General features: G+C 40.8%; 6 protein-coding genes and 3 pseudogenes across 14 annotated transcripts; all 9 read left to right on the plus strand.

The window, feature by feature from the left end:
• The first annotated feature begins 22832 nt into the window (after positions 1 to 22832).
• On the plus strand, positions 22833 to 36124 carry LOC122681807 (prostaglandin F synthase 1-like). Its single transcript, XM_043884263.1, has 10 exons — positions 22833 to 23029; positions 23994 to 24127; positions 26322 to 26489; positions 26794 to 26910; positions 28708 to 28785; positions 29199 to 29321; positions 30168 to 30277; positions 31293 to 31458; positions 33769 to 33851; positions 35913 to 36124. The coding sequence occupies exons 2-10, from the start codon at positions 24044 to 24046 to the stop codon at positions 35953 to 35955; spliced, it is 972 nt and encodes a 323-aa protein (XP_043740198.1). The 5' UTR covers positions 22833 to 23029; positions 23994 to 24043; the 3' UTR covers positions 35956 to 36124.
• A 16171-nt stretch (positions 36125 to 52295) lies between these two features.
• On the plus strand, positions 52296 to 65348 carry LOC122681816 (annotated as a pseudogene).
• Positions 52376 to 87766, plus strand: LOC122681809 (prostaglandin F synthase 1-like). Of its 3 annotated transcripts, none has more exons than XM_043884268.1 (10): positions 52376 to 52433; positions 75196 to 75326; positions 78259 to 78426; positions 78716 to 78832; positions 80086 to 80163; positions 80573 to 80695; positions 81486 to 81595; positions 82463 to 82628; positions 84899 to 84981; positions 87445 to 87766. In XM_043884268.1, exons 2-10 carry the CDS (start codon positions 75243 to 75245, stop codon positions 87485 to 87487), a joined length of 972 nt encoding a protein of 323 aa, XP_043740203.1. In that variant the 5' UTR covers positions 52376 to 52433; positions 75196 to 75242; the 3' UTR covers positions 87488 to 87766. The 3 variants fall into 3 exon arrangements, with proteins under 3 accessions (XP_043740203.1, XP_043740202.1, XP_043740201.1); XM_043884267.1 differs by lacking the exon at positions 52376 to 52433 and adding an exon at positions 72950 to 73098; XM_043884266.1 differs by lacking the exon at positions 52376 to 52433 and adding an exon at positions 74028 to 74236.
• Positions 87767 to 98422: 10656 nt separating this feature from the next.
• Positions 98423 to 152337, plus strand: LOC122681814 (prostaglandin F synthase 1-like). 5 transcript variants are annotated; one of them, XM_043884279.1, is made up of 9 exons: positions 98423 to 98580; positions 99829 to 99996; positions 100284 to 100400; positions 101706 to 101783; positions 102206 to 102328; positions 103182 to 103291; positions 104265 to 104430; positions 107808 to 107890; positions 151669 to 152285. In XM_043884279.1, the coding sequence occupies exons 1-9, from the start codon at positions 98500 to 98502 to the stop codon at positions 151709 to 151711; spliced, it is 969 nt and encodes a 322-aa protein (XP_043740214.1). In that variant the 5' UTR covers positions 98423 to 98499; the 3' UTR covers positions 151712 to 152285. The 5 variants fall into 5 exon arrangements, with proteins under 5 accessions (XP_043740214.1, XP_043740213.1, XP_043740212.1 ...); XM_043884278.1 differs by lacking the exon at positions 151669 to 152285 and adding an exon at positions 109964 to 110157; XM_043884277.1 differs by lacking the exons at positions 98423 to 98580; positions 99829 to 99996; positions 100284 to 100400; ... (3 more) ...; positions 104265 to 104430; positions 107808 to 107890 and adding exons at positions 139894 to 140022; positions 142267 to 142434; positions 142708 to 142824; ... (3 more) ...; positions 147959 to 148124; positions 151121 to 151203 and having other exon boundaries at positions 151669 to 152337.
• LOC122681810 (dihydrodiol dehydrogenase 3-like) lies at positions 116950 to 132804 on the plus strand. 3 transcript variants are annotated; one of them, XM_043884270.1, is made up of 10 exons: positions 116975 to 117196; positions 118597 to 118694; positions 120619 to 120786; positions 121065 to 121181; positions 122411 to 122488; positions 122900 to 123022; positions 124862 to 124971; positions 125833 to 125998; positions 130337 to 130419; positions 132493 to 132804. In XM_043884270.1, the coding sequence occupies exons 2-10, from the start codon at positions 118611 to 118613 to the stop codon at positions 132533 to 132535; spliced, it is 972 nt and encodes a 323-aa protein (XP_043740205.1). In that variant the 5' UTR covers positions 116975 to 117196; positions 118597 to 118610; the 3' UTR covers positions 132536 to 132804. The 3 variants fall into 3 exon arrangements, 2 of the variants coding, with proteins under 2 accessions (XP_043740205.1, XP_043740204.1); XM_043884269.1 differs by having other exon boundaries at positions 116982 to 117196; positions 118567 to 118694; XR_006337114.1 differs by lacking the exon at positions 125833 to 125998 and having other exon boundaries at positions 116950 to 117196; positions 118567 to 118694.
• Positions 152338 to 156434: 4097 nt separating the features above from the next.
• LOC122681080 (dihydrodiol dehydrogenase 3-like) lies at positions 156435 to 188268 on the plus strand. Its single transcript, XM_043882802.1, has 7 exons — positions 156435 to 156527; positions 181062 to 181148; positions 184159 to 184326; positions 184614 to 184730; positions 185976 to 186053; positions 186473 to 186571; positions 188064 to 188268. The coding sequence occupies exons 1-7, from the start codon at positions 156435 to 156437 to the stop codon at positions 188178 to 188180; spliced, it is 759 nt and encodes a 252-aa protein (XP_043738737.1). The 3' UTR covers positions 188181 to 188268.
• On the plus strand, positions 181329 to 213200 carry LOC122681815 (annotated as a pseudogene).
• A 17927-nt stretch (positions 213201 to 231127) lies between these two features.
• LOC122681811 (prostaglandin F synthase 1-like) lies at positions 231128 to 242349 on the plus strand. Its single transcript, XM_043884271.1, has 9 exons — positions 231128 to 231272; positions 232943 to 233110; positions 233225 to 233341; positions 234601 to 234678; positions 235088 to 235210; positions 236016 to 236125; positions 236998 to 237163; positions 240004 to 240086; positions 242156 to 242349. The coding sequence occupies exons 1-9, from the start codon at positions 231189 to 231191 to the stop codon at positions 242196 to 242198; spliced, it is 972 nt and encodes a 323-aa protein (XP_043740206.1). The 5' UTR covers positions 231128 to 231188; the 3' UTR covers positions 242199 to 242349.
• Positions 242350 to 253759: 11410 nt separating this feature from the next.
• Positions 253760 to 271108, plus strand: LOC122681819 (annotated as a pseudogene).
• The last annotated feature ends 8976 nt before the right edge of the window (positions 271109 to 280084 follow it).

A 280084-nucleotide genomic window follows, 5' to 3' on the forward strand; every position in this document is an offset into this window, starting at 1 on the left:
GTCAAGAATACTGGAGTGGGTCACCATTTCCTTCTCCAGATATATATATATATATATATATATATATATATATATATATATCTCACATCTTCTTCATCCACTCTGCTGGTGGACTTGGAGATTGACCCCAGAAGCAAGAAACAGCCTCAATCCAAGGTTGGATGTCCTATTGGGGTAATTTCCTGCCACTGATCACTGGTGCCCGTACGTACACAAGGGCACGGCCCCTGCCAAAATTCAACAACTTGCCAAGAGCATCCCCAGCCTGGTGGAGCCTCAGCTGCCCCTGCTTGCAGGCGAGCTTCTCCCTCGGCCCAGTCTCACCATCCTTATCTTCTCATGGGTGTGTCTCCAAGGGTATTTGCCCAAACCTTCTGCATGCAGCTCTCTGTCTCAGGGTCTGCCTGGGGACCCTAACTTCAGACACACCTAGGAAACACAACCTGCATCATCAACCTGGGTACCAGCACTCTTCTTGGGGTTAGTTGCTCCCACATCTCTGCTTCCTTCATGTGGTGTCTGACTAAGAGCGCTCATGCAGTGCTCATGGAATGAATGATTGAAAACAAAGCATGGTGGATGGAGATGTTTGGAATTATGTTCAGGCACATGAAAAAAGAAACAAGAAAAATGGATTAAAAAGTCCCTTTAAAGGCAATTCCTGAGAAAGCATGGCAAAGGACTCTGGGGGAGGGAGTGTGTCAAGAGGGTACAACTTTTACTATATTGCCTGTTGGGCATGGTTGTTATCTTTTCAGCAAAATGACTTCAGATTTGGCAGGTGGGCAGTGGGGACCCAGTGCTGTGGGTCTGTGATCTGAAGTGGGCGGACACTCCCAGCTCCTTGCTGACTCTCCCTGGGACCCACAGCTGGGTCAGGGCTGTTCTTGACTGAGTTGTGTCTTCATGCCATCCCCCGCACCCCCCTCAGCCCTGTGCTCTGCTGACACTGGCCTTGAGCTTCTGGTTCAGGTCTGATCACTCCCCGGCATCCCTCCCACCAGACGGGTCTGCTGGCTGTGGGACATCATCCAGGGACTTTGCACTCAACTTTTTTCCTCTTGAGAAATCTATATGCAGGTCAGGAAGCAACAGTTAGAACTGGACATGGAACAACAGACTGGTTCCAAACAGGAAAAGGAGTACATCAAGGCTGTATATTGTCACCCTACTTATTTAAGTTATATGCAGAGTACATCATGAAATACACTGGGCTGGATGAAGCACAAGCTGGAATCAAGAAGGCTGAGAGAAATATCAATATCCTCAGATACACAGATGATACCACCCTTATGGCGGAAAGTGAAGAAGAACTAAAGAGCTTCTTGATGAAAGTGAAAGAGGAGAGTGAAAAATTTGTCTTAAAACTCAACATTCAGAAAACTAAGATCATGGCATCTGGTCCCATCACTTCATGGCAAATAGATGGGGAAGCAGTGGAAACAGTGGCTGACTTTATTTTTTTGGGCTCCAAAATCACTGCAGATGGTGACTGCAACCATGAAATTAAAAGATGCTTACTCCTTGGAAGAAAGCACTCCTTGGAGAATGCTTACTCCTTGGACCAACCTAGATAGCATATTAAAAAGCAGAGACATTACTTTGCCAGCAAAGGTCTGTCTTATCAAGACTATGGTTTTTCCAGTAGTCATGTATGGATGTGAGAGTTGGACTATAAAGAAGGCTGAGCACTGAAGAATTGATGTTTTTGAACTGTGATGTTGGAGAAGACTCTTGAGAGTCCCTTGGACTGCAAGGAGATCCAACCAGTTCATCCTAAAGGAGATCAGTCCTGAGTGTTCATTGGAAGGATTGATGCTGAAGCTGAAACTCCAGTACTTTGGCCACCTGATGCGAAGAACTGACTCGTTTGAAAAGACCCTAATGCTGGGAAAGATTGAAAGCAGGAGGAGAAGGGGATGACAAGGATTAGATGGATGGATGGCATCACTGACTCAATGGAGATGAGTTTGAGTAAACTCCAGCAGTTGGTGATGGACAGGGAGGCCTGGCATGGTGCAGTCCATGGGGTTGCGAAGAGTCAGAAATGATTGAGCAACTGAACTGAACTGAACTTTCTTCTCTCAACCTTGAGGCCATTTTCAGGGGCTGCTTGAAGAACCCAGTTTGCGGTGAACTCATGACATCTCCAAGGGCAGGAACCTGGCCTAGAAGGAAAGAGTGATCATTCCTAGGATTTTGCAACTTCTGTTGACCTTCTCCATGGTCACAAGGCATTCCACATTTTGCTAGACTTTTTGTTCCTTCCCTCACATGGGCTCATTTCTGGTACAATTGTTGTCCAGTGCTTGGATTGGAATGTCCCAGGGAGACAATAAGTAATAAATTAACATTTTCTGAGTGCTCTTGATGTGATAAGCTAAGGTTTAGGTTATATACATCCCAACACTTCTAGGATGTGCTGCCCATGGAGGGTACCTAATTTGTCCCGTTTACTGCAGGTGGAGAAAAATTTCAGGAGGTTGCTGAGGTGACTGTGAGTCAGGGCTGGGTGTTGAGCCCCACAGTCAGGCTCCACAGTCCACTTTCTGGGAGACCCTTGATGGTGCCATCATTCTGGGTGTGCCAGGTCACTTTAGCTTTGTCCAACTCTGTGGGGCCCCACAGACTGTAGACCACCGGGCTCCTCTGTCAATGGGATTCTCCAGGTGAGAATACTGGAGTGGGTTGCCATGCCCTCCTGCAGGAGATCTTCCTGACCTAGGGATCAAACCAGCATCTCCTGTGTCTCCTGCATTGGCAGGCGGGTTCTTTACCACTAGCCTGTCCTTCTGGATAGTGTAATATTTTTCAAAGCACACCAGGTCACCTGGGTTATAATCTCAGTTCTGCTCTGGACTTTCTGGGTGAGCTCCAGAGAATCAACCAGATCCCCTGGGCCTTAGTGAAACAAGGGAGCTTGTCTTAAAGATTCCCACTGGCTGGAGGATTCTAAAATCCCCCTTCTTCCCTCCACTGGTTCATTTGTCCTCTCCCATCCCATCTTCTCATTCTTGACATAGAAAAGTGAAAACAAAAGTGTTAGTTGCTCAGTCGTGTCCAGCTCTTTGAGACCCCATAGACTGTAGCCTGCCAGACTCTTCTGTCCATGGAATTCCCTAGGCAAGAATACTAGAGTGGGTAACCATTCCCTTCTCCAGGGAATCTTCCTGACCCAGGGATTGAACCCTGGTCTCCTGCATTGCAGGCAGATTTACAGTCTGAGACACTTGGAAAGCCCATAGAACACTGGTGGTATTTGGGGAGAAAGGATAGTTTCCTGGTGCAAAGAAAACTTCAATGCCTACTTCCTTTCAGGGATGAGGTGATCAGCTGGTTTGCCACTGGTGCCAACTCTTAAAATATGCTTATTACTGGTATGAGCACCTTGATCAGCAAAGAAACCCTGTGGATCTGGCAAGCATAAGAAGGCAGGTTGGTGTTATTCTCTCATGAGCTGTGGGAACTTGATACCATTTAACGGCCTCTCTAAGATCAAGACAGTTAATTGCCGCTGTTTTAATTTCTTCCTGGTGTTGGGGAATATTAACTGATTAGCATTTGCTGCTCTAAGCCTTTGTACCGCACTTAGAATTTCCTTTAAGGGGCAATCAAACAAAGATCTCCACGTGCTGGCCATGGAATGCGGTTTAGCCACCAGCTTGGCCAGTGATGATGGCAGTGTGGCATCCTTCTCAGGGGCCTGTGGCCTAGCTTTGGCCGGAGACCTTGTTTTCCCTCAAGAGGTACATATCTTACAGGTTACATACCAAGGTGGTATGCACGAGTTTTTCCCACAGGTGTGGGGTTATACAACTCTTAATAGAGAAACTGTTATTTAAGAGCAGGTATGCTTACAGCAAGCAAGAGAGTTTCTCATTTTCTCATTTCTCTTTTTGGCAAAAGTGCTAGAAAATATTCACTATTGGGACTACTTTGGTAGTCCAGTGGTTAAGACTTTGCACTCCCACTGCAGGGAGTTCAATCCCTGGTTGGGGAACTAAGATCCTGCGTGTTGAGTGTTGTGGCCAGAAACAACAACAGGAAATATCCAGTATCCAATATCTCTACTCCCTTTCCATCTTCTTTTAAATCCACACCCATGGAGCTTTCTCCTCCTTGACCCCATGAAATCCTTCTTCTTAAGGACACCAGCGACCTCCATGCTGTCAGATCATGCGGTCCATTCTCTCTCCTGTTTGGCCTGACCTGTCAGCAACTTTGACCTTCTGGGGGCCTGGAGGGATTCCCCACACACAGGGGGTGTGCACTGAGCCCGGAGGGATCACCACCTTGGCAGCAAGAGGAATCAGCCTGCTGTTTGTGGAGAGACGTCGCTGCACCCTGAAGACGGCTTGCTGTGAACACAGCTTGCTGTGAACACAGCCAGAGAAAGCCTTGGGGAAGTGCAATGAGACCACCAGTACATCTGGTGAGAGTGTGCAGGACATCTTGGCCAGGGCCGACTGCCTCTCCCAGTAGTGTTTTCCAAAGTCGAGCCTTTTCCAGTTCTCGAGTCCAAGTCTCCAGCCTGGCCCTAACCACTGATCTCTGGCAAGTATATCAACATTAATACACACCTCAGGATATATGGCAAGTTGAGTGAGGCCCATGGGCCCTCATCATGTGCGTACTAAGTTGCTCAGTCATGTCTGACTCTTCCCGACCCCATGGACTGTAGCCCACAAAGCTCTTCTGTCCATGGGATTCTCCAGGCAAGAATACTGGAGTGGGTAGCCATGCCCTCCTCCAGGGGATCTTTCCAACCCAGGGATTGAACACTTGCATCTCCTGCATGGGGAGGTGGATTCTTTACCACTGTGGCATCTGGGAAGTCCCCTTATTTTGGTAATGTTTTTAAATCCAGAAAATAAAGTAAACATACACAGGATTGCAGAAGACAAACACTATTGAAACTCAGTTCTATTGGTTTCTTGTTGCTGCTGTAACCAATGAACATGAACTCGACAGCTTAGAACAACATAGATTCATCTTATCGTTGGGGAGGACAGACACCCAGAACGGGTCAGCAGGGCTGCAATTTTTCTGGAATTTCTAGGGGAGAATGTTCCCTAGATGTTTCTAGTTGTTGGAAGTCGCCTGCCCTCCGGGGCTCCTGGCTCCTTCCTGTCTTGAAAGCCGGCAGTTCCCCTGCTTCCGTCTTTGCTTCTGTTGTCACATGGGCCCTCTGGCTCTGCCTTCTGCCATCCTCTGATGAGGAGGCTCATGATTATATGGGGATTACCTGAATAATCCAGGACAATCTTCCCATTGCAAGATCCTTAGCTTACACCTCCAAAGTCTTTTGTTAAAAATTTTATTTTATTTATTTATTTGACTGCACCAGGCCTTAGTTGTGGCCTGCAGGATCTAGTTCTCTGATCAGGGATTGAGCCCAGATCACTTGCATTGGGAGCATGGAGTCTTAACCACTGGACCACCAGGGAATCCCACCCCCATCTTTTAAAAAAATTATTAAAAAATTATTTAACTGTGGGCCATATTTAAAGTCTTTAGTGAATTTGTTCCAAAATTGCTTCTGTTTTACGTTTTGGTTTTTTGGCCCTGAGGCATGTGGGATCTTAGCTCCCTGACCAGGGATCAAACCTGCACCCCCTACATTGAAAGGTAAAGTCTTTACCACTGGACCCCCCAGGGAAGTCCCTTCCAAGTCTTTTTATTTTTATTTTTTTTAACTATATAAGGAAACATCTTGTAGGTTTCTGGGATGAGGAAGTGGACATTTTGGAGAGGCCATTTTCTTATTGCAGGTGGATTCTTTACCAACTGAGCTATCACGGAAGACCTGTGTCTCCTTAGTAGTTAACAAAGCATCTTTATTATCTCATAATCCACAGGCATCTTTGTTGTTGTTTAGTCACTAAGACATGGCTGACTCTTTGCAACCCCATGGAGTGTAGTCCATCAGGCTCCTCTGTCCAAGGGATTCTCCAGGCAAGAGTAGTGGAGTGGGTTGCAATTTCTTTCTCCAGGGAGAAGGAATTTCCAATCCAGGGATTGAATCTGCGTCTCCTGCATTGGCAGGCAGGTTCTTTACCGACTGAGCCACCCTGAGATTTGTCATCATATTCTCTGTTCTCAATGACAAATTTCTGGGGGGCAGAGGAGAATACTGTGCTTGATGGTTTGTGGAATTTCCCAAAGCCTAATGGGGAGCTGGGCAGTCTGAGTGGATCACTGTTACCTGGCCCGCCCTGCCCGGCTGTTATCTGACCAGGCAGCAAAGATGGGAGATAGACACCCTCAAGTCCCATCACCTCCGCCAGCCTTGCCTGTGGGACCCACGAGGAAACCCAGGTCTTGTCAGTTTCCTTGTCTGTGGAATAAGCTGGTTGACAGGAGTTTGAAAGTGTCTCTAGGTTTTCCTCAAACTCTTGTCTGCTATTTATAGTCCCAATCCTGGGCTCATGCAATATCTTAGCCACACACCAGGGGGAAGCATTGGCTAAAGTGTTGAGAAGTTCACGTCGGCTAGACTCTAGCTTGCAAGTTTATTTTGGTTTGTTTGAGCAAATATTGGTGATGAGGATGGCAGCAGAGTGAAGGCTCTTTATCTCTTTAGGGCATGAGAGTTGCTTAATGTCATAGTTTGTTTGGACTGGAGGCTCCCTTAGCCTTCCCAGAGGGGCACACGATTTGGAGGGCCGGTGTTGGGGGGAGGCGTCCACCAACTTTTTAACCCTAGAAGGGATGATGCAGAACTTTTCTTTGCAAAGTGGGTCAGGATCACTTTCCTTGTGTCTGAACTCCTTCCGCCTGAAATATGCTGTTCTGATCTTGTCTCAAGTGGGGATGAGTAACAGGAGACTGTATAAGAAAACCTCCAACATTTAAAGTGATTTGTTGTCAATGTGTCATCTTTGTTTATTACAGGATGAGCATCTTCAATTTACTCAAACTCTTCTTTCCTCCCAGGATGTTCTGAGTTCTGCCTGTGGCTATGGAGTGAGAGTTTGCAAATAGGGATTCTGACCATGAATCTAAGGTAGAGCACGATAGATGAGGGTCTCATTAAGGGATACTTAGAATCATTCACATCCACTGGAAGAGCTCAAAGGCTTGGAAATATCTGTTGTCTTCACTTGTGGAGCATGAAGGGCGTGCTCATCCTACAGGCTCTGGGGGGGGGGGGGGGGAGAATCCCTCCTGCCTCTTGCAGCTTCTGCTGGTTCCAGGGGTTCTTGGGCCTGGACCCCTGGTCCCCAGCGACTGCCTCTTGCAGCTGCATCACTCAGGTCTCTGCCCCCATCTTCTTGCAGCCTCCTCTTCTCTCTATGTCTTCTTTTCTGTCTCTTATAAGGACACCTAGGGCTTCCCTTGTTGCTCAGATGGTAAGGAATTTGCCTGCAACACAGGAGACCTGGGTTCAATCCTTGGGTTGGGAAGAGCCCCTGGAGAAGGAAATGGCTACCCACTCCAGTATTCTTGCCTGGGAAATCCATGGACAGGGAAGCCTGGTGGGCTACAGTCCATGGGGTAGCAAAAACGTTGGACAGGACTGAGGGATTAACACACATCCTTAGATTTGTGGATCACCTGGATAATGAAGGATAATCTCATTCCAAGATCCTTAACTTAATTACACCTGCAGAGACCTTTCCCTGAAATATGTCATTTATAGGGTGGGTGTATCTTTGGGGGCCACCCATTCAATCCACTCTAAGACCTCTTCACTTTTCAGCATGGAGCTCTGTGTTATGTCCTCTCTGGAGACTTTTTTTTCCCCCGTGTTTTTTTTTTTTTTTTTTTAAATTTCATCCTGTGGACCATTTTTTAAACTCTTCATTGAATTTGTTACAGTATTGTTTCTACTTTTTATGTTTTGGGTTTTTGGCTGCAAGGCATGTGGGATCTTAGCCCTCCCACCAGGGATCAAACCCACATCCCCTGTACTGGAAGGTGAAGTCTTAGTCTTCACCTTCTTCACAGACCCCATGGACTGTAGCTCACCAGGCTTCCCTGTCCATGGATTTCCCAGGCAAGAACATGGCAAGTGGGTTGCCATTTCCTTCTCTAGGGGATCTTCCTGACCCAGGACACCAGGGAAGTCCTCTCTGAAGAATTCATATGCATTTTTATGTATGAAGACAGATTTACAGTAATGACTGATGATATTAAGTAGCTCCAGGATGCATGCCCTGCTAAGCTGAATGTTGCAGAGGTTAGTGATGCTCCACATCGTGACCTTCATTCCTCAAATCTAAAATGTAAATGGTTGTATGATGCACTAAGACGTTCTACCTAAGAAAGAAAAAACTGTTCATTAGACAATGGCATACTATCAATTTTAAGATGCACTTTGGTTTCATTTTATGTGAAGGAATGTGCAACTAATGAAATACAGGATAGCTTAGAAAAAGTCAATGTGAATCATGAAAGTATTAAACTTTTAGTATAAAGAATTTCTAAAGTGACAGAGGTTGTTTTGCCAGAAGAAGAGACTCTTCAGAGTAGGTATATTCAATATTGGGCTTCCTAAATAGCACTAGTGGTAAAGAACCCACTTGCCAAAGCAGGAGATGCAAGAGATGAGCATTGTTGGGTCCCTGGATTGGGAAGATCCCCTGGAGGGAAGGCATAGCAACTCACTCCAGTATTCTTGCCTGGAGAATCCCATGGACAGAGGAGCCTGGTGGGCTACAGTCCATGGGGTTGCAAAGAGTTGGACATCACTGGCTAAGCACAGCACACAGCACAGGGGCTTCAAGGTCCAGCAACAATTATTCCTTTTTTTTTTTGCAAAGAAGGTTTTGTAATTTTAGATCCAGGGCAAGATTCGAGGATATAGTCCTACAAATTGCAAAACTCTTAGGCTTGTTTAAGTGACCCTAAAAAAAAATTATAAACAGTGTTTTGGACATAGGAGAGACTCAGTAAGTATTTGCCTAACTGAATTCCAGTTTTGACATCTTCTGCAGCCCCGTCTGTGCTAATCCCAAGGTTCAGTGCTAAAAGAGCTTTTGCGTTTCCTCAGGAGCAAGCTTTAACTACCTAGTGACGCATTCAGTTCACATTCTTACATAATCCAGTGTTCTGTTCCATTTGCATGTAGTACAATAAGAAGACCAACAGGTAATGTTTACATAAAACATTAGTTGCTTAAAGAGGCTCCTATAAAGACACGCCCTGCAGAGGTTTCTCCATACCAGTCCTCACTGAAGCATTCATGGTTACCAAGCGTGATAATCCAAAAGTGTTTCTGTACCATTAGCTCTCTAATCTCCCTCTTTTAAAAATACTGCTGACTCACAGTGAACAAAGCTCTTGGACAGCACAATAGGACTGTTGAGGGTACCACCTTGGACCCCAGAACCACTGGGCAGTTGAGGAACCCCACCGTCCTATTGAGAGCCAGAGTCCATGGACAGTTTTGATTAGAATCTGGCATTACTTTCTGAGAAAACAGAAGAGTGAAACTTGGATCTGCTTGCACTTATTAGCGTCTTGAGATTTCTGCCTCCTTACTATCAAAAATAGCACCCCACCCTCTTTCAAAAATACTGCTGACTCACAGTGAACAAAGACTTTTAGAGCAGGATAGAGGGATGGAAGCACAGCCCTGGGATGGCTGCACAGACTCTGAGCCAACAGGCTCCCTCTTTTGGTACCACTGGATGGAAAGGAGCTCTCAAAATGAAGGCTACTACTTTAAAAATTATTCTATTTCTTGCTTCTCTCTTCCACTGTTTTCATGACCAGTGTGCGTTTTCCTAGGAGGCAGGGGTGCGGCCACTGACCAAGGGTTTCTTGGTGCACTTAGGTTTTTAAGATTTATCATAAGGTGTGTCTGCACTTGGTATGGAAGCCAGATGAGATAAAGGCAATTAACAAATTGCAGTCCTAGGAGTAGCAAATATTACCCCAAAAATGGCAGGAAGGAGGGGTGCACTGCCTGTAAATAATGTATTTAGATAATTGAGGGTCATAAAGCATAGATCTTTCATCTTCTTTCCCTCACCCAGCTGCCCACAGAGGCAGAGACCTATGGCCATAGTTAGGGCTGGTTAGGGAGAGCAGATTGGAAATTGTGTGTACGCCTGTGTGTGTGTGTGTGTGAGTTAAGAGTTGTGTTCAGCAGAATTTTTCCTTGTGCAAATATATTTCTGTGTATAAACATTGTTTTTTTTACTTTAAATAAATGTAAGGCCTCTGAGAGCCTACAGTTGGAAGTGTGTGGTGGTCCCCTATAGGAATGTTCAGTCAGCGTCCACCTTGTTGTCCTGAGGGCTGAGCTTGCTGTCCCACTGATGCCAATGGTGAGGCCTCCAGCAGGAAACCACCCAGTTCCTGTGCTCAGGGGCCATTGGTCTACCTGGCTCAAACGCTTGCACTGAACTGAAACTTTTCACCATAACAAGCACCAGGTTATAAGAGACTCTGAGAAACACTCAGAGAAAAGAAGAAACAGATTTTGTGGTAAAATAAAGCTTTGGTTCACTCAAGTAAAGGCTGGTTCTTTCAACCTTGTCACTACCCAGCCCCTTCCTTGATTTTCACAAGGCCGTCCACCCACCTAGAATTCCTCGTGTTGTGGGGGAAAACCTGCTCTGCCTCTTTTCCAGGTTCTGATTCATGAGTGAGCCCTACTCCCCTGTCCCCTTACTTATGCGTCTCCCCCGAGGCTGTTCCCCAGGCTGGCCTCTGGTGTGGAGGTTTCTCTCCTGGGGTTGGCACGCAAGTCTGTAGAGGTGACTCTGTACCGTTCAATCCTGCACTGGGGGTTCCTGCCAATGGAGAGGACAAGCTTGTGCTCCCAGTTTCTTCTTCCTGTAGGTTTTTCCTTCCAACGTCCCTGAGTGGCAAGACAGTGGAGGCTACAGAGTTGCCCTCCCACAGCACTTCAAAATCTCGGTCCTGGATGGCGGGGGTGGGGGGAGGCTAAGGAGGGAGGGGATATATGTATACACATTCCAATTCATGGTATAGCAGAAATCAACACAACGTTGTAAAGCAATTATTCTCCAATTAAAACAAACAAGGGCATCCCCATTGTTTGGCACCAATGGATGATATCACTGACTCAATGGACATGAATTTGAGGAAACTCCAGGAGATAGTGAAGGACAGGGAAGCCTGGTGTGCTGCCATCCATGAGGTCGCAAAGAGTTGGACACAACTTAGTGACTGAACAAAAACAAAAAATCAAACAAAATCTTTGTCCTTTTTTCTGGGAAGATGGTTGTCAAGTGCCAGGGCAAGATCTGAGAATATAGCCCTGCAAAAGCAAATTGCAAAACTCTCAGGCTTGTTCTTGCATGCACAACCTGGGGAAAAAAAATCGCAAGGGTGTTTGCTGTTAAAACAGATTCATTGTTTACCTACCTGAATTCTAGTGAGGACACTTAAGCCACAGAAATGTTGCTAATCCCAACATTTGGCAAAGGTGACTTGAATATTATGAATGCATTTCCCCAGGAGCAAGTTTCAACACATTCTAGTTCTCCTACTCTGGTCACTGTCTTCAGTTCAGTTCAGCTGCTCAGTTGTGTCCGTCTCTTTGTGACCCCACGGACTGCCTCATGCCAGGCCTCCCTGTCCATCACCAACTCCTGGAGCTTGCTCAAACTCAGGTCCATCGAGTTGGTGATGCCATCCAACCACCTCATTCTCTGTCATCCCCTGTTCCTCTTGCCTTTAATCTTTCCCAGCATCAGGATCTTTTCCAATGAGTCAGTTCTTCACATCAGATGGCCAAAGTGTTGGTCACTGTCAAGTTCACATAGCCCTGTGTCCTGGCTTTACTGAATGGAGCACAGAGGAGGGCTATATTTCATCAATACCAAATTCTGGGCCCTGAACCAGGACCAGCTCAGTCGATCGATGTTACTCTGCTGGCCCTCTTTTTATTGGTTAGTCAAGATAAAGTTTTTTTGGTTTTGCAAATTTTTCTTAAAGGACTGGGAACCTTATCTTTGAAATGTAAACATCAGAGAAAAGAGGTTCCTATTTCTCTGGGTACCTTGATCCAAACAATAATTGCCTGTTGCCACAGAGGCTTCATTTTCCCTTGGGATAAAGGCAATTAACGAGCATAGATGACTGCCCCAGTGACCAGGTCAGTTTAGGATTAAACTATGAAATAAGGCATCTCAAATGTTGCATTATCTCATCTGAGGACAAAGTTATCATGTATTTTGAGACCATATCTGCTGAATATATAAAATATATATCAGAATATTTCTGAATATATATCTGAATATATAAAGGGACGAGATTCCATCCTGTCTTTATAATCTCATTAGCAAATTATTTCAGTGGTCACTGCAGCTTGGTTTAATGCATACTCAATAACAAAACCGTTTCTTTTCTACATGTGTGGAGAGGAATTTCCTGGGTTAGTCTGAGATTTTCTTTATAACTTTCCCTCAAACATGACTGTGGAAAAGTTTGACTATCAGCGTTCCATGAGAGGTAAGAGAAGATTGCCATTGGATGTCACTATGGGCTCAGAATTTCCATCTTCAGTGAAATAATAAAGGAGACAGAACCATCTCTCCTTCCTGAGTCCTCCCCAGGGTGGGCGCTGTCCAGTTATGCCAGCTGACATGGGTGTGGGGACTCTTCTCTCCTTTCCATGTTCATCTCACTTAGGGAGCAATGCCAGCCTTGGATCCCAGAAGCACTGGGCAGTTGAAGAACCCCACCTTCCTATCGAGGGGCAATGTTCATGGACATTTTCAGTTAGTACCTGGCATTGCATTCTGAGAAAACAGAAGAGTGAAACTTGGACTTGCCTGTGTTTTTTTAGTACCTTGAAATTTCTGCCTCTTTGCTGTCAAAAATATCACCCCACCCTCTTTCAAAAATATTGCTGACTCACAGTGAACAAAGATTTTTCGAGCACAGTAGAAGTGATGGAAGCACAGCCCTGGGGTTTCTGCACAGGCTCCAAGCCAACAGGTTCTCTTTTGGTCCCACTGGATGGAAAGAAGCTCACAAAATGAGGGCTATTACTTTAAAAATCATTCTGTTTCTTGGATCTCTTGTGCAGTGTTTTCACAACCAGTGTCCAGCTTCCCTGAAGGCAGTGGTGGGGCCACTGACCAAGGGTCTCTCTTTAAAGTTTATCATAAAGTGTGTCTGCATTTGACATGAAAACCAGATGAAATAAAGGCAGTTAACAAATTGCAGTCCTTGAAGTAGCACATATTACCCTGAAAATGACATGAAGGAGGGATGCACTGCCTGTATATATGTATTTAGATAATTGAGGGTCAGAAAGTGTAGATCCTTCATCTTCTCTCCCTCCCCCAGCTGCACACAGAGGCAAAGACCTATGGCCATAGTAAGGGCTGGTTAGGGAGAACAGATTGGAAATTGTGTGTCCGTGTGTATGTGTGAGAGAGAATGAGTTAAGAGCTGTCCTTGTGCAAATATATTTCTCTGTACAAGCATTGCTTTTTTTTTTTTTTTTTAATATGTGTAATACTTCTGAGACCCTGCAGTTGGAAATGTGTGATGGTCCCCTAAAAGGACATTCAGTCAGGGTCCACCTTGTCCTCCTGAGGGCTGGGTTCACTGTCCCACAGATGTCATCATTGAGACCTCCTGCAGGATAACGATGGGTTGCTGTGCTCAGGGGCCATCGGTCCACCTAGCTGAAACTCCTGCACTGAACTGAGACTTTCTACCTTGAAGAGTGAAAGTGTTAGTCACTCATTCATGTCTCTTTGCAACCCCATAGACTGTAACCTGCCAGGCTCTCCTGTCCATGGGATTCTCCAGGCAAGAATGCTGGAGTGGGTAGCCATTCCCTTCTCCATGGGATCTTCCCAAACCAGGGATCAAACCTGCATCTCCTGTATTGGCAGGTGGGTTCTTTACCATCTGAGCCACCAGGGAAGCCCCTTTCTACCATAACAAGCACCAGAATATGAGAGTCTTTGAGAAACACTCAGAGTGAAGATGAGATAAAGAAAGCTTTCCTTTAAAGAAAGTTTTATTTGTGGTAAAATAAAACTTTTGTTCATTCAAGTAGAGTTTGATTCTTTCAAACTTGTCACCACCCAGCGCCTTCCCATGACTTCCACAAGGCCGTCCACCCAACTGGAATTCCTTGTGTTGCTGAGGAAAACCAGCTCTGCATCTTTTGCAGGTTCTTCAACTTCGCCACTTATTTTATTGAAGCTTGCAAACTGGAAGGACACTAGAGTTTACTGTTGAGGTGGAGGACACAGTCTTGTAAAGCCTGATAATGGCAATCATATTCCTTTTCCTTATAACATTCTATTGGTTAGAAGCAAGTCATAAGTACTACCCATCCTCAAGGAGAGGGTATTTCACAAAGTCATGACTACCAGTCAATGAAATTGGGTATCATAGGGGGTGTCTCTCTGTGTGCCCAGCACCCCTCTTGTGGACCAGGAGTTGCTTGAGAGCATCCATCTCAGTGGTGGCCTTTGAGAAACCTTAGAGGAGAGACATGTCTGAAGAAAAGATACATTTCTTCTCAACTACAAAGGGAAGCTGGCTGCTGAAAACTATTAGCCATAAGGTATGATAGTAATCTCCATACGTATTTCAGGATACTGTTTAAATGCAAGTTTTGTGAGACCTTTTAAAAGAGGCAGGGAGCATGAGAGCCTGGTGTGACTTTACCAGGGAAGAGGCTGATTTGTTCTCTTTTACTGACAATGTCCCTTAGCTAGTGAATCAGGAAGGCAGGAAGAAACTGTACCTCTGCTTTCAACAAAGCATTCAGGTCAAAATTCAGATAAACTTTGCAAGGGGTCTTCAACAAATGTAATCTACTCAAGGCTATCAACATCGATGGAGAGAATTTTCTCATGACCTGACACAGAACTTACTCCTAATTTTTAACAGTGGAAATGTAAAGGGCATACTTATCAAATTTAGAGCTGATAGAGGGATGGAATAAATACCAACTATATGGGATAACCGAATCAAGGCAGAATTCTGACCTTAACCACCCAAGGGGGATGGGTGGATAATAATAAGATAAATGCAGTGTTATGTTCTGTGGTTTGCTCTAAGATGTCAAACTGTACAAATACTGGGTGGGGAAGCATGACATGATTGTAACATGAAGCAACAGTCCTTAGAGTTTTTATCTAGCACAAGCTCCTTATAAGTGTAATTTCACTAACGGGAACTTTTGACCTGCATTAATAGGGGCTATAATAATGTGAGGGCACACAAGAGAAAGTGATTAACCTCACCTGGCAAGGTCATAGGCTTTGTGAAGAATATGGGCTGGAGCTCATGCTTTGAGGATAAGTATTCACAGTGCTGATGGAAACAAGGTGGGAACAGAGCAGGTTCTTCTAGGAGGAGGTGATGGCTGTGACAGAGGCATCTCAGAGATTAATGGAAAGACTTTTCTGGGGAAGGGTGAACACAATTAGAAGGGGAAGGGTGTTGGGGTGGGAGAAGCAGGGGCTGTGACTGATCAGGGAGAGCTCTTTCCTGAGGTCAGCAGAGCATTGGAGGGGCCTGACAGGGAGGTCGCTCTCCCCACCAGCTTGCTTAAGTTCAAGGCTGTGCCAAATTCTAGAGGGACGTGTGGAAGGAAAAACCTGTGTAAAGTTTGGTCAAGTGCAGGTAGACTGTCCAGATGGTCCAACTATCTCTTTATCTGGAAAAAGAGGATCTTTCTGTCTAAAGCAATTCCCTTAGAAACGTTTGGGATTGATTCATGGCAAGCCTTTCTTTGCTTATGTGGACAGAGAAGGAGAAAGTGTGGGAAGGAGAGGTGAGAACTCAGCAGAGGGTCCCAGGCTGGTTCAGCTGAAAGCTGAGGACAGACACAGCTTCCCTGTCCCCTCTTCTTGTCCCCATCCAGTTGGAAAGTCCTCCAGTCCCCAGGGAGAGGCTGGCTCCTTGGGGGAGAGGTTAATATGATTCTTCCTTCCTTCCAGGTGTTTGACTTTAAACTGCCTGCAGAAAACATGTTCAGAGAAAAGGGAACAAGAATTAGTAATAAAATGATTTAGTTTGCAATCTAAATGCAAACTAAATCTTCATTTTAGTAATGCAGATTACTGAATAACCAGTGTTTTACTAAACTATAAATTAAGAAAATAATAATCCCATTTATGTTGTATGATAATTCAAGTGGATGTGGTATCTCTTCAATAGATTAAAAGGTCCTTACTGGAGACACCCTGTATTTTAGGGGTGCTGAATATTTTTTTTTTGAATGAATGCATGAAAAAGAGCAGCAAATTCCGTAACTGTGATCCTTCTCATCATCTAGGGTCAAAACTTCTACTTGGGGCTGAAACGAACTCCACAGTTAGCCCTAGGACTTGTGCCTTTTTATAAATTGTAACCTGAGTCAAACTACCTGTCACTGTGGAGTGAATATTACACAGAATGTTGGGACTGGGCATGCAGTGCTGTGTGCACATGCAGCAGACACCCACATGTGTGCTTGGTGGGGGAGATGGCAGGACATGGTTGTAAATTTAGAGTTTTTAGTCTGTCCATACTGCATTCAGATAAAGCTTCTCTTTGACAACATGACAGAGTTAATAAATGAATCCACTTCTTTCTCTTCCAGTGGCGTCGGTCACCCTGAGTATCCATTCTCTGAGAAATATTGACTCTCAGCTCTCACTGTGGTTCTTCAAAAATTTCTGGCTTCTAGGGCTGTGAAGAGGGTTTTTGTACATAGAGGAGGTGCTTAAATGAAGTGTCTGAACTTTTGGAAGCTTGCCTTTCCTATTTTTTTTACAAAAAATTTTATGAAATAAAAGACTTCAAAGATTCATGTCAATGTATGAAAAAAACCACTACAATATTGTAAAGTAATTCGCCTCCAACTAACAAAAATAAATGAAAAAAAAAGAGAAAAAAAAAAGACTTCAAAGTAAGGATACTCATTTTTTCTGATGATTAAAATAATACATTGTTAGTATATAGGAATGCAAGGGATTTCTGTGTGTTAATTTTATATCATGCAACTTTACTATATTCATTGATTAGCTCTAGTAATTTTCTGGTAGAGTCTTTAGGGTTTTCTATGTAGAGGATCATGTCATCTGCAAACAGTGAGAGTGATCATGTCATCTGCAAACAGTGAGAGTTTCACTTCTTCTTTTCCTATCTGGATTCCTATATACTAACAATGAAAAAACAGAAAGAGAAATTAAGGAAACAATACCATTCACCATTGCAACAAAAAGAATAAAATACTTAGGAGTATATCTACCTAAAGAAACAAAAGACCTATACATAGAAAACTATAAAACACTGATGAAAGAAATCAAAGAGGACACAAACAGATGGAGAAACATACCGTGTTCATGGATTGGAAGAATCAATATTGTCAAAATGGCTATTCTACCCAAAGCAATCTATAGATTCAATGCAATCCCTATCAAGCTACCAATGGTATTTTTCACAGAACTAGACCAAAGAATTTCACAATTTGTATGGAAATACAAAAAACCTCGAATAGCCAAAGTAATCTTGAGAAAGAAGAATGGAACTGGAGGAATCAATCTGCCTGACTTCAGACTCTACTACAAAGCCACAGTCATCAAGACAGTATGGTACTGGCACAAAGACAGAAATATAGATCAATGGAACAGAATAGAAAGCCCAGAGATAAATCCACGAACCTATGGACACCTTATCTTTGACAAAGGAGGCAAGGATATACAATGGAAAAAAGACAACCTCTTTAACAAGTGGTGCTGGGAAAACTGGTCAACCACTTGTAAAAGAATGAAACTAGAACACTTTCTAACACCATACACAAAAATAAACTCAAAATGGATTAAAGATCTAAATGTAAGACCAGAAACTATAAAACTCCTAGAGGAGAACATAGGCAAAACACTCTCCGACATAAACCACAGCAAGATCCTCTATGACCCACCTCCCAGAATACTGGAAATAAAAGCAAAACTAAACAAATGGGACCTAATGAAACTTAAAAGCTTTTGCACAACAAAGGAAACTATAAGGAAGGTGAAAAGACAGCCGTCAGATTGGGAGAAAATAATAGCAAATGAAGAAACAGACAAAGGATTAATCTCAAAAATATACAAGCAACTCCTGCAGCTCAATTCCAGAAAAATAAATGACCCAATCAAAAAATGGGCCAAAGAACTAAACAGACATTTCTCAAAGAAGACATACAGATGGCTAACAAACACATGAAAAGATGCTCAACATCACTCATTATCAGAGAAATGCAAATCAAAACCACAATGAGGTACCATTACACACCAGTCAGGATGGCTGCTATCCAAAAGTCTACAAGCAATAAATGCTGGAGAGGGTGTGGAGAAAAGGGAACCCTCTTACACTGTTGGTGGGAATGCAAACTAGTACAGCCGCTATGGAGAACAGTGTGGAGATTTCTTAAAAAACTGGAAGTAGAACTGCCATATGACCCAGGAATCCCACTTCTGGGCATACACACTGAGGAAACCAGATCTGAAAGAGACACGTGCACCCCAATGTTCATCGCAGCACTGTTTATAATAGCCAGGACATGGAAGCAACCTAGATGCCCATCAGCAGATGAATGGATAAGGAAGCTGTGGTACATATACACCATGGAATATTACTCAGCCGTTAAAAAGAATTCATTTGAATCAGTCCTAATGAGATGGATGAAACTGGAGCCCATTATACAGAGTGAAGCAAGCCAGAAAGATAAAGAACATTACAGCATACTAACACATATATATGGAATTTAGAAAGATGGTAACGATAACCCTATATGCAAAACAGAAAAAGAGACACACAGAAATACAGAACAGACTTTTGAACTCTGTGGGAGAAGGTGAGGGTGGGATGTTTCAAAAGAACAGCATGTATACTATCTATGGTGAAACAGATCACCAGCCCAGGTGGGATGTATGAGACAAGTGCTCGGGCCTGGTGCACTGGGAAGACCCAGAGGAATCGGGTGGAGAGGGAGGTGGGAGGGGGGATCAGGATGGGGAATACGTGTAAATCTATGGCTGATTCATATCAATGTATGACAAAATCCACTGAAATGTTGTGAAGTAATTAGCCTCCAACTAATAAAAAAAAAAAAAAAAAAGAAGTTTTAAGTCATGGCATGTTCAGACTTGCTTGTACCCTGTAGGGTTTTAAGAAAAATGAAATAAAATGGCCTAACATAACATAAAATACCAAAAAACCAACCAAACAAACAAACAAAAAATACAGGTAAAGTACAGAAAATTTGGAAAGTAGAAGGGAAAGGATAGAAAATAAAGATAAGCTGTGATAAATCCATTTACTAATACTTAACTTTAGTGCAAACTATGGGAGATGGTGAAGGACAGGGAAGCCTGGCATGCTGCAGTCCATGGGGTTGCAAAGAGTCACAGGACTGAGTGGCTGAACAACAACAAAACTCTGGTGCAGTGTCCTTATGCTTTTCTTAGGCGAATGTGTATGTGTGTGTGTTTGTTTACAAATAGAGATAATCTTCAATCCACAGGTTGTTTACATATTCTTAACATAAGTATCTTGATAAGCTAAAAATAGGATTTAAAAATGCAGTGTTATATTTTGCTTCCTGTAAAGCAGCACATCTTACTCATTTATGTAATTTCTTATTTGTCTACCATATTCAGCATTTTGATGAGTCCTTATGTATTTTGCTGTTCAGTCATCAAAACTTGATTGAACATTCTTTAGTAAGACATTGTTTTATCAGTAAATATCAATAAGTAAAATAAAGAATGTCTTGAATCATTAGTCTAGTGGAGAAGGAAACTGTGAATGACATCAGGAGAATTTAGCTGTTAGAAATGGGTAAGGGCCTGTTGAGATAATTGTGCACAATCTCTCCTGTTTCTGTACATTTGTTAGGCAGAGCCATCAGTTACTCTTCATCCCACACTTTTCATTTGTACAAGAAACAGCCTTAAAGCACAGAGACAGTGGCTCCCTTCATTGCTCTGGAACAGAAAACGCTAAGTCCAGGAAGAAAGAGTATTCACGTAACACTGAAGTGACAGCAAGTCGGCTGATGAGGATGGACTTTAGTGAGGTGGGAGACAGGAGTTGAAGATAAGGCCAGAGAACCAGTGGGGCTAGGGAGTCTGTGTCGTGTAGGCTTTTCAAAGGGCTTTACTGTGAGAGAAATGGAGAACGATATTTTGGGTTTTGAGCATAGTAGTTACATGAGCTGACTGACATGTTTTTTAAAGAATCACTCTGGTTGTTGAGAAGCAAAAGAGGAAAAAGAGCCCTCTTTTAGGACTCTATAGGAATCTAGGTGAGAGATGACATTGGCTTGGACCACAGAAGGAGCAGTAAATGTGGTCAGAGGTATTAGAATAGGGATATATTTTAAGGGCAGCATTAACTAGACTGTCTGGCATGTTAGACATACAGTGAGAGGTAAAGGGGAATCAAAGCTGACTCCAGGTGTTTGTAGTTAAGGAACAGGAAAAGGAGATGCCATTTTCTCAGATGGAGACAATGTGGGAAGCACACTTTTGTGGGAAGATTAGGAGTTCAATTATAGACATGTATCTTTGAGATGCCTTTAGGTACCCAAGTGAAGATGCATGCATACAGTTGGACATAGAAGTCTATTAGAGGAAAAGTTTAGACAATGTTTATATTTGTGACTTATCAAATTTAGTTGCCACCTAATGTCATGAAAGTAGACAATCAGAGATATTATATTAAACAGTGAGTGGTGTAGACAGAGAAGTCAAGCTTCATGAAGACCCAGCATTAAGAAGGCATTTTTTTTTTTTCTAAAGTGGAGGAATCAGCAAATGAGGCAGAGAAGAAGAGGTGAACGAGGTAGGAGGGGTTGTTCTTTGAAGGCACGTGAAGTAGATGCTTGAAGGAAAAAAGAGTTCAATGCTTCCAAGGGGACAAGTAAAAGAAGACTGAAACTGACCACTGGATTGGGCAGTTAACCTTGGCAAGGTCAAGTGCAGCTTTGATAGAGTGGTGAAGGCAAACCCTGAGTAGAGTGGTTTCAAGAAATGGTGCCAAGTTTTCAAAGACTTTTCTGTAATGAGGACCAAGGAATTTGGCAGTCGCTGAAGATGAAAATGGAATCAAGAGACGAGGTTTCCTGTTGGGAGAGTTGACCACCTGCCTCTGAGATCAGAGGAACAGTCCCCAGAGAGAGGAAAACCTATGATGAAGCAGATGGAGGTGGGATGACTTGAACCACATCTGTATTAGTTACTGTTGCTGCTCCAACAAATGGCTGAAACCTTTGTGACTTGAAACACCACCAATGTGTTAGTTTACATTTATGGAGGTCAGAAATTCAAAAGCTGGTTCAATGGGCTAAAATCAAAGTGCCAGCAGGCCTGTATTCTTTTCTGGAGGTTTCAGGGGAAAATCCATTTTGTTGCCTCTTCCAGCTCCTAGAGAACACTTCATTTTCCATCTTGGAGACTCTCCTGCCATCTCAGAGATAGCGCATAGATAATCTTTGATTATCTTATCTAATCCTATCTTCCACCTCCTCTTCAACTACAACCCTCCCAGGTCCCATGTATAAGGACTTTGTGATTATACTAGCATGATCCAGGTACTCCAGGAACATCTGCCATCTCATGATTTTAATCACGTTTGTTAAGTAGTTCCCTGACCAGGTTCAAAACCACTCCCCATGCAGTGGAAGCACAGAGTCCTCACGGACCACCAGGGAAGTTCCAGGTTCAGAAAGCTTTTAGCCATAATTTCACCACATCCATTTCTGTCCCTTTTCCTCTCTCTCTCCTCCTGAAACCCCTATCATGTGACTGTTACTGTGTTCTATTTGTTAGTTAGGGAAGCATTCTTCTTACTGTTCTGAATTTTGGTAAATGATTATTTTGGTAAATTACTAATCTCTGTATCATTAGCAGATTTTTTCATGCGTTTTTCTTATTGTTTCACTTGAAACAAATTCCTCTGTCTTCTCATTTTGCTTAATTTCCTCTGTTTCCATGAGATTAGTTGAAAAAGTTTCCTGTTCTAGTCTTGTAGGGGTGTCCTTGTGCAGATGTGTCTCTATGCAGTCTGTGTGCCCACAGGCTTTGGGGCAGAGCTGCAGCTGAGCTGGTCAGAGGCTACCCCTTCCCAGGGCCTGCTGGCAACTTTTAAGTTGGTAGGAGGGGAAAGTGGAGGCTAGGGCCAGAGCCCAGTGTGAGCACAGGTTTCTCTAGTGCTCTGTGGCTGTCCCCACCCTACTGGGCTGGGCGGGTCCCAAGGTGCTGGAACAGAAGCCCTGATGGTTGGCCTTAACTAGGTTCCACCCCTTGTAAGTGTGCACTCCCCTCCTCCCCCACTCCCAGCACTGGCTCCTTTGCCCCAGAGGGTGGCAGAGCTGGAGGAAGGCGTGCTGGAGCAGCCCTTGGTGCGGGTGGCTGCACATGTGGTGAAACCTCAGCACACCATCAGAGGCCCCAGACCCTGCTCCTCGGGCCCTTCTGTGATGGCCGCCCTGCCCCATCCAGATGTGTTCGTGTTCCTGTATGAGTGTTCCTTTGTGTATGTGTTCCTGTGTGTGTCTCTCTCTGTGTGTGTGTGTTCCTGTATGTGTGTGTGTGTGTGTATGTGTTCGTAGTTGGATACTTGAAACAATGGGCAAATACTCACTCTCGGTAGATTTGATTCCTTGTCCTGATTGGCTTTCACTAGTTTGCTTGGCATGCTCTCAGTCCTTGTATCAGCCCAACAGGAAAGTTTAGGGCAATTCAGTTCATTTCTGAGTCAGCATCTGGGTGGCTTTTTGAATCCGGTGTACTTATGACTGTTTTTGAGTGCCTTACTATCTCCCCAAATCCACACCCCAGTTCTACTTAGGATTTTATTAATACACGATATAGTCTATGTCTCCACCCTTATTCCTTTGTCGCCGGCCCCGTATATAGCACCCTGGCAGCTGTAATACCCATCCCAGCTGCTCTTCTGTTTAAGCTCGGTAAAACAGACACCAGTCTCCAGGCACCCCCGAAGTAGGTTGCTGATAAGGTTTTCCGTGATTACTCTGGTTTGAGGGAGGCAACTGGGAGCTGATCAAGACTGCACTGCCCCAGGCAGGAGGAGAGTACGTGTGAGTAAATACATGGTGAAATTTCCTACCATTCTAGTCTGGATTTTTCCTAGTTGTGTGTTCACTTTGTTGCTGTATATCTGTGACTGTTTCCCAGAACTCCTATGAGGTTTTTCAGCTGCCTTCTCTTCCTTTTCTTGCCTTCCCAAGGGAGAAATCAGTCCTCCTAACTCACCATTTTGCTGGTATCACTGTACATGTTAAATTTTATTTGTCTTCACAATGTCCCCAAGTATCAGTGCATCACAGTTTCCTTTTCTGTCCCAAATTTGTCAATTTTTTATAGGTTTTCCTCTTATGAATAATGTTGTAAAAGATAGTATATTATGTAAAATATGTATCAGTTACATTATGAGAGTACTCTAGAAGTTATATACCTAGGTACAAGGTATAAACACTCAAGAGTCTGTTTGTACACTGCACATGGTATCCTAAAGCTGTTAATAATTAACCTCCAATAAGTATTTTGCCAAAATGTCTGGTTTCCATATTCTGTTCAGGATTTCACCACTGTCAGATCTATAAAGCAAATAATTTTGCTCGAGGGAAATGTAAAAAGGCAAATTTAGTTTCATTTGAAGTTTTGATTCTTTATTAAGAGGTAACATTTAAAAAATGCATATTAAACACTTTTAGTTTGTGTGATTTGTGTATGTGTGTATGTTTGTTCTGAAAGATAGTTGTTTCAATTGATGTTTGATTGAGATTGGGCTTCATAATAGAAAAATGAACAACAATTGCTGTGTGGAAGTTTGGCATATGGTCAATAATTGTTCAGCCAGTCTCATCATTACATGATACTTAAGGTTATACGGATTAAAAAAGGAAACAGGTTGCTTAACTCACTTCAATCCTCTTCTTACTCCATGTGTACGGGTTTAATCCTACTCCTTCTATAATATATGTGCTATCATTGGACGGTGCAGCTGGTGTGTTACCTTTCTGTTATTTATAACTTGTGAAGGTTGAAGAGAAAAATCAAATCACTCTGCTTAGTCAGAGGAGCAACAGACAATGGATCTCAAAAGCCAGAAGGTGAAGCTTAATGATGGCTACTTCATTCCTGTCCTGGGATTTGGAACCTATGCACCTGAGGAGGTAAGAGTAGTGGTTTGGGGTTGAGATATAAACAGTAGTGGATGTAACATGAAAGGAAGGGGACTTGGGTTGTCAAGCATTGAGTTCCTGGGTGATTCTGGGAGGGTCACGTGGTTTCACTAACCAGGCTAGAACCATGCCCTGTGAAAGGGAAGAGAGCATCCAGTCTCCACGCTGCATCAGGGTCTGAGGCTGTGCTTATCTGCAGATTACTCTGGGTTCCCCTCCAGTTTCCATCTCTTCCCCAGCTCGGTAGAAGAGGCGAGACTTGGGTGTCGAGAACACTGACTGTAAGCTGCTTTGCTCTGAGGGGGATTGCAATGGTCGGGTTTCTCTGTGTATTTTGTTAGTTCCAGACCTCCTTCCATCTTCCAAAAAGACATGACCCAGAGAAATGTTTGAGGTAAAAGGTCCTGAAGATGAAATGGCTGAAAACTAATGGGAGAGAATTGCTTTTGTACTGTGGGGTGTCTGCTTGGTCCCAGACCAGACACACTCCAGCTGTATTTTACCCTGTACCTCTGTTTCTGTTGACTACTTCTTCTAATGGGAATTCTAGTGTCATTTGAGGGGATAAGCTACAGTCTTACAGGCCAGGCTTTGTAATGTTTTCTTGGGTTTTGCAGTGTCTTTTTATTAAAGTATAGTTTTCAGTGCTTGGACATGAGGGGCTAGTGGACAAGTGTCTAGACTGGAAGCCAGAAAGTTTGCTGTCCATCTGGTCTTTAGAGTATGTAGCTGTGACAAGGGTCTGACTGGTCCTTAAACTATGTGTCTCACTTCTTCATCTATAAAACAGAAGGAAATATTCAGAGACTCTTTCAAGACAGAAGACAGGGCTTGTTTCCTTGTAGTGCAAAGTGGGATGAGAGGAGGGAAGGGACCAGGCTATACTGAAGCTCACTGGTTCATTCCTTGGTACAGTCCCAAATACCTGAGTATTTAAGAAAAACCAGGACTAGACCCAACAGAGGGAAGTTAGACCAATCATCTAGTTCCTTGAAACAGGGAAGATTCTGAATCACATAAAAAGAAATGGAGTATTATGCAGCATTAAAAACAAAGTTAATCCTGCCATTTGCAACCACACAGATCAACCTGGAGAACATTAAGTTAAATGAGAGAAGCCAGAAATAGAAAGACAAAACTTCATGATCTCTATATGGGTGAAATCTAAAAAAGTGGAACTCACAGAAGAAGAGAGTAGAGGAATGGTGACCAGAAGTTGAGGACAAGGCTGGGAAAAAGGGAAAGATGTTGGTCAAAGGGACAGACCTTCAGTTTGAGATGAATAAGTCTTGACCCCTGATGTTCAGCACGGTGACTCCAGTTAATAATAATGGATTCTATCTTGAGATTTGCTAAGAGAGCAGATCTTCAGTGTTCTCACAAACACCCTCAAAAGTTAGCTATGTGAGGTGATGGATCTCCTGGTAGCTTGATTGTGATCATCAATAACAGTGAGTGATTATAAGCAGTACTTACACTGCTTTAGCACTAGTGCCACTTGGTGCTGGTTGTAAAGAACCCACCTGCCAATGCAGGAGACATGAAAGGTTAAGGATTTGATCCCTGGGTTGGGATGATCCCCTGGAGGAGAGCATAGCCATCCACTTCAGGATTTTTGCATGGAGAATCCCTTGAACAGAGGAGCCTGGTGGGCTACGGTTGCCATAGGGTGGCAAAGAGTTGGACATGACTGAAGCAACTAAGCACACTTGCACTTATATGAAAATATCACTTTGTATACCTTGAATAGATACATTTTTTTGGTGTATTCTGTGTGGCTTCAGTGGTAGCCAGAAGTCATAGAAGCTTCCAGCTTGTTTCTTGATGCTTTTACCATACATCTTATACCTTTGTCAATTTTGCCTCAAACATCTCACAGTGTAAATCCTATCCATGACTACAACTTTATGTTTAGTCCATTGGGTTCTAACAGCAAATCACTGAACCTGGAGGTGGCCTTCGGGTCCTCTGATACCTGTGATCAACCACTAATCGCCTGGGGTTGATGAGTTCCTGGGTGTTTATTTAATTACTGACCAGGAACGTTCAGCAAACTGTTATGGGTTCATCACCACGCATACAGAACTACCCAAAGAAAAGTTGAATCTGGGGAAGATTAAAGCTTGTGCTTTAGCAATCTTTTAACCACGTGAATATGTAAGTACTACCTTTGTTGCTCATGTAGGTTCCTAAGAGTGAAGCTCTGGAGGCAACCAAATTTGCTATAGAGATTGGGTTCCACCATATTGACTCTGCTCATCTGTACCAAAATGAAGAGCAGGTTGGCCAAGCCATTCGAAGCAAGATTGCAGATGGCACTGTGAAGAGAGAAGACATTTTCTATACTTCAAAGGTGCTGTGTGTGTGTTGTGCGTGTGCACATGTGGGCAACAGATTGTGCCCAGGTCACTATTATATAATAGGATTATTGTTTGGTGAAGAGTTGTTTGGTGACCCATGTTTATTCTTACATTCCTAAAGTATTGGAATTCCCTGGTGTTCCAATGGTTAAGACACAGTGCTTTATTGCCATGAGCCCAGGTTCAATCCTTGGTCAGTGAAGTAATATCCCAAAAGCCATGTGGTAAGCCCCCCTCCCCCCCAAAAAAATTTCCTGAAGTATTATTAACACAGCTTCCATTCTTTAATCTCTACAGCTTTGGTGCACTTTCCTTCAACCAGATTTGGTCCGACCAGCCTTGGAAAAGTCACTGAAAGATCTTCAACTGGATTATGTTGATCTCTATATCATTCATTTCCCAGTGGCCATGAAGGTTGGAAATTTGTATGATCGCTTCTATTTTACTTCTTTTTTTAGAATGTGTATCAACTTGCATGGATGGTTGAATTAAGATCTATCTTAGTAGGTTGTAGGGAGGGTCTCACTAGAGTAAAATCCCCCTAATAATCATTCAGGATCATCTTTTTACTGAATTTCTTTGAATCCCTTACACACCTCCCAGAGAAAGGAGTTAAAGAATCTCTCAGTGTCTGCCTTAAAAACTTGAGGAAATAGAAACAGGTGAGTTCTGCACACAGTCCTGAATATGACTCCTGAATCTCCAGGGATTTCATGAAACAAGAGTTTGGTGCAGCCATGATGAGCAATGACATAATCTTACATTGAATGTGATGAGTTCTTCTCCTCTTTCACCCTTTTGAGTTTAGCAGATTTGGTGGTGCTCCATCTGGATGGGTCTAAAACTAGCAGACATCATAGGGACTTGGGAAACCTTGCCTACACTGTTGCTTGTCTTCATGATGAAGTTTGTAGACTGCACTTAGACTTTAAGAACTGTATTATTATGTAGACAGGAATTTCCTGGCAGTCCAATAGTTACGACTCCACGCTTTCACTGCTGAGGCAAGTTGAGTTGAGGGAAGGAGTACAATCCATGTTTGGGGAACTAAGATCCCACAAGCCTGAGACAAAAAAAAAAAAAAAAAAAGAAACAACCCACAATGAAACTACAACAACAAAAAACTGTGTTATCTAGAACTCTTGATTTTAAGTTACAGAAATCTACTCAAGCCATCTTATGCAAAATAGCTTAGATGACTATGTAGATGGGAAGTCCAAATCATGGATAGATTTAAGGATTTGCTGTACTCTTCAGAAATGTCTATTTTTCCTATCTCTTATCATGGCATTGGAGGCTTCTCATGTGGCTCATCAGTAAAGAATCTGCCTGCAATGCAGAAGCTGCAGGAGATGTGGGTTCAATCTCTGGGTTGGGAAGATCCCCTGGAGGAGAGAATGGCAACCCACTCTAGTATTCTTGCCTGGAGAATCCCATGGACAGAGGAGCTTGGTGGGCTACAGTCCATGGGGACACAAAGAGTCAGAAACAACTGAATCAACTTAGCACACAGACACATCATGGCATTGGTCATGATTTGCTTTATTTTTACTGAACATTGGTGACATTTTTGATTGGTGGCAAATATGGTCTTGGGGCAGCTCAAGCCTCATGGTCATGAATGTTTGAGAGCACGTCTGGATCTTCCATATTCCATATCAACCTAAAGAGAACCTTGCTGGTTCACATGCCTGCTCTAGGGCTTTTGATGATCAGATGGAAAAGGAAGTTTGATTATCTAGTCATATCAAGATTGAAATTTTTATTCTGGAAATTATGTCATGTAACTTACTGCCTTTTCCAGCTCAAGAGAAGCATTTCAAAAGAGACAAGTATAAGGAACACACAAACTCCACAAAAGTCATGGGAATCCCCTTTTAGGACCTAGAAACACTACCTACCACTGAAGCCACACAGAATACACCAAAAAAAAAACAAAAAAAAAAACAAAACCACATATCTATTACAACATATATATATATATATATATATATATATATATATATATATATAAAGTATAAGAGATTAGAATAAGCCTCCCTCCTAAAGACATTGCTTACAACTCCATATATGCAAATCACTTTGCAAATACTAGTATCCAGAATATAATAATACCTACTTCATGAAGGTTTACTACCTGGTGCCAAGCAGCCAGGCTAAATGTAGAGATATTACTTTGTGACATCTCTAAAATGACTACTTCTATTCCAGACAGGGGAGGAATTGCTTCCAAAAGATGAAAATGGAAAAATAATATTAGACTCAGTGGATCTCTGTCGCACGTGGGAGGTGAGTCTGGGGAGGAGAAAATCAGGGGAGGAGCCAGGAGAGGGGGAACCTCCTTCATTTCTTCCATCTGTGAGAATAGGCTGTGGACCATCAGAATCAGCAGTTCATGAATCTAAGGGTTGTGGTGCTGGGGTTTTGGGGAGGAAACCATTGCTGGAATGCTCACAGAGAGGAACAAAGGAGGAGAATATGGGACAGTGAAGACAGGCATCTCTTTCCTTCCATATGATATGTCTTCTCAGGGATTTTTCTAAGGAGGAAATGGTAATTGTTTTTGTGTCACAACTTCTTTTTTCCTCTTGATAATCAATGCTAATTCTTGACGGGTGACCCTGTTGACAGATAATTTTTCAGCATTTATTTTTGCTCTGTTGCCCATTCTAAATGACTGCTCACCACCCCTTCCTCCCCAGGCCCTGGAGAAGTGTAAGGATGCAGGGCTGACCAAGTCCATTGGGGTGTCCAACTTCAACCACAAGCAGCTGGAAAAGATCCTGAACAAGCCGGGGCTCAAGTACAAGCCCGTCTGCAACCAGGTGAGCAGCTCCGGTCCTCTCTTTCCTGCTCTTCAGAACCTCTTTCTTGCACTGGAGCCTGATGTCTGTCTGCCCTTCCCTCCTGTTCTTCCTGGTCATCATTCTTTGTGGACAGAATATTCTAGAGAGTAGAGCCTCTGTATTTATGGAACATTGTGAATAGAACCCACAGTGGTATCTCTGTTTGATAAAGTCTGGGTGGAAAAGCTGGGGAGGGGGTCCTGCTAAATTTTGGTGGAGACTGAGGAAAGGTAAAGGAGGTGAAGACGGTTTGGACTAGTCACCCAAAACTTAGAGGAAGGTGGTGTTTACCTGAGTCTAAAGGGTGTCCAGAAATGGATGTTAAAATTGCCTGGGAGGGAATTGTGGACAAGAAGGAGGACCATGAAAACATGGCATGGGGTGTAAAGAAAGATAAATCAGGTAATATTGGTTTAAAATTTGCGTGGGGTTTGGATGGCTGAATCCTTAGTTTCAATGTTTCACCTTTTCTGGGTCTTCAGTACCGAAAATGTGCTGAAAACTATGAAAGTCATCCAGTTGAAAGGCTGAAGTTAACGGCTCATGGTGATACTAACAGTCAATAAAATATTTACTCAGAAACATTTACTCATATGTAGAGCTCACCTTGTGATTACTCAAGCTTGGAATGGTTCTCTCATCCATGTCTATCATAAAACTAACTTTTAAGCACACTTTTCTCTATTTTTATCTTGATGTCGATATTTCAAGTTTACATTGAAGTTATAGTTTTTCCTTTAGCATTTTTAAAACTTTTAAATTTTCTGTTGTATTAATATTACTTTTCCATATAATCTGACACTCTTCTCTCTTGGCATTCTACAGGTGGAATGTCACCCTTATCTCAACCAGAGTAAACTGCTGAATTTCTGCAAGTCACACGATATTGTTCTTGTTGCCTATAGTGCTCTGGGATCCCAAAGAGTAAAAGGATGGTAATGAACCCTAAGAAAGACAACACGGTGTTTACCTAAAATTCAGTTTTTGATGAAATGGTTTAAATCATACAGTACTCAGTGGTCAGGAGATAACTCTCATAAGCAGGGGGAAAAAAGGGGAAGGGTGGACTGATTTTTTCTCTTTTATCTTCTCATCACCCAGACAGTTTCTCTACACTGTATCAGCTTGTGTGAAAAAGTTGTTGCTTGTCGTGTCTGACTCTTTGCAACCTCATAGTCTGTAGCCCACCAAACTCCTCTGTCCTGGGATTTTCCAGGCAAGAATAATGAAGTGGGTAGCCATTCCCTTCCCCAGGGGATCTTTCTGACTCAGAGATCCAACCCAGGTCTCCTGCTTGTAGATTCATCAATTACATTAAAATCTGTATATAATCTCCCAGTTGAGACCAGAAACCCAAGCTTATGTCATGATTTTGCTTATTAACTGATGAACACATTTCTAAAAATAGAGGATCCAAACTTCACTTACCTTATGTCTAAAATTGGGACAATAATATGTAACTCCTAGGTCTGTCATGCTAGAAAAAATTTCAATTTGAACCAGTTATGTAAACATCTGTAGGAGAATAATGATGAAATAAATGACTGTCATTCTGGGACTACTCAGGTTTTATCAAAGCCTAGAAAAGTAACATTAGAATTTTTTCTTGTATTTTTCTTCTCTTTCTCTACTCATGGTCTTGATTATCAAAGAAAAATAATCACTGAGAAGTAAAGGAAAAATTCCACGAGTTTGGCAGGCGTGATTTCAACTCAATCATGAATCTGAATTACATGCAGAACTTTGTGAACACAGAATGGGAAGTGACCCAGTTGAGATTCTGATTCAGTTTGTCTTCAACTAAGTCATGGAATTTGTATTTCTAACAAGATCCCGGGTGATACTGATGATGCTGGTCCCTGGAGTGGACCTACTTGGTCTGTTTGAGAAACCTCCTTCGAAATTGAGAATTTAGTCTTAGCTCCTTGGCATTTCTGAATTTCCTTCCAGGATGAACCAGAACCACCCCGTTCTCTTGGAGGACCCAGTTCTTTGTGCCATTGCCAAAAAGAACAAGCAGACCCCAGCTCTGGTTGCCCTTCGCTACCAGATACAACGTGGGATTGTGGTTCTGATCAAGAGTTTCAACAAGAAGCGGATCAAAGAGAACACACAGGTGATGACGAGTGGGGCTGTGGGCAGAGGGCTCCTAAGGAATATCCTTCACGAGGGTCATTCTTTGTCTGTCTCTCAAGACTTTCCTTGAGTCAAGACAAGTCACCTGTTCCTCCCTGTGCATGAACGCCTTGTGTGTATTCCTGCTAGTTTTCTCCTCCTGATGTGGCAACAGGAAATGTGGCATGGCTGGAGAGGGTTAACATTGGACAGATGTGTGTGCTCAGTTGTTCAGTCTTGTCTGACTCTTTGTGACTGCATGGACTGTAGCCTGCCAGGCTAGTCTGTCCATGGGGATTCTTTAGGCAAGAATACTGGAGTGGGTTGCCATGCCCTCCTCCAGGGGATCTTCCCAACCCAGGAATCGAACTGGAATCTCCTGCATTGCAGGCCAATTCTTCACCATCTGAGCCAAGTTTAGACAGATGACAGAGATTTATTTCCAGTGTTACTTCTGCAATTTATTCTGTCACCTTGTGCAAATGACATCTTATTTCCTTTGTTCTCAATTGATGAAATTGTGAAATTTTTAGGCTGTTTGGACTGCTCCAACAAAATACCACAGATTGAGTGGCTGAGAAAAAAATTGAAATTTCTTTCTCACATTTGTGAAGCTGGAGTCTTGAGGTCAGGGGGCTTGTGTGGTTGGGTGAGGGCCCTCCTTCAGGTCACAAGCTTCTCCTTGTACCTTACCATGGTGGAGGGGCGAACAGAGTATTTCCCTGAATACTAACAAGGTTTCATCTTCATACATTTAATTTCCATGAGTTTCTGCCTTTGAGAAGCTCCTCTTCAAGACTTTATCCACTTTAGCTTGGTTGTTTCTATTTTGACTTCTGTGTGGGAGACCAATATTGTCCTCTTAGTGTAGCTGCACAGAACACCCTCCCCAATTTCAGGATTTAATGTAGAGATCAGTTATGCTTCTCTTGATTCTGTGGTTTAACAATCAGCCCACACTCAACTAAGCTGTTGTCCTCTTGGCTGGGCTCTCTCATGCATTTGCAGTTCAGTGCAGAGCAGCTCAGCAGTTCCGCTTTAGCAGTTGGATGTGGCTCTTGTTAGAGGAGCCTGCATGCTTCTCTGCGTAGTTTTTCATATACGTTTGGCTAGACTGTGGTAAACTGACTTGGTCTTTATCTCAGCACAGTGCTGTGATCCAAAGTCAGTGATTAGGGAAAAAATCCTCTTCCTGTCTGGGCTCAGATCTGGCTCAGCACTTCTGGGAAATATCACTGTTCAGTGCCACAGGTTATAGGTCAGGCCAAGTCAAGGGGAATGGAAATTGTCCCCTGATCAATTGTTTCTGTGTTTCCATTTAAATTTGGTTCTGTAATCTAGCTGGAACTGGTTATCTAAGATAATATGAAAATAGATACATACATCTTTAGGTATATTTAAATTTAAACCTAAACCTCCATATTTCCTCACAGATTTTCATTGTCAACTCTGTCATATATCAAGTCTCCAGAAGTACATTTCTGGTGTCTCTCTTCTATTTAACTATTCTGTTTTCTGCAACATGTTATTAAAGTGGAAAATAAGTATGCTTTTCAGAATGATAATTTTTTATTTTTTAAGAATGTCCTGACTGCTTTTGTTTAGCTCTCTTTTATTGAAAATTTAGTATCACTTTACCAACTTCTGGGGAAGAATACATGCTCAAGTCTTTGGATCATGTTGCATTGAAGCACTAGATCATTTGGAGAAAATGAATTTCTTTACAGAATTGAGCTTTCCATTTCATGAATATGATATTAATTTTTAATTATCTAGGTGTTCTTTAATGTTAAACATTTTTCATAACTTTCTCCACAAATGCATTTACATAAAGTTTTTGTTAGATTCAGTCATAGATAATGAATAGTTTGATATCAGAGTCTTGAATAGGCTTTCACAGGGAGCCTCCTTCCCACAATGCTTCAGCTGAATGTTATCACCCTTAGAGCATGTTGGGGAGAGTTAATCAGTTTAATGTTAGCTCAGGTTGAGGTATTGAGTCATGAGTGTCCACAGGCAATGTGTTTGGAAAAAGAAGATTTTAGTTTGTTTTCTGTCACAAGTGATTCACTAAGAAAGATAAGGGACTGATGCACTGTAATGTTTGTGAGGTGGACAGAGAAGGAGAAGGTGTGTAAAGGAGAGGTGAGAACTCAGCAGAAGGTCCCAGGTTGTTCTCCTGGAAGCTGAGGACAGACATGGCTTCCCTGTTCCCTCCTCATGTCTTTATCCAGCTGGAAAGTCCTCCAGTCCCCAGGCGGGAGGCTGTCTCCTTGGGGGAGAGGTTAATGTGACTGTTCCTTCCTTCCAGGTGTTTGACTTTGAACTGAGTCCAGAAGACATGAAAGCAATTGATGGCATCAACAGAAATATAAGATATAATGAGATACTATTGTAAGTGATTTGCAGATATTTCACACATACACTGTTTTCTGTAGCAGGCAGGTCAGCAGGAGGAAAAGCTTTTCAAAAGCTTAATTCTGGGAAGAGAGTCCTGATTTTCAGTGTAGTAGTAAACCAGGGGCTTCCTACAGACCTCAGACCAGAGGTTTCCTCCAGAGCTCCATCTCTGACCATCAGAAATGTGACTTGAACCCAGGACAGCCCATCAGTAGAACCCCCAGATTAGACATCATGGTGATTTCACTACACTGTGTCCCTAATCACTATCCCTAGTGTACCTCCTCTCAGGGCAGAGGGTCCCAGGAAACACAAAGTGCATAGTGCCTGCAGCCCACTATTCTTTCAGGGACCTGTGAACATGTTTCATCTTTAATTCTTTTTGTATCAAGGGAAAATGATTATATTAATAATTGCTGTATAATAATGAATCCATCATGCATTACATTCATGTTTTTTTGTTGTTCAGTTTTAAAGTCCTGTTTGACTCTTTTTCAACCCCATGGGCTGTAGCCTACCAGGCTCTTCTGTCCATGGGATTTCCCAGGCATTTCCCTGTCCAAGGGATCTTCCCAACCCAGGGGTTGGACCCATGTCTCCTGCCTGGGCAGTGGGATCCTTTACCACTGAACAACCTGGGAAGCCTGCGTTGATGTTTGCCCATGTACAGTTGTGAAATGTCATGTTAATGTTTTTCTGGAAGGGATCCAGGCAGGCCAATGTGCATCAGTGCTCCAAAGTCACAGGGGGCCTACTTCCACCCCGTCCCCTAAGAGTCTGATGGGTTTTCTCCCTAATGAGCATTTCTTCTCCAAGACATTGTCCATTTATTTCAAATTGATCTCTTCATTGGCCTTTTTCCCTATTCCAACTCCCATTTCCTCATCCTTATAATTTCACAAAACTGAATTACAAGTAGGTCATTAACTGACCCTCCAGTGAATGACTTCTGTGTCCTTAGCAGGACATGCCCAGGTAAGATCGGTAGGGTGTTTGATTTTTTGAGTCAACACTTACCCCACTGTAGCTTCTATCCATCAGGGGTACATCCCTTTGGAAGCCCCTATCACCTGGACTTTGACTTAGTCACTAACACCCAACTCCAGCTGCCTAACTCCTGAAGAAGGCGATCAGGATCGAACAGACAGAATAGAAATTTGAAAGGGAGTTTTGAGAAATGAGAATACAAATTATTGGGAAAATGAAGATTTAATTTCAGTGAAAGATCTCAAAACTGCCCCTGTTGTTACAAAGCTATATCATGATTCTAAGAAAGGATATGATACATGGAACAAACATGGAAAGCTCCTCTTCTCTACTCAAAGGCTTTTAAGTTCTCAAAGGCTTTTTAATTCTATGTTTTCCATCATTAGGCTGTGAGTGCCTATCTTTGTGGGCTCAACTGAATAGCACAGCTCCTGGAACATGGAATTGCTAAAAATGCACTTTATAATGAATTGAATTTAAAAGGACACATTAGAATGAAAAGCACAAACATGGAAAAAAGGAAAAGAGCAGTAATACTAACTGCTGAATAACCAGTGTTTTAATATATTATAAAGTAAGAAAATAATGATCTCACTTTGTGTTGTGCGATTATTGAGGTGTATGTGGTATCTCTTCAACAGATGAAAAATTCCTTAATGGGGACACCCTGTATTTTTGGGGGTTCTCAGTATCTGCTTATCCATGAATGTGTGAAAAAGAGCAGCTAATTTGTTCACTGTGACTCTTCTCATCATCTAGGGACAGAAGTTCCACCTGTGTCTGAAATGATCCCCACAGTTAGTCCTACATCTTGTGCTCTCCTATAAATTGTAACCTGAGTCAAACTACCTGTCATTGTGGAGTGAATATTACATATGAATGTTGGGACTGGACGTGCAGGTGCTGTGTGCACATGGAGCAGGCATCTGCGTTTGTGTTTGTTGGGGGAGAAGGAGGGACCTGCTTGTAGATTTAGAGTTTTATCCCATTCTGACCACATTCACAGAATAATGTTCTCTATGATAACATGACTGATTTAATAAGTGAATCCTTCTCCTTCTCTTTCAGTGGTGTTGGTCACCCTGATTATCCATTCTCTGAAGAATATTGACTCTCAGCTCTCACCGTGATTCTTTGAGAATGTCTTGCTTCTAGGGTAGTGAAGAAGATTTTTGTTGTTGGCGGAGGTACTTAAATGAAGTGTCTGAAATTTTGAACGCTTGCTTTTCCTTTTAAAACATTTAACACTTTATGAAACAATAAAGACTTCAAAGTAAGAATACTTCTTTCTGATAATTAAGGTAATACATACAAATTACAGGAAATTAGGAAATAGAAGGCAAAGGATCAAAAATAAAAATAAGCTGTGATTAGCCATTTTAATAATACTTTGGTGCATATTCCTATACAAATGTGAGGTTTTATTTACAAAGAGAAAGAATCTTCAATCTACAGGTTGTATACTTATTTTTTAACTTAGTATAATTATTTTGGTAAGTTAAAAATATGACTTACAAATCCAGCATTATATTTTGCTTACTGTAAGGCAGCAAATCTTATTAATTTAATTTCTTAATTGTCTGCCTAGAAATTGTTTTATCAGTAGATATTAATTAAAATGAGAAATTATTGAGTTGATAGTCTAGTGGAGGCTGAGACTGTGAACGAGTCAGGAATATTTAGCCGTTAGAAAAGGGTAAGTGCCTGTAAGAGATATTTCTACACAACCTCTCTCATTTCTGTACATCTGTTAGGCAGAGGAGCCAGCTATACTTCATCCCACACAACTTCTCATTTGTACAAGAAAGAGCCTTGAAACATACAGATAGTGCTCCCTGCGTTTCTCTGGAACAGAAAATGCTAGTCAAGGAAGTATGAGTATTCATGTAACATTTAAGGGCCAGCAAGTCAGCTGATGTGGGTGGAGTTTAGTGAGTTGGGGAGAGAGGAGCTGAAGAGAAGGCCAGAGAGCCGGTGGGGGGGGGGGGGGGTCTGTGTCATGTAGATTTTTGAAAGGACTTTACTCTGAGAGAAATGGAGAATTACATTTTGGGTTTTGAGCATAGTAGTTACATGAGGTGATGTTTTTTTAAAAAGTCACTCTGTAGAGGAACAAGATGGCACATGAGTAGGTGCATGTGGAGTACATCTCTCTCCTCAGATACATCAGGAATACACCTTCAGAAACAGAAGTGCATACAGAACACCATCTGAGAGTGGACAGGAGGACCTGACCAGCGGAAAAGAATATATGGAACCACACAAAACTCCATAGAACAAAGGAATGAGGGGGAACAACTGGAGTGTTAGTAGGACTGGACCTGCCCTCAGCGCATGGGGGAAGTGAAACAGGGGTTCAATCCCCACAGCGGGGCAATTGTCTGAGTCAGAAGAGAAACATTTAAGAATGAATGTGAAACAGTTGATCTGTGGTAGCCTGAATAGAATGAGAATCAGACAGTTCTTGCTGCAGCCATACATATCCTGGACAGGGATGCAAGTCCCCTAGAAGGTGCAGTGGCTGGGAGCTGGAGCTTAGGGATTGTGGAGCAATCCCAGGCAAGGGCTGCTGTGGAGAGACGGATGAGGGGATGTGAGGGAGGAGACTGTGGTGGGAAATGCCTGTGGAGGAAAGCCAGGCAGACATGGAAGCAAGGTGATACTGCTGATTCATGCATAGGGGATGGAGCCATCACCATAGCCTCTCTCTCCCCACACACCAGCATGGACAGCTGAACAATAGAGAGGATGACCCATTAAGCACCTGAGGCAGGGAACTACAGAGGAGGACCCCACCCAGAGTGCTCCTTTAAGTGCCTGATTTGCCGATCTACAGACTAGGTCCCCAGCCCGGGGCAGGAAGGCGGGGGCACTGGGAGAGGGGCCTCCTATGTGCCTGATGCATGGAACAACAGAGAAGGACCCCAGGCAAGGGAGCCCTCTAAGTGCCTGAACGGGCTGAGCTATGGACAAAGACTAGCTGAAGAGGCCTTCTGATCGTCAGGTACCAGAGGCTCAAAAAAAGACTCTGATAGGGCCAATACTCCAGTGGCTCAGGCAGTCCGTATCCCTGCACACTTGGCACCACCATGGTCCCCACAACCCAAGCAGCTCTGCCACCTTCATGCTCACCCCTCACTGGGGCAGAGCTGTCACAGGCTAAAAAAGTCTTGTGTCTATGCACACGGGGTTCCTTTGGTCATGCCCAACTCTCTGTGACCCTGTGGACTGTGGCTTGCCAGGCTTTTCTATCAGGTGGCTCTCCAGGCAAGAATACTGGAGTGTATTGGACAATACTGGTTGCCATACTCTTCTAGAACACTATATTTCCTGCTGCCCTAGCCGCTAACTCTCCTGAGTACCTGGTGCTGCCAGAACCCCTGTGACCCAAGCAGCTACACCACCTCCACACCTGGCCCTCGCTGGGACAAACCCAAGTCCTCCAGGGCACTCTCAGGAGCAAATCCCAGTGGATGACCCACATGCGGAGGTGAAAATAAAGCCACAATGGAAACCCAGGGGCAGTGTGGCTAAGGAAAAGACCCTAAACCTTCTCACCAGCTATATAAGCTGCAGATTAAGTCCACACAATAAACTACGCAGACTCTGTGTCTATGGAATGTATAAAAGGACACTGAGAGCGCCCACAAAAGAAAACACACTAGCTCTGATAGCTGTGGACATTGGAGGCAAGAACACACAGGAGTAGGACCAATTAGAATCTGAACTGCCCCCACAGCGGGTCCAGAGACCAGCACAGTGTTGGGGGGCATCCTAGGGAGGTGAGGTGGACTGTGACTCGAAGTAAAGGAAAGGATCCTGATAGCAGTGACTCAAGAAAAACATTTATTATTCTTATGTTTTGACTTGTTTTGTGGTTTCTTTTGGATCTTTTCCCCCCCTCCCCCCATCCCCGTTGTAGTTGTTAATTTTATTGGTACTATGAAATTTAATTAAGCTTTTGAGGTTTTTTTTTTTTTTTCCAGTCACACTTTTTGCTGTTCTTATAAACCTCTGCCTCTATGTTGGGCTTTTGCCGTTCTGTTGAGTTTTCCTTTTTTTGTTTTTTCTTTTCTCTTCCTTTTTTGTTTTTTCTTTTTCTCTTTTTAATTTTTTAAAACCTTCCTTTGTTTGCTTTTCCTACTGTTCTTTTCCCCTTGCAGTTAACCTTTAATGTATAGAAATCTTCTTTATCTATATCTATTTAACTTTGCATATCTATTCTTTCTTTCTTTCCTTTCCTCTCAACATATTTGTTAGTTTTGTTTTCATTGCTTTATTCCCCACTTGGCACCTTGCTTTAGTTTTGTTTTCCAGTTTGTGCTTTAGTTAGTTTTGTTTTTAATTGGTAGATATAATTTTTGGTTTCCTTTGTTCTCTGGGTCAATTGATCATACTTTATTTTTGTTGGACTCTCTTGATTTTGCTTATGGATGTATATGTATATGTGTATAGTCCATCATTCAAATTATTATTTACCTGATTTTGTAACTTTCATTTGTCTGGGGTTCATCTTTGGTTTCTCATTTTTAGGTATGTGCTTTAATCTCATTTACTGCCATAGCAAACCACTTGTGGAATCTTTGTTCCTGACCAGAGATCAAACCCTGAGCTTCTGGCATGGGAGTACTGACTCCAAGACCCTAGACTACCAGAGAACTAACCCTAGGGAGTATCAAATAGTGAGAACTCCCACAAAGGAAACCACTTGAATACAAGACCTGGCATCACCCAACCACCAGGAGCACTCTGCAGGACACCTCATCCAAACAACAAACAAAACAAAAATACAAACCTAATCATCAGCAGACAGGATTACCTCCTCACTCAGCCTTGCCCATCAGTAGAAAAACAATCAAACAACAAAAAAACAGCATAGATCTCACCCTATATGAAGCTTACACAAACCACTGCACCAACCTTGGGGGGCGGGGCAGAAACCAAAAGGAAGAAAGAATTCAACCTTGAAGCCTGGGAAAAGGAAACCTCAAGCACAATAATTAAAAAAAAAAAAAAAAAAAAAAAAAAAAAAAAGAATGAAAAGGCAGAGAAACCCTGCACAAATGAAGGAACAAACTTTCACAGAAGTCCAAATAAATGAAGAGGAAATAGGCAAACTACCTGATAAGGAATTCAGAATAATGACAGTAAAAATGATCAAAAACCTTGAAAACAGAATGGAGAAAATGCCTGAATCAATTAATAAAGACCTAGAAGAATTAAAGAACAAACATAGAGACAAACAACACGATTACTGGAATTAAAAATACTCTAGAAGGAATCAATAGCAGAATGTATGAAGCAGAATGAATCAGTGAGCTGGAAGATAAAATGGTGGAAATAACTCCTGAAGAGCAGAATAAAGTAAAAAGAATGAAAAGAACTGAAAATACTTTCAGAGACCTCTGGGACAATATCAAATGCACCAACATACAAATTATAGGGGCCCAAGAAGAAGAAGAGAGAAAGAAAGGATATGAGAAACTTTTTGAAGAGATTACAGTTGAAAATGTCCCCAGCATGTAAAAGGAAAGAGTCAATCAAGTCCAAGAGGCACAAAGAGTCCCATACACAGGATAAACCCAAGGAGAAACACATCAAGACACATACTAATAAAACTAACAAAGATTAAACACAAAGAAAGAATATTAAAAGCAGCAAGGGAAAAGCAACGAGTAACATACAAGGGAAACCTCATATGTTTAACAGCTGATCTTGTAGCAGAAACTCTGCAAACCAGAAGGGAATGGCAGAATATTTTTAAAGTACTGAAAGGGAAAAATCTACAACCAAGATTACTCTACGTGGCAAGGACCTCATTCAAAATTGATGGAGAAATCAAAAGCTTTTCAGACAAGCAAAAGTTAAGAGAATTCAGTACTACCAAACTAGCTTTATAACAAATGTTAAAGGGACTTAAATAGTCAAGAAACACAAGAGAAGAAAAAGATCTACAAAATCAAACTCTAACAATTAAGAAAATGGCAATAGGAACATATATATCAATAATTACTTTAAATGTAAATGGACTAAATGCTCTACTAAATGACACAGACTGGCTGAAGGGATACAAAAACAAGACCCATATATATATATATATATACTGCATACAAGAAACCCACTTCAGACCTTAAGACACATATATACTGAAAGTGAGAGGATGGCGAAATATATTCCATGCAAATGGAAAGCAAATGAAATCTGGAGTAACAATCCCCACATTAGACAAAACAGACCTTAAAATAAAGAATATTTCAAGAGATAAGGAAGGACACTACATAATGATCAGGGGATCAATCCAAGAGGAAGACATAACGATTGTGAATATCTATGCACCCAACATAGGAGCACCTCAATACCTAAGACAAACAGTAACAGACATAAAAGGAGAAATTGACAGTAACACAACAATAGTAGGAGACTTTAACACCCTACTCACCAATGGACAGATCATCAAAACAGAAAATTAATAAGAGAGCACAAGTCTTAAATGATACATTAGATGAGATGGATCTCATTGATATCTTAAGGATATTCCATACAAATGCAGAAGAATACACCTTCTTCTCAAGTGCCTATGGAACATTTTCAAGAATAGAGCAGGTCTTGTGTCACAAATCAAGGCTTAGTAAATTTAAGAAAATTGATATCATATCAAGCATCTTTTCTGACCTCAACACTGTCAATTACAAGTAAAAAACTGTAAGAAACACAAACACATGGAGATTAAATAATACATTTCTAAATAACCAACAGGTTACTGAATAAATCAAAAGGGAAATCAAAAGATTTCTAGAAACAAATGACAAGGAAAACATGACAACTCAAAATCTATGGGATGCAGTAAAAGCAGTTCTAAGGGAGGAGTTTAGAGCAAATACAATCCTACCTCAAGAAACAAGAAAAACATCGAATAGACAACACAACTTTACACCTATAACAACTGGAAAAAGAAGACCCCCCCCCCCACCACAATTAATAGAAGGAAAGAAGTTATAAAGATCAGAGCAGAAATAAATGAAAAAGAAATAAAAGAATCGATAGTAAAGATTAATAAAACTAAAAGCTGGTTCTTTGAGAAGATAAACAAACCTGACAAACTTTTAGCCAGACTCATCAAGAAAAAAAGAGAGAAGAATCAAGTCAACAAAATTAGAAATGAAAAAGGAAAGGTTACAACTGACAATGCAGAAATATAGAGGATTGTAAGAGACTGTTATGAACAACCATATGGCAATAAAATGGATAACCTGGAAGAAATGGACAGATTCAGAGAAAAGTTCAATCTTCCCAGACTGAACCAGGAAGAAATAGAAATTATGAACAACCCAATTACAAGAACTGAAATCGAAGCTGTGATAAAAAATCTCCAAAATAACAAAAGCCCGGGACTTGATGTCTTCACAGGAGAATTCTATCAAATATTTAGAGAAGAGCTAATGCCTATCCTTCTAAAACTCTTTCAAAAAATTGCAGAGGAAGGAACACTTCCAAACTCATTCTACAAGGCCACCATCACCCTTATCCCAAAACCAGACAAAGACAGCACACAAAAAGAAAACTACAGGCCAGTATCACTGCTGATCATAGATGCAAAAATCCTCAACTAAATTTTAGCAAACAGATTCAACAACAAATTAAAAAGCTCATACACCATGATCAAGTTGAGTTCATTCCAGGGATGCAAGCATTCTTCAATATATGCAAATCAATCAATGTGATATACCATATTAACAAATTGAAAGATAAAAAGCATATGATCATCTCAGTAGAAGCAGAAAAAGCCTTTGACAAAATTTATGATTGAAACTCTTCACAAAATGGGCGTAGAAGGAACCTATCTCAACATACTAAAGGCTATATACGATAACCCTTCAGCAAACATTATTCTCAATGGTGAAAAACTGAAAGCATTCCCCCTAAGATCAGGAACAAGACAAGGGTGTCCACTTTCACCACTATTATTCAACATAGTTTTGGAAGTCCTAGCTACAGCAATCAGAGAAGAAAAAGAAATAAAAGGAATCCAGATCAGAAAAGAAGAAATAAAGCTCTCATTGTTTGCTGATGACATGATACTGTACATAGAAAATCCTAAAGATACTATCAGAAAATTACTAGAGCTAATCAGTGAAGTCAGCAAAATCAACACAGAAATCACTTGCATTTCTATATATTAACAATGAAAAATCAGAAGGAGAAATTAAGGAATTAAGGAGTAAATCCAAGTTGTTATTCAACAAAAAGAATAAATTATCTAGGAATAAACTTAGCTGAGGAGACAAAAGAACTGTACACAGAAAATTATAAGACACTGATGAAAGAAATCAAAGATGACATAAACAAATGGAGAGACATTCCATATTCTTGGATGTGAAGAATCAATATTGTGAAAATGACTATACTACTAAATGCAATCTAGAGATTCAATGGAGTCCCTATCAAATTACCAGTGACATTTTCCACAGAACTAGAAGAAAAAATTTCACAATTCGAATGGAAATACAAAAGACCCCCAAATAGCCAAAGCAGTCAGGAGAAAGAAGAATGGAGCTGGAGGAATCAACCTTCCTTACTTCAGGTTATACTACAAAGCTACAGTCATCAAGACAGTATGGTACTGGCACAAAAACAGACATATAGACTAATGGAACAATATAGAAAGCCCAGAAATAAACCCATGCACCTATGGGTACCTTATTTTTGACAAAGGAGGCAAGACTATACAATGGGGCAAAGACAGCCTCCTCAATAAATGGTTCTGGGAAAACTGGACAGGTATATATAAAAGAATGAAATTAGAACACTTCCTAACATGATACACAAAGATAAATTCCAAGTGGATTAAAGACTTAAATGTAAGGCCAGAAAATATAAAACTCTTAGAGGAAAACATAGGCAGAACACGTGATGACGTAAATCAAAGCAAGATCCTCTATGACCCACCTCCTAGAGTAATGGAAATAAAAACAAAAGTAAACAAGTGAGACCTGATTAAACTTAAAAGCTTTTGCACAGCAAAGGAGATTATAAGCAAAGTGAAAAGCCAACCCTCAGAATGGGGGAAAATAATAGCAAATGAAACAACTGACAAAGGATTAATTTCCAAAATATACAAACAGCTCATACAATTCAAAACTAGAAAAACAAACAACCCAATCAAAAAGTGGGAAAAATACCTAAGCAGGCATTTCTCCAAAGAAGACATGGTGGTGGCTAACAAACAGATTAAAAGATGCTCAACAGCACTCATTATTAGAGAAATGCAAATCAAAACTACCATAAGATATCACCTCACACCAGTCAGAATGGCCATTATCAAGAAGTCTACAAACAATAAAGTCTGGAGAGGGTGTGGAGAAAAGGGAATGCTCTTGCACTGTTGGTGGAAATGTAAACTGATACAGCCACTATGGAAGATGGGGTGGAGATTCCTTAAAAAACTAGGAATAAAAGCACCATATGACTAAGCAATCCCACTCCTAGGCATATACCCTGAGGAAACCAAAGTTGAAAAAGATACATGTTTTCCATTGTTCATTGCAGCACCATTTACAATAGCTAGAACATGGAATCAACCTAGATGTCCGTTGATAGATGAATGGGTAAAGAAGTCGTGGTACATATACACAATAGAATATTACTCAGCCATAAAAAGGAATGCATTTGAGTCAGTTCTAAAGGTGGGTGAACCTAGAGCCTATTATACAGAGTGACGTAAGTCTGAAAGAGAAAGATAAACTTTGTATTCTAATGTATATATATGGAATCTAGAAAAATGGTACTGAAGAATTTATTTCCTGGGCAACAATGGAGAAACAGACATAGAGAATAGACTTATGGACATGAGGAGTGGGGAAGAGAGGGTGAGATTTATGGAGAGAGTAACATGGAAACTTACATTACCATATGTAAAATAGATAGACAACAGGATTTTGCTGTATGCCTCAGGAAACCCAAACAGGGTCTCTGTATCAACCTAGAGGGGTGGGATGGGGAGGGAGATGGGAGGGAGGTTCAGAAGGGAGGGGATATATGTATACCCATGGCTGATTCATGTTGAGGTTTGACAAAAAGCAACAAAATTCTGTAAAACAATTATCCTTCAATTAAATAATAAATAAAATAAAGAAATATGAAAGCAAAAAAAAAAAAAAAGTTACTCTGGTTGTTACATTGAGAAGAGAAACAGGGAAAAGAGCCCTCTTTTATGACTCTACAGGAACTTAGATGGGATGTGATGCTGGCTTGGGCCACAGAATGAACAATGAAAGTGGTCAGTGTTGTTAGAATAGGGATATACTTTAAGGGCAGCATCCAGTAGCATTTCTAACATATTGGATGAATGATGAAAGGAAAAGGGGAATCAAAGTTGACTCCTGACATTTGTGATTAAGGGACATTTTCTCAGATGGATACAATGGTGAGAGAGCACATTTTTTGTGGGATGATTATGAGTTCAATTCTAGACACGTATCTTTGAGATGCCTTCAGGTACTGAAGTGAAGACGCACACATACAGTTGGACATAGAATTCTGTTAGAGCAAAGATTTAGACAAAATATTTATATTTGTGGTTTGTCAAATTTACTTGCCACCTAAAGCCATGAAAGTAGACAATCAGAGATATTATATTATACAGTGAGTGATGTAGACAGGGAAGCCAAGCTTCATGAGGACCCAGCATTAAGAAGTTGGGTTTTTACAATGAGGTACCATCTTACACCAGTCAGAATGGCTGCTATCAAAAAGTCTACAAACAATAAATGCTGGAGAGGGTGTGGTGAAAAGGGAACCCTCTTACTGTTGGTGGGAATGCAAACTAGCACAGCCACTATGGAGAACAGTGTGGAAATTCCTTAAAAAACTGGAAATAGAACTGCCATATGACTAAGCAATCTCACTGCTGGGCATACATACCAAGGAAACCAGAATTGAAAGAGACACATGTACCCCAATGTTCATCACAGTACTGTTTACAATAGCTAAACATGGAAGCAACCTAGATGTCCTTTGGCAAATGAATGGATAAGAAAGTAGTGGTACATATACAAATTGGAATATTACTCACTTATTAAAAAGAATGCATTTGAGTCAGTTCTAATGAGGTGGATGAAACTGAAGCCTATTATACAGTGAAGTAAATCAGAAAGAACACCACCAATAAAATATATTAAAGAATATATATGGAATTTAGAAAGATGCTAATGATGACCCTATATGCAAAACAGCAAAAGAGACACAGATGTAAAGAACAGATTTTTGGACTTTGTGGGAGAAGGTGAGGGTGGGAGGATTAGAGAGAATAGCACTGAAACATGTATATTACCATATGTGAAATATATGATGAGTCCAAGCTTGATGAATGATACAGGGCACTCAAAGCTGGTGCATTGGGACAACCCAGAGGGATGGGACGGGGAGGGCGGTGGGAGGGGGTTCAGGACAGGGGAACACATGTATATCCATGGCTGATTCATGTCAATGTATGGCAAAAACATTTACAATATTGTAAAGTAATTAGTTTCCAATTAAAATAAATAATTAAAAAAAGAAGCTGGATATATACTATCTATGGTGAAACAGATCACCAGCCCAGGTGGGATGCATGAGACAAGTGCTCGGGCCTGGTGCACTGGGAAGACCCAGAGGAATCGGGTGGAGAGGGAGGTGGGAGGGGGGATCGGGATGGGGAATACGTGTAAATCTATGGCTGATTCATATCAATGTATGACAAAACCCACTGAAATGTTGTGAAGTAATTAGCCTCCAACTAATATAAAAAAAGAAGCTGGGTATTTTTTTTTTTTTTTAAGTGAAAGAACCATCAAAAGAGGCTGAAAAGCAGAGGCTAGTGAAGTGGGAAGGACTGTTCTTAGAAGGCATGTGAAGTAAATTATTGGAGGAAAGAAGAGTCCAACACTTCCAAAGGGACAAGTAAGAGAAGACTGAAAAATGACAACTGGATTTGGAATTTAACCTTGGCAAGGTCAAGTGCAGCTTTGATAAGGGTGGTAAAGGCAAACCCTGAGTAGAATGGGTTCAAGAAATGACATGAAGAGACCAATGATAGACAGAGTATACACAGTTTTCAAAGACTTTGCTGTATTGAGGACCATGGAATTGAGCAGTTGCTGAAGAAAGTGGAAAAGGCTCCCAGTTGAGGGAGATGACCAACTGTTTCTGAGGTCAGAGGAATGATCTAGCAGAGAGACAAAAACCTATGATGCAGCAGACAGATGTGGGTTGACTTGAACCACGTCTGTATTAGTTACTTTTGCTACTCCAACAAGCGACACAAATTTTGTGGCTTGACACACCAATTTGTTATTTTACATTTGTGGTGGTCAGAAATTCAAAATCAATGGGCTAAAATCAAAGGCCAGCAGGCCTGCATTCTTTTCCAGAAGTTGTAGGGGGCAATCTATTTTATTGCCTTTTCCAGCTCCTAGAGAACAGGTCTTGTGTTGTTGGAAGAGGTTGTTTGCTATGACTCGAGTGTTCTCTTGACAAAACTCTGTTAGCCTTTGCCTTGCATTGTTTGTACTCCAAAGCCAAACTTGCCTGTTACTCCAGGTATCTCTTGACTTCCTACTTTTGGATTTCAGCGCTCTATGATGAAAAGGACATCTTTTTTTGGTTAGTTCTAGAAGGTCTTGTAGGTCTTCACAGAACCTTTCAACTTTAGCTTCTTCAGCATTTGTGGTTGGGGCATAGAATTCGATTACTGTGATGTTGAATGATTTCCCTTGGAAGCGAACCAAGATCAGTCTGTCATTTTTGAGATTGTACCCAAGTACTGCATTTTGGAATCTTTTATTGACTGTGAGGGCTTCTCCTTTTATTCTAAGGGATTCTTGCCCACAATAGTAGATATAGTGGTCATCTGAATTAAATTTGCCCATTTCTGTCCATTTTAGTTCATTGATTCCTAAAATGTCCATGTTTACTCTTGCAATCTCCTGTTTGTCCACATCCAGTTTATCTGGATTAGAGACCTAACTTTCCAGGTTCCTGTGCAATATTATTCTTTGCAGCATCAGACTTTACTTTCACCAACAGATACCTCTACAACTGGGCGTTAATTCTGCTTTAGCGCAGCCTCTTCATTCTTTCTGGTGCTATTTATCCCTCTTCCCTAGTAGCACATTGGGCACCTACTGACCTGGGGAGTTCATCCTTCAGTGTTGTATCTTTTTGGCCTTTTCATTCTGTTCATGCAGTTCTCACAGCAAGAATGCTAAAGTGGTTTTCCATTGCCTTCTCCAGTGAACCACATTTTGCCAGAACTCTCCACCAGGACTCACCCATCTTGGGTGGCCCTGTATGGCATAACTCATAGTTACATGAATTACAGAAGACTGTGATCCCATGTGATCATTTTGGTTAGTTTTCTGTGATTGTGGTTTTCATTCTGAGGGCCATAGAATTGAAATTCTTGCTCCTCTGTCTGCCATGTGATGGATGAAGATAAGAGGTTTTGCAAGTTTCCTGATGGGAGGGACTGACTGTGGGGAAAACTGAGTCTTACTCTGGTAGGCAGGGTCATGCTCAGTAAATCTTTTATCCAATTTTCTGCTGATAGGTGGGTCTGTATTCCTTCCCTGTAGTAGGAAAATCACTAGACCATTCACATATGACCTAAATAAAATCCCTTATGATGATATAATGGAAATGCTTGATAGACTCAAGGGATTAAATTGATAGAGTGCCTGAAACTATGAATCATGTTTGTAACACTGTACAGGAGGTGGTGACCAAACCATATGGCTGTCTGAGGAGACCTTGCAAAAAGCTGAGGAAAGAGGAATTGGGAAAGGCAAATGAGTAAGGGAAAGATATACCTAACTGAGCGCAGAGTTCCAAGGAATAGTGGGGAGAGATAAGAAAGCCTTCTTAAGTGAACAATGCAAAGAAATAGACTAAAACAATAGAATGGGAAAGACTAGATGTCTCTTCAAGAAAATTAGAGATACCAAGGAAACTTTTCATGTAAAGATGAGGACAATAAAGGAAAGAAATGGTAAGGACCTAAAAAAACCAGAGGAGATTAAAAAGAGGTGCAAGAATATACTGAAGAACTGTACAAAAAAGGTCTTAATGACCTGGATAACCACGATGGTGTGGTCACTTACCTCTAGCCAGAATCCTGGAGTGTGAAGTGTAGTCAGCCTAAGGAAGCATTACTATGAACAAAGTTAGTGGACATGATGGAATTCTAGCTGAGCTATTTCAAATCCTAAAGATGATGCTGTTAAAGTGCTGCACTCAGTATGCCAGCAAATTTGGAAAAGAAAGCAGTGGCCACAGGAATGGAAAAAGTCAGTTTTTATTCCAGTCACAAAAAAGGGCATTGCCAAACTGCAATTTGCACTCATTTCACATGCTAGCAAAGTAATGCTCAAAATCTTTTAAGCTAGACTTTAGCAATATGTGAACCAAGAACTTTTACAAGTTGGATTTAGAAAAAGTAGAGGAAGCAATGATCTAATTGCCAATATCTCTTGGATTATAGAAAAAGCAAGGGAATTCCATAAAAACCTCTACTTCGGCTTGCGTGACTACTTGAAAGTCTTTGACTGTGTGGATCACAACAAACTGTGGAAAATTCTTAAAAAGATGGGAAAAACAGAAAACCTTACTTGCCTCCTGAGAAACCTGTATGCAGGTCAAGAATCAACAATTGGAACCAGCCACGGGAAAATGAACTGGTTTAAGATTGGGAAAGGTGTACGTCAAGGCCATATATTGCCACCCTGCATATTTGACTTATATGTGGAGTACATCAAGCTAAGTGCAGGGTTGGATGAATCACAGGCTGGAATCAAGACTGATGGGAGAAATAGCAATAACCTTATTTATGCAGATAACTCTACCTTTTGGGCAGAAAGCGAAGAGGAACTAAAGAGCCTCTTGATGAAGGTGGCAGAGGAGAGTGAAAAACCTGGCTTAAATTTCAGCATTCAAGAAAATAAGATCATTGCAATCAGTCACATCGTGCGTGAGTGCATGCTAAGTCGCATCAGTCATGTCTGACTCTTTGCAACCCTATGGACTGTACCTGGCCAGGCTCCACTGTCCATGGTATTCTCTGAGCAAGAATACTGGAGTGGGTTGCCATGCCCTCCTTCAGGGGTTCTTCCTGACCCAGGTGTAGAACTCATGTCACTTATGTCTCCTACACTGGCAGGTTCTTTACCAGTAGTGCCACCTGGAAGCCTAACCAGTCCCATCATTTTATGGCAAATAGTTGGGGAAAAATGGAAACAGTGACAGACTTTATTTTCTTGGACTCCAAAATTTATTTTCTTGGGCTCCAAAATTGCTGTGAATCATGACTGCAGCCAGGAAATTAAGACACTTGTTCCTTGGGAAAAAACAAGTGACACGCTATGACACACCTAGACAGCATATTAAGCAGAGACATCACTTTGCCCACCAAGTTCCATATAGTCAAAATTATGGTTTTTCCAGTACCATAGTCATGTATAGATAAGAGAGTTGGACCATAAAGAAGATCGAAGAATTGATGCTTTTGAACTGTGGTGTTGGAGAAGATTCAGTCCCTTCAGCAGCAAGGAGAACAAAGCAGTCAATCCTACAGGAAAACAACCTTGAATATTCATTGGTGCTGAAGTTGAAGCTCCAATATTTTTCACCCTAATGCAAAGAGCTGACTCATTGGAAAAGACCTTGATGCAAGAAAGACTGAGGGCAGGAGGAGAAGGGTGCAACAGAGGATGAGCTGTTTTGATGGCATCATCAACTCAATGGAGATGAATTTGAGCAAACCCCAGGAGACAGTGAAGGACAGGGAATCCTTGTGTGTTATAGTCCATGGGGTGCAAAGAGCTGTACTTGAATATGTCACTGTACAACAAGAGAATGCTTCATTTTCTGTCTTGGACACTCTTCTGCCATCTTCAGAGACAGCGCATAGTGTCTTCGAGTCTCTTATCTAATGCTCCTATCTTCCCACCTTCTCTTTGACTACAACCCTCCCAGGTCCCACATATAAGGACTTTGTGAATATACCAGAGTGATCCAGGTAATCCAGGAATATCCCCCATCTCATGATTTTAATCACCTTTGGTAAGTAGTCCCCCAGCCAGGTTCAGAACCTGTGCCCCGTGCAGTGGAAGCACAGAGTCCTCACCACTGGACCACCAGGGAAGTCCCAGGTTAAGAAAATTTTAGCCATATCTTCATCAGATACATTTTCTGCCCTTTTGCCCTCTCTTCTGCTTCTAGAACCCTACACTGTGACTAGAACATTCACAGTGTAGGGTTCCATTCCCTAGTTAAGGTAACATTCTTCTTATGTTTCTAAATTCCAGTAAATTATATTGGTAAACCACCAATGTCTATCTCAGAGCTGATTTTTTTCAGGTGTTTATTCTTATTGTTTCATTTGACATAAATTCCTCTCTCTTCTCATTTTGCTTAACTTCCTCTCTCCCTGTGAAGTGAAAGTCGCTCAGTCATGTCTGACTCTTTGTGACCCCCATGGACTGTATAGTTCATGGAATTCTCCAGGCCAGAATACTGGAGTGGGTAGCTATTCCCTTCTCCAGGGGATCTTCCTAACCCAGAGATCAATCCAGGTCTCCCACATTGCAGGCAGATTCTTTACCAGCTGAGCCACCAAGGAAACATCTCTATGAAATTAGGTGAAAAACTTACCTGTTCCGGTCTTGCAGGGATGTCCATGTGTGGACAGGTCCCTGTGCAGTCTTTGTGCCTGGAGGATCTGGGGCAGAGCTGGAGCTGAGGTTGGCAGGGTCACCCCTTCCTCAGGGCATGCTGACAGCTTGGTGGGAGGGGAAAGAGAGGCTACACCAGAGCCAAGTGTGAGCAGAGGCTTCTGTGCTCACTGGGTGTCCCCACCCTACTGGGCCGTGTGGGTCCCAAGGTGCTGGAGCAAAACTCTGCTGTCTGGGTCCAAACTCATTCCATCCCTTATAAGTGTGCACTGCCCAGTCCAGATGTGTGTGTGTATGTTCCTGTGTGTGCATGTGTATTCCTGTGTGTGTGTTCCTGTGTGTGTTTGTGTTCATCATTGGGTACTTGAAACAGCAGGTAAAAATTCCCTCTTGGTAGGTTTGTATCTTGTCATGACTTTTCTTCATTAGTTTGCTTATCATGCTCCCAGTCCTGGGATAAGCCCAACAGGAAAGCTAAGGGGTCTCAGTCATTTCTGAGTCATCATCGTGCCTGGCCCGAGAATCGCTTTCTGATTCCAGTAAATTTATGACTGTTTTTTGAATGCCCTATGTCCCCCAAAGCCACACCCTAGTTCTATTCAGGGTTTTATTAATACATGGTCTAGTCAAAGTCTCCACCTTTATTCCTTTGTCGTTGAGTCCCTGTATATGTGTGTGTATATATATATTCCTCCTGTAACTGTAATAGCCACTGCAGCTGCTCTTCAGTTTAAGTTTAGAATTAAGTGGAACAGACATCAGTCTCCAGACAGTCCCCAGGTAGGTTCGAACATTGCACATAAGATTTTCTCTTATCATTCTGGTTTGAGGGAAGGCAACTGGAACTGATCAAGACTGCACTGCCCCAGGCAGGAGGAGGGTACAGGTGAGTAATACACGATGAAATTTTCTGTCATTCTGTTCTGGATTTTTCCTAGTTGCCTGTTCACTGTTTCTGCTATAGATCTTTGTTTGACTGTTTTCCAGAGCTCCTAAGAGGTTTTTCAGCTGCCTTCTCTTTCTTTTCTTGTCTTTCCAAGGGAGACTTCCCTCCTCCCATCTCACCATTTTGCTGACATCACTGCACATGTTAAATTTTGTTTGTCTTCACAATATCCCTGTCTCTAAGTGCATCACAATTTCCATTACTCTTTCCAAATGTGTTGTATTTTAATTTGTTTATGGGTTTTTCTTTTATGAATAATGTGGAAGTTAGTAAATTATGTAAAATATATGTCAGTTACATTATGAGAGTACTATTAGAGTTATATAACTAAGCACAATATATGAACACTCAGAGTCTCTGGGCACACTGCACATGATATCCTAAAACTATTAATAATTAACTTCCAATAAACACTTTGCCAAAATGTCTGGTTTACATATCATATTCAGGATTTCATCAGTCAGGTCTGTAAAGCATAATAATTTTGCTGGTGGAAAATGTCAAAAGGTAAATTTATTCTCATTTGAAGTTTTGATTCTTTGTTAAAGGATAACATTTTCAAAAATGCTTATTAAACACTTTCAGATTATGTGATCTGTATATGTGTGTATGTTAGTGCTATAAGACCGTTGTTTCAACTGATGTTTGATTTAGATTGGCTTTGTAATAGAAAAATAAAAAGTATTCCTTTTGTGGAAGTTTCTAGTCTAAAATATGATCTATAATTGTTCAGCACATATCATCATTATATAATAGTGTTTTACTGCTAAAAAGAAAAGCAAACAAGTTAACTGATTTCAATCCTGTTCTTACTCAATGGGAACTGATTTAATCATGCTCCTCCTACAGTATATCTACTAACATTGGATGGTGCAGCTGGGGTGTTACCTTCCTGTTATTCCTAACCTGTGAAGGAAGAGGAAAAATATCAGTCTGCTTACTCCAAGGATAAATAGGCAATGGATTCCAAAAGTCAGAGAGTGAAACTTAATGATGGCCACTTCATTCCTGTCCTGGGATTTGGAACCTATGCACCTCCAGAGGTAACAGTAGTGGTTGTGGGTTGAGATATAAATAGTACTGGATGTAACATGAGTGAAAGGGACTTGGGTTGTCAAGCACTGAGCTCCTGTGTGACTCTGGGAGGATCACATTGTTCCACTAACCAGGCCAGAACCATGCTCTATGAAAGAGGAGAGAGAGTCTTCATTCTGCATCAGGGTATGAAACTGTGCTCACCTGTAGATTACTCTGGGTCTGGGTTCCCCTCCAGTTTCCATCTCTTTCCCACCTTGGCAGAAGAGGTGAGACTCGGCTGTCAAGATCACTGACTGTCAGCTGCTTTTCTTTGTGGGTGACTGCAGTTGCACGGTTTCTCTGTACATTTTATTAGTTCAAGAACGCTTTCCTGCTTCCAATAAGACATGACCCGGAGAAGTATTTGAGGTGGAAGGTCCTGAAGATGAGGTGACTGAAAACTAATGGGAGAGAATTGCTTTTCTACTGTGGGATACCTGCTTGGTGCCAGGCAAGAAACACTCCAGCTGTGTTTTGCCCTGTGCTTCTGTTTCTGCTTGGAAACTTCTTCTGATGGGAACCATAGTATCACTAGAGGGGATAAGATACAATCCTACAGGCCAGGTTTTGTAATGTATCCTGGGGTTTTGTAATGTGTTTTTATTAAAGTATGGTCTGCTGTGCTTGGTCATAAGAGGGGCTAGTGGACAAGTCTCTAGACTGCAAGCCAGAAAGTTTGCTGTCTATCTTGTCTTTAGATGTGACAAGGGACTGGGCTTATACTTTGAGGCTCACTATTCTAATTTATAAAATGGAAAAATTATTAAGAGACACTTTGAAGATAGAAGACAGAACTTGTTTACTTCATAGAGCACACTGGGTTGAAGTGAGGAAAGGGACAGGGCTGTTACTGAAGCTCATGGGCTCATTCCCAGGTACATCCCTGAAAGTGAACTTCACTCAGTCATGTCCGACTCTTTGCGATCCCATGTCCATGGAATTCTCCAGGCCAGAATACTGGAGTGGGTAGCCTTTCCCTTCTCCAGGGGATCTTCCTATTCCAGGGATCGAACCCAGGTTTCCTGCATTGCAGGCGGATTCTGTACCATCTGAACCACAAGGGAAGCCCATCCCTAAATGTCCATGCATTTAAGAAAAACCAGAACTAGACCCAGCAGAAGTCTGTTACACCAATTATCTATCTCCTTGAAATGGGAAAGATTCTGAATCACATAAAAAGAAATGGAATATTATTGAGCATTGAAGACAAAGTTAACCCATTTGCAATCACACAGAAGAACTAGGAGAACATTAAGCTAAGTTAAGTAAGCCAGAAATAGAAAGACAAATATTGCATGATCTCTTTGTAGGTGGAATCTAAAATAGTGGTACTTGTAGAAGAGACAGGAGAGATATGGTGACCAGAAGCTGGTTACAAGACTGGGAAAAATGGAAAATGTTGGTCAAGGGTACAACCTTCTGTTATAAGATGCATAATTTGGAGGCCTGATGTACAGCAAGTTGACTATAGTTAGAAATAATGGGCTATATCTTGAGATTTTGTAGAGACTAGATTTGTATCTTCTTACAAGCACCTCCAAAAGGTAGCTATGTGAGGTGGTGCTTCTGTTAACTAGCTTGCTTGTGGTAATTATTAACAAAGGATACTTATATGAGTAAATACAATCCTGAGAAATGCCAGGCTGGATGAAGCTCAAGCTGGAATCAAGATTGCCGTGAGAAATATCAGTAACCTCAGATATGCCAATGACACCACCATAATGGCAGAAAGTGAAGAGAAATTAAACAGCCTCTTGATGAAGGTGAAAGTGGAGAGTGAAAAACCTGGCTTACAACTCCACATTTGAAAAACTATGATCATGGCATCCTGCCCCATAACTTTATGGCAAATAGATGGGGAAATAATGGAAACAGTGACAGACTCTTATCTTTTTTTGCCTCCAAAATCACTCTGAATGGTGTGTAGCCAGGAAATTAAAAGACACTTGCTCCTTGGAAGAAAAGCTATAACAAACTTGGACAGTGTATTAAAAAGCAGAGACATTACTTTGCCCACAGAGGTATATATTGTCAAAGCTATGGTTTTTCCAGTAGTCATGTTCATGTGTGGATGTACGTGTTGGGCCATAAAGAAGGCTGTGCACCAAAGAACTGATGCATTTGAACAGTGACATTGGAGAAGACTCTTGAGAGTCTCTTGGATAGCCAGTAGATCAAACTAGTCAATCCTAAAGGAAATCAACCCTAAATATTCCTTGGAATGACTGATGCTAAAGCTGAAGCTCCAATACTTTGGCTACTTGATGCTAGTGACAACTCATGGGAAAACACCCTGATTCTGGGAAAGATTTATAGCAGGAGGAGAAGGAGGGGACAGAGGATGAGATGGTTTGATGGTATCATTGGCTCAAAAGACATGAGCTTGAGCAAACTCTGGGAGATGGTGAAGAACAGGGAAACCTGGAGTGCTGCTGTCCATGGGGTTGCAAAGAGTCAGACACCACTGAGCAACTGAATAACAAGAACAACTTATATGAGAACATCACATTGTACACCTTGAAAAGATAGGTTTTTTTTGGGGGGGGGGAGGTGTATTCTGTGTGGCTTCACTGGTAGATAGAAGTCTCAGAAGCTTTCACCTTGGTTCTTGCCAAGCACCTTGTAACTTTGCTCATTTTGCTTCAAACACCTCACATTATAAATCATATTCATGACTACAACATTTTGTTGAGTCCTTTGGGTTCTTTCATCAAATCACTGAGCCTAAAGGTGGTTTTGCTGTCCTCTGATACCAGCAATCAGCCACTGATCACCTGAAGCTGAAGGGTTCCTGGGTAGTGTTCATTTAATTACTTATTAGGAATGTTAAGGGAAACTGTCATGGGTTCATCACTACACATACAGAAGTAACCAAAGACACAGAAAAAGGTTGATTCTTGGGAAGATCAAAGCTTGTGACTAGCAATATCTTATGTAGATATTCAACTTCTACCTTTGTTGCTTTTGTAGGTTGCTAAGAGGGAAGCTCTGGAATTCACCCCATTCGCTATAGAGGTTGGGTTCCGCCATATTGACTGTGCTCATGCCTACCAAAATGAAGAGGAGATTGGCCAGGCCATTCGAAGCAAGATTGCAGATGGCACTGTGAAGAGAGAAGACATATTCTGCACCTCAAAGGTACTGTGTGGGTTGTGTGTGTGCACATGTGCAAGTGATTGTGCCCAGATGACAATTACATAATAGGATCCTTTGGTGAAGAGTTGTTTGAGAACTATGCTTATTGGTAAATTCCTAAAGTATTAGAGCTCCCTGGTGGTTCAGTGTTTAAGACTTGGTGCTTTACTGCCATGAGCCGGGATTCCATCCTTGGTAGAGGAAGTTATATCCCACAAGGCTCAAAAAAAAATAAAATAAATAAAATTGCCTAGTGTATTATTAATGCAACTTTCATTCTTTAACCCCTGCAGCTTTGGTTAACTTCCCTTCGACTAGAGTTGGTCTGACCAGCCTTGGAAAAGTCACTGAAAAATCTTCAACTGGACTATGTAGATCTCTATATTATCCATTTTCCGCTGGCTCTGAAGGTTAGAAATTTGTGTGATCACATCAATGTTACATCTTGTGTTAGAATGTGTATCAACTTGCATGGATAGTTGAATAAAGATTTTTCTTAGTAGGTTGAAAAGATGATTACACTAGAGTAGAATCCCCCAAATAATCCTTTGTGATTTTTTTTACTGAGTTTTTTGAAAGGAGTTAATAATCTGAGGCTCTGCCTGAAAAATTAAAGGAAATAGAAATAAGCCAGTTCTGCACACAGTCCTTGTTATGACTTCTGAGTGTCTGGGGATTTCATGAGCCAAGAGTTTGGTGCATCCATGGTGAGCATGACACTGCCTTACATTGAACATGATGAGTTAATCTTGTTTTTCACTCTTTCAAGTTGAGCAAATTTGATGGTGCTTCCTCTGGGTGGGTCAAATCTCTTAACTGTATAGGAAGTTGGGAGACATTGCCTACACTCTTGCCTGTCTTCATGATGAGTTTTGTAGAATGCACTTAGCCATTAAGAATGGTGGTTTACTTAGAACTATGGATTTCAAGTTACAGAAATAAACTCAAGCCATCTAATGCAAAATAGCTTAGAGGACTATGTAGATTGCAAGTCCCAGACACAGAGAGTTTTGAGGATTTGTAGCAGTGTTCAGAAATGTCTCCTTTTTTCTATCCCTTATCAGGACACTAATCATGATTTACTTTATTTTTTACTGAACATTTTCCATTGGTGGCAAATATGACTTTGGGGCAGTTTGAGGCTCATGGTCATGAATATTTGAGAGCATGTGTGGATCGTCCACATTCCATATCCACCTAAAGATAGCCTTGCAGTTCACATGTCTGCCCTAGGACACCTGATGCTCAGAGGGAAGAGAAAGTCTGATATCTAGCCGTATGAAGACTGCAATTTTTATTCTGGAAATTATGTCATGTAACTTACTGCCATTCCCAGCCCAAAAAGGCATTTCAAAATAGGCAAATACAAGGAGCAGACAAAATTCAGAGAAGTCACTGTGAGCCCCTTTTAGGACCTAGAAAAATTGTATTTATTACAACATATATTGAGTGTAAGAGATTGGAATAAGCCTCCTTCCTAAAGGTATTGCTGACAACTCCATATATGCAAATCACTTTACAAATATTAATATTTAGAAATTTGTAAACCTACCTGATGAAGGTTTAATCCCTGGTGCCAGGCAGCCCTGGTAAATGCAGAGAAATTATTTTGTTACATGTCTAAAATGACTGCTTCTATTCCAGCCAGGGGAGGAATTATACCCAAAAGATGAAAATGGAAAACTGATATTTGACTCATTGGATCTCTGTTGCACATGGGAGGTGAGTCTGGGGAGGAGAGAACCAGGGAAGGAGCCAGGAGAGGGGGAACCTCCTTCATTTCTTCCACCTGTGAGAATGGGCTGTGGACCATCAGACTCAGCAGTTCAAGAATCTAAGGGCAGGGATGCTGGGGTTGTGGGGAGGAAACCATTGCTGAAATGTTCACAGAGAGGAATGGAGGAGGAGAATTTGGTACAGTGTAGACAGGTATCTTTTTCCTTCCATGTGATATATCTTCTGTGGAGTTTTTCTAAGGTGGGGTCAGTAGTTTCTCTTTTTATATCATGACCTTCTTCCCAATTTTTCTTCTTGATAGTCAAGGGTAATTCTTGATAGATGAGTGTGATTACTGATGTTTCTCAGCATTTATTCTTATTCTATTGCCCATTCCAAGTGACTGATCACCACCCCTCCCTCCCAGGCCCTGGAGAAGTGTAAGGACGCAGGGCTGACCAAGTCCATCGGGGTGTCCAACTTCAACCACAAGCAGCTGGAGGAGATCCTGAACAAGCCGGGGCTCAAGTACAAGCCCGTCTGCAACCAGGTGAGCAGATTAGCTCCTCTCCCTCCTGCTCTTCACAACCTCCTTCTTGCACTGGAGCCTGATGTCTGTCTGTCCTCCCCTCAAGTTCATCTGACCTTTGTGGACAGAGGATTCTAGAAAGCAGAGCCTCTGTCTGGACAGTGTGAATAGAATCCATATCAGTATCTCTGTTTACGAAAGTCTGGGTGGAAAAGGTGGGATGCCTTCCTTCTAAACTGTGGTTAGAACCCAGAACTAGAGGAAGGAGGCGTTTCCTTGAGATGAAAGGATGACCAGATGGAGGGCAATGTGCCCTGAAGAGAATTGCACACAAGAAGGAAGACGATGAAAACATGGAATCAGAAGTAAATTAATGAAGAGTCAAAACAGTTGAGATGGATTTTAAGGATTTGTGTGGGGTTCTGGTGTCTGAATTCTTGGTCTTGTTGTCTCAGCATTTATGAATCTTAAACAGGGAGCATAGTTCAGAAAAATTTGTTGCAGGTGATGAAAATCATCCAGGTTAGAGGGTGAAGTTAAAGGCTCAAGGTGATACTAGTAATTTATGAAATATTTACTCAGGAACATCTACTCAAATATATAGCACAGCTTTTGATTACTCAATCTTGGACTGGTTCTCCCATCCATGTCTGTTATAAAATACCTGTATAAATATACTTGTCTCTGTTTTTCTGTTGATGTTGACATTTCCAGTTTTCATTTAATGTTCTAGTCTTTCCTTTAGCCTTTGGAAACTTTTAGTCTTTCTCTGTCATATTAATATTGGCTTTGCATATAATCTGACACTCTTCTCTTTGGGCATTCTACAGGTGGAATGTCACCCTTATCTTAATCAGAGCAAACTGTTGGATTTCTGCAAGTCACATGAAATTGTTCTTGTTGCCTATGCTGCTCTGGGATCCCAATGAGTAAAAGAATGGTATTGAATCCTAATGAAGACAACTGGGAGTTTCCCTGAAATTCAAGTTTTGATGAAATAATTTAAATAACACAGTACTCAGATAACTCTCATAGGCAGAGGGGAGAGAGTGGTGGGATGAAATGAATCCTTCTCTTTTATCTTCCCATCACCCAGGCAGTTTTTCTACATTGTATTATCTTGTAGACTCATCAATGTCTGCATTGAAATCTATATATAATCCCCTAGATGAGACCGGAGACACAAGCTGATGTCATGATTTACTTATTAACTATTAGCTAAGGAACACATTTGTAAAAATAGATGTTGCAAGCCTCCCTTAACTTATATCTAAAAATTGGGATAATATGTAACTGCTCAGTATATCATGATAGAAAAAATTTCAATTTGAAGCATTTCTGTGAACATCCTAGAAAAATAATGATGAAACTACTCAATTTTTATCAATACCTTAAAAAGTGAAATTAAAAAAAAAAAAATTCCCGGGCTTTCCCTACTGTTTCTCTATTCATGCCCTTGATTGCAGAAGAAAAACAACCCCTGAGAATTAAAGAAAATAATTCACAATTTGGCATTCTGGTCTCAACTCAATAATACATCTGAATCACCTGCAGAGCTCTGTAAACACAGAATGGGGAGTGACACAGCTGAGGTTCTGACTCAGTTTGTCTTCAGCTCAGCCATGTAATTTGTATTTCTAATAAGATCCCAAGTGATGCTGATGCTGCCGGTCCCTGGACCACATTTTGGGAAGCACTGGTCTAGAGTGGACCTAATTGGTCTGTTTGAGAAGCCTCCTTAGAAACTGTGTAGTCTAAGCTCCTCAGCATTTCTTAAATCCCTTTCAGGGTGAACCCAAACCACCCTGTTCTCCTGGAGGATCCGGTTCTCTCTGCCATTGCCCAAAAGCACAAGAAAACGGCAGCTCTGGTTGCCCTTCGCTACCAGATACAATGTGGGATTGTGGTTCTGGCCAAGGGTAACAACAAGAAGTGGATCAAAGAGAACACACAGGTGATGAGCAAGGCTGTGGGCAGAGGGTTCCTAAAGAAAATATCTTAGTTGCTCTGTTCTCAATTGATAAAATTGAATCATGTGATTTTTCTTAGACTGTTTGAACTGTTCTAACAAAACACCACAGGTTGAGTGGCTGTGAAAATATTAAATTTATTTCTCACAGTTGTGAAGCTATAGATCTGAGATCAGGGTACCTGTGTGGTTGGGTGAGGGCTCTCCTCCAGGTCACAGGCTTCTCCTTGTATTTTTACGTGTTGGAGGGGAAAAAGAGCACTCCCAAGTCTCTTATGTGAATATGATATTCTTGAAATCTCATTTGTGAGGGCTCTGCCGTCATGACCTAATCCTCCTTCAAAGTCTCCATTTTTAACACCATAACATGTGAATTTGGGGGCACAAAAATTATGGCAGCGATCTTTAACTTCCAAATCATTGTGGTTTTATTTTGTATTTCCCTGAATACTCATAGGTTTTCATCTTCATACATTTAATCTTTTTGAGTTTCTGTCTTTGTGAAGTTCCTCTTCAAGACTTTGTCCACTTTAGCTAGGTTGTTTCTCTTTTGATTTATTTGTAGGAGACCATTATTGTACCCTTAGCTGTACAGGAAACTCTCCCCAGTTTCAGAATTTAATGCGGAGTTCATTTATGTAATTCTGAATCTGTGGTTTGAAAATCAGCCTGCACTCAGCTAAGCTGTTGGCCTCTAGGGCTGGGCTCTTTTTTTTGAGTTCAGTGCTGAGCAGCTTGGCAGTTCTGCTTTAGCAGGTGGATGTGGCTCTTGTCAGAGGAGCCTGCAGACTTCTCTGCATAGTTTTTATTGGCTAGAATAAGACAACTAACCTAGTCTTTTCAGCACAGTGATATGATTCTCAGTCAGTGAGTAGGGAAAAAAATCTCTTCCTTTGGGTTCACAAAGCATCAGACAAACTGAATAACAAAAACAACTGTCCATGTTTTCCACAGATTATCACTGTCAACTCTGTCACATATCAAGTGTCCATAAGTACATTTCTGCCCACTCTTTTCTGTTTAACGATTTCTCTACTGTGTTACTGAAGTAAAAAATAAATTTTGTTTTTTGATATGGTACGTTCTTCTATTTTAAAGATGTCTTGACTGCTTTTGACTAGCTCTTCTCTTATTTAAAATTTAGTATCACTATATCAACTTCCACAACAGAATATGTGTTTAAGTCTTTGGTTCACGTTGCATTGAAACAAGAGATCACTTCAGAGAAAATGAATTTCTTTACAAAATTGAGCTTTCCATTTCATTGTTATGACATGAATTTTTAATAATTTGTTGTTCCTTAATGTTTAAATACTTCTCATAACTTTCTCCAGCATGGTATATACATAAAGTTTCTTTTAGATTCAATCATAGATAATGAGTAGTTTGATATCAGATTCCTGAACAGACTTTCTCAGGGGAGCCTCCTCCCCACATTGCTCGGCCGAATGCTGTCACCCTTAGGGTATGCTGGGGAGAGGCAATCAGTCTAATGTCAACTCAGGTTCAGGTATCAAGGCAGGAGCGTCTAAGAGCAGTGTGTTTGGAAAAAATGATTTTAGATTTCTTGTTTTCTGTCACAAGTGATTCACTTAGAAAGACAAGGGACTGATGCGCTGTAATGTTTGTGAGGTGGACAGAGAAGAAGGTGTGGGAAGGAGAGGTGAAAACGCAGCAGAGGGTCCCAGGCTTGTTCATCTGGAAACTGAAGACAGACATGGCTTCCCTGTCCCCTCTTTCTGTCTCCATCTAGCTGGAAAGTCCTTCAGTCCCCAGGGGGAGGCCGGCTCCTTGGGGTAGAGGTAATGTGATTCTTCTTTCCTTCCAGGTGTTTGACTTTGAACTGACTCCAGAAGACATGAAAGCAATCGATGGCCTCAACAGAAATATAAGATATTATGAATTTCACCAGTAAGTGACTTGCTGATGCTTCCCACAAAAACCGTTTTCTGTAGCAGGCAGGTCAGCAGGAGAGCTTAGCTTTTTAAAAGCTTAATTCTAGGAAAACAGTGCTGATTTCTAGAGTAGGAATAAACCAGGGGCTTCCTGCAGACCTCAGACCAGAGGTTTCCTCCAGGACTCTGTCTCTGACCAAGAGAAATGTGATGGGGCCCAGGCCAGCCCATCAATAAAATCACATGAGTTCACATCTTGGTGAATTCACTACTTTGTGCTCCTAATCCCTGTGCCTGGTGTACCTCCTCTTAAGGCTGAGGGACCCAGGAAACCCAGAGGGTGCAGTCCCTGTAGCCCTGTATTCTTTCAGGGTCCTGTGAACATGTTTAATCTCTATTTCTTTCTACATCCGTTGAAAATTATTATATTAATAATAACTGTATAATAATGAATCCATCATGACTTGCATTCAAGTTTTGTTATTGTTACTTAGTCACTCAGTCATTTCCAACTCTTGGTACCCCATGGACTGTAGCCCACCAGACTCCTCTGTCCCTGGGATTTCCCAGGCAAGAAAACTGAAGTGAGTTGCCATTTCCTTCTTCAGGGGATCTTGCTGGCTCAGGGATCAAACCCATGTCTTCTGCTTTGCAGATGGATCCTTTACCATTGAGCCACCTAGGAAGCCTGCAATCATGTTAACCCCAACACAACTATAAAATGTATTGTAGATGTTATTTATGGAGGAGGGTCCTAGAGAGGCCAACATCCATCAGTGCTACTATGTCACATGGGCCTGCCTCCACCCTGTCCCCTAAGTGTCTGGTGGACATTCTCTGTTATGGGCATTTCTTCACCAAGACACCATCTGCTTCCTACAAATCGATCTCTTCACTGCCCTTTCTTCCCTATTACAACTTCCATGTCTTCATCCTTGTTATCTCACAAAACTGATTTACAAGTAGATCATGAGCTTAACTGACCCTCCAGTGAGTGACTGCTTAGCAGGACACACTCAGGTAAGATTGTCTGGGTCTCTCTGGTTTCTTGAGTCAAGACTCACACCAGTGTTGTATTTGTCCATCAGGGGTCCATCCCCTGGGGAGCCCCTACCCTCTTGACTTTGACTTAGTCACTAACATTGAATTCCAGCTGCCCAATTACTGCAGGAAGATGTCAGTATTGAAGGCAAAGAGGGCTAATCAACCAGGGAGAGGTTGGAAGGGAGTTTAGAGAGAAGGGAATACAAATTATTGGTGAAACAAAGATTTTATTTCCAGTGAAAGATTTCAAAACTCTCCCTATTGTTTTTATAGCTATCATGCTTCTGATAAAAGACATGATAATTGAATAAAAGGTGGATAGATACTTTTCTGTACTCTGTTGTGGGCTCGGGTAATGACCTGAGCCAGGCTTCTGGTACTTGGAATTGCTCAGAATGCACTCTTTAATGAATCAAATTGAAAAAGACATACATTGACATGAATCAGCTGTGGATCCACATGTGTTCCCCGTCCTGATCCCCCCTCCCACCTCCCTTTCCACCTGATCCCTCTGGGTCTTCCCAGTGCACCAGGCCCGAGCACTTGTCTCATGCATCCAACCTGGGCTGATGATCTGTTTCACCCTAGATAATATACATGTTTCAATGCTGTTCTCTCGAAACATCCCACCCTTGCCTTCTCCCACAGAGTCCTGTGTATGACAAAAACCACTACAATATTGTAAAGTAATTAGCCTCCAACTAATAAAAATAAATGGAAAAAAAGAAAAAGACAAATTCTGAAAGAAAAGTAGAAACATAGGAAAAGTGAAAAAAGCAGTAATAGTAATTACTGCATAACCAATGTTTGACTAAATTAAAAAGGTAATAATCCCACTTTGAACTGTATGATTATTCAAGCGCACATGGTAGCTCTCCTTTAGATGACAAAGTCCTTTATGGAGGTGCTCTGTATTTTTGGAGTGCTCAGTATTTGCTTACCCATGGATGTGTGGAAAAGGGCACCTAATTTGTTCACTGTGCACCTTTTCATCAACTAGGGCTCAAAGAAGTTCTGCCTGTGTCTGAAATGACCTCCACAGTTAGCCCTAAGTCTTGTGCTCTCAAATAAATTGTAACCTGGGTCAAACTACCTGTCACTGTGGCGTGAATATTACACATGAGTGTTGGGCCTGGACATGCAGGTGCTGTGTGCACATGGAGCAGGCACCTGCATGTGTGCTTGTCAGGGGAGAACGAGGGACGTGTTTATATATTTAGACAAATATATCCTGACTGCATCTATTGAGTAGCAGTTTTTGACAACATGACAGATTTAATAAGTTAATCCTCCTCCTCTCTTTCAGTGGTGTTGATCATCCCGACTATCCATATTCTGAAGAATATTGACTCTCAGCTCTCACTGTGGTTCTTTGAGAATTACTTGCTTCTAGGACTATGAGGAGGATTTTTGTACTTGGTGGAGGTGCTTAAATGAAGTGTCTGAATGTTTGAAAATTTGCGTTTCCTTTAAAAAAATAAACAGTTTATGAAACAATAAAGACTTCAAAGTAAGAATACTTTTTTGGTGATAGTTAAACAATGCAAATTATAGACAGTTTGGAAAGTTGAAAGGAAATGATAGAGAATAAAGATTAACCCATTTAATAATACTTAAATTTGGTGCCTTTTCCTTATGATTTTCCTGTAGAAATGTGTGTGTGTTTTCATTTACAAAGAGAAAAGATCTTCAATTATAGGTTTTCTACTTATTTTTAACTTAGCATAATTATGTTGGTAAAATAAAAATATGACTTAAAAATCCAGTATTTTATTTTGCTTACTATAAAGCAGTATAACTTATTCTTTTATTTAATTTCTTAATTTTTTGCCCATGCTTAGCATTTTATGAATTTTTATATATTTTTCCATCGATTCATTCATTGTCATTCACTCATTAATTCAGCAAAACTTTATTGAATATTCTTTAGTAACACATGGTATTATCAATAAATATCAATTAAAATGAGAAATTCTTGAGTTGATAGCCTGCTGGAGGCTAAGACTGTGAGTGAAATTAGGAGGACTTAGCTGTTAGAAATGAGTAAGTGCCTATAAGAGATAATTCTGCACAATCTCTCTCATTTCTGTACATCTGTTAGGCAGAGACACTGACTACACTTCATCCCACACAACTTTTCATTTGTATAAGAAACAGCCTTGCAATATAGAGACAGTGGCTCCATTCATTACTCTGGAACAAAAAATACTAAGTTCAAGAAGGACATGTGTTATGTAACATTTAAGGGACAGCAAGTTGGCTGACATTACTTTACCAACAAAGGTCCATCTAGTCAAAGCTATGGTTTTTCTGTTAGTCATATATGGATGTGAGAGTTGGACTATAAAGAAAGCTGAGCACTGAAGAATTGATGCTTTTGAACTGTGGTGTTGGAGAAGACTCTTGAGAGTCCCTTAGACTGCAAGGAAATCCAGTCAGTCAATCCTAAAGGAAATCAGTCCAGAATATTCATTGGAAGGACTGATGCTGAAGCTGAAACTCCAATACTTTGGCCACCTGATGTGAAGAACTGACTCATTTGAAAAGACCCTGATGCTGGGAAAGATTGAAGGTGAGAGGAGAAGGGGATGGCAGAGGATGAGATGGTTGGATGGAATCACCAACTTGATGGATATGAGTTTGAGCAAACTCTGGGAGTTGGTGTTGGACAGGAAAGCCTGGCATGCTGCAGTCCATGGGGTTGCAAAGAGTAGGACACGACTGAGTGACTGAACTGAACTGAAGTTGGCTGATGTGGGTGAAGCTTAGTGAGGTGCAGAGACAGAAGCTGAAGATAAGCCAGAGAGATAGTGGCGCCATGGGATTTGTGTCAAGGGGTTTTGAAAAGACATTACTCTGAGGGAAATGGAGAATGGTATTTTGGGTTCTGAGCAGAGTAGTTACATAAATAGACATGCTTCAAAAAAAAAATTACCCTTGTTGCTATTTTGAGGAGAAAAAGAGAAAAAAGAGCCCTCTTTTAGGACTCTACAACAATCTAGATGAGAGATGATGTTGGCTTGGACCACAGAAGTAACAGTAAGTGTGGTCAAAGAGGGATAAATTTTAAGGGCTGCATCAAGTAGATTGTCTAACATATTGGACGTAAAGTGAAAGGAAAAGAGGAATCAAAGCCGACTCGCAATGCTTGTGCTTAAGTGATAGGAAAAGGAGATGCCATTTTCTCAGATGGAGACAATATGGGGGAGCACATTTTTGTGGGAAGATTCAGTTCAGTTTCAGTTCAGTCGCTCAGTCGAAAGATTAGGAGTTCAATTATAGACATGTATCTTTGAGATGCCTTTAGTTATCCAAGTGAAGATGCATGCATATAGTTGGACATAGAAGTCTATTAGAGAAAGGGTTTAGGTAAAATATTTTTATTTGTGGTTTCTCAAATTTAGCTGCCACTTAAAGCATGAAACTAGAAAATCTGAGGTAATATGGTATACATTGAGTGAGTGAGTGTAGACATCAAGCTTCATGAGAACCCAGCATTGAGAAGTTAGTTTTTTCTTAAAAAAAAAAATGTGGAGGAACCAGCAGAAGAGAAAGAGAAGAAGCTAGTGAGGTAGGAGGGACTGTTCTTAGAAAGCACATGAAGTAAATGATTGGAGGAGAAAAGAATCCAATTCTTGCAAGGGGACAAGTAACAGAAGACTGAACCTGACCATTGGATTGGGCAGTTAACCTTGGCAAGGTCAAGTGCAGCTTTGATAAGAGTGGTAAAGGCAAACCCTGAGTAGAGTGGGTTCAAGAAGTGGTGTTAAGAGATCAGTGAGAAACAGTGTAGACACAGCTTTTCAAAGACTTTGCTGTAATGAGGACAACGGAATTGGGCAGTTGCTGAAGAAGAAAGTGGAATTAAGAGACAAATACACTGTTTGGGTACCCTGCAGAGGACCACCAGCCTCTGAGGTCAGAGGACCAGTCCAGCAGAGAGAGGAAAAACCTATGATGCCACAGACGGAGATGGGCTGATTTGAACCATGTTCGTATTAGGTACTTCTGCTGTTACACCAAATGACCAAACACTTTGCGCCTTGAAACAACACAAATGTATTAGTTTACATATCCCGAGGTCAGGAATTCAAAATCCGGTTCAATGGGCTAATTAAAGTGCCAGCAGGCCTGCATTCTTTTCTGGAGGTTGTAGGGGGAAATCCATTTTGTTGTCTTTTCCAACTCTTAGAGAACAGGTCTTGTGTTGTTGGAAGAGGGTGTTTGCTAAAAGCAGAGCATTCTCTTGGCAAAATTCTGTTAGCTTTTGCCCTGCTTCATTTGTACTCCAAGGCCAAACTTGCCTGTTAGTTCAGGTATCTCTTGACTTTCTACTTTTGTATTTCAGTCCCCTCATGTAAAGGACATCTTTTTTTTGGTGTTAGATTTTGAAGGTCTGTTAAGTCTTCAGAGAACCAGTCAACTTCAGCTTCTCTGGCCTTCGAGCTTGGGACATGGACTTGAAATATGGTGATGTTGAATGGTTTGCCATGGAAGTGAACTGAGATCATTCTGTCATCTTTGAGATTGCACTTAAGTATACTGCATTTCAGACTCTTTTGTTGACTATAAGGGCTACGTCCTTTCTTCTAAGGGATTTTTGCCCACAGTAGGAGATATAATGGCCATCTGAATTAATTTCAGCCATTCCCGTCTATTTTAGTTCACTGATTTCCAAAATATCCATGTTACTCTTGCCATCTCCTGTTTGACCACATCCAATTTACCTGGTTTCAGAGACTTAACATTCCAGGTTCCTATGCAATATTATTCTTTACAGCATCAGATTTTACTTCCACCATTAGACACATCCACAATTGGGTGTTGTTTCTGCTTTGGCTCTGCCTCTTCTTTCCTTTTAGAGCTATTTCTCCACTCTTTTCTAGTAGCACATTGGACACCTACGAATCCGGGGGTCTCATCCTTCAGTATGATATACTTTTGCCTTTTCACACTGTTCATGGGGTTCCCAAGGCAGGAATGTTGAAGTGGCTCACCATTCCGTCTCCATCATTAGATCTCTCCATCATAAGTTGTCCATCTTGGGTGGCCCTGCATGGCATGACTGATAGTTTCATGAGTTACACAAAGTGTGATCCATATGATCATATTGTTTAGTTTTCTGTGATTGCAGTTTTCATTCTGGAGGCCATAGAATTGAAATTCTTGCTTCTTCTTTGTTGCCCTCTGATGGATGAGGATAAGAGGCTTGTGCAAGTTTCCTGATGGGAGGGACTGACTGTGGGGAAAGTATTTCTCTGGTGGGCAGGGCAATGCTCAGTAAACCTTTAATCCAATTTTCTGCTGATGGGTGGTGAAATGAAGCAGAGTCCTTTGTTCCTTGCCCCTGTACCATGTCCTTTCCCTGCTCTTTGTGGAAAACGTCAAAGAATAAGTTTAATCAGAGAATTGAGAAATGTAGACACAAAGGAAAAGGGTCAAAGGAGACTAAATAATAACCATGTGGTCATTAAGCATAATCAAAGACCTTCAGCCCTTTCTCAAGGGCTATAGATAATATTCTGAACCATATCCTGTGAGTTGCCTTATAGATACTACAACACCAGGTGGAGAAGTTAACCACATGATGGCCAGAATATATCCATGACATAAGCTGTCACAATTCTGAGTATTGGCCTCAAGAAATGCAAACAAATGGGTCCTGGAACTGAAGACTAATGTGCATAAAGTAATCAAGATGACACGGGTCAGATCACTGATGACCAATTTGAAGATGACTGTCAGAGCTGACTGTGCTGTTTCTGCATATAGCACCCCTGTCACTTCTGTCTATAAGGGCTCTTGCCCCACTGGTTGAAGTGGAGGGAGGTTGGGCTTTGGATCGATGTGTGTCACCCCAACAGCCCAGTTGCTGGAATCTGAAATCAAACGAACTTTCCTTTCCACCAACCTGGCCTGTTTATTGGCTTTGACATGAAGAGCAGCTGTCTCCACAAACACCCTTTTGGTAAAAGTGGGACTGTGCTCCCTCCAGTAGAAGGGAAAACCACTAGGCCATTATGGTATGACCTAAATGAAATTCCTTATGATTATACAGTGGAAGTGACAAAAAGATTCAAGGGATTAGATATGATAGACAGAGTGCCTGAAGAACTATGGGTGGAGGTTTGTAACATTGTACAGGAGGCGGTGACCAAACCATTACCAAGAAAAGAAATGCAACAAGGCAAAATGGTTGTCTGAGGAGAGCTTACAAATAGCTGAGAAAAGAGGAAATGCAAAAGGCAAAGGAGGAAGGGAAAGATTTACCCATCTGAATGCAGAGTTCCAAGGAATAGCTAGGAGAGATAAGAAAGTCTTAAGTGATCAATGCAAAGAAATAGAGGAAAACAAAATAATGAGAAACACTAGAGATCACTTCAAGAAAATTAGTGATACCAAAGGAACATTTCATGCAGAGATGAGGACAATAAAGGGAAGAAATGGTATGGACCTAAGATAAGCAGAAGAGATTAGGAAAAGGTGGCAAGAATACAAAGAAGAACTATTCCAAAAAAAAAAGCCTTAGTGCCCGGGATAACCATTATGGTGTGATCACTCACATAGAGCCAGACATCATGGAATGCAAAGTCAAATGGGCCTTAGAAAGAATCACTATGAATGAAACTAGTGGAGGTGATGGAATTCCAGCTGATCTATTCTAAATTCTAAAAGATGATGCTGTGAAAGTGCTGCACTCAATAGACCAGCAAATTTGGAAAACTTAGCAGTGGCCATAGGACTGGAAGAGGTGAGTTTTCATTCCAATCCCAAAGAAAGGCAATGTCAAAGAATGTTCAAACTGTTGCACAATTGCACTCATTTCACATAGTAGTAAGGTAATGCTGAAAATCCTTGATGCTAGGCTGCAATGGTATATGAACCAAGAACTTCCAGATGTACTAACTGGATTTAGAAAAGGCAGAGGAACCAGAGATCAAACTGCCAACATCCATTGGATCATAGAAAAAGCAAGAGAATTCCAGAAAAAACATCTACTTATGTTTCATTGGCTACGCTAAAGCCTTTGACTGTGTGGATCACAACAAACTGTGGACAATTTTTAAAGAGATGGAAATACCAGACCAGCTTACCTGTCTCCTGAGAAACCTGTATGCAGGCCAAGAAGCAACAGTTAGAACAGGACATGAAACAATGCACTGGTTCCAAATTGGGAAAGGCATATATCAAAGCTGTATATTTTCACCCTGCTTATTTAATTTATATTTGGAGTACATTATGTGGAATGCCAAGCTGGATGAATCACAAAGTGGGTTGAAGATTGCTTGGAGAAATATCAGTAACCTCAGATACGCAGATGACATCACCTTAATGACAGAAAGTCTTCCCTGGTGGCTCAGACAGTAAAGCGCCTGCCTACAATGTGGGAGACCCAGGTTCAATCCCTGGGTCAGGAAGAGCCTCTGGAGAAGGAAATGGCAACCCATCAGTACTCTTGCTTGTAATATCCCATGGACGGAGAAGCATGGAAGGCTACAGTCTCTGGAGTTGCAAAGAGTCGGACACGATTAAGTAACATCACTTTCTTTCTTTCTTTTAATGGCAGAAAGCAAAGAGGAACTAAAGAGTCTCTTGATGGAGGTGAAAGAGGAGAGACAAATAATGGGCTTAAATCTCAGTATTTGAAAACTTACAATCATGGCATCTGGTTCCATCCCTTCACAGCAAACAGATGGGGGAAAAAATGGAAACAGTGACAGAGTTTATTTTCTTGGCCTCCAAAATCACTGCAGATGGTGACTTAGCCATTGAATTAAGTGCCTGCTTCTTGGAAGAAAAACTATGACAAATCTAGGTAAACTGTTTAAGAGCAGAGCCATCACTTTGCTGACAAAGATCTGTAGAGTCAAAGCTATGGCATTTCCAGTAGTCATGTATGAATGTGAGAGTTGGACTATAAAGCAGGCTGAGCCCTGAAGAAACTTTCAAACTGTGGTGCTGGAGAGGACTCTTGAGAGTCCCTTGGACAACCAGGAGATCAAACCAGTCAATCCTGAAGGAAATCAACCCTGAATATTCATTGGAAGGACTGATGCTGAAGGTGAAACGCCAATATTTTGGCCACCTGATGTGAAAAACCAACTCATTGGCAAAGACCCTGATGCTGGGAAAGATTGAAGGCAAGAGGAGAAGGGGAGAACAGAGGATGAGATGGTTGGATGGCATCACTGACTCAATGGACATGAGTTGAGCAAACTCTGGGAGATAGTGAAGGACAGAGAAACCTGGTGTGCTGCAGTCCATTGGGTGGCAAAGAGTTGGGCTCAACTGAGAAACTGAACAAGAGAACTCTTCCGTCTTCATCTTGTAGACTCTACCGAGATCTTCAGAGACAGACTATAGTATCTTTTTTTTTCCATTTATTTTTATTAGTTGGAGGCTAATTACTTTACAATATTGTATCTTAGAAACTTTTACCTAATGCTTGTATCTTCCCGCCTTCTCTTCGAATACAACCCTCCCAGGTCACACATGTAAGGACTTTGTCATTATACTAGGGTTACCAGGTAAACCAAGAATATCTTGCCTCTCAAGATTTTAATCAGCTTTACAAGATCGTTCCCAACCAGGTTCAGAACCATTACCCCTGCGGTGGAAGCACAGAGTCCTCACCACTGGACCACCAGGAAAGTCCCAGGTTAAAGGAAATTTTTAGCCATTATTTAATCACACCTACATTTTCGGCTCCCTTCTCCATCTCTTCTGCTTCTGGAACCGCTACACTGTGAATGTTAGTATGTTCTATTCCCTAGTTAATGTGGCATTCTTCTTATGAGTTTGTATTCTGGCAAATTATTTTGGTAAATTATTAATCTGTATCTCAATATCTTATCTTTTCAAGTTTTTTTTAGTGTTTCATTTGACACAAATTCCTCTCTCTTCTCATTTTGCTTAGATTCCTCCTTTTCTATTAAGTTAGGTGAAAAAGTTACCTGTCCTGGTTTTGCAGGGCTGTCCTTGTGTGGACCCATCCCTGTGGAGTCTGTGTGCACAAGGCTTTGGGGCAGAGCTGGAGCTGAGCAGGTCAGAGGTCAATCCTTCCCAGGTTGTGTTGGCAACTGTCACCTCGGTGGGAGGGGTAAAGGCAGGCTAGAGCCAGAGCCCAGTATGAGCAAAGGCTTCTGTGCTCAGGGGCTGTCCCCACCCTACTGGGCCAGGCGAGTCCCAAGACTCTGGAGCAGAACTCTGAGGGTTGGGTCCAGACTGGTTCCACTCATTGTAAGTGTGCACCCCTTGTAAGTATGCACCCCCATCCCCTGCACTGCACCTTTGCCCCATAGGGTGGCAGAGCTGGAGGAAGGTGTGCAGGAGTAGCCCCTGGTGCGGGTGGCCATGCATGTGGTGCAGCCCTTTCACACCATCAGAGCCCCAGACCCTGCTTCTTGGGGCCCTCTGTGATGGCCACCCTGCCCCGTCCAGATGCGTGGGTGTTCCTGTGTGTGTGTGTGTTCCTGTATGTGTGTGTGTTCCTGTATGTGTGTCCCTGTGTGTGTGTGTGTGTCCTGTGTGTGTGTGTGTTCCTGCATGTGTGTCCCTGTGTGTGTGTGTGTGTGTCCTGTGTGTGTTCCTGTGTGTGTGTCCCTTTGTGTGTTGTGTTTCTGTATGTGTTCCTGTGTGTGTGTGTTCTTGTGTGTGTGTCCCTTTGTGTGTGTGTTCCTGTGTGTGTGTGTTCCTGGATGTGGGTCCCTTTGTGTGTTGTGTTCCTGTGTGTGTGTTCCTGTATGTGTTCCTGTGTGTGTGTGTGTGTTCCTGTGTGTGTGTGTGTTCCTGTATGTGTGTTATTTTGTGTGTTTGTGTGTGTGTGCATTCAGTTTGGTACTTGAAATAACAGGGCAAATCTCACTCTTGGTAAATTTGTTCCTGGTCATGACTTTCACTACTTAGCTTGTCATGCTTCTAGTCCTGGGATCAGCCCAACAGTAAAGCTACGGGCGGCTCATTTCACTTTTGAGTCAGCATCTTACTTGGCCAAGACTGGCTATCTGATTCAGGTGAATTTATGACTGTTTTTGAATGCACTATGCTCCTCAAAGCCACACCCCCATTCTATTCAGGGCCCTTTTAATATATGGTCTAGTCTATGTCTGTACCCTTATTCTTTGTCCTTGGCTCTCTCTCTCTCTCTCTATATATATATATACACACACACATATATATAGTTCCCCTGCAGCTGCAATAGGCATTCCAGGTGCTCTTCAGTTTAACCTTAGAGTTAAGTGGAACAGACACTAGTTCCCAGACAGTCCTCAGGTAGGTTGAAACACCACTCATAAGGTTTTCTGTTATCATTCTGGATTGAGGGAAGCAACTGGGAGCTCATCAAGACTGGATTGCTCCAGGCAGGAGGAGGGTACAGGTGAGTAATACACGATGAAATTTCCTTCCACTCTGTTCTGGATTTTTCCTAATTGCTTGTTAACTTTGTTGCTGTCAATCTGCGTTTGACTATTTTCCAGAACTCCTATGAAGTTTTTCAGCTAATTTCTCTTTCTTTTCTTGTCTTTCCATGGGAGAGTTCAGTCCTCCCACCTCACCATTTTGCTGACATCACTGTACGTGTTAAATTCTGTCTTCACAATGTTCTCGTGTATCAGTGCATCACAATTTCTGTTACTCTTCCCAAATTAGTTGCATTTTAATTTGTTTATAGGTTTTTCATTTATGAATGATGTGGAGAAGTTAGTAAATTAACTTCAGTGACATTATGAGAGTATCCTAAAAGTTATATAACTAGCTACAAGGAATCAACACTCAAAGTCCCTTTGCACACTATACATCGTATCCTAAGGCTATTAATAATTAACTTCCAATAAGCACTTTGCCAAAATGTCTTGTTTCAGTTTTCTGTTCAGGATTTCACCAGTCAGGTCTGTAAAGCATAATAATTTTGCTGTGGTAAATGTAAAAGTGGAAATGTATTTTCATTTGAAGTTTTGATTCTTTATTAAGGGGTAACATTTTGAAAAATGCTATTAAACACTTTCAGATTGTGTGATTTGTGTATGTGTGTGTGTTTGTACTGTAAGGTAGTTTTTTCAATTGATATTTGATTGAGATTGGGCTTCATAATAGAAAATTAAAAAAGAATGTTGTTGGAAGTTTCTAGTCTAACTAATAGTCAATAATTGCTCACCCAATCTCATCATTATATAATACTAGAGGTTATGCTGATAAAAAGAATCAAACAAGTTAACTGTGTTCAATCATCTCTGACTCCATGGGTACTAATTTAATTATGCTTCTCCTACAATGTCTCTCCCAACACTGGACAGTGCATCTCGGGTGTTATACTCTTGTTATTAATAATATTTGAAGGGAGAAGAAAAAAATCCCAGTTTCCCTACTCAGAGGAGCAACAGACAATGGATCCCAAAGGCCAGAAGGTGAAGCTTAATGATGGCCACTTCATTCCTGTCCTGGGATTTGGAACCTATGCACCTCCAGAGGTAACAGTACTGGTTGTGGGTTGAGATATAAATAGCAGTGGATGTGACATTAGCAGAAGGGACTTGGGTTGTCGTGTGACTCTGGGAGGGTCACGTGGTTCCATCAACCAGGCTAGAACCATTTCCTATGAAAGAGGAGAAAGCATTCAGCCTTCACTCTGCATCATGGTCTGAAGCTGTGCTCACCTGCAGATTACTCTGGGTTTCCTTCCAGTTTCCATCTCTTTCCCAGCTTGGCAGAAGAGGTGAGACTCAGCTGTCAAGAATACTGTCAGCTGCTTTGCTTTGAAGGTGATTGCAATGGTGAGGTTTTTCTGTATATTTAATGAATTCCAGAACTCTTTCCTCCTTCCAAAAAGCCATGACACAGAGAAGTATTTGAGGTGGGAGGTCCTGTAGATGAGGTGAATGAAAAATAATGGGAATGAGTTGCTTTTATACTGTGGAGTGCCTGCTAGATGGCAGGCAAGAAACACTCTAGCTGTGTTTTGCCTTATATTTTTGTTTCTGCTTGGAAATTTATTCTCAGAGAAAATATACTCTCATTTGAAGGCAAAAGTTACTACCTTACTGGCCAGGTTTTGTAATGTTTTCTTGGGCTTCCCTGGGTAGTTCAAATGTTTAAGAATCTGCCTGCAATGCGGGAGATCTGAGTTCTATCCCTGGGTCGGGAAGATCCCCTGGAGAAGGAAATGACAACCCACTCCAGTATTCTTATGGAGAATCCCGTGAGGGGCCTAATGGGCTACAGTCCATGTGGTCACAAAGAGTTGGACATGACTGAATGACTAACACTTTTTTTTTAATCTAAAAAAGTATTATTGTATTATTCATTTATTCTTTTTTTTTCCATTTATTTTTATTAGTTGGAGGCTAATTACTTTACAATATTGTAGTGGTTTTTGTCGTACACTGACAGGAATCAGCCATGGATTTACATGTATTCCCCATCCCAATCCCCCCTCCCACCATCCTCTCTACCCGATTCCTATGGGTCTTCCCAGTGCACCAGGCCCGAGCACTTGTCTCATGCATCCAACCTGGGCTGATGATCTGTTTCACCCTAGATAATATACATGTTTTGATGCTGTTCTCTCGACTAACACTTTAAACTTTGAAATGGGAAAGATTCTGAATCATATAAAGAGAAATGGAATATTATTTAGCATTAAAACGAAGTTAATCCTGTCATTTGCAACTGCACAGATGGATGGTGAGAACTTTAAGGCAAGTAAAACAAGCCAGAAATAGAAAGACAAATACTGCATAATATCCTTGTAGCTAGAATCTAAAAAAATAGAACTCATAGAAGCAGAGAATAGAGGTGTGGTGACCAGAAGCTGATGTCAAGGCTGGGAAAAATGGTAAGTTGTTGGTCAAGGGTACAGACCACCAGTTATAAGATGAATAATCATGGAGACCTGATGTAAAGCACTGTGACTGTAGTTAAAAATAATGGGATATAGCTTTAGTTTTGTAGACTAGATCTTATGTCTTCTTACAAACACCCAAAAAATTTAGGTGTGTGAGGTGATAGAACTGTTACCTAGGTTGATTTTGGTAATCCATTAAGAGTGGATACTTACATTGGTAAGAATAATCATGGGAAATGGCGGACTGGTTGAAGCTCAAACTTGAATCAAGCTCAAGCCGGGAGAAAGATCAATAACCTCAGAATGGAGATGACACCACCCTAATGGCAGAAGGTAAGAGGAACTAGAGAACCTCTTGATGAAGGTGAAAGAGGGAGTGAAAAGCTGACTTAAAATTAAACATTCAAAAAACTAAGATCATATCAACTAGTCCCATCACTTCATGGCAAATAAATGGAGGAGAAATGGAAACAGTGGCAGACTTTATTTTCTTGGACTCCAAATCATTGTGGACAGTGACTGTAGCCAGGAAATTAAAAGGCGATTGCTCCTCAGAAGAAAAGCTATGAGAAACCTAGACATCATCTTAAAAAGCGGAGACACTGGCTTGTGGACAAAGGTCCATATAGTCAAAGCCGTGGTTTTTCCAGTTGTTAAGTATGGATGTGAGAGTTGGACCATAAAAGGATAGGCAGGAAAGAATTGATGCTTTTGAACTATGGTGTTTGAGAAGACTCTTGAGAATGCCTTGGACAGCAAGGAGATCAAACCAGTTAGCCCTAAAGGAAATCAACCCCGAGTACTCCTTGCAAGGACTGATGCTGAAGTTGAAGCTCTAATACTTTGGCCACACAATACAAAGAGCCAAATCGTTGGAAAAGACCCTGTTTTAGGAAAGGACAGAAGACATGAGGAGAAGGAGGCAACAGAGGGTGAGATAGTTGGGTGGCATCATTGATACAACGGACATGAGTTTGAGCAAACTGCAGGAGATAATGAAATATAGGGAAACCTGGAGTGCTGCAGTCCGTGGGGTCAGAAAGGATTGAACAGGACTGAGTGACTGAACAAAAACAGTGACTTATATGAGAACATCTCTTTGTACACCTTGATTGCATACAGTTTTTATGTGGTGTAGTCTTTGTGGCCTCACTGGTAGACAGAGGTCTTAGAAGCAATTATCTAGTTTCCTGATGCTTTTACCGGTCAACTTACACCTTTGTTCAATTATCTGCAAATATCTCACAGTATAAATCCTATCCATGATTGCAATGTTATCCTGAGTCCTTTGGGTTCTACCAGCAAATCAATGAACCTGAAGGAGGTCTTGAGGTCTCTGATGCCCATAATCAACCACGATCACCTCAGGATGAATGGTTCCTGGGTGTCCACTTAATCACTGACCAGGAACATTCAGGGAAATCGTCAAGCATTCATCACCACACACACAGAACTAACCAAAGACACAAAGAAAAGTTGATGTTGGGAAGATGAAAGCTTGTTCCTAGCAATCTCTTAATCATGTGGATATTCAACTTCTACCTTTGTTGCTTATGTAGGTTGCTAAAAGGGATGCTCTGGAATTCACCCCATTTGCTATAGAGGTTGGGTTCCGCCATATTGACTGTGCTCATGCTTACCAAAATGAAGAGCAGATAGGCCAGGCCATTTGGAGCAAGATTGCAGATGGCACTGTGAAGAGAGAAGACATATTCTGCACTTCAAAGGTACTGTGCATGTTGTGTGTGTGCACATGTGTGCAAGTGATTGCACCCAGGTGACAATTATATAATAGGATCCTTTGGTGAAGAGTTGCTTGGTGAACTATGCTTACTGGTAAATACCTAAAGTATTAGAATTCCCTGGTGGTTCGATGCTTAAGACTTGGCACTTTAATGCCGTGTGCCTGGATTTGATCCTTGGTTAGGGAAGTAATATCAGACAAGCCTTGCAGTAAGGCCAAAATAAGTTACCTAAAGTAGTCTTAATACAACTGTTTTTCTTTAACCTCTGCAGCTGTGGTGCACATCCTTTCGACCAGAGTTGGTCCAACCAGCCTTGGAAAAGTCACTGAAAAGTCTTCAACTGGACTATGTCGATCTCTATATTATGCATTATCCACTGGCTCTGAAGGTTAGAAATTTGTGTGATCACATCAGTGTTACATCTTGTGTTAGAATGTGCATCAACTTGCGTGGATGGTTAAATTAAGATTTTCCTAGTTGGTTGAAGGGATGATTACACTAGAGTAGAATCCTCCAAATAATCATTTGTGATCATCTTTTTACTGAGTTTCTTTGAATCCCTTACATGCCTTCCAGAGAAAAGAGTTAATATTCTGAGATTCTCTGCCAGAAAAACTTGAGAAAATAGAAGTAGGTTAGTTCTGCACACAGTCCTTGTTATGACTCCTGAGTGTCTGGGGATTTCATGAACCAAGAGTTTGGTGCATCCGTGGTGAGCATGACACTGCCTTACATTGAACATGATGAGTTTATCTTGTCTTTCACCCTTTCAAGTTGAGCATATTTGGTGGTGCTCCTTCTGGGTGCGTCTAAACCTTGTACCTATACAGGGACTTGGAATAACTTTCCTGCACTCTTCCTAGTCTTCAGATGCGGTTTGTAGACTGCACTTATCCATTAAGAAAGGTTTACTTAGAATACTTGATTTCAAGTCACAGGAATCAGCTCAAACCACCCAATGCAAAATAGCTTAGTGGTCTACATAGATGGCAAGTTCCAGCCACAGACAGAAATGATGGTTGCAGTACTCTACAGATGTGTCTCCTTTTCCTATCCCTTATAAGGGCATTACTCATCGTTTACTTTATTTTTACTGAACATTTTCCATTGGTGGGAAATTTGACCTTGGAGCAGCTCGAGGCTCATGGTCATGAATATATGAGAGCATGTCTGGGTCTTCCGCATTCCATATCAACCTAATGAAAGCCTTGCTGATTCATGTGCCTGTCTTAGGGCACATGATGCTCAGAGGGAAAAGAGAGTCTGATTATCCAGACCAGGTCAAGATAGCAAATTTTATTCTGGAAATAAAGCCATGTAACTTACTGCCACTCCCAGCTCATAGAGGCATTTGGAAACAGGCAAGTACAAGAACAGACAAAATTTACAGAAGTCACAGGAAGTCCCTTTTAGGACCTAGAAAAATTGTGCTTATTACAACATATATTAAATGTAAGATATTAGAATAAGTCTCCCTCCTAAAGACATTGCTTATATACACAAATCACTTTGCAAATATTATCTAGTATCTAGAAAGTTGTAAACCTGCCTCATGCAGTTTTAATCCCTGGTGCCAGGCAGCCTTGCTAACTGTGGAGAAATTATTTTGTGATGTCTCTAAAATGACTGCTTCTATTATAGCCAGGGGAGGAATTATATCCAAAAGATGAAAATGGAAAACTGATAGCTGACTCAGTGGATTTCTGTCGCACATGGGAGGTGAGTATGAGGAGTAGAGAGACCGGGGAGGAGCCAGGAGAGTGGGAACCTCCTTCACTTCTTCCACCTGTGAGAATGGGCTGTGGACCATCAGAGTCAGCAGTTCATGAATCTAAGGGCTGGGATGCTGGGTTTGTGGGGAGGAAACCATTGCTGAAATGTTTACAGAGAGGAATGGAGGAGGAGAATATGGGACAATGCAGACAGTCATCTCTTTCCTTCCATGTGATATGTCTTTTCCAGGGTTCAAGGAGCAAACAGTATTTCTTTTTATATCATGTCTCCTTCCCTTCTTTCCTTCTTGATAATTGGTGCTAATTCTTGATGGATGACGGTGATTACCGATGTTTTTCAGCATTTATTCTTGCTCTATCATTCCATGTAATTTTTCACCACCCCTCCCTCCCAGGCCCTGGAGAAGTGCAAGGACGCAGGGCTGGCCAAATCCATTGGGGTGTCCAACTTCAACCACAAGCAGCTGGAGAAGATCCTGAATAAGCCAGGGCTCAAGTACAAGCCTGTCTGTAACCAGGTGAGCAGCTCAGCTCCTCTCCCTCCTGCTCTCAGAACCTCCTTCTTGCCCTGGAGCCTGCTGTCTGTCTGTCTTCCCCTCCTGTTCATCTGGCCATTGTGGACAGGAGATTCTAAACAGCTGAGTTCCTGTCTGGATGATGTGTATAAAATCCCAAATGGTATCTCTGTATGTCTGGGCGGAAAAGTGCAGAGATCTTCCTGGTAGAACCCAGAAGTAGAGGAAGGAGGTATTTCCCCGAGATGAAAGGATGGCCAGATGACAGGGTGAAAGTGCCCTGGAGTGAACGTTGTACAGGAAGGAAAACCATGAAAATGTGGAATGGGAAATAAATTAATAAAGAGGCAAAGCAGCTGAGATGGGTGTTGAGGGTTTGTGTGGGGTTCTGATAGCTGAATCCTTAATCTTGGTGTTGCAGTGTTTATAAGTCTTTAACAGGGAACACAGTTGAGAAAAATGTGTTGGTATGATGAAAATCATTCAGGTTAGAGAGTGATGTTAAAGGCTCATCGTGATGCTAACACTCTATGAATTTTACTCATGAATATCTACTCAAATGTAGAGCCCATCTTTTGGTTAGTCAATCTCGGACTGGTTCTCCCGTCTATGTCCATCATAAATTAAGTGTATATACAAACTTTTCTCTATTTCTTTGTTGATATTGATGTTTCCAATTTACATTTAATGTTATAGTTTTTCCTTTATCATTTTTTAAACTTTTTCCCTTTCTCTGTCATTTAATATTACATTTCCATAATACGTGACACTCTTTTCTATTGGTTTTCTACAGGTGGAATGTCACCCTTATCTCAATCAGAGGAAACTGTTGGATTTCTGCAAGTCACATGATATTGTTCTTGTTGCCTATAGTGCTCTGGGATCCCAACGAGTAAAAGGATGGTATTGAACTCTAATGAAAGCAACAGGGAGTTTATGTAAAATTCAATTTTTGATGAGATAGTTTAAATCATACAATATTCAGATAGGCAGAGGGGAGAGAGAGTAATGGAATGAATTCTTCTCTTTTATCTTCCCATCACCCAGCCAATTTTTCTAGATTGTATTAGCTTGTCGACTCATGAATAACAAGTATCTGTATTAAAATCTGTATATAAAATCTCCCAGTTGAGACCAGAGACACAAGTTTATGTCATGACCTACTTATTAACTAATGAACACATTCTTAAAAACAGATGTTCCAAGGTTCACTTACCTTATGTCTAAAGTTGAGATAATAGTATTTAACTCCTAGGTTTCTATCATGATTGAAAAAAAGTTCAATTTGAACCATTTTTGTAAGCATCTATAGTAGAATAATGATGAAATAAATGTCTCTTATTTTGAGACCTCTCAATTTTTATCAATACCTTAGAAAAAGTGAAATTTACAAGCAATTTTTGGTCTTTCCTTCTGCTTCTCTATTCACACCCTTGATTATATAAGAAAAACACCCCTGAAAATTAAAGGAAAAAAAACCCATGAGTTTGGCAGTCCTGGTCTCAACTCAATATTGCCTCTGAGTCACCTGCAGAGTTTTACAAACACAGAGTAGGAGGTGACACAGTTGAGGTTCTGATTCAGTTTGTTTTCAGCTCTGCCATGGAATTTGTATTTCTTACAAGATGCCAGCTGATAGTGATGATGCTGGTCAATGAACTATACTTTGAGAAGCCCTGGTCTAGAGTGAACCTCTTGTTCTGTTTGGGAAAATATTCGGAAACTGAGTATTTAGTCTCAGCTCCTCAGCATTTCTGAATTTCCTTCCAGGGTGAACCTGAACCACCCCGTTCTCTTGGAGGACCCGGTTCTCTCTGCCATTGCCCAAAAGCACAAGAAAACCCCAGCTCTGGTTGCCCTTCGCTACCAGATACAACGTGGGGTTGTGGTTCTGGCCAAGGGTAACAACAAGGAGTGGATCAAAGAGAACATGCAGGTGATGACGAGTGGGGCTGTGGGCAGAGGGCTCCTAGGGAATATCCTTCATGAGGGTCATTCTTTGTCCAGCCCTCAGACTATCTTTGGGCCAAAACATGTTACCTGATCTTTCCCTGTGTGTGAATGCCTGGTAGTTTTCTCCTCCTGCTGTGGCAACAGGAGAGGCATTATGACTGGAGAGGGTTATGGTTGGACAGAAAATGGAGATTTTAGCTTGAGCATTACATTTGCAATGTATTCTGTCACTTTGTGCAAATGACATAATATTTTCTTCATTCTTTATGGAATTGCATTTTGTGATTTTTTTAATACTGTTTGAACTGCTCTAATAAAGCACCATAGGTTGAATGGCTGAGAAAAAAATTGGAATTTGTTTCTCACAGTTCTGAAGCTGGAGATCTGAGATCAGAGTGCCTGTGTGGTCAGGTGAGGCTGCTGCTCCAAGTCACAGGTTATTCCTTATATCTTAACATGGTGGAAGGGGGCAAAGACCTCCCCCAATTCTCTTATATGAATATGATGTTGTTTAAATCTCATTCATGAGAGCTCCACCATCATGATGTAATCACCTCTCAAAGGATTCATTTCTAACAGCATCAACATGTGAATATGAGGGCAGAAAAATTATGGCAGTGATCTTTAACTTCCAAACCATTTTGTGTTTTTATTTTGCCTTTCCCTGAATACTAACAAGATTTCATCTTCATACAGTTAATCTTCTTGAGTTTCTGTCTTTGTGAAGTTCCTCTTCAAGACTTTGTCCATTTTTCTAGGTTGTCTATACTTTGTTTTCTATGTAGGAGACCATTATTGTACCTTTAGCTATAACTGTATGGAAACTTCCCAGTTTCAGGATTTAATGCAGAGATGATTTATGCGTCTCTTGATTCTGTGGTTTGACAATCAACCTGCACTCAGCTAAGCTGTCGTCCTCTAGGCTGGGTTCTCCTGTGCTTTTGCAGTTCAATGCCGAGCAGCTGGGCAGTTCTGCTTTAGCAGGTGGACGAGGCTCCTGTCAGAGGAGCCTCCACCCTTTTCTGTATAGTTTTTATGAATATTTGACTAGACTGGGACCACTAACCTGGTTTTCATCTCAGCACAGTGCTATGATCCCAAGCCAGTGATTAGGGAAATAGCCCTCTTCCTGTCTGGGCTCAGATCTGGGTCACCTCTTCTTCTAGGAAATATCATTGTCCAATGCCGGTTACAGGTCAGGCCAAGTAAGGGGAATGGAAATTGTCCCCTGATCAATTGTTTCTGTGTTTCCATTTAAATTTAGTTCTATAATCTAGCTGGAACTGTTTACCTAAGACAATATGAAAATGGATGCACACTTGTTTAAGTATATTTAAATGTAAAGCTAAGGTTTCATATTTCCTCACAGATTTTCATTGTCAACTCAGTCATATATCAAGTGTCCATAAGTACATTTCTGTTGTCTCTTTTCTATTTAACTATTCAGCTTTCTGCACCATGTTATTAAAGTGGAAAAATAAGTCTTGCTTTTCAGAATGGTAATTTTTTATTTTTTAAAGCTGTCTTAGCTGCTTTTGGTTAGCTGTTCTTTTATTTAACATTTAGTATAACTTTACCAACTTCTAGGAAAGCATACATGCTCAAGTCTTTGGTTCATGTTGCATTGAAACATTAGATCACTTTGGAGAAAATGAATTTCTTTATAAAATTGAGCTCTCCATTTCATGATTATCATGTGAATTTTTAATTACTTAGGTGTTCTTTAATGTTAAAACACTTTTCATAATTTTCTCCACTAAGGCATTTGCATAAAGTTTTTGTTAGATTTATTCATAGATAATGAGTAAGTTTGATATCAGATTCCTGAACAGGCTTTCAAGGGGGAACCTCCTCCCTACACTACTTTAGCTGATCACTGTCACCCTTACAGCATGTTGGGAAGAGTTAATCAGTTTAATGTTTGCTCAATTGCAGTTATTGAGTTAGGAGTGTCTGAAGGCCGTGTGATTGGAAAAGAATGATTTTAGTTTGTTTTCTGTCTGAAGTGATTCACTTAGAAAGATAAAGGACTGATGCACTGTAATGTTTGTGAGGTGGACAGAGAAGGAGAAGATGTGGGAAGGAGAGGTGAGAACTCAGCAGAGGTTCCCAGGCTTGTTCCCCTGAAAGCTGAGGACAGATGCGGCTTCCCTGCCCCCTCTTCTTGTCTCCATCCAGCTGGAAAATCCTCCAGTCCCCAGGGGGAGACTGGCTCCTTGAGGGAGAGGTAATGTGATTGTTCCTTCCTTCCAGGTGTTTGACTTTGAACTGACTCCAGAAGACATGAAAGCAATTGACGGCCTCGACAGAAATATAAGATATTGTGATTTTCAACTGTAAGTGACTTGCAGATGTTTCACCCACACACTGTTTTCTGTAGCAGGCGGGTCAGCAGGGGAAATAAGTTTTTCAAAAGCATAATTCTAGAAAGACAGTGCTGATTTCCTGCTTAAGAGTAACTGGGGACTTTCTGCAGACCTCACACCAGAGGTTTTTTCCAGGGTTCCGTCTTTGATCAACAGCAGTGTGATGGACTCAGGACAACTCATCAGTAAAATCCCCAGAGTTGACATCGTGGTGAATTCACTCCTTTGTGCCCCAATTCCCTGTGCCTGGTGCACCTCCTCTCAGTGCTCAGAACCCAGGGAACACAAAGGGCACAGTGCCTGCAGCCAACTATTCTTTCAGCGACCTGTGAACATGGTTAATCTTTATTTCTTTTTGCATCAGGGGAAAATGATTATATTAATAATAACTATGTATTAATGAATCCATCAAGGATTACATTCTTGTTTTCTTCTGTTAGTCGCTTATTCACGCCCAAATCTTGGGACTTTGTGGAATGAACCGCAACAGGCTCCTCAATCCATGGGATCCCCCAGGCAGGAATACTGGAGTGGGTTGCCATTTCCTTCTCCAGGGAACCTTGGGGAACTCCTGCTTGGCAAGTGGATCCTTTACCACTGAGCCACCTGGGAAGCCGGCATTCATGTTAATCCTGTGAACACAATTATAAAATGTATTGTTGACATTTTTATTGAGGAGGGTTTCATGAAGGCCAACGTGCAACAGTGCTGTGAAGTCACATGGGCCTGCTCATAAGTGTCTGGTGGATATTCTCATCAGTGGGCATTTCTTTTCCAAGACACCATCCATTTCTTTCCAATTAATCTCTTCATTGATGTTTTTTCCCTATTACAACTCCCATATCCTCATTCCTGTTATCTCACAAAGCTGAGTTACCAGTAGATCCTGAGCTTAACTGACCCTCCAGTGAGTGACTTCTGGGTCCTTAGCAGGACACACCCAGATAGGATCATCTGGGTCTCTGGTTTCTTGAGTAAAGACTCACTTCACTTTAGCTTTTGTCCATCAGAAGTCCTTGGTGGCTCAGATGGTAAAGAATCCACCTGCAGGGTGGGAGACCTGGGTTCAATTCTTGCGTGGGAAGATCCCCTGGAGGAGGGCATGGCAGCCCACTCCAGCATTCTTGCCTGAAAAATCCCATGGACAAAGGAACCTGGTGGGTTACAGTCCATGGCATCACAAACAGTCAGACGTGACTGAGCAACTAAGCACACTTTAGAAGTCCATCCCCTGGGGAGCCCCCACCTCCTTGACTTTGACTTAGTCACTAACATGATTCCAGTGATTAATTACTGCAGGAGAATATTGGGACTGAAGAGACGGAAGAGAAATTTGGAAGGGAGTTTAGAGAGAATGGAATACAAATTATTGGTTAACAAAGATTATGCTTCAAATGAAAGATCCCAAAACTCTCCCTATTGTTTGTAAAGCTATATCATGATTCTGACAAGTGTGGAAGTCACTCAGTCGTGTCCAACTCTTTGGCACCCCAAGGACTATACAGTCCATGGAATTTTCCAGCCAGAATACTGGAGTGGATAGCCTTTCCCTTCTCTAAGGGATCTTCCCAACCCAAGGACTGATCTAGGTCTCCCACATTGCAGGCAGATTCTTTACCAGCTGAGCCACTATCATGTTCTGATAAAAGCCATCATAATTGAAGAAAAGTGGATAGTTGCATTTCTATACTTAAAGGCTTTTAAGTATAACTGTATATTCTCTTTCATTAGGCTGTGAATGCCTAGACTTACACATCTTTGTGGGCTTGGGTCAACAGCACAGCTCCTGGCACTTGGAATAATTCAGAATTCACTTTTTAATGAATTGAATTGAAAAAGACATTTTCAGAAAGAAAAGTAGAAACATGGAAAACAAGGAAAACAGCAGTAATATTAATTGCTGAATAACTAATGTTTTAACATAGTACAGTATAGATTAAGACAATAACAATCCCACTCTGCTCTATGATTATTCAGGTGCACATGGTATCTCTCCAATAGATAAGAAGTTCCTTAATGGAGACACTCTGTTTTGGGGGTGCTCAATATCAACTTATTAATGGATTTGTGGAAAAGAGGAGCTAATTTGTTCACTGCGACCCTTCTCATCATCTAGGGATGGAAGTTCCACTTGTGTCTGAAATGATCTCCGTAGTTAGACCCAGGTCTTGTGCCTTCTTGGAAATTGTAACCTGAGTCAAACTGCGTATCACTGTGGAGTGAATATTACACGTGAATGTTGGGGCTGGACGTGCAGGTGCAGTGTGCACATGGAGCAGACACCTGCATGTGTGCTTGTCGGGGAGGGTGGGGAGAAGGAGGGAGGTGTTTGTAGATTGAGAGTTTCAGCCCATCCTGACTGCCTCCACAGAGTAATGCTCTCTCTGGCAATATGACAGATTTAATAAATTAATCCTCTTCCTTCTCTTTCAGGGGTGTTGGTCACCCTGAGTTTCCATTTTCTGAAGAATATTGACTCTTAGTCTTCCTTCTGGATCTTCAAGAATTTTTTGCTTCTAGGGGATGTGATTTTTGTACTTGGTGGAGGTGCTTAAATGAAGTGTCCAAATGTTTGAAAGCTTGACTTTCCCTAAAAAAAGAAAAATAGTTTATGAAACAATAAAGACTTCAAAGTAAGAATACTCTTTCTTTCTGATATTTGAAAAAACATGCAAATTGCAGAAAATTTGGAAAACAGAAGGGAAAGGATTGGAAATAAAAATAAGCTATGATTAAACCATTTGCTAATACTTAACTTTGGTGCATTTTCTTTATGAATCCTATGCAAATGTCTATGTGTGTTTATATACAAAGACAAATAATCTTCAATCTGCAGATTGTATGTTTATTTTTTAACAGCATAATTATCTTGATAAGCTAAAAATATGATTTAAAAAAATCCAGTATTATTTTTTTATTGTAAAGCAACACATCTTATTCATTTATTTAATTTCTTAATTGTCTGCCCATGCTTAGCATTTTGATGAGTTCTTATATATTCTCTTAGTATTTCATTAGTTGCCATTCACTCTCATTCAGCAAAGCTTTTTACTGAATGTTCTTTAGTAATACATTGTTTTATCAATAAATGTTAATTAAAATGAGAACTTCTTTTTCTTTTAAAATGAGAAATTCTTGGGCTTATAGTCTAGTGGAGGATGAGACAGTAAATGAAATCAGGAGAATTTAGCTGTTAGAAATGGGTAAGTGCCTGTTGAGAAAATTCAGCACAATCTCTTGCATTTCTGTACATCTGTTAGGCAGAAACACCAACTTCCCTACATCCCACACAACTTTTCAATTGTACAAGAAGCAGCCTTGAAAGAGAGATCATGACTCCCTTCATTTCTCTGGAACACAAAACACTAAATTCAGGAAGGAAGAGTGTTCACGTAACATTTAAGGGCCAGCAAGTCAGCTGATGTGGGTGAAGTTTAGTGAGGAAAGAAGACAGGAGTTAAGACAAGCCAGAGAGCCAGTGGGGCCAGTGGGGCCAGTGGCGCCAGTGGATCTGTGTCATGTAGGCATTTAAAAGGACTTTACCGTGAGAGAAATGGAGAATAAAATTTTGTGTTTTGAGCTGAGCAGTTACACGAACAGACATGAGTTTTAAAAAAATCAACCTGGATGTTATGTTGAGGAAAAAAGAGAAAAAAGAGCCCTCTTTTAGGACTCTATAGGAATTTAGGTGAGAGATGATGTTGGCTTGGACCACAGAAGGAGCAGTAAATATGGTCAGAGTTGTTAGAATAGGGATTTATTTTAAGGGAAGCATGAATTAGACTGTCTAACATGTTGGACATCCAGTTAAAGGAAAAGGGGGATCAAAGTTGACTCCAGATGTTTGTGGCTAAGGGACAGGAAATGGAGATGCCATTTTCTCAGATGGAGACAATGTAGGGGAGCACACTTTTGTGGGAAGATTAGGAGTTCCATTATAGATCTGTATTTTGAGATGCCTTTAGGTACCCAAGTGAAGATGCATGCACACAGTTGGACATAGAATTCTATCAGAGAAAAGATTTAGATAAAATATTTAATTTGTGGTTTGTTAATTTTAGTTGCCTCTTAAAGCCACGAGACAAGACAATCAGAGATATGTTATACAGTGAGTGGTATAGATAGGGAAGTTAAGCTTCATGAGAACCCAGCATTAAGAAGGTGATTAAAAAAAAATGTGGAGGAATCTGCAAAAGAGGCTGAGAAGGACTGGTGAGTGAGGAAGGAGGGGTTGTTCTTAGAAGGCATGTGAAGCAGATGTTTGGAAGATAAAAGAGACCAATGCTAACAAGCGGACAAGTGAGAGAAGACTGAAACTGACCACTGGATTGGGCAGTTAACCTTGGCAAGGTCAAGTGCAGCTTTGATAGAGTGGTGAAGGCAAACCCTGAGTAGGGTGGGTTCAAGAAATGGTGCAAGAGACCAATGAGAAGCAGAGTATACACAGTTTTCAAAGACTTTGCTGTAATGAGAATGATAGAATTGCGCAGTCTCTGAGGAGAGAAGTGGAATCAAGAGACAAGTTTCCCTGATGCAGCAGATGACTGCCTGCCTCTGAGGTTGGAGGAACAGTCCAGCAGAGAGAGGAAAACCTATGATGCAGCAGACGAAGGTGGGGCTGACTTGAACCACCTCTGTGTTGCTGCTACAACAAATGACCAAAACCTTTGTGGATGGAAACAAAAATAATGCATTATTTTATATTTCTGGAGGTCAGAAATTAAAAATCTGGTTCCGTGGGCTAAAGTTGAAGTGTCAGCAGGCATGCTTTCTTTTCTGGAGGTTGTAGGGGAAAATCTGTTCTCTTGCCTTTTCCAACTCCTAAAGACCAGGTCTTGTGTTGTTGGAAGAGGGTATTTGCTAAGACCAGAGCATTCTCTTTGTAACTCTGTTTAGTCTTTGCCCTGCTTCATTTGTACTCCAAGGCCAAACTTGCCTGTTACTTCAGGTATCTCTTGACTTCTTACTTTTGCTTCACAGTCCTCTATGATGAAAAGGACTTTTTTTTTTTTTTTTTTTTTTTTGGTGTTGGATCTAGAAGGTCTTGTAGGTCTACAGAACCATTCAACTTCAGCTTCTTTGGGATTCGAAGTTGGGGCATAGACTTGGATTACTGTGATGCTGAATGGTTTGTTTTGGAAATGAACTGAGATCCTTCTGCTGTTTTTGAGATTGCACTCATGTACTGCATTTCAGACTCTTCTCTTGACAATGAGGGCTACTCCAGTTCTCCTAAGGGATTCTTGCCCACAGTAGTAGATATAATGGTCATCTGAATTAAATTTGCTCATTCCAGCCCATTTTAGTTCACTGATTCCTAAAATGTTGATGTTTACTCTTGCCATCTCCTGTTTGACCATATCCAATTTACCTTGTTTCATGGACCTAACATTCCAGCTTCCTATGCAATATCATTCTTTAAAGCATCAGACTTTACTTTTACCACTAGACATGCCCACAACTGGGTGTTGTTCTGCGTTGGCTCATCCTCTTCTTTCTTTCCACTGGTACATTTCTGTTCTTCCTTAGTAGCATGTTGGGCACCTACTAACCCGGGGTGCTTATCTTTCAGTGTCATATCTTTTTGCCTTTTCATACTGTTAATGGGGTTCTTAAGGCAAGAATGCTAAGTGGTTTGCCATTCCCTTTTCCAGTGAACCACACTTTATTAGAACTCTCTACCAGGACCTGTGTCCATTGTGGGTGGCCCTGGATGGCATGACTTATAGACTGAGCGACTGAACTGAACTGATAGTTACTGGAGTTACACAAGGCTTTGATCCATCTGATTATTTTGGTTAGTTTTCTGTGATTGCAGTTTTCATTCTGGAGGCCATAGTATTGAGATTCTTGCTCCTTCTGTCTTCCCTGTGATGGATGAGGATAAGAGGCTTGTGCAAGCTACCTGATGGGAGGGACTGGCTGTGGGGAAAACTGAGTCTTGCTCTGGTGGGCAGGGCCATGTTCAGTAAATCTTTTATGCAATTTTCTGCTAATGGGTGGGACTGTGGTTCCTCCCTGTACTAGGGAAATCAACTAGGCAATTCAGGTCAGTTCAGTTCAGTCGGTCAGTGGTGTCTGACTCTTTGTGACCCCATGGACTGCAGCATACTAGGCTTTCCTGTCCATCACCAAGTCCTGAAGCTTACTCAAACTCAAGTCCATCGAGTCAGTGATGCTATCCAGCCATCTCATCCTCTGTTGTCCCCTTCTCCTCTCACCTTCAATCTTTCCCAACATCAGGGTTTTTCCCAATGAGTCAGTTCTTCACATTAGGTGGCCAAATTATTGGAGTTTCAGCTTCAGAATCAGTCCTTCCCATGAATATTCAGGACTGATTTCCTTTAGGATGGACTGGTTGGATCTCCTTGCAGTCCAGGTGATTCTCAAGAGTGATCTCCAACACCACAGTTCAAAAGCATCAATTCTTCAGTGTTCAGCTTCCTTTATAGCCCAACTCTCACATCCATACATGACTACTGGAAAAACCAAAGCTTTGACTAGATGGCCTTTTGTTGGCAAAGTAACGTCTCTAATTTTTAATATGCTGTCTAAGTGTGTCATAGCTTTTCTTCCAAGGAGCAAGTGTTTTTTAATTTCATGGCTGCAGTCACAATCTGCAGTGATTTTGGAGCCCCCCAAAATAAAGTGTCTCGCTGTTTCCATTGTTTCTCCATCTATTTGCCCTGAAGTGATGGGAGCAGATGCCATGATCTTAGTTTTCTGAATGTTGAGCTTTAAACCAACTTTTTCACTTTCCTCTTTCACTTTCATCAAGAGGCTCTTTAGTTCTTCTTTGCTTTCTGCCATAATGGTTGTGTCATCTGCATATCTGATGTTATTGATATTTTTCCCAGCAATCTTGATTCCAGCTTGTGCTTCATCCAGCCCAGCATTTCTCATGATGTACTCTGCATATAAGTTAAATAAGCAGGGTGACGATATACAGCCTTGATGTACTCCTTTCCTGATTTGGAAACTTTCTGTTGTTCCATGTCCATTTCTAACTGTAGATTGTTGCCCTGCATATAGATTTCTCAGGAGCTAGGTCAGGTGGTCTGGTATTGCCATCTCTTGAAGAATTTTCGACAGTTTGTTGTGATGGCCATTCAGGTATGACCTAAATCAAATGGCTATACAATGGAAATTTCAAATAGATTCAAGATTAGATCTGATACAGAGTGCCTGAAGAACTGTGGATGGAGGTTCATAACATTGTACAGTAGACAGTGACTGAAACCATCACCAAGAAAAAGAAATGCAAGAAGACAAAATGGTTGTCTGAGAAGGCATTACAAATACCTGAGAAAAAAAGAGGAGTGAAAGGCAAAGGAGAAAGGGAAATATATAGGCAACTGAAGAGGATATATATAGGCAATGTAGAGTTCTGAAGACTAGCAAAGAGAGATAAGAACACCTTCATAAGTGAACAATGCAAAGAGATAGATTGAAACAATAGAATGAGAAAGACTAGAGATCTCTTCAGAAAATTAGAGATTCCAGGGGAAAATGTCATGCAGAGGATGTCATGAGGATAAGAGGCTTGTGCAAGCTACCTGATGGGAGGGACTGGCTGTGGGGAAAACTGAGTCTTGCTCTGGTGGGCAGGGCCATGTTCAGTAAATCTGGCAAAGTAATGGACACAGTAAAGGACAGAAACAGTATGGACCTAAAAGAAGCAAAAGAGATTAAGAACAGATGGCAATACGACCCAGCAATACCACTTCTGGGCATACACACTGAGGAAACCAGATCTGAAAGAGACACGTGCACCCCAATGTTCATCGCAGCACTGTTTATAATAGCCAGGACATGGAAGCAACCTAGATGCCCATCAGCAGACGAATGGATAAGGAAGCTGTGGTACATATACAGCATGGAATATTACTCAGCCATTAAAAAGAATTCATTTGAATCAGTTCTAATGAGATGGATGAAACCGGAGCCCCTTATACAGAGTGAAGTAAGCCAGAAAGATAAAGAACATTACAGCATACTAACACATAGATATGGAATTTAGAAAGATGGTAATGATAACCCTATATGCAAAACAGAAAAAGAGACACAGAAGTACAGAACATACTTTTGAACTCTGTGGGAGAAGGTGAGGGTGGGATGTTTCGAAAGAACAGCATGTACATTATCTATGGTGAAACAGATCACCAGCCCAGGTGGGATGCATGAGACAAGTGCTCGGGCCTGGTGCACTGGGAAGACCCAGAGGAATCGGGTAGAGAGTGAGGTGGGAGGGGGGGATCGGGATGGGGAATACGTGTAACTCTATGGCTGATTCATATCAAAGTATGACAAAACCCACTGAAATGTTGTGAAGTAATTAGCTTCCAACTTAAAAAAAAAAAAAAAAAAAAGAACAGATGGCAAGAATAAACAGAAGAATTAACTACAAATGTCTTAATGATCCAGATAACCACTATGGTGTGGTCACTTACCTCCAGCCAGACATCCTGGAGTGTGAAGTCTAGTGGGCCTTAGGAAGCATTACTGTGAACAAAGGTAGTGGAGACAATGGATTTCAAGCTGAACTATTTTAAATCCTAAAAGATGATGCCATTAAAGTGTTGCACTCAATTTACCAGCAAATTTGGAAAACTGTAGAAAATGTCAGTTTTCATTTCAATCCCAAAGAAGGGCAATTGCAAAGAATGATCAAAATATGGCAAATTGCACCCTTTTCACATGCTAACAAATTAATGATCAAAATCCTTCAAGCTAGACTTCAACAGTATGTGAGCCAAAGACTTCCAAATGTACAAGTTGGATTTACCTTTGGCTGTGTGGGTCACAATAAACTGTGGAAAATTCTTAAAGAGATGGGAATACCAGACTACCTTACTAGCCTCCTGAGAAACCTGTATGCAGGCCAAGAAGCAACAGTTAGAATTAGATATGGAACAATGGGCTGCTTCAAAATTGGGAAAGAAGTATGTCAAGGCTGTTTATTATTGTATCCTGCTTATTTAACTTATATGCAGAGTACATCATGTGAAATGCAAGACTGGATGAATCACAAGTTGGAATAAAGATTTCCAGGAGAAATATCAGTAACCTCAAATATGCAGGTGATACTACCCTTCTGGCAAAGGTGAGGAGGAACCGAAGAGCCTCTTGATGAAAGTGAAGGAGAAGAGTGAAAAAGTTGGCTTAAAACTCAACATTCAAAAACTGAGATTATGGCATCTGGTCCCATAACTTTATGGGAAATAGATAGGGAAAAAATGGAAACAGTGACAGACTTCATATTCTCAGGCTAAAAATCAATGTAGACTGTGACCACAGCCATGAAATTAAAGACACTTGCCCCTTGGAAAAAAAGCTATGAGAAGCCTAGACAGCATATTGAAAAGCAGAGACATCACTTTTCTGACCAAGGTCCATAATGTCAAAGCTGTGGCTTTTCCTGTAGTCACATATGGATGTGAGAGTAGGACCATTAAGAAAGCTGAGCACTGAAGAATTGATGCTTTTGAACTGTGGTGCTGGAGAAGACTCTTGGGAGTCCCTTGGACTGAAAGAAGATCAAACCAGTCAACACTGAAGGAAATCCTAGTTCCAACCCTGATATTTATTGAAAGGACTGATGCTGAACCTGAAGCTCCAATATTTTGGTCACCTGATGCTAACAGCTGACTCATTAGAGAAGACCCTGATTTTGGGCAAGATTGAAGGCAGGAGGAGAAGGGCTGACAGATGAAGAGATGGTTGGAGGACTTCATTGACTCAATGGAAATGAATTTGAGCAAACTCTGGGAAATAGTGAGGACAGAGGGTGTAGTCCATAGGGTGCTATAGTCCATAGGGTGCTGCAGTCCATAGGGTGGCAAAGAGTTGGACACAACTGAGAGACTGAACACCTCATTTTTTGTATTGTAGACTCTTCTGCCCTCTTCAGAGACAGCACATCACATCTTGGAGTCTCTTTTCTAATGCTCCTATCTTTCCACCTTCTCTTTGACTACAGTCCTCCCAGGTCCCAGGACTTTGTGATTACACTAGGGTGACCCAGGTAATCCAGGAACATCCCCTGTCTCATGGTTTAAATAACCTTTGATAAGTAGTTCCCTGACCAGGTTCAGAACCTGTGCCCCCTGCAGTGGAAGCACAGAGTCCTCATCACTGGAACCACCGGGGAAGTCCCAGGTTCAGAAAGATTTTACCCATAATTTCACCACATACATTTTGAACCCCTTTTCCTTTCTCTTCTCCTTCTGGAACCCCTATCATGTGAATGTTTTTATGTTCTATTCCCTAGTTAGAGAAGCATTCTTAATTACTATTCTGAATTCTGGTAAATGAATTATTTTGGTAAATTATTCATTTCTATCTCTTTAGTGGATTTTTTCAGGTGTTTTTCTTATTGTTTCATTTGAGACAAATTCCTCTGTCTTCTCACTTTGCTTTACTTTCTCTGTCTCTATGAAATTAGGTGAAAGAGTTTCCTGATTTGTTCTTACAGCGGTGTCCTTGTGTGGATGCATCTTTGCGCAACCTGTGTGCCCAGATGCTTTGGGGCAGAGCTGGAGCTGAGGTGGGCAGGGTCACCCCTTCCCAGGGCATGCTGGCAACTGTCACCTTGATGGGAGGGGTTGGGGGAGGCAAGAACCAGAGCCCAGTGTGAGCAAAGTCTTCTCCTGTGCTCACTGACTGTCCCAACCCTACTGGGCTAGGTAGGTCCCAACGGGCTGGAGCAGAACCCATGAAGTTTGGCCTCAATTTAGTTCCACCCCTTCTAAGGGTGCACCCCCTCCCCATCCCTGACACTGACACCTTTGCCCCAGAGAGGAGCAGAGCTGGAGGAAGGTATGCTGGAGCAGCCCCTGGCATGGATGCCTGTGCATGTGGTGCAACTCTGGCACACTTGTCAGAGCTCCAGACCCTGCTCCTCTGGCCCCTCTCTGATGGTTGCCCTACCCCATCCATACGTGCATGTGTTCCTGTGTGTGATCCTTTGTGAAGGTGTTAAAGTTGGGTACTTTAAACAACTTGTTTGACAAACAAGGCAAATCCTCTTGGTAGATTTTTTCCTTGTCATGATTTTCCTTCATTGGTTTGCTTGGTATGCTCCTAGTCCTGGTTTTAGCCCAACAGGAAAACTGAGGGGTCTCAGTTCATTTCTGAGTCAGCATCTTGCCTGGCCCATGGGTGGCTTTCTGATTCTGGCGTACTCATGACTGTTTTTGAATGCTCTATGTTACCCCCCCCCCAACCCAAATCTACACCCCAGTTCTACTCAGGGTTTTACCAATACTTGGTCTAGTCTCTGTCTCCTTCCTTATTCCTTTGTCCTTGGCCCCACATATATATGGGCTTCTCCAGTGGCTTAGATGGTAGAGAATCTTCCTATAATGCAGGAAACCTGGGTTCAATCCCTGGGTCAGGAGGATCCCCTGGAGAAGGGACTGGCAACCCACTCCAGTATTCTTGCCTGGAGAATTCCATGGACAGAGGAGCCTGGAGGGCCATGCCCATAGGGTCGCAAAGAGTCAGACATGACTGAGCAACTAACACTCACTCCATATATATATAGTCCCCCTGAATCTGTAATAGCCCCTCTAGCTGCTCTTCAGTTTAAGTTTAGAGTTAAGTGGAACAGACAGTGATCTCCAAACAGCCCCCAAGTAGGTTGGAACATTGCACACAGGTTTTCTGTGATCACTTTTGTTTGAGGGAGGCAACTGGGAGCTGATCAAGACTGCACTGCTCCAAACAGGTGGAGGGTACAGGTGAGTACACAATGAAATTCCCTGTCACACTCTGTTCTGGATTTTTCCTAATTGCCTGTTTACTTTGTTGCTGTAGTTCTTTGTTTGACTGTTTTCCAGAACTCCTATGAGGTTTTTCAGCTGCTTTCTCTCTCCTTTTTCATCTTTCCTTGAGAGAATTTCTTTATGGCAGAAAGTGAAGAGGAACTAAAAAGCCTCTTGATGAAAGTGAAAGAGAAGAGTGAAAAAGTTGGCTTAAAGCTTAACATTCTGAAAACTAAGATCATGGCATCTGGTCCCATCACTTCATGGGAAATAGATGGGGAGACAGTGGAAACAGTGTCAGACTTTTATTTTTTGGGGGCTCCACAATCACTGCAGATGGTGACTGCAGCCATGAAATTAAAAGGTGCTTACTCCTTGGAAGGAAGGTTATGACCAACCTAGATGGCATATTAAAAAGCAGAGACATTACTTTGCCAACAAAGGTCCGTCTGGTCAAGGATATGGTTTTTCCCGTGATCATGTATGGATGTGAGAGTTGGACTATAAAGAAAACTGAGCACCGAAAAACTGATCCTTTTGAACTGTGGTGTTGGAGAAGACTCTTGAGAGTCCCTTGGACTGCAAGGAGATCCAATCAGTTCATCCTGAAGGAGATCAGTCCTGGGTGTACATTGGAAGGACTGATGCTGAAGCTGAAACTCCAATACTTTGGCCACCTCATGCAAAGAGTTGGAAAAGACCCTGATGCTGGGAGGGATTGGGGGCAGAAGGAGAAGGGGACGACAGAGGATGAGATGGCTGGATGGCATCACCGACTCGATGGGCATGAGTTTGAGTAAACTCCGGGAGTTTGTGATGGACAGGGAGGCCTGATGTGCTGTGATTCTTGGGGTCGCAAAGAGTCGGACACTACTGAGTGATTGAACTGAACTGAGCTCACCATTTTGCTGGCATCAAGTACATATTAAACTTTTAACTTCACAATATAACCATGTAACATTGCATGATAATTTCCCTTAATCTTCCTGAATTTGTTATAATTTAAGTTTATAGGTTATTCTTTTATGAGTAATGCTGAATAAGACAGTAAGTAAATATGTAAAATATGTATCAGTTACGTTATGAGAGTATTCTAATAGTTATATAACTACGGACAAGGTACAAGCACTCAAAGTCTGTTTGCAGATTGCGTATGGTGTCCTAAAGCTATTAATAGTTAACTTCCAATAAGGACTTTGCTAAATGTCTGGTTTTGGTATCCTGTTCAGGATTTCACCACTGTAAGATCTGTAAAGCAAAATAATTTTGCTGGTGGGAAATGTAGAAAAGGAAATTTATGTTCTTTTGAAGTTTTAATTCTTCATTAAGGGAAAATATTTTGAAAACTCCTTATTAAACACTTTTGTATGTGAGTGTGTTTGTACTGTAAGGTAGTTGTTTCAATTGATGTTTGACTGAGATTGGCTTCATAATAGAAAAATAAAAAAGATTACTGTGTAGAGTTTCTTGTGCAACTAATGGTTAAAAATTGTTCAGCACATCTCGTCACTATTTGATACTTAAGGTTACATTGATTAAAAAAATCAAACAAGTTAACTGATTTCAATTCTCTTCTTACTCTATGGGCACTGGTTTAGTCATGCTCCTCCTACAACATGTCAGCTAACATTGGATCTTGCAGCTGGGTGTTACCTTCCTGTTATTTATAACTGTGAGTGAAGAAGAAAAAAATCAGTCTGCTTACTCAGAGGAGAAACAGGCAATGGATTCCAAAAGGCAAGTGAAGCTTAATGATGGCCACTTCATTCCTGTCCTGGGATTTGGAACCTATGCACCTCCAGAGGTAAGAGTAGTGGTTTAGGGTTGAGATATAAAAATAGCGGATATAACATGAGTGAAAGGGATGTGGGGTCTCAAGTTTTGAGTCCCCATGTGACACTAGGAGGGTCATTTGGTTCATTAACCAGGCTAGAACCATGGCCTATGACAGAGGAGAGAAAGAGAAGTTAAATATTACATTTTTTTCCTTTAGGAAATATCATTTGGGGCAATCATCAACCCTATTTTTTTGTCCTTATTCCTATGGAAACTGTATATGTTTTTCTCTTGGATGCTCTTTATGACTTTTTAAAATATGTAGAAGTAATTTGGAAGTAAGTTTCTCAAATAAAGCAATAATTTCTAAAAAAAAATGGAACATTTATTCAGCATTATGAACAAAATAATCCTGCCATTTGTAACCACACAGATGAACTGGGAGAACATTAAGCTAAGCGAAATTAGCCAGAAATAGAAAAACAAATACTACATGATATCTTTATAGGTGGATTCTCTAAAAGTGAACTTGTAGAAGCAGAGAATAGAGAAATGGTGACCAGAAGCTGGGTCAAGCCTGGGAAAAATGGAAAGATGTTGGTCAATGGTATAGACCTTCAGTTGTAGGATGAATAAGCCTGAACAACTGATGTAGAGCACAGTGACTATAGTTAAAGATAATGTGCTATAACATGAGATTTTGTTAGATAAGGTTTTAAGTCTTCTTACAAACAACCTTAATAGTTAGCTATGGGAGGTGATGGATCTGTTACCTAGCTTGATTGTGGTGATTATTAACTATGGACTCTTATGTGAGAACATCACTTTGTACACCTTGAATGGATACAGTTTTATTTGGTGTATTCTGTGTAGTTTCACTGGTAGACAGAGGTCTCAAATGCTTTCACTTGGTTTCTTGTTGCTTTTACCAGGCACCTTATATCTTTGTATGTAAGTATACATCTCACAGTATAAATGCTACCCATGACTACAACTTAAGCTGAGTCTTTTGGCTTCTAACAGCAAATCACCGAACCTGGAGGTGTTCTTGGGTCTTCTGAGGCCAGCAATCAACCACTGGTTGCCTGGGGTTGAAGGGTTCCTGGGTGTCCATGGAATAACTCACCAGGAATGTTCAGGGAAACTATCATGGGTTCATCGCCACACATATAGAACTAACCAAAGGCACAAAAAAAAGTTGACCCTTGGGAAGATCAAAGCTTGTACCTTAACAATCTCTTAATCATGTGGATATTCAACATTTCTGTTTATGTAGACTGCTAAGAGTGAAGCTCAGGAAGTCACCCAATTCGCTATAGAGGTCGGGTTCCGCCATATTGACTGTGCTCATGTGTACCAAAATGAAGAGCAAGTTGGCCAGGCCATTCGAAGCAAGATTGCAGATGGCACTGTGAAGAGAGAAGACATATTCTACACTTCAAAGGTGCTATGAATGTTATGTGTGAACATGTATGCAAGTGATTGTGCCAAGGTGACAATTATATAATAGGATCATTTGTTTGGTGATCTATGCTTATTGGTAAACTCCTAAAGTATTAGAATTCCATGGTGGTTCAGTGGTTAAGACTTGGTGCTTTAATGCCATGAGCCCAGATTTGATCCTTGGTCAGGGAAGTAATATCCCACAAGCCTCACAGTAAGGCAAAAAAAAAAAAAAAAAAAATTCCCTGAAGTATTATTGATAAAACTTCCTTTCTTTAATCTCTAAAGCTTTGGTTAACTTCCCTTCGACAAGAGTTGGTCCGATCAGCCTTGGAAAAATCACTGAAAAATCTTCAACTGGACTATGTTGATCTCTATATTATTCATTTTCCACTGGCTGTGAAGGTTGGAAATATGTGTGATCACATCAATTTTATTTCTTGTGTTAGAATGTGCATCAGCTTGCATGGATGGTTGAATTAAGATTTGTCTTAGTAGGTTGAAGGGACGATTACACTAGAGTAGAATCTCCCAAACAATAATTTGTGATCATCTTTTTACTGAGGTTCTTTGACTCCCTTACATGACTCCCTTACATGCCTCTCAGAGAAAAGATTTAATAATCTGAGAGTCTCTGCCAGAAAAATGTGAGGAAGTAGAAGCAGGCCAGTTCTGCACACAGTCCTGAATATGATTCCTGGGTCTCTGGGGATTTCATGAACCAAGAGTTTTGTGCAGCCGTGGTGAGCATGACACTGCCTTATATTGAACATGATGAGTTTCTCTTGTCTTTCACCCTTTCAAGTTGAGCATGTTTGGTTGTGCTCCCTCTGGGTGCATCTAAATTTTGTTCCTTTGTAAGGGCTTGGGAGAGATTGCATCCTCTCTTGCCTGACTGCATGATGAGGTTTGTAGACTGCACTTAGCTGTTAAGAATGGTTTACTGAGAACTCTTGATTTCAAGTTACAAAAAGCAGCTCCAACCATCTGATGCACAATAGCTTAGTGGACTATGCAGATGACAAGTCATAGCCACAGACAGCTTGGGGATTCTCAGTACTCTTCAGAAATATCTCCTAATTTCTACTGATTTCTATTCCTTATCAGGATGTTGCTCATGGTTTGCTTATTTTTTACTGAAAATTTTCCACTGGTGGCAAATATGACCTTGGGGCAGCTCAAGGTTCATGGCCATGACCATTTGAGGCCCTTGATCTTCCACAATGGTCTCAATGATCTTTGAGACCTTGATCTTCCACAATCTGTACCAACTAGAGGAGAGTGTTGCTGGTTCATGTGCTTGCCCTAGGGCATCTGATGCTCAGAGGTAAAAGGAAATCTGATTATCTAGCCCAGGTCAAGTTTGAAATTTTTATTCTGGAAATAAAGCCATGTAACTTACTGCCATTCTCAGATCAGAGATATTTCAAAAGAGGGAAGTACAGACAAAATTAACAGAAGTCACTTGAAGTCCTTTTTAGGACCTAGAAAAATTGTACTTATTACAACACGTATTGAGTGTAAAAAAGTAGAATAAGCCTCCCTCCTAAAGACCTTGCTTACGTCTCCATATGCAATCACTTTGCAAATATTAGTATCTAGAAAGTTGTAAACCTACCTCATGTAGGTTTAATCCCAGGTGCCTGGAAGCCTTGCTAAATGTGGAGAAATTATTTTGTGACATGTTTAAAATGACTGCTTCTATTCTAGCCAGGGGAGGAATTATTTCCAAAAGATGAAAATGGAAAACTGATAGCTGACTCAGTGGATCTCTGTCACACATGGGAGGTGAGTTCCAAGAGTAGAGAATTAAAGGAGGAGACAGGAGAGTGGAAACCTCCATCAATTCTTCTGCCTGTGAGAATGGGCTGTGGGCCATCAGACTCAGCAGTTCATGACCTCTAAGGGATATGATGCTGGGGTTGTGGGGAGGAAACCATTGCTGAAATGTTCACAGAGAGGAACAGAGGAGGAGAATCTGGGACAGTGAGACAGATATTTATTTCCTTCTATGTGATATGTGTTCTCCAGGGTTTTCCAAGGAGGAGATGGCAATTCTTCTTTTTGTGTCATGCCATTCTTCCCCTCTTTCCTTCTTGATAATCAATGCTAATTCTTGCTGCATGACACTTTTTACAGATTTTTTTTTCAGCTTTTATTCTTGTTCTATTGCCCATTCCGAGTGACTGCTCACCACCCTTCCCTCCCAGGCCCTTGAGAAGTGTAAGGACGCAGGGCTGACCAAATCCATCGGGGTGTCCAACTTCAACCACAAGCAGCTGGAGAAGATTCTGAACAAGCCAGGGCTCAAGTACAAGCCAGTCTGCAACCAGGTGAGCAGCTTAGCTCCTCTCCCTCCTGCTCTTCACAACCTCCTTCTGCCCTGGAGCCTGATGTCTGTCTGTCCTCTTCTCCTGTTCATCCGACCTTTGTGGGTCAAAGGATTCTAGAGAGCGGAGCCTCTGTCTGGACTTTGTGAATGAAATCCATAACGATATCTCTGATAAAGCCTGGGTGGATAGGTGTGGAGGTCTTCCTGGTAAATTGTGGGTAGAATCCAGAACTAGAGGAAGGAGGCATTTCCCTGAGATGGAAGGATGACCAGATGGAGGGTGAAAGTGACTTGGAGCGAACTGCAAGCAGGAAGGAAGACAATGAAAACCTGGAATGGATTCATGTTGAGGTTTGACAGAAACCAGCAAAATTCTGTAAAGTAATCATCCTCCAGTAAAAAATCAATTAATTAAAAAAAGAAACTGGAATGGGAAGTAATAAAGAGACAAATCAGCTGAGATGGATGTTAAGCATTCGTGTGGGGTTCTGTTGGCTGAATCCAAAATCTTGGTGTCTCAGCATTTATGAATCTCAACTGGGAGCAAAGAACAGAAAAATGTGCTGGAGATGATGGAAATCATCCAGGTTAGAGGGGTAATTTAAAGGCTCATGGTGATGCTAACATTACATGAAATATTTACTCAGAAACATTTACTCAAATGTAGAGCCCACCTTTTGATTATTCAGTCTTAAACTGGTTTCCCCATACATGTCTATCATAAAATTAACTGTATAAACACACTTTTCTCTATTTCTCTCTTGGTGTTGATATTTGCAGCTTACATCTTTTCCTGTCACATTAATAATACCTTTCCATATAATCTGACACTCTTCTCTGTTGACATTCTTCAGGTGGAATGTCACCCTTATCTCAACCAGAGGAAACTGTTGGATTTCTGCAAGTCACATGATATTGTTCTTGTTGCCTATGCTGCTCTGGGATCCCAACGACTAAAAGAATGGTATTGAACCCTAATGTAGAGAACGAGGAATTTATTTAAAATTCAATTTTTTTATTTTTTTTTTTTTTATTTTTTTTAATTTTTTTATTAGTTGGAGGCTAATTACTTCACAATAAAATAGTTTAAATCATATATTACTCAGATAACTCATAGGCACAGAGGATAAGCAGGGAGGGATGGAATGAATCCTTCTCTGTTATCTTCCCATCACCCAGCCAATTTTTCTACATTGTATTAGATTGTTGACCCATCAATAACAAATGTCTGCCTTAAAATCTATATATAATCCCCCAGTTGAGACCAGAGACACAAGTTTATATCATGAGTTACTTATTTATTAAACAATGAACATGTTTCTAAAAATACATGTCTAAGCCTCACATATCTTTTATTTAAAATTGGGATAATAATATGTAACTTCCAGGTCTATCATGGTAACAAATTTCACTATGAATCATTTTTGTAAACATCTATAGAAAATTGAGTAATATAAAAAATGATGAAATGAATAGTTCTATATTTTGGACTATTCAACTTGTATCAATACCTGTGAAAAGTGACAATTAAAAAAAAATTTCCCAGTCTTTTCCCATCACTATTTCTTTTTGTGCCATTGTACAAACTTTAGAGCTATGAATGGAGAAAAACAACAAATGAGAATTAAAAAAGGAAAAAAAAAAAATCCAGGAGTTTGGCAGTTCTGGTCTCACTCAAACATGCATCCAAATGACTGTGAGAACTTTGTAAAATAGATTGGGAGGTGCCACAGTTGAGTTTCTGATTCAGTGTGTCTGCATTTAAGCTGGGAATTTGTATTTCTAACAAGATTCCCAGTAATGCTGATGCTCTTAGTACATGGGCCACACTTTGAGAAGCACTGGTATAGATTGGACATACTTGGTCTGTTTGGTAAAACTACTCACAAACTGAGTACTTAGTCTCAGCTCCTCAGCATTTCTGAATTTCCTTCCAGGGTGAACCTGGACCTGCCCGTTCTCTTGGAGGACCCAGTTCTTTGTGCCATTGCCAATAAGCACAAGCAGACCCCAGCTCTGGTTGCCCTTCGTTACCAGATACAACGTGGGGTTGTGGTTCTGGCCAAGAGTTACAACAAGAAACGGATCAAAGAGAACATACAGGTAATGAGGGGGCTGTGGGCAGAGGGCTCCTAAGGAATATCCTTCATGAGAATCATTCTTTGTCTGTCTCTCAAGACTTTCCTTGCGTCAAGACAAGTTACCAGTTCTTCTCTGTGCATGAATGTGTTTTGTGTGTTCCTGGTGATTTTCTCCTCCTGATGTGGCAACAGGAGAGGCGGCATGGCTGGAGAGGGTTCAGGTTGGACAGAAAATAGATATTTTAGTTTCAGAGTTATGTCAGCCATTTATTCTGTCATCTCGTGCAAATGACATCTTATTTTCTTTGTTCTCAGTTGATGAAATTGCATTATGTGATTTTTTTTAGACCATTTGAACTGCTCTAACAAAATATCACAGATTGAGTGCCTGAGAAAAATTGAAATTTATTTCTCACAGTTTTGAAGCTGGAGATCTGAGTCAGGGTTCCTGTGTGGTCAGTTGAGGGCCCTCGTCTAGGTCACAGGCTTCTCTTTGCATCTTAATGTCATGGAGGGGGCAACATAGCTCTCCCAAGTCTCTTATATGAATATGCTATTTTAAAATCTCATTCGTGAGAGCTCCACTATCATGACCTATCAAAGGCTCCATTTCTAACACCATCAACATGTAAAGTTCAGTTCAGTTCAGTTCATTTCAGTCGCTTAGTTATGTTTAACTCTTTGTGACCCCATGAACCACAGCACGCCATGCCTCCCTGTCCATCACCAACTCCCAGAGTTTACCCAAACTCATGTCCATTGAGTCGGTGATGCCATCCAACCACCTCATCCTCTGTTGTCCCCTTCTCCTCCTGCCCTCAATCTTTCCCAGCATCAGGGTCTTTTCAAATGAGTCAGCTCTTCGCTGACTTTGGGTGGCCAAAGTATTGGAGTTTCAGCTTCAACATCAGTCCTTCCAATGAACACCCAGAACTGATCTCCTTTAGGATGGACTGGTTTTATCTCCTTGCAGTCCAAGGGACTCTCAAGAGTCTTCTCCAACACCACAGTTCAAAAGGATCAATTCTTTGGCACTCAGCTTTCTTTATAGTCTAACTCTCACATCCATACATGACTACTGAAAAAACCATAGCCTTGACTATACAGACTTCTGTTGACAAAGTAATGTCTCTGCTTTTTAATATGCTGTCTAGGTTGGTCACAACTCCTTCCAAGGAGTAAGCATCTTTTAATTTCATGGCTGCAGTCACCATCTGCAGTGATTTTGGAGCCCCCAAAATAAAGTCAGCCACTGTTTCCACTGTTTCCCCATCTATTTGCCATGAAGTGATGGGACCAGATGCCACGATCTTAGCTTTCTGAATGTTGAGTTTTAAGTCAACTGTTTCACTCTCCTCTTTCACCAAGAGGCTCATTAGTTCTTTTTCACTTTCTGCCACAAGAGTGATGTCATCTGCATATCTGAGGTTATTGAAATTTCTCCCGGCAATCTTGATTACAGCTTGTGCTTCTTCCAGCCCAGCATTTCTCATGATGTACTCTGCATGTAAGTTAAATAGCAGGGTGACAATATACAGCCTTGATGTACTCCTTTTCCTATTTGGAAGTTTGGGGGCACAAATACTATGGCAGCAATCTTTAACCCCCAAGCCATCATGGTTTTATTTTGTGTTTCCCTGAATATTATAGGGTTTCATCTATATACATTTAACCTTCTTGAGTTTCTCTTTGTGAAGCTCCTTTTCAAGACTTTGTATACTTTAGCTAGGTTGTTTCTCTTTTGATTTATTTGTGGGAGACCATTATTGTACCCTTAGTCACAGCTATACAAGAAACTCTCCCCACTTTCAGGATTTAATGCAGAGATCATTTCTGTGTCTCTTGATTCTGTGTTTTGACAATCAGCCTGAACTCAGCTCAGCTGCTGTCCTCTAAGCTGGTTTCGCTCATGCATTTGCAGCTCTGTGCAGAGCAGCTCAGCAGCTCTGCTTTAGCAGGTGGATATGACTCTTGTCAGAGGAACCTGCAAGCTTCTTCATGTAGTTTTACATATATATTTGGATAGACTGTGGTCAACTAACCTGGTTATCACCTCAGCACAGTACTATGATCCATAGTCAGTGAATGGAAAAAATAATACTCTTCATTTCTAGACTCAGAACTGACTCATCAATTCTGGCAACATTCACTGTCCAATGTTAAAGATCCATCTAAGTCAAGGTCAAGTGTATGGTCCCCGAAAAACTTGTTTCTGTGTTTCCATTCAAATTTGGCCTTGCAATACACCTAGAATTGGTTTTCCAATATAATATGAAAATGGTTACATATATATTTATTTACTAAGTGGAAATCTAAGACAGCAAGGATACCAAATCAATCTATCCTAAAGGAAATCAACCTTGAATATTCATTGGAAGGACTGATGTTGAAGCCGAAGCTCTAATACTTTGGCCACCTGATGTGAAGGGCTGACTCATTAGAAAAGACCCTGATGCTGAAAAAGACTGAGGGCAGGAGGAGAAGGGGACGACAGAGGATGAGATGGTTGGATGGCATCACTGACTCGACATGGATTTGGGTGGACTCCGGGAGTTGGTGATGGACAGGGAGGCCTGGCATGCTGTGCTTCATGAGGTTGCAAAGAGTCGGACACAACTGAGCTACTGAACTGAACTGAACTGAACTGAAGAATGTCTTGGCTACTTTTTATTGGTTCTTTTTTTTTTTTCCATTTATTTTTATTGGTTGGAGGCTCTTTTATTTAAAATTTGGTATCACTTTACTGACTTCTACAGGAGAATATGTATGTCAGTCTTTGATTCATGTTGCATTGAAACACTAGATCACTTCAGAGAAAACAAATTTCTTTATAAACTGAGCTATCCATTTCATGATTACGATGTGAATTTTTAATATATTAGGTGTTCTTTAATGTTTAAACTTTTCATAACTTTATCTACAAAGGCATTTACATAAAGTTTCTTTTAGATTTATTCATAGATAAAGAGTAAGTTTGACATCAGATTCTTGGATAGGCTTTTGCAAGGAAGACTCCTCCCCACATGGCTTCAGTGCAATGCTGTCACACTTAGGGTGTGTTGGGGAGCGTGAAGCAGTCTAATGTTTGTTCAGGTGCAGGTATTGAGGCAAGAAAGTCCAAAGACAAAAGAGTACATTTCTTTTCAGTCTGAAGTGATTCACTTAGAAAGATAAGGGACTGATGCACTGTAATGTTTGTGAGGCAGATAGAAAAGGAGGTGTGGGAAGGAGAGGTGAGAACTCAGCAGAGAGTCCCAGGCTTGTTCACCTGGAAGCAGAGGACAGACACGTCTTCCCTGTCCCCTCTTCTTGTCCCCATGCAGCTGGAAAGTCCTCCAGTCCCCAGGGGGAGGCTGTCTTCTTGGCAGAGAGGTGAATATGATTCTTCTTTCCTTCCAGGTGTTTGACTTTGAACTGACTCCAGAAGACATGAAAGCAATTGATGGCATCAATAGAAATATAAGATATTACGAATTTCTACTGTAAGTGATTTGCAGATGTTTCACACACATGGTTTTTTTTTCCTGTAGCAGGCAGATCAGTAGGGAAACTAAGCTTTTTAAAAGCTTGAGTCTAGGAAGACAGTCCTGATTCCAGCATAGGAGCCAACCAGAGTCTTCTGCAGACCTCAAACCAGAGGTTTTCTCCTGGTCTCTGTCTCTGACCAACAGAAATGATTGGGACCTCGGACAGCCCTTCAGTAAAATCCTCAGAGTTGACATCGTGGTGATTTCACTACTTTGTGCCCTAATCCCTGTGCCTGGTGCACCTCCTCTCAGGGCCGAGGGACCCAGTAAACACAGGGCACAGTGCCAGCAGCCCACTATTCTTACAGGGACCTGCAAACACGTTTAATTCTTTTTACATCAGGATAAAATGGTTATATTAAAAACTGTAAAATAATGAATCCTTTCTGGATTACATTCATGTTTTGTTGTTCTTGTTTAGTTGCTTAGTTGTGTCCAACTCTTGGGACCTACAGACTGTAGCCTGCTAGGCTCCAGGGTCCATGGGATTTCCCAGGCAGGAATACTGGAGTGAGTTGCCATTTTCTTCTCCAAGTTATCTTGCAATCACTGAACCCATGTCTCCTACTTGGCAGGTGGATCCTTTACACAGACCACCTGGGAAGCCCCCATTCACGTTATTCCTAACACAATGATAAAACATCTTGTTGATACTTTTTTATGGAGGAAGGTCCCACAAAGGCCAACCTGCAACAGTTTTGAGAAATCACATGGGTCTGCTTCCACCCCGTCTCCTAAGGGTCTGGTGAATTTTCTCCCTTAGGGGCATTTCTTCTCCAAGACACAATCAATTTCTTTCCAATTAATCTCTTCATTGATCTTTTTTCCCTATTACAATTCCCATGTCCTCATCCTTGTTATCTCACAAAGCTGAATTACCAGTAGATCATGAGCTATACTGACCCTCCAGTGAGAGACTGCTGTGTCCTTAACAGGACACACTCAGGTAAGATCATTTGGGTCTCTCTGGTTTCTTGAGTCAAGACACTGCAGTTTAGCCTTTGTCCAGCAGAAGTCCATCCCCTGGGGAGCCCCCATCTGCTTGACTTTGACTTAGTCACTAACACAGAATTCCAGCTGCCTCATTACTGCAGGAGAATGTCAGGATTGAAGAGACAGAAGAGAAATTTGGAAGAGAGTTTAGAGAGGAGGGAATGCAAATTATTGGTACAGCGAAGATTTTGTTTGAAGGGAAAGATCTTAAAACTCTCCCTTTTGTTTATAAAACTATATCACAATTCTGATAAAATACATTATAAATAAAAAAAAAGGTGGAAACTTACTTTTCTGTCCTTAAAGACTTTCAAGTATAATTCTATCTTCTCCTTCATTAGGCTGTGAATGCCTAGACTTATTCTTCTTTGTGGGCTCAGGTCAACAGCACAGCTCCTGGCACATGGAATTGCTCAGAATGCACTCTTTAATGAATTGAATTGAAAAGGACAAGTTTAGAAAGAAAAGTAGAAACATGGAGAAAAAGAAAACCGTAGTTATACTAATTACTGAGTAACCAATGTTTTAACACATCATAAATTAAGGACATATCAATGCCAATTTGTGCTGTATGATTATTCAGGTGACTGTGGTATCTCTTCAATAGATTAGAATTTCCTTAATGGAGACAGTCTGTATTTTTGGGGGTGCTCAGTATCTGCTTATCCATGGATGTGCAAAAAAAGAGCAGCTAATTTGTTCGCTAGCTATGATCCTTCTCATCATCTAGGGACAGAAGTTCCATGAAGGGGCTGAAATGATCTCCAGAGTTAGCCCCAGGTCTTGGGCACTCTTAAAACTGTAACCTGAGTCAAACTACCTGTCACCATGGAGTGACAATTACATGTGAATGTTGGGACTGGATGTGCAGGTGACATGTGCACATGGAGCAGACACTTGATGTGTGTTTGTTGGGGGAGAAGGAGGGATGTGTTTGTACATTTTGAATTTTAGCCCATCCTGACTGCACTCACAGAGTAATGCTGTCTATGACAACATGAAAAAATTAATAAATGAATCCTCCTTCTCTTTCAGTGGTGTCAGTCACCCTGAATATCCATTTCTTGAAGAATATTGACTCTCGGATCTCACTGTGGTTTTTCAAGAATTTCTTGCTTCTGGGGCTGTGAAGAGGATTTTTGTAAGTGGTGAAGGTGCTTGAATGAAGTGTCTGAACTTTTGAAAATGCCTTTCCTTGTGAAAAAATAAAGTTTATGAAACAATTAAAACTTCAAAGTAAGAATGTTCTTTTTTTCTGATAATTAAAAAAAATACAGGAAATTTGGAAAGTAAAAGAGACATGATAGAAAATAAAGATAAGCTGTGATTCACCATTATATAATACTTTGGTACATTTTCCTTATAGAATCCTATACAAATTTGTGTGCATGATTATTTACAAAGACAAATAATCTTCAATCTACAGGTTGTATACTTTTCAACTTAGCATAATCATCTTGGTAAGCTAAAATATGATTTAAAAAATCCAGTATTATATTTTGCTCTCTGTAAAGCAGCACATCTGATTAATTTTTTTAATTTCTTAATTGTCTGGCCATGATTAACATTTCGATAAATACTTATATATTTTGCCATTCATTCACTGGTTGTCATTCACTCATTCATTCAGCAAAACATTATTGAACATTCTTTAGTAAGACATCGTTTTATCAATAAATGTTAACTAAATGAGAAATCCTTGAGTTTATAGTCTAGTGGAGGATGGTACAGTGAATGTCATCAGGAGATGTTAGAAATGGGTAAGTGCCTGTTGAGAAAATCCTGCACAATCTCTCACATTTCTGTCCATCTGTTAGGCAGAGACACCAACTACCCTTCATCCCACACAACTTTTCATTTGTACAAGAAACAGCCTTGAAACATAGAGACAGTGGCTCCTTGCATTTCTCTGGAACAGAAAACTTTAAGTCCAGGAAGGAAGAGTGTTCATGTAACATTTGAGGGCAAGCAATTGGCTGATGTGGGTGGAGTTTAGTAAGGGAAGAAGACAGGAATTGACAACAAGCTGAAGAGCCAGTGGGGCAATGGGGTCTGTGTCATGTAGGTTTTTGAGAGGTCTTTACTCTGAGAGAAGTGGAGAATGATATTTTGGTTTTGGGCACAGTAGTTACATGAGCTGACTTGTTTTCAAAAAAATCACTCTGGTTGTTATGTTTAGAAGAAAAAGAGGAAAAAGAGCCCTTTATTAGGACTCTACAGGAATTTAGATGAGAGGTGATGTTGGCTGGAACCACAGAAGGATCAGTAAAGATGGCCAGAGGTATTGGAATAGGAGCTTATTTTAGGGGCAGCATTAATTAGACTGCTAAAATGTTGGACATATGGTGAAAGGTAAAGGGGAATCAAAGTTGACTCCAGGTGTTTGTGTTTAAGTGACAGGAAATGCAGATACCATTTTCTCAGATGGAGAAAATTCAGGGAATCTCATTTTGTGGGAAGATCATGAGTTCAGTTATAGATACATATCTTTCAAATGCCTTTACATATCCAAGTAAAGATGTGTGCATAGAGTTGGACATGCAAGTAAATTAGAGAAAAGGTTTAGACAAAATATTCATATCTGAAATTTGTCAAATATAGCCTCTTAAAGCCATGAAACTAACCAGTCAGAGATATTACATTATGCAGTGAGTGGTGTGGACAGGGAAGTCAAGCTTCATGAGAAATAAGCATTAAGAAAATGCTTAAAAACAACAACAACAACAACCAAAAAAAAAAAAAAAACCCCAAAACAAAAAAACAAAACAAAAAAACCCCCCCAAAACTGAAGGAACCAGCAAAAGAGGCTGAAAAGGATCAGCGAGTGAGGTAGGAGGGACTGTTCTTAGAAGGCATGTGAAGTAAGTGTTTGCAGGAGAAAAGAGTCCAGTGCTTTCAATGGGTCAAGTAAGAGAAGATTGAAAATGGATCACTGGATTCGGCAGTTAACCTTGGCAGGATCAAGTGCAGCTTTGAAAGAGTAGTGAAGGCAAACCCTGAGTAAAGTTGGTTCAAGAAATGATGTGAAGAGACCAATGTAGAACAGAGTATACACAGTTTTCAAAGACTTTGCTGTAATGAGGACCACAGAATCGGTCAGCCACTAAGGAAGAAAGTGGAATCAAGGATGAAGTTCCCGTGTTTGGGGAGACGACCACCTGCCTCTGAGGTCAGAGGAACATTCCAGCAGAGAATAAAACTCATGATGCAGCAGATGGAGGTGGGGCTGACATGAACCATAAATGTCTTAGTTAATGCTGCTGCTATAACAAATGACCAAAAACTTTGTACTTTGAAGCAACACCAAGGTATTCATTTGCATATCTGGAGGTCAGAAATTCAAAATACAGTTCTGAGGTCTAAAATAAAAGTCCCAGCAGGCTTGTGGTCTTTTCTGGAGTTTGTAGGGGAAATCCATTTTGTTGCTTTATCCAACTCTTAGAGAACAGGTCTTGGGTTGTTGAAAGAGTGTGTTTGCTAAGACCAGAGTGTTCTCTTGGTAACACTCTGTTATCCTTTGCCCTGCTTCATTTGTATCTCAAGGCCAAACTTGCCTGTTACTCCAGGTAGCTCTTGACTTCCTACTTGTGCATTCCGGTCCCCTATGATGAAAAGGCTATCTTTTTTTGGTGTTAGATCTAGAAGGTCTTGGAGGTCCTCATAGAACATCCAAATTCAGCTTCTCCTGCATTTGTGGTTGGGGCATAGTCTTAGATTATTGTGATATTGAATGATTTACCTTGGAAATGGACCAAGTACCTTCTGTCACTTTGAGATTGCACCTAAGTACTGCATTTTGGTCTCTTTTGTTGACTATGAGGGTTACTTCATTTCTTCTATGGGATACTTCCCCACAGTAGTTGATATAATCATCATCTGAATTAAATTCACCCATTCCCATCTATTTTAGTTCACTGATTCCTAAAAAATCCGCATTCACTCTTGCTATCTTCTGTTTGACCAAATCCAATTTACCTAGATTCATGGGCCTAATGTTCAGGTTCCTATGCAATACTGTTCTTTAAAGCATCAGATTTACTTTCACCACCAGACACATCCAGAACTAGGTGTCATTTCTGCTTTGGCTCAGCCTCATCATTCTTTCAGGTTGTATTTCTCCACTCTTCCCTAGTAGCATATTGGACACCTACTGTCCTGTTGGAGTCATCTCTTATGGTCGTATCTTTTTTGCTTTTTCATACTGTTCATGGGGTTCTCAAAGCAAGAATTCTAAGTGGTTTGCTATTCCCTTCTCTAGTGAGCCAATTGTTGTTGGAACTCTCCACCATGACTCATCCATCTTGGGGGCCATGTATGGCATGACTCATAGTTTCATGAGTTACACAAGGATGTGATCCATGTGATCATTTTGGTTACTTTTCTGTGATTGTGATTTTCATTTTGGAGGCCATTGGATTGAAATTCTTGCTCATTCTGTCTGCCTTGTGATGGATGAGGATAAGAGGCTTGTGCAAGTTACCTGATGGGAGGGACTGGCTGTGGGGGAAACTGAGTCTTGCTCTCGCGGGCAGGGCCATGTTCAGTAGATCTTTTATCCAATTTTCTGCTAATGAGTGGGACTGTGGTTCTTCCCTGTAGTAGGGAAAATTACTAGGCCATTCAGGCATGACCTAAATCAAATCCCTTATGATTATACAATGAAAGTGACAAATAGATTCAAGAGATTAGATCTGACTCAGTGCCTGAAGAACTGTGGATGGAGGTTCATAATATTGTACAGTAGGCAGTGACTGAAACCATCCCCAAGAAAAAGAAAGGCAAGAAGACAAAATGGTTGTCTGAGGAGGCCTTACAAATACCTGAGAAAAGAAGAAGAGTGAAAGGCAAAAGAGAAAGGGAAATTATATGTAACTGAATGCAGAGTTCTGAAGAACAGCAAAGAGAGATAAGAACCCCTTCATAAGTGAACAATGGAAAGAGACAGATTAAAACTACAGAATGAGAAAGACTAGAGATCTCTTCAAGAAAATTAGAAATACCAAGGGGACATTTCATGTGAAGATGACCACAGAAAGGACAGAAACTGTAAGGACCTAACATAAGCAGAGGAGATTAAGAAAAAGTGGCAAGAATACACAGAAGAACTATACAAAAAAGATGTTAATGACCTGGATAACCAGGTCAGTATGTTCACTCACCTAGAGCCAGACACCCTGGAGTGTGAAGTCAAGTGGGCCTTAGGAAGCATTACTATGATCAAAGCTATTGGAGGTGAAGGATTTCCAGCTAAGTTATTTCACATGCTAAAAGATGATGTTGTTACAGTGTTTCATTCAATATGGCAGCTAGTTTTGAAAACTCAGCAGCGGAAAAGGTCAGTTTTCTTTCCAATCCCAAAGAAAGGCAGTGTCAAATAATGTTCAAACTACCACATAATTGTGCTCGTCTCACATGCTAGCAAGGTAAAGCTCAAAATCCTTCGAGTTAAGCTTCAATAGCAGATATACAAGATGGATTTTGAAAAGGCAGAGGAACCAGAGATCAAATTGCCAACATCCATTGGATTACAGAAAACACAAAAGAATTTCTGAAAAACATCTACTTCTGCTTTATTGACTAGGCTCACACCTTTGACATTTTGGATCACAAAAAATTGTGGATACATCTTAAAGAGTTGGCAATACCAGACCACCTTACCTCCCTCATGAGAAACCTGTATGCAGGCCAAGAAGCAACAGTTAGAATTGGATATGGAATGACAGAGTGGCTCAAAATTGGGAAAGAGACACATCAAGGCTGTATATTGTCACCATGCTTATGTATATTACATGCAGAGTATATCACACAAAATGCCAAGCTGGATGAATCACAAGCTGGAAACAAGATTCGGGGAGAAATATTAATAACCTCATGTATGCAGATGATGTCACCCTTATGGCAGAAAGGGAAGAGGAACTAAAGAGCCTTTTGATGAGGGTGAAAAAGGAGAGTGAAAAAGCCAACTTGAAGCTCAACATTCAAAAAACTAAGATCATGGCATTTGGTCCCATCACTTCATGGCAAATAGATGGGGAAACAATGGAAGCAGTGACAGATTTTATTTTCTTGGGCTCCAAAATCACTGTGGACGCTGACCTTAGCCATAAAATTAAAAGCCCCTTGGAAGAAAAATTATGACAAACCTAGGCAGCATATTAAAAAGGAGAGATATCATTTTTCTGACAAAGTTCTATATAGTCGAAGCTCTGGTTTTTCCAGTAGTCATGTACAGATGTGAGAGTTGAACCATAAAGAAGGCTGAGTGCTGAAGAATTGATGTTTTCAAACTGTGGTGCCAGAGAAGGCTCTTGAGAGTTCCTTGGACAACAAGGGGATCAAACTAGTCAATCCTAAAGGAAATAGACTCTGAATATTCATTGGAAGGACTAATGCTGAAGCTGAAGCTCCAATACTTTGGTCATCTGACCAAAAGAGGCAACTCATTGGAATAGACCCTGATGCTGGGAATGATTAAGAAAAGGAGGAGAAGACGGTGACAGAGGATGAGATGATTAGATGGCATCACCAACTTGATGGACATGAGGTTGAGCAAACTCTGGGAGACAGTGAAGGGTGAAGTGTCTGGCGTGCTGCAGTCCATGCTGTGGTAGAGCTGGACACCACTGAGGGACTGACAACAGAACACTCTGTTCTTGATCTTGTAGACTCTCCCAACATCTCAGAGACAGCACATAGTGTCTTCGAATCTCTTATCTAATGCTCCTATCTGCCCACCTCCTCTTTGACTACAACACTTCCAGGTCCCACGTATAAGGACTTTGTGATTACACCAGGATGACCCAGATAATCCAGGAACACCCCCATCTCATGGTTTTAATCACCTTTGCTAAGTAGTTCCCTGACCAGTTTCAGGACTTGTGCCCCCTGCTATGGAAGCACAGAATCCTTACCACTGTACCACCACGGAAGTCCCGGGTTCAGAAAATTTTAGCCATATTTTCATCAGATACATTTTCTGCCCTTTTCCCTCTCTCTTCTCCTTCTGGAACACCCATCATGTGAATGTTAGTATGTTCTATTTCCTAGTTAGAATAACATTCTTATCACTGTTCTGAATTCTGGTAAATTATTAATATCTATCTTATTAGCAGATTTTTTTCAGGTTTTTTTTTTTTCATTGTTTCATTTGAAACAGATTTCTCTGTCCTCTCATTTTGCTTAACATCCTCTGTGTCTGTGAAATTAGGTGAAATAGTTACCCATCCTGGTTTGCAGGGCTGTCCTTGTGTGTACACGTCTCTGTGCAGTCTGTGTGCCCAGAGGCTTTGGAGCAGAAATGAAGTTGAGCTGGTCAGAGGTCAGCCTTTCCCAGGGCATGCTGGCAACTGTCACCTCGGTGGGAGGGGGAGGGGCAGACTAGAGCCAGAGCCCAGTGTGAGCAAAGGCTTCTCCTGTGTGCAGTGGCTGTCCCCACCCTACTGGGCCAGGCAGGTCCCAGGATGCTGATGGAGAACTCTGAGGGTTGGGTCCAAACTGGTTCCACCCCTTGTAAGTGTGCACTCCCCTCCCTCACTCTGGCACCTTTGCTCCAGAGGGTGGCAGAGCTGGAGGGAGGCGTGCTGGAGCAGCCCCTGGTGCTGGCAGCCGTGCATGTGGTGCAGCCCTGGCACACCGTCAGAGCACCAGACCCTGCTTCTCGGGGCCGTCTGGCCTCCCTGCTCCATCCTGATGTGTGTGTGTTCCTGTGTGTGTGTATATATGTGTGTGTTCATAATTGGCTACCTGAAACAGCAGGCAAATACTCACTCTTGGTAGATCTTGTTCCTTGTCCTGACTGGCTTTCACTAATTTGCCTGGCATTCTCTTTGTCCTTGTTTCACCCCAACAGGAAAGCTAAGGGTGACTCACTTCATTTCTGAGTCAGCATTTTGCCTGGCCCGTGGGTGGCATTCTGAGTCTGGTGAATTTATGATTGTTTTTGAATGCTCTATGGCTCCCAAATCCACACCCCAGTTCTACTCAGGGTTTTATCAATACATGGTCTAGTCTATGTCTCCACCCTTATTCCTTTGTCCTTGGCTCCATGTGATATATATATATATATATATCAATCCCCTGCAGCTGCAATAGCCATTCCAGCTGCCCTTCAGGTTAAGCTTAGAGTTAAGTAGAACAGACACCAGTCCCCAGGCAGCCCCCAAGCTGCTTGGAACATTGCACAATTGGTTTTCTTTGATCACTCTGGATTGAGGGAGACAACTGGGGACTGATCAAGACTGCACTGTCCCAGGCAGGCGGAGGGTATAGGTAAGTAATACACGATGAAATTTCCTACCATTCTGTTCTGGATTTTTCCTAATTGTGTGTTCACTTTGTTGGTGTAGATCTTTGACTGTTTTCCAGAGATCTTAGGAGGTTTTTCAGCTGCTTTCTCTTTCTTTTCTTGCCTTTCCATGGGAGAGTTCAGTCCTCCTAGTTCACCATTTTGCTGACATCACTGTATTTGTTAAATTTTATTTAACTTCACCACACCCCCATATATCAGTGCATCACGATTTCCCTTACTCTTTCCAAGTTTGTTATAATTTATGTAGTTTATGCAGGAGACTCAGGTTCAATGCCTGGGTCAGGAAGATCCTCTGGTGAAGGAAATGGCAAGCCACTCCAGAATTCTTACCTGGAAAATCCCATGGATGGAGGAGCCTGGTGGGCTACACACCCCATGGGGTCGCAAAGAGTCGGACATGACTGAGCGACTAACACACATGTAGTTTATAGGGTTTTCTTTTGTGAATAATGTTGAACAAGTTAGTAAATTATGTAAAGTATGTATCAGTTACATCATGAGAGTACTCTGGGTGTGTGCTAAGTTGTTTTAGTCCCATCTGACTCTTTGCAACCCCATGGACTGTAGCCCGCCAGGCTCCTCTGTTCATGGGATTCTCCAGGCAAGAATACTGGAGTGGGTTGCCATGCCCTCCTTCAGAGGATCTTCCCAACCCAGGGATCGAACCCAGTGATCAAAACTTTACATCTCCTGCATTGGCAGGCAGGTTCTTTATCACTAGGGCCACCTGGAAAGTAAGTGTACTCTAAAAGTTATATAACTAAGTACAACACAGAAACACTGAGTCTCTTTGCACACTGCACATGGTATCCTAAAGCTGTTAATAATTAACTTCCAATAAACGCTTTGCCAAAATGTCTGGTTTAGGTATCCTGTTCAAGATTTCACCACTGTCAGGTCTGTAAAGCAAAATAATTTTGCTGGTGGGAAATGTAAAAAGGAAAATTTACTTTCATTTGAAGTTTTGATTCTTTATTAAGGGATAAAATTTTCAAAAATGCTGTTATCACTTTTACATTTTGTGACTTGTGTATGTGTGCTGTTTGTACTGTAAGATAGTTGTTTCAGTTTATGTTTGATTGAGATTGGGCCTATAATAGAAAATAAAAAAGATTGGTGTGTGGAAATTTCTAGTTTAACTAATGGTCATTAATTGCTCAGTCAATCTCACTTTATATAATACTTTAGATTATATTGATAAAAAAAATCAAACAAGGTAACTCTCTGACTCCTTGGGCATTAGTTTAATTACACTTCTCCTACAATGCATCAGTAAACATTGGACAGTGCAGCTGGAGCGTTATCTTTTTGTTATTTATAACCTCTGAAGGCAGAAGAAAAAATCAATCTGCTTTCTCAGAGGAACAACAGACAATGGATCCCAAAAGCCAGAAGGTGAAGCTTAATGATGGCCACTTCATTCCTGTCCTTGGATTTGGAACCTATGCACCTCCAGAGGTAACAGTACTGGTTGTGGGTTGAGATATAAATAGTAGTGGATGTGACAGCAGAAGAGACTTGGGTTGTCAAGCGCTGAGCTCCTGTGTGACTCTGGGAGGGTCATGTGGTTCCACTAACCAGGCTAGAACCACACCCTGTGAAAGGGGAGAGAGCATCCAGTCTCCACTCTGCATCAGGGTCTGAGGCTTTGCTCACCTGCAGATTACTCTGGGTTCCCCTCCAGTTTCCGTCTCTTTTCCAGCTTGGCAGAAGAGGTGAGGCTCGGCTGGAGAACACTGTCAGCTGCTTTGCTTTAAGGGTGATTGCAATGGTGGGGTTTCTCTGTAGATTTTATTAGTTCAAGAACTCTTTCTTCCTTCCAAAAAGATATGACCCAGAGAAGTTTTTAGGTGGAAGGTCCTGAAGATGAGGTGTTTGAAAAATAATGGGAGAAAACTGTTTTTCTACTGTGGGGTACCTAATAGGTGCCAGGGCAGAAACACTCCATCTGTGTTTTGCCCTGTGCTTCTGTTTCTGCTTGGAAACTTCTTCTGATGGGAACTATAGTATCATTTGAGGTGATAAGATGCAATCTTACAGGCCAGGTTTTGTAATGTATCTTTGTGTTTCATAATGTGGTTTTATTTAAATATTGTTTCCAGCGCTGGGATATAAAAGAGGAGCTAGTGGACAAGTCTCTATGCTGTAACCAGAAAATTTGCTATCCATCTTGTGTTTATAGTATGTAGTTGTGACAATGGACTGGTCCTTAAACTTTGAGCCTCATAGTTTTCATCTATAAAACTGATGGAAATAATTAGACACATTTTGGAAACAGAAGCCAGTACTTTGTAGTACAAATTGGGGTGAGGGGAGGGAAGAGTCCAGACTGTTACTGAAGCTCATTGGGTTCATTCCTTGGTATACACACAAATACCCAAGCATTTAAGAAAATCCAGGACTAACCCTAACAGAGAGAAGCTACACCAACTATCTACCTCCTTGAAACAGGAACGAGTCTGAATCACATGAAAAGAAATGGAATATTATTCAATATTAAAAACAAAATTAATCCTGTCATTTCCAACCACACAGATGAACTGGGAGAACATTAAGCTAAGTGTAATAAGCCATAAACAGAAAGACAATGACTATATGATCTCCTTATAGGTGGAATCTAAAAAAGTGGAACTCATAGAAGAAAGAGTAGGGTATGGTGACCAGAAACTGGGGACAAGTCTAGGAAAAATGAAAAGATGTTGGTCAAGGGTACAGACAATCAGTCCTGAGATGAATAAGTCTGAACACCTGATGTGTAGCACAGTGACTATAGTTAAAGACAATGGGCTATAACTTGAGATTTTATAGAGTCTAGACCTTAAATTTTCTTACAAACATACCTTAAATTTAAGTGTGTGAGGTGATGGATCTGTTGCCTAGGTCGATTGTGGTAATCATTAGCAATGTATACTTATATGAAAACATCACTTTATTCAACATATATGCTTTTTATTTGGTGTATTCTGTGTGGCTTCACTGGGAGACAAAAGTCTTGGAAGTTTTCACATGGTTCTTGATGCTTTTGCCAGGCATTTTACACCTTCATTGATTTTGCTTCAAACAGCTCACAGTATAAATCTTATCCATGACTATAACTTTATGCGAGTCCTTTGGGTCTTCCAGCAGATCACTGAACCTGGAGGTTGTCTTGGGGTCCTCTGAGGCCTGTGATCAGCCACTGGCCATCTGGAATTGAAGGGTTCCTTGGTGCCCATTTAATCACTGGCCAGGAAAATTCAGAGAAACTGACATGAGTTCATCACAACACTTACAGAATGAACCAAAAGCACAAAGAAATGTTGATTCTTAGGAAGATAAATCTTGCTCCTTAGCAATCTCTTGGTCATGTAGATATTCAACTTTTATCTTGTTGCTTATGTAGGCTGCTAAGAGGGAAGCTCTGGAAATCACCAAATTCGCTATAGAGGTTGGGTTCCGCCATATCGACTGTGCTCATGTGTACCAAAATGAAGAGCAAGTTGGCCAGGCCATTCGAAGCAAGATTGCAGATGGCACTGTGAAGAGAGAAGACATATTCTACACCTCAAAGGTGCTGTGTGTTGAGTGTGTGCACTTGTGTGCAAGTGATTTGCCCAGGTGACAGTTAATTAATAGGATCATTGTTTGGTGAAAGATTGTTTAGTGAACTATTCTTACATACATTCCTGAAGTATTAGAGTTCCCTGGTGGTTCAGTGGTTAAGACTTGGTGATTTAATGCCAAGATCTATCGTTGGTCAAGGAAGTAATATCCCACAAGCCAAGTGGTACAGAAAAAAAGTTACCTAAAGTGTTATTGATACAACTTCCATTCTTTAACCTCTTGCAGCTTTGGTTAACTTCCCTTCGACCAGAGTTGGTCCAACCAGCCTTGGAAAAATCACTGAAAACTCTTCAACTGGACTATGTTGATCTCTATATTATTCATATTCCAGTGGCTCTGAAGGTTAGAACTTTGTGTGATCACATAATTTTGTATCTTGTGTTAGAATGTGCATCAACTTGCATGGATGGTTGAATGAAGATTTTTCTTAGTAGGTTGTAGGGATGGTTACACTAGAGTAGAATCTCCCAAATAATCATTTGTGATCATTTTTTTACTGAGTTTCTTTGAATCCCTTACAAGACTCCCAGGGAAAGGTGTTAAATAATCTGAGTTATTCTGCCTGAAAAGCTTGGGAAATAAGCCAGTTCTGCACACAGTCCTCGTTATGACTGTGAGTCTCTGGATATTCATGAACCAAGAGTTTGGTGCAGCCATGGTGAGCATGACACTGCCTTACATTGAACATGATGAGTTTATCTTGTCTTTCATACTTTTAAGTTGAGCAGATTTGGTGGTGCTCCCTCTGGGTGCATCTAAACCTCATACCTTTATAGGGACTTAGAAGACCTTGCCTACACTCTTGCCTGTCTTCAGGATGATGTTTGTAGATTGCACTTAGCCAATAAGAACAGTTTACTTACAATTCTTGATTTCAAGTTATAGAAATCAACTCAAGTCATCTGATGCAAAATCGCTTAGTGGACTATATAGATGGCAAGTCCCAGTCACAGACAGATTTTAGGAGTTTTAGAACTTTTTGGAAACGTCTCCTAATTTCTATCCCTTATCATGGCATTACTCATGATATGCTTTATGTTTACTGAACATTTTCCATTGGTGGCAAATATGGCTTCAGGGCAGTTCAAGGCTCATGGTCACGAATTTGAGAGCTTGTCTGGATTTTCCACATTCCATATCCAACTAACTTGAGCCTTGCTGGTTCATATGCCTGCCCTAGGGCATCTGATCCTCAGGGAGAAAAGAAAGTGATTGCAATATTTATGCTGGAAATGAAGCCCATGTAACTTACTACCAGTTCTAGCTCAAGAGAGACATTTCAAAATAGAGAAGTACAAGTAACAGACAAATATCACAGAAATCACTGTGAGTCACTTTTAGGACCTAGAAAAATTATATTTATTACAACATATATTAAGTATAAGAGATAAGAATAAGCCTCTCTCCTAAAGACACTGCTTACAACTCCATAGACAAATCACTTTGCAGATATTAGTATCTAGAAAGTTGTAAACCTAACTCATGGATGTTTAATTCCTGATGCCTGTCAGCCTGGATAAATATTGGGAAATTGTTTTGTGACATCTGTAAAATGTCTGCTTTTGTTCCAGCCAGGGGAGGAATTATTTCCAAAAGATGAAAATGGAAAACTGATATTTGACTCAGTGGATCTCTGTCTTACTTGGGAGGTGAGTCCAGGGAGGAGAGAACCAGGGAGGAGCCAGGAGAGGGGCAACCTCTTTCATTTCCTCCACGTGTAAGAATGGGCTGTGGACCAATCAGACTCAGCAGTTCATGAATCTAAGGGTGGTGATGTTGAGGTTGTGGGGAGGAAACCATTGCCGAAATGTTCACAGAGAGGAACGAAGGAGTAGAATACGGGACAGTGCAGACAGGTATCTCTTTCCTTCCATGTGATATGTCTTCTCTAGGGTTTTTTCTAAGGAGACAGTAATTCTTCTTGTGTCATGACTTTTTCCACTGTTTTCTTCTTGATAATCAATGCTAATTCTTGATGGATGATGGTGATTACCGATGTTTTTCAGCATTTATTCTTGCTCTATCATTCCATGTAATTTTTCACCACCCCTCCCTCCCAGGCCCTGGAGAAATGCAAGGATGCAGGGCTGGCCAAATCCATCGGGGTGTCCAACTTCAACCACAAGCAGCTGGAGAAGATCCTGAACAAGCCGGGGCTCAAGTACAAGCCCGTCTGTAACCAGGTGAGCAGCTCGGCTCCTCTCCCTCCTGCTCTCAGAACCTCCTTCTTGCCCTGGAGCCTGATGTCTGTCTGTCCTCCCCTCCTGTTCATCCAACCTTTGTGGACAGAAGATTCTAGGGCACAGACCCTCTGTCTGGATGGTGTGACTAGAACCCAGAATGGAACCCCTGTCTGATAAATTTGGGTGGAAAAGGTGGGGAAAGCTTCCAGGTAAATTATGGGTAGAACCCAGGGGCATTTTTTCTGAGATGAAAGCATGAACAGAAATTGGACTGGAAAGTGCCTTGTAGCAAAACATGTATAGGAAGGAAAACCATGAAAAGATGGAATGGGAAGTAAATAAAAAAGACAAATCATGTAAGACTGGCTTAAGAATTTGTGTGGAGTTTTGATCACAATAAACTGTGGAAAATTCTAAAAGAGAAGGGAAACCAGACCACCTGACCCACCTCTTGAGAAACCTGTATTCAGGTCAGGAACCAACAGTTAGAACTGGACATGGAACAACAGACTGGTTCCAAATAGGAAAAGGAGTACGACAAGGCTGTATATTGTCACCCTGCTTATTTAACTTATATGCAGGGTACATCATGAGAAACACTGGGCTGGAAGAAGCACAAGTTGGTATCAAGATTGCCAGGAGAAATATCAATAACCTCAGACATGCAGATGACACCACCCTTATGGCAGAAAGTGAAGATCAACTAAAAAGCCTCTTGATGAAAGTGAAAGAGGAGAGCGAAAGTGTTGGCTTAAAGCTCAACATTCAGAAAGCTAAGGTCGTGGCATTTGGTCCCATCACTTCATGGGAAACAGATGGGGACACAGTGGAAACAGTATCAGACTTCACTTTTTTGGGCTCCAAAATCACTGCAGATGGTGATTGCAGCCATGAAATTACAAGACGCTTACTCCTTGGAAGGAAAGTTATGACCAATCTAGATAGCATATTAAAAAGCAGAGACATTACTTTGCAACAAAGGTCCGTCTAGTCAAGGGTATGGTTTTTTCAGTGGTCATGTATGGATGTGAGAGTTGGACTGCGAACAAAGCTGAGCACCGAAGAATTGGTGCTTTTGAACTGTGGTGTTGGAGAAGACTCTTGAGAGTCCCTTGGACTGCAAGGAGATCCAACCAGTCCATCCTAAAGGATATCAGTCCTGGGTGTTCATTGGAAGGACTGATGCTGAAACTCCAATACTTTGGCCACCTCATGCAAAGAGTTGACTCATTGGAATGGACCCTGATGCTGGGAGGGATTGGGGGCAAGAGAAGGGGATGACAGAGGATGTGATGGCTGGATGGCATCACCGACTCAATGGACCTGAGTTTGAGTAAACTCCAGAGTTGGTGATGGACAGGGAGGCCCGGCCTGCTGCAATTCATTGGGTCGCAAAGAGTAGGACACGACTGAGTGACTGAACTGAACTTGATGGCTAAATCCTTAGTCTTGGTGGTCTCATCCTTTATGGGCCTTCAACAGGGAGCACAGTAGAAAAGAATGTGCTGGGGATGATGAAAACTGTCTAGGTTAGAGGGCGAAGTTAAAGGTTCATGATAATACTAACAGTAGATGAAATATTTACTCTGAAACTTTTACTCAGATGTAGAGCCCATATTTTGATTACTCAATCTTGGACTTGTTCTCCCATCCATTTCCATCATAAAATTAAGTATATAAACACACTTTTCTCTATTTCAGTCTTGCTGTTAATATTTCAAGTTTCCAGTTAATGTTATAGTTTTTCCCTCAGCATTTTTTAACCTTTTAATATTTCTCTGTCCTGTTAATATTGCCTTTGCATATAATCTGACACTGTTCTCTTTGGGCCTTCTACAGGTGGAATGTCACCCTTATCTCAATCAGAGCAAACTGTTGGACTTCTGCAAGTCACATGATATCATTCTTGTTGCCTTTGGTGCTCTGGGATCCCAACGAGTAAAAGAATGGTACTGAATCCTATTGAAGACAACTGGAATTTTCCCTGAAATTCAATTTTTGATGAAATAGTTTACATTTTATGGTACTCAGATAGCTCTCATAGGCAGCGGGGAGAGCGGGGAGGGATGGAATGAATTCTCCTCTTTTGTAATCCCATCACCCAACCTGTTTTTCCACATGTATGAGCTTGTTGATTCATCAGTAATAAATGTCTGCATTAAAATCTACATATAGTCCCCCAATTGAGACCAGAGACACATTGTGTCATGATTTACTTATTTATTAACCAAGGAACACATTTCTAAAAGTAGATGTTCCAAGCCTCTTATCTTATGTCTAAAATTAGGATAATAATATGTAACTCATAGATCAATCATGATAGAAAAAATTTTGATGAACCATTTTTGTAAACATCTATAGTAGAATAATGATGAAATAATGTGTCTTATTTTGAGATGTCTCAATTAGTACCTTAGAAAAGTGAAATTTAAAAAAGATCCCTGTTTTTTTTTTTTTTTTTAATTTTGTTTCTCTATTCATGCTGTTGATAATAGAAGAAAAACAACCTCTCAGATTTAAAGAATAATCCATGAGTTTGGCAGTCCTGGTCTCAACTCAATAATGCATCCGAATCACCTGCAGAGCCCTGTAAACACAGAATGGGAGGTTGCACATTTGAGGTCCTGATTCAGTTTGTCTTCATCTAAGCCATGGAATTTGTATTTCTTACAAGATCCCAAGTGGTGCTGATGCTATTGGTCCATGGACCACACTTTGAGAAGCCCTGTCTACAGTCGACCTTTCTGGTCTGTTTGGGAAGCTGAGACAAATGAGTCTCAGCTCCTCAGAATTTCTGAATTTCCTTCCAGGGTGAACCTGAACCACCCCGTTCTCTTGGAGGACCCAGTTCTCTCTGCCATTGCCCAAAAGCACAAGCAAACCCCAGCTCTAGTTGCCCTTCGCTACCAAATACAACGTGGGGTTGTGGTTCTGACCAAGAGTTTCAACAAGAAGCGGGTCAAAGAGAACATGCAGGTGATGATGAGCAGGGCTGTGGGCAGAGGGCTCCTAGGGAATATCCTTCACGAGGGTCATTCTATGTCCATCTCTTAAGACTTTTCTTGAGTCAAGATGAGTTACTTGTTCTTTCCCGTTCATGAAAGCCTTGTGTGTATTCCTGGTGGTTTTCTCCACCTGATGTGACAACAGGAGAGTTGGCATGGCTGGAGAGAGTTATGGCTGGACAGAAAACAGAGATTTTTAACTCCAGTGCTGTGTCTCCAATTTATTCTGTCACGTTGTACAAGTGATATTTTATTGTCTTTGTTTTCAATTGATGAAATTGCATTAAGTGATTTTTTTTAGACTGTTTTGTGTGTTTTAACAAAATACTACAGACTGAGTGACTGAGAAAAAAGTGAAATTTGTTCCTCACAGTTCTAAAGCTGGAGGTCTGAGGTCAGGTTGCCCGTGTGGTCAGGGGAGGGTCTTCTTCCAGGTCAGAGGCTTCTCCTTGTACCTTAACATGGTGGAAGGGCCACAGAGCTGTCCCAAGGCTCTTATATGATATTTTAAAAATATCATTCATGAGGGCTGCACAATCATGTCCCGATCACCTCTTAAAAACTCCTTTTCTAACACCATCAAGATGTGAATTTGGGGGCACACATTTATGGCAGTGATCTCTAACCTCCTTTTTAAAATTAAATTATTTATTTTAATTGGAGGTTAATTGCTTTATAATATTGTAGTGGTTTTTGCCATACCTTGACATGAATCAGCCATGGGTGTACATGCATTTCCCATCCTGAACTCCCCTCCCACCTCTCTCCCCATCCCATCCCTCAGGGTAACCCCAGTGCACCAGCCCTGAGCACCCTGTCTCATGCATTGAACCTGGACTGGCGATCTGTTTCACATATGACACTCTACATGTTTCAATGCTATTCTCTCAAGTCATCCCACCCTCACATTCTCCCACAGAGCCCAAAAGACTGTTCTTTACATCTGTTTCTCTTTTGCTGTCTCACATATGGAGTCATTGTTACCATCTTTCTAAATTCCATATATATGCGTTAGTATACTGTATTGGTGTTTTTCTTTCTGACTTACTTCACTCTGTATAATAGGCTCCAGTTTCATCCACCTCATTAGAAATGATTCAAATGCATTCCTTTTAATAGCCGAGTAATATTCCATTGTGTATATGTACCACAACTTTCTTGTCCATTCTTCCGCTGATGGACATCTAGGTTGCCTCCGTGTTCTGCCTCTTGTAAACAGTGCTGCAATGAACACTGGGGAAAACATGTCTCTCAATTCTGATTTCCTCAGTGTGTATGCCCAGCAGTGGGATTGCTGGGTCATATGGCAGTTGTATTTCTGTTATTCTAAGGAATCTCCACTCTGTTCTCCATAGTGGCTATACTAGTTTGCATTCCCACCAACAGTGTGAGAGGGTTCCCTTTTCTCCACACCCTCTCCAGCTTTTTTGTTGTTTGTAGACTTTTTGATAGCAGCCATTCTGACCAGCGTAAGATGGTACGTCATTGTGGTTTTGATTTGCATTTCTCTGATAATGAGTGATGTTGAGCATCTTTCCATGTGTTTGGGGGTAATGAGTGATGTTGAGCATCTTTCCATGTGTTTGGTAGCCATCTGTATGCCTTTGGAGAAATGTCTGTTTAGTTCTTTGGCCCCATTTTTTTTAGTTGGTTGTTTATTTTTTGGGAATTGAGCTGCATGAGCTGCTTATATCTTTGATATTAATTATTTGTCAGTTGCTTCATTTGCTATTATCTTTTCCCATTCTGAAGGGTGTCTTTTCACCTTGCTTAGAGTTTCCTTCATTGTTCAAAAACTTTTATGTTTAATTAGGTCCATTTGTTTATTTTCACTTTTATTTCCATTACTCTGGGAGGTGGGTCATAGAGGATCCTGCTGTGATTTATGTCAGAGAGTGTTTTGCCTATGTTTTCCTCTAGGATTTTTATGGTTTCTGGCCTTACATTTAGATCTTTAATCCATTTTGAGTTTACTTTTGTGTATGGTGTTAGAAAGTGTTCTAGTTTGATTCTTTTACAAGTGGTTGACTAGTTTCTCCAGCACCACTTGTTAAAGAGATTGTCTTTTCTCCATTGTATATTCTTGCCTCCTTTGTCAAAGATAAGGTGTCCATAGGTGCATGGATTTATCTCTGGGCTTTCTATTTTGTCCCATTGATCTAGATTTCTGTCTTTGTGCCAGTACCATACTGTCTTAATGACTGTAGCTTTGTAGTATATCCTGAAGTCAGGCAGGTTGATTCCTCCAGTTCCATTATTCTTTCTCAAGATTGTTTGGCTATTCGAGGTTTTTTGTGTTTCCATACAAATTGTGAAATTATTTGTTCTAGTTCTCTGAAAAATACCATTGGTAGCTTGATAGGGATTGCACTGAATCTATAGATTGCTTTGGGTAGTATACTCATTTTCACTACATTGATTCTTCCAGTACACGAACTTGGTGTATTTCTCCATCTATTTGTGTCGTCTTTGATTTCTTTCATCAGTGTTTTATAGTTTTCTATATATAGGTTTTTGCTTCTATAGGTAGATTTATTTCTAAGTATTTGATTCTTTTCTTTGCAATGGTGAATGGAATTGTTTCCTTAATTTCTCTTTCTGTTTTCTCATTGTTAGTGTATAGTAATGCAAGGGATTTCTGTGTGTTAATTTTATGTCCTGCAACTTTACGATATTCACTGATTAGCTCTAGTAATATTGGATTTATTTTGTATTTCCATGAATCCTGTAAGGTTTCACTTCACACACTTAATCTCCTTGAGTTTCTGCTGTTGCAGAGTTCCTGTTCTAGACTGTGCCTATTATTGCTAAGCTGTCTGTGTTTTGATTTCTGTGTAGGAGACCATTATTGTACCCTTAGCATAGCTGTACAGGAAGCTGTTCCCAGTTTTAGGATTTAATGCAGAGATCATTTTTGCATCTCTTGATTCTGTGATTTGACAGTCCACAATGTTTGACAATCCACAGTGTTAGCCAGCACTCAGCTAAGCTGTTGTCCTGTAGGCTTGGCATTTTTGTTCATTTGCAGTTCAGTGCTTTACCAGGTGGAAGTGACTCTTGTCAGAGGAGCGTGCAGGCACTGATGTCTCTGATTTTTAATATGCTGTCTAGGTTTATCATAGCTTTTCTTCCAAGGAGCAAGTGTCTTTAATTTCCCAATTATGATCCCAGGCTAAGGAGTAGAAAAAAAATCCTCTTCATGTCTAGGCTCAGAATTAACTCACCATTTCTTCTGGCAAATTTAACTGCCCAATGTAAGTTATGGGTCAGGCCAAGTGAAGGGTCAATTATATGGTCCCCTGAAAAATTGTTTTTGTGTTTGCTTTCAAATTCGGCTCTGAAATACACCTGGAACTGATTTTCTAATATGATATAAAATGATTACCTGTATATATATATTTATTTATTTAAATGGAAATCTAAGTGTTCACATTTTCCGCAGATTTTCACTGCCAACACTGTCATATATCAAATGTTCATAAATACATTTCTGGCCTATTTAACTATACAGTTTTCTGTACTCTGTTACAAAAGTATAAAGTAAGTGCTGCTTCTCAGCATGGTATATTCTTCTTCTTAAAGGCTATCTTGAATGCTTTTGACTACGTATTTCTTATTTCAAACTTAGTATCACTTTACTGAATTCCACAAAATAATATGTGTTTAAGTCTTTGGTTCATGTTGCACTGAAACACTACATCACTTTGGAGAAAATGAATTTCTTGATAAAATTGAGCTTTCTGTTCCAAAATTATGATATGAATTTTTAATTATTTAGGTGTTCTCTAATGTCTTAAACACTTTTCATAATTTTCTCCACAAATGCATTTACATAAAGTTTTTTTGATTCAATTATAGGTAATGAGTAAGTTTGATATCAGATTCTTGAATAGGCTTTCATGGAGGAGCCTTCTTCTGACACTGCTTCAGCTGAATGCTGTTACTCTTAGGGCATGTTGGGGAGAGTTAATCAGTCTAATGTTAGCTCAGGTTCAGTATTGAGTCAGGAGTGTCCAACAAACATGCTTGGTAAAAGAAGATTTTAATTTGTTTGTTTTTTCAAGTGATCCACCTAGAAGGATAAGGGACTGATGCACTGTAACATTTGTGAGATGGACAGAGAAGGAGAGGGTGTGGGAAGGAGAGGTGAGAACTCAGCAGAGGCTCCCAGGCTTGTTCACCTGGAAGCTGAGGACAGACAAGGCTTCCCTGTCCCCTCTTCTTGTCTCCATCCGGTAGGAAAGTCCTCCAGTCCCCAGGGGGATGCCAGTTCTTGGGGGAGTTAATGTGGTTCTTTCCTTTCTTCCAGGTGTTTGACTTTGAACTGAGTCCAGAAGATATGAAAGCAATTGATGGCCTCAACAGAAATAGACGATACTATGAATTTCTACCGTAAGTGACTTGCAGATGTTTCACACATATGTTACTTTCTGTAGCAGGTGGTTCAGTAGGGGAACTAAACTTTTTAAAGCTAAATTCTTGGAAGACAGTCCTGATATCCAGCATAGGAGTAAACCAGGGGCTTCCTGCAGACCTCACACCAGAGTTTTCCTCTAGGGGTTCATCTTTGACCAACAGAAATGTGATTGGAACCCAGAACAGTGCATCAATAAAATCCCGAGTTCACATCATAGTGAATTCACTGCTTTGTGCCCCTGATCCCTATGCCTGGTGTACCTCCTTTTAGGGCCGAGAGACTCGGGAAACAGATGGCACAGTGTCTGCAGCCCAGTATTCTTTCAGGGACTTGTGAACTTATTTCATCTTTAATTCTTTTTACATCAGGGGAAAATAATTATATTTATAATAAATATATAATAATGAATCCATCATGCATTACATTCATGTTTTGTTGTTTTTGTTTAATCTCTGAGTCCTGTATGACTCTCTACCCTCCCATGCTCTATAGCCCAACAGGCTCCTCTGTTCTTGGGATTTCCCAGGCAATAATACTGGAGTGGATTGCTGTTGCCTTCTCCAATGGATCTTGTGGCCCTAGGGATTGAACCCAGGTCTCCTGCTTGGCAGGTGGATCCTTAACCACTGAGCAACCTGGGAAGAAGACATTCATATTATGCCTAGCAAAATTACAAAATGTATTGTTGATATTTTTTATGAAGGACGGCCCCATGAAATCCAATGTGCATCTGTGCTACGAAGTCACAGGGGGCCTGCTTCCACCCTGTCCCCTAAGTGTCTGGTGGATTTTGCATTTTTCTCCAAAACATCATCCATTTCTTTCAAATTGGTCTCTTAATTGGCCTTTTTCCCCTGTTGTAACTCCCACATCCTCATCCTTGTTATCTCACAAAGCTGAATTACCAGTAGATCATGAGCTTAACTGACCCTCCAGTGAGTGACTGCTGTGTCCTTAGCAGGACACACCCAGGTAAGATCATCTGGGTCTTCTGCTTTCTTGAGTAAAGACGCACACCTGTGTTGTATTTGTTCATCAGTGATCCATCCACTGCGGAGTCCCTACCTCCTGTACTTTGACTTAGTCACTAACATGGGATTCCAGCTACCTAATTACTGCAGGAGAATGTCAAGACTGAAGAGACAGATGATTGATCAAACAGGGAGAAGTTGGAAGGGAGTTTAGAGAGAAAGGAATATAAATTATTGGTAAAATGAAGATTTTGTTTCTAATAAAGGATCTCAAAACTCTCCCTATTGTTTGTAGAGCAGTATCATGCTTCTGAGAAAAGCCATGTTAAAAGAGAAAAGGTGGCAGGTTATTTTTCTGTACTTAGGGGTGCTTAAGTATAATTCTATGTTCTTCTTCATTAGGCTGTGAATGCCTAGACTTACTCATCTTTGTGGGCTCAGTTCAGCAGCACAGCTCCTGGCACTTGGAATAGCTCAGAATGCACTTTTTAATGAATTGAAAAGGACAAATTCAGAAAGAAAAATGAAAACATGGAAAAAAAGGAAAACAGCAGTAATACTAATTGCTGAGTAACAAGTGTTTTAATACATTATAAATTAAGAAAGCAATAATCCCACTTTGAGCTATATGATTATTCAGGAGCTTGTGGTAGCTCTCCAATAGATGACAAGTTCCAGGCACTCTGGATTTTTGGAGTGTTCATTTGCTTATCCATGGATGTATGAAAAAAGGCAGCTAATTTGTTCACTGTGCACCTTTTCATCATCTAGGGGCAGAAGTTTCACCTGTGTCTGAAATGATTGCTACAGTTACTGCCAGGTCTTGTGGTCTCATATAAATTGTAACCTGAGTCAAACTACCTGTCACTGTGAAGTGAATGTTACATGTGAATGTTGGGATTGGACGTGCAGGTGCAGTGTGCACATGGAGCAGACACCTGCGTGTGTGCTTGTCAGGGGAGAAGGAGGGATGTGTTTGTAGATTTAGAGTTTTAGCCCATCCTGACCACATCATAGAATAATGCTCTATGGCAACATGACTGATTTAATAAGTGAATCTTCCTCCTTCTCTTTCAGTGGTGTTGGTCACCCTGAGTATCCATTCTCTGAAGAATATTGACTCAAGCCTCACTGAGATTCTTTGAGAATTTCTTGCGTCTAGGGTGGTGAAGACTTTTGTACTTGGTGGAGGTACTTAAATGAAGTGTCTGAACTTTTGAAAGCTTGCCTTTCTTTTTTAAAAAATAAAAAGTTCATGAAACAATAAAGACTTCAAGTAAGAACTCTTGCTTCTGACCATTAAAATAATACCTCCAAATTATAGAAAATTTGGAAAATAGAAGGGACCAGATAAAAATAAAGATCAGTTATGTTTACCCATTTAAAAAATACTTACTTTTGAAATACTTATCTTGTGATTTTCCTATACAAATATGCGCATTTGTTTACTTACAAAGACAAATAAATTTCAATCAATAGGTTGTATACTTCTTTTGAAACTTAGCATAAGCATCTCGGTAAGCTAAAAGAGAGATTTTTAAAAAATGTTGGGCATCTAGGTTGCTTCCATGTCCTGGCTATTATAAACAGTGCTGTGATGAACATTGGGGTGCACGTGTCTCTTTCAGATCTGGTTTCCTCAGTGTGTATGCCCAGAAGTGGTATTGCTGGGTCATAACAGAAAAAGAGACACAGAAATACAAAACAGACTTTTGAACTCTGTGGGAGAAGGTGAGGGTGGGATATTTCAAAAGAACAGCATGTATACTATCTATGGTGAAACAGATCACCAGCCCAGGTGGGATGCATGTGACAAGTGCTCCGGCCTGGTGCACTGGGAAGACCCAGAGGAATCGGGTGGAGAGGGAGTTGGGAGGGGGGGATCAGGATGGGGAATACGTGTAAGTCTATGGCTGATTCATATCAATGTATGACAAAACCCACTGAAATGTTGTGAAGTAATTAGCCTCCAACTAATAAAAAAAAAAATATGTTGCTGTATTTTGCTTCCTGTAAAGCAGTACATTTTACTCATTTATGTAATTTCTTAATCGTCTGCCCATGCTTAGCATTTTGATGAATCCTTACATATTTTGAGTTCGTTCATTGGTCATTCAGCAAAACTTTGTTGAACATTCTTTAGAAAGACATTGTTTCATCAAGAAATGTCAATAAGTGAAATAAATTCTTGAGTCATTAGTCTCGTGGAGAATGAGACTGTGAATGGTAGCAGGAGAATTTAGCTGTTAGAAATGAGTATGTGTCTGTTGAGATAGTTCTGCATAACGTCTTGCATTTCTGTACATCTATTAGGCAGAGACACCAACTATCCTTCATCCCACACAAATTTTCATTTCTGCAAAACAGCCTTGAAGATAGAGACAGTGGTTCCTGGATTTCTCTGGAACAGAAAACGCTTTTGCCAGGAAGGAAGAGCATTCTTGGAATATTTAAGGGCCAGCAAGTTGGCTGATGTGGGTGGAGTTTAGTGAGGTGGGGAGACAGGAGCTGAAGACAAGTCAGAGAACCGGTGGGGCAGGGGGTCCTTGTCACATAGGTTTTTAAAGGACTTTACTGTGAGGGAAATGGAGAAGGATATTTCCAGAACACTGCTCCTTGGGCCTCTCTCTGATAGTCGATGGCGACCCTGGCCTGTCCAGACGGCCTGCTGGTCTGAGCCGACTCTGTATCCCACACTGCCCACTCTGCCCAGCATGGGTGGCCCTCACCCTGGGGGGAGTAAACTGAATCCAGAGGCATTGAGGGGGCATCTGTGGGCCGGGGGGCACACGGGCTGCCCAGTAATCTGGCTGAGTCCTGGACAATGTCCAGCCGCCTCCTCAGCCTGTTCCAGGAGCAGGAGTGGTTGCATGTCTCAGGAGAGGAGTCAGGTTCCCAGGCCTCCTGTGGGTCCACCTGGGATCACAGTAGCTGCGGGGCTGTGACCTCCTGGGGTCGTCCCAGGGCTGAAGTGCCCAGTGAGTGGTGTGCACAGGTCTCTCCAGGGAGGACCTGTGAGCCCCTGTTCCTCCTCCTCGTCTGGGGCACTCCTGTGGGCTCAGTCCTGATCTGACGGCTTCTCTTCCCTTCCCACCCAGCTCCATGGGGATGGTTCTTTACAGCCTTGGTGTGGAGGAGCCTTCCTGCTTGTGTCGTGTGTTTTCAGGAGATGGGACCCCCTAAGGTGCATCTGTGGGAGCTGAGCTCAGTATACTCTTGCCCCCCTCGAACTCCTCCCCAGGACAGTGTGTGACACTCACTGTGCACTAAGTGTGGTTCCTGTGATTGGTCAGGAAGAGGAGGTGCCGATTTCTTTTCTTCCTTTCATGGATCAGGCTTTTCAGGTAGGGCAGTGGTAAAGAATCTGCCTGACAGTGCAGGAGATATGGGTTGCATTCCTGATCTAGGAAGATCCACTGGAAAAGGAAATGGCAGCCCACTTCAGTATTCTTGCCTGGAGAATACCATGCACAGAGAAACCTGTGGGGTCCATGGGGTCACAGTAGAGGTATCTTGACTTAGCGACTAAACAGTAACAAAAACAGTTTCATGGCTCATGTTTTCTCTCTTTTTTCCTCTCTCTCTCTTTTTTTAGCTTTGTTGTTTCACCTTTCTTTATTGTATGCCTTTTCTCTCTCTTCTTCTGTGCGTTCATGACTGGGTACTTGGACAAGCACAGTACACCCACTGTTGGCAGATTTGAACCACATCCTGATTGTCCTTTACTAGCAGACATGGCATGTGCCTGGTCCTGGGGTCAGCCCAACAGAAAACTAAGGGAAACTCAGTTCATTTCTTAGTCAACAACTTACCTGGCCCATGAGTGGCTTTCTGATTCTAGGAAATATATGATTGTTTTTGAATGCTTTCAGTTCAGTTCAGGTCAGTTCAGTTGCTTAGTCTTGTCCGACTCTTTGCGACCCCATGAAATGCAGCACGCCAGGCCTCCCTGTCCATCACCAACTCCCAGAGTTTACTCACACTCATGTCCATCGAGTCGGTGATGCCATCCAGCCATCTCATCCTCTGTCATCCCCTTCTCCTCCTGCTCCCAATCCCTCCCAGCATCGGGGTAATAGACCAATAATTCCAATGAGTCAGCTCTTCGCATCAGGTGGCCAAAGTATTGGAGTTTCAGCTTCAGCATCAGTCCTTCCAATGAACACCCAGGACTGATCTCCTTTAGGATGGACTGGTTGGATCAACTTGCAGTCCAAGGGACTCTCAAGAGTCTTCTCCAACACCACAGTTCAAAAGCACCAATTTTTCAGCACTCAGCTTTCCTCACAGTCCAACTCTCACATCCATACATGACCACTGGAAAAACCATAGCCTTGACCAGACGGACCTTTGCTGGCAAAGTAATGTCTCTGCTTTCTAATACTCTGTCTAGGTTGGTCATAACTTTCCTTCCAAGGAGTAAGCGTCTTTTAATTTCATGGCTGCAATCACCATCTTCAGTGATTTTGGAGCTCCCCCAAATAAAGTCGGACACTGTTTCCCCACCTATTTGCCATGAAGTGATGGGACCAGATGCCATGATCTTGGTTTTCTGAATGTTGAGCTTTAAGCCAACTTTTTCCACTCTCCTCTTTCACTTTCATCAAGAGGCTTTTTAGTTTCTCTTCACTCTCTGCCATAAGGGTGGTGTCATCTGCATAGCTGAGGTTATTGATATTTCTCCCGGCAATCTTGATTCCAGCTTGTGTTTATCCAGCCCAGCATTTCTCATGATGTACTCTGCATATAAGTTAAATAAGCAGGGTGACAATATACAGCCTTGACTGTATACTCCTTTTCCTATTTGGAACCAGTCTGTTGTTCCATGTCCAGTTCTAAGTGTTACTTCCTGACCTGCATACAGGTTTCTCAAGAGGCAGGTCAGGTGGTCTGGTATTCCCGTCTCTTTCAGAATTTTCCACAGTTTATTGTGATTCACACAGTTGAAGGCTTTCGCATAGTCAATAAAGCAGAAATAGATGTTTTTCTGGAACTCTCTTGCTTTTTTGATGATCCAGCTGATGTTGGCTATTTGATCTCTGCTTCCTCTGCCTTTTCTAAAACCAGCTTGAACATCTGGAAGTTCATGGTTCACGTTGCTGAAACCTGGCTTGGAGAATTTTGAGCATTACTTTACTAGCTTGTGAGAAAAGTGCAATTGTGCGGTAGTTTGAGCATTCTTTGGGATTGCCTTTCTTTGGGATTGGAATGAAAACTGACTTTTTCCAGTCCTGTGGCCACTGCTGAATTTTCCAAATTTGCTGGCATATTGAGTGCAGCACTTTCACAGCATCATCTTTCAGGATGTGAAATAGCTTAACTGGAATTCCATCACATCCACTAGCTTTGTTTGTAGTGATGCTTTCTAAAGCCCACTTGACTTCACATTCCAGGATGTCTGGCTCTAGGTGAGTGATCACACCATTGTGATTATCTAGGTCATGAAGATCTTTTTTGTAAAGTTCTTCTGTGTATTCTTGACACCTCTTCTTAATATCTTCTGCTTCTGTAGGTCCATACTATTTCTGTCCTTTATCGAACCCATCTTTGCACAAAATGTTCCCTTGGTATCTCTAATTTTCTTGAAGAGTCTCTAGTCTTTCCCATTCTGTTGTTTTCCTCTATTTCTTTGCATTGATCACTGAGGAAGGCTTTCTTGTCTCTCCTGGATGTTCTTTGTTTGTTTGTTTTTTTCCATTTATTTTTATTGGTTGGAGGCTAATTACTTTACAATACTGTAGTGGTTTTTGCCATACATTGACATGAATCAGCCATGAACTTACATGTGTTCCCCATCCCGATCCCCCCTCCTGCCTCCCTCCCTACCCCATCCCTCTGGGGCTTCCCAGTGCACCAGCCCTGAGCACTTGTCTCATGCATCCCACCTGGGCTGGTGGTCTGTTTCACCCTTGATGATATACATGTTTTGATGCTGTTCTCTCAGAACATCCCACCCTTGCCTTCTCCCACAAAGTCCAAAATCCATCTGTGTCTCTTTTTCTGTTTTGCATATAGGGTTATCATTGCCATCTTTCTAATTTCCATATATATGCGTTAGTATACTGTATTGGTCTTTATCTTTCTGGCTTACTTCACTCTGTATAATGGGCTCCGGTTTCATCCATCTCATTAGAACTGATTCAAATGAATTCTTTTTAATGGCTGAGTAATATTCCATGGTGTATATGTACCACAGCTTCCTTATCCATTCATCTGCTGATGGGCATCTAGACTGCTTCCATGTCCTGGCTATTATAAACAGTGCTGCGATGAACATTGGGGTGCACGTGTCTCTTTCAGATCTGGTTTCCTCAGTGTGTATGCCCAGGAGTGGGATTGCTGGGTCATATGTCAGTTCTATTTCCAGTTTTTTAAGAAATCTCCACACTGTTCTCCATAGCGGCTGTACTAGTTTGCATTCCCACCAACAGTGTAAGAGGGTTCCCTTTTCTCCACACCCTCTCCAGCATTTATTGCTTGTAGACTTTTGGATAGCAGCCATCCTGACTGGCGTGTAATGGTACCTCATTGCGGTTTTGATTTGCATGTCTCTGATAATGAGTGATGTTGAGCATCTTGTCATGTGTTTGTTAGCCATGTATGTCTTCTTTGGAGAAATGTCTGTTTAGTTCTTTGGCCCATTTTTTGATTGGGTCATTTATTTTTCTGGAATTGAGCTGTAGGAGTTGAACTCTGCATTCAAATGGGAATATCTGTCCTTTTCTCCTTTGCTTTTTGCTTCTCTTCTTTTCACAGCTATTTGTAAGGCCTTCTCAGACAACCATTTTGCCTTTTTGCATTTCTTTTCCATGGGGATAGTCTTGATCCCTGTCTCCTGTACAATGTCATGAACCTCAATTCATAGTTCATCAGGCTCTCTGTCTATCAAATCAAGTCTCTTAAATTTATTTCTCACTTCCACTGTATAGTCATAAGGGATTTGATTGAACGCCTTGCTATCCCCCAAATCCACACCCCTGTTCTATCAGGGTTTTACATGGTCTTGTGTGTGTTTCCACCCTTACTCCCTGGTTCTGGCCCCATATTTATCTAGTCCCCCCTGCAGGTGTAATGAGCCACTCCAGCTGCTCTTCAGTTCAAACTCAGAGTTAAGTGAAATGGACACCAGTTTCCAGGCAAGCTCCAAGTAGGGAAGAATATTGCACACAAGGATTTCTGTGATGAGTCTGCTTTGAGGGAGGCAGCAGGGTGCTGAGCCGCCACACTTTACAGATCAAGATGGCTCCACTCAAGTTAGGGGAGAGGTGAGTCTGAATAAAAACATACAGAAATGTCCTTCCAGTCTTTTGAATCTTCCCTCATTGTGTGTACACTTTGTTGCTATAGATTTTTTTTTTTTTTTTTACTATTTCCCAGAACTCCTACAACATTTTTCAGTTGCTTTCTCTCCATACTTCCCTTTTCAAGGGAGACTTCATTCCTCCAAGCTCACTATTTTGCTGACATCACTCTATGTGTTAAATTGAATTTCCCTTCACAATATCTGCTTGTACCAGTGCATCATGATTTCCCTTACTCTTCCCAAATTTGTTGTAATTTCAGTTGTTTATAGGTTTTTCTTGTTAGCATGTTTAGCATGATAATAAAATATGTAAAATATGTAATGATTACATAATAAGAGTACTCTAAAATGTTATGCAACTCAGTACAAGGTATAAACACTCAAGAGTCTGTTTGAACCTGCACGTGATATCCAAAATTGTTAATGATTAATGCCAAGAAACATTTGGCCAACATGTCTGGTTTTGGTATCCTTTTCAGAATTTCACCCTAGTCAAGTCTGTAAGGGTTTCTCCAGTGGCCCAGTGGTAAGAATTCGCCTGCCAATGTAAGTGACACAAGAGACTTGAGTTGGATCCCTGGATCAGGAAGATACTGTGGTGTAGGAAATGGCAACCGACTCCAATATTCTAGCCCAGTAATTCCATGAACTGTGGAGCCTGGCGGAGTATAGTCCATGGGGTTGTAAAAGAGTTGGACATGACTTACTGACTATACCTCTACCACCATAGGTGTTTAAAGCAAAATAATTTTGCTGCTGGAAAATTTAAAAAGGCAAATTTGGTTTGTTTCACGTTTTGATTCTCTATTAAGAGATTTTGGAAAATGCTTAATAATGAACACTTTTTAATTGTGTGATTAGTGTGCCGTTCTGTACTATGAAATAGTTGTTTCAATTGATGTTTGATCAAAAGTGGGCTTCACAATTAGAAAAGTAAAATGACTGGTATATGGAGGTTTCTGTGTAATATTTGGGCAATAATTGTTTGGCACATTTCACCATTACATAACTGAAGTTATTCTGATTAAAAAAAAAAAAAAAAAACTACCAATGTAACTGGCTTCAATTCTCTTCCTACTCTATGGGCACTGATTTAATCCTCTCCTCCTCCAATGTACCTGCTAACATTGGACAGTCAGGTGGGGCGTTAACTTCCTGTTATTTATAACCTTGGAGGCAGAAGAAAAGATCAGTCTGCTTATTCAGAGGTGAAACAGGCAATGGATCCCAAAGGCCAGAGAGTGAAGCTTAATGACGGCCACTTCATTCCTGTCCTGGGATTTGGCACCGCTGAAAGTAAAGAGGTAACAGAGGTGGTTTGGGGTTGAGATATAAATAGTAGTGGATGTAACATGAGTGGAAGGGACTTGGATTGTCAAGCACGGGGCTCCTGGCTAGCTTCTCTAGCCACTAACCAGGCTAGAACCATGTCCTGTGAAAGGGGAGAGAGCATCCAGTTTTCACTCTGCATCAGGGTCTGAGGCTTCGCTCACCTGCAGATTACTCTGGTTCCCCCTGCCCCCTGCCCCAGTTTCTGTCTCTTTCCCAGCTTGGTAGAAGAGGTGAGATTCGGCTGTCAAGATCACTGACTGTCAACTGCTTTGCTTTGAGGGCGATTGCAATGGCCGGGGTTCTCTTTGTAATTCATTAGTTCCAGAACTCTTATCTCCTTCAAAAAAGATGTGACCCAGAGAAGTATTTGAGGTGGAAGGTCCTAAGGATGAGGTGCATAGGAAAGAGTGGAGAGAACTGCTTTTCTACTGTGGGGTGCCTGGTAGGTGCCAGGCAAGACACTCCAGCTAAGTTTTGCCTTGTACTTTGGTTGCTCCTTGGAAACTTCTTCTAATGGAAAATATAGTGTCATTTGAGGGGATAAGCTACCATCTTACAGGCAAGGTTGTGTAATGTATTCTTGGGTGTTGTAATGTCTTTTTATTAAAGTGTAGTTTTCAGTGCTTGGACAGAAAAGGGACTAGCGGACAAGTACCTAGACCTGAAGCCAGAAAGTTTACTGTCCATCTTGTCTTTAGAGAATGTGGTTGTGACAAGGTCTGATCCTGAAACTTTGCATCTCACTTTTGTCATTTGGAGAACAGAAGGAAATATTCAGAGGCATTTTGGAAAGAGAAGACAGGATTTTGTAGTGCAAAGTAGGGTGTGGGGAGTAAAGTGTCCAGGCTAGTACTGAAGCTCACTGGTCCTTTCCTCAGTACATCCCTGAATGCCCAAGTGTTTAAGAAAGACTGGACTGCACCCAACAGAGGGTGGTTACACCAATTATCTATCTCCTTGAAGTAGAAAAGATTCTGACACATGAAAAATTATGGAGTATTATTCATCATTAAAAAAAAGTTAATCCTGCCATTTGAAATCACACAGGTGAATCGGGAGAACTTTAACTAAGTGAAGTAAGCCAGAAATAAAAGGACAAATACTACTTGATGTTTTTGTGAAAAGTGAAAGTGAAGTCGCTCAGTCGTGTCCGACTCTTTGCTACCCCATGGATTGTAGCCTACAAGACTCCTCTGTCCATGGGATTTTCCAGGCAAGAACACTGGAGTGGGTTGCCATTTCCTTCTCCAGGAGATCTTCTTGACCCAGGGATCAAACCTGGGTCTCCCTTATTGTGGGCAGATGCTTTACTGTCTGAGCTACCAAGGAAGTCTCTTTATAGGTGGAATCTAAAATAGTGGAACTTATAGAAACAGAGAGTAGAGAAATGGAGACCAGAAGCTGAAGACAAACCTGTGAAAAATGGAAAGATGTTTGTCAACAGTCTAGACTTTCAGTGATAAGATGAATAAGTTGGTGACCTGATGCAAGCACCGTGACTATAGTTATAAATAATGGTTGATACCCTGAGATTTTGTAGAGACTAGATCTTAAGTTTTCTTACAAACTCCATAAAGTAAGGTAAGTGAAATGAGGGATCTGCTAACTGGCTTGTTTTTGGTGATCATCAACAATGGATCCTTATATGAGAACTTCACTTTGTATACCTTGAATAGATACAGTTTACATTTGGTGTATTCCACATAGCTTCACTGGTAGACAGTGGTCTTAGAAGCTTTCACCTTGCTTCTTAATGCTTTTTGTTATTGTTGTTGTTCAGTCACTAAGTCATGTCTGACTCTTTGTGATCCTATGGACTGCAACAGGCCAGGCTCCCTGTCTCACACTATCTCCTGTAGTTTAATGTCTTTACCATATGCCGTATACCTTTGTTGATTTTACTGCAAGAATCTTATAGTACAAATAATATTCATGACTACAACTTTATGCTGAGTCCTTTGGGTCCACTGAAACTGGAGGTGGGCTTCAGGTCCTCTGATGCCTGTGATTGACCACAGATCATTAGGCATGTGAGGGTTACTGTGTGTATTTAAAATCTGACCAAGAATGTTCAGGGAAACTGTCCAGGGTTCAGCACCACACATACAGATCTAATCAAAGACATGAAGAAAAGTTGAATCTTTGGAAAATCGAAGCTTGTGCTAACAATCTCTTAATCATGTGGATGTTCAAATTCTGCCTTGTTGCTCATGTAGTTTCTTAAGAGTGAAGCTCTGGAAGTCACCAAATTCGCTATAGAGGTTGGGTTCCGCCATGTTGACAGTGCTCATTTGTATCAAAATGAGGAGCAGGTTGGCCAGGCCATTCGAAGCAAGATTGCAGATGGCACTGTGAAGAGAGAAGACATATTCTACACTTCAAAGGTATTGTGTGTTGTGTGTGTGAATATGTGGGCTAGTGAGTGTGCCCAGGTGACTAATACATAATAGTATCATTTGTTTGGTGAAGAGTTGATTGGTGAACTATGATTTTTGGTATGTTCTTAAGGTATTAGAAATCCTTGGTGTTCAGTGGTTAAGAGTTGGCACATTACCATCATTGGTAAAGGAAGTAATATCCCACAAGCCACAAGGGAAGATCAAAAGAAAATTTCCTAAATTATTATTAATAAAATTTCTATTCTTTAATATTTTCAGCTTTGGTGCACCTTTCTTCGGCCAGAGCTGGTCAGACCAGCCTTGGAAAAGTCACTGAAAAATCTTCAACTGGACTATGTCGATCTCTATATTATTCATTTTCCACTGGCTATGAAGGTTGGAAATCTGTGTGATTACATCAATATTATATCTTGTGTTAGAATGTGTGTCAACTTGCATGGATGGTTGAATTAAGATTTTTCTTGGTAGATTGAAGGGATGATTATGCTAGAGTTCAGTTCAGTTCAGTCGCTCAGTCGTGTCCGACTCTTTGTGACTCCATGAATCGCAGCACGCCAGGCCTCCCTGTCCATCACCAACTCCCGGAGGCTACTCAAGCTCATGCCTATCGAGTTGGTGATGCCATCCAGCCATCTCATCCTCTGTGGTCCCCTTCTCCTCCTGCCCCCAACCCCCCCCCTCCCCCAGCATCAGGGTCTTTTCCAATGAGTCAACTCTTCACTAGAGTAGAATCCCCCAAATAATCATTTGTGGTCATCTATTTACCGAGTTTCTTTGAATCCGTTACATGCCTCCCAGACAAAGGAGTTAATAATCTGAGAGTCTCTGCCTGAAAAACTTGAGGAAGTAGAAATAGGTGAATTCTGCACACAGTCCTGGTTATGACTCCTGAGCGTCTGGGGATTTCATGAACCAAGAGTTTGGTGCAGCTGTGGTGAGCATGACACTGCCTTACATTGAACATGATGAGTTTATCTTGTCTTTCATCCTTCTAAATTGAGCAGATTTGGTGGTGTTCCCTCTTGGGTGAGTCTAAACCTTGTACCTTTATAGGGAATTGGGAGACTTTGTCTACAGTCCTGCCTGACTTTACAAAGAGATTTGTAGACCACACTTAGTCATTAAGAATGCTTACTTAGAACTCATATAGGGGCACTGTATCAACCTAGAGGGGTGGGATTTGGAGGGAGATGGGAAGGAGGTTGAAAAGGGAGGAGATATATGTTTACCTATGGCTGATTCATGTTGATGTTTGACAGAAAGCAACAAAATTCTGTAAAGCAATTATGCTTCAATTAAAAAAGAAATTAAAGAGAAAGAATGGTTTACTTAGAAATTTTGATCTCAAGTTACAGAACATCAACTCAAGCCATCTAATGCAAAATAGCTAAGTGGACTATGTAGGCTGCAAGTCTCAGACACAGAGAAATTTGAGGATTTGCAGGACTCTTCAGAAATGTCTTCTTTTTCTATCCCTTACCATGGCATTACTATATTTTTATTCAACATTTTCCATTGGTAGCAAATATAATTTTGGGGGCATTTCAAGGCTCTGGGTCTTGAATATTTGAGAGCATGTCTGGATCTTCCACATTCCATATAAACCTAACGAGAGCCTTGCTGGTTTACATGCCTGCTCTAGGGCATCTGATGCTCGAAGGGAAAAGGAAATCTGATATCTAGCCCAGATGTAGCTTGCAAATTTTATTCTGGAAATTATGGCATGGAACTTACTGCCATTCTCAGACCAGAGACATTTCAAGAGAGGCAAGTACAGGAAACAGACAAAATTCACAGAAGTCACTGGAAGTTCTTTTTAGGACATAGAAAAATTGTATTTTTTGTAACACATAATAAGTGTAAGACAATAAAATAAGCCTCCCTCCTATAGAAATTTCTTACAACTCCATACACAAATCACCTTACAAATATTAGTATGTAGAAAGTTGTAAACCTACCTCATGGAGATTTAATTCCTGGTGCCTTGCAGCCTGGCTAATTGTGGAGAAATTATTTGGTCACATCCCTAATATTCCTGCTTCTGTTCCAGCCAGGGGAGGAATTTTTTCCAAAAGATGAAAATGGAAAACTGATAGTTGACTCGGTGGATCTCTGTCACACATGGGAGGTGAGTCCAGGGAGGAGAGAACCAGTGGAGGAGCCAGGAGAGGGGGAACCTCCTTCATTTCTTCTACCTGTGAGAATGGGCTGTGGACCATCTGACTCAGCAGTTCATGAATCTAAGGGCTGGGATGTGGGAAGAAACCATTGCTGAAATGTTTACATAGAGGAATGAAATGGAGAATTTTGGACAATGAAGACAATGTGTTTTTCTTTCCATGTGATATGTCTTCTTCAGTTTTTTTTTTTATGGAGGAAATGGTAATTCTTCAATTTGCATGTTGACTTTCTTCTGTTTTTTCCTCTTGATGCTCAATGTTAATTCTTGAACATGACCATGTTTATTGATTTTTTTCAGCATGTATTTTTGTTCTATTGCCCGTTCCAAGTGACTGCTCACCACCTCTTCTTCCCCAGGCCCTGGAGAAGTGTAAGGACGCAGGGTTGACCAAGTCTATCGGGGTGTCCAACTTCAACCACAAGCAGCTGGAGAAGATCCTGAACAAGCCAGGGCTCAAGTACAAGCCCGTCTGCAACCAGGTGAGCAACTCAGCTCCTGTCCCTCCTGCTCTTCAGACCCTCCTTCTTGCACTGGAGCCAAACATCTGTCTATCCTCCCCTCCTGTTCATCCAACCTTTGTGGACAGAGGACTCTAGAGAACAGAATCTCTATCTGGATGGTGTGAATAGAACCCAAAATAGTATCTCTATGTAGTCTGGATGGAAAAGGTGGGGGAGGGCATCCTGATGAATTGTAGGTAAAACCTAGAACTAGAGGTAGGAGGTGTTTCCCTGAGATTAAAGGATGACAAGATTGGATGGGAAAGTGCCCTGAAATGAACTGTGTATAGGAAGGAAGCAATGAAAACATAGAATGAAAAGTAAATTAATAAATTAACAAATCAGCTGAGATGGGTGATAAGGGTTTGTGTGGGGTTCTGATGGCTGAATCCTTAGTCTTGTTGTCTCAGCATTTATGAGTCTCAACAGGGAGCACAGAACAGAAAAATGTGCTGGTGATGATGAAAGTCATCCAGGTTACAGGGTGAAGTTAAAGGCTCGTGAAGACGCTAACAGAAGATAAAACATTTACCTGGGAATATCTACTCAAATATAGAGTACACCTTTTGATTACTCAGTCTTGGACTGGTTCTCCCATCCATGGTCTGTCATAAAATTAACTGTATAAACACACTTTTCTCTATTTCTCTCTAGATGTTGATATTTCCAGTTTACATTTAATATTGCAATCTTTCCTATCAGTTCAGTTCAGTCGCTCAGTCATGTTCAACTCTTTGTGACCCCATGAACAGCAGCACGCCAAGCCTCCCTGTCCATCACCAACTCCCGGAGTCCACCCAAACCCATGTCCGTTGAGTCAGTGATGCCATCCAATCATCTCATCCTCTGTCGTCCCTTTCTCCTCCTGCCCTCAATCTTTCCCAGCAACAGGGTCTTTTCAAGTGAGCAGCTCTTCGCTGACTTTGGGTGGCCAAAGTATTGGAGTTTCAGCTTCAAAATCAGTCCTTCCAATGAACACCCAGGACTGATCTCCTTTAAGATGGACTGGTTGGATCTCCTTGCAGGCCAAGGGACTCTCAAGAGTCTTCTCCAACACCACAGTTCAAAAGCATCAGTTCTTCGGTGCTCAATTTTCTTTATAGTCCAACTCTCACATCCATACATGACCACTGGAAAAACCATAGCCTTGACTAGACAACCTCTGTTGAAAAAGTAATGTCTCTGCTTTTTAATATGCTGTCTAGGTTGGTTATAACTTTCCTTCCAAGGAGTAAGCATCTTTTAATTTTATGGCTGCAATCACCATCTGCAGTTGTTTTGGAGTCCCCCAAGATAAAGTCAGCCACTGTTTCCACCGTTTCCCCATCTATTTGCCATGAAGTGATGGGACCAGATGCCATGACCTTAGTTTTCTGAATGTTGAGTTTTAAGCGAACTTTTTCACTCTCCTTCTTTCACTTTCATCAAGAGGCTCTTAAGTTCTTCCTCACTTTCTGCCATAAGGGTGGTGTCATCTGCATAGCTGAGGTTATTGATATTTCTCCCGGCAAACTTTATTCCAGCTTGTGCTTCCTCCAGCCCAGCATTTCTCATGATGTACTCTGCATATAAGTTAAATAAGCAGGGTGACAATATACAGCCTTGACGTTCTCCTTTTCCTATTTGGAACCAGTCTGTTGTTCCATGTCCAGTTCTAACTGTTGCTTCCTGACCTGCATACAGGTTTCTCAAGAGGCAGGTCTGGTGGTCTGGTATTCCCATCTCTTTCAAAATTTTCCACAGTTTATCTTTCCTGTAGGCACTTAAAACTTTTAATCTTTCTCTGTCATATTAATATTACCTTTTCAAATAATCTGACACTCTTCTCTGTTGACATTCTACAGGTGGAATGTCACCCTTATCTCAATCAGAGCAAACTGTTGGATTTCTGCAAGTCACATGATATTGTTCTTGTTGCCTACGGTGCTCTGGGATCCCAACGAATAAAAGGATGGTACTGAATCCTATTGAAGACAAGTGGGAGTTTCCCTAAAATTCAATTTTTGATGAGATATTTTAAAATACAGTACTCAGATAATTCTCATAAGCAGAGGGGAGAGAGGGGATGGATGGAATATTTTCTTCTCTTTTAACTTCCCATCACCCAGCCATTTTTCACGCATTGTATTAGCTTGTAGACTCATCATTAACAAATGTTTTCATTAAAATGTATATATAATCTCCTAGTTGGAACCAGAGACACAAGCTTATGTCATGATTTATGTAGTTATTAACTAATAACATATTTCTAAAAATAGAAATTCCAAGTCTCATTTACCTTATGCCTAAAATTGGGATAATAATATACAACTCTCAGGTCTATTATGATAGAAAAAACTAAACTTTAACCATTTTTGTAAATATCTAAAGAAGAGTAATGAGGGAATAAATGTCTCTGATTTTGAGACTACTTACTTTTTATCAATACCTTAGGAAAGTGAAATTAAAAAAAATCCCTGGTCTTTCCCTTCTGTTTCTCTGTTGATGCCCTTGATTATAGAAGAAAAACAACCTCTAAGAATTAAAGAAAAACCCCACAACTTTAGCAATCCTGGTTTCAGGTCAATAATGCAGCCGAATCACCTGCAGAGCTTTGTAAACACAGAATGGGAGGTGATCCAGTTGAGATGCTGATTCAGTTTCCCTTCAGCTAAGCCATGAAATTTGTATTTCTAACAAAATCCCAGGTGATGTTGATCATGCTGGTCCATGGACCACACTTTGAGAAACACTGGTGTAGAGCGTACCTACTTGATCTGTTTGGAAAAACTACTCACGAAGTGAGTACTTAGTCTCAGCATCTCAGCATTTCTGAATTTTCTTCCAGGGTGAATCTGAACCACCCCGTTCTCTTGGAGGACCCAGTTCTCTGTGCCATTGCCAAAAAGCACAAGCAAACTCCTGCGCTGGTTGTCCTTCGCTACCAGATACAACGTGGGGTTGTGGTTCTGGCCAAGAGTTACAACAAGAAGCGGATCAAAGAAAACATAAAGGTGATGAGTTGGGCTGTTGGCAGAGGGGTCCTAAGGAATATCCTTCATGAGGGTCATTCTTTGTCTGTCTCTCAAGACTTTCCTTGAGACAAGATGAATTACCTGTTCTTCTCTGTGCATGAATGCCTTATGTATATTCCTGATGGTTTTCTCCTTCTACTGAGGCAACAGGAGAGGTGGCTTGGCTGGAGAGGGTTCAGTTCTGTTCAGTCATTCAGTCTTGTCTGACTCTTTTCGACCCCATGGACTGCAGCACACCAGGCTTCCCTGTCCATCACCAACTCCTTGAGCTTGCTCAAAGTCATGTCCATCAAGCTGGTGATGCCATCCAATCATCTCATCCTCTATCTTACCCTATTCCTCCTGCCTTCTATCTTTTGCAGCATCAGGGTCTTTTCCAATGAGTCAGTTCTTTGCATCAGGTTGCCAAAGTATTGGAGCTTCACCTTCAGCATCAGTCCTTCCAATGAATATTCAGGACTGGTTTCCTTTAAAATTGACTGGTTTGATCCCGTTGCAGTCCAAGGGACTCTCATGAGTCTTCTTCAATGCCACAGTTCAAAAGCATCATTTCTTTGTTGCTCAGCTTTCTTTACGGTGTACCTCTCACATCCATACATGGCTACTGGGAAAAGCACAGCTTTGACTATGGACTTTTGTCGGTAAAGTAACGTCTCTGTTTTTAAATATGCTGTCTAGGTTTGTCATAGCTTTTCTTAGAAGGAGCAAGGGTCTTTTAATTTCATGGCTGCAGTCACAATCTATAGTGATTTTGGAGCCCAAGAAAATACATTTGGACAGAAAATGGAGATTTTAGTTCCAGTGCTAGGTCTGCAATTTATCCTATCACCTTGTACAAATGATGTCTTCTTACCTTTGTTCTCAATGGATGAAATTGCATTATGTGATTATTTTAAGCCTTTTGGACTTTTTTTTTTTCTTTTTTAACAAAAAGCCGCAGATTTGGTGTCTTAGAAACAATGAAAATTTGTTTCTCACATTTCTGAAACTGGAGGTCTGAGGTCAGGGTGCCTATATGGTCATGTAATGGCCCCTCCTCTAGGTCATAAGGTTCTCCTTGTATCTTAACATGGTGGAGGGGCAACAGAGTTCTCCCAAGTTTCTTAGATGACTGTGATATTGTTGAAATCTCATTCACTAAGGCTCCATCATCATGACCTAATCACCCATGAATGGCTCCATTTCTAACACCATCCATATGTGAATTTTGGGGCATGAAAATTATGGCAGCAATCTTTCATCTCCAAACCATCGTGGTTTTGTTTTGCATTTTCCTGAATACTAATAAGGTTTCATCTTCGTATATTTAACCTTCTTGAGTTTCTGTCTTTGTGAAGTTCCTCTTCAAGACTTTGTCCAATTTTGCATGATGTCTCTCATTTGTTTTCTGTGTAAGAGACCATTACTCTACCCTTAGGCATAAGTGTATAGAAAACTCTCCCCAGTTTTAAGATTTAATGCAGAGATCAGTTATGCATCTCTTGATTCTGTGGTTTGAGTTTCCACCTGCACTCAGCTCAACTGTTGTCCTCTTGGCTGGGCTCCCTAATGCATTTGCAGTTCAGTGCAGAGCAGTTTGGCAGTTCTGCTGTAGCAGGGGGATATGACTCTTCTCAGAGGAGCCTGCACAGTTTTCCATGCAGTTTTTCATATATATTTGGCTAGACTGTGGTCAACTAACTTGATTTTCATCTCAGGATAGCGCTGTGATTTCAAGCCAGAGAGTGGGAAAAAATCTATGTCATCATCTCAGCTCAGAACTAAGTCACCACAGCTTACAAATTTCAGTCTCACTGCAAGTTACAGGTCAGCCCATGTCAAGAGTCAGGTGCATGGGCCCTTGAAAAATTTGTTTTTCTGTTTCCATTCAAATTTGATTCAAAAATACACCTGAAACTGATTTTCTAATGTGATATAAAAATGATTGCCTATATGTTTGTTGAAATATATTTAATAGATTTTCATTATCAACTCTGTCATATAACAAGTGTCCATAAGTACATTTGTGGCCCTTCTCTTCTATTTAACTATTCAGTTTTCTGTCCTGTGTTTTTAAAATGGAAAATAAATGTTCTTTCTCAGAATGGTACATTTGTTTTTAAGGATGTCTTGACGGCTCTTGACTAGCTGTTCTTTTACTTAAAATTTAGTATCACTTTACTGATTTCCACAAATGAATATGTGTTTAAGTCATGTTCATGTCACACTGAATCACTCTGGAAAATGTATTTCTTTAGAAAGTTGAGCTTTTTTTTTCTTGACTGTGATGTGAATTTTTAATAATTTGTTGTTCTTTAATGTTTTAAACACTTTTCATTCATAACTGTTTACACTAAAGCATTAGTTGCTTTAGTTGTGTCTGACTCTTTGCGACCTCATGGACTGTAGCCTGCCAGGCTCCTCTGTCTCCAGGCAAGAATGCTGGAGTGGGTTGTCATTTCCTTCTCCAGGACATTTTCCCAACACTGGGATCTCCTCCACTAAGGCATTGATGTATAGGTTTCCTTAGATTTACTCATAGATAATGAACAAGTTTCATAACATATTCCTGAACAGGATTGCAAGGGGGCATTTCCTTCCCACACTGCTTCAGCTGAATGCTGTCACCCTTAGGGCGTGTTGGGGAGAGGCAAACAGTCTAATGTTAGCTCAGGTTCAGTATCAAATCAGGAGTGTCTAAAGCAGTGTGTTTGGAAAAAGCAGGTTTTAGTTTGTTTTCTGTCACAAGTGATTCACTCAGAAAGATAAGGGACTGATGCACTGTAATGTTTGTGAGGTGGACAGAGAAGGAGAGGGTGTAGGAAGGAGAGGTGAGAACTCAGCAGAGGGGCCCAGGTTGTTCTCCTGTAAGCTGAAGACACACATGGCTTTCCTGCCCCCTCTTCTTGTCTCCATCCAGCTGGAAAGTCCTCCAGTCCCCAGGGGGAGGTCAGCTCCTTCTGGGAGAGATTAATGTGATTGTTCCTTCCTTCCAGGTGTTTGACTTTGAATTGAGTCTGGATGACATGAAAGCAATTGATGGCCTCAACAGAAATATAAGATACTATGAATTTCTAATGTAAGTGACTGTTTCACATACACAGTTTTTTTTTTTTTTTTTTTTGTCACAGGCAGGTGAGCAGGGAAACTAAGCTTTTTAAAAGCGTAATTCTTGGAAGACAGTCTTGATTTCTAGTGTAGGAGTCAGCCAGGTACTTCCGGCAGACCTCAAACCAGATTTCCTCCAGAGCTCCATCCTTGATCAACAGAAATGTGATTGGGGCCCAGGATAGCCCATCAGTAAAACTTCCACAGTTGACATTGAGGTGAATGAATTCACTTGTTTGTTCTCCTAAACCTTGTGCTCCTGGTGTACCGGGAGCCAGGAAACACAAAGGGCACAATGCCTGCAGCCGATTATTCTTTCAGTGACCAGTGAACATGTTTAATTGTTAATTCTATTTATGTCAGGGGAATATATTAATTAAAACGGTGTTATAATGATGTCAGGTTTCATAAATGAATCCATCTCTTTGTCTTCCAGTGGTGTCAGTCACCCTGAGTATCCATTCTCTGAAGAATATTGACTCTCAGCTCTCACTGTGGTTCTTCCATAACTTGTTACTTCTAGAGTGGTGAAGAAAATTTTTGTGCCTGAAGGAGAAGTTTAAATCAAGTGTCTGAACTTCTGAAACCATGCCTTTCCTTTTAAAAATAAACAGTTTATGAAACAGCATAGACTTCAAAGTAAGAATACTCTTTCTTCCTGATGATTGAAATAATACATATGTATGACAGAATATTTAGATAGAGAAGGGACAGGATGGGCAATGATGATCAGCTGTGTTTACCCATTGGATAACAGTTACCTTTGATGCGTTTACCTTGTGATTTTCTTAGACAAATGTGTGCGTTTGTTTACTTACAAAGATAAACAAACTTCAATCTACAGGTTGTATACTTCTCTTGAAACATAGCCTAAGTATCTTGGTGAGCTAAAAATATGAGTTAAAAAATCCAGTATTATATTTCTCTTCCTGTATAGTAAGCAGCACATCTTACCCATTTATGTAATTTCTTGTTTGTCTGCCCATGCTCAGCATATTGATGAATCCTTACATATTTTGAGTTTATTCATTGGTCATTCAGGAAAACTTTATTGACCATTCTTTAGTAAGAAATTGTTATATCAATAAATGTCAATAAGTGAAATGAGAAATGTCTTGAGTCTTGTGGAGAATGAGACTGTGAATGATATCAGGAGAATTTAGCTGTTAGAAATGGGTAAGTGTCTGTTGAGATAATTCTGCACAATATCTCCCGTTTCCTCTGTACATCTTTTAGGCAGAGACACCAAATCCTCTTCACCTCACATACCTTTTCAAACAGGCTTGCTTTTACAAACAGCCTTGAAAATAAATGCAGCTCCCTGCATTTCTCTGGAATAGTAAACACTTACTCCAGGAAGGAAGAATATTCATGGAACATTTAAAGGCCAGCAAGTTGGCTGATGTGGGTGGATTTAGTGAGTTGGGGAGACAGGAGCTGAAGACAAGTCAGAGAGCTGGTGGGGCGGGGGGTCCTTGTCACACAGGCTTTTAAAGAACTTTACTGTGAGGGAAATGGAGAAGGATATTTCCAGAACACTGCTCCTTGGGCTCCTCTCTGATAGCCAATGACCATCCTGGCCTGTCCAGACGTCCTGCTGGTCTGATACAACTCTGTATCCCCCACTACCCACTCTGCCCAGCACATGTGGCCGTTGCCCCAGGGAGAGTGAACTGGATCCAGAGGCACTGAGGGGGGCATCTCTGGGCTGGGGGCATACGGGCTGCCCAGTAAATCGGCCAAGTCCTGGGCAGCGTCCGGTGACCCCTTCAATCTGTTCCAGGAGCAGAAGCGGGTGCATGTCTCAGGAGAGGAGTCAGGTTCCGGAGCCTCCTGTGGGCCCCTCTGGGTTCATAGCAGCTGCGGAGTTGTGACCTCCCGGGGTCGTCCCAGGGCTGCGGTGCCCAGTGCATGGTGTGCACGGGTCTCTGCAGTGAGGACCTCCAATTCCCTGTCCCCCCTCCTCATCTGGGGCCCTCCTGTGAACTCAGTCCTGATCTGATGGCTTCTCTTCCCTTCCCACCCAGCTCCGTGGGGATGGTTCTTTACAGCCTTGGTGGAGGGGGCTTCCTGCTGGTGTCGTGTGTTTTCAGGAGATGTGACCCTGATATGCTCCTGGGGGCGGGGGGGGGGGGCGGTGATCTCAGCGTCAGCTTGCCCACCTGAAGCTCCTCCCCAGGACAGTGTGTGACACTCACTATGCACTAATTGTGGCTCCTGTGACAGTTTTGGAAGAGTCGGTGCCAATTTCTTTTATTTCTTTCATGGATCAGACTTCTTAGGTAGGGCAGGGGTAAAGAATCTGCCTGCCAATGCAGTTGATGAGGGTTGGATCCCTGATCCAGGAAGATCCTCTGGCAAAGGAAGTGGCAGCCCACTCCAGTATTCTTGCCTGCAGAATCCCATAGACAGAGAAACCTGTGGGGCTACCATCCATGGGGTCACAAAAGAAGGGTCTTGACTTAGCAACTAAGCAGTAACAAAAACAGTGTCTTGACTCATGGTTTTCTCTTTCTTTTTTCCTCTCTGTCTCTTTTTTAGCTTTCTTTTTTCACGTTTCTTTATTGTATGTCTTTTCTCTCTCTTCCTCTGTGTGTTCATGACTGGGTGCTTGAACAACCACAGCATACCCACTGTTTGCAGATTTGTACCACATCCTGATTGTCCTTCCCTAGCAGGTGTGACATGTGCCCAGTCCTGGGGTCAGCCCAACAGGAAACTAATGGCAACTCAGTTCATTTCTGAGTCACAACTTACCTGACCCCTGAGTGGCTCTGGTTCTGGGGAATTTATGACTATTTTTGAGTGCCCTGTGTGTGTGTGTGTGTGTGTTAGTCGTGCAGGCATGTCCAACTCTTTGCAACTCCATGGACTGTAACCCGCCAGGTTTCTCTGTCCATGGAATTCTCCAGGCAGAATACTGGAGTGGGTTGCTATTTCCTTCTCCAGAGGAACTTCCCAACCTGGGGATTGAACCCTGGTCTCCTGCATCACAGGCAGATTATTTACTGTTTGAACTAATATCACCTTGTCTAGGCAAACACAGTATGGCACCCATCACCCTCAGACACACTCCTGCAACCTGCTTCCTCATGAGCAGTCCCAGTATGACCTAGGAATGTGTTTACAAGGCTCAGAAAGTGCAGGGAGACACACTGCCCTATCTCTGGAAGTTAAGCCTTTTGGAAAACTTGGAGGTCTCACATCTTAGAAGCTGGACAGTTCCTGATACACAGAGGCCTGAAAACACACTCTCTGTTGATTCCTTTCCTTCCTTGAAGCCCTACTGCTGCTGCTACGTCGTTTCAGTCATGTCCGACTCTGTGCGACCCCATAGTCGGCAGCCCACCAGGTTCCCCCATCCCTGGGATTCTCCAGGCAGGAACACTGGAGTGGGTTGCCATTTCCTTCTCCAAAGCATGAAAGTGAAAAATGAAAGTGAAGTTGCTCAGTCGTGTCAGACTCTCCGTGACCCCATGGACTGCAGCCTACCAGGCTCCTCCGCCCATGGGATTTTCCAGGCAAGAGTACTGGAGTGGGGTGCCATTTCTTTCTCCTCAAAGCCCTACTAACCCCCAAATCCACACTCCAGTTCTATCAGTGTTTTACATGGTCTAGTGTGTGTCTCCACCCTTACTCCCTTGTCCTTGGCCCCATATATATATAGTTTGCTTGCAACTGTAAAGAACCACTCCAGCTGCTCTTCAGTTTAAGCTCAGTTAAGTGAAATGGATATCAGTCTCCAGGCAGCTCCCAAGTAGGAGAGAATATTGCACAAGAGGATTTCTGCAATGAATCTGCTTTGAGGGAGGCACCAGGGTGCTGAGCCACCACCCTTTACAGATCAAGATGGCTCTGTTCAAGTCAGGGGAGAGGTGAGTGTGAACAAAAACACACAGAAATGTTCTTCCAGTCTTCTGGATCTTCCCTAGTTGCGTGTTCACTTTGTTGCTATAGATGTTTGTTTGACTGTTTCCCAGAACTCCTGTGATGTTTTTCAGCTGCTTTCTCTTTCCATGCTTCCCTTTCCAAGGGAGACTTCACTCCTCCTAGATCACTATTTTGCTGACATCACTCTATGTGTTAAATTGCATTTTCCTTCACAATATCTACTTGTACCAGTGCATCATGATTTCCCTTACTCTTCCCAAATTTGTTGCAATTTCAGTTGTTCATAGTTTTTCCTCTTATGAATAATGTTGAACAAGATAATAAAGTATGTATAATATGTTTCAGCTACATTATGAGAGTACTCTAAATGTTCTATAACTAAGTGCAAGGTATAAACAACAGAGTCTCTTTGCATCCTGCACATGGTATCCTAAAGCTATTAATAATTAGCTTTCAATATACATGTTGCCAAAATATCTGGTTTTGTAATCTTTGTAGGATTTCTCCCTTGTCACTTCTGTAAGGGCTTCCCAGGTGGCCCAGTGGTAAGAATTCACCCCCCAATGCAAGTGACACAAGAGACACGGTTCAATCCCTGGGCCAGGAAGTTCCCATGGTATAGTAAATGGCAACCAACTCCAGTATTCTAGCCTAGAAATCCATGAACTATGTAGCCTGGTGGCTATAATCCATGGGGTTTTAAAAGAGTTGGACATGACTTATTGACTAAACCTTCACCACCACATGCAGGGGTTAGTAGTCAGCCGCCTGTTGCTCTGGTTAAGCCATGAGAAAAATCACCATGGGAAAAGAATAAAAGTAAAATAGAGCAATACAGCATAACCCAAATAAAAATACATCGGGTTGATTAGTTGGAGTCATCATACCCTGCTAAGCTAAGGAAAAGCATAGTGTGGACCTTGAAACGCCAGGTGAGGGCAAGTTCAGAACATGGGTTGTGCACACACCAAGATGTTTTCCCAAGGCATATGTGGGTCTATGACCTCCAGCTAGGCGATAGCCCTTGTACAAGGAAATAACAAAGATAAGTTAAAGTAATCAATAAAATGGGAGACGTGCCTGGGGACACAGGAGGTGGACTTCATCGCAGCACAACAGATAGTTTCTGCTTGCCAAGACACTAAATAAAAATGATGTGTCTCCGAGGAACAGCGCTCTTGATCCAAGAGGTCTTGAGTACTACAGTACCATCTTTAAAACTTTCATTCTGTATCTAGATTCTTTTTCCCAAACTGTGCGTGTTGATTGTTGACCACTTTGGATCCCTACCTGCTGCGCTCACTGCAGCAAATGACGCCCAACTCGGGGCTGGGATGTGAAGGATCGGTGAGAGAGAAACTGAAGTTGAAATATGGGCGGCGCTTGGTCCTGCAGGAGAGTGGGGTGAGGCCTCTGAAAATCCTCCTTTGTGGTAAGTGATACTCTCTCAGGCATTGAAACCGGGCATGGGAATTCAGAAAGCTGGGAACAAAAGGCAGCTTTTGAAAGCAGGGGGAACAAAAACAAGTGAGGGCCGGCTATTGGAGCTGTCACAAACCATTGAGAAACACTGATTATAGTTCCCTTCTCTTGGTACTTTAGATTTACGAACGTGGGAGAAGGTAGATAGTGAATTAGAGAAACCTCTTTGCAAGGGAGTGCCCTCAACTTGGGCACTGATAAAATCCGTTTTGGAACCTCTTCAGATCCCGGAAAGCTCAGAAGGGAGTGAAGATGAAAGTGAAATCCCATCATGAGGGAGGACCTGAAAATGCAGAGCCCAAGGGGGTAGAACAAAAAACGCAGGAGGCTCTTAAAGCTGCAGTTCCTTCTGCGCCTTTGAGAAAGACCGGTTTCCTCTGCCCTCTCCTGCCTTAACCGCTGGAGCGGCTCAAGCTTTTCCTTCCTTACAACAGACAGCAGTTCTGTCACCCCTCCAGAAAGGTGTTTGTTGGACTCGACAGGAGGGTGACTTGGAGGCTATGATTATGGCATTCCTAGTGACAATACATGAATGGATAGCTACTGGGACAGATCCTAATAATCCTACTGGGGTGTGTGAGGCTGTACACAAATGGATTCTCTTCAAAATACTAAAGGAACTTAAGCAAGCTGTTCAGAATCATGGAGTAAATTCTCCTTTAACTTGGGGATAGTGCAGGGACTAGCTGAGGGTTCCCATTTGCTTATGGTGTCTCATGACCAAGCCAGGCAGAGCCCCATCTCTTTAGATCAACTGATAGGCAGTGGAAACTGGGGGAGAACCCAAGATCAAATTCTTATGGAAGACCAAGCTATAGAACAGGTGAGGTGATACTGCATAAGAGCCTGGGAGAAAATAAAGACTAAAGGACAGGCTTTCTTTACTTTAAAAGAATACCTCACCTCCCCAGAGACACAATCCCTGCTGGTACAACATCTTATCAGTCAGGTTACCCCTGTCATCAAAGCCAATTTGAACATTCCCTGGTTTACTTTTTAGCTAGAACAGCATGCATATTATCTATGGTGAAACAGATCACCAGCCCAGGTGGGATGCATGAGACAAGTGCTCGGGCCTGGTGCACTGGGAAGACCCAGAGGAATCGGGTGGAGAGGGAGCTGGGAGGGGGGATCGGGATGGGGAATACATGTGACTCCATGGCTGATTCATATCAATGTATGACAAAACCCACTGAAATGTCGTGAAGTAATTAGCCTCCAACTAATAAAAAAAAAAAAAAAAAAAAAGAGATGACGCTGGGAAAACTGGTCAACCACTTGTAAAAGAATGAAACTAGAACACTTTCTAACACCATACACAAAAATAAACTCAAAATGGATTAAAGATCTAAATGTAAGACCAGAAACTATAAAACTCCTAGAGGAGAACATAGGCAAAACACTCTCCGACATGAATCACAGCAGGATCCTCTATGACCCACCTCCCAGAATATTGGAAATAAAAGCAAAACTAAACAAATGGAACCTAATGAAGCTTAAAAGCTTTTGCACTACAAAGGAAACTATAAGTAAGGTGAAAAGACAGCCCTCAGATTGGGAGAAAATAATAGCAAATGAAGAAACAGACAAAGGATTAATCTCAAAAATATACAAGCAACTCCTGCAGCTCAATTCCAGAAAAATAAATGACCCAATCAAAAAATGGGCCAAAGAACTAAACAGACATTTCTCCAAAGAAGACATACAGATGGCTAACAAACACATGAAAAGATGCTCAACATCACTCATTATTAGAGAAATGCAAATCAAAACCACAATGAGGTACCATTACACACCAGTCAGGATGGCTGCTATCCAAAAGTCTACAAGCAATAAATGCTGGAGAGGGTGTGGAGAAAAGGGAACCCTCTTACACTGTTGGTGGGAATGCAAACTAGTACAGCCGCTATGGAGAACAGTGTGGAGATTTCTTAAAAAACTGGAAATAGAACTTCCATATGACCCGGCAATCCCACTCCTGGGCATACACACTGAGGAAACCAGATCTGAAAGAAACACATGCACCCCAATGTTCATCGCAGCACTGTTTATAATAGCCAGGACATGGAAGCAACCTAGATGCTCATCAGCAGACGAATGGATAAGGAAGCTGTGGTACATATACACCATGGAATATTACTCAGCCATTAAAAAGAATTCATTTGAATCAGTCCTAATGAGATGGATGAAACTGGAGCCCATTATACAGAGTGAAGTAAGCCAGAAAGATAAAGATCATTACAGCATACTAACACATATATATGGAATTTAGAAAGATGGTAATGATAACCTTATATGCAAAACAGAAAAAGAGACACAGGAATACAGAACAGAATTTTGGACTCTGTGGGAGAAGGTGAGGGTGGGATGTTCCGAGAGAACAGCATGTATATTATAGTGAAACAGACCACCAGCCCAGGTGGGATGCATGAGACAAGTGCTCGGGCCTGGTGCACTGGGAAGACCCAGAGGAATCGGGTGGAAAGGGAGCTGGGAGGGGGGATTGGGATGGGGAATATATGTAACTCCATGGCTGATTCATGTCAATGTATGACAAAACCCACTGCAATGTTGTGAAGTAATTAGCCTCCAACTAATAAAAATAAATGGAAAAAAAAAAAAAGAGAATATTGTAAAAATATATATTTATTCAAATATTAAAAAAAAAGAGAGATGACATTTTTGACACTGAATGGCCATGATATTCTTTAGAAAACTGGCTAAAATAGAATCTTTTTTGAAGTTGCAAAACTGGTTCTTGCATGTACAATTAAGAAAAAGTTGGCTTGTTAAGATACTTTTTTGGAGCTCCAATTCTGCCTAAAAAACTAAAACAGGCCTGGGAAAAAACCCGAAGTTAACTCTTACCTTGTCCTTGGGATATAGAGCCCACTCTATCTGGGACTCCAGCCCTGGGCAAATTGGTAGAACTCAAGCCAAGGAAAAAAAAGAAAAAGGGGCAAAGAGACATTTTAAATTTAAGTGGAAAACTATGGGATCTCTGTCTGTCTGTCTAAATTTATCTGTGTCTCAGTGTGTGTCTCTGTTTTTGCATAACATGAGGGTAATTTATAAATGAGCTCTATTTAAATTCAGGTTCACGTGAACTGAAAAATATTCAATATTAAATATCTAACATTATTATTTGTTTGCTAATCTAATTAAGACATGTCTTAAGTCATCAAAATTGTGTAATATTTTTATTGTGCCTAGGTTTAAGGTAAACTAAACTTGTCAACAAAGAAAGCAACTCTTTATATATATAAATGAGATGAAAACTTTTAGATAAACTCTATTAAAAATAGCTATATTTTAGAATTGTCTATCTAAAATAATCTCTGAGAATTGGGGTATTTTAAATTTCTAGAGTTGTACTAAACTAAATGATGAAAGTTTATTAAATAGCTAGGTCATTTCCAAGTAAAATAAGATTTTGAAGCATTAATTACTGAACACGAACTTCCTCTTACAGAGAAGCTAGAGATTTTGGACCGTTAATAAATATGTTTGGTGCTATCCTGAGATGTTCTCTGTTAAAAAAGAAAAAAAGCAAATATTAAAAAAAATTAAAACTGGTATTTATGTTCACCAATCTATAAAGTGTTAATATACAAGATGGTTCATGGTTGCTTAAGGAAAATACAATTTATGTTTTTAATAATAATAAAAGATATGAAAAATAAAATTGCAGTCTATTAAGGAAAAAATAAAGTAAATCTAAACTCCCAAGTGGCTATTCTCTAAACAGGTAAATGAAGTGATGACTTCAGAAAATGTAAAAAAAGGTTTATGACAAGTGGAAAAAGAGTTTTGTGCATGGTACAATTTTCTTAAGACATTAAACTGCCTTTGAAGTCTTATTGTTACTTTGACTAAGAAAATAATTATTGGTTCACAATGAATATAAGGTGGTACCAATCTGGAATATGGTTTTCTCTTCCTATTAAAAAAACAAAGGTTTCTTGGAATATGGCTTTTGATAGCAGATTATGTAAATTTCTTTAAGTGATTCATACTTGTTTTTAAACTCTGTTGTTACTTTGACAAAATAAATGAGTGTTATTTCACAATGATCTATGGAAACCATGGCACACATAGACAAAGCTCATTCTGCTTCTACAAAATTAACCCCCCATCAAGAAATTTAAAATGGATAAACAATGGCTATAAACCAAACAATCAGGGCTATGGGAAGTCCAAGACGGCAGCTTGGCTTTTCCCAGCTCCCTCTAAAACCTCACTTCTTTTTATAGGATAAAGCCTTTCCTGGCTGCGGGGTTAATATCTCACAATGGAAAAAATGGTTAAAATGCATTTTCTGTAATCTCCAGTGATCAGGGCACCCACTTTGCTGGACAGGTTGTACAGACACTAGCAAAAACTTCATGAGCTTCTTAGAGACTACCACTTTCACTGACGTCCTTCGTCATCAGACAAGGACCACAAAACAAAGGGATTGGTTACATGAGATTAAACAGACTGCTAAATATGACTAAAATTTTCATGACTTTTTGTCTGACATATTACTGGCTTCTAATCTTTGTTTTCAGATATAAAAAAGCTCTTCTCCTGGAGTCACTGATGGTTTAAAACAATTTAGTGATTTACACCTGTGGGTAAAATTGAAACATTTTTCTTTTCTCTCTGCCTCATCCCTCCAAGAATTGGAGACATTTTGAGTTCTAAACAGCCTCATCAAGGTAAAAAAAAGAAAAAAAAAAAAAAAAGACTGTCTCCAGACATATACAAAAATCTCAGAGTAATACTAGGGAGCTCTAAAAAAATATCCACCCAACTGATGTCAGGCCTACGACATCTAATATATTTCACTGCATATTAAGTTCTAGTTTTGTTAATTAAGGTCTGTCTTTAATAAGAATCACTTCTTAGATAGTTCCTTGTGGTTACGTTACATTGCTAAAAAGACATTCATTAAGTTAAATTAAAAGTGTCCTTCATTAAAAAGGACACTGTAAGTTTGTTTCTAAAGCTTATCTCAGTAACTAGTCTGTAAATAAAGATCAGATGCTCCAGGATCTACAACCAGAAAGTTAACAACAAGTTATAGTCATTTAACAAACTAAGTCATATGACTTAAAGATGTCACTAGGCTATACCTAATGAAAGTTCTTGACTTAAGTTCTTACTTGTGATTTTACTATTACTGCTAGCTATATTGTTTTCTACATAGCCTATTTCAACAAGTGTTGTCAGAGGTGTTATCATAGGTGTGACTGAGCCACTGATATAATGATGGTATACAGTTCCATGTGAAATCCATAGTTGTAATGAATGTAACTCATATATCTTCCTTTGGTAAACTCTCTTATGCACATGTGACTATTGATACATTCTTTCAATTTATATAGACCACTACTCAATCCAGTGAGACTATGAAACAAGTACAAAGACATCTATGTGCTCATTTTTTGCTTGTTATAAAACTACCAAAACTATAAAAACTGATAATGGCCCTGCTTATACCAGTAGAGTATTCCAATAATTTCTTAAAATTTTTTCTATAAAACATTCTGCTGGCTTTCCCTATAATCCACAAGGACAGGCCATAGTGGAGGGTGCTAATCAATCACTTAAACATATGATACAAAACAAAAAGGGGGAGATGCCATAGGACAGCAAACAACATTAATGAAGCTTTACTTACTCTCAACTTTTTAAATATTTTGTCACAAACTACGGAAACTGCAGCTGAGTGACATTTTCAGGGTACATCCACAAATACAACTAAGCCTGTGATTCGGTGGCAAGATCCACTAACATATGCTTGGTCACCAGGGAAGTTAATTACAAGGGGAAGAGGGTTTGTTTGTATCTCCCCAGAAGAAGGTCTAGAGTCTGTGTGGATTCCAGCTCGTAGAGTAAAACCTAGCAGAGACAACCAGTGATTCCAGGCAACCTGATCATGGTTATGTTGATAACCATCACAGTGAGTATACCCCTAGCTTTAGTAGAAGCAAAGAATTATACCTATTGGGCCTAGGTACCCTTGCTAAGGCCTGTTGATTAGGGTGAAGGATCTATCCCTGTTTATGTTAATGACTCCTCCTGGATCCCTGGTCTAGAAGACAAGCATTTGCCCATTCATAAAAAGGAAGAGGGGACTCCCTTCATTAGTACTTTGGGTTTTGACACTTGTTCTGTTTTCCTGGGTGCTGATCAGGGCTGTCTTAATCTATCAATGCAGGCTTGGCTTTCTGTAAATTCTTTGAACAGAAATCACACTAAGGCTCAACTGCATTTACTTTCTGGATTGAACTTTGAATAGCAAGAGACTGATCAAAATAATCTAACCAAGCCAGATAGACCTTTGTGTGAGAGCAGACACATAAGGGCCAAATGACATGATCAAATACTCTGGAATAATTGTCGTGGGATTGAGGGGGTGATCTTACTTAATGGTTCCTATGGAATTGTCTGGGACTGTCCCCTAAGGGGTATGCAGCCTTGAATTGCTCACACCATAACTCATCCTGCAATCCTTATGAGAAGTTGCATTGGCATGTGTCTGTATACAATCACACTAATATTACTACACACTCAGAATATCCTATTATCTGGCATGGCAGTGGAAGGTCCCCGCCACAGCCACGGCTCAAATTAGGTAGGGCTCAAACAGAAATATGGAAGCTGGCCAAAGCCTGAAGAAATATCAATTTTGGGACAGAAATTATTCTTATTCCATGAATTATATCTTATCATTAAATATATCAACAAATTGGACATTTTATACTCAAGTTTGTGTTACAGATCCCTAAGTGATTATAATTGGCACTATAACTATTAATCAGATAGAAAGGAACCTGACCTGCCAGAATTGCAAACTGTATACTTGAACAGTTCTTTATTTAATTCTAAACATTCCTATGTGATTTTTGTGTAGATGTTTAAAAGTTTGGCTGCCAGTAACTCAAAATAAGCCGTGGGCACTCTCCCCTGACATGCATACTTTGCTCACAGACCTAAATATTATTCTGAAAAGAACCAAACGTTTCATTGGGCTTATTGCTGCCATAATGGGCATTTTTGCCATATGGCCAACAACCTTACTCTACATATTAAAAAGCTACAAGCAAAAATCATTGGCATACAGCATGCTTCTCTTAGACTATTACCAGGTACAGATACACTTCTAAGAATAGCAGAGGGCCTTAACTCACTGAGTCCTCTTGAGTGGATCAAAGGTATCAGAGGTGGTCTCATTGGAACACTAGCAATGCTTTGCTGTTTCACTATAATCTCTTTAGTCCTTAGATGCATGCAAAAAGCCCTCTGAAAACTAATGAAGAAAGAAGTTGCGAGATCAGCATATTTTCTGCTACAAAAACAAAAAGGGAGATATGCAGGGTTTAATAGTCAGCCCCCTGTTGCTCTGGTTAAGCCATGAGAAAAATCACCATGGGAAAAGAAGAAAAGCAAAATACAGCAATACAGCATAACCCCAATAAAAGTACATTAGGTTGATTAGTTGGGGTCGTCATTCCCTGCTAAGTTAAGGGATAACATAGTGTGGACCTTGGGACGCCAGGTGAGTGCAAGTTCAGAACGTGGGTTGTGCACACACCAATATGTTTTCCCAAGGCATATGCAGATCTATGACCTCCAGCTAGGTGACAGTCCTTGTACAAGGAAATAGCGAAGATGGTTTAAAGTAATCAATAAAATGGGAGACGTGACAGGGGACACAGGAGGCTGACTTCATTGTAGCACAACAGATACTTTCTGCTTGCCAATACACTAAATAAAAGTGATGTGGCTCTGAGGAACAGGGCTCTTGATCCAAGAGCTCTTGAGTCCCCCGGTCCCATCTTTAAAACTTTCATTCTGTCTAGTTTCTTTTTCCCATACTGTGCATCGACCAGTTTGGATCCCTACCTTGCTGCGCTGGCTACAGCAACCGCAGGTGTGTAAAACAAAACAATTTTGTTGTTGGGAAATTTAAGAAAGCAAATTTAGTTTCATTTCACATTTTGATTCTTTATTTTAGGGCCACATTTAGGAAAATTGTTAATAATCACCACTTTTCAATTGTGTGATTAGTGTGTCTTTCTGTACAATGACATAGTTATTTCAATTGATGTTTGATCAAAAGTGGGCTTCATAATTAGAAAAAAGAAATGACTGATATGTGGAGGTTTCTGTGTAACATTTGGTGAATAATTGTTTGGAACATTTCATCATTATATAACTTAAGTTATTCTGATTAAAAAAAAAAAAAGCAATGTAACCAGCTTCAATTCTCTTCTTATTCTATGGGCACTGGTTTAATCCTCTCCTCCTCCAATGTATCTGCTTACTTTGGACAGTCAGCTGGGGTGTTAACTTCCTGTTATTTAAAACCTGTGGAGGCTAAAGAAAAGATCAGAGTCTGCTTATTCAGAGGCGAAACAGACAATGGATCCCATTAAGCTTCACTCAAGCTTAACGACGGCCACTTCATTCCCATCCTGGGATTTGGCACCGCTGTACCTCCAGAGGTATCAGTACTGGTATGGGGTTGAGATATAAATACTAGTGGATGTAACATGAGTGGAAGGGACTTGGGTTGTCAAGCACAGAGCTCCTGTGTGACTCTGGCTGGGTCACGTGGTTCCACAATCAGGCTAGAACCATGTCCTGTGAAAGGGGAGAGAGCATTCAGTTTTCACTCTGCATCAGGGTCTGAGGCTTCGCTCACCTGCAGATTACTCAGGGTTCCCCTCTGGTTTCTATCTCTTTCCCAGCTTGTCAGAAGAGGTGAGACTCGGCTGTCAAGATCACTGTCAGTTGCTTTGCTTTGAGGGCGATTGCAATGGCCGGGTTTCTCTGTGTATTTCATTAGTTCCAGAACTCTTACCTCTCAAAAAAGATGTGACCCAGAGAAGTATTTGAGGTGGAAGATCCTAAGGATGAGGTGAATAGGAAATAGTGGAGAGAATTGCCTTTCTACTGTGGGGTGCTTGGTAGGTGCCAGGCAAGACACTCCAGCTAAGTTTTGCCTTGTACTTTGATTGCTCCCTGGAAATTTCTTCTAATGGAAAATATAGTGTCATTTGAGGGGATAAGCTACCACCTTACAGGCATGGTTTTGTAATGTATCCTTGGGTGTTGTAATATCTTTTTATTAAAGTGTAGTTTTCAGTGCTTGGACAGAAAAGGGACTAGCGGACAAGTCTCTAGACCTGAAGCCAGAAAGTTTACTGTCTATCTTGTCTTTAGAGAATGTAGTTGTGACAAGATCTGATCCTGAAACTTTGCATCTCATTTTTTTTTCATTTGGAGAACAGAAGGAAATATTCAGAGGCATTTTGGAAAGAGAAGACAGGATTTTGTAGTGCAAAGTAGGGTGTGGGGAGTAAAGTGTCCAGGCTAGTACTGAAGCTCACTGGTCCATTCCTCAGTACATTCCCTGAATGCCAGAGTGTTAAAGAAAGACCAGGACTGCACCCAACAGAGGGCGGTTACACCAATTATCTACCTCCTTGAAATAGAAAAGATTCTGACACATGAAAAAGATATGGAATATTATCCAGCATTTAAAACAAAGTTAATCCTGCCATTTGAAACCACACAGGTGAACCGGGAGAACTTTAGCTAAGTGAAGTAAGCCAGAAGTAAAAACACAAATACTACATGATCTCTTTGTAGGTGGAATCTAAAATAGTGGAACTTATAGAAACAGAGAGTAGAGAAATGATGACCAGAAGCTGAGACAAATCTGGGAAAAATGGAAAGATGTTGGCCAACCATCCAGACCTTCAGTTATAAGATGAATAAGTTGGAGACCTGATGTATAGCACCATGACTATATTTTAAAATAATGGGTGATACCCTGAGATTTTGTAGAGACTAGATCTTAATCCTTCTTACAAATACCCCCTAAAGTGAGGTATGTGAAGAGATGGATCTGCTAACTAGCTTGATTTTGGTGATCATCAACAATGGATCCTTATATGAGAACATCACTTTTGTACACCTTGAATAGATACAGTTTATATTTGGTGTATTCCACATAGTTTCACTGGTAGACAGTTGTCTTAGAAGCTTTCACCTTGCTTTTGATGCTTTTTGCTATTGTTGTTGTTCAGTCACTAAGTCATGTCTGACTCTTTGTGATCTTATGGATTGCAACAGGCCAGGCTCCCTGTCTCTGTCTCCTATAGTTTAATGTTTTTACCATGTACATTTTACCTTTGTTGATTTTGCTTCACCTATGTTGTAGATAAATCATGCTCATGACTACAACTTTATGCTGAGACCTTTGGGTTCTTCTAGCAAATCTCTTAACCTGAAGGTGGTCTTGGGGTCCTCTGATGCCAGTGATCGACCACGAATCATTTGGGATGTAAGGGTTACTGGGTATCTATTTTTTTAAAAATATTTTTATTCTTTGTACTTTCATCTCACTTTATTTATTTTTTAAAATAAATTTATTCATTTTAATTGGAAGCCAATTACTTTACAATATTGTAGTGGTTTTGCCATACACTGACATGAATCAGCCATGGGTGTACATGTGTTCCCCATCCTGAACCCCCCTCCCACCTCCCTCCCCTCGGGGTCATCCCAGTGTACCAGCCCTGAGCACCCTGTCTCATGCATTGAACCTGGACTGACGATCCGTTTCACGTATGATAATATACATGTTTCAATGCCATTCTCCCAAATCATCCCACCCTCTCCTTCTCCCACAGAGTCTAAAAGACTGTTCTATACATCTGTGTCTCTTTTGCTGTCTCGCATATAGGGTTATTGTTACTATCTTTCTAAATTCCATATATATGTGTTAGTATACTGTATTGGTGTTTTTCTTTCTGGCTTACTTCACTCCATATAATAGGTTCCAGTTTCCTCCACCTCATTAGAACTGATTCAAATGTATTCTTTTTAATGGCTGAATAATATTCCATTGTGTATATGTATCACCATTCATCTGCTGATAGACATCTAGGTTGCTTCCATGTCCTGGCTATTATAAACAGTGCTGAAATGAACATTGGGGTGTACGTGTCTCTTTCAGTTATGGTTTCCTTGGTGTCTATACACAGTAGTGGGATTTCTGGGTCATATGGAAGTTCTATTTCCAGTTTTTTAAGGAATCTCCACACTGTTCTCCATAGTGGCTGTACTAGATTGCATTCCCACCAACAGTGTAAGAGGGTTCCCTTTTCTCCACACCCTCTCCAGCATTTATTGCTTGTAGACTTTTGGATAGCAGCCATTCTGACTGGCGTGTAGTGGTACCTTGTTGTGGTTTTGATTTGCATTTCTCTAATAATGAGTGATGTTGAACATCTTTTCATGTGTTTGTTAGCCATCTGTTTGTCTTCTTTGGAGAAATGTCTGTTTAGTTCTTTGGCCCATTTTTTGATTGGGTCATTTATTTTTCTGGACTTGAGATGTAGGTGTTGCTTGTATATTTTTGAGATTAATCCTTTGTCTGTTTCTTCATTTGCTATTATTTTCTCCCAATCTGAGGGCTGTCTTTTCACCTTACTTATAGTTTCCTTTGTTGTGCAAAAGCTTTTAAGTTTCATTAGGTCCCATTTGTTTAGTTTTGCTTTTATTTCCAATATTCTGGGAGGTGGGTCATAGAGGATCCTGCTGTGATTTATGTCAGAGAGTGTTTTGCCTATGTTCTCCTCTAGGAGTTTTATAGTTTCTGGTCTTACATTTAGATCTTTAATCCATTTTGAGTTTATTTTTGTGTATGGTGTTAGAAAGTGTTCTAGTTTCATTCTTTTACAAGTGGTTAACCAGTTTTCCCAGCACCACTTGTTAAAGAGTTTCTCTTTTTGCCATTGTATATCCTTGCCTCCTTTGTCAAAGATAAGGTGTCCATAGGTTCCTGGATTTATCTCTGGGCTTTCTATTCTGTTCCATTGATCTATATTTCTGTCTTTGTGCCAGTACCATACTGTCTTGATGACTGTGGCTTTGTAGTAGAGTCTGAAGGCAGGCAGGTTGATTCCTCCAGTTCCATTCTTCTTTCTCAAGATTACTTTGGCTATTCGAGGTTTTTTGTATTTCCATACAAATTGTGAAATTGTTTGGTCTAGTTCTGTGAAAAATACCCTTGGTAGCTTGATAGGGATTACATTGAATCTATAGATTGCTTTGGGTAGAATAGCCATTTTGACAATATTGATTCTTCCAATCCATGAGCATGGTATGTTTCTCCATCTGTTTGTGTCCTCTTTAATTTCTTTCATCAGTGTTTTATAGTTTTCTATGTATAGATCTTTTGTTTCTTTAGGTAGATATACTCCTAAGTATTTTATTCTTTTTGTTGCAATGGTGAATGGTATTGTTTCCTTAATTTCTCTTTCTGTTTTTTCATTGTTAGTATATAGGAATGCAAGGGATTTCTGTGTGTTAATTTTATATCCTGCAACTTTACTATATTCATTGATTAGCTCTAGTAATTTTCTGGTAGAGTCTTTAGGGTTTTCTATGTAGAGGATCATGTCATCTGCAAACAGAGAGAGTTTCACTTCTTCTTTTCCTATCTGGATTCCTTTTACTTCTTTTTCCGCTCTGATTGCTGTGGCCGAAACTTCCAACACTATGTTGAATAGTAGTGGTGAGAGTGGGCACCCTTGTGTTGTTCCTGATTTCAGGGGAAATGCTTTCAATTTTTCACCATTGAGGGTGATACTTGCTGTGGGTTTGTCATATATAGCTTTTATTATGTTGAGGTATGTTCCTTCTATTCCTGCTTTCTGGAGAGTTTTAATCATAAATGAGTGTTGAATTTTGTCAAAGGCTTTCTCTGCATCTATTGAGATAATCATATGGTTTTTATCTTTCAATTTGTTAATGAGGTGTATTACATTGATTGATTTGCGGATATTAAAGAATCCTTGCATTCCTGGGATAAAGCCCACTTGGTCATGGTGTATGATTTTTTTAATATGTTGTTGAATTCTGTTTGCTAGAATTTTGTTAAGGATTTTTGCATCTATGTTCATCAGTGATATTGCCTGTAGTTTTCTTTTTTTGTGGCATCTTTGTCTGGTTCTGGAATTAGGGTAATGGTGGCCTCATAGAATGCGTTTGGAAGCTTACATTCATCTGCAATTTTCTGGAAGAGTTTGAGTAAGATAGGTGTTAGCTCTTCTCTAAATTTTTGGTAGAATTCAGCTGTGAAGCCATCTGGTCCTGGGCTTTTGTTTGCTGGAAGATTTTTGATTACAGTTTCGATTTCCTTGCTTGTGATGGGTCTGTTAAGATCTTCTATTTCTTCCTGGTTCAGTTTTGGAAAGTTATACTTTTCTAAGAATTTGTCCATTTCATCCAAGTTGTCCATTTTATTGGCATAGAGCTGCTGGTAGTAGTCTCTTATGATCCTTTGTATTTCAGTGTTGTCTGTTGTGATCTCTCCATTTTCATTTCTAATTTTGTTAATTTGGTTCTTCTCTCTTTGTTTCTTAATGAGTCTTGCTAGTGGTTTGTCAATTTTGTTTATTTTTTCAAAAAACCAGCTTTTAGCTTTGTTGATTTTTGCTATGGTCTCTTTAGTTTCTTTTGCATTTATTTCTGCCCTGATTTTTAAGATTTCTTTCCTTCTGCTAACCCTGGGGTTCTTCATTTCTTCCTTCTCTAATTGCTTTAGGTGTAGAGTTAGGTTATTTATTTGGCTTTTTTCTTCTTTCTTGATGTAAGCCTGTAATGCTATGAACCTTCCCCTTAGCACTGCTTTTACAGTGTCCCATAGGTTTTGGGTTGTTGTGTTTTCATTTTCATTCATTTCTATGCATATTTTAATTTCTTTTTTGATTTCTTCTATGATTTGTTGGTTATTCAGAAGTGTGTTATTTCACCTCCATATGTTTGAAGTTTTAACAATTTTTTTCCTGTAATTGAGATCTAATCTTACTGCACTGTGGTCAGAAAAGATGACTGGAATGATTTCAATTTTTTTGAATTTTCCAAGACCAGATTTATGGCCCAGGATGTGATCTATTCTGGAGAAGGTTCCGTGTGCACTTGAGAAAAAGGTGAAGTTGATTGTTTTGGGGTGAAATGTCCTATAGATATCAATTAGGTCTAGCTGGTCCATTGTGTCATTCAAGGTTTGTGTTTCCTTGTTAATTTTCTGTTTAGTTGATCTATCCATAGTTGTGAGTGGGGTATTAAAGTCTCCCACTATTATTGTGTTACTATTAATTTCCTCTTTCATACTCGTTAGCGTTTGCCGTACATATTGTGGTGCTCCTATGTTGGGTGCATATATATTTATAATTGCTGTATCTTCTTCTTGGATTGATCCTTTGATCATTATGTAGTGTCCTTCTTTGTCTCTTTTCACAGCCTTTATTTTAACGTCTATTTTATCTGATGTGAGTATTGCGACTCCTGCTTTCTTTTGGCCTCCGTTTGCGTGAAATATTTTTTTCCAGCCCTTCACTTTTAGTCTGTATGTGTCTCTTGCTTTGAGGTGGGTCTCTTGTAGACAGCATATATAGGGGTCTTGTTTTTGTATCCATTCAGCCAATCTTTGTCTTTTGGTTGGGGCATTCAACCCATTTACATTTAGGGTAATTATTAATAGGTGTGGTCCCGTTGCCATTTATTTTGTTGTTTTGGGTTCACATTTATACAACCTTTCTGCATTTCCTGTCTAGAGAAGATCCTTTAGCATTTGTTGAAGAGCTGGTTTGGTGGTGCTGAATTCTCTCAGCTTTTGCTTATCTGTAAAGCTTTTGAATTCTCCTTCATATCTGAATGAGATCCTTGCTGGATACAGTAATCTAGGTTGTAGGTTATTCTTTTTCATTATTTGAAGTATGTCCTGCCATTCCCTTCTGGCCTAAAGGGTTTCTATTGATAGATCAGCTGTTATCCTTATGAGAATCCCTTTGTGTGTTATTTGTTGTTTCTCCCTTGCTGCTTTTAATATTTGTTCTTTGTGTTTGATCTTTGTTAATTTGATTAATATGTGTCTTGGGGTGTTTCGCCTTGGGTTTATCCTGTTTGGGACTCTCTGGGTTTCTTGGACTTGGGTGGGTATTTCCTTCCCCATTTTAGGGAAGTTTTCAGCTATTATCTCCTCGAGTATTTTCTCATGGCCTTTCTTTTTGTCTTCTTCTTCTGGGACTCCTATGATTTGAATGTTGGGGCGTTTCACATTGTCCCAGAGGTCCCTGAGGTTGTCCTCATTTCTTTTGATCCTTTTTTCTTTTTTCCTCTCTGCTTCATTTATTTCCACCATTTTATCTTCTACCTCACTCTTCCTATCTTCTGCCTCCGTTATTCTACTCTTGGTTCCCTCCAAAGTGTTTTTCATCTCATTCATTGCATTATTCATTTTTAATTGACTCTTTTTTATTTCTTCTAGGTCTTTATTAAACATTTCTTGCATCTTTTCAATCTTTGTCTCCAGGCTACTTATCTGTAACTCCATTTTGTTTCCAAGATTTTGGATCATTTTTACTATCATTATTCTAAATTCCTTTTCAGGTAGATTCCCTATCTCCTCCTCTTTTGTTTGACTTGTTGGGCATTTTTCATGTTCCTTTACCTGTTGGGTATTTCTTTGCCTTTTCATCTTGTTTAGATTGCTGTGTCTGGAGTGGGCTTTCTGTATCCTGGAGGTCTGTGGTTCCTTTTTATTGTGGAGGATTTACCCAGTGGGTGGGGTTAGATGATTGGCTTGTCAAGGTTTCCTGGTTAGGGAAGCTTGTGTCAGTGTTCTGGTGCGTGGAACTTGATTTCTTCTCTTTGGAGAGCAATGGAGTGCCCAGTAATGTGTTTTGAGATGGGTCTATGTGTTAGGTGTGACCTTGGGCAGCCTGTATGTTGACGTTCAGGGCTATGTTCCTGCGTTGCTGGAGAATTTGCGTGGTATGTCTTGCTCTAAAACTTATTGGCTCTTGGGTGGTGGTTGGTTTCAGTGTAGGTATGGAGGCTTTTGGACGGTCACTTATTACTTAAAGTTCCATGTAGTCAGAAGTTTTCTGGTGTTCTCAGCTTTTGGGCTTAAGTCTCCTGCCTCTGGATTTCAGTTTTATTCTTCCTGTAGTCTCAGGACTTCTCCAACTATACAGCACTGATAATAAAACTTCTAGGTTAATGGTGAAAAGATTCTCCCCCGTTAGGGACACCCAGAGAGGTTCACAGAGTTACATGAAGAAGAGGAGAGTGAGGAGGGAGATAGAGATGAGCAGGAGGAGAAAAAGGGGGACTCAAGAGGAGAGAGACAGATCTACGCAGCTGTCTGTTCCCAGAGTGTTCTCCGTAGCCCAGTCACCTACAAAGATTCACAGACTTGGATTGGGAAGAGGAGAGGAAAGGAGGAAATAGAGGTATTCTGAGGTAGAAAACAGAGAGTCAAGATTGGGAGAGAATAATCTTCAGTTTAAAAATAGGGCTTCTCTTCTTCTTCTTTTTTTTGTAAGGTTATAGTGTATTGAAAATGAAAATTAAGGAGTAGTAGAGGAGTACTAGAGGACTTTAAAAGAAATAAGAGAAAAATAAAAATAGAAAATAAAAGAGAAAAACGAAAGAAAAAAAAAAAGAAGAAAAAAGAAAAGAAAAAAGAAATAGAAAAAAAAGAAAAAGAAAAAAAAAACAGAAAGAAAAAAAAAATTTTTTTTCCCTAATTAAAAAAATCGTAAAAATCTATGAAAATGAAAGTTAAGGAGTAATGGGGGAGTAATAGGGAATTTTAAAGGAAAATAAAAGAGAAAAATTAAAAAGAAAAAAAAAAAAAAAGAAAAAAGTATAAATATATCTAGGAATTTCTCTGGAGCTGTTGCGGTCAGTGTGGGTTCGGCTCAGTTTCAGATAGCTCCTCGTTCCAACTTACACTTCTCGATATCTACAGGCCCCTTCTGGTGTAGTCAGTGTTTTCTACAGGGATTTTAATCTGTTGCACCAGTCCCTTCTGAAGGGGTTCCCTTTGTTTATTTCGCTTCTGTTTGCCGGTCTCTTCAGAGCCTCATTTCCGCCCTGACACAGGCGGGCGGAGGTGGACTCTTATTCAGGTAGCTAGTTCCGTCGCTCTGCGGGGAGGGGCTGGTGCTGTGGGGAGGGGCTGGTGTTGCGGGGAGGGGCTGGCGCTGCAGGGAGGGGCTGGCGCTGTGGGGAGGGGCTGGCACTGCAAGGGAGGGGCTGGCATTGCGGGGAGGGGCTGGCGCTGTGGGGAGGGGCTGGCGCTGCAGAGAGGGGCTGGCATTGCGGGGAGGGGCTGATGCTGCAGGGAGGGCCTGGCGCTACGGGGAGGGGCTGGCGCTGTGGGGACGAACTGGTGATGACGGGAGGGGCTGACGTTGCTTCCTCCGTCTGCGCTGCTCAGGCTCCCGGCTGTTCTATATGGAGTTCGCCCCACGCTGTGCGAGGTTCCAGCCCTCGGGTGTTCCACAAAAGCGCAGAACGAAAAGCTGCGCCTGCTGTCTGTGGCTTCCCCGTCAGAGTGGTCCAGGCAGCCAGGGGCTTGATGGACGCACTCTCCCCAGTTGTGGCACGCCCAGTCCCTTCCACGGACCCAGTCTCAGCTTCCGCTGGTGCCAGTCGGGTGCGTGCGCCTTCTGCCCTCCGCGTCCCCAGCCCCAGTCCCCGCCCGCGCCGGTCGGGTGCCTGCGCCCTGTGTCTGGCCGCGACCTTCCCCTACCCCCTGCCTCCTGCCTCCGGCGGGGCTGGGCCGGTCCGCAGCCTGCGAGCTCTTCTCTGGACTTTCTCGGTCTCTTTGTTCTGCGAACGGCTGGCAGTGTGTTCCGGCAGGTTAATTTTCTCTCTTTTGGTCTCCCACAGTTCAAGTTGGCAACTCACAGAAGCGCCCTCCGATTGTCCTCAGGGCACTCAGAACTGGACCCTACCCCAAGCAATGCCGCCTGAGACTCCCTTCCCTGGACGGATCTCCGTCCTTAGCTCTTCTGTCTCACTTTTTATCTTTTACATTTTGTCCTACCTCCTTTTGAAGACAATGGGCTGCTTTTCTGGGCGCCTGATGACCTCAGCTAGCGATCAGAAGTTGTTTTGTGAAGTTTGCTCTGCGTTCAGTTATTCTTTTGATGAATTTGTAGGAGAGAAAGTGGTCTCCCCGTCCTACTCCTCTGCCATCTTGGCTCCTCCCCGGAAATTCTTATCCATTCATTTTAAATTGATCTCTTCATTGGCCTTTTTCCCTATTCCAACTCCCATTTCCTCATCCTTATATTTTCACAAAACTGAATTATAAGTAGGTCATTAACTTAACTGACCCTCCAGTGGGTGACTTCTGTGTCTTTAGCCGGACATGCCCAGGTAAGATTGGCTGGGTGTTTGGGTTTTTGAGTCAACACTTATCCCGCTGTAGCTTCTGTCCATCAGGGGTACATCCCTTTGGAAGCCACTATCACCTGGACTTTGACTTAGTCACTAACATGCGGCTCGAGCTGCCCAATTACTGAAGAAGGCGATCAGGATCGAAGAGACAGAATAGAAATTTGAAAGGGAGTTTTGAGAAATGAGAGTACAAATTATTGGCAAGATGAAGATTTAATTTCAGTGAAAGATCTCAAAACTGCCCCTGTTGTTGCAAAGCTATATCATGATTCTAAGAAAAGATATGATACATGGAAAAAACATGGAAAGCTCTTCTTCTGTACTCAAAGGCTTTTAATTTCTCAAAGGCTTTTTAATACTATATTCTCCTTCATTAGGCTGTGAGTGCCTATCTTTGTGGGCTTAGCTCAATAGCACAGCACTTGGAACATGGAATTGCTAAAAATGCACTTTGTAATGAATTGAGTTTGAAAGGACGCATTAGAATGAAAAGTAAAAATATGGAAAAAAGGGAAAGAGCAGTAATACTAATTGCTGAATAACCAGTGTATTAATATATTATAAAGTAAGAAAATAATGATCCCACTTTGTGCTGTGCAATTATTGAGGTGTACATGGTATCTCTTCAACAGATGAGAAATTCCTTAATGGAGACACCCTGTATTTTTTGGGTTCTCAGTATCTGCTTATACATGGATGTGTGAAAAAGAGCAGCCAATTTGTTCACTGTGATTCTTATCATCATCTAGGGACAGAAGTTCCACCTGTGTCTGAAATGATCCCCACAGTTAGTCCTACGTCTTGTGCTTTTGTATAAATTGTAACCTGAATCAAACTACCTGGCATTGTGGAGTGAATATTACACGTGAATGTTGGGACTGTAGGTGCAGGTACTGTGTGCACATGGAGTGGGCATCTGCATGTGTGCTTATTGGGGGAGAAGGCTAGTCCTGCTTGTAGAATTAGAGTTTTAGCCCATCCCGACCACATTCACAGAATAATATTCTCTATGTACGAACAAAGCTAGTGGAGGTGATGGAATTCCAGTTGAGCTATTTCAAATCCTAAAAGATGATGCTGTGAAAGTGCTGCAAGAAGTATGCCAGCAAATTTGGAAAACTCAGCAGTGGCCACAGAACTGGGAAAGGTCAGGTTTCATTCCAATCCCAAAGAAAAGCAATCCCAAAGAATGCTCAAGCTACTGCACAATTGCACTCATCTCACATGCTAGTAAAGTAATGCTCAAAATTCTCCAAGCCAGGCTTCAGCTATGCGTGAACCATGAACTTCCAGATGTTCAAGCTGGTTTTAGAAAAGGCAGAGGAACCAGAGATCGAATAGCCAACATCTGCTGGATCATCGAAAAAGCAAGAGAGTTCCAGAAAAACATCTATTTCTGCTTCATTGACTATGCCAAAGCCTATGACAACATGGGTGATTTAATAAATGAATTCTCCTCCTTCTCTTTCAGTGGTGTAGGTCACCCTGAGTTTCCATTCTCTGAAGAATATTGACTCTCAGCTCTCACCGTGGTTCTTTGAGAATGTATTTCTTCTAGGGTGGTGAAGAAGATTTTCATACTTGGTGGAGGTACTTAAATGAAGTGTCTCAAATTTTGAAAGCTTGCTTTTCCTTTTAAAACATTTAACACTTTATGAAACAATAAAGACTTCAAAGTTAGACAACTTCTTTTTTTCTGATAATTAAGGTAATACATACAAATTACAGAAAATTAGGAAATAGAAAGCCAAGGATTGAAAATCAAAATAAGCTGTGATTAACCATTTTAATAATACTTTCATGCACTTTTCTCTACAAATGTGTGTGATTTTTTTTAATTTACAAAGAGAAAGAATCTTCAATCTACAGGTTGTATACTTATTTTTTAACTTAGCATAATTATCTTGGTAACTTAAAATATGATTTACAAATCCAGCATTATATTTTGCTTACTGTAAGGCAGCAAATCTTATTCATTTAAGTTCTTAACTGTCTGCCTAGAAATTGCTTTATCAATAGATATTAATTAAAATGAGAAACTTTTGAGTTGATAGTCTAGTGGAGGCTGAGACTGTGAACAAAATCAGGAGTATTTAGCTGTTAGAAATGGGTAAGTTTCTGTAGGAGATATTTCTACACAATCTCTCCCATTTCTGTACATCTGTTAGGCAGAGGAGCCAACTACACTTCATCCCACACAACTTTTCATTTGTACAAGAAAGAGCCTTGAAACATAGTGATAGTGCTCCCTGCATTTCTCTGGAACAGAAAATGATAGTCAAGTAAGTATGAATACTCATGTAACATTTAAGGGCCAGCAAGTCAGCTGATTTTGGTGGAGTTTAGTGAGGTGGAGAGACAGGAGCTGAAGCGAAGGCCAGAGAGTCGGTGGGGCCAGGAGGTCTGTGTTGTGTAGGTTTTTGAAAGGACTTTACTCTGAGAGAAATGGAGAATTACATTTTGGGTTTTGAGCATAGTAGTTACATGAATTTTTTAAAAAGTCACTCTTTGGAGGAACAAGATGGTGGATGAGTAGGTGAATGTGGAGTACATCTCCCTCCTTGGATACATCAGGAATACACCTTCAGACACAGAAGTGCATACAGAACAACAGCTGAGAGCGGACAGGAGGACCTGACCAGTGGAAAAGAATATATGGAACCACACAAAACTCCATAGGATGAAGGAACTAGGGGGAAAAACAGGAGTGTTGGTAGGACTGGACCTGCCCTTGGTGTGTGGGGGAACTGAAGCAGGGGTCCAATCTCCACAGCGGGGCAATTGTCTGAGTCAGAGGAGAAACATTTAAGGCTGAGTGTGAAATAGTTGATCCGTGGCAGCCTAAATAGAATGAGAATCAGACAGTTGGTGTTGCAGCCATATATACCGTGGGCAGGGATGCAAGTCCCCTAGAAGGTGCAATGGCTGGGAGCTGGCGCTTAGGGATTGTGGAGCAATCCCAGGGCAAGGGCTGCTGTGGAGAGATGGATGAGGTGATGTGAGGGAGGAGACTGTGGTGGAAAATGCTGAGTCATGCATAGGGGATGGAGCCATCACCATAGCCTCTCTCTCCCCGCACGTCAGCATGGGCAGCTGAACAATTGAGAGGCTGAGACAGGGAACTACTGAGGAGGACCCCACCCAGAGTGCCCCTTTAAGTGCCTCATGTGCTGATCTACAGAGTAGGACCCCACCCTGGGGCGGGGGTATGGCACAGGGAAGGGGGGCCCTCTATGTCCCTGAAGCACCGAACAACAGAGAAGGACCCCAGGCAAGGGAGCCCTCTAAGTGCCTAAACGGGCTGAGCTATGGACAAAGACTAGCCAAAGAGGCCTTCTGATCGCCAGGAACCAGAGGCTTGAAAAAAGACTCTGATAGGGCCAATACTCCAGTGGCTTAGGCAGTCCGTGTCCCTGCGCACTTGACACCACCATGGTTCCCACAACCCAAGCAGCTATGCCACCATCATGTTCAACCTTCACTGGGGAAGAACTGTCACAGGCAAAAAAAAAAGTCTTGCATCTATGCTCACGGGGTCCCTTTGGTTGCGCCCAACTCTCTGCAACCCTGTGAACTGTGGCCTTGCAAGGCTTCACTATCAGGGGGTTCTCCAGGTGAGAATGCTGGAGTGTATTGGACAATACTGGTTGCCATATCCTTCTAGAGCACTATATTTCCTGCTGCCCTAGCCGCCAACACCCCTGAGTACCTGGTGCTGCTAGAACCCCTGCGACCCAAGCAGCTGCACCGCCTCCACACTTGGCTCTCAGTGGGACAAATCCAAGTTCTCCAGGGCAGCCTCAGGAGCAAACCCCCGTGGACGACTCACATGCAGAGGCGGAAATAAAACCACAATCGAAACTCGGGGACAGTGTGGCTAAGGAAGAGAATCCAAAACATTCCCACCAGCTGTACAAATTGCAGATTAAATCCACACAATCAACTAGGCAGACTCTGTGTCCATGGAATATATAAAAGGACATTGAGAACTCCCACAAATGAAATCGTACCAGTTCCGATAGCTGTGGACATTGGAGGCAAGAACACACAGGAGTTGGACCAGATTAGAATCTGAACTTCCCAGATGACCAGGAGGTCCAGAGAACAGCACTGTGTTGGGGGGGCATCCTAGGGAGGTGAGGTGGACTGTGACTCAAAGAGAAGGAAAAGATTCTGACAGCAGTGACTCAAGAAAAACATTTATTATTCTTGTTTTGACTTGTTCTATAGTTTCTTTTGGATCTTTTTTCTTCCCCTCCCACCCCCGCCCCCACCATCCCTGTTATTTGTTGATTTTATTGGCACTATGAAACCTAATTAAGCTTTTTTTTTTTTCAGTCACACTTATTGTTGTTGTTATAAACCTCTGCCTCTAAGTTGGGCCTTTGCAGTTCTGTGGAGTTTTCTTTTTTGTTGTTGTTTTTTATTTCCTCTTCCTTTCTTTGTTTTTCTCTTTTTTTAATTTTTAAATTTAATTTTTTAAAACCTTCCTTTGTTTGCTTTTCCTACTGTTCTTTTCCCCTAGCAGTTAATCTTTAATGTATATAGCTCTTCTTTATCTACCTCTATTTAGCTTTGCATATCTATTTTTCCTTTCTTTTGTTTCTTTCCTTTCCTCTCAAAATATTTGTTAGTTTTGTTTTCATTGCTTTATTCCCCACTTGGCACCTTGCTTTAGTTGTGTTTTCCAGTTTGTGCTTTAGTTAGTTTTGACTTAACTGGTAGATATCATTTTTGGTATCCTTTGTTCTCCAGGTCAATTGATCGTACTTTATTTTTGTTGAGCTATATTGATTTTGCCTATGGGTGTATATGTATATGTGTATATTCCATCATTTTTATTATTATTTGGCTGATTTTGTAACTCCCATTTGTCTGGGATTCATCTTTGGTTTCTCATTTTTAGGTATGTGCTTTAATCTCACTTAATGCCATAAGAAACCACTTGTGGAATCTTTGTTCCTGACCGGAGATCAAGCCCTGAGCCTTTGGCACGGAAGTACTGACGTCAAAATCCTAGACTACCAGAGAACTAACCCTAGGGAGTATCAAATAATCAGAACTCCCACAAAGGAAACCACTTGAATACAAGTCCTGGCATCACCCAACAACCAGTAGCACCCTGTGCAGGACACCTCATCTAAACAACAAGCAAAACAAAAATACAAACCTAATCATCAGCAGACAGGATTACCACCTCACTCAACCTTGCCCATCAGAGGAAAAACAAGCAAACAACAACAACAAAACAGCATAAATCTCACCCTATACAAAGCTTCAGTGCAGTTCAGTTCAGTTGCTCAGTCATGCCCGACTCTTTGTGACCCCATGAATAGCAGCACACCAGGCCTCCCTGTCCATCACCAACTCCTGGAGTTTACTCAAACTCATGTCAATCGAGTGGGTGGTGCCATCCAGCCATCTCATCCTCTGTCGTCCCCTTCTCCTCCTGCCCCCAATCCCTCCCAGCATCAGGGTCTTTTCCAATGAGTCAACTCATTGAAAATATAGAAATTATGAATAACCCAATTACAAGCACTGAAATAGAAGCTGTGATAAAAAATCTCCAAAATAGTAAAAGCCCAGGGCCTGATTGCTTCCCAGGAAAATGTTATCAAATATTTAGAGAGGAGCTAATGCCTATCCTTCTAATTCTCTTTCAAAAAATTGCAGAGGAAGGAACACTTCCAAACTCATTCTATGAGGCCACCATCACCCTTATCCATACTAACAATGAAAAATCAGAAGGAGAAATTAAGGAATCAATCCCAGTCACTAGTCCAACAAAAAGAATAAATTATCTAGGAATAAACTTACCTAAGGGCACAAAAGAATTGTACACAGAAAATTATTTCTGTATGCATGTATGTTTGTACTATAAGATCATTGTTTCAACTGATGTTTGATTGAGATTGGCTTTGTAATAGAAAAATAAAAAATATTGCTCTTGTCATGGTCAATAATTTTTTAGCACATATCATCATTTCATAATAATGCTCTACTGCTGAAAAAAAGCAAACAAGTTAACTGATTTCAATCCTGTTCTTACTCAATGGGAACTGATTTAATCATGCTCCTCCTACAGTATATCTGCTAACATTGGATGGTGCAGCTGGGGTGTTACCTTCCTGTTATTCCTAACCTGTGAAGGAAGAGGAAAAATATCAGCCTGCTTACTCCAAGGAGAAATAGGCAGTGGATTCCAAAAGTCAGAGAGTGAAACTTAGTAATGGCCACTTCATTCCTGTCCTGGGATTTGGAACCTGTGCACCTCCGGAGGTAACACTAGTGGTTGTGGGTCAAGATATAAATAGTAGTGGATGTAACATGAGTGAAAGGGATTTGGGTCGTCAAGCACTGGGCTCCTGTGCGGCTCTGGGAGGATCACATTGTTCCACTAACCAGGCTGGAACCATGCTCTATGAAAGAGGAGAGAGCATTCAGTCTTCACTATGCATCAGGGTATGAAACTGTGCTCACCTGTAGATTACTCTGGGTCTGAGTTCCCCTCCAGTTTCTGTCTCTTTTCCAGCTTGGCAGAAGAGGTGAGACTCGGCTGTCAAGATCACTGATTATCAGCTGCTTTCCTTTGTGGGTGACTGCAGTTGCACGGTTTCTCTGTACATTTTATTAGTTCAAGAACTCTTTCCTGCTTCCATTAAGACATGACCCGGAGAAGTATTTGAGGTGGAAGGTCCTGAAGATGAGGTGACTGAAAACTAATGGGAGAAAATTGCTTTTCTACTGTGGGATACCTGCTTGGTGCCAGGCAAGAAACACTTCCACTGTGTTTTGCCCTGTGCTTCTGTTTCTGCTTGGAAACTTCTTCTGATGGGAACCATAGTATCACTAGAGGAGATAAGATACAGTCCTACAGGCCAGGTTTTTTAATGTATCCTGGGGTTTTCTAATGTGTTTTTATTAAAGTATGGTCTACAGTGCTTGATCATAAGAGGGGCTAGTGGACAAGTCTCTAGACTAGAAGCCAGAAAGTTTGCTATCTTGCCTTTAGAGTAGATGTGACAAGGGACTGGGCTTATACTTTGAGGCTCACTATTCTAATTTATAAAATGGAAAAATTATTAAGAGACACTTTGAAGATAGAAGACAGAACTTGTTTACTTCATAGAGCACACTGGGTTGAAGTGAGGAAAGGGACAGGGCTGTTACTGAAGCTCATGGGCTCATTCCCAAGTACATTCCCGAAAGTGAACATCACTCAGTCATGTTCAACTCTTTGCAACCCCATGGACTGTACAGTCCGTGGAATTCTCCAGGCCAGAAAACTGGAGTGGGTAGCCTTTCCCTTCTCCAGGGGATCTTCCTATCCCAGGGATTGAGCCCAGGTTTCCTGCATTGCAGGCGGATTCTGTACCATCTGAGCCACCAGGGAAACCAATCCCCAAATGTCCATGCATTTAAGAAAAACCAGAACTAGACCCAGCAGAAGTCTGTTACACCAAATATCTACCTCCTTGAAATGGGAAAGATTTTGAATCACATAAAAAGAAATGGAATATTATTGAGCATTGAAGACAAAGTTAACCCATTTGCAATCACACAGAAGAACTGGGAGAACATTAAGTTAAGTAAGCCAGAAATAGAAAGACAAATACTGCATGATCTCTTTGTAGGTGGAATCTAAAATAGTGATACTTGTAGAAGAGAGAGTAGAGGTATGGTGACCAGAAGCTGGTGACAAGACTGGGAAAAATGGAAAGATGTTGGTCAAGGGTACAGACCTTCAGTTATAAGATGCATAATTCTGGAAACCTGATGTACAGCAAGTTGACTATAGTTAAAAATAATGGGTTATATCTTGAGATTTTGTAGACACTAGATATAAATCTTCTTATAAGCACCTCCAAATGGTAGCTATGTGAGGTGGTGTTTCTGTTAACTAGCTTGCTTGTGGTAATTAGTAACAATGGATACTTATATGAGTAAGTACAATCCTGAGAAATGCCAGGCTGGATGAAGCTCAAGCTGGAATCAAGATTGCCATGAGAAATATCAATAACCTCAGATATGCAGATGACACCACCATAATGGCAGAAAGTGAAGAGGAATTAAACAGCCTCTTGATAGAGGTGAAAGTGGAGAGTGAAAAAACTGGCTTGCGTCTGAAAAACTATGATCATGGCATCCCGTCCCATAACTTTATAGCAAATAGATGGGGAAACATGGAAACAGTGACAGACTCTTTTTTTTTGTCTTCAAATTACTGTGGATGGTGTGTAGCCAGGAAATTAAAAGACACTTGCTCCTTGGAAGAAAAGCTGTAACAAATTTGGACAGTGTATTAAAAAGCAGAGACAACACTTTGCCCACAGAGGTACATATTGTCAAAGCTATGGCTTTTCAAGTAGTTATGTTCATGTATGGATGTAAGTGCTGGACCATAAAGAAGGCTGTGCACCAAAGAATTGATGCATTTGAACTGTGGTGTTGGAGAAGACTCTTGAGAGTCCCTAGGACAACAAGGAGATCAAACTAGTCAATCCTTAAGAAAATTAATCCTGAATATTCCTTGGAATGACTGATGCTAAAGCTGAAGCTCCAATACTTTGGCTACTTGATGTTAGTGACAACTCATTGAAAAACACCCTGATTCTGGGAAAGATTTATAGCAGGAGGAGAAGGAGGGGACAGAGGATGAGATGGTTTGATGGCATCATTGGCTCAAAGGACATGAGTTTGAGCAAACTCTGGGAGATGGTGAAGGACAGGGAAACCTGGAGTGCTGCTGTCCATGGGGTTGCAAAGAGTCAGACATTACTGAGCAAGTGAATAACAAGAATAACTTATATGAGAACATCACATTGTACACCTTGAAAAGATAGTTTTTTTTTTGGGGGGGGGGTTTATTCTGTGTGGCTTCACTGGTAGATATAAGTCTCAGAAGTTTTCACCTTGGTTCTTGATACTTTTACCAGGCACCTGTAACTTCGCTCATTTTGCTTCAAACACCTCACATTATAAGTCATATTCATGACTACAAAGTTTTGTTAAGTCCTTTGAGTTCTTCCATCAAATCACTGAACCTAAAGGTGGTTTTGCCGTCCTCTGATACCAGCAGTCAGCCACTGATCACCTGAAGTTGAAGAGTTCCTGGGTAGTGTTCATTTAATTACTTATTAGGTATGTTAAAGGAAACTGTATGGGTTCATCACTACACATACAGAACTAACCAAACACACAGATAAAAGGTGATTCTTTGGAAGATCAAAGCTTGTGCCTAGCAATATCTTATGTGGATATTCAACTTCTACATTTGTTGCTTATGTAGGTTGCTAAGAGGGAAGCTCTGGAATTCACCCCATTTGCTATAGAGGTTGGGTTCTGCCATATTGACTGTGCTCATGCCTACCAAAATGAAGAGGAGATTGCCCAGGTCATTCGAGGCAAGATTGCCGATGGCACTGTGAAGAGAGAAGACATATTCTGCACTTCAAAGGTACTGTGTGGGTTGTGTGTGTGCACATGTGCAAGTGATTGTGCCCAGATGACAATTACATAATAGGATCCTTTGGTGAAGAGTTGTTTGGTGAACTATGCTTATTGGTGTATTCCTAAAGTATTAGAGTTCCCTGGTGGTTTAGTACTTAAGACTTGGTACTTTACTGCCATGAGCCAGGATTCCATCCTTGGTTGGGGAAGTAATACCCCACAAACCTTGCAGTAAGACAAAAAAAAATTACCTAGTGTATTATTAATGCAACTTTCATTCTTTAACCTCTACAGCTTTGGTTAACTTCCCTTCGACCAGAGTTGGTCCGAGCAGCCTTGGAAAAGTCACAGAAAAATCTTCAATTGGACTACGTCAATCTCTATATTATTCATTTTCCAGTGGCTCTGAAAGTTAGAAATTTGTGTGATCACATCAATGTTATATCTTGTGTTAGAATGTGTACCAACTTGCATGGATGGTTGAATAAAGATTTGTCTTAGTAGGTTGAAGGGATGATTACACTAGAGTAGAATCCCCCAAGTAATTATTTGTGATCATCTTTTTACTGAGTTTTTTAAATCCCTTACATGCCTCCCAGAGAAAGGAGTTAATAATCTGAGGCTCTGCCTGAAAAATAAAGGAAATAGAAATCAGCCATTTCTTCAGAAAGTCCTGGTTATGACTCCTGAGTGTCTGGGAAATTCATGAACCAAGAGTTTGGTGCAGCTGTGGTGAGCTTGACACTGCATTACATTGAACAGGATGAGTTAATCTTGTCTTTTACTCTTTCAAGTTGAGCAGATTTGGTGGTGCTTCCTCTGGGTGAGTCAAATCTCTTAACTGTATAGGAAGTTGGGAGACATTGCCTACATTCTTGCCTGTCTTCACGATGAGGTTTGTAGACTGCACTTCACCATTAAGAATGGTTTACTTAGAACTCTGGATTTCAAATTACAGAAATAAACTCAAGCCATCTAATGCAAAATAGCTTAGTGGACTATGTAGATGGCAAGTACCAGACACAGAAAGATGTGAGGATTTGCAGGACTCTTCAGAAATGTCTCCTTTTCTCTATCCCTTATCAGGACGCTACTCATGATTTACTTTATTTTAACTGAACATTTTTCATTGGTGGCAAATAGGACCTTGGGGCAGTTTGAGGCTCATGGTCACAAATATTTGACAGCATGTCTGGATTGTCCACATTCCATATCCACCTAAAGATAACCTTGCAGTTCACATGTCTGCCCTAGGCCACCTGATGCTCAGAGGGAAAAGGAAGTCTGATATATAGCCATATGAAGACTGCAATTTTTATTCTGGAAATTATGTCATGTAACTTACTGCCATTCCCAGCCCAAAAAGGCATTTCAAAATGGCAAGTACAAGAAGCAGACAAAATAGAGAGAAGTCACTATGGGTCCCTTTTAGGACCTAGAAAAATTGTGTTTATTACAACATATATTGAGTGTAAGAGATTGGAATAAGCCTCCTTCCTAAAGGTATTGCTGACAACTCCATATATGCAAATCACTTTGCAAATATTAATATTTAGAAATTTGTAAACCTAAGGTTTACTCCCTGGTGCCAGGTAGCCTTGCTCAATGCAGAGAAATTATTTTGCAACATGTCTAAAATGACTGCTTCTATTCCAGCCAGGGGATGAATTATCCCCAAAAGATGAAAATGGAAAACTAATATTTGACTCAGTGGATCTCTCTCATACATGGGAGGTGAGTCCAGGGAGGAGAGATCCATGGGAAGAGCCAGGAGAGGGGGAACCTCCTTCATTTCTTCCACCTGTGAGAATGGGCTGTGGACCATCAGACTCAGCAGTTCAAGAATCTAAGGCCTGGGATGCTGGGTAGTGGGGAGGAAACCATTGCTGAGATGTTCACAGAGAGGAACAGAGGAAGAGAATTTGGGATAGTGTAGATAGGCATCTTTTTCCTTCCATGTGATATGACTTTCAGGAGTTTTTCTAAGGTGGGGGCAGTAGTTTTTCTTTTTGTATCATGACCTTCTTCCCGATTTTTCTTCTTGATAGTCAAGGGTAACTCTTGATGGAGGAGAGTGATTACTGATGTTTTTCACCACTAATTCTTGTTCTATTACTCATTCCAAGTGACTGTCCACCACCCCTCCCTCCCAGGTCCTGGAGAAGTGTAGGGACGCAGGGCTGACCAAGTCCATCGGGGTGTCCAACTTCAACCACAAGCCGGGGCTCAAGTACAAGCCAGTCTGCAACCAGGTGAGCAGCTCAGCTCCTCTCCCTCCTGCTCTTCAGAACCTCCTTCTTGCCCTGGAGCCAGATGTCTGTCTGTCCTCACCTCCTGTTCATCTGACCTTTGTGGACAGAGGATTCTAGAGAGTAGAGCCTCTCTGGATGGTGTGAATAGAATCCATATCAGTATCTCTGTTTACAAAAGTCTGGGCAGAAAAGGTGGGTTGCTTTCCATCTAAACTGTGGGTAGAACTCAGAACTAGAAGAAGGAGGCATTTCCTTGAGATGAAAGGATGACCAGATGGAGGGCAATGTGCCCTGGAGTGATCTGCATACAGGAAGGAAGATGATGAAGACATGGAATCAGAAGTAAATTAATATGGCTATTCAAGGTTTTTTTGTATTTCCATACAAATTGGGAAATTATTTGTTCTAGTTCTGTGAAAAATACTGTTGGTAGCTTAATAGGGATTGCATTGAATCTAAGATTGCTTTGGGTAGAATAGCCATTTTGACAATATTGATTCTTCCAATCCATGAACACGGTATGTTTCTCCATCTGTTTGTGTCCTCTTTGATTTCTTTCATCAGTGTTTTATAGTTGAGATGGATGAAACTGGAGCCCATTATACAGAGTGAAGTAAGCCAGAAAGATAAATAACATTACAGCATACTAACACATATATATGGAATTTAGAAAGATGGTAATGATAACCCTATATGCAAAACAGAAAAAGAGACACAGATGTACAGAACAGACTTTTGGACTCTGTGGGAGAAGGTGAGGGTGGGATGTTTCGAAAGAACAGCATTGAAACATGTATATTATCTATAGTGAAACAGATCACCAGCCCAGGTTGGATGCATGAGACAAGTGCTTGGGCCTGGTGCACTGGGAAGACCCAGAGGGATTGGGTAGAGAGGGAGGTGGGAGGGGGGATCAGGATGGGGAACACATGTAAATCCATGGCTGATTCATGTCAATGTTTGACAAAACCCACTACAGTATTGTAAAGTAATTAGCCTCCAACTAATAAAAATAAATGGAAAAAAAAGAAGTAAATTAATAAAGTAACAAATCAGCTGAGATGGGTGTTAAGGATTTGTGTGGGGTTCTGATGTCTGAATCCTTGGTCCTGGTGTCTCAGCATTTATGAGTCTTAAACAGGGAGCACAGTTCAGAAAAATGTGTTGTGGGTAATTAAAATCATCCAGTTCAGAGGGTGAAGTAGCTCAAGGTGGTACTAACAATCTATGAATATTTACTCAGGAACATCTACTCAAATGTAGAGCACAGCTTTTGATCACTCAATCTTGGACTAGTTCTCCCATCCAGGTCTATCATAAAATTAAGTGTATAAATACACTTTTCTCTATTTCTCTGTTGATGTTGACTTTTCCAATTTACATTTAATGTTGTAGTCTTTCCTTTAGCCTTTGAAATCTTTTAGTCTTTCTCTGTTATATTAATATTGCCTTTGCATATAATCTGAAATTCTTCTCTGTGAGCATTCTACAGGTGGAATGTCACCCTTATCTCAACCAGAGCAAACTGTTGGATTTCTGCAAATCACATGGAATCATTCTTGTTGCCTATGGTGCTCTGGGATCCCAACGAGTAAAAGAATGGTATTGAATTCTATTGGAGCTACCTGGTGAAGTAATTAGCCTCCAACTAATAAAAAAAAAAATATATATATATATAAACAGTTTATGAAACAATAAAGACTTCAAAGTAACAATAAATTTTTTTCAAAATTAAAAAATACAAATTGCTGAAAATTTGGAAAGCAGAATGGAAGTGATAGAGAATAAAGATAAACTGTGATTAACCCATTTAATAATACTTAAATTTGGTGCTTTAACCTTATGATTTTCCTGTAGAAATGTGTGTGTTTTCATTTACAAAAAGAAAAGATCTTCAGTCTACAACTGTCTACTTGTTTTTAACTTGGCATAAGTATCTTGATAAAATAAAAATATGACTTAAAAAATCCAGTATTATATTTTGCTTACTATAAAGCAGGACATCTTATTCATTTATTTAATTTTTTAATTGTCTTCCGATGCTTAACATTTTGATGAGTTTTTATATATTTTGCCTTTGATTCGTTGGTTGCAATTCATTCATCAATTCAGCAAAACTTTACTGAATATTCTTTAGAAACACATGGTTTTATCAATAAATGTTAATTAAAATGAGAAATTCTTGAGTTAATAGTCTAGTGGGCCGAGACTGTGAATGACATCAGGAGAATTAAGCTGTTAGAAATGGGTAAGTGCCTGTTGGAGATAATTCTGCACAATCTCTCTCACTTCTGCACATCTGTTAGGCAGAGACACCAACTACTTTTCATCCCACACAACTTTTCATTTGTATAAGAAACAGCTTTGCAACATACAGAGAGTGGCTCCCTTCATTACTCTGGAACAGAAAAGGCTAAGTTCAGGAAGAACGAGTGTTTATGTAACATTTAAGGTCCAGTAAGTCAGCTGATGTGGGTGGAGCTTACTTAGTGAGGTGGGGTGATAGGAGCTGAAGAGAAGGCCCAGAGAGCCATTGGGATTTTGAGTCTGTATTATGTAGGTTTTTGAAAGGATTTTACTCTGAGAGAAACAGAGAATGATATTTAGGGCTCTGAGCAGAGTAGTTATATGAACAGACATGCTTTATTATTTTTTTTCCTTTATTTATTTATTTATTTTTCAGTGGGTTTTGTCATACATTGATATGAATCAGCCATAGATTTACGCGTATTCCCCATCCCGATCCCCCCTCCCACCTCCCTCTCCACCGGATTCCTCTGGGTCTTCCCAGTGCACCAGGCCCGAGCACTTGTCTCATGCATCCAACCTGGGCTGGTGGTCTGTTTCATCATAGATAATATACATGCTGTTCTCTCGGAACATCCCACCCTCACCTTCTCCCACAGAGTCCAAAATTCTGTTCTGTATTTCTGTGTCTCTTTTTCTGTTTTGCATATAAGGTTATCATTACCATCTTTCTAAATTCCATATATATGTGTTAGTATGCTGTAATGTTCTTTATCTTTCTGGCTTACTTCACTCTGTATAACGGGCTCCAGTTTCATCCATCTAATTAGAACTGGTTCAAATGAATTCTTTTTAATGGCTGAGTAGTATTCCATGGTGTATATGTACCACAGCTTCCTTATCCATTCGTCTGCTGATGGGCATCTAGGTTGCTTCCATGTCCTGGCTATTATAAACAGTGCTGCGATGAACATTGGGATGCACGTGTCTCTTTCAGATCTGGTTTCCTCAGTGTGTATGCCCAGGAGTGGGATTGCTGGGTCATATGGCAGTTCTATTTCCAGTTTTTTAAGGAATCTCCACAGTGTTCTCCATAACGGCTGTACTAGTTTGCATTCCCACCAACAGTGTAAGAGGGTTCCCTTTTCTCCACACCCTCTCCAGCATTTATTGCTTGTAGACTTTTGGATAGCAGCCATCCTGACTGGTGTGTAATGGTACCTCATTGTGGTTTTGATTTGCATTTCTCTAATAATGAGTGATGTTGAGCATCTTTTCATGTGTTTGTTAGCCATCTGTATGTCTTCTTTGGAGAAATGTCTGTTTAGTTCTTTGGCCCATTTTTTGATTGGGTCATTTATTTTTCTGGAATTGAGCTGCAGGAGTTGCTTGTATATTTTTGAGATTAATCCTTTGTCTGTTTCTTCATTTGCTATTATTTTCTCCCAATCTGAGGGCTGTCTTTTCACCTTACTTATAGTTTCCTTTGTAGTGCAAAAGCTTTTAAGTTTCATTAGGTCCCATTTGTTTAGTTTTGCTTTTATTTCCAATATTCTGGGAGGTGGGTCATAGAGGATCTTGCTGTGGTTTATGTCGGAGAGTGTTTTGCCTATGTTCTCCTCTAGGAGTTTTATAGTTTCTGGTCTTACATTTAGATCTTTAATCCATTTTGAGTTTATTTTTGTGTATGGTGTCAGAAAGTGTTCTAGTTTCATTCTTTTACAAGTGGTTGACCAGCTTTCCCAGCACCACTTGTTAAAGAGTTTCTCTTTTTGCCATTGTATATCCTTGCCTCCTTTGTCAAAGATAAGGTGTCCATAGGTTCGTGGATTTATCTCTGAGCTTTCTATTCTGTTCCATTGATCTATATTTCTGTCTTTGTGCCAGTACCATACTGTCTTGATGACTGTGGCTTTGTAGTAGAGTCGAAGTCAGGCAGATTGATTCCTCCAGTTCCATTCTTCTTTCTCAAGATTACTTTGGCTATTCGAGGTTTTTTGTATTTCCATACAAATTGTGAAATTATTTGTTCTAGTTCTGTGAAAAATACCCTTGGTAGCTTGATAGGGATTGCACTGAATCTATAGATTGCTTTGGGTAGAATAGCCATTTTGACAATATTGATTCTTCCAATCCATGAGCATGGTATGTTTCTCCATCTGTTTGTGTCCTCTTTGATTTCTTTCATCAGTGTTTTATAGTTTTCTATGTATAGGTCTTTTGTTTCTTTAGGTAGATATACTCCTAAGTATTTTATTCTTTTTGTTGCAATGGTGAATGGTATTGTTTCCTTAATTTCTCTTTCTGTTTTTTCATTGTTAGTATATAGGAATGCAAGGGATTTCTGTGTGTTAATTTTATATCCTGCAACTTTACTATATTCATTGATTAGTTGTAGTAATTTTCTGGAAGAGTCTTTAGGGTTTTCTATGTAGAGGATCATGTTATCTGCAAACAGCGAGAGTTTCACTTCTTCTTTTCCTATCTGGATTCCTTTTATTTCTTTTTCTGCTCTGAATGCTGTGGCCAAAACTTCCAACACTATGTTGAATAGTAGTGGTGAGAGTGGGCACCCTTGTCTTGTTCCTGATTTCAGGGGAAATGCTTTCAATTTTTCACTATTGAGGGTGATGCTTGCTGTGGGTTTGACATATATAGCTTTTATTATGTTGAGGTATGTTCCTTCTATTCCTGCTTTCTGGAGAGTTTTAATCATAATGGGTGTTGAATTTTGTCAAAGGCTTTCTCTGCATCTATTGAGATAATCATATGGTTTTTATCTTTCAATTTGTTAATGAGGTGTATTACATTGATTGATTTGCAGATATTAAAGAATCCTTGCATTCCTGGGATAAAGCCCACTTGGTCATGGTGTATGATTTTTTTAAATATGTTGTTGGATTCTGTTTGCTAGAATTTTGTTAAGGACTTTTGCATCTATGTTCATCAGTGATATTGGCCTGTAGTTTTCTTTTTTTGTGGCATCTTTGTCTGGTTTTGGAATTAGGGTGATGGTGGCCTCATAGAATGAGTTTGGAAGTTTACCTTCCTCTGCAATTTTCTGGAAGAGTTTGAGTAAGATAGGTGTTAGCTGTTCTCTAAATTTTTGGTAGAATTCAGCTGTGAAGCCATCTGGTCCTGGGCTTTTGTTTGCTGGAAGATTTTTGATTATAGTTTCGATTTCCTTGCTTGTGATGGGTCTGTTAAGATCTTCTATTTCTTCCTGGTTCAGTTTTGGAAGGTTATACTTTTCTAAGAATTTGTCCATTTCATCCAAGTTGTTCATAACAGACATGCTTTAAAAAAAAAAAAAATTACCCTGGTCGCTATATTGCGAAGAAAAAGAGAAATAAAAACCCTCTTTTAGGACTCTACAGGAATCTAGGTGAGAGATGATGCTTGCGTGGACCACAGAAGGAACTGTGAGTGTGGTCAAAGTTGTTAGAGTAGGGATATATTTTAAGGGCTGCATCAACTAGACTGTCTAACGTATTGGGCATAAAGTGAAAGGAAAAGGGGAATCAAAACTGACCCCCAACGTTTGTGCTTAAGGGATAGGAAAAGGAGATGCCATTTTCTCAGATGGAGACAATGTGGGGAGAGCATATTTTTGTGGAAAGATTAGGAGTTCAATTATAGACATGTATCTTTGAGATGACTTTAGGTACCCAAGTGAAGATGCATGCATACAGTTGGACATAGAAGTCTATCAGAGAAAAAGGTTAGCTAAAATATTTATATTTGTGGTTTCTCAAATTTAGTTGCCACTCAAAGCCAAGAAACTAGAAAATTGGAGATAATATGTCATACAGTGAGTGAGTTTAGACATGGATGTTAAGGTTCATGACAACTCAGCATTGAGAAGTTGGTTTTTCCTTAAAAAAAGAAAAAGTGGAGGAACCAGCAAAAGGGACAGAGAAGGAGAGGCTAGTGAGGTGGGAGGGACTGTTCTTAGAAAGCACATGAAGTGTATGATTGGAGGAAAAAAGAGTCCAGTGCTTCCTAGTGGATAAGTAAGAGAAGACTGAAACGGACCACTGGATTGGGCAGTTAACCTTGGCAAAGTCAAGTGGTGCTTTGATAGTGAAGGCAAACCTTGAGTAGAGTAAGTTCAAGAAATGGTGTGAAGAGACCAATGAGAAACATAGTATACATGGTTTTCAAAGACGTTGCTGTAACACGGACCATGGAATTGGGCAGGTGCTGAAGGAGAAAGTGGAATTACAAGACAAGGTTCCCTGTTGGTGGAGATGATCACCTACCTCTGAGGTCAGAGGAACAGTCCAGCAGAGAGAGGAAAACCTGTGATGCAGCAGATGGAGGTGGGGCTGATTTGAACCACATTTGTTTTAGTTAGATTGCTGTTATAACAAATGACCAAAAATTTGTGCTTTGAAACAACAGCAATTTATTAGTTGCTGATATTATTTATATTATTTATTATTGCTGATATTATTACATATCCTGAGGTCAGAAATTCAAAATGTGGTTCAATGGGGTAAAGTCAAAGTGCCAGCAGGCCAGCATTCTTTTCTGGAGGTTGTAGGGGAAAATCCATTTCCTTGCCTTTTCCAGCTCCTAGAGAACAGGTCCTGTGTTGTTGGAAGAGTGTTTGCTAAGACCAGAGCATCCTTTTGACAAAATTCTCTTAGCTTTGGCCCTGCTTTATTTGTATTCCAAGGCGAAACTTGTCTGTTAGTCCAGGTATCTCTTGACTTTCTACTTTTGTATTTCAGTCCCCTATGATGAAAATGACTTTTTTTTTTTTTGGATGTTAGATTTAGAAGGTCTCTTAGGTCTTCCAAGAACACATCAACTTCAGCTTCTCTGGCATTTGTGGTTGGGGTATAGACTTGGATTTCTGTCATGTTGAATGGTTTGCTTTGAAAATGAACCAAGATCATTCTGTCATCTTTGAGATTGCACCCAAGTATACTGCATTTTGGATTCTTTTGTTGACTATGAGGGCTACTCCCTTTCTTCGAAGGCATTCTTGCCCACAGTAGAAGATATAATGGTCAGTTGAATTAATTTCACCCATTTCCCATCCATTTTAGTTCACTGATTTCTAAAATATCCATGTTTACTCTTGCCATCTCCTGTTTGACCACATCCAGTTTACTGGGATTCAGAGACTAACATTCCAGGTTCTTATGCAATATTATTTTTTACAGCATCAGACTTTACTTCCACCACTAGACACATCCATAATTGGGTATTGTTTCTGTTTTGACTCTGCCTCTTCATTCCTTTTAGAGCTATTTCTCCACTCTTTTCTAGCAGCACATTGGACACCTAGCTGTGTCCTACACAGGTCCTGTGTCCTGTAGGTGTAGGTACACCTGTAGGTACACCTGTAGGTGTAGGACCTGTGTCCTGACACCTACTTGTTGGACACCTACCAACCTGGGGGTCCTGTCCTTCAGTGTCATATATTTTTGCCTTTTCATACTGTTCATGGGATTCTCAAGGCAGGAATACTGAAGTGGTTTACCATTCTTTCTCTGTCATCAAATCTCTCCATCATGACTTGTCCATCTTGGGTGGCCCTGCATGGCATGACTGATATTTTCATGAGTTACACAAAGTGTGATCCATGTGATCGTATTGTTTAGTTTTCTGTGATTGTAGTTTTTATTCTGAAGGCCATAGAATTGAAATTCTTGCTTCTACTGTGTGCCCTCTGATGGATGAGGATAAGAGGCTTGTGCAAGTTTCCTGATGGGAGGAACTGACTGTGGGGAAAGTCTTTCTCTGGTTGACGGGGCAATGCTCAGTAAATCTTTAATCCAATTTTCTGCTGATGGGTGGTGAAATGAAGCAGACTCCTTTGTTCCTTGCCCCTGTACCATGTCCTTTTCCTGCTCTTTGTGGAAAACTTCAAAGAATAAGTTTAATCAGAGGATTGAGAAATGTAGACACAAAGGAAAAGGGTCAAAAGAGACTAAATAATAACAATGTGGTCATTAAGCATAATCTGGGACCTTCAGCTCTTTCTCAAGGGCTGTAGATAATATTCTGAACCATATCCTGTGAGCTGCCTTATAGATAGTAAAACACCTGGTGGAGAAGTTAACTACATGATGACCAGAATACATTCATGACATAAACTGCCACAATTCTGAGTATTGGCCTCAAGAAATTCAAACAAATGGGTCCTGGAACTGAAGACTAATGTGCATAAAGCAATCAATATGACACGGGTCAGACCACCGATGACCAATTTGAAGATGACTGTCAGAGCTGACTGTGCTGTTTCTGCATATAGCACCCTTGTCATTTCTGTCTATAAGGGCTCTTACCCCACTGGTTTCCACTGGAGGGGGGTCGGGCTTTGGACCGATGTCTGTCACCCCAACAGCCCAGTTGCTGGTATCTGAAATCAAACAAACTTTTCTTTCCACCAACCTGGCCTGATTATTGGCTTTGAAGCAACAAGCAGCGGTACCCACACACACCATTTTGGTAACAGTGGCACGTGCTCCCTCTAGTATGAAGGGAAAACCACTAGGACATTCTGGTATGACCTACATGAAATTCTTTATGATTATACAGTGGAAGTGACAAAAAGATTCAAAGGATTAGATCTGATAGATAGAGTGCGTGACGAACTATGGGTGGAGGTTTGCAACATCATATAGGAGGTGGTAATCAAGACCATCCCAAGAAAAGAAATGCAACAAGACAAAATGGTTGTCTGAGGAGAGCTTACAAATAGCTGAGAAAAGAGGAAAAGCATAAGGCAAAGGAAAAAGCGAAAGATTTACCTATCTGAATGCAGAGTTCTAAGAAATAGCTAGGAGAGGTAAGGAAGTCTTCTTAAGTGATCAGTGCAAAGAAACAGAGGAAAACAATATAATGAGAAACACTAGAGATCACTTCAAGAAAATTAGAGATACCAAAGGAACATATCATTCAAAGATGAGGACAATAAAGGACAGAAATGGTATGACCTAAGATAAGCAGAAGAGATTAGGAACAGGTGGCAAAAATACAAAGAAGAACTATACAAAAAAAAGGCCCTAGTGACCGGGATAACCATTATGGTGTGATCACTCACATAGAACCAGACATCATGGAATGCGAAGTCAAGAGGGTTTTCGCATGAACAAAACTAGTGGAGGTGATGGAATTCCAGCTGAGCTATTCCAAATCACAAAAGATGACGCTGTGAAAGTGCTGCACTCAATAACCCAGCAAACTTGGAAAAGTCAGCAGTGGCCACAGGACTGGAAGAGGTCAGTTTTCATTCCAATCCCAAAGAAGGGCAATGCCAAAGAATGTTGAAACTGCTGCACAATTGCACTCATTTCATAGAGTAGCAAGGTAGCAATGCTGAAAATCCTTGATGCTAGGCTTCAGTGGTATGTGAACTGAGAACTTCCAGATGTACAAGCTGGATTTAGAAAAGGCAGAGAAACCAGAGATCAAATAGCCAACATCCATTGAATCACAGAAAAGGTGAGGAAATTCCATAAAAAAGCATCTACTTCTGTTTCATTGACTATGCTAAAGATTTTGACTGTATGGATCAAAACAAACTGTGGAAAATTCTTAAAGAGATGGAAATCCCAGACCACATTACCTGGCTCCTGAGAAACCTGTATGCAGGCCAAGAAGCAACAGGACACGACAGGACACGAAACAATGGACTGATTCCAAATTGGGAAAGGAGCCCATCAAAGTCATATATTGTCACCCTGTTTATTTAATTTATATGCAGAGTACATCATGTGGAACGCCGGGCTAGATGAATCACAAGGTGGGTTGAAGATCACTGGGAGAAATATCAGTAACTTCAGATAAGCAGATGACATCACCTTAACGGCAGAAAGCAAAGAGGAACTAAGGAATCTCTTGATGGAGGTAAAAGAGGAGAGAGAAATAACTAGTTTAAATCTCAATATTTGAAAAATTATGATCATGGCATCTGGTTCCATCCCTTCACAGCAAATAGATGGGGAAAACTTGGAAACAGTGACAGAGTTTATTTTCTTGGCCTCCAAAATCACTGCAGATGGTGACTGTAGCCATTAAATTAAGATGATTACTCCTTGGAAAAAAACTATGACAAATCTAGATAACCTGTTCAAGAACAGAGCCATCATTTTGTCAACAAAGTTCTGTAGAGTCAAAGCTATGGCATTTCCAGTAGTCATGTATGAATGTGAGAGTTGGACTATAAAGAAGGCTGAGCCCTGAAGGATTGATGCTTTCAAACTGTGGTGCTGGAGAAGACTCTTGAGAGTCCCTTGGACAGCCAGGAGATCAAACTGGTCAATCCTGAAGGAAATCAACCTGAATATTCATTGGAAGGACTGATGCTGAAGCTGAAGCTCAATATTTAGCCACCTGATGCTAAGTGCCAACTCACTGGAAAAGACCCTGATGCTGAGGGCAAGAGGAGAAAGGGATGACAGATAGTGAGATGGTTGGATGGCATCGTCGACTCAATGGGCATGAGTCTGAGCAAACTCTGGGAGATAGTGAAGGACAGAGAGGCCTGGTGTGTTGCAGTCCATGGGGTAGCAAAGAGTTGGACATACTGAGAAACTGAACAACAAGAGAGCTCTTCCATCTTCATCTTGTAGACTCTACCAAGATCTTCAGAGACAGACTGTAGCATCTTAGAATCTTTTATCCAATGCTCCTATCTTCCCACCTTCTCTTCGACTACAACCGTCCCAGGTCACACATTTAAGGACTTTGTCATTATATTAGGGTTGCCAGGGAAACCAAGAATATTTTGCATCGCAAGATTTTAATCACCTTTACAAGATTGTCCCCAGACCAGGTTCAGAATCGCGCCCCCTGCAGTGGAAGCACAGAATCCTCACCACTGGACCACCAGGAAAGTCCCAGGTTAAAGGAAATTTTTAGCCATAATTTCATCACACCTATATTTTCAGACCTCTTCCCCATCTCTTCTGCTTCTGGAACCCCTACACTGTGAATGTTAGTATGTTCTATTCCCTAGATATTGTGGCATTCTTCTTATAATTCTGTATTCTGATAAATTATTTTGGTAAATTATTAATCTCTGTCTCAATATCTGACCTTTTCAGTTTTTTTTTCTTATTGTTTCATATGACACAAATTCCTCTCTCTTCTCATTTTGCTTAGCTTCCTCCTTCTCTATGAAATTAGGTAATAAAAGTTACCTGTACCTGTTTGTAGGGGTGTCCTTGCGTAGACCCGTCCCTGTACAGTCTATGTGCCCAGAGGCTTGGGGCAGAGCTGGAGCTGAGGAGGGAGGGCAGGGTTACCCCTTCCCAGGTCATGCTGGCAACTGTCACCTTGGTGGGAGGGGGAGGGGGCAGGCTAGAGCCAGAGCCCAGTGTGAGCAAAGGCTTCTCCTGTGCTCAGCAGCTGTCCCCACCCTACTGGGCCAGGCAAGTCCCAAGATGCTGGAGCAAAACTCTGAGGGTTGGGTCCAGACTGGTTCCACTCCTTGTAAGTGTGCACCCCCCTCCTCTGCACTGGCACCTTTGCCCCAGAGAGTGGCAGAGCTGGAGGAAGGCGTGCTGGAGCAGTCCCTGGTGCGGGCAGCCGTGCATGTGGTGCAGCCCTGGCACACCATCAGAGCCCCAGACTCTGCTCCTCATCAGGCCCCTCTTTGATGGCCGCCTTGCCCCGTCCAGATGTGTGTGTGGTCCTGTGTGTGCGCATTCAGTTGGGTACTTGAAACAGGCAAATGCTCACTCTTGGTAGAGTTATTCCTTGTCATAACTTTCACTAGTTAACTCATCATGCTCCTAGTCCTGGGATCAGCCCAATAGGAAAGTAAGCGTGGCTCAGTTCACTTTGAGTCAGCATCTTACCTGGTCAAGACTGGCTATCTGATTCTGGTGAATTTATGACTGTTTTTGAATGCACTTTGTCCCCCAAAGCCACACCCCCATTCTATTCAGAGTCTTTTAATACATGGTCTAGTCTATGTCTCCACCCTTATTCATTTTCCTTGGCTACATACACACAAACATAAATATATAGTTCCCCTGCAGCTGCAATAGGCATTCCAGGAGCTCTTTAGTTCAAGCTTAGAGTTAAGTGGAACAGACACCAGTCTCCAGGCAGCCCCCAAGTTGGTTGGAACCTCGCACATAAGGTTTCCTCTGATCATTCTGGTTTGAGGGAGGCAACTGGGAGCTGATCAAGACTGCACTACTCCAGGCAGGAGGAGGGTACAAGTGAGTAATACATGATGAAATTCCCTTCTACTCTGTTCTGGATTTTTCCTAATTGCCTGTTCACTTTGTTGTTGTCAATCTTTGTTTGACTTATTTTACAACTAATTTCTCTTTCTTTTCTTGTCTTTCCATGGGAGATTTCAGTCCTCCCACCTCACCAGTTTGCTGACATCACTGTACATGTTAAATTTTATTTATCTTCACAACATTTTCATATATCAGTGCATCGTAACTTCTGTTTTCTTTCCAAATTTGTGTTATTTTAATTTGTTTATAGTTTTTTCTTTTATGAATAATGTGGAACAGTTAGTAAATTATGTAAAATACGTATCAGCTACATTATAAGAGTACTCTTTAAAAAATAATTTACTTATTTTAATTGGAGGTTAATTACTTTACAATATTGTGGTGGCTTTTGTCATACGTTGACATGAATCAGCCATGGTTGTACATGTCCCCTTGTTCTGTACTGCTGTTCCACCTCCTTACCCATCCCATCCCTCTGGGTTGTCCCAGTGCACTGGCTTTGAGTGCCCCATTTCATACGTTGAACTTGGACTGGTCATCTATTTCATGCATGGTGATATACATGTTTCAGTGCTAATCTATGAGAGTACTCTTAAAGTTATATAACTAAGTACAATGTATAAACACTCAGAGTCTCTTTGCACAGTGCATATGGTATCCTAAGGCTATTAATAACTAATCTCCAATAAGTACTTTGCCAAAATGTCTGGTTCCTGTATCCTGTTCAGGATTTCACCAGTCAGGTCTGAAAAGCATAATAATTTTCCTGGTGGGAAATATAAAGAAACAAATTTATTTTCATTTGAAGTTTTGATTCTTTATTAAGGGGTAACATTTTAAAAAATGCTATTAAACACTTTGGATTGTGTGATTTGTGTATGTGTGTGTGTTTGTTCTGTAGGATGACTTTTTCAATTGATGTTTGATTGACATTATGGTCATAATAGGAAAACAAAAGGGATTGTTGTTAGAAGTTTCTAGTCTAACTAATGGTCCATAATTGCCCACCCAATTTCATCAGTATATAATACTTGAGGTTATGCTGATAAAAAAAAAGTCAAACAAACTGACTGTCTTTAAGCCTCTTCTTACTCCATGGACACTAGTTTAATCACACTTCTCCTACAATATATCTGCTAATGTTGGACAGTGCAGCTGGGATGTGAACTTCCTGCTATTTATAACCTGTAAAGGAAGAAGAAAATATCAATTTACTTACTCAGAGGAGAAACAGGCAATGGATCCCAAAGGCCAGAAGGTGAAGCTTAATGACGGCCACTTCATTCCTGTCCTGGGATTTGGAACCTATGCACCTCCAGAGGTAACAGTACTGGTTGTGGGTTGAGATATAAATAGTAAGTGAATGTAACATGAGTGGAAGGGACTTGGATTGTCAAGCACTGAGTTCCTGGGTGACTCTGGGAGGGTCACTAACCAGGCTAGAACCATGCCCTGTGAAAGGGGAGATAACATCCAGTCTCCACTCTGCATCAGGGTCTGAGGCTGTGCTCACTTGCAGATTACTCTGGGTTCCCCTCCGGTTTCCAGCTCTTTCCCAGCTTGGCAGAAGAGGAGGTTTGGCTGTCAAGAAAACTGTCAGGTGCATTGCTTTGAAGGTGATTGCAACAGTGAGGTTCATCTGTATATTAAATTAATTCCATAACTCTTTCCTCCTTCCAAAAAGCCATGACACAGAGAAGTATTTGAGGTGGGAGGTCCTATAGATGAGGTGAATGGAAAATAATGGGAATGAATTGCTTTTCTACTGTGGGGTGCATGCTAGATGGCAGGGAAGAAACACTCCAGCTGTGTTTTGCCTCATATTTCTGTTTCTGCTTGGAAACTTATTCTTAGGGAAAATATAGTCTCATTTGAAGGGAAAAGCTACTATCTTACAGGCCAGGTTTTATAATATTTTCTTGGGCTTCCCCGGGTAGCTCACATGGTAAAGAATCTGCCTGCAATGTGGGAGATCTGGGTTCGATCCCTGGGTCAGAAAGATCCCCTGGAGAAGGAAATGGCAACCCACTCCAGTGTTCTTGCCTGGAGAAACCCGTGGACAGAGGAGCCTGATGGGCTATAGTCCACAGCGTCACAAAGAGTCGGACACGATTGAGCGATTAACACTTTCACTTTCAATGTCTTTTTATTAAAGTATGGTTTGCAGCGCTTGGGCTTAAGATGGGCTGGTAAATCTCTAGTCTGGAAGCGAGAAAGTTTGCTGTCTATCTTGTCTTTAGGGTAGATGTGACAAGGGATTGGTCCTTAAACTTTGAGTCTCACTATTCTAATTCATAAAATGGAAAAACATATTCAGAGACATTATGCAGATAGAAGACAAGACTTGTGTACTTTGTAGAGCAAAGTGGGGTGAGGGGGATGAAGGGGTCAGGATGTTACTGAAGCTCACTGGCTCATTCCTCTGTGGTGATGGTGGTTTAGTTGCTCAGTCATTCCTGACTTCTGCAATCCCGTGGACTGTAGCCTGCCAGGCTCCTCTTTCCTTGGGATTCTCCAGGCAAGAATGGAGATGACACCACCGTAATGGCAGAAAGGGAAGAGGAACTAGAAGGCCTCTTGATGAAAGCAAAAGAGGGAGTGAAGAACCTGGCTTAAAACTCAGCATTAAAAATACTAAGATGAAAAAAAAATACTAAAATGATGGCATTCAGTCCCATCACATCATGGCAAATACATGAGGAAAAAATTGAAACAGTGGCACACTTTATTTTCTTGAACTCCAAAATCATTGTGAATGGTGACTATAGCCAGGAATTTTAAAAGACGCTTGCTCCTTGGAAGAAAAGCTATGAGAAGCCAAGACAGTGTATTAAAAAGCAGAGACATTACTTTGCTGACAAAGGGCCATATAGTCAAAGCTATGCTTTTCCAGTAACTATGAACAGATGTGAGAGTTGGACCATAAAAAAGTCTGAGTGCAAAGAATTGATGCTTTTGAACTGTGGTGTTGGAGAGGACTCTTGAGAGTACCTTGGACTGCAAGGAGACAGACAAAACTGGTCAATCCTAAAGGAAATCAATCCTGAGTATTCCTTGGAAGGACTGATGCTGAAGTTGAAGCTCCAATACTTTGGTCACATGATGTGAAGAGCCAACCCATTGGAAGAGACCCTGATTCTGGGAAAGATTGAGGGCGGGAGGAGAAGGATACAATAGAGGATGAGATGGTTGGATGGCAGTATTGACCCAATGGACATGAGTTTGAGCAAACTGCAGGAGATAATGAAAGACAGGGAAACCTGGAGTAGGGTCAGAAAGAGTTGAACAGGACTCTGAGAAACTGAATAGAAACAACAATTTATATGAGAACATCACTTTGCATGCCTTGATTACATAGTTTTTATGTGGTGTATTCTTTGTGGTTTTACTGGTAGACAAAGGTCTTAGAAGCTTTTACTTTGTTTCCTGATGCTTTTACCAGGCATCCTACACCTTTGTTGACTTATCTTCAAACATCTCACTGTATAAATAATATCCATGACTACAACTTTATGCTGAATTCTTTGGGTTCTTCCAGCAAATCAATGAACCTGCAGGTGGTCTTGAGGTCCTCTGATGGCAACAATCAACCACTGCTTGCCTCAGGTTGAAGGGTTCCTGGGTGTCTACTTAACCACTGACCAGGAATGTTCAGGGAAATCGTCAAGCATTCATCACCACACATACAGGACTAACCAAAGGCACAAAGAAATGTTTATGTTGGGAAGGTGAAAGCTTGTGTCTAGCAATTTCTTATGTGGATATTCAGCTTCTATCTTTGTTGCTTATGTAGGTTGCTAAGAAGGAAGCTCTGGAATTCACACCATTTGCTATAGAGGTTGGGTTCCGCCGTATTGACTGTGCTCATGTGTACCAAAATGAAGAGCAGATAGGCCAGGCCATTCAAAGTAAGGTTGCAGACGGCACTGTGAAGAGAGAAGACATATTCTGCACTTCAAAGGTACTGTGTGTGTTGTGTGTGTGCACATGTGTGCAAGTGATTGTGCCCAGGTGAAAATTATATAATAGGATCATTTGTTCAGTGAAGAGTTGTTTGGTGAACTATGCTTATTGGTATATTCCTAAAGTATTAGAGTTCTCTGGTGGTTCAGTGATTAAGCTGTGGTACTTTACTGCAATGAGCTGGGATTCCATCCTTGGTCTGGGAAGTAATATCCCATAAACCACATGGTACGCCCCCCCAAAAAAATTACCTAAAGTTTTATTAACACAAATTTTATTTCTTAATGTCTGCAGCTTTGGTGCACATCCTTTCGACCAGAGTTGGTCCGACCAGCCTTGGAAAAGTCACTGAAAAGTCTTCAACTGGACTATGTTGATCTCTATATTATGCATTATCCACTGGCTCTGAAGGTTGGAAATTTGTGTGATCACATCAATGCTATATCTTGTGTTAAAATGTTCATCAGCTTGCCTGGATGGTTGGAGTAAGATTTGTCTTAGTAGGTTCTACACTAGAGTAGAATCCCCCAAGTAATCATTTGTGATCATCTTTTTTTTCCCATTTATTTTTATTAGTTGGAGGCTAATTACCTTACAATGTTGTAGTGGTTTTTGTCATACATTGACATGAATCAGCCATGGATTTACATGTATTCCCCATCCCAATCCCCCTTCCCACCTCCCTCTCTACCCAATCCCTCTGGGTCTTCCCAGTGCACCAGGCCCGAGCACTTGTCTCATGCATCCAACCTGGGCTGGTAATCTGTTTCACTATAGATAATATACATGTTTTGATGCTGTTCTCTCGAAACATCCCACCCTTGCCTTCTCCCACAGAGTCCAAAAGTCTGTTCTGTACATCTGTGTCTCTTTTTCTGTTTTGCATAAAGGTTTTCATTACCATCTTTCTAAATTCCATATATATATGTGTTAGTATACTGTATTGGTCTTTATCTTTCTGGCTTACTTCACTCTGTATAATGGGCTCCAGTTTCATCCATCTCATTAGAAGTGATTTGAATGAATTCTTTTTAATAGCTGAGTAATATTCCATGGTGTATATGTACCACAACTTCCTTATCCATTCATCTGCTGATGGGCATCTAGGTTGCTTTTTACTGAGATTCTTTGAATTCCTTATATGCCTCCCAGAAAAAGGAGTTAAATAATCTGAGAGTCTCTGCTTGAAAACTTTCAGAAATAGAAATAAGCCAGTTCTGCACCCAGTCCTGGTTATGACTCCTGACTCTCTGGAAATTTCATGAACCAAGAGTTTGGTGCAGCTGTAGTAAGCATGACACTGCCTTACATTGAACATGATGAGTTTATCTTGCCTTTCACCCTTTCTAGTTGAGCAGATTTGGTGGTGCTCCCTCTGTGTGGGTCTAAACCTCATACCTTTATAGGGACTTGGGAAACCTTGCCTACAGTCTCCCCTGTCTTCAGATGAGGTTTGTAGTCTGCACTTAGCCATTAAGAAAGGTTTACTTAGAACAACTGATTTCATGTTACAGAACTCAAGCTATCTGACACAAAATAGCTTCATAGACTATGTAGATGGTAAGTTCCAGCCACAGACAGAATTGAGGGTTGCAGTACTCTTCAGAAATGTCTCCTTTTTTCTATCCCTTATCAGGGCACTACTCGTGGTTTGCTTTATTTTTACTGAACATTTTCCATTAGTGGCAAATAATGGGGCAGCTCAAGGCTCATGGTCATGAATATTTGAGAGCATGGCTGGATCATCCACATTCCATATCAACCTAAGGAGAGCCTTCCTGGCTCATATGCCTTCCCTAGGGCACCTGATGCTCAGAGATAAAAGGAAATCTGATTATCTAGCCCAGGTCAAGATTGCAATTTTTATTCTGGAAATAAAGCCATGTAACTTACTGCCATTCCCAGCTCACAGAAGCACTTCTAAAGAGGCAAGTACAAGAAGAGACAAAATTCACAGAATCACTGGAAGTCCGTTTTAGGAATTAGAAAAATTGTACTTATTATAACATATATTTAGTGCAAAAGAGTAGAGTAAATCTCCCTCCTGAAGACATTGCTTACATAGACAAAATCACTTGGCAAAGATTAGTATCTAGAAAGTTGTAAACACACCTCATGGAGGTTTAATTCCTGGTGCTTGGGAGCCTGGCTAAATATGGAGAAATTACTTTGTGACATCTCTAAAATGACTGCTTCTATTCCAGCCAGGGGAGGACATTTTGCCAACAGATGAAAATGGAAAACTGGTATTTGACTCAGTGGATTTCTGTCGCACATGGGAGGTGAGTATGGGGAGGAGAGAGACCAGAAGAGGAGCCAGGAGATTGGGAACCTCTTTCATTTCTTCCACCTGTAAGAATGGGCTGTGGACCATCAGACCCAGCAGTTCATAAAGTCTAAGGGCTGTGATGCTGGGGTTGTGGGGAGGAAACCATTGCTGAAATGTTCCAGAGAGGAAAGGAGGAGGAGATTATGGGACAGTGCAGACAGGTATCTCTTTCCTTCCATGTGATATGTCTTCTCCAGGGTTCAGAGAGGGGATGATAATTCTTTTTGTATAATGTCTTCTTCCCCTCTTTTCTTCTTGATAATCAATGTTAATTCTTGATGGATGATACTTTTACAGATTTTTTCCAGCATTTATTCTTGATCTATCACTAATTTTAAATGACTGTTCACCACCCTTCCCTCCCAGGCCCTGGAGAAGTGTAAGAATGTAGGACTGACCAAGTCTATCGGGGTGTCCAACTTCAACCACAAGCAGCTGGAGAAGATCCTGAACAAGCCGGGGCTCAAGTACAAGCCCGTCTGCAACCAGGTGAGCAGCTCAGCTCCTCTCCCTCCTGCTCTTCAGAAACTCCTTCTTGCACTGGAGCCTGATGTCTGTCTGTCCTCCCCTCCTGTTCATCCTACATTTGTGGACAGAAGGTTCTAGAGAGTAGAGCCCCTGTCTGGATGGTGTGAATAGAACCCATAATGGTATCTCTGTCTGATAAATTTGGATGGAGAAAGTGCAGAGGGCTTCCTGGTAAATAATGAATAGAACCCAGAAGTAGAGGAAGGAAGTATTTCCCTGAGATGATAGCATGACCAGTTCGGAGATTGAAAGTGCCCTGGAGCAAGCTTTTTACAGGAAGGAAAACCATGAAAACATAGAATCAGAGGTAAATTAATAGAGTCAAATCAGTTGCAATGGGTATTAAGGGTTTGTGTGGGGTCCTGATGGCTGATTCCTAAATCTTGGTGTCACAGCATTTATAAGTCTTTAGCAGGGAACACAGTTCAGAAAATTGTGCTGGACATTATGAAAATCATCAGGTTAGAGGGTGAAGTTAAAGGCTCATGGTGATGCTAACAGTCTATGAAATAGTTTACTCATAAATGTCTACTCAAATGTACAGTCCATGTTTTGATTAGTCAATCTCGGACTGGTTCTCCTATCTATGTCCATCATAAATTAACTGTATAAACATAAACACACTTTTCTTTGTTTCTCTGTTGATGTTAATATTTCCAGTTTACATTTAATGTTATCATTTTTCCTTTATCATTTTTTAAACTTTTTGTCTCCCTTTGCCATATTAGTATTATGTTTCCATAATATCTGACACTCTTCTCTACTGGTTTTTTACAGGTGGAATGTCACCCTTATCTCAATCAGAGGAAACTGTTGGATTTCTGCAAGTCACATGATATTGTTCTTGTTGCCTATAGTGCTCTGGGATCCCAAAGAGTAAAAGGATGGTATTGAACTCTAATGAAAGCAACAGGGAGTTTATGTAAAATTCAATTTTTGATGAGATAGTTTAAATAAAAAAATACTCAGGTAACTCTCATGGGAAGAAGGGAGAGAGAGGAATAATGGAATGGTTTCTTCTCTTTCATCTTCCCATCACCCAGCCAATTTTTCTAGATTGTATTAGCTTGTTGACTCATCAGTAACAAATGTCTGCATTAAAATCTATATATAATCCCCCAGTTGAGACCAGAGACACAAGTTTATGTCATGATTTACCTATTAACTAAGGAACACATTTTAAAAAATAGGTGTTCCAAGACTCACTTACCTTATGTCTAAAGTTGAGATAATAATATAATAATATATAACTCCTAGGTCTATCATGATAGAAAAGAAATTCAACTTGAACCATTTTTGTAAACATCCATAGTAGAATAATGATGAAATAAATGTCTCTTATTTTGAGATCACTCAATTTTTATCAATACCTTAGAAAAAGTGAAATTTACAAACTACTCTTGGTCTTTTCCTTCAGTTTCTCTTTTCATGCCTTTGATTGTAGAAGAAAAAACACTCCCTGAAAATTAAGGAAAAAATCTATGAGTTTGGCAGTCCTGGTCTCAACTCAATAATGCCTCTGAATCATCTGTAGAGCTTTGTAAACACAGAATGGGAAGTGACACAGTTGAGGTTCTGATTCAGTTTGTCTTCAGCTCAGGCATGGTTGTATTTCTAATAAGATCCCAGGTGATACTGATGATGCTGGTCCATGGACCACACTTTGAGAAGCAGTGATCTAGAGTGAGACTCTTGGTCTGTTTGGGAAACCTACTCACAAACTGAGTACCTAGTCTCAGCTTCTCAGCATTTCTGAATTTCCTTCCAGGGTGAATCTGAACCACCCCATTCTCTTGAAGGACCCGGTTCTCTCTGCCATTGCCCCAAAGCATAAGAAAACCCCAGCTCTGGTTGCCCTTCATACCAGATACAACGTGGGGTTGTGGTTCTGGCCAAGGGTAACAATAAGAAGTGGATCAAAGAGAATATACAGGTGATGAGTGAGTCTGTGGGGAGAGGGTTCCTAAGGAGTATCCTTCACAAGGGTCATTCTTTGTCTGACTCTCAGACCGTCTTTGGGCCAAGACGAGTTACCTGTTCTTTCCCTGAGCATGAATGCCTTGTGTGTATTTCTGGTGGCTTTCTCCTCCTGCTGTGGCAACAGGAGAGGCATCATGTCTGAAGAGGGTCACAGTTGGACAGATAATGGAGGTTTTAGTTTGAGCATTACATTTGCAATGTATTCTGTCACTTCATGCAAATGAAATTTTGTTTTCCTTGTTTTCAATGGATGCAATTGAATTATTTGATTTTTTTTGAATGTTTGAATCAATCTAGCAAAATACCACAAATTGAGCGCCTGAGAAAAAAATTTAAATTTGTTTCTCACAATTCTGAAGCTGGAGATCTGAGTTCAGGGTCCCCGTGTGGTCAGGTAGGGTGCTCCTCCAAGTCACAGGCTTCTCTTTCTATCTTAACATGGTGGAGGGGGCAATAGAGCTCTCCCAAATATCTTATATGAATATGATGTTGTTTAAATCTCATTCACAAGGGCTCCACCATCATTACCTAATTGCCTCTCAAAGATTTCATTTCTAACACCATCAACATGTGAATATGAGGGCAGAAAAATTGTGTTTTTATTTTGCATTTCACCAAATTCTAATAAGGTTTCATTTTTGTATATTTAATCTTCTTGAGTTTCTGTCTTTGTGAAGTTCTCCTTCAATAGTTTGTCCATTTTTGCTAGACTGTATTTTGTTTTTGGTGTAGGAGACCATTATTGTACCTTTAGCCATAGCTGTACAGGAAACTCCTCAGTTTCAGAATTTAATTCAGGGGTCTTTTATGTGTCTCTTGCTTCTGTGGTTTGACAATCAGCCTGCACTCAGCTAAGCTGTTGTCCTCTTGGCTGGGCTCTTTTATGAATTTAAAGTTCAGCTCAGAGCAGCTTGGCAGTTCTGCTTTAGCAGGTGGATGTGGCTCTTCTCAGATAGGCCTTCATACTTCTCTGTACAGTTTTTCATGGATATTTGACTAGACTGTGCCAACTAACATAGTCTTCATCTCAGCACAGGGCAATGACCCCAAGTCAGTGATTAGGTAAAAAGTCCTCTTCCTGGGCTCAGAGCTGGCTTACCACTTATGGGATATATCACTATTCAATGCAGGTTACAGGTCAGGCCAAGTCAAGGGGAACAGAAATTGTCCCCTGATAAATTGTTTCCATATTTCCATTTAAATTTGGTTCTGTAATCTAATTGGAACTGATTATCTAAGATAATATGAAAATAGATACATACATGTTTATGTGTATTTAAATGTAAATCTAAGGTTCCATATTTCCTCACAGATTTTCATTGTCAGCTCAGTCATATATCAAGTTTCCACAAATACATTTCTGGTGTCTCCTATTTAAGTATTCAGTTTTCTACACTGTGTTCTTTATTTTTTATTAAAAATTTTTTTTTCCCATTTATTTTTATTAGTTGGAGGCTAATTACTTTACAATATTGTAGTGGTTTTTGCCATACATTGACATGAATCAGCCATGGATTTACATGTATTCCCCATCCCAATCCCCCCTCCCACATCCCTCTCCACCGGATCCCTCTGGGTCTTCCCAGTGCACCAGCCCTGAGCACTTGTCTCATGCATCCAACCTGGGCTAAAAAACTGGAAAGAGAACTGCCATATGACCCAGCAATCCCACTTCTGGGCATACACACTGAGGAAACCAGATCTGAAAGAGACACGTACACTGTGTTCTTAAGTGAAAAATCAGTCTTGCTTTTCAGAATGGTAATTTTTTTTTATTTTTTAAGAATGTCCTGACTACTTTTGATTAGCTCTCCTTTATTTAAAATTTAGTATCACTTTACCAGCTTCCAGGAAAGAATACATGCTCAAATCTTTGGTTCATGTTGCATTGAAACACTAGATCACTTTGGAGAAAACGAATTTCTTAACAAAATTGGGCTCGCAATTTCATGATTATGATGTGAATTTTTAATTGTTAATGTAAAGTAAATTCGCTTAGTCATGTCCGACTCTTTGCGACCTCATGGACTGTAGTCTACCAGGCTCCTCTGTCCATGAGATTTTCCAGGCAAGAGTACTGGAGTGGGTTGCCATTGCTTGCATTTTCATGACTATGATGTGAATTTTTAATTGTTAAGGTGTTCTTTAATGTTTTAACAATTTCATTACTTTCTGCACAAAAGCATTTGCATAAAATTTTTGTTAGGTTCAATCATAGATAATGAGTAGTTTGATATCATATTCCTGAACAGGCTTTCAAGGGGGAGCCTCCTTCCCACTCTGCTTCAGCTGAATGCTGTCACCCTTAGGGTGTGTTGGGAAGATGCAATCAGTCTCATGTTAGCTCAGGTTCAGTATCAAGTCAGGAGTGTCCAAAGGCAATGAGTTTGGAAAAAGAAGATTTTAGTTTGTTTTCTGTCACAAGTGATTCACTTAGAAAGATAAGGGACTGATGCGCTGTAATGTTTGTGAGGTGGAGAGAGAAGGAGAAGGTGTGGGAAGGAGAGGTGAGAACTCAGCAGAGGCTCCCAGGCTTGTTCACCTGCAAGCTGAGGACAGACATAGCTTCCCTGTCCCCTCCTCATGTCTCCATCCAGCTGGAAAATTCTCCAGTCCCCAGGGGGAGGCCGGCTCCTTGGGGGAGAGGTTAATGTGATTCTTCTTTCCTTCCAGATGTTTGACTTCGAGCTGACTCCAGAAGACATGAAAACAATCGATGGCCTGAATAGAAATATAAGATATAATGAGATACTATTGTAAGTGACTTACAGATATCTCACACATACACTGTTTTCTGTAGCAGGCAGGTCAGCAGGGGAATTAAGGTTTTCAAAAGCTTAGTTCTTGGAAGACAGTCCTGATTTCCAGTGTAGGAGTAAACCAGGGGCTTCCTGTAGACCTCAGACCAGAGGTTTCCTTCAGGGCTCCATCTCTGACTGACAGAAATGTGACTGGGTCCCAGGAAAGCCCAGGAAAGAGTGGCCATTGTACAGGATGGCCAGAGTGGACACTGTGGTGAATTCACTACTCTGTGCTCTTAATCCTTGGGCTTGCTGCACCTCATCTCAATGTGGAGGGACCCAGAAAACACAAAGGGCAGGGTGCCTGTAGCCCACTCTTCCCTCAGGGACCTGTGAACATGTTTCATCTTTAATTCTCTTTGCATCAGGGGAAAATGATTATGTTAATAATAACTATATAATAATGAATCCATCATGCATTACATTCACGTTTTGTTGTTGTTCAGTTGTGAAGTCCTATCTGACTCTTTTGCAACCCCATGGACTGTAACCTATCAGGCTCTTCTGTCCATGGGATTTCCCAGGCATTTCCCTCTCCAAGGGATCTTCCCAATCCAGGGGTTGGACCCATGTCTCCTGCATGGACAGTGGGATCCTTTACCACTGAACAACCTGGGAAGCCTGCATTGATATTTGCCCATGTGCAATTGTAAAATGTCATGTTAATATTTTTCTGGAGGGGATCCAGGCAGGCCAATGTGCACCAATGCTCAGAAGTCACAGTGGACCTACTTCCATCCCCTCCCCTAAGTATCTGGTGGGTTTTCTCCATAATGGGCATTTCTTCTCCAAGACATTATCCATTTATTTCAAATTGATCTCTTCATTGGCCTTTCCCCCCCATTCCAACTCCCATTTCCTCATCCTTATAATTTCACAACACTGAATTACAAGCAGGTCATTAACTTAATGGACCCTCCAGTGAGTGACTTCTGTGTTGTTAGCAGGACACGCCCAGGTAAGATAGACTGGGTGTCTGGTTTCTTGGGTCAACACGCACCCCTCTGTACCTTCTGTCCATCAGGGGTACATCCCTTTGGAAGCCCCTATCACCTGGACTTTGACTTAGTCACTAACATGCTACTCCAGCTGCCTAATTACTGAAGAAGGAGATCAGGACTGAAGAGACAAAATAGAAATTTTGAAGGGAGTTTTGAGAGAAAAGAATACAAATTAATGGTAAAACGAAGATTTAGTTTCAGTGGAAAATCTCAAAACTCTCTCAGTTGTTGCAAAGCTATACCACGATTCTAAGAAAAGTTATGATACGTTGAAAAAAACTGGAAAGTTCCTCTTCTGTACTCAATGGCTTTTAAGTTTTCAAAGCCTTTTAAATTCTGTGTTCTCCTTCATTAGTCTGTGAATGCCTAGACTTACATATCTTTGTGGGCTCAACTCAATAGCATAGCTCCTGGAATATGGAATCACTAAAAATGCACTTTATAATGAATTGAATTGAAAAGGACACATTAGAATGAAATATACAAACACGGACAAAAAGAAAACAGCACTAATACTAACTGCTGAATAACCAGTGTTTTAATATTTTATAAAGTAAGAAAATAATGATCCCATTTTGTGCTGTATGATTATTAAGGTGTACATGATATCTCTTCAACAGATGAGAAATTCCTTAATGGAGACACCCTGTATTTTTTTGGGGTTCTCATTATCTGCTTATCCATGGATGTGTGAAAAAGCAGCAAATTTGGTCACTGTGACCCTTCTCATCATCTAGGGACAAAAGTCCCATCTGTGTCTGAAATGACCTCCATACTTAGTCCTATGAATGTCCCCTCTTATAAATTGTAACCGGAGTAAATAAACATGAAAAAAATAAATAAATTGTAACCTGAGTCAAACTACCTGTCATTGTGGAATGAATATTACATATGAATGTTGGTATTGGACAAGCAGGTGCTGTGTGCATGTGGAGCAGACTCCTAATGTGTGCTTGTCAGGGGAGAAGGAGGGACGTGTTTGTAGATTTAGAGTTTTAGCCCATCCTGTCTGCATCATAGAGTAATACTCTATGACATTAATGCTCTATGGCTGATTTAATAAATGAATCCTCCTCCTTCTCTTGCAGTGGTGTCAGTCACCCTGAGTTTCCATTCTCTGAAGAATATTGACTCTCAGCTCTCACCGTGGTTCTTTGAGAATGTCTTGCTTCTAGGATGGTGAAGAAGATTTTCATACTTTGTGGAGGTGCTTAAATGAAGTTTCTGAAATTCTGAAAGCTTGCTTTTCATTTAAAACATTTAACACATTATGAAACAATAAAGACTTCAAATTAAGAATACTTCCTTTTCTGATAATTAAAATAATATATACAATTTAAAGAAAGTTAGGAAATAGAAGGCAAAGGATTGAAAATAAAAACAAGCTGTGATTAACCCTTTTAATAATACTTTGGTGCACTTTTCTATACAAATGTGTGTGCATGTTTATTTACAAAGAGAAGGAATCTTCAAACTACAGGTTGTATACTTATTTTTTAACTAAGTAAACTCCGGGAGTTGGTGATGGACAGGGAGGCCTGACGTGCTGTGATTTATGGGGTTGCAAAGAGTCGAACACAACTGAGCAACTGAACTGAACTAAACTGAGTTACCTTGGTATGCTAAAATATGATTTAAAAAATCCAGCACTGCTTCACCATAGATAATATACATGTTTTGATGCTGTACAATATTGTAAAGTAATTGGCCTGTCCAATAGCCAGGACATGGAAGCAACCTTGACGCCCATCAGCAGATGAATGGATAAGGAAGCTGTGGTACATATATACCATGGACTATTACTCAGCCATTAAAAAGAATTCATTTGAATCACTTCTAATGAGATGGATGAAACTGGAGCCTATTATACAGAGTGAAGTAAGCCAGAAAGATAAAGAACATTACAGCATACTAACACATATATATGGAATTTAGAAAGATGGTAATGATAACCCTATATGCAAAACAGAAAAAGAGACACAGATGTACAGAAAAGACTTTTGGACTCTGTGGGAGAAGGCGAGGGTGGGATATTTCGAGAGAACAGCATCGAAACATGTATATTATCTAGGGTGAAACAGATCACCAGCCCAGGTTGGGTGCGTGAGACAAGTGCTCAGGCCTGGTGCACTGGGAAGACTCAGAGGGATTGGGTAGAGAGGGCGGTGGGAGTGGGGATCGGCATGGGGAATACATGTAAATCTATGGCTGATTCATGTCAATGTTTGACAAAACCCACTACAATATTGTAAAGTAATTAGCCTCCAACTAATAAAAATAAATGAAAAAAAAATACACGTGAATCATATAGCTGTAAGGGGAGCTATCTCTAAATATATGGAAAAAATAAACACTATTATGAAAAGCCTAAAAAAAAAATAAACAGTGCTGCGATGAACATTGGGGTACACATGTCTCTTTCAATTCTGGTTTCCTCGCTGTGTATTCCCAGCAGTGGGATTGCTGACCATATGGCAGTTGTATTTCCAGTTTTTTAAGGAATCGTCACACTGTTCTCCATGGTGGCTCTACTAGTTTGCATTCCCACTAACAGTGTAAGAGGGTTCCCTTTTCCCCACACCCTCTCCAGCATTTATTGTTTGTAGACTTTTCGATAGCAGTCATTCTGACAGGCGTGAGGTGGTACTTCACTGTGGTTTGGCTTTGCATTTCTCTGATAATGAGTGATGTTGGGCATCTTTTCATGTGTTTGTTAGCCATCTGTATGTCTTCTTTGGAGAACTGTCTGTTTAGTTCTTTGGCCCATTTTTTGATTGGGTCATTTATTTTTCTGGAATTGAGCTGCAGGAGTTGCTTGTATATTTTTGAGATCAATTCTTCGTCAGTTGCTTCATTTGCAATTATTTCCTCCCATTCTGAAGGCTGTGTTTTCACCTTGCTTATAGTTTCCTTTGTTGTTCAAAAGCTTTTAAGTTTAATTAGGTCCCATTTGTTTATTTTTGCTTTTGTTTCTATTACTCTGGGAGGTGGGTCATAGAGGATCCTGCTGTGATTTATGTCAGAGAGTGTTTTGCCTATGTTTTCCTCTAAGAGTTTTATACTTTCTGGTCTTACATTTATATCTTTAATCCATTTTGAGTGTACTTTTGTGTATGGTGTTAGAAAGTGTTCTAGTTTCATTCTTTTACAGGTGGTTGACCAGTTTTCCCAGCACCACTTGTTAAAGAGATTTTGCTTTCTGCATTGTATATTTTTGCCTCCTTTGTCGAAGATAAGGTGTCCATAGGTGTGTGGATTTATCTCTGGGCTTTCTATTCTGTTCCATTGATCTATATTTCTGTCTTTGTGCCAGTACCATACTGTCTTGATGACGGTGGCTTTGTAGTAGAGCCTGAAGTCAGGCAGGTTGATTCCTCCAGTTCCATTCTTCTTCTCAAGATTACTTTGGCTATTCGAGGTTTTTTGTATTTCCATACAAATAGTGAAATTATTTGCTCTATTTCTGTGAAAAATACCGTTGGTAGCTTGATAGGGATTGCATTTAATCTATAGATTGCTTTCGGGTAGTATACTCATTTTCACTATATTGATTCTTCTGATCCATGAACATGGTATATTTCTCCATCTATTTGTGTCATCTTTGATTTCTTTCACCAGTTTTTTTTTTTTAATAATTTTCTATATATATGTATTTTGTTTCCTTAGGTATATATATTCCTAAGTATTTTATTCTTTTCGTTGCAATGGTGAATAGAATTGTTTCCTTAATTTCTCTTTCTGTTTTCTCATTTTTTCTGTGTGTATAGGAATGCAAGGGATTTCTGTGTGTTAATTTTATATCCTGCAACTTTACTATATTCATTGATTAGTTCTGGTAATTTTCTGGTAGAGTCTTTAGGGTTTTCTATGTAGAGGATCATGTCATCTGCAAACAGTGAGAGTTTTACTTCTTCTTTTCCAATCTGGATTCTTTTTATTTCTTTTTCAGCTCCCATTGTCATGGCCAAATCTTCCAAAACTATGTTGAATAGTAGTCGTGAGAGTGGGCACACTTGTCTTGTTCGTTAGGGGAAATGCTTTCAATTTTTCACCATTGAGGATAATGTTTGCTGTGGGTTTGTCATATATAGCTTTTATTATGTTGAGGTATGTTCCTTCTATTCCTGCTTTCTGGAGGATTTTTTTTTTTATCATAAATGGATGTTGAATTTGACAAAGGCTTTTTCTGCATCTATTGAGATCATCATACTGTTTTTAATTTTCAATTTGTTAATGTGGTGTATTACTTTGATCGACTTGTGGATATTGAAGAATCCTTGCATTCTTGGGATAAAGCCCACTTGGTCAAGATGTATGATCTTTTTAGTATGCTGTTGGATTATGTTTGCTAAAATTTTGTTAAGGATTTTTGCATCTATGTTCATCAGTGATATTGGCCTGTAGTTTTCTTTTTTTGTGGCATCTTTGTCTGGTTTTGGTATTAAGGTGATGGTGGCCTTAGAAATTGTTTTATCAATAAATATAAATTAAAATGCATCAATAGTCTAGTGGAAGCTGAGACTGTGAACAAAATCAGGATTATTTAGCTGTTCAAAATGGGTAAATGCCTGTTGGAGATAATTCTACACCATCTCTCCTATTGTTGCACATCTCTTAGGCAGAGACACCAACTGCCCTTCATCCCACACAACTTTTTCATTTGTACAAGAAACAACCTTGAAACATAGTAATAGTGCTCCCTGCATTTCTCTGAAACAGTAAATGCTAAGTCCAGGAAGGAAGAGACTTCATGTAACATTCATAGGCCAGCAAGTTGGCTGATGTGGGTGGAGTTTAGTGAGGTGGGGAGACAAGAGCTGAAGAGAAGGCCTACAGAGCCACTGCAACCTTGGGTATGTATCATGTAGGTTTTTGAAAGGACTTTACTCTGAAATAAATGAGTGATATTTTTGGTTTTGAGCACAATAGTTATGTGAACTGACATGTTTTTTAAAAATTCACTTTGGTTTTTTATGTTGAGAAGAAGAAGAGGAAAAAGAGCCATCTTTTAGGACTCTGAAGGAATTTATTTTTAAATTTTATTTATTTATTTTTTCTGGCTTATTTATTTTTTATTTTTTATATTTAAACATTTTATTATCATGATCCCAGTTTATAACAGTAAAAACAGATAATCAACTGACCTTGATTATCTTAACCTGCAACTGATCATACATATAGCAACTCACTAGTTCTTTTACTTTTTGTTTATAACAAGCAGACTTTAAAAAATTTTAATATATCTGAGACAATAAATGATAAAGAAATGCATTCATCTTAGTAAAAGAAATCACTCAAAAATTAATGAAGTAAATCTTGATTTTACAAATAAATATTGGAATTAATAACTAATTCTTTCATAACTGCAACTATCAAGATTAACTGAGAAAAAAATGTCTTTGACATAACAAGATACAGGAGCTTAATGAGTTTAAGACATAAACTGTAAAAGAGAATTTTAACTATAATGAAATTATGATTTAAATGGAAACTGTGTAACTTTCTGTTAGAGCTCATCAATAATCAATGTCAAAGTTTATAAGTGTCTATCTCATATATTGCCTTTTTTTTTTTTACTGTTTTTTTTTTAATTGGAGGCTGATTACTTTACAACATTGTGGTGGTTTTTGCTATACATTCACATGAATCAGCCATGGGTGTACATGTGTTCCCCATTCTGACCCTCCCTCCCACAACCCTCCCCATCCCATCCTTCAGGGTCATACCAGTGCACCAGCCCTGAGTACTCTGCCTCATGCATCAAACTTGGACTGGCAATCTATTTCACAGATGATCATATACATGTTTCAATGCTATTCTGTCAAATCATCATACCCTTGCCTTCTCCCACAGAGTCCAAAAGTCTCTTCTTTACATCTGTGTCTCTTTTGCTGTCTCGCATACAGGGTCATCATTATCATCTTTCTAAATTCCATATATATGCATTAATATACTGTATTGGTGTTTTTCTTTCTGACTCACTTCACTCTGTATAATGGGCTCCAGTTTAATCCACCTCACTAGAACTGATTCAAATGCATTGTTTTTAATAGCAGAGCAATATTCCATTGTATATATGTACCACAGCTTTCTTATTCATTTGTCGGCCGATGGACATCTAGGTTGCTTCCATGTCCTGGCTTTTGTAAACAGTGTTGCGATTAACATTGGTGTACACGTGTCTCTGATTTCCTCAGTGTGTATGCCCAGCAGTGGGATTGGCTTGGACCACAGAATGAACAGTAAAAGTGGTCAGAGTTGTTAAAATAGGGAAATATTTTAAGGGCAGCATCTACTAGACTTTCTAACATATTGGACGTACGGTGAAAGGCAAAGGGAATCAAAGTTGACTCCTGATGTTAGTGGTTAAAGGACAGGAAGTGGAGATGCCATTTTCTCAGATGGAGACAATGTGGGGGAGCACATTTTTGTGGGAAGATTGAGTTCAGTTATAGGCATGTATCTTTGGGTGCCGTTAAGTACTCAAGTGAAGATGTATGAATACAGTTAGACATAAATGTCTACTAGAGAAAAGGTTTAGATAAAATATTTATATTCATGATTTGTCAAATGTAGTTGCTACCTAAAGCCATGAAAGTAGAAAATCAGAGATATTGTATTATACAGAGAGTGTAGATAGGGAAGTCAAGCTTCACGAGGATCCAGCATTAAGAAGTAGTTTTTTTTTTTTTTTGTTTGTTTGTTTCTAAAGTGGAAGAACCAGCAAAAGAGGCTGAGAAGGAGAGGCTAGTGAAATCAGAGGGATGGTTCTTAGATGGCACGTGAAGTAAATAACTGGAGAAAAGAGTCTAAAGCTTCAAAGGGGTCGAGTAAGAGAAGGGTGAAAACTGACCATTGGATTTGGCAGTTAACCTTGGCAAAGTCAATGGAAACTTTGATAGAGTGGTGAAGGCAAACCCTGAGTAGAGTGGGTTCAAGAAATGTTGGAAAGAGACCAATGATAGACAGAGTATACACAGTTTTCAAAGACTTTGCTCTAATGAGGACCATGGTATTGGGCAATTGCTACTAGAGAAAAGGTTTAGATAAAATGTTTATATTCATGATTTGTCAAATTTAGTAGGAGAAAGTGGACAAGGCTCACAATTGCTGGAGATGACAAACTGTCTCTGAGGTCAGAGGAACAATCTAGCAGAGAGACAAAAACCTATGATGCAGCAGATGGAGGTGGGTTGACTTGAACCACATCTGAATTAGTTAATTCTGCTGCTTCAACAAATGACAAAAAATTTTGTGGCTTGACAAACCAATTTGTTATTTTATATTTTTGGATGTCAGAAATTCAAAATCAATGGGCTAAAATCAAAGGCCAGCAGGCCTGCATTCTTTTCTGGAAGTTGTAGGGAGAAATCTATTTTATTGCTTTTTCCAGCTCCTCGAGAACAGGTCTTGTGTTGTTGGAAGAGATTGTTTGCTATGACTAGAGTGTTTTCTTGATTAAACTCTATTAGCCTTTGCCCTGTGTTGTTTGTACTCCAAGGCCAAACTTGCCTGTTACTCCAGGTATCTCTTGACTTCCTACTTTTGGATTCCAGCTCCCTATGATAAAAATGGACATCTTTTTTTTGGTGTTAGTTCTATAAGGTCTTATAGGTCTTCACAGAACCTTTCAACTTAAGCTTCTTCAGCATTTGTGGTTGGGGCATAGAATTCGATTGCTGTGATGTTGAATGATTTCCCTTGGAAGCGAACCAAGATCAGTCTGTCATTTTTGAGATCGTACCCAAGTACTGCATTTTGGAATCTTTTATTGATTATGAGAGCTTCTCCTTTTATTCTGAGGGATTCTTGCCCACAGTAGGAGATATAATGGTCATCTGAATTAAATTTGCCCATTTCTGTCCATTTTAGTTCACTGATTCCTAAAATGTCCATGTTTACTCTTGCAATCTCCTGTTTGTCCACATCCAGTTTATCTGGATTAGAGACCTAACTTTCCAGGTTCCTATGCAATATTATTCTTTACAGCATCAGACCTTACTTTTGCCAACAGACATGTCTACAACTGGGCGTTAATTCTGCTTTGGCACAGCCTCTTCATTCATTCTGGTGCTATTTCTCCCTCTTCCTTAGTAGCATACTGGGCACCTACTGACCTGGGGAGTTCATCTTTCAGTATCATATCTTTTTGGCCTTTTCATTCTGTTCATGTGGTTCTCACAGCAAGAATGCTAACATGGTTTTCCATTGCCTTCTCTAGTGAACCACATTTTGCTGGAACTCTCCACCAGGACTCGCCCATCTTGGGTGGCCCTGTATGGCATGACTCATAGTTTCATGAGTTACAGAAGAATGTGATCCCATGTGATCATTTTGGTTAGTATTCTGTGATTGTGGTTTTCTTTCTGAGGGCCATCGGATTGAAATTCTTGCTCCCCTGTCTGCCATGTGCTGGATGAAGATAGAGATTTTGCAAGCTTCCTGATAGGAGGGACTGACTGTGGGAAAAATTAAGTCTTACTCTGGTAGGTAGGGTCATGCTCAGTAAATCTTTTATCCAATTTTCTGCTGATAGGTGGGGCTGTATTCCTTGCCTGTAGTAGGAAAGTCACTAGGCCATTCACATATGACCTAAATCAAATCCCTTATGATGATATAATGGAAGTGTTTAATAGATTCAGGGGATTAAGTTGATAGACAGAGTGCCTGAACACTATGGATGAGGCTTGTAACACTGTACAGGAAGTGGTGACCAAACTATCCTGAAGAAAAAGAAATGCAAGAAGGCAAAATGGCTGTCTGAGGAGACCTTGCAAATAGCTGAGGAAAGAGGACTTGGGACAGGCAAATGAGCAAGGGAAAGATATACCCAACTGAGCACAGAGTTCCAAGGAATAGAGAGGAGAGATAAGAAAGCCTTCTTAACTGAACAATGCAAAGAAATAGACTAAAATGATAGAATGGGAAAGACTAAATGTTTCTTCAAGAGAATTAGAGATACCAAGGAAACTTTTCATGTAAAGAGGAAGAAAATAAAGGAAATAAATGGTAAGGGCCTAAAAAAAGCAGAGGAGATTAAAAAGAGGTGCATGAATACACTGAAGAACTGTATAAAAAAGGTCTTTATGACCTGGATAACCTCGATGGTATTGTCACTTACCTCTAGCCAGAATCCTGGAGTGTGAAGTCTAATCAGCCTTAGGAAGCATCACTATGAACAAAGTTAGTGGACATAATGGAATTCCAGCTGAGCTATTTCAAATCCTAAAAGATGATGCTGTTAAAGTGCTACACTCAATATGCCAGAAAACTTGGAAAGCAAAGCAGTGGCCACAGGACTGGAAAAATTCAGTTTTTATTCCAGTCACAATAAAGGGCAATGCCAAAGCACGTTCAAATTACTGCAAATTTCACTCATTTCACATGCTAGCAATGTAATGTTCAAAATCCTTTAAGCTAGACTTTAGCAATATGTGAACCGAGAACTTTTACAAGCTGGATTTAGAAAATGTGGAGGAAGCAATGATCAAATTGCCAATATCTCTTGGATCATAGAAAAAGCAAGGGAATTCCATAAAAACATCTACTTCTGCTTCCATGACTACTCGAAAGTCTTTGTGTGGATCAGAACAAACTGTGGAAAATTCTTAAAGAGATGGGAATGCTATAAAACCTTACCTGCTTCTGGAGAAACCTGTATGCAGGTCAAGAAGCAACAGTTAGAGCCAGACATGGAGAAATGAACTGATTCGATTGGAAAAGGAGTATGTCAAGGCTGTATATTGTCACCCTGCATATTTTACTTATATGTGGAGTACATCAAGCTAAGTGCAGGGTTGGATGAATCACAAGCTGGAATTAAGATTGCTGGGAGAAATATCAATAATCTCAGTTATGCAGATGACTCCACGTTTCTGGTAGAAAGCAAAGAGAAATTAAGAGCCTCTTGATGAAGGTGGCAGAGGAGAGTGAAAAGCCTGGCTTAACTTTCAACATTCAAGAAAATAAGATCATTGCAATCAGTCACATCGTGCATGAGTGCATGCTAAGTCATTTCAGTCATGTCCAACTTTTTGCGACCCTATGGACTGCAGCCAACCAGGCTCCATTGTCCAGGGATTCTCCGAGCAAGAATACTGGAGTGGATTGCCATGCCCTCCTTTAGGGAATCTTCCTGACCCAGATGTAGAACCCACGCCACTTATGTTTCCTGCATTGGCAGGCAAGTTCTTTACCACTAGTGCCACCAGGAAGCCCATCCAGTCCCATCACTTTATGGCAAATAGATGGGGGGAAAATGGGAACAGTGACAGACTTCATTTTCTTGGGCTCCAAAGTCACTGTGAACCATGACTGCAGCCAGGAAATTAAGACACTTGTTCCTTGAAAAAAAATCTATAACAAACCTAGACAATGTATTAAAAAACAGAGACATCACTTTGCCCACCAAGGTCCATATAGTCAAAGAATGGTTTTTTCAGTGGTCATGTATGGGTGTGAGAGTTGAACCATAAAGAAGTCTGAGTGCTGCAGAATTGATGCTTTTGAACTGTGGTGCTGGAGAAGACTCTTAGTCCCTTCAACAGGAAGGAGAAGATTCTTAGTTCCTTCAACAGCAAGACATCATGTTTTCCACCAAAGTCCATATAGTCAAAGTTATGGTTTTTTCAGTAGTCATGTATGGATGTGATAGTTGAACCATAAAGAAGGCTGAGTGCCAAAGAATTGATGCTTTTGAACTGTGGTGCTGGAGAAGACTCTTAATCCCTTCAACAGCAAGGAGAACAAACCAGTTAGTCCTAAAAGAAAACAATCCTGATTATTCATTGGAAGGACTGATGCTGAAGCTCCAATATTTTTCCCCTTGATGCAAAGAGCTGACTCATTGGAAAAAGACCCTGATTCTGGGAAAGACTGAGGGAAGGAGGAGAAGGGCACGGCAGAAGATGAGCTGGTTTGATGGCATCATTGACTCAATGGACATGAGTTTGAGCAATCCCCAGGAGATAGTGAAGGACAGGGATTCCTTGTGTGCTATAGTTTATGGGGTGCAAAGAGTCAGACTCGACTGTGTCACTGTACAAGAAAACACTTCATTTTTTTGCCTTGGAGACTCTTCCAGCATCTTCAGAGACAGTGCATAGTGTCTTGGATTCTCTTATCTAATGCTTCTATCTTCCCACCTTCTCTGCAACTACAACCCTCCCAGGTCCCATGTATAAGGACTCTAATTACACCAGAGTGGTCTAGGTAATCCAGGAACACCCCCCATCTCATGATTTTAATCACCTTTGGTAAATAGTTCCCTGGCCAGTTTCAAAACCTGTGCCCCCTGCAGTGGAAGCACTGGACCACCAGGGAAGTCTCAGGCTCAGAAAATTTTAGCCATAATTTCATCAGATACATTTTCTGCCCCTCTCCCCCTCTCTTCTGCTTCTGGAATCCCTACACTGTGAATGTTAGTATGTTCTATTCCCTAGTTAAGGTAGCATTCTTTTTATGCTTCTAAATTCTGGTAAATTATATGGGTAAACTATCAGTATCTGTCTCATAGCTGATTTTTTTTCAGGTGTTTATTCTTTTTTTTTTTTTTTACTTCTTTTTTTTTTAATTTATTTTTTTATTATTATTATTATTTTTTTTTCCAGTGGGTTTTGTCATACATTGATATGAATCAGCCATGGATTTACATGTATTCCCAATCCCGATCCCCCCTCCCACCTCCCTCTCCACCGGATTCCTCTGGGTCTTCCCAGTGCACCAGGCCAGAGCACTTGTCTCATGCATCCCACCTGGGCTGGTGATCTGTTTCACCATAGATAGTATACATGCTGTTCTTTTGAAATATCCCACCCTCACATTCTCCCACAAAGTTCAAAAGTCTGTTCTATATTTCTGTGTCTCTTTTTCTGTTTTGCATATAGGCTTATCGTTATCACCTTTCTAAATTCCATATATATGTGTTAGTATGCTGTAATGTTCTTTATCTTTCTGGCTTACTTCACTCTGTATAATGGGCTCCAGCTTCATCCATCTCATTAGGACTGATTCAAATGAATTCTTTTTAATGGCTGAGTAATATTCCATGGTGTATATGTACCACAGCTTCCTTATCCATTCATCTGCTGATGGGCATCTAGGTTGCTTCCATGTCCTGGCTATTATAAACAGTGCTGCGATGAACATTGGGGTGCACGTGTCTCTTTCAGATCTGGTTTCCTCAGTGTGTATGCCCAGCAGTGGGATTGCTGGGTCATATGGCAGTTCTATTTCCAGTTTTTTAAGAAATCTCCACACTGTTTTCCATAGCGGCTGTACTAGTTTGCATTCCCACCAACAGTGTAAGAGGGTTCCCTTTTCTCCACACCCTCTCCAGCATTTATTGCTTGTAGACTTTTGGATAGCAGCCATCCTGACTGGCGTGTAATGGTACCTCATTGTGGTTTTGATTTGCATTTCTCTAATAATGAGTGATGTTGAGCATCTTTTCATGTGTTTGTTAGCCATCTGTATGTCTTCTTTGGAGAAATGTCTGTTTAGTTCTTTGGCCCATTTTTTGATTGGGTCATTTATTTTTCTGGAATTGAGCTGCAGGAGTTGCTTGTATATTTTTGAGATTAATCCTTTGTCTGTTTCTTCATTTGCTATTATTTTCTCCCAATCTGACGGCTGTCTTTTCACCTTACTTATAGTTTCCTTTGTAGTGCAAAAGCTTTTAAGTTTCATTAGGTCCCATTTGTTTAGTTTTGCTTTTATTTCCAATATTCTGGGAGGTGGGTCATAGAGGATCTTGCTATGATTCAGGTGTTTATTCTTATTGTTTCATTTGACACAAATTCCTCTCTCTTCTCATTTTGCTTAACTTCCTCTCTCCCTATGAAGTGAAAGTTGCTCAGTTGTGTCCGACTCTTTGTGACCCCATGGACTGTATAGTCCATGGAATTCTCCAGGCCAGAATACTGGAGAGGGTTGCTGTTCCATTCTCCAGGGGGTCTTCCCAGCCCAGGGATCAATCCAGGTCTCCTGCATTGCAGGCAGATTCTTTACCAGCTGAGCCACCAGGAAGCATCCCTATGAAATTAGGTGAAAATTATCTACCTTGGTCTTTCAGGGGTGTCCTTGTGTGGACGGGTCCCTGTGCAGTCTTTGTGACCAGAGGATCTGGGGCAGAGCTGGAGCTGATGTTGGCAGGGTCACCCCTACCCCAGGGCATGCTGGCAGCTGGCATCTTGATGGGAAGGGGAGAGAGAGGCTACACCAGAGCCAAGTGTGAGTAGAGGTTTCTGTGCTCACTGGTTGTCCCCACCCTACTGGGCCTTGTGCGCCCCAAGATGCTGGAGCAGAACTCTGATGGTTGGGTACAAACTCATTCCACTCCTTGTAAGTGTGCACTGCCCCTTCTCACCCCTGCCCCCCTGCTCTGGCACTTTTGCCAGCAGCCCCTGCAGCAGGCGGCCATGCATGTGCTACAACCCTGGCACACTAGTCACAGCTCCTGATCTTGCTTCTCTGGCACCTCTCTAATGACTGCCCTGTCCCGTTCGGATGTGTGTGTGTTCCTGTGTGTGTGTGTGTGTTCACAATTGGGTACCTGAAAAAACAGGTGAAAACTCACTATTGGTAGATTTGTTCCTTATCGTGACTTTCCTTCATTAGTTTTTTCATCATGTTCTTTGTCCTGGGGATCAGTGCAACAGGAAAGCTAAGGGGTTTCAATTCAATTCTGAGTCAGCATCTTGCCTGGACTGAGAATGTCTTTCTGATTCCAGTGAATTTTTTACTGTTTCTTAATGCTCTATGTCCCCCAAAGACACACACCAATTCTACTCAGGGTTTTATTAATACGTGGTCTAGTCTATATCTAAACCCTTATTCCTTTGTCCCTGACATATATATATATATATATATATATATATATATATGGGGCCAGGGACTATATATGTATAGTTCCCCTGCAGCTGCAATAACCACTCCAGGTGTTCTTCCATTTGAGTTTAGAGGTAACTGGAACAGACTCCAGTCTCCAGGTAGCCCTCAAGTTAGTTGGAACATCATACACTGTTCTGTGAGCAGTCTGGTTTGAGGGAGGTAACTGGGAACTGATCAAGACTGTACTACTCCAGGCAGGAGGAGGATCAGTTCAGTTCAGTTGCTCAGTCATGTCTGACCCCATGGACAGCAGCACACCAGTCTTCCCTGTCCATCACCAACTCTTGGAGTTTAATCAAACTCATGTCTATCGAGTAGGTGATGCCATCCAACCATCTCATCCCCTGTCATCCCTTTCTCATCCAGCCTTCAATCTTTCCCAGTTTCAGGGTCTTTTCAAATGAGTCAGTTCTTTGCATCAGGTGGCCAAAGTATTGGAGCTTTAGCTTCAGAATCAGTCCTTCCAATGAATATTCAGGATTGATTTCCTTTAGGATGGACTGGTTGGATCTCCTTGCAGTCCAAGGGACTCTCAAGAGTCTTCTCCAACACCACAGTTCAAAAACATCAATTCTTTGGCTGTCAGCTTTCTTTATAGTCCAACTCTCTCATCCATACATGACTACTGGAAAAATGATAGGTTTGACTAGATGGACCTTTGTTGGCAAAGTAATGTATCTGCTTTTTAAAATGCTGCCTATGTTGGTCATAGCTTTTCTTCCAAGAAGTAAGCATCTTTAAATTCCATGGCTGCAGTCACCATCTGCAGTGACTTTGGAGCCCCCCAAAATGAAGCCTTTTACTGTTTCCATTGTTTCCCCATCTATTTGCCATGAAGTGATGGAGCCAGATGCCATGATTTTAGCTTCCTGAATGCTGAGTTATAAGTCAGCATTTTCAGTCTTCTCTTTCACTCTCATCAAGAGGCTCTTTAACTCTTCTTCCCTTTCTGCCATAAGGGTAGTGTCATCTGTGTATCTGAAGTTATTGATATTTCTTCCAGCAATCTTGATTCCTGTTTGTGCTTCATCCAGTCTGGCATTTCTCATGATGTACTCTGCATAGAAGTTAAATAAATAGGGTGACAATATACAGCCTTGATGTACTGCTTTCCCAATTTGGAAGCAGTCTGTTGTTCCATATCTGGTTCTAACTGTTGCTTCTTGACCTGCATACAGACTTCTCAGGAGGCAGGTAAGGTGACCTTGCATTCCCATCTCTTTAAGGATTTTCCACACTTTGTTGTGACCTACACAGTCAAAGGCATTGGCATAGTTAATGAAGCAGATGTTTTTGTGGAACTCTCCTGCTTTTTTTAATCATCCAGAGGTTGTTGGCAATTTGTTCTCTTGTTCTTGTGCCTTTTCTAAATCCAACTTGAACATCTGGAAGTTCACGGTTCATGTACTGTTGAAGCCTGGCTTGGAGAATTTTGAGCACCACTACGAAAGCATGTGAGATGAGTGCGATTGTGTGGTAGGTTGAACATTCTTTGGCACTACCTTTAGTTGGGATTGGAATGAAAACTGACCTTTTCCAGTCCTGTGGCTACTGCTGAGTTTTCCTAATTTGCTGGAATATTGAGTGCAGCACTTACACAGCACCATCTTTTAGGATTTGAAATAGCTCAACTGAAATTCCATCACCTCCACTAGCTTTGTTTGTAGTGATGCTTCCTAAGGCTCACTTGACTTTGCATTCCAGGATGTCTGGCTCTAGGTGAGTGATCACACCATAGTGGTTATGTGGGTCATGAAGATCTTTTCTGTATAGTTCTTCTGTGTATTCTTGCCACCTCTTCTTAATATCTTCTGTTTCTCTTAGGCTCATACCATTTCTGTCCTTTACTGTGCCCATCTTTGCGTGAAATGTTCCCTTGGTATCTCTAATTTTCTTGAAGAAATCTCTAGTCTTTCCCATTCTATTGTTTTCATCTATTTCTTTGCATTGATCACTGAGGAAGGCTTTCTTATCTCTCCTTGCTATTCTTTGAAACTTTGCATTCAAATGGGTATATATTTCCTTTTCTCCTTTGCCTTTAGCTTCTCTTTCTTTCTCAGCTATTTTTAAGGCCTCCTCAGACAACCAACAGACTAGTTCCAAATAGGGAAAGGAGTATGTCAAGGCTGTATATTGTCACCCTGCTTATTTAACTTATATGCAGAGTACATCATAAGAAATGCTAGTCTGGATAAAGCACAAGCCACAATCAAGATTGCTGGGAGAAATATCAATAACCTCAGATATGCAGATGACATCACCATTACGGCAGAAAAGGAATAAGAAATAAAGAGCCTCTTGATGAAAGTGAAAGAGGAGAGTAAAAAAGTTGTCTTAAAACTCAACATTCAGAAAACTAAGATCATGGCATCTGGTCCCATCACTTCATGGCAAATACATGGGGAAACAGTGGAAATAGTGACAGACTTTATATTTTTGGGCCTCAAAATCACTGCAGATCACCAGCCCAGGTTGGATGCATGGGACAAGTGCTCGGGCCTGGTGCACTGGGAAGACCCAGAGGGATCCTGTAGAGAGGGAGGTGGGAGGGGGGATCGGCATGGGGAATACATGTAAATCCATGGCTGATTCATGTCAATGTATGACAAAAACCACTACAATATTGTAAAGTAATTAGCCTCCAACTAATAAAAATAAATGGAAAAAAAAATCACTGCAGATGATGACTGCAGCCATGAAATTAAAAGATGCTTACTCCTTGGAAGGAAAGTTATGACCAACCTAGACAGCATATTTAAAAGAAGAGACATTACTTTACCAACAAAGGTATGTCTCGTCAAGGCTATGGTTTTTCCAGTGGTCATGTATGGATGAGAGAGTTGGACTATAAAGAAAGCTGACAGCCAAAGAATTGATGCTTTTGAACTGTGGTGTTGGAGAAGACTCTTGAGAGCCCCTTGGACTGCAAGAAGATCAAACCAGTCCATCGTACAGGAAATCAATCCTGAATATTCATTGGAAGGACTAATTCTGAAGCTGAAACTCCAATACTTTGGCCACCTGAGGTGAAGTATGGACTCATTGGGAAAAACCCTGATTCTGGAAAGATTGAAGTCTGGAGGAGAAGGGGATGACAGAGAATGAGATGGTTGGATGACATCACCAACTCAATGGATGTGAGTTTGATCAAGCTCCAAGAGTTGGTGATGGACAGGGAGAGCTGGCATGCTGCAGTCCATGGCATCACAATTGAGCGACTGAACTAACTAACAGACAACCATTTTGCCTCTTTGCATTTCTTTTTCTTGGGGATGGTTGATCACTGCCTCCTGTATGATGTCACAAACCTCTGTCCATAGTTCTTGAGGCACTCTGTCTATCAGATATAATCCCTTGAATCTATTTGTCCCTTCCACTGTATAATCGTAAGGGATTTGATTAAGGTCAAAACTGAATGGTTTAGTGGTTTTCCCTACTTTCTTCAAGTTAAGTCTGAATTTGGCAATAAAGAGTTCATGATCTGAGTCATAGTCAGTGCCCAGTCTTGTTTGTGCTGACTATATAGAGCTTCTCCATCTTTGGCTGCAAAGACTATAATCAATCTGATTTCGGTATTGACCATCTGGTGATGTCCAAGTGTAGAGTCTTCTTTTCGTTGTTGGAAGAGGGTGTTTGCTATGACTGGTGCATTCTCTTGAGAAAACTCTGTTAGCCTTTACCCTGCTTCATTCTGTACTCCAAGGCCAAATTTGCCTGTTACTCCAGGTATCTCTTGACTTCCTCCTTTTGCATTCCAGTCCCCTATGATGAAAAAGGCATCTTTTTTTGGTGTTAGTTCTAGAAGGTAGTGTAAGTCTTCATAGGACTGTTCAACTTCAGCTTCTTCAGCATTACTGGTCGGGGCATAGACTTGAATTACTGTGATAATGAACGGTTTGCCTTGGAAATGAACAGAGATCATTCTGTCGTTTATGAGATTGGAACAAAGTACTGCATTTCAGACTCTTGTTGACTGTGATGGTTACTCCATTTCTTCAAAGGGATTCTTGGCCACAGTAGTAGATACAATGATCATCTGAGTTAGATTCACCCTTTCCAGTACATTTTAGTTCACTGATTCCTAACATGTCTATGTTCACTATTGCTATTTCCTGTTTGACCACTTCCAATTTACCTTGATTCATGGACATAACATTCCAGGTTCCTATGCAATATTGCTCTTTACAGTATCAGACTTTACTTCCATCACCAGTCACATCCACAACTAGGCGTTGTTTTCACTTTGGCTCCATCTCTTCATTCTTTCTGGAATTATTTCTCCACTCTTCTCCAGCAGCATATTGGGCACCTACTGACCTGGGGAGTGCATCTTTCAGTGTCATATCTTCTTGCCTTTTCATACTGTTCATGGGGTTCTCAAGGCAAGAATATTGAAGTGGTTTGCCATTCCCTTCTCCAGTGGATTACGTTTTGTCAGAAGTCTCCCCCATGATCCATCCATCTTGGGTGGCCCTAGATGACATGGCTTATAGTTCTTGAATTAGACGAGTCTGTGTTCCATGTGATCGGTTTGATTAGGTTTCTGTTATTGTGGTTTTCATTCTGTATTCCCTCTGACAGATAAGGATAAGAGGCTTATGGAAGCTTCCTGATGGGAGAGACTGATTGTGTAGGAGACCGGTGAGTAAATACATAATGAAATTCCCTGTCACTCTGTTCTGCATTTTTCCTAGTTGCGTGTTCACTTTGATGCTGTAGATCTGTGTCTGTTTCCCAGAACTCCTATGAGGTTTTTCAGCCACCTTCTCTTTCTTTTCTTGTCTTTCCTTGGGAGAATTCAGTCCTTCTAGCTCACCATTTTGCTGATGTCACTGCACATGTTAAATTTTATTTGTCTTCACAACATCCCCGTGCATCAGTGTATCACAATTTCCATTACTCTTTGCAAATTTGTTGTATTTTACATTTTTTTAAAATAGATTTTTCTTTTATGAATAATATGCAACATTTAGTAAATAATGTAAAATATGTATCAGTTATGTTATGAGAGTACTCTAAAAGTTATATAACTAGCTACAAGGTATAAACATTCAGAGTCGCTTTGCACAGTGCACATGGTATCCTAAGGCTGTTAATAATTAACCTCCAATAAGTACTTTGCCAAAATGTCTGGTTTCCACATACTGTTCAGGATTTCACCAGTCAGATCTGCAAACAAAATAATTTTGCTGGTGGGAAATGTAAAAGGGCAAATTTATTTTCATTTGAAATTTTGATTCTTTATCAAGGGGTAACATTTTGAAAAATGTTTTCAAAATACTTTTAGGTTGTGTGGTTTGTGTATGTGTGTATGTTTTCATTGTAAGAGAGTTGTTTCAATTGATATTTGATTGAGATTGACTTTGTAATAGAAAAATGAAAAATATTGCTCTTGTGGAAATTTCTAGTATAACATATGGTCGGTAATTGTTCAGCACATATCATCATTATGTAATAAGGTTTTACTGATAAGAAAAAGCAAATAAGTTGACTGATTTCAATCCTGTTCTTACTCAATGGGTATTGGTTTAATCATGCTCCTCCTACAATATATCTGCTATCATTGGATGGTGCAGCTAGGGTGTTACCTTCCTGTTTTTCCTAACCTGTGTAGGAAGAAGAAAAAAAATCAGAGTCTACTTACTCAGAGAAGAAACAGCAATGGATCCCAAACAACAGAAGGTGAAACTTAATGATGGCCACTTCATTCCTGTCCTGGGATTTGGAACCTATGCACCTGAAGAGGTAACAGTAGTGGTTAGGGGTTGAGATATAAATAGTAGACAGATGCAACATTAATGTAAGGGGACTTGGATTATCAAGTCATTGAGTCCAGTGTGACTCTGGGAGCATCAAATTGTTCCACTAACCAGGCTAGAACCAATCGTATGAAAAGGAAGAAAGCATTCAGCATTCACTCTGCATCAGGGTCTGAGACTGTGCTCACCTACAGATTACTCTGTGTTCCACTCATTTCCATCTCTTTCCCAGCTTGGCAGAAGTGGTGAGACTCAGCTGTCAAGAACACTGACTTGCTTTCCTTTGAGGGTGACTGCAATTGCAAAGTTTCCCTGTGCATTTTATTATGTAAAATAATAAATAAATAAATGGATGAAGCTCAAGCTGGAATCAAGATTGCCGGGAGGAATATCAATAATGTCAGATATGTAGATGACACCACAATAATGGCAGAAAGTGAAGAGGAGTTAAGCAGCCTCTTGATGAAGGTAAAAATGGAGAGTGAAGATGTTGGCTTAAAATTCCACATTCAAAAAACTAAGCTCATGGCATCTGTTTCCATAACTTTATGGCAAATAGATGGGGAGAATGGTAACACTGATGGACTTTATTTTTGGGGGATTCAAAATCACTGTGAGTGGTGACAGCAGCCAGAAAATTAAAAGACACTTGCTCCTTGGAAGAAAAGCTGTGACAAATGTGGACAGTGTATTGAAAACCAGAGATATTACTTTGCCAACAAAGGTCCATAGAGTCAAAGCTATGGTTTTTCCAGTAGTTTTGTACAGATGTGAGAGTTGGACCATAAAGAGGGTTGGGTGCTGAAGAACTGATGCATTCAAAATGTGATGATGGAGAAGACTCTTGAAAGTCCCTTGGGCAGCAAGCAGATAAAAAAAAATCAATTTTAAAGGAAATAAAATCTGAATATTCCTTGGAATGACTGATGCTAAAGCTGAAGCTCCAGTACTTTGGCTACCTGATGCTAGTGCTGACTCATTGGAAAAGACCCTGATTCTGGGAAAGACTGACAGCAGGAGGAGAAGGAGGTGACAGAGGATGAGATGGTTTGATGGCATCATTGGCCCAATGGACATGAGTTTGAGCAAACTGGGAGTTAGTGAAGAACAGGGAAGCCTGGCGTGCTGCTATCCATGGAGTTGCAAAGAATCGGTCTAGTGAATAACATGAGTGACATTTATGAGAACATCACATTGTACACCTTGAATAGATACAATTTTTTTCATTGTATTCAGTCTGTGTGGCTTCACTGGTGGACAGAAGTCTCAGAAGCTTTCACCTTGGTTCTGATACTTTTACTAGGCACATTGTAACTGTTTATTTTGCTTCAAACTCCTCACATTATAAATCTTATTCATGACTACAACATCTTGTTGAGTCCCTTGGGTTCTTCCAGCAAATCACTGAACCTAGTGGTGCTCTTGCCATCCTCTGATACCAACAATCAACCACTGATCACCAGATGTTGAAGGGTTTCTGGGTGGTGACCATTTAATTACCTATTAGGAATGTTAAGGGAAGCTGTCATGGGTTCATCACTAAACATACAGAACTAACCAAAGACACAGAAAAAAGTTTATTCTTGGGAAGATCAAAGCTTGTGCCTAGCAATCTCTTATGTGGATATTCGACTTCTACCTTTGTTGCTTATGTAGGTTGCTAAGATGGAAGCTCTGGAATTCACCCCATTCTCTATAGAGGTTGGGTTCCGCCATATTGACTGTGCTCATGTGTACCAAAATGAAGAGCAGGTTGGACAGGCCATTCAAAGCAAGATTGCAGATGGCACTGTGAAGAGAGAAGACATATTCTGCACTTCAAAGGTACTGTATGTGTTGTGAGTGTGTGCTTGTGTAATATCCCACAAGCACATGGTATGGCCAAAAAAAATTACCTAAAGTATTACTAATACAATTTTTATTCTTTAACCTCTACAGCTTTGGTGCACATCCTTTCGACCAGAGTTGGTCCGACCAGCCTTGGAAAAGTCACTGAAAAGTCTTCAACTGGACTATGTTGATCTCTATATTATTCATTTTCCACTGGCTCTGAAGGTTAGAAATTTGTGTGATCACATCAATGTTATATCTTGTCTTAGAATGTTCATCAACTTGCATGAATGGTTGAATTAAGATTTGTCTTAGTAGGTTGAAGGGATGATCACACTAGAGTAGAATCCCCCAAGTAATCATTTGTGATCATTTTTTACTGAGTTTCTTCGAATCCCTACATGTCTCCCAGAGAAAGGAGTTAATAAGCTGAGGCTCTGCCTGAAAAGTTAAAGGAAATAAAATAAGACAGTTCCACACACAGTCCTGCTTATGACTCCTGAGTGTCTGGGGATTTCATGAACCAAGAGTTTGGTGCAGCCTTGATGAGCATGTCACTGCCTTACATTGAATATGATGAGTTTATCTTGTCTTTCACCCTTTCTAGGTGAGCAGATTTGGTGGCACTCCCTCTGGGTGCGTCTAAATCTCATACATTTATAGGGACTTGGGAGACCTTGCCTATGCTCTCCCTTGTCTTCAGAATGACACTTGTGGACTGCACTTAGCCATTAAGAAAATTATTACTTTGAACTCTTGATTTCAAGTCACAGAAATAAACTCAAGCCATCTGATGCAAAATAGTTTCATGGACCATGTAGATGGCAAATCCCAGCCACAGGCAGAATTGAGGGTTGCAGTACTCTTCAGAAATAACTTCTTTTTTCTATCCTTTAATATGGCACAACTCATGGTTTGCTTTATTTTTACTGAACATTTTTCATTAGTTGCAAATATGGCCTTGGGGCAGCCTAAGGCTCATCATGGTCATGAACATTTGAGAGCATGTCTGGATTGTCCACATTCCATATCAACCTAAAAAGAGCCTTGCTGGTTCACATGCCTGCCCTAGGGTATCTGATGTTCAGAGATAAAAGGAAATCTGAAATCTAGCCCAGGTCAAGATTGAAATTTTTATTCTGGAAATTATGTCATGTAACTTACTGCCATTCCCAGCACAGAAAAGAATTTCAAAATAGGTAAGTACAAGGAACAGAGAAAATTCAGAGAAGCCACTGTGTGTCCTTTTTAGGATCTAGAAAGATTGTATTTATTACAACATATATTGAATGTAAGAGATTAGAATAAGTCTCCCTATTAAAGGCATTACTGACAACTCTATATATGCAAATCACATTGCAAATATTAGTATCTAGAAAGTTATAAACCTACCTGATGGAGGTTTAATCCCTGGTGCCTGGAAGCCTGGCTAAATGCAGAGAAATTATTTTTTGATGTCTCTAAAATGACCGCTTCCATTCCAGCCAGGGAAGGAATTATTTCCAAAAGATGAAAATGGAAAACTGATATTTGACTCAGTGGATCTCTGTCACACGTGGGAGGTGAGTCCAGAGAGGAGAGAACCAGGAGAGGGGCCAGGAGAGGGGGAACCTCCTTCCTTTCTTCCACCTGTGAGAATGGGCTGTGGACCATCAGACTCAGCAGTTCAAGAACCCAAGGTCTGGGATGCTGGGGATGTGGGGAGGAAACCACTGCTCAAACGTTCATAGAGAGGAACAAAGGAGGAGAATATGGGGCAGTTAGAGAGGCATCTCTTTCCTTTCATGTGATATGTCTTTTTGGGGTTTTTCTAAGGAGGGGACCATAATTCTTTCTATATTGTGACCTTCTTCCCAATTGTTCTTGATAGTCAAGGGTAATTTTTGATGGATGAGTGTGATTACCAATGGTTTGAAGCATTCATTCTTGTTCTATCATTCCATGTAATTGTTCACCACCCCTCCCTCCCAGGTCCTGGAGAGGTGTAAAGATGCAGGGCTGACCAAGTCCATTGGGGTGTCCAACTTCAACCACAAGCAGCTGGAGAAGATCCTGAACAAGCCGGGGCTCAAGTACAAGCCGGTCTGCAACCAGGTGAGCAGCTTGGGTCCTCTCCCTCCTGCTCTTCAGAACCTCCTTCTTGCACTGGAGCCAGATGTCTGTCTGTCCTCCCCAACTGTTCATCTGACCTTTGTGGGTCAGAGGATTCTAGAAAGCAGAGCCTCTCTGGATGGTGTGAATAGAATCCAAAACACTATCTCTGTTTGACAGGCTGGGTGGAAAAGGTGGGATGCCTTCCTTCTGAACTGTGGGTGGAACCCAGAACTAGAGGAAGGAGTCATTTTCCTGAGATGAAGGGAAGAGCAGATAGCGTGAAAAGTGCCCTGAAGAGAACTGCATGCAGGAAGGAAAATGATGAAAACATGGAATCAGAAGTAAATTAATAAAGAGTCAAAATAGCTGAGATGGATTTTAAGGGTTTGTGTGGGGTTCTGATGTCTGAATTCTTGGTGTTGTTGTTTCAGCATTTATGAGTCTTAAACAGGGAGCACAGTTAAGAAAAATGTGTTGGAGGTGATGAAAATCATCAAAGTTAGAGGGTGAAGTTAAAGGCTCAAGGTGATACTAGTAATTTATGAAATATTTACTCAGGAACATCTACTCAATGTAGAGCACAGCTTTTGATTACTCAATCTTGGACTGGTTCTCCCATCCATTTATATTATAAAATACCTGTATAAATATACTTTTCTCTGTTTTTCTGTTGATGTTGACATTTCCGGTTTTCATTTAATGTTCTAGTCTTTCCTTTAGCCTTTGAAAACTTTTAGTCTTTCTCTGTCATATTAATATTGCCTTTGCATATAATCTGACACTCTTCTCTTTGGGCATTCTACAGGTGGAATGTCACCCTTATCTGAACCAGAGCAAACTGTTGGATTTCTGCAAGTCACATGAAATTGTTCTTGTTGCCTATGCTGCTCTGGGATCCCAACGAGTAAAAGAATGGTATTGAATCCTAATGAAGACAACTGGGAGTTTCCCTGAAATTCAATTTTTGATGAAATAATTTAAATAACACAGTACTCAGATAACTCTCATAGGCAGAGGGGAGAGAGTGGTGGGATGAAATGAATCCTTCTTTTTTATTTTCCCATCACCCAGACATTTTTTTTTACATTGTATTATCTTGTAGACTCATCAACAACAAATGTCTGCATTGATTCTATATATAATCTCTCAGTTGAGATCAGAGACACAAGCTGATGTCATGATTTACTTATTAACTATTAATTAATGAACACATTTGTAAAAAGAGATGTTGCAAGCCTCACTTACCTTATATCTAAAATTGGAATAATAATATGTAACTGCTCGGTATATCATGATAGAAAAATTTCAATTTGAAGCATTTCTGTGAACATATATAGAAAAATAGTGATGAAATAAATGCCTCTTATTTTTGAGACTACTCAATTTTTATCAATACCTTAAAAAGTGAAATTTAAAAAGAATTCCTGGACTCTCCCTACTGTTTCTCTATTCATGCCCTTGATTGTAGAAGAAAAACAACCCCTGAGAATTAAAGAAAATAACCCACAATTTGGCATTCTGATCTCAACTCAACACATCCGAATCACCTGCAGAGATCTGTAAACACAGAATGGGGAGTGACACAGTTGAGGTTCTGACTCAGTTTGTCTTCAGCTCAGCCATGGAATTTGTATTTCTAATAAGATCCCAAGTAATGCTGAGGCTGCCGGTCCCTGGACCACACTTTGGGAAGTACTGGTATAGAGTGGACCTAATTGGTCTGTTTGAGAAGCCTCCTTAGAAACTGCGTAGTCTAAGCTCCTCAGCATTTCTTAAATCCCTTTCAGGGTGAACCCAAACCACCCCGTTCTCCTGGAGGATCCGGTTCTCTCTGCCATTGCCCAAAAGCACAAGAAAACGGCAGCTCTGGTTGCCCTTCGTTACCAGATACAACGTGGGGTTGTGGTTCTGGCCAAGGGTAACAACAAGAAGTGGATCAAAGAGAACATACAGGTGATGATCAAGGTTGTGGGCAGAGGGTTCCTAAGGAAAATATCTTAGTTTCTCTGTTCTCAATTGATAAAATTGAATCATGTGATTTTTCTTAGACTGTTTGATCTGCTCTAACAAAACACCACAGGCTGAGTGGCTGTGAAAAAAATTAAATTTGTTTCTCACAGTTGTGAAGCTGTAGATCTGAGATCAGGGTACCCATGTGGTTGGGTGAGGGCTCTCCTCCAGGTCACAGGCTTCTCCTTGTATCTTTACATGTTGGAGGGGAAAAAGAGCACTCCCAAGTCTCTTATATGAATGTGATATCCTTGAAATCTCATTCGTGAGGGCTTTGCCATCATGACCTACTCCTCCCTCAAAGACTCCATTTTTAATACCATAACATGTGAATTTGGGGGCACAAAAATTATGGCAGTGATCTTTAACTTCCAAATCATTGTGGTTTTATTTTGTATTTCCCTGAATACTCATAGGTTTTCATCTTCATACATTTAATCTTTTTGAGTTTCTGTCTTTGTGAAGTTCCTCTTCAAGACTTTGTCCACTTTAGCTAGGTTGTTTCTCTTTTGATTTATTTGTAGGAGACCATTATTGTACCCTTAACTATATAGGAAACTCTACCCAGTTTCAGGATTTAATGCAGAGTTCATTTATTTAATTCTGAATCTGTGGTTTGAAAATCAGCCTGCACTCAGCTAAGCTGTTGGCCTCTAGGGCTGGGCTCTTTTGTGCATTTGCAGTTCAGTGCTGAGCAGCTTGGCAGTTCTGCTTTAGCAGGTGGATATGGCTCTTGTCAGAGGAGCCTGAAGACTTCTCTGCACAGTTTCTGTTGGCTAGAATAAGACAACTAACCTAGTCTTCTTTTCAGCACAGTGATATGATTCTCAGTCAGTGAGTGGGGAAACAATCTCTTCCTTTGGGGTCACAAAGCGTCGGACAAACTAAGTGACTGAATAACAAAAACAACTGTCCCTGTTTTCCACATTTTTGTTGTCAACTCTGTCACATATCAAGTGTCCATAAGTACATTTCTGCCCACTCTTTTCTATTTAACTATTTCTCTACTGTGTTACTGAAGCAAAAAATAAGTTTTGCTTTTCAGTATGGTACGTTCTTCTATTTTAAGGATGTCTTGACTGCTTTTGACTAGTTCTTTTCTTATTTAAAATTCAGTATCACCAAATAGGAAAAGGAGTATGTCAAGACTGTATGTTGTCACCCTGCTTATTTAACTTCTATGTAGAGTACATCATGAGAAATGCTGGGCTGGAATAAACACAAGCTGGAATCAAGATTGCCAGGAGAAATATAAATAGCCTCAGATATGCAGATGACACCACCCTTATGGCAGAAAGTGAAGAGGAACTAAAAAGTCTCTTGATGAAAGTGAAAGAGGAGAGTGGAAAAAGTTGGCTTAAAGCTCAACATTCAGAAAACTAAGATCATGGCATCTGGTCCCATCACTTCATGGAAAATAGATGGGGAAACAGTGGCTGACTTTATTTTCTGGTGGCTCCAAAATCACTGCAGATGATGATTGCAGGCATGAAGTTAAAATATGCTTACTCCTTGGAAGGAAAGTTATGACCAACCTAGATAGCATGGATGGGGAATACGTGTAAATCTATGGCTGATTCATATCAATGTATGACAAAAAAAAAAAAAAAAAAAAAGCAGAGACATTACTTTGCCAACAAAGCCCATCTAGTCAAGGCTATGATTTTTCCAGTGGTCATATATGGGTGTGAGAGTTGGACTGTGAAGAAAGCTGAGCACCGACAAATTGATGCTTTTGAACTGTGGTTTTGGAGAAGACTCTTGAGAGTCCCTTGGACTGCAAGGAGATCCAACCAGTCTATCCTAAAGGAGATCAGTCCTGGGTGTTCACTGGAAGGACTGATGCTGAAGCTGAAACTCCAATACTTTGGCCACCTGATGTGAAGAGTTGACTCATTGGAAAAGACCCTGATGCTGAGAGGGATCGGGGGCAGGAAGAGAAGGGGCCAACAGAGCATGAGATGGCTGGATGGTATCACCGACTCGAAGGACATGAGTTTGAGTAAACTCCAGGAGTTGGTGATGGATAGGGAGGCCTGGCGTGCTGCGATTCATGGGGTCACAAAGAGTCGGAGACGACTGAGTGAATGAACTGAACTGAACTGATCACCATACCAACTTCCACAACAGAATATATGTTTAAGTCTTTGGTTCATGTTGCATTGAAATGAGATCTCTTTGGAGAAAATGAAGTTCTTTACAAAATTGAGCTTTCCATTTCATTGTTATGATGTGAATTTTTAATAATTTGTTGTTCATTAATGCTTAAACACTTCTCATAACTTTCTCCAGAAAGGTATATACATAAAGTTTTTTTAGATCCAATCATGATAATGATTAGTTTGATATCAGATTCCTGAACAGGCTTTCTCAGGGGAGCCTGCTTCCCACATTGCTTCAGCTGAATGCTGTCACACTTAGGGCGTGTTGGGGAGAGGCAATCAGTCTAATGTCAACTCAATTTCAGGTATCGAGTCAGGAGTGTCTAAAAGCAGTGTGTTTGGAAAAGAATGATTTTAGATTTTTTTGTCTCAAGTAATTCACTTAAAAAGATAAGTGACTGGTGCACTGTAATGTTTGTGAGGTGGACAGAGAAGGAGAAGGTGTGGGAAGGAGAGGTGAGAACTCAGCAGAGAGTCCCAGGCTTGTTCACCTGGAAACTGAGGACAGACACAGCTTCCCTGTCCCCTCTTCTTGTCTCCATCCAGCTGGAAAGTCCTCCAGTGCCCAGGGGGAGGCCAACTTCTTGGGGGAGAGGTAATGTTATTCTTCTTTCCTTCTAGGTGTTTGACTTTGAACTGACTCCAGAAGACATGAAAGCAATCGATGGCCTCAACAGAAATATAAGATATTATGAATTTCACTAGTAAGTGACTTGCCGATGTTTCCCACAAAAACCGTTTTCTGTAGCAGGCAGGCCAGCAGGAGAACTTAGCTTTTTAAAAGCTTAATTCTAGGAAAACAGTGCTGATTTCCAGGGTAGGAATAAACCAGGGCCTTCCTGCAGACCTCAGACCAGAGGTTTCCTCTAGCGCTCTGTCTCTGACCAAAAGAAATGTGATGGGGCCCAGGCCAGCCCATCAATAAAATCCCCTGAGTTGACATTGTGGTGAATTCACTACTTTGTACCCCTAACCCCTGTGCCTGGTGTATCTCCTTTCAAGGCTGAGGGACCCAGGAAACCCAGAGTGCCTGCAGCCCTGTATCCTTTCAAGGTCCTATGAACATGTTTTATCTCTATTTCTTTCTACGTCCATCATGAATTGTATTCAAGTTTTGTTGTTGTTGTTTAGTCACCTAGTCATTTCCAACTCTTGGTACCCCATGGACTGTAGCCCGCCAGGCTCCTCTGTTCCTGGGATTTTCCAGGCAAGAATACTGAAGTGAGTTGCCATTTCCTTCTTCAGGGGATCTTGCTGGCTCAGGGATCAAAGCCCTGTCTCCTGTTTTGCAGGTGGATCCTTTACCACTGAGCCACCTAGGAAGCCTGCAATCATGTTAACCCCAACACAACTATAAAATGTATTGTAGGTGTTTTTTATGGAGGAGGGTCCTAGAAAGGCCAATATTCATCAGTGCTACGATGTCACATGGGCCTGCCCCACCCCGTCCCCTAAGTGTCTGGTGGACATTCTCCCTAATGGGCATTTCTTCACCAAGACACTATCTGTTTCCTACAAATTGAACTCTTCATTGCCCTTTCTTTCCTATTACAACTCTCATGTCCTCATCCTTGTTATCTCACAAAACTGAATTACAAGTAGATCTTGAGCTTAAATGACCCTTCAGTGAGTGACTGCTTAGCAGGACACACTCAGGTAAGATCATCTGGGTCTCTCTGGTTTCTTGAGTCAAGACTCACACTAGTATTGTATTTGTCCATCAGGGGTCCATCCCCTGGGGAGCCCCTACCCTCTTGACTTTGACTTAGTCACTAACATTGAATTCCAGCTGCCTAATTACTGCAGGAAGATGTCAGGATTGAAGGGACAGAGGGCTAATCAACCAGGGAGAGGTTGGAAGGGAGTTTAGAGAGAAGGGAATACCAATTATTGGAGAAATAAAATTTTGTTTCCAGTGAAGGATTTCAAAACTCTCCCTATTGTTTTTATAGCTATCATGCTTCTGATAAAAGATATGATAATTGAAAAAAAGGATAATTACTTTTTTGTACTTAACAGTTTTAAAGTATAATTGTATATTTTCCTTCATTAGGCTCTGAATGCTTAGACTTATTTATCTTTGTGGGCTCGGATCATTAGCCAGGTTCCTGGTACTTGGAATTGCTTAGAATGCATTCTTTAATGAATCAAACTGAAAAAGACCAATTCTGAAAACAAAGTAGAAACATGGGAAAAATGAAAACAAAACAAAACAAACAAAAAAACCCCCAAAACAACAGTAATAGTAATTACTGCATAACCAGTGTTTGACTACATTATAAGCTAAAAAGGTAATAATCTCACTTTGAACTGTATGATTATTCAAGCACACATGGTAGCTCTTCTATAGATGACAAATTCCTTTATGGAGGTGCTCTGTATTTTTGGAGTGCTCAGTATTTGCTTATCCATGGATGTGTGGAAAAGGGCAGCTAATTTGTCCACTGTGCAACTTTTCATCAACTAGGGACTGAAGAAGTTCTACCTGTGTCTGAAATGACCTCCACAGTTGGCCCTAAGTCTTGTGCTCTCATATAAATTGTAACCTGTGTCAAACTACCTGTCACTGTGGCGTGAATATTACACATGAGTGTTGGGACTGGATGTGCAGGTGCCGTGTACACATGGAGCAGGCACCTGCATGTGTGCTTGTCAGGGGAGAACAAGGGCCGTGTTTATATATTTAGGCAAATATATCCTGACTGCATCTATTGAGTAACAGTTTTTGACAACATGACAGATTTAATAAGTTAATCCTCCTCCTCTCTTTCAGTGGTGTTGGTCAGCCCGGCTATCCATTTTCTGAAGAATATTGACTCTCAGCTCTCACTGTGGTTCTTTGAGAATTACTTGCTTCTAGGACTATGAAGAGGATTTTTGTATTTGGTGGAGGTGCTTAAATGAAGTGTCTGAATGTTTGAAAGTTTGCCTTTCCTTTAAAAAAAATAAACAGTTTATGGAACAATAGACTTCAAAGTAAGAATACATTTTTTTTGTGATAGTTAAACAAAGTAAATTACAGAAAGTTTGGTAAGTTGAAAGGAAATGATAGAGAATAAAGATAACCTGTGATTAACCCATTTAATAATACTTAAATTTGGTGCCTTAAACTTATGATTTTCCTGTAGAAATGTGTGTGTGTTTTCATTTACAAAGAGAAAAGATCTTCAATCTACAGATTTTCTACTTATTTTTAACTTAGCATAAGTATCTTGGCAAAATTAAAATATGACTCAAAAAACCCAGTATTATAATTTGCTTACTATAAAGCAACATATCTTATTCATTTATTTAATTTCTTAATTGTTTGCCCATGTTTAGCATTTTAATTAGTTCTTATATATTTTGCCATTGATTTATTTGTTGCCATTCATTCATTAATTCAGCAAAACTTTATTGAATATTCTTTAGTAACACATGGTATTATCAATAAATGTCAATTAAAATGAGAAATTCTTGAGTCGATAGCCTACTGGAGGATAAGACTGAATGAAATCAGGAGGACTTAGCTGTTAGAAATGAGTAACGGCTAGTAGGAGATAATTCTGCACAATCTCATTTCTGTACATCTGTTAGGCAGAGACACCAACTACCCTTCATCTGACACAACTTCTCATTTGTGTAAGAAACAGCCTTGCAACATAGAGACAGAGGCTCCATTCATTACTCTGGAACAGAAAATACTAAGCTCAAGAAGGACATGTGTTATGAAACATTTAAGGGACAGCAAGTTGGCTGACATTACTTTACCAACAAAGGTCCATCTAGTCAAAGCTATGGTTTTTCCAGTAGTCATGTGTGAATGTGAGAGTTGGACTATAAAGAAAGCTGAGCACTGAAGAATTGATGCTTTTGAACTGTGGTGTTGGAGAAGACTCTTGAGAGTCCCTTGGACTGCAAGGAAATCCAATCAGTCAATCCTAAAGGAAATCAGTCCAGAATATTCATTGGAAGGACTGATGCTGAAGCTGAAACTCCAATACTTTGGCCACCTGATGTGAAGAACTGACTCATTTGAAAAGACCCCGATGCCGGGAAAGATTGAAGATGAGAGGAGAAGGGTACGGCAGAGGATGAGATGGTTGGATGGAATCACCAACTTGATGCACATGAGTTTGAGTAAATGCTGAGAGTTGGTGTTGGACAGGGAAGCCTGGTGTGCTGCCATCCATGGGGCTGCAAAGAGTCGGACACGACTGAGTGACTGAACTGAACTGAACTGAAGTTGGCTGATGTGGGTGAAGCTTAGTGAGGTGCAGAGACAGAAGCTGAAGATAAGCCAGAGAGATAGTGGTGCCATGGGGTTTGTGTCACAAGGGGTTTTGAAAGGACTTTACTCTGAGGGAAATGGAGAATGATATTTTGGGTTCTGAGCAAAGTAGTTACATAAGTAGACACGCTTCAAAAAAAAAATTACACTTGTTGCTATTTTGAGAAGAAAAAGAGAAAAAAGAGCCCTCTTTTAGGACTCTACAGCAATCTAGGTGAGAGATGATGTTGGCTTGGACCACAGAAGGAACAATAAGTGTGGTCAAAGTTGTTAAAATAGGAATACATGTTAAGGGCTGCATCAGCTAGATTGTCTAACATATTGGACGTAAAGTGAAAGGAAAAGTGGAATCAATGCTGATTCCCAACATTTGTGCTTAAGGGATAGGAAAAGGAGATGCCATTTTCTCAGATGGAGACAATGTGGGGGAGCACATTTTTGTTTGAAGATTAGGAGCTCAATTATAGACATGTATCTTTGAGATGACTTTAGGTACCCAAGTGAAGATGCATGCATACTGTTGGACATAGAATTCTATCAGAGAAAAAGGTTAGCTAAAATATTTATATTTGTGGTTTCTCAAATTTAGTTGCCACTTAAAGTCATGAAACTAGAAAATCTGAGATAATATGGTATACATTGAGTGAGTGTAGACAGGGACATCAAGCTTCATGAGAACCCAGCATTGAGAAGTTAGTTTTTTCTTAAAAAAAAAAAATGTGGAGGAACCAGCAGCAGAGGCAGAGAAGAAGAGGCTAGTGAGGTAGGAGGGACTGTTCTTAGAAAGCACATGAAGTAAAAGATTGGAGGAGAAAAGAATCCAATTCTTGCAAGGGGACAAGTAAGAGAAGACTGAAACTGACCATTGGATTGGGCAGTTAACCTTGGCAAAGTCAAGTGCAACTTTGATAAGAGTGGTGAAGGCAAAACCTGAGTAGAGTGGGTTCAAGAAGTGGTGTTAAGAGATCAGCGAGAAACAGAGTAGACACAGCTTTCAGAGACTTTGCTGTAATGAGGACCACGGAATTGGGCAGTTGCTGAAGAAGAAAGTGGAATTAATAGACAAGTACACTGTTTGGGTACCCTGCAGAGGACTGCCAGCCTCTGAGGTCAGAGGAACAGTCCAGCAGAGAGAGGAAAACCTATGATGCCACAGACAGAGATGGGCTGATTTGAACCATGTCCGTATTAGTTACTGCTGCTGCTACACCAAATGACCAAACACTTTGCGCCTTGAAACAACACAAATGTATTAGTTTACATATTCTGAGGTCAGAAATTAAAAAATCCAGTTAAATGGGCTAATTAAAGTGGCAGGAGGCCTGCATTCTTTTCTGGAGGTTGTAGTGGGAAATCCATTTTGTTGTCTTTTCCAACTCCTAGAGATCAGGTCTTGGGTTGTTGGAAGAGGGTGTTTGCTAAAAGCAGAGCATTCTCTTGGCAAAATTCTGTTAGCCTTTGCCCTGCTTCATTTGTACTCGAAGGCTAAACTTGCTTGTTAGTTCAGGTATCTCTTGACTTTCTACTTTTGTATTCCAGTCCCCTCATGAAAAGGACATCTTTTTTTGGTGTTAGATTTTGAAGGTCTCTTAGGCCTTCAGAGAACCAGTCAACTTCAGCTTCTCTGGCCTTTGTGCTTGGGACATGGACTTGAAATATGGTGATGTTGAATGGTTTGCCATGGAAGTGAACTGAGATCATTGTGTCATCTTTGAGATTGCACTCAAGCATACTGCATTTCAGACTCTTTTGTTGACTATGAGGGCTACTCCCTTTCTTCTAAGGGATTCTTGCCCACAGGAGATATAATGGTCATCTGAATTAATTTCAGTTATTCCCATCCATTTTAGTGCACTGATTTCTAAAATATCCATGTTTACTCTTGCCATCTCCTGTTTGACCACATCCAATTTACTTGGTTTCAGAGACCTAACATTCCAGGTTCCTATGCAATATTGTTCTTTACAGCATCAGATTTTACTTCCACCACTAGACACATCCACAATTGGGTGTTGTTTCTGCTTTGGCTCTGCCTCTTCATTCTTTTTAGAGCTATTTCTCCACTCTTTTCTAGTAGCACATTGGACACCTACCAACCCAGGGGTCTCATCCTTCAGTATGATATACTTTTGCCTTTTCATACTGTTCATGGGGTTCTCAAGGCAGGAATGTTGAAGTGACTGACCATTCCTTCTCCATCATCAAATCTCTCCAACATGACTTGTCCATCTTGGGTGGCCTGCATGGCATGACTGATAGTTTCATGAGTTACACAAGGCTGTGATCCATGTGATCATATTATTTAGTTTTCTGTGATTGTAGTTTTCATTCTGGAGGCCATAGAATTGAAATTCGTGCTTCTTCATTGTGCCCTCTGATGAATGAGGATAAGAGGCTTGTGCCAGTTTCCTGATGGGAGGGACTGACTGTGGGGAAAGTATTTCTTTGGTGGGCAAGGCAATGCTTGGTCAATCTTTAACCAAATTTTCTGCTGATGGGTGGTGAAATGAAGCAGACTCCTTTGTTCCTTCCCCCTGTACCATGTCCTTCCCCTGCTTTTTTTGTAAAACTTCAAAGAACAAGTTTAATCAGAGAATTGAGAAATGTAGACACAAAGGAAAAGGGTCAGAGGAGACTAAATAATAACTGTGAGGTCATTAAGAATAATCAAGGACCTTCAGCTCTTTCTCAAGGGCTATAGGTAATATTCTGAACCATATCCTGTGAGCTGCCTTATAGATACTAGAACACCAGGTGGAGAAGTTAACCAAATGATGGCCAGAATATATCTGACAAAAGCTGCCACAGTTCTGAGTACTGGCCTCAAGAAATACAAACAAATGGGTCTTGGAACTTTAGGCTAATGTACATAAAACAATCAAGATGACATGGGTCAGACCACTGATGACCAATCTGAAGATGACTGTCAGAGCTGACTGTGCTGTTTCTGCATATAGCACCCCTGTTACTTCTGTCTATAGGGCTCTTGCCCCACTGGTTGAAGTGGAGGGGGGGTTGGGTTTTGGATTGATGTCTGTCACCCCAACAGCCTAGTTTCCAGAATCTGAAATCAAACAAACTTCCGTTTTCACCAACCTGACCTGATTATTGTCTTTGACATGAAGAGCAACTGTCCCCACAAATACCCTTTTGGTAAAAGTGGGACTGTGCTCCCTCCAGTAGAAGGGAAAACCACTATGCCATTCTGGTATGACCTAAATGAAACTGCTTATGATTATACAGTGGAAGTGACAAAAAGATTCAAGGGATTAGATATGATAGACAGAGTGCCTGAAGAACTATGGGTGGAGGTTTGTAACATTGTACAGGAGGAGGTGACCAAACCACTACCAAGAAAAGAAATGCAACAAGGCAAAATGGTTGTCTGAGGAGACCTTACAAATAGCTGAGAAAAGAGGAAACACAAAAGGCAAAGGAGGAAGGGAAAGATTCACCCATCTGAATGCAGAGTTCCAAGGAAGAGCTAGGAGAGTTAAGGAAGTCTTAAGTGATCAGTGCAAAGAAATAGAGGAAAACAATATAATGAGAAACACTAGAGATCACTTCAAGAAAATTAGAGATACTAGAAGAACATTTCATGCAAAGATGAGGACAATAAAGGACAGAAATGGTATGGACCTAAGATAAGCAGAAGAGATTAGGAACAGGTGGCAAGAATACAAAGAAGAATTATATAAAAAAAAGGTCTTAATGACCAGGAAAACCATAAAGGTGTGATCACTCACATAGAGCCAGACATCATGGGATGCAAAGTCAAATGGGCCTTAGAAAGAATCACTATGAATGAAACTAGTGGAGGTGATGGAATTCCAGCTGAGTTATTCCAAATCCTAAAAGATAATGCTGTGGAAGTGCTGCACTCAATAGCCAAGCAAATTTGGAAAACTCAGCAGTGGCCTCAGGACTGGAAGAGGTGAGTTTTCATTCCAATCCCAAAGAAGGGCAATGCCAAAGAACATTCAAACTACTGCACAATTGCACTCATTTCACGTAGTAGCAAGGTAATGCTGAAAATCCTTGACGCTAGGCTTCAGTGGTATGTTAACTGAGACCTTCCAGATGTACAAGCTGGATTTAGAAAAAGCAGAGGAACCAGAGATCAAACTGCCGACATCCATTGGATCATAGAAAAAGCAAGAGAATTCCAGAAAAAACATCTACTTCTGTTGCATTGACTATGCTAAAGCCCTGACTGTGTGGATCACAACAAACTGTGGAAAATTCTTATACAGATGGAAATACCAGACCACCTTACCTGGCTCCTGGGAAACCTGTATGCAGGCCAAGAAGCAACAGTTAGAACTGGATATGAAACAATGGACTGGTTCCAAATTGGGAGAGGGCTACATCAAAGCTGTATATTTTCACCCTGCTTATTTAATTTATATGCAGAGTACATATGTGGAATGCCAAGTTGAATGAATCACAAGGTGGGTTGAAGATTGCTGGGAGAAATATCAGTAACCTCAGATACACAGATGATGTCACCTTAATGGCAGAAAAGGCTTCCATGGTGGCTCAGATGGTAAAGCATCTGCCTACAATGTGGGACACCCAGGTTTGATCCCTGGGTTGGGAAGATCCTCTGGAGAAGAAAATGGCAACCCACTCCAGTACTCTTGCCTGGAAAATCCCATGGACGGAGGAGCACGGTATGCTACAGTATATGGGGTTGCAAAGTGTTGGACACAATTGAGCATCTTCACTTTCTTTCTTTCTTTTAATGGCAGAAAGCAAACAGGAACTAAAGAGTCTCTTGATGGAGGTGAAAGTGGAGAGAGAAATAACTGGCTTAAATCTCAATATTTGAAAAATTAAGATAGATCATGGCATCTGGTTCCATCTGTTAACAGCAGATAGATGGGGGGAAAATGGAAACAGTGACAGAGTTTATTTTCTTGGCCTTCAAAATCACAGCAGGTTGTGACTGTAGCCATTAAATTAAGATGCTTGCTGCTTGGAAGAAAAACTATGACAAATTAGATAACCTGTTTAAAAGTAGAGCCATCACTTTGCTGACAAAGATCTGTAGAGTCAAAGCTATGGCATTTCCAGTAGTCATTATGAATGTGAGAGTTGGGCTGAAAAGAAGGCTGAGCTCTGAAGAACTGATGCTTTCAAACTGTGGTGCTGGAGAAGACTCTTGAGAGTCCCTTGGACAACCAGGAGATCAAACCAGTCAATCCTGGGCAAATCAACCCTGAATATTTATTAGAAGGACTGATGCTGAAGCTGAAATGCCAATATTTTGGCCACCTGATGTGAAGAACCAACTCATTGGAAAAGACCCCGATGCTGGGAAAGATTGAGGGCAAGAGGAGAAGGGGAGGACAGAGGATGAGATGGTTGGATGGCATCACTGATTCAATGGACATGAGTTGAGCAAACTCTGGGAGATAGTGAAGGACAGAGAAACCTGGTGTGTTGCAATCCATTGGGTGGCAAAGATTTGGACTCAACTGAGAAACTGAACAAGAGAACTCTTACATCTTCATCTTGTAGACTTTACAAAGATCTTCAGAGACAGACTGTAGCATCTTAGAATCTTTTATCTATTGCTCCTATCTTCACACCTTCTCTTCGAATACAACCCCCCCAGGTCACACATGTAAGGACTTTGTCATTATACTAGGGTTACCAGGTAAACCAAGAATATTTTGCCTCTCAAGATTTTAATCAGCTTTACAAGATCGTTCCCAGACCAGGTTCAGAACCATGCCCTCTGCAGTGGAAGCACAGAGTCCTCACCACTGGACCACCAGGAAAGCCCCAGGTTAAAAGGAATTATTAGCCATAATTTCATCACACCTACATTTTCGGCTCCCTTCTCCATCTCTTCTGTTTCTGGAACCCCTACACTATGAATGTTAGTATGTTCTATTCCCTAGTTAATGTAGCATTCTTCTTATGAGTCTGTATTCTGGTAAATTATTTTGGTAAATTATTAATCTGTATCTCAATATCTGATCTTTTCAAGTTTTTTTTCCTTATTGTTACCTTTGATGCAAATTCCTCTCTCTTCTCATTTTGCTTAGATTCCTCCTTTTCTATTAAGTTAGGTGAAAAAGTTACCTGTCCTGGTTTTGCAGGGCTGTCCTTGTGTGGACCCATCCCTGTGGAGTCTGTGTGCACAAGGCTTTGGGGCAGAGCTGGAGCTGAGCAGGTCAGAGGTCAATCCTTCCCAGGTTGTGTTGGCAACTGTCACCTCGGTGGGAGGGGTAAAGGCAGGCTAGAACCAGAGCCCAGTGTGAGCAAAGGCTTCTGTGCTCAGTGTCAGTCCCCACCCTACTGGGCCAGGCGAGTCCCAAGACTCTGGAGCAGAACTCTGAGGGTTGGGTCCAGACTGGTTCCACTCGCTGTAAGTGTGCACCCCTTGTAAGTATGCACCCCCATCCCCTGCACTGCACCTTTGCCCCAGAGGGTGGCAGAGCTGGAGGAAGGTGTGCAGGAGTAGCCCCTGGTGCGGGTGGCCATGCATGTGGTGCAGCCCTTTCACACCATCAGAGCCCCAGACCCTGCTCCTTGGGGCCCTCTGTGATGGCCACCCTGCCCCGTCCAGATGCGTGGGTGTTCCTGTGTGTGTTCCTGTATGTGTGTCCCTGTGTGTGTGTGTGTCTCTGTGTGTGTGTGTGTCCTGTGTGAGTGTGTTCCTGCGTGTGTGTCCCTGTGTGTGTGTCCCTTTGTGTGTTGTGTTCCTGTATGTGTTCCTGTGTGTGTGTGTGTTCCTGGATGTGTGTTCCTCTGTGTGTGTGTGTTCCTTTGTGTGTTTGTGTGTGTGTGCATTCAGTTTGGTACTTGAAATAACAGGGAAAATCTTACTCTTGGTAGATTTGTTCCTTGTCATGACTTTCACTAGTTAGCTCGTCATGCTTCTAGTCCTGGCATCAGCCCAACAGGAAAGCTATGGGTGGCTCAGTTCATTTTTGAGTCAGCATCTTACCTGGCCAAGACTGACTGTCTGATTCTGGTGAATTTATGGCTGTTTTTGAATGCACTGTGTCCCCCAAAGCCACATTCCCATTCTATTCAGGGCCCTTTTAATACATGATCTAGTCTATGTCTGCACCCTTGTTCTTTGTCTTTGGCTCTCTCTCTCTCTCTCTCTCTCTCTCTCTCTCTCTCTCTCTCTATATATATATATATATATATATATATATACATACACACACACATATATATATAGTTCCCCTGCAGCCGCAATAGGCATTCCAGGCGTTCTTCAGTTTAACCTTAGAGTTAAGTGGAACAGACACTAGTTCCCAGACAGTCCTCAGGTAGGTTGAAACACCACACATAAGGTTTTCTGATATCATTCTGGATTGAGGGAAGCAACTGGGAGCTCATCAAGACTGCACTGCCCCAGGCAGGAGGAGGGTACAGGTGAGTAATACACGACGAAATTTCCTTCCACTCTGTTCTGGATTTTTCCTAATTGCTTGTTAACTTTGTTGCTGTCAATCTGTGTTTGACTGTTTTCCAGAACTCCTATGAAGTTTTTCAGCTAATTTCTCTTTCTTTTCTTGTCTTCCCATGGGAGAGTTCAGTCCTCCCACCTCACCATTTTGCTGACAACACTGTACATGTTAAATTTGTCTTCACAACGTTCTCGTGTATCAGTGCATCACAATTTCTGTTACTCTTTCCAAATTAGTTGCATTTTAATTTGTTTATAGGTTTTTCATTTATGAATGATGTGGAGCAGTTAGTAAATTATGTAAAATATGTATCAGTGACATTATGAGAGTACCCTAAAAGTTATATAACTAGCTACAAGGAATCAACACTCAAAGTCCCTTTGCACACTGTACATAGTATCCTAAGGCTATTAATAATTAACTTCCAATAAGCACTTTGCCAAAATGTCTCTTTTCCGTTTTCTGTTCAGGATTTCACCAGTCAGGTCTGTAAAGCATAATAATTTTGCTATGGGAAATGTAAAAGTGGAAATTTATTTTCATTTGAAGTTTTGATTCTTTATTAAGGGGCAACATTTTGAAAAATGCTATTAAACACTTTCAGACTGTGTGATTTGTGTATGTGTGTGTGTTTGTACTGTAAGGTAGTTTTTTCAATTGATATTTGATTGAGATTATGCCTCATAATAGAAAATTAAAAAAGATTGTTGTTGAAAGTTTCTAGTCTAACTAATAGTCAGTAATTGCTCACCCAATCTCATCATTATATAATTCTTGAAGTTATGCTGATAAAAAGAATCAAACAAGTTAACTGTGTTCAATCATCTCTGACTCCATGGGTACTAATTTAATTATGCTTCTCCTACAATGTCTCTCCCAACACTGGACAGTGCATCTCGGGTGTTATACTCTTGTTATTAATAATATTTGAAGGGAGAAGAAAAAAATCCCTGTTTCCCTACTCAGAGGAGCAACAGACAATGGATCCCAAAGGCCAGAAGGTGAAGCTTAATGATGGCCACTTCATTCCTGTCCTGGGATTTGGAACTTATGCACCTCCAGAGGTAACAGTACTGGTTGTGGGTTGAGATATAAATAGCAGTGGATGTGACATGAGCAGAAGGGACTTGGGTTGTCAAGCACTGAGCTCCTGTGTGACTCTGGGAGGGTCACGTGGTTCCATCAACCAGGCTAGAACCATTTCCTATGAAAGAGGAGAAAGCATTCAGCCTTCACTCTGCATCATGGTCTGAAGCTGTGCTCACCTGCAGATTACTCTGGGTTTCCTTCCAGTTTCCATCTCTTTCCCAGCTTGGCAGAAGAGGTGAGACTCAGCTGTCAAGAATACTGTCAGCTGCTTTGCTTTGAAGGTGATTGCAATGGTGAGGTTTTTCTGTATATTTAATGAATTCCAGAACTCTTTCCTCCTTCCAAAAAGCCATGACACAGAGAAGTATTTGAGGTGGGAGGTCCTGTAGATGAGGTGAATGAAAAATAATGGGAATGAGTTACTTTTATACTGTGGAGTGCCTGCTAGATGGCAGGCAAGAAACACTCTAGCTGTGTTTTGCCTTATATTTTTGTTTCTGCTTGGAAATTTATTCTCAGAGAAAATATACTCTCATTTGAAGGCAAAAGTTACTACCTTACTGGCCAGGTTTTATAATGTTTTCTTGGGCTTCCCTGGGTAGTTCAAATTTTAAAGAATCTTCCTGCAATGTGGATGATCTGAGTTTGATCCCTGGGTCGGGAAGATCCCCTGGAGAAGGAAATGGCAACCCACTCCAATATTCTTGTGGAGAATCCCTTGGACAGAGGAGCCTGATGGGCTACAATCCATGTGGTCACAAAGACTTGGATATGACTGAATAACTAACACTTTAACACTTTGAAATGGGAAAGATTCTGAATTATATAAAAAGAAATGGAATATTATTCAGCATTAAAATGAAGCTATCTTGCCATTTGCAACCTCACAGATGGATGGTGAGACTTTAAGGGAAGCAAAACCAGCCAGAAATAGAAAGACAAATACTGCATAATCTCCTTGTAGCTAGAATCTAAAAAAGTAGAACTCATAAAGGCAGAGAATAGAGGTGTGGTGCCCAGAAGCTGGTGTCAAGCCTGGGAAAAATGTTAAGTTGTTGGTTAAGGGTACAAACCATCAGTTATAAGATGAATATTCATGGAGACCTGATGTAAAGCACTGTGACTATACTTAGAAATAATGGGATATATCTTTAGTTTTGTAGACTAGATCTTATGTCTTCTTACAAACACCCAATAAAGTTAGGTGTGTGAGGTGATGGAACTGTTACCTAGGTTGATTTTGGTAATCCATTAAGAGTGGATACTTACATTGGTAAGAATAATCATGGGAAATGGTGGACTGGTTGAGGCTCAAACTTGAATCAAGCTCAAGCTGGGAGAAAGATCAATAACCTCAGAATGGAGATGATGCCACCCTACTGGCAGAAGGGAAGAGGAACTAGAGAACCTCTTGATGAAGGTGAAAGAGGGAGTGAATAGCTGACTTAAAATTAATCATTCAAAAAACTAAGATCATATCAACTAGTCCCATCACTTCATGGCAAATAAATGGGGGAGAAATGGAAGCAGTGGCAGACTTTATTTTCTTGGACTCCAAATCATTGTGGACAGTGACTGTAGCCAGGAAATTAAAAGGCAATTACTCTTCAGGAGAAAAGCTATGAGAAACCTAGACATCATCTTAAAAAGCAGAGACACTGGCTTGTGGACAAAGGTTCATATAGTCAAAGCTATGGCTTTTCCAGTCGTTACGTATGGATGTGAATGGATGGATTTCATGAACCAAGAGTTTGATGCATCCGTGGTGAGCATGACACTGCCTTACATTGAACATGATGTGTTTATCTTGTCTTTCACCCTTTCAAGTTGAGCGTATTTGGTGGCTCTCCTTCTGGATGTGTCTAAGCCTTGTACCTATACAGGGACTTGGGAAAACTTTCTTCCACTCTCCCCTGTCTTCATATGTGGCTGCAGACTGATCTTATCCATTAAGAAAGGTTTACTTAGAACACTTGATTTCAAGTCACAGAAATCAACTCAAACCACCCAATGCAAAATAGCTTAGTGGTCTATATAGATGGCAAGTTCCAGCCACAGACAGAAATGATGGTTGCAGTACTCTACAGATGTGTCTCCTTTTCCTATCCCTGATAAGGCACTACTCATGGTTTACTTTATTTTTACTGAACATTTTCCATTGGTGGGAAATTTGACCTTGGAGCAGTTCAATGCTCATGGTCATGAATATATTTCTGGGTCTTCCATATTCCTTGTCAACCTAATGAGAGCCTTGTTGGTTCATGTGCCTGTCCTAGGGCACCTGATGCTCAGAGGGAAAAGAAAGTCTGATTATCTAGACCAGGTCAAGATAGCAAATTTTATTCTGGAAATAAAGCCATGTAACTTACTGCCACTCCCAGCTCATAGAGGCATTTGGAAACAGGTAAGTACAAGAACAGAAAAAATTCACAGAAGTCACAGGAAGTCCCTTTTAAGACCTAGAAAAATTGTGCTTATTACAACATACATTAAATGTAAGATATTAGAATAAGTCTCCCTCCTAAAGACATTGCTTATATACACAAATCATTTTGCAAATATTATCTAATATCTAGGAAGTTGTAAACCTACCTCATGCAGTTTTAATCCCTGGTGCCAGGCAGCCTTGCTGACTGTGAAGAAATTATTTTGTGACATCTCTAAAATGACTGCTTTTATTGTAACCAGGGGAGGAATTATACCCAAAAGATGAAAATGGAAAATGATAGCTGACTCAGTGGATTTCTGTCGCACATGGGAGGTGAGTATGAGGAGTAGAGAGACCAGGGAGGAGCCAGGAGAGGGGGAACCTCCTTCACTTCTTCCACCTGTGAGAATGGGCTGTGGACCATCAGACTCAGCAGATCCTAAATCTAAGGGCTGGGATGCTGGGTTTGTGGGGAGGAAACCATTGCTGAAATGTTTACAGAGAGGAATGGAGGAGGAGAATATGGGACAATGCAGACAGGCATCTCTTTCCTTCTGTGTGATATGTCTTCTCCAGGGTTCAAGGAACAAACAGTATTTCTTTTTATATCATGTCTTCTTCCCCTCTTTCCTCCTTGATAATAGATGCTAATTCTTGATGGATGACACTTTTTACAGATATTTTTTCAGCTTTTATTCTTGTTCTATTGCCCATTCCAAGTGACTATTCACCACCACTCCCTCCCAGGCCCTGTAGAAGTGTAAGGACACAGGGCTGGCCAAATCGATCGGTGTGTCCAGCTTCAACCACAAGCAGCTGGAGAAGATCCTGAACAAGCCAGGGCTCAAGTACAAGCCTGTCTGCAACCGGGTGAGCAGCTCAGCTCCACTCCCTCCTGCACTTCAGAACCTCCTTCTTGCCCTGGAGCCTGATGTCTGTCTGTCCTCCCCCCCTGTTCATCTGACCATTGTGGACAGAACATTCTAAACAGCTGAGTTCCTGTCTGGATGGTGTGTATAAAATCCAAAGTGGTATCTCTGTCTGTATATCTGGGCAGAAAAGTGCAGAGATCTTCCTGGTAGAACCCAGAAGTAGAGGAAGGAGGTATTTCCCCGAGATGAAAGGATGGCCAGATGACAGGGCGAAAGTGCCCTGGAGCGAACTTTGTACAGGAAGGAAAACCATGAAAATGTGGAATGGGAAATAAATTGATAAAGAGGCAAATCAGCTGAGATGGTGTTGAGGGTTTGTGTGGGGTTCTGATGGCTGAATCCTTAATCTTGGTGTCGCAGTGTTTATGTCTTTAACAGGGAGCACAGTCGAGAAAAATGTGTTGGAGATGGTGAAAATCATTCAGGTTAGAGGGTGACATTAAAGGCTCATCAGGATGGGGAATACATGCAAATCCATGGCTGATTCATGTCAATGTATGACAAAACCCACTACAATATTGTAAAGTAATTAGCCTCCAACTAATAAAAATAAATGAAAAAAAAAAATAAAGGCTCATCGTGATGCTAACACTCTATGAATTTTACTCATGAATATCTACTCAAATGTAGAGCCCATCTTTTGGTTAGTCGATCTCGGACTGGTTCTTCCATCTATGTCCATCATAAATTAAGTGTAAATACAAACTTTTCTCTATTTCTCTGTTGATATTAATATTTCCAATTTACTGTCATAGTTTTTCCTTTATCATTTTTTAAACTTTTCCCCTTTCTCTGTCATTTAATATTACATTTCCATAATACGTGACACTCTTTTCTATTGGTTTTCTACAGGTGGAATGTCACCCTTATCTCAGTCAGAGGAAACTGTTGGATTTCTGCAAGTCACATGATATTGTTCTTGTTGCCTATAGTGCTCTGGGATCCCAAGGAGTAAAAGGATGGTATTGAACTCTAATGAAAGCAACAGGGAGTTTATGTAAAATTCAATATTTGATGAGATAGTTTAAATCATACAATACTCAGATAACTCTCATAGGCAGAGGGGAGAGAGAGGAGTAATGGAATGAATTCTTCTCTTTTATCTTCCCATCACCCAGCCAATTTTTCTAGATTGTATTAGCTTGTCTACTCATGAATAACAAATGTCTGCATTATAATCTATATATAATCCCCCAGTTAAGACCAGCGACACAAGCTTATGTCATGATTTACTTACTAACTAATGAACACATTTTTCAAAATAGGTGTTCCAAGGTTCACTTACCTTATGTCTAAAGTTGAGATAATAGTATTTAACTCCTAGGTTTCTATCATGATTGAAAAAAAGTTCAATTTGAACCATTTTTGTAAGCATGTATAGTATAATAAAGATGAAATAAATGTCTCTTATTTTGATACCTGTCAATTTTTACAATACCTTAGAAAAAAATTGAAATTTACAAACAATTCTGTGTCTTTCCTTCTACTTCTCTATTCATGCCCTTGATTATTTAAGAAAAAACACCCCTGAAAATTAAAGGAAAAAAATCCATGAGTTTGGCAGTCCTGGTCTCAACTCAATATTGCCTCTGAATCACCTGCAGAGCTTTGTAAACACAGAGTAGGAGGTGACAGAGTTGAGGTTCTGATTCAGTTTGTTTTCAGCTCAGCCATGGAATTTGTATTTCTTACACGATCCCAGTTGATAGTGATGATGCTGGTCAATGAACTATACTTTGAGAAGCCCTGGTCTAGAGTGAGCCTCTTGTTCTGTTTGGGAAAATATTCAGAAACTTAGTATTTAGTCTCAGCTCCTCAGCATTTCTGAATTTCCTTCCAGGGTGAACCTGAACCACCCCGTTCTCTTGGAGGATTAGTTCTCTCTGCCATTGCCCCAAAACACAAGAAAACCCCAGCTCTGGTTGCCCTTCACTACCAGAAATAACGTGGGGTTTTGGTTTTGGCCAAGGGTAACAACAAGGAGTGGATCAAAGAGAACATGCAGGTGATGACGAGTGGGGCTGTGGGCGAGGGCTCCTAGGGAATATCTTTCACGAGGGTCATTCTTTGTCCAGCCCTCAGACTACCTTTGGGTCAAAACGAGTTATCTGATCTTTCCCTGTGTGTGAATGCCTGGTAGTTTTCTCCTCCTGCTGTGGCAATAGGAGAGGCATTATGGCTGAAGAGCGTTATGGTTGGACAGAAAATGGAGATTTTAGCTTGAGCATTACCTTTGCAATGTATTCTGTCATTTTATGCAAATGACATCTTATTTTCTTCATTCTCAATTATGCAGTTGTATTATGTGGGTTTTTTTTAATATATATATACTGTTTGATCTGCTCTAATAAAACACCATAGGTTGAGTGGCTGAGGAAAAAAACTGGAATTTGTTTTTCACATTCTGAAGCAGGAGATCTGAGATCAGAGTGCCTGTGTGGTCAGGTGAGGCTGTTCCTCCAATTCACAGGTTACACCTTGTATCTTAACATGGTGGAAGGGAGCAAAGAGCTCCCCCAATTCTCTTATATGAATATGATGTTGTTTATTTTTTTATTTTTTTCATTTATTTTTATTAGTTGGAGGCTAATTACTTTACAATATTGTAGTGGTTTTTGCCATACATTGACATGAATCAGCCATGGATTTACATGTGTTCCCCATCCCGATTTCCCTCCCACCTCCCTCCCCATCCCATCCCTCTGGGTCTTCCCAGTGCACCAGCCCTGAGCACTTGTCTAATGCATCCAACCTGGGCTGGTGATCTGTTTCACACTTGATAGTATACTTGTTTCAATGCTATTCTGTCAAAACATCCCACCCTTGCCTTCTCCCACAGAGTCCAAAAGTCTGTTCTATACATCTGTGTCTCTTTTTTTCTGTTTTGCATATAGGCTTATCATTACCATCTTTTAAAATTCCATATATATGCATTAGTATACTGTATTGGTCTTTATCTTTCTGGATTACTTCACTCTGCATAATGGGTTCCAGTTTCATCCATCTCATCAGAACTGATTCAAATGAATTCTTTTTAATGGCTGAGTAATATTCCATTGTGTATATGTACCATAGCTTCCTTATCCATTCGTCTGCTGATGGGCATATAGATTGCTTCCATATCCTGGCTATTACAAACACTGCTGTGATGAACACTGGGGTGCACGTGTCTCTTTTAGATCTGGTTTCCTCGGTGTGTATGCCCAGGAGTGGGATTGCTGGCTCATATGGCAGTTCTATTTTGTTCATGAGGGCTCCACCTTAATGATGTAATCATCTCTCAAAGGATTCATTTCTAACAGCATCAACATGTGAATATGAGGGCAGAAAAATTATGGCAGTGATCTTTAACTTTCAAACCATTTTGTTTTTGTTTTGCCTTTCCCTGAATACTAATAAGATTTCATCTTCATACATTTAATCATCTTGATTTTCTGTTTTTGTAAAGTTTCTCTTCAAGACTTTGTTCATTTTTGCTAGGTTTTCTATACTTTGTTTTCTGTGTAGGAGACCATTATTGTACCTATAGTCATAACTGTATGGAAACTCCCCAGTTTCAGGATTTAATGCAGAGATGATTTATGCGTCTCTTGATTCTGTGGTTTGACAATCAATCTGCACTCAGCTAAGCTGTCGTCCTCTAGGCTGGGCTCTCCTGTGCTTTTGCAGTTCAATGCCGAGCAGCTGGGCAGTTCTGCTTTAGCAGGTGGACGAGGCTCCTGTCAGAGGAGCCTCCACCCTTCTCTGTATAGTTTTTATGAATATTTGACTAGACTGGGACAACTAAGCTGGTCTTCATCTCAGCACAGTGCTATGATCCCAAGTCAGTGATTAGGGAAATAGTCCTCTTCCTGTCTGGGCTCAGATCTGGGTCATCTCTTCTTCTGGGAAATATCACTGTCCAATGCAGGTTGTAGGTCAGGCCAAGTCAAGGGGAACAGAAATTGTCCCCTGATCAACTGTTTCTGTGTTTCCATTTAAATTTGGTTCTGTAATCTAGCTGGAAATGATTATCTAAGATAATATGAAAATGGATGCACAGAGGAGGAGCCAAGATGGTAGAGGAATAGGATGGGGAGACCACTTTCTCCACTACAAATTCATCAAAAGAACATTTGAATGCTGAGCAAGCTTCACAAAACAACTTCTGACCACTAGCAGAAGATATCAGGTGCCCAGAAAAGCAGCCCATCGTCTTCGAAAGGAGGTAGGACAAAATATAAAAGATAAAAAGAGAGACAAAAGAGCTAGGGATGGAGATCCGTCCCAGGAAGGGAGTCATAATAGAGGAAGTTTCCAAACACCAGGAAACCCTGTCACAGGCGGGTCTGGGGGAAGTTTTCAAATCTCGGAGGGCAATCTAACTGGGAGGAAAAAATAAATAAAACTCACATATTACATGCCTAAAAGCAACTCCCAGCAGAAAAGTACCCCAGATGCCCGCATCCACCACCAGCAAGTGGGGGCGGAATGGAGAGGAGCAGGCGGCATTGCTTAGGGTAAGGACAGGACCTGAATGCCCTGAGGGCAATTGGAGGGAGTGAACGTGAGATAGCAACTTAAACTGTGGGATAGCAAGAGAGAGAGAGAAAATTAACTGGCCTGAACACACTGCCAGCCATTTGCAGAACAAAGGGACTGAGCAATTCCAGAGAACAGCTAGCCTGCTGTGGACCGGCCCATCCCCGCCGGAGGCAGGAGGCAGGGGGCAGGGGAAAGGGGCAAACTCGGCCCCAGAGATGGCACCCCCTACCAAACTGCAAACAAGCCTCCCGTTTCTAACCAAAGACTTCCCAAGATTCTGGATGGTCGACATCCGCAGGGAGGGTCGCGGCTAGAGGCCAGCTCCCGAGAATAGACACAAGCTGCACGCACCCAACTGGTGCGCGGGGAAACTGAGGCTGGGACCGCGGAGGGGAGAAGGCGCACCGCACCAGGGGAGAGTGCGCTCGTCAAGCTCCTGGCGGCCTGAGCTGCTCAGGCTGGTGAAGGCACAAAACTCAGGCCCAACCGAGTCCGTGCTTTGGTGGAATACCCGAAAACAGGAACCGCATGCAACACAGGGCCCGCTCCATATAGAGCAGCCGGGGGCCTGAGCAGTGTAGACGGGGAGAGCACACACCCGTGAGCAGGGGCAAACCCAGTGTGGCTGGAGCATTGTGAGTGCTACCCACACACAGCAATATCTGTCTGCAGCACCCCTCCCTCCCCGCAGCACGACTGAACCAGCGAACCTAACCAAGAGACCACCTCCGCCCGCCTGTGTCAGGGTGGAAATTAGACACTGAAGAGACCTGCAAACAGAAGCCAAATAAACAAAGGGAACCACTTCAGAAGGGACCTGTGCAACAGATTAAAATCCCTGTAGATAACACCGACTACACCGGAAGGGGCCTATAGGTATTGAGAATTGTAAGCTGGAATGAGGAGCTATCTGAAACTGAACCGAAACCACACTGACCGCAACAGCTCCAGAGAAATTCCTAGATATATTTTTACTTTTTAAAAAAATTTTTCTTTTCTTTTTTTATTTTTTCTCTTGCATTTTCTTATAAAATTCCCCATTACTCCCCCATTACTCCTTAACTTTCATTTTCATATACTTTTACTATTTTTTTTTTTACTTTTTAAAAAAATTTTTTTTTTTTTTTACTATTTTTTTAATTAGGAAAAAAAAATTTTTCCTGTTTTATTTTTTTCTCTTATTTTCTTTTAAAGTCCTCTATTACTTCTCTATTACTCCTTAATTTTCATTTTCATTTCACTATAACCTTGCAAAAAAAAAGAAACCATATTTTTAAACTAAACTTCAAAAATATTTCTAAAATTTTTTGTGTTTTTGCATTTGTTTTTAATATTGTATTTTTAAGAGTCTAACCTCTACTCTAGGTTTTTAATCTTTGTTTTTCATTATTTGATATCAATTTTGGACATTTAAGAATCCAATATTCAGTACCCATTTTTACTCAGGAGTGTGCTGATTACTCTCTCCCACTTTTGACTCTCCGTTTTCAACCTCAGAACACCTCTATTTCCTCCCTTCCCCTTCTCTTCCCAATCCAATTCTGTGAATTTCTGTGGGTGTCTGGGCTACAGAGAACACTTTGGGAACAGAGAACTGTGTAGATCTGTCTCTCTTCTCTTGAGTCCCCCCTTTCCTCCTCCTGCTCATCTGTATCTCCCTCCTCCCTCTCCTCTTCTTCATGTAACTCTGTGAACCTCTCTGGGTGTCCCTCATGGTGGAGAATCTCTTCACCATTAACCTAGAAGTTTTATTATCAGTGCTGTATAGTTGGAGAAGTCTTGAGACTACTGGAAGAATAAAACTGGAATCCAGAGGCAAGAGACTTAAGCCCAAAACCTGAGAACACCAGAAAACTCCTGACTACATGGAACATTAAGTAATAAGAGACCATCCAAAAGCCTCCATACCTACACTGAAACCAACCACCACCCAAGAGCCAGTACGTTCCAGAGCAAGACATACCACACAAATTCTCCAGCAACGCAGGAACATAGCCCTGAGCGTCAACATACAGGCTGCCCAAAGTCACACCTAACACATAGACCCATCTCAAAACTCATTACTGGACCCTCCATTGCACTTCAGAGAGAAGAAATCCAGTTCCACGTGCCAGAACACTGATGCAAGCTTTCCTAACCAGGAAACCTTGACAAGCCAATCGTCCAACCCCACCCACTGGGTGAAACCTCCACATTAAAAAGGAACCACAGACCTCCAGAATACAGAAAGCCCTGTCCAGAAACAGCAATCTAAACAAGATGAAAAGGCAGAGAAATACCCAACAGGTAAAGGAACATGAAAAGTGCCCAACAAGTCAAACAAAAGAGGAAGAGATAGGGAATCTACCTGAAAAAGAATTTAGAATAATGATAATAAAAATGATCCAAAATCTTGAAAGCAAAATGGAGTTACAGATAAATAGCCTGGAGACAAAGATTGAGAAGATACAAGAAATGTTTAATAAGGACCTAGAAGAAATAAAAAAGAGTCAATTAAAAATGAATAATGCAATAAATGAGATCAAAAACACTCTGGAGGGAACCAACAGTAGAATAACAGAGACAGAAGATAGGATAAATGAGGTAGAAGATAAAATGGTGGAAATAAATGAAACAGAGAGGAAAAAAGAAAAAAGGATCAAAAGAAATGAGGACAACCTCAGGGATCTCTGGGACAATGTGAAACACCCCAACGTTCGAATCATAGGAGTCCCAGAAGAAGAAGACAAAAAGAAAGGCCACGAGAAAATACTTGAGGAGATAATAGCTGAAAACTTCCCTAAAATGGGGAAGGAAATAGTCACACAAGTCCAAGAAACCCAGAGAGTCCCAAACAGGATAAACCCAAGGCGAAACACCCCAAGACACATATTAATCAAATTAACAAAGATCAAACACAAAGAATAAATATTAAAAGCAGCAAGGGAGGAACAACAAATAACACACAAAGGGATTCCCATAAGGATAACAGCTGATCTATCAATAGAAACCCTTTAGGCCAGAAGGGAATGGCAGGACATACTTCAAATAATGAAAAAGAATAACCTACAACCTAGATTACTGTACCCAGCAAGGATCTCATTCAGATATGAAGGAGAATTCAAAAGCTTTACAGATAAGCAAAAGCTGAGAGAATTCAGCACCACCAAACCAGCTCTTCAACAAATGCTAAAGGATCTTCTCTAGACAGGAAACACAGAAAGGTTGTATAAACACGAACCCAAAACACAAAGTAAATGGCAACGGGACAATACCTATCAATAATTACCTTAAATGTAAATGGGTTGAATGCCCCAACCAAAAGACAAAGATTGGCTGAATGGATACAAAAACAAGACCCTTATATATGCTGTCTACCAGAGACCCACCTCAAAACAAGGGACACATACAGACTAAAGTGAAGGGCTGGAAAAAATATTTCATGCAAACCGAAACCAAAAGAAAGCAGCAGTCACAATACTCATATCAGATACGATAGACGTTAAAATAAAGGCTGTGAAAAGAGACAAAGAAGGACACTACATAATGATCAAAGGATCAATCCAAGAAGAAGATATAACAATTATAAATATATATGCACCCAACATAGGAGCACCACAATATGTAAGGCAAACACTAATGAGTATGAAAGAGGAAATTAATAGTAACACAGTAATAGTGGGAGACTTTAATACCCCACTCACAACTATGGATAGATCAACTAAACAGAAAATCAACAAGGAAACACAAACTTTAAATGACACAATAGACCAGCTAGGCCTAATTGATATCTATAGGACATTTCACCCCAAAACAATCAACTTCACCTTTTTCTCAAGTGCACACGGAACCTTCTCCAGAATAGATCACATTCTTGGCCATAAATATAGCCTTGGTAAATTCAAAAAAATTGAAATCATTCCAGTCATCTTTTCTGACCACAGTGCAGTAATATTAGATCTCAATTATAGGAAAAAAAATATTAAAAATTCAAACATATGGAGGCTAAGTAACATGCTTCTGAATAACCAACAAATCATAGAAGAAATAAAAAAAGAAATCAAAATATGTATAGAAACGAATGAAAATGAAAACACAACAACCCCAAATCTATGGGACACTGTAAAAGCCGTGCTAAGGGAAAGGTTCATAGCATTACAGGCTTACCTCAAGAAACAAGAAAAAAGTCAAATAATAACCTAACCCTACACCTAAAGCAACTAGAGAAGGAAGAAATGAAGAACCCCAGGGTTAGTAGAAGGAAAGAAAGCTTATAAATTAGGGCAGAAATAAATGCAAAAGAAACTAAAGAGACCATAGCAAAATAAACAAAGCTAAAAGCTGGTTTTTTGAAAAAATAAACAAAATTGACAAACTATTAGCAAGACTCATTAAGAAACAAAGGGAGAAGAACCAAATTAACAAAATTAGAAATGAAAATGGAGAGATCATGACAGACAACACTGAAATACAAAGGATCATAAGAGACTACTACCAGCAGCTCTATGCCAATAAAATGGACAACTTGGAAGAAATGGACAAATTCTTAGAAAAGTATAACTTTCAAAAACTGAACCAGAAAGAAATAGAGGATCTTAACAGACCCACCACAAGCAAGGAAATCGAAATTGTAATCAGAAATCTTCCAGGAAACAGAAGCCCAGGACCAGATGGCTTCACAGCTGAATTCTACCAAAAATTTAGAGAAGAGCTAACACCTATCTTACTCAAACTCTTCCAGAAAATTGCAGAGGAAGGTAAACTTCCAAACTCATTCTATGAGGCCACCATCACCCTAATTCCAAAACCAGACAAAGATGCCATAAAAAAAGAAAACTACAGGCAATATCACTGATGAACATAGATGCAAAAATCCTTAACAAAATTCTAGCAAACAGAATCCAACAACATATTTAAAAAATCATACACCATGACCAAGTGGGCTTTATCCCAGGAATGCAAGGATTCTTTAATATCCACAAATCAATCAATGTAATACACCGCATTAACAAATTGAAAGATAAAAAACATATGATTATCTCAATAGATGCAGAGAAGACCTCTGACAAAATTCAACATCCATTGTGATGAAAACTCTCCAGAAAGCAGGAATAGAAGGAACATACCTCAATATCATCAAAGCTATATATGACAAACCCACAGCAAGCATTACCCTCAATGGTGAAAAATTGAAAGCATTTCCTCTGAAATCAGGAACAAGACAAGGGTGCCCACTCTCACCATTACTATTCAACATAGCTTTGGAAGTTTTGGCCACAGCAATCAGAGCAAAAAAATAAATAAAAGGAATCCAGATTGGAAAAGAAGTAAAACTCTCACTGTTTGCAGATGACATGATCCTCTACATAGAAAACCCTGAAGACTCCACCAGAAAATTACCAGAACTAATCAATGAATATATTAAAGTTGCAGGATATAAAATCAACACACAGAAATCCCTTGCATTCCTATACACTAAAAATGAGAAAACAGAAAGAGAAATTAAGGAAACAATACCATTCACCATTGCAACAAAAAGAATAAAATACTTAGGAGTATATCTACCTAAAGAAACAAAAGACCTATACATAGAAAACTATAAAACACTGATGAAAGAAATCAAAGAGGACACAAACAGATGAAGAAACATACCATGCTCATGGATTGGAAGAATCAATATTGTCAAAATGGCTATTCTACCCAAAGCAATCTATAGATTCAATGTAATCCCTATCAAGCTACCAACGGTATTTTTCACAGAACTAGACCAAACAATTTCACAATTTGTATGGAAATGCAAAAAATCTCGAATAGCCAAAATAATCTTGAGAAAGAAGAATGGAACTGGAGGAATCAACCTGCCTGACTTCAGACTCTACTACAAAGCCACAGTCATCAACACAGTATGGTACTGGCACAAAGACAGAAATACAGATCAATGGAACAGAATAGAAAGCCCTGAGATAAATCCATGAACCTATGGACACCTTATCTTCAAAAAAGGAGGCAAAAATATACAATGGCAAAAAGACAACCTCTTTAACAAGTGGTGCTGGGAAAACTGGTCAACCACTTGTAAAAGAATGAAACTAGAACACTTTCTAACACCATACACAAAGATAAACTCAAAATGGATTAAAGATCTAAATGTAAGACCAGAAACAATAAAACTCCTAGAGGAGAACATAGGCAAAACACTCTCTGACATAAATCACAGCAAGATCCTCTATGACCCACCTCCCAGAATATTAGAAACAAAAGCAAAACTAAACAAATGGGACCTAATGAAACTTAAAAGCTTTTGCACAACAAAGGAAACTATAAGTAAGGTGAAAAGACAGCCCTCAGATTGGGAGAAAATAATAGCAAATGAAGAAACAGACAAAGGATTAATCTCAAAAATATACAAGCAGCTCCTGTAGCTCAATTCCAGAAAAATAAATGACCCAATCAAAAAATGGGCCAAAGAACTAAACAGACATTTCTCCAAAGAAGACATACAGATGGCTAACAAACACATGAAAAGATACTCAACATCACTCATTATCAGAGAAATGCAAATCAAAACCACAAAGAGGTACCATTACATGCCAGTCAGGATGGCTGCTATCCAAAAGTCTACAAGCAATAAATGCTGGAGAGGGTGTGGAGAAAAGGGAACCCTCTCACACTGTTGGTGGGAATGCAAACTAGTACAGCCGTTATGGAGAACAGTGTGGAGATTCTTTATAAAACTGGAATTAGAACTGCCATATGACCCAGCAATCCCACTTCTGGGCATACACACTGAGGACACCAGATCTGAAAGAGACATTTGCACCCCAATGTTCACTGCAGCACTGTTTATAATAACCAGGACATATCAATATTGTCAAAATGGCTATACTACCCAAAGCAATCTATAGATTCAATGCAATCCCTATCAAGCTACCAATGGTATTTTGATGAGCAATATAGATGCTCATCAGCAGACGAATGGATAAGGAAGCTGTGGTACATATACACCATGGAATATTACTCAGCCATTAAAAAGAATTCATTTGAATCAGTTCTAATGAGATGGATGAAACTGGAGCCCATCATACAGAGTGAAGTAAGCCAGAAAGATAAAGACCAATACAGTATACTAACACATATATATGGAATTTAGAAAGATGGTAATGATAACCCTATATGCAAAACAGAAAAAGAGACACAGATGTACAGAACAGACTTTTGGACTCTGTGGGAGAAGGCGAGGGTGGGATGCTTTGAGAGAACAGCATCGAAACATGTATATTATCTAGGGAGAAACAGATCACCAGCCCAGGCTGGATGCATGAGACAAGTGCTCGGGCCTGGTGCATTGGGAAGACCCAGAGGAATCAGGTGGAGAGGGAAGTGGGAGGGGGGATTGCGATGGGGAATACATGTAAATCCATGGCTGATTCATGTCAATGTATGAGAAAAACCATTATAATATTGTGAAATAATTAGCCTCAAAATAATAAAAAAAAAAGAAAAAAAAAAAAAAAAGAGAATGGATGCACATATGTTTAAATATTTTTAAATGTGAAGCTAAGGTTTCATATTTCCTCACAGATTTTCATTGTCAATTCAGTCATTATCAAGTGTCCGTCAGTACATTTCTGTTGTCTCTTTTCTATTTAATTTATTCAGTTTTCTGCATCATGTTATTAAAGTGGAAAAGAAGTCTTGTTTTTCAGAATGGTAATTTTTTATTTTTTAAAGCTGTCTTGGCTGCTTTTGATTAGATTTTTTAAAAAAATTTAACATTTAGTATCACTTTACTAACTTCTAGGAAAGAATACATGCTCAAGTCTTTGTTTCATGTTGCATTGAAACATTAGATCACTTTGGAGAAAACGAATTTCTTTACAAAATTGAGCTTTTCATTTCATGATTATGATGTGAAATTTTAATTACTTAGGTGTTCTTTAATGTTTAAACACTTTCCATAACTTTCTCCACTAAGCCATTTACATAAAGTTTTTGTTAGATTTATTCATAGATAATGAGTAAGTTTTATATCAGATTCCTGAACAGGCTTTCAAGGGGGAGCCTCCTCCCTACACTACTTTAGCTGATCGCTGTTACCCTTACAGCATATTGGGAAGAGTTAATCAGTCTAATGTTTGCTCAATTGCAGTTATCAAGTTAGGAGTGTCTGAAGGCAGTGTGATTGGAAAAGGATGATTTTAGTTTGTTTTCTGTCTGAAGATAGAAAGATAGAAAGATAAGGGACTGATGCACTGTAATGTTTGTGAGGTGGACAGAGAAGGAGAAGATGTGGGAAGGAGAGGTGAGAACTCAGCAGAGGTTCCCAGGCTTGTTCTCCTGAAAGCTGAGGACAGACATGGCTTCCCTGCCCCCTCTTCTTGTCTCCATCCAGCTGGAAAATCCTCCAGTCCCCAGGGGGAGACTGGCTCCTTGAGGGAGAAGTAATGAGACTGTTCCTTCCTTCCTGGTGTTTGAATTTGAACTGACTCCAGAAGACATGAAAGCATTTGATGGCCTCGACAGAAATAGAAGATATTGTGATTTTCAACTGTAAGTGACTTGCAGATGTTTCACCCACACACTGTTTTCTGTAGCAGGCGGGTCAGCAGGGGAAATAAGCTTTTCAAAAGCATAATTCTAGAAAGACAGTGCTGATTTCCTGCTTAGGAGTAACCGGGGACTTTCTGCAAACCTCACACCAGAGGTTTCCTCCAGGGTTCCATCTTTGACCAACAGCAGTGTGATGGGCCCAGGACAACTCATCAGTAAAATCCCCAGAGTTGACATCGTGGTGAATTCACTCCTTTGTGCCCCAGTTCCCTGTGCCTGGTGCACCTCCTCTCAGTGCTCAGAACCCAGGGAACACAAAGGGCACAGTGCCTGCAGCCAACTATTCTTTCAGCGACCTGTGAACATGGTTAATCTTTATTTATTTTTTTTTTTGCATAAGGGGAAAATGATTATATTAATAATAACTATGTATTAATGAATCCATCAAGGATTACATTCTTGTTTTGTTCTGCTTAGTCGCTTATTCATGCCCAAATCTTGGGACTTTGTGGAATGAATCGCAACAGGCTCCTCAATCCATGGGATTCCCCAGGCAGGAATATGGAAGCGGGTTGCCATTTCCTTCTCCAGGGAACCTTGGGGATCAAGGGGTCAAACCCATGTCTCTTGCTTGGCAAGTGGATCCTTTACCACTGAGCCACCTGGGAAGCTGGCATTCATGTTAATCCTGTGAACACAATTATAAAATGTATTGTTGACATTTTTATTGAGGAGGGTCTCATGAAGGCCAATGTGCAACAGTGCTGTGAAGTCACATGGGCCTGCCCGTAAGTGTCTGGTGGATATTCTCATCAATGGACATTTCTTTTCTAAGACACCATCCATTTCTTTCCAATTAATCTCTTCATTGATGTTTTTTAGCTATTACAACTCCCATGTCTTCATCCTTGTATTCTCACAAAGCTGAATTACCAGTAGATCATGAGCTTAACTGACACTGCAGTGAGTGACTTCTGTGTCACCCAGATAGGATCATCTGGGTCTCTTGTTTCTTGAGTAAAGACCCCAGTTTAGCTTTTGTCCATCAGAAGTCCTTGGTGGCTCAGATGGTAAAGAATCCACCTGCAGGGCGGGAGACCTGGGTTCAATTCTTGCGTGGGAAGATCCCCTGGAGGAGGGCATGGCAGCCCACTCCAGCATTCTTGCCTGAAAAATCCCATGGACAGAGGAACCTGGTGGGTTACAGTCCATGGCATCACAAACAGTCAGACATGACCGAGCAACTAAGCACACTTTAGAAGTCCATCCCCTGGGGAGCCCCCACCTCCTTGACTTTGACTTAGTCACTAACATGATTCCAGTGATTAATTACTGCAGGAGAATATTGGGACTGAAGAGACGGAAGAGAAATTTGGAAGGGAGTTTAGAGAGAAGGGAATACAAATTATTGGTTAACAAAGATTATGCTTCAAATGAAAGATCCCAAAACTCTCCCTATTGTTTGTAAAGCTATATCATGATTCTGATAATGTGGAAGTTGCTCAGCCATGTCCGACTCTTTGGCACCCCATGGACTATACAGTCCATGGAATTTTCCAGGCCAAAATACTGGAGTGGGTAGCCTTTCCTTTCTCCAGGGGATCTTCCCAACCCAGGGCTCAATCCAAGTCTCCCACATTGCAGGGAGATTCTTTGCCAGCTGAGCCACTCTCATGTTCTTATAAAAGACATGATTAATGAAAAAAAGGTGGATAGTTGCATTTCTATACTTAAAGACTTTTAAGTATAACTGTATATTCTCTTTCATTAGGCTGTGAATGCCTAGACTTACACATCTTTGTAGGCCTGGATCAACAGCACAGCTCCTGGCATTTGGAATCATTCAGAATTCACTTTTTAATGAATTGAATTGAAAAGGACATTTTCAGAAAGAAAAGTAGAAACACGGAAAAAGAGGAAAACAGCAGTAATACTAATTGCTGAATAACCAGTGTTTTAATACAGTACAGTATAAATTAAGAAAATAATAATCCCACTCTGTGCTTTATGATTATTCGGGTGCACGTGGTATCTCTCAAATAGATAAGAAGTTCCTTAATGGAGACACTCTGTTTTGGGGGTGCTCAATATCAACTTATTAATGGATTTGTGGAAAAGAGGAGCTAATTTGTTCACTGCGACCCTTCTCATCATCTAGGGACGGAAGTTCCACTTGTGTCTGAAATGATCTCCATAGTTAGACCCAGGTCTTGTGCCCTCTCAGAAGTTATAACCTGAGTCAAACTGCGTATCACTGTGGAATGAATATTACACGTGAATGTTGGGGCTGGACGTGCAGGTGCAGTGTGCACATGGAGCAGACACCTGCATGTGTGCTTTTTGGGGAGGGTGGGGAAAAGGAGGGATGTGTTTGTAGATTGAGAGTTTCAGCCCATCCTGACTGCCTCCACAGAGTAATGCTCTCTCTGATGATATGACAGATTTAATAAATTAATCCTCTTCCTTCTCTTTCAGGGGTGTTGGTCACCCTGAGTTTCCAATTTCTGAAGAATATTGACTCTTAGTCCTCCTTCTGGATCTTCAAGAATTTCTTGCTTCTAGGGAAGAGGATTTCTGTACTTGGTGGAGATGCTTAAATGAAGTGTCTGAATGTTTAAAAGCTTGCCTTTCCTTAAAATAAAGAAACAAACAAACAAAAACACAACAGTTTATGAAACAATAAAGACTTCAAAGTAAGAATACTTTTCTTTATGATATTTGAAAAAACATGCAAATTGCAGAATATTTGGAAAACAGAGGGAAAGGTAGGAAATAAAAATAAGCTATGATTAAACCATTTACTAATACTTAACTTTGGTGCATTTTCTTTATGAATCCTATGCAAATGTGTATGTGTGTTTATATACAAAGACAAATAATCTTCAATCTACAGATTGTATATTTATTTTTTAACAGCATAATTATCTTGGTAAGCTAAAATATGATTTTAAAAATCCAGTATTATATTTTTTTATTATAAAGCAACACATCTTATTCATTTATTCAATTTCTTAATTATCTGCCCATGCTTAGCATTTTGATGACTTCTTATATATTCTCCTAGTATTTCATTAGTTGCCATTCACTCTCATTCAGCAAAGCTTTACTGAATGCTCTTTAGTAATACATTGTTTTATCAATAAATGCTAATTAAAATGAGAAGTTCTTTTTCTCATAAAATGAGAAATTCTTAAGTTTATAGTTTAGTGGAGGATGAGACAGTAAATGAAATCAGGAGAATTTAGCTGTTAGAAATGGGTAAGTGCCTGTTGAGAAATTCTGCACAATCTCTTGCATTTCTGTACATCTGTTAGGCAGAGACACCAACTACCTTACATCTGACACAACTTTTCAATTGTACAAGAAACAGCCTTAAAAGAGAGATCGTGTCTCCCTCCATTTCTCTGGAACACAAAACACTAAATTCAGGAAGGAAGAGTGTTCATGTAACATTTAAGGGCCAGCAAGCCAGCTGATGTGGGTGGAGTTTAGTGAGGAAAGAAGACAAGAGTTGAGACAAGCCAGAGAGCCAGTGGGGCCAGTGGGGCCAGTGGATCTGTGTCACATAGGCATTTAAAAGGACTTTACTGTGAGAGAAATGGAGAATGAAATTTTGTGTTTTGAGCTGAGCAGTTACATGAACAGACATGAGTTTTAAAAAAATCAACCTGGTTGTTATGTTGAGAAGAAAAGAGAAAAAAGAGCCTTATTTTAGGACTTTACAGGAGTTTAGGTGAGAGATGATGTTGGCTTGGACCACAGAAGGAGCAGTAAATATGGTCAGAATTGTTAGAATAAGGATTTGTTTTAAGGGCAGCATCAGTTAGACTGTCTAACATGTTGGACATAGAGTTAAAGGAAAAGGGGAATCAAAGTTGACTCCAGATGCTTGTGGCTAAGGGACAGGAAATGAAGATGCCATTTTCTCAGATGGAGATAATGTGTGGGGGGCACAATTTTGTGGGAAGTAGTTCAATTATAGATCTGTATCTTTAAGATGGCTTTAGGTACCCAAGTGAAGATTCATGCATACAGTTGGACATAAAATTCTATCAGAGAAAAGGTTTAGATAAAATATTTAATTTGTGGTTTGTTAATTTTAGTTGCCTATTAAAGCCATGAGACAAGACAATCAGAGATATTATGTTATACAGTGGGTGGTGTAGATAGGGAAGTTAAGCTTCATGAGAACCCAGCATTAAGAAGGTGATTTAAAAAGAAAATATGGAGGAACCTGCAAAAGAGGCTGAGAAGGATTGGTGAGTGAGGAAGGAGGGGTTGTTCTTAGAAGGCATGTGAAGCAGATGTTTAGAAGATAAAAGAGACCAATGCTAACAAGGGGACAAGTGAGAGAAGACTGAAACTGACCACTGGATTGGGCAGTTAATCTTGACAAGGTCAAGTGCAGCTTTGATAGAGTGGTGAGGGCAAACCCTGAGTAGGGTGGGTTCAAGAAATGGTGCAAGAGACCAATGAGAAGCAGAGTATACACAGTTTCAAAGACTTTGCTGTAATGAGGACCACGGAATTGCGCAGTCTCTGAGGAGAGAAGTGGAATCAAGAGACAAGTTTCCCTGATGCAGCAGATGACTGCCTGCCTCTGAGGTTGGAGGAACCGTCCAGCAGAGAGAGGAAAACCTATGATGCAGCAGATGAAGGTGGGGCTGACTTGAATCACATCTGTATTAGTTACTGTTGCTGCTATAACAAATAACCAAAACCTTTGTGGATAGAAACAAAAATAATGAATTATTTTATATTTCTGGAGGTCAGAAATTAAAAATCTGGTTCCGTGGGCTAAAGTTGAAGTGTCAGCAGGCATGCTTTCTTTTCTGGAGGTTGTAGGGGAAAATCTGTTCTCTTGCCTTTTCCAACTCCTAAAGACCAGGTCTTGTGTTGTTGGAAGAGGGTATTTGCTAAGACCAGAGCATTCTTTTTGTAACTCTGTTTAGTCTTTGCCCTGCTTCATTTGTAACTCCAAGGCCAAACTTGCCTGTTACTTCAGGTATCTCTTGACTTCTTACTTTTGCTTCACAGTCCTCTATGATGAAAAGGACATCTTTTTTTTTTTTTTGGTGTTGGATCTAGAAGGTCTTGTAGGTCTTTCAGAAGCATTCAACTTCAGCTTCTTTGGAATTTGAAGTTGGGGCATAGACTTGGACTACTGTGATGCTGAATGGTTTGTTTTGGAAATGAACTGAGATCCTTCTGCTGTTTTTGAGATTGCACCCATGTACTGCATTTCAGACTCTTCTTTTGACAATGAGGGCTACTCCAATTCTTCTAAGGGATTCTTGCCCACAGTAGTAGATATAATGGTCATCTGAATTAAATTTGCCCATTCTAGCCCATTTTAGTTCACTGATTCCTAAAATGTTGATGTTTACTCTTGCCATCTCCGGTTTGACCATATCCAGTTTACCTTGATTCATGGACTTAACATTCCAGCTTCCTATGCAATATCATTCTTCAAAGCATCAGACTTTACTTTTACCACTAGACACACCCACAACTGGCTGTTGTTCTGCGTTGGCTCATCCTCTTCTTTCTTTCCACTGGTATATTTCAGTTCTTCCTTAGTAGCATGTTGGGCACCTACTAACCTGGTGTGTTCATCTTTTAGTGTCATATTTTTTGCCTTTTCATACTGTTAATGGGGTTCTTAAGGCAAGAATGCTAAGTGGTTTGCCATTCCCTTTTCCAGTGAACCGCATTTTAATCAGAACACTCTACCAGGACCTGTCCATCATGGGTGGCCCTGAATAGCATGACTTATAGACTGAGTGACTCATCTGAACTGATAGTTACCAGAGTTACACAAGGCTTTGATCCATCTGATTATTTTGGTTAGTTTTCTGTGATTGCAGTTTTCATTTTGGAGGCCATAGCATTAAGATTCTTGCTCCTTCTGTCTGCCCTGTGATGGATGAGCATAAGAGGCTTGTGTAAGCTACCCAATGGGAGGGACTGACTGTGCGGAAAACTGAGTCTTGCTCTGGTGGACAGGGCCATGTTCAGTAAATCTTTTATCCAATTTTCTGCTAATTGGTGGGACTGTGGTTCCTCCCCGTACTAGGGAAAGCAACTAGGCAATTCAGGTCAGTTCAGTTCAGCCGGTCAGTTGTGTCTGACTCTTTGTGACCCCATGGACTGCAGCACACCAGGCTTTCCTGTCCATCACCAAGTCCTGGAGCTTACTCAAACTCATGTCCATCGAGTTGGTGATTCCATCCAACCATCTCATCCTCTGTCGGCCCCTTCTCCTCTCACCTTCAGTCTTTCCCAGCATCAGGGTTTTTTCCCAATGAGTCAGTTCTTCACATTACGTGGCCAAATTATTGGAGTTTCAGCTTCAGAATCAGTCCTTCCCATGAATATTCAGGACTGATTTCCTTTAGGATGGACTGGTTGGATCTCCTTGCAGTCCAAGGGATTCTCAAGAGTGTTCTCCAACACCACAGTTCAAAAGCATCAATTCTTCAGTGTTCAGCTTCCTTTAGAGTCCAACTCTCACATCCATACATGATTACTGGAAAAACCATAGCTTTGACTAGATGGCCTTATGTTGGCAAAGTAATGTCTCTGCTTTTTAATATGCTGTTTAGGTTTGTTATAGCTTTTTTCCCAAGGAGCAAGTGTCCTTTAATTTCATGGCTGCAGTCACCATCTGCAGAGATTTTGGAGCCCCCCAAAATGAAGCCTTTTACTGTTTCCATTGTTTCCCCATCTATTTGCCTTGAAGTGATGGGACCGGATGCCATGATCTTAGTTTTCTGAATGTTGAGCTTTAAACCAACTTATTCCCTCTCCTCTTTCACTTTCATCAAGAGGCTTTTCAATTCTTCTTTGCTTTCTGCCATAATGGTTGTGTCATCTGCATATCTGAGGTTATTGCTATTTCTCCCAGCAATCTTGATTCCATCTTGTGCTTCCTCTAGCCCAGCAGTTCTCATGATGTACTCTGCATATAAGTTAAATAAGCAGGGTGACAATATACAGCCTTGATGTACTCCTTTCCCGATTTAGATCCTGTCTGTTGTTCCAAGTCCAGTTCTAACTGTTGCTTGTTGACCTGCATACAGATTTCTCAGGAGGTAGGTTAGGTGGTCTGGTATTCCCATCTCTTGAGGAATTTTCCACAGTTTGTTGTAAATCCCATTCAGGTATGACATAAATCAAATGGTTATACAATAGAAGTGACAAGTAGATTCAAGAGATTAAATCTGATAAAGAGTGCCTGAAGAACTGTGGATGGAGGTTCATAACATTGTACAGTAGGCAGTGACTGAAACCATCCCCAAGAAAAAGAAATGCAAGAAGAAAAAATGCTTGACTGAGGAGGCCTTACAAATACCTGAGAAAAGAAGAGAAGTGAAAGGCAAAGGAGAAAGCGAAATATATAGGCAACTGAATGCAGAGTTCTGAAGACTAGCAAAGACAGATGAGAACACCTTCATAAGTGAACAATGCAAAGAGATAGATTGAAACAATAAAATGAGAAAGACTAGAGATCTCTTCAGAAAATTAGAGATACCAAGGGAAAATGTCATGCAAAGGTGGGCACAGTAAAGGACAGAAAGAGTATGAACCTAAAAGAAGCAAAAGAGATTAAGAACAGATGGCAAGAATAAACAGAAGAATTAACTACAAATGTCTTAATGATCCAGATAACCACTATGGTGTGGTCACTTACCTCCAGCCAGACATCCTGGATTGTGAAGTCTAGTGGGCCTTAGGAAGCATTACTATGAACAAAGGTAGTGGAGATGATGGATTTCAAGCTGAACTATTTTAAATCCTAAAAGATGATGCTGTTAAAGTGTTGCACTCAATTTACCAGCAAATTTGGAAAACTGTAGAAAATGTCAGTTTTCATTTCAATCTCACCGAAAGGCAGTTGCAAATAATGTTTAAACTACTACAAATTGCACTCTTTTTACATGCTAACAAATTAATGCTCAAAATCCTTCAAGCTAGACTTCAACAGTATATGAGCCAAAGACTTCCAAATGTACAAGTTGGATTTAGAAAAGGCAGCGGCCCAGAGATCAAATTGCCAGCATCCATGGGATCATAGAAAAAGCAAGAGAATTCCAGAAAAATATCCACTTCTCCTCGCTGACTATGCTAAATTCTTTGGCTGTGTGGATCACAACAAACTGTGGAAAATTCTTAAAGAGATGGGAATACCAGACCTCCTTCCCAGCCTCCTGAGATACCTGTATGCAGGCCAAGAAGCAACAGTTAGAATTGGATATGGAACAATGGGCTGCTTCAAAATTGGGAAAGAAGTATGTCAAGGCTGTATATTATTGTATCCTGCTTATTTAACTTATATGCAGAGTACATCATGTGAAATGCAGGACTGGATGAATCACAGGCTGGAATAAAGATTTCCAGGAAAAATATCAGTAACTTCACATACACAGGTTAGACTACTCTTCTGGCAGAAAGTGAGGAGGAACTAAAGAGCCTCTTGATGATGGTGAAGGAGGAGAGTGAAAAAGTCGGCTTAAAACTCAACATTCAAAAACTGAGATTATGGCCTCTGGTCCCATAACTTTATGGGAAATAGGGAAAAAATGGAAACAGTGACAGACTTCATATTCTTGGGCTAAATATCAATGTAGACTGTGACCACAGCCAGGAAATTAGAGACATTTGCCCCTTGTAAGAAAAGCTATGAGAAGCCTAGACAGCATATTGAAAAGCAGAGACATCACTTTTCTGACCAAGGCCCGTAGATTCAAAGCTGTGGCTTTTCCTATAGTCATGTATGGATGTGAGAGTAGGACCATAAAGAAAGCTGAGCACCGAGGAATTGATGCTTTTGAACTGTGGTGCTGGAGAAGACTCTTGGGAGTCCCTTGGACTGAAAGAAGATCAAACCAGTCAACCCTGAAGGAAATCCTAGTTCCAACCCTGATATTTATTGAAAGGACTGATGCTGAACCTGAAGCTCCAATACTTTGGCCACCTGATGCTAAGAGCTGACTCATTAGAGAAGACCCTGATTTTGGGCAAGATTGAAGGCAGGAGGAGAAGGGCTGACAGATGACAAGATGGTTGGAGGACTTCATTGACTCAATGGAAATGAATTTGAGCAAACTCTGGGAAATAGTGAAGAACAGAGGAGCCTGGTGTGCTGCAGTCCATAGGGTGGCAAAGAGTTGGACACAACTGAGAGACTGAACACCTCATTTTGGTATTGTAGACTCTTCTTCCCTCTTCAGAAACAGCACATCACATCTCAGAGTCTCTTTTCTAATTCTCCTATCTTTCCACCTTCTCTTTGACTACAGTCCTCCCAGGTCCCAGGACTTTGTGATTACACTAGGGTGACCTAGGTAATCCAGGAACATCCCCTGTCTCACAGCTTTAATCACCTTTGATAAGTAGTTCCCTGACCAGGTTCAGAACCTGTGCCCCCTGCAGTGGAAGCACAGAGTCCTCACCACTGGACCACCGGGGAAGTCCCAGGTTCAGAAAGATTTTACCCATAATTTCACCACATACATTTTGCACCCCTTTTCCTTTCTCCTCTTCTGGAACACCTATCATGTGAATGTTTTTATGTTCTATTTCCTAGTTAGAGAAGCATTCTTAATTACTATTCTGAATTCTGGTGAATGAGTTATTTTGGTAAATTATTCATCTCTATCTCTTTAGTGGATTTTTTCAGGTATTTTTCTTATTGTTTCATTTGAGACAAATTCCTCTGTCTTCTCATTTTGCTTTACTTTCTCTGTCTCTATGAAATTAGGTGAAAAAGTTTCCTGATTTGTTCTTACAGTGGTATCCTCGTGTGGATGCATCTTTGTGCAATCTGTGTGCCCAGACACTTTGGGACAGAGCTGGAGCTGAGGTGGGCAGGGTCACCCCTTCCCAGGGAGTGCTGGCAACTGTCATCTTGATGGGAGGGGTTGGAGGAGGCAAGAACCAGAGCCCAGTGTGAGCAAAGTCCTGTGCTCACTGACTGTCCCAACCCTACTGGGCTAGACAGGTCCCGAGGGGCTGGAGCAGGACCCATGAAGGTCAGCTTCAATTTAGTTCCACCCCTTGTAAGGGTGCACCCCCTCCCCATCCCTGACGCTGGCACCTTTGCCCCAGAGGGGAGCAGAGCTGGAGGAAGGTATGCTGGAGCACCCCCTGGCATGGATGCCCATGCAAGTGGTGCAACCCTGGCACACTTGTCAGAGCTCCAGACCCTGCTCCTCTGGCCCCTCTCTGATGGTTGCCCTACCCCATCCATACGTGCATGTGTTCCTGTGTGTGATCCTTTGTGAAGGTGTTAAAGTTGGGTACTTTAAACAACTTGTTTGACAAACAAGGCAAATCCTCTTGGTAGATTTGTTCCTTGTCATGATTTTCCTTCATTAGTTTGCTTGGTATGCTCCTAGTCCTGGTTTTAGCCCAACAGGAAAACTGAGGGGTCTCAGTTCATCTCTGAATCAGTATCTTGCCTGGACCATGGGTGGCTTTCTGATTCTGGTGTATTTATGACTGTTTTTTAATGCTCTATTCCGCCCCCCACCCTCCCGCACCCAAATCCACACCCCAGTTCTACTCAGGGTTTTATTAATACTCGGTCTAGTCTATGTCTCCCCTCTTATTCCTTTGTCCTTGGCCCCATATATACATGGGCTTCCCCGGTGGCTTAGATGGTAGAGAATCTGCCTATAATGCAGGAGACCTGGGTTCAATCCCTGGGTCAGGAGGATCCCCTGGAGAAGGGACTGGCAACCCACTCCAGTATTCTTACCTGGAGAATTCCATGGACGGGAGCCTGGTGGGCCATGCCCATAGGGTCACAAAGAGTCAGACACTGAGCAACTGATACTCACTCCATGTCTATAGTCCCCCTACAGCTGTAATAGCCCCTCTAGCTGCTCTTCAGTTTAAGTTTAGAGTTAAGTGGAACAGACAGCGATCTCCAAACAGCCCCCAAGTAGGTTGGAATATTGCACACAGTTTTCTGTGATCTCTTTGGTTTGAGGGAGGCAACTGGGAGCTGATCAAGACTGCACTGCTCCAGACTGGAGGAGGATACAGGTGAGTGATGCACAATGAAATTCCCTGTCACACTCTGTTCTGAATTTTTCCTAATTGCCTATTTACTTTGTTGCTGTAGATCTTAGTATGACTGTTCTCCAGAACTCCTATGAGGTTTTTCAGCTGCTTTCTCTCTCTTTTCTCATCTTTCCTTGGGAGAAATTAGTCCTCCTAGCTCAGCATTTTGCTGGCATCATAGTACATATTAAACTTTTGACCTCACAATATAACCATGTAGCATTGCATGATAATTTCCCTTACTCTTTCTGAATTTGTTATAATTTAAGTTGTTTATAGGTTTTTCTTTTATGAATAATGCTGAATAAGATAGTAAGTTAAGTGAAATATGCAAAATATGTATCAGTTACATTATGAGAGTACTCTAAAAGTTATATAAATAAGGACAAGGTTTAAGCACTCAAAGTCTGTTTGCAGATTGCAT

Source organism: Cervus elaphus, chromosome 23 (assembly GCF_910594005.1).
Source record: "Cervus elaphus chromosome 23, mCerEla1.1, whole genome shotgun sequence".
NCBI classification, from domain to species: Eukaryota; Metazoa; Chordata; class Mammalia; order Artiodactyla; family Cervidae; genus Cervus; species Cervus elaphus.

What these genes read in the sequence shown, in the direction of transcription:
- LOC122681814 (XM_043884277.1), top strand. Translation starts at nt 139,939, where the DNA reads ATGGATCCCAAAGGCCAGAGAGTGAAGCTTAATGACGGCCACTTCATT. An exon ending in GCACCGCTGAAAGTAAAGAG is followed by an intron (nt 140,023 to 142,266) that starts GTAACAGAGGTG and finishes TTGCTCATGTAG; the next exon opens with TTTCTTAAGAGTGAAGCTCT. An exon ending in ATTTTCCACTGGCTATGAAG is followed by an intron (nt 142,825 to 144,499) that starts GTTGGAAATCTG and finishes CTTCTGTTCCAG; the next exon opens with CCAGGGGAGGAATTTTTTCC.
- LOC122681809 (XM_043884268.1), top strand. Translation starts at nt 75,243, where the DNA reads ATGGATCCCAAAGGCCAGAAGGTGAAGCTTAATGATGGCCACTTCATT. An exon ending in GAACCTATGCACCTCCAGAG is followed by an intron (nt 75,327 to 78,258) that starts GTAACAGTACTG and finishes TTGCTTATGTAG; the next exon opens with GTTGCTAAAAGGGATGCTCT. An exon ending in ACATATTCTGCACTTCAAAG is followed by an intron (nt 78,427 to 78,715) that starts GTACTGTGCATG and finishes TAACCTCTGCAG; the next exon opens with CTGTGGTGCACATCCTTTCG.
- LOC122681080 (XM_043882802.1), top strand. Translation starts at nt 156,435, where the DNA reads ATGACGCCCAACTCGGGGCTGGGATGTGAAGGATCGGTGAGAGAGAAA. An exon ending in GAACCTGTGCACCTCCGGAG is followed by an intron (nt 181,149 to 184,158) that starts GTAACACTAGTG and finishes TTGCTTATGTAG; the next exon opens with GTTGCTAAGAGGGAAGCTCT. An exon ending in ATCTCTCTCATACATGGGAG is followed by an intron (nt 186,054 to 186,472) that starts GTGAGTCCAGGG and finishes CCTCCCTCCCAG; the next exon opens with GTCCTGGAGAAGTGTAGGGA.
- LOC122681810 (XM_043884270.1), top strand. Translation starts at nt 118,611, where the DNA reads ATGGATCCCAAAAGCCAGAAGGTGAAGCTTAATGATGGCCACTTCATT. An exon ending in ACATATTCTACACCTCAAAG is followed by an intron (nt 120,787 to 121,064) that starts GTGCTGTGTGTT and finishes AACCTCTTGCAG; the next exon opens with CTTTGGTTAACTTCCCTTCG. An exon ending in ATCTCTGTCTTACTTGGGAG is followed by an intron (nt 122,489 to 122,899) that starts GTGAGTCCAGGG and finishes CCTCCCTCCCAG; the next exon opens with GCCCTGGAGAAATGCAAGGA.
- LOC122681807 (XM_043884263.1), top strand. Translation starts at nt 24,044, where the DNA reads ATGGATCTCAAAAGCCAGAAGGTGAAGCTTAATGATGGCTACTTCATT. An exon ending in GAACCTATGCACCTGAGGAG is followed by an intron (nt 24,128 to 26,321) that starts GTAAGAGTAGTG and finishes TTGCTCATGTAG; the next exon opens with GTTCCTAAGAGTGAAGCTCT. An exon ending in ACATTTTCTATACTTCAAAG is followed by an intron (nt 26,490 to 26,793) that starts GTGCTGTGTGTG and finishes TAATCTCTACAG; the next exon opens with CTTTGGTGCACTTTCCTTCA.
- LOC122681811 (XM_043884271.1), top strand. Translation starts at nt 231,189, where the DNA reads ATGGATCCCAAACAACAGAAGGTGAAACTTAATGATGGCCACTTCATT. An exon ending in ATCTCTGTCACACGTGGGAG is followed by an intron (nt 234,679 to 235,087) that starts GTGAGTCCAGAG and finishes CCTCCCTCCCAG; the next exon opens with GTCCTGGAGAGGTGTAAAGA. An exon ending in AGATATTATGAATTTCACTA is followed by an intron (nt 240,087 to 242,155) that starts GTAAGTGACTTG and finishes CCTCTCTTTCAG; the next exon opens with TGGTGTTGGTCAGCCCGGCT.